A 288,358-nucleotide genomic window follows, 5' to 3' on the forward strand; every position below is an offset into this window, starting at 1 on the left:
AACCTAATTTTTTTTTTCTAAGAGTTGCAAACATAGCAAGGAAAATAAGTTGGAAGTGTGGAGAGGTGAAGTGAGATTTATAGTAAATTAACTCTGGATTAATATAACTATAAATTTAGTTTCTTAAAATAGAACATTTTATGAATTGGAAAAGCTATCATCTGAAATATTTTTAGAAAGGCACAGAAACAATTGTTTGGTAAAATCTGTGTGGAGTTTCAAAGTATCTGTAAACACATAGTCTGCATACTTACTATATGGTTTAATAATTTTCTCAACTCTTGATTTAACATTATTTAACCAATTTTGTCACAATGTTTAAAAAGAAGCACATATTCGTTGATATGATTTTCTTCAGTAAAAACATGCAAAATAACATATTTTAATAAAGAAAAAATTAACCATTATTACTGAGTGCTTACTAATTTCTATACAGTACACTAGGTACTTTGCATGCATTATTGCATTTAATTCTTAAAATTATACTGTTAACCTATTTTTATACCTAATGCAGGTATGGGTTTCATTTATATGTCAGATTAAGAATATATCTATTTTATAGATATGACCATTGATATTTGATGGTAACCAAGTGATCTAACAACACATATTTGACCAATATCATAACAATTTGCAAATATCCTAACCTATTAGTAGTTTATTTTATGACTAAAGTGTAATGGAATATTTTATTATGAATAAGTATTTCAGAAAATATGAATAGTATGTATTAAAAAGAACAAAAACATTAAATGAGCATACTAAAACACTAAAAGTCATTCCCATTTTATGAGAATGGTATTTTATAATGCCATGGCTCATGTCAACCACTGTTCTTATTTTACATTTGGATATATAACTTTTCAAATAGTAATATATAGATAAACAAATATATATTGGTAGCCATGTATAAAATATATATTTTTTATCCTTTGCATAAAGTACCTATTTATTTACATTTGCCTAATAAATGGCACATGATTCTTCCAAGATCAGAGAAAATCTGTTCCAAGAGGACTAAGAAGTTGCTGAAAATTTTTTAACAGCATCTTTCACTAAGAAAATGTAAATTTATGCCTAACCATATTCCCCATTATAATGTCTACTCTTATTGTTGATATGAACTAATGAGAATAAAATAATCACCATATATATAATATATAGATTTTAACTAGTATCCCATTGACTATAATACACTATATGCTTTATGCTTTTAAAAACTTAATACAAGGTTAACTATACCAAAAAGTTGCTTGAAGCCATGATTTCTAACTGCTGTTTGTATTCCATCATATTAAATTCTCTGCTTTGAATATATAATTTATTTTCCGATATATTACTTGATTTAAAAAAAAACCTTAATCTGTAAATCCTGTGGTCACAATAAATTTAAAATTCCAAATCTTCACAGTGCTATATATAGTGCTATAGGGTGTGTGTGTGTGTTTTACTATGTAAATGATGATGATTGAATCATAATATCTATAATTATGTAAGATGGTATCATTTTATTTGAAATGCAAATATGAAAAACAGCTTATACCATGAGTCTTGTTGTCTAATCTTTATGGTAAGGGAATCATGGCTTGCAGGCTATAGATTGTCCTTAGGACTTCAGTCTATACAGTTAGAAAATAAGAGAAAAGGTGAAAGGAAATTATCACCTAGGGTAAATCAACTCAAAGAACATATAATTACTCCTTAGACTTTTTGATCAATAGCGAAATATGTTTCCACTGATTTATAATACTTTCTGAATGATGGCAAACATATTCAGGTACTGGTAAATCGACTTTTACTATGAAGTTTCTTATTTCCACATTAAGTTAGTCCTTCAATATTTTTGAGCACTTTTTCTTTTCTGGAAGAGTAGGTGTGTGAGGGACATAATAACCAGAAGTCATTATCAACCATCTGTTATATAGTGACAATTTTAATTTTAATGAATTCAGTGATGCCTGATTTAATGGTTTTTAAATTTAGTTGCCTGCTTTATGAAGAAGCTTCATTACTGACAGAGATATATCATCCTGAGAAAAAAATGTAAAAAATGCTTGAGAATGCCTTTACATGCACCTGATGTGTGACGACACCTACTGCACACCACTAAAGACCAACTTAAAACAGGAATGTTAAAGCTAGGTGAGGAAGACAAAACTGACATGAGAGCTCATAGCCAATGATATGTTAACTCCAGATTCCCCTTTTTTGCTTCTGCCAAATGCATTGAAAAGTGAGTAACACTAAAAGCACAGACATCATGTACATTATGTACTATTAGTCAAAGCCAATTAACACAGTACATTGCCTAACTTTCAGAAGATTCTATGGAAAGTTATTAAAATGCCGAGATTAAACAACAATTTTACAAGCATTTAATTAGTAGTAGTCATGATGACCAAAGAAAAATCAGGATACTGTAGTTTTAAGTAGATATAAATAAAACTAAATAATTTAGAGTAAGCTAAATTATGGAAAGCCTTAAAAATTGGATGGGGAAATCTAGAAGTGATGCAGCAAACAAAAAGAAGACATTTAATTTGGCAGTATGAAAATGTCATTTTAAGATTAAGGAAAAATAATAATTTTATCCTTTCATTACTAGAAATTAAATAAGATGTTGAAATTGCTCAATAGATTAAGAACGTCTTGTGTTGTCAAGTAGGTTTATTTAATAGAAAATAGAAGCAACCTTCTATTCACAACACAATGTAGTGTGTTCAATGATCAGTGGTTGATAGACTGAGTTAAATTAGTCTTTAATCAAGTAGCAGTTTTGAGCACAAGAAAATGAGAAAATCATAAAGTAACAAATCATTCAAAAGAGACAGATCATAAAAATAGGAATTAATAGAGTATAAATTATCCTAAAAATTAAAATTCTTGCCTAATTTCTACCGCTGTTTGAGTTGGCTTTTCTCAGTTCACTGGGCCTCATGGTCCCACTGTGAAAAATAAAGGAATTAGACATCATTATTTCTAAAGTTACACCTTGCAATTTTATTACTGTATTTCATCAATCCTAAGAGGCACACTTTTCACATTTCACTTCTCTGAAACTAGGATGTGTCTATTTTTTAATCACCATCATCCAGCTAGTAGTTATATCATACTTGCCTGCCCATGTGCCCTCTTGGTCATAGCTTTTAATATCATTTCAGTTAAGTTACCAAACATGTTGGGTTTCATTGCTTTACAATATTAATTACAGTATCATTTCATTTGCAATACAGAAGTATTTTGGTATAAAAATACAGCAGTAGGACACAAATTTGATGTATTAAAGCAATATTTATCATTGGGGAAGTGAACATGATTTCACAATTTTGTACAAAGAAATATAAAATGCTCTATGGGACCTTAGAGAGATTCCCAAATAAAATACATTTCCAACAACTTGGAAATAGAAGAGGAAAACTCAAAACAAAAAGAGGTCAATGTTATCAAACCATGTGTCATGCAGGACTTCCTTTAAAGCAATACCTCATAATTTAATTTGTGACATTTTTCTTCCTTAATTGTTTTAGTGAGTCTTACAACTGTACCTAATTGGTTTCCAAAATTTTAGGTATTGTTTCACATATTTTACTCACAATATATGTTTCCAGATCTCTTATATAGTTGACTCTTAAGTTATACAGAGTCCTAAAAAATTGGTTTACATGCACATTAGTTTTTTAAAAACATCATATTTTTGTGTGTGTGGAGAGCAGTATAAGTTTTAGGCTCTACAATGTGTTCATAGTATTAGCTGTAGAGTAAATATTACATTGGATTTCATACTTGTAATATCACAATGTACTTACAAGCAAACAAAGAGACTGAAAACAGTATGGATCATTTATTGAACTTCACTGAGAGTTGGATTCATTAGAAATAAAGATTTAGTGGCCATGTATTCAGTGGTGGTTATCACATGCAGAAAATAATGATCAGATGCTGAATGTAATTCTTGCAACAGCAATCTTGACAATTTTATAACTTTCACTGAGTTTTCAGATTCCAAGTGAGAAATCCCAGATTACTCTCAAATTATAAGGTGTTGTCAAATATTATAATGCCAAAGTAAAATAGGCATAGTCCTTAGCCACATATTAAAAATAAGGCTTAGATGTTAAACTGTGAAAAGCCACTTTCCAATGTATATATTTTTAAAATAGCCAACTCTGCAACATTTTCTCAAGAGTTACTTTTCTGAGCTTTGTGCATCAGTTATTTTTCCTCATGTGTGCAGCAGTGTTTTGCAATTATTGGCCATCTTTTACTCCTGATTTCCCTTGCAGAAGATTGATTAGCACAATCAGTCACTGGAAAGCAATTTTCATCACCAAAGGCAGCTTCTTTTCTCTCTTGATTAGCAGCCCTGCTGCAAGTTATTCAGCAAAAATAGATAATCCATAAGAACACTGCCAGACAAACATTCTGATAAGACAAAGAGGGTTGAACCTGAATATTGCTGACAGTATCCCAGGTAGACAAATGATCAACGAAAGCTTGCTGTCTTGGGTTTCTGTGATATTTCTCTTTTATTGGGAGAACTCGGCATTCACTACTGGTTTTTGTGGGGTTTTTTTTCTCATTCGTATATGATAATTTGGGTCTTTGAGAACACACATTTGCCTATGATCTGTATTAAGAGATGAAGAATGCCTGTTATCAATCAGTATCACAAATGAATGATTCCTTATTTCTGCATGTGTGTTCTGCCACCCAAACCAAAAGCAATGTCTTTCTGAAGAAATAAGTCAAGCAAAGTTCAATTGAACCATATATTGTCTGTTTGTTCCTTTAAAATGTGTACTATCATGTAACAGATATTAGTTCTCCAGTTTCTATTTAAAATACGTTTAGAGAGGAAATATTTATGTTGGTAGCAGAATGATAAAATGGGAAATTTAATAGTTGTTTCCTTCTAATTTTTGTTTTACATTCTCTGTCCAGAAGGGAGAGTGCATGAGGAAGCAGAATGATAGAGTGGAAAACTTAATAGATTTTAGGACCATACATATTAGGTTGAAATCCCCAGCAGGCCCACTTAATAGCTGTGTGGCTCTGAGCAAACCAATTCACATTTCTGAACCTCAGTTCTCTCATCTGTAAAATGGGCACAATATTAATTATCTTGTCATATATATTGTATACTAAAAGGCCAACTCATAGTAGGTCTCAGTAAATGATAGTTATTTTATTATCATATCTATACAGATAGATATGATAATAAAAAGCAAGCCTAAGTTGGAGCTGTACTTTTTTGCCTTCATCTGGAGATGAAAGAAACAGAGACTCCACATTTGAACGTTTAACTCCACATAAAGCTAAAATAGCAAGTGGCCAAAACTCAGTGCTGCATTAGATGTAAAACCATTGATCATCTAATACCAACTGGAGAACCATTTCATTTTTAAACTTTAGTCCTAAATAAATGGCTTGGATGTTTGCACTTTTAATAATTGACACAACATAAAACCCTCTTTTTTTTTTCTTTTTGTCACACTATCATATTCATGGCAGCAGAATCAAAGTATTTCACCTTCCTTTACTGAAATGCTCCCAAACTCCCAAACCTAGTCTCTTCCAGCTCCTATTTTCTCATCTCATTCTCACAGATACAGTCCAATTCCTTCTGTCTTTAGGCCTTCCTCTCTGCTGTTTCCAATATAAATCAAATCTCTCCATCCTATATCATCCTTCATCTTGCCTATTTATCCAATTTTGCCCAATCAAAAGCCCCAAAACTGGCAGGCAAAGAGTTCAGCAGAGGAACACCTCTTAAGCCAATACTCCTACGCCAATTCCCTCCCTTACTTTCTCCCCAATACTCCACTCCCTCACTCCTGCCACATATTGAATATGAAACAAATTCAGAGGGGACAAGATCTGGATAGACATTTTTCCAAAAGAAGATATGAAATCCCTAGTGATCTAGTGGTGAAAAAAGAAAGACATACTAATGGTCAAAGGTATATGAAAGTATGCTCAACATCACTAGTCATCAGGGAAATGCAAATCAAAATCACAATGAGATATCACTACACTCCTGTTAGGATGGCTATTATAAAAAAGAAAAAAGAGCATGTGGAGAAAAGGGAATTCTTATACATTGTTGGTGGGAATGTAAATTGGTACAGCAATTATGGAAAACAGTATGGAGGTTCAGCACAAAATAAAAAAAGGACTGCCATATGATCCAACAATTCCACCTCTAGGTATACATCCAAAAGAAATAAAATCACTAAGTTGAAGAGATATCTTCATTCCCACATTCATAGCAGCATTATTCACAGAACACAATCTACAGAAACAACTGAAGTGTACATAGACGAATGAAAGGATAAAGAAAATGGTGTGTGTGTGTACTCCCAAACCTACTCTTTTCCAGCCCATATTGTCTCATTTTCACAGATACAATCCAATCCTTTTTGTATTTATGGCTTACTCTCTGCTGTTTCCAATACAAATCAAATCTCTCCATCCTCTATCATCCTTCATCTTGCCTATTTCTCCAGTTTTGCCCAACCACACACACACACACACACACACACACACACACACACACACACACACACACAGGATTATTATTATTATTCAGTCGTTAAAAAGAAGGAAATCCCTAATCATCAGGGAAATGCAAATCAAAACTACAATGAGATATCACTTAACTCCAGTGAGAATGGCCTTTATCAAAAAGTCTCCAAATAACAAATGCTGGCGTGGATGTGGAGAGAGAGGAACACTCCTACACTGCTGGTGGGACTGCAAACTAGTTCAACCTCTGTGGAAAGCAATATGGAGATACCTTAAAGCGATACAAGTGAATCTACCATTTGATCCAGCAATCCCATTGCTGGGCATCTACCCAAATGATCCAATGACACTCTACAAAAAAGACACCTGCACTCGAATGTTCACAGCAGCACAATTCATAATCCCAAGGCTGTGGAAACAGCCCAAGTGCCCATCAATTCAAGAATGGATTAATAAAATGTGGTATATGTATACCATGGAGTACTATTCAGCTCTAAGAAACAATGGTGATATAGCACATCTTATATTTTCCTGGTTAGAGCTGGAACCCATATTACTAAGTGAAGTATCCCAAGAATGGAAAAACAAGCACCAGATATATTCTCCAGCAAACTGGTATTAACTGAGTAGCACCTAAGTGGACACATAGGTACTACAGTAATAGAGTATTGGGGGGGGAGGGGGGCGGGTATATACATACATAACGAGTGATAGGCGCACCATCTGAGGGATGGTCATGCTGGAGACTCAGACTTGTGGGGGGAGGGGGGAAGGGCATTTATTGAAACTTTAAAATCTGTACCCCCATAATATGCCGAAATAAAAAAAAAATAAAATAAAATAAATAAAAAGAAGGAAATCTTACCATTTACAACAACATAATGAACCTGGAGGACATTATGATAAGTGAAATAAGCAAGACACTGAAAAATAAATACTGCATGATCTCACTTATTTGTGGAATCTAAAAAAGTTGAACTCAGAAATAGAGACTAGAATGGTGATTGCCAGGGATGGGGTTGGGGTGGAGTGGGGGAAATTTGATGATGTTACTCAAAGAGTACAAAGTTTCAGTTATGTGCCATGAATAAGTTCTAGAGATCTAATGTACAGCATGGTGACTATAATTAATAATAATGTCCATCAATACATGGGTGGATTGATAAAATGTATACCATGGAGTACTATTTAGCTCTAAGAAACAATGGTGATATAATACCTCTTGTATTTTCCTTGGTAGAGTTGGAGCCCATTCTACTAAATGAAGTATCACAAGAATGGAAAAACAAGTGCCACATGTACTCACCATCAAATTGGTATTAATTGATCAACACTTATGTGAACATATGGAAGTAACATTCATCGGGTGTCAGGCAGGTGGGAAGGGGGAGGAGGGGATGGGTATATACACATCTAATGGGTGCCAGGCCCACTGTCTGGGGAATGGACACACTTGTAGCTCTGACTCAGGTGGGGAAAAGGCAATATATGTAACCTAAACATTTGTACCCCAGTAACATTCTGAAATAAAAAAATATAAAGAGTATGTATAAACACCATAACCATGTCATTTTACCTTTTTTCTTTCAAAGTTATTAAAGCTTCCTACAACTGGCAAAAAAAAATAGTGTACAGTGTACTTGAAATTTACTAAGAGAGTAGATCTAAGTGTCTTCACCACACACACAAACACACACACACACGCGCACACACACGCACCCACCACGGTAACTATGTGAGATCATGGCCATGTTAATTAGCTCAATCGTGGTAATCATTATATAACATATATGTACACCAAACATCACGTACACCTTAAATATATACAGTTTTTTGTCAATTATACCTCAGGAAAGCTGAGAAAAAAGGAAAACAAATTTAGAGGGGCCAAATGTTCAGATTTTTATTATTCAGAAAATTAGGGAAGAAGATTCCTTGTGCTATTTTAACTTTATTTATTTATAATTTTCATCATAGTGGTGGCAGAGAGCAAAAAAATAAAATTTATATATTATAAAAAACTGGTTCAGGATTATAGGAATCCCTTGGTGGCACCCTCTGAAAACAAATTCTGAAACCAATATGAAGCATTTTTGAATTTTGGACTTATTTTATTGATTTATAGGAAAAGTTCAATTAATTGAATGCCTGAATAGGCTAAGAGTATGGATAAGAATGGGTAATAATCAAGGCCACAATTTTTGATTTCATAGGAAGCAAAGGTGAAGTTATTTCTTTTTGTGAAAGATTTGAAAAGAGTGTTATGAAAAACTGTAGGGGGGTTCGACAAATTGTGGTTTATATTCTTGTCTTTTATGTTTGTGAGCATTTCTAGCTTACATTTTCAACCTCCAGAAAAGAAAGGCACAGTATACCAGTCAATTTCCTAAAATACAAAATAAAGCCTACTTCACGTGTTATCACATGTGAATAAGCTATTAAGAGCTCAGACTGGTTGGAAGGTAGCATAACTTCCTCTGAATTACTGTGATAATTCAAATATAAAAGGCTTTGCAACAGTTTTGCAAAAAAGGAAATATACTGGGGAAACAGGCTAATCTATACCAAATTTAAACTTATACTTTTCCAGCTGTTAGGAAAATGCAAAACTTTACAAAAAGGGAAGCAAGGGCTGCAGAAAATCTTCTGAATATTGGCATAAGATTAATATGGCATATTTTTTGCTAGTATGTGTAAAACTAATTTTAGAAAACAGTGACCGTAGATCATTGCCTCCTCATTATTATATGCATGCAACCAATTAAGTTATTTCTTAAAATGTGTAAATTTGATTGAAAAAGTCCCTATTGATATGATTACTCATATTCACTGAGTAGTTGGTACCAACAAAATATCACATGATGATAGTGCTGTGTATATTGTTTCTCAGCCACCTGAATATTGTTTCAGTGGCACCTGAATATAATATTTACATAACTAAGACACATATTAATGATAACTGTTTCAAGTGATATAGTTTCAAATATAGGGAACTAAGTTCTTCACCGTGAGAGTCACACAGCCAGCTCTATGGAAATGTATGAACACAAAAGCAGTATATATTAGACCTGCAACTTTTTACTTAGAATAACTTTTGCCCCATGAAATTCCATCTGGATGACCTTACATGTCTTTAATATAAGGGAATATTAAAGTCAGGATATCTCATTTGATGATCAAATGGAAAAAAGCATTTCAAGTAATTGAAACTTTTATCTACATGAGAAAGTTATGTATGTAGTGTCTACTAGAAATTTTATTCTAAAATTCTAATGCTTCTTATAGGCAACTCCTTTCTCATTGAACAAATTGGATATATTTCCTGTCACCTAATTCGTTCTAAAATAAGTCTGTTATCTTTTGTGTAATATGTCCCCAATTTCATAACCTCTTCTACATTTATGAAAATGCATTCTATCCATTGCTATTGGTGGATTTATTCTTCATAAAATGCAGAGTGATTTTCTTAAAATCTCAACTGGATTATGCCTTCTTTCCAAAACTTTTCAAGGACTTCTCATTATATCTAAAATAATCTCAAATACTAAACCTGTTTATAAAGCCCTTTGGGGGATGACTTCTGCTTTCTTCCACAAACTCCTTGCATGCCATTTCCCTACCTTCCCTATGCACTCACTCCTGACATTTTTTTTTTTTTTCATTCCTGCAAACATCCAAAGAACTTTCTCACCTTAGGATCATTGTACACCTTTCTCTTTTGCCCTTTTTATGCCTGGCTCCCTCTCGTCCTTGAGGACATGCTATACATGATTACCTCTCACAGAGGCCTTCCTTGGGTTTTCAAGTGAAATTAGTATTCCCTAAACAAAATTTACAATAATAAAACCAATTTAGTTACCCTTTACATAGTACTCATCACAGCTCCTAACCACGATTATTTATGTGATAATTTGTTTGTCTGTCTCCCCTAAATAGTAAACTGTGTAAGTGAATGGGCTTTATCTGTTCCACTCAACATAATGTCTTTAGAGTATAGCATAGGGCCAAAATTTCTTAAAATGAATGCATTGATGCTGTCCAATTTTTCCATTAAAGACTGAACAAATTCAGTCAATGGATCTGCAAAAAATAAACATAAATTTCTCCTCTTTCTATAATATCCTGTACATATGGTTTTTGTGTTGGTAGTTTTCTTGTTCAGATGGTTATAAGTGGTTATAAAAATACATATTAAATAGCCCTGAATTGTTCTCTATAATAGAGTAAGAAAAGTGTGTCAATGTGGGACTATGGTTTAATTGACAAGTTGAAGGAGAAAATGTACTCAGGAAAATGTCAAAAGGCCAGAGTGCTATTTGGGGGAATGGATTTGGGGGGGGAATCTCCTGTACCTAGGGGATCATTGGATTTGAAGAATGAGCATTGTATCTAATAAGCAATTTGAATATACTTTGATAAATCATGCTGATGTACAATACTATTCAGCAGATTTCTGCTTAAAACAGCGTTCTGTATTCCTGTTTATTTTTGACAAGTTTCAGCACCCCAAGGAGCCTGATGTGGGATGTGTCCCATATCAGGTTTGCCCCTAGAGTGGAGTTGAAGGAACAATCCTGAAACAGAGAGTGGAAGATAAGAGTGAATTGAAGGTGGGCAATCAGAGTTACAGTTCCTGCCATCCCACAAACACCGGAATTTGTAAAAATCTTTGATAGAACTTTGGTTTATCCACAAGGGATTGAGGCAAATATTTTATGCACACACACACACACACACACACACACACACACACACGCACACACACACACACACACAGAGATATATATCTATAGATATATAAAAGTCCTAATCCATGTCCCTAACAAAGGATTTCTTTAGGGTTATTACACTTAAGGACATCATAAAGTTGTCCCAGTCATACATGTATAACTTCTTAGAAATAAGGTCCAGATACTGATATTAGTAATATTGTCAAGGAATTATTTGATGATTCAACTAACACTGTGGCATCTCTGCCATAAAATATTTCATGATCTCATTAAGACCACATGAAAACAGTTATAAAAAGTCATGTTTTACAGTTTTGCAGGCTCAAGGAAGGAAGAGTTCTATATCTACTATAACTTTTTGCTACTGTAACTGAAAAAAATGTACTATCTACAATGAAATAGGCAATAAAATGCTTTTGAAACACACACATATATGTACATATATATTGAGAAAGAGAGGGGGGCATCATATAACATTTTAGTCAACAATAAACTTAATACACAATAGTGGTACAATAAGATTAAAATACTATATTTTTGCTGTATCTTTTCTATGTTTAGATATGTTTGGATACACAAATACTTACCATTGCTTACAGAATTCAGTACAGTAACATGCTGTACCTGTTTGTAGACTAGGAGCAATAGGATATATGATATAGCCTAGATGTGCAGTAGGCTATACCAACTAGGTTTGTGTAAGTACATTCTGTGATGTTCTCACAATGACAAAAATCATCTAATGACACATGTCTCAGAACATATCTGTTGTTAAGTGATACATGACTGTGTATGTGTATACATACACACACACACACACACACAGTTGACTCTTGAACGACATGGATTTCAACTGCACGGATTCACTTTAATGCAGATTTTCTTCCTCCTCTGCTGCCCTCAAAACAGCAAGATCAACTCATCCTCTTTTTCTTCCTCAGCCTATTCAACGTGAAGATGATGCGAATGAAGACCTTTATGATGATCCACTTCCACTTAATAAACAGTCAATATATTTTCTCTTCCCTAAGACTTTCTTAATAATATTTTCTTTTCTCTAGCTTACTTTATTGTAAGAATATAGTATATAATAAATATAACACAAAAATATGCATTAATCAATTGCTTATGTTATCAGTGAGGCTTTTGGTCAAGAGTAGGCTATTAGTAGTTAAGTTTTGGGGGGTCAAAATTTATACACAGACTTTCGACTGCAAAGGGAGTCAGTGTACCTAACCTATGTGTTATTGAAGGATCAAATGTATATTTATACACACACACCTGTCCATCTATCTATCTAGATGGAAATGTTATAAATTCTTTCCCAAAACAAATTCTAAGTGTGCAGACAATAAAAGCTATCATTAAATTTATCTAACCATTTAAAGTAAGACCTTAATGCTTAACTCTGTAATGTTTTTTTCTGAATTAACAGCACCAAGATATTAGTTTTACATTCTTAATATTACAAATGTAATATGCCTACATAACAAAAATTAGAAATATTGACCACAGTTAAATGCATCCACAATCCCAACTCCTTTAATACTAAATATTTTGATTGTTTCATTCCTGATTTTTCCCCCCTTAGTCTTGATGGTGTCTGCTCTTCCTTCCTTCCTTCCTTCCTTCCTTCCTTCCTTCCTTCCTTCCTTCCTTCCTTCCTTCCTTCCTTCCTTCCTTCCTTCCTTCCTTCCTTCCTTCTTTCTTTCTTTCTTTCTTTCTTTCTTTCTTTCTTTCTTTCTTTCTTTCTTTCTTTCTTTCTTTCTTTCTTTTTCTTTCTTTCTTCCATGAGTTTGTATAGTTTAAAAATGTGTTCTTAATGAGGACATACATCATCTGTTTATAACATAGCTCTTGAAAAATAAAAGATGTTTAGATATAAAACATAGCAAACTCCATTCATGGGATACTACATACATCATATGAAAACAACAGTCTGATCTCCAGGTTGTGAATACTAGCATTAAAAAGTCACTACACAATTTAAAAAATAAAAAAAAATATGTGTTTTTTAGAGCAAAAAAATCACTATGCAGAAAATGTTCAAGTTTCCAGTTTGGCATAGTTATGTGAAATGTTTAATAAACTGATTTTCCCCCAATCTGTAAACAAAATGACGAGGCTAAATCTGTGCCTGGAAATTACAATCTGACTCCATAGCTACACAAAACCTGCAGACACTGTTAGTATAACGATATTTCTTAGGTAGAGGGAGGTCAGGTAAGGTGACCACAGAGAACAAAAATGTGGGAAGAAGAAATATTATATACTAGACAGCATAAAATAATGGTGAAAGTAAAGCCTCAATTATTAATAATACATCTCCTAAAAGTGTAAGGGCTATCCTCCAAATTTGAAAAATTAATTTAGAAAGATAGAGGAAGACTTTAAATAAGTATAATTTCTCATGAAAAAATGCACATGTGATAGGAATGAGCACGGTTGGGGATTCATACAACATGTGAGTTGGAAAAAATCTGTCCAGATTAAGAAAGAGTAAGTTTATCAATATCTGATATCCTTTATACTGTTGTTAACAAATTAATAATAGCACTCCTGGCTGCCCATACTAATTAGGACTTTTGAACACATGCTGATTACTAGCTCAGTAAGGGAGGCTGCCAAATAAACTTAAATCTATTTTTATTCTTATCTAATTTGTACACTCCATTCTTTTTCCCCCCAGCATTTGACAAGAAACAGATTTAGCAAAAGGATAACAACAGGTTGAGTTGACAGATATTATTTATGGACCCCTGAGATTGTTTTGACCATTTACATCTTAGTGTTATTGAATCCTTGATAACAGGAATAGGATTTACTGGAAGACGAGGGATATTGGAAAGTTCTGTACTAGATATTTCCTGAGAGACCAACAGAGAAGCTCCTAGATTTGTGATTCAGTTGTATTTTTCTTTATGTCTAGTTGGTCATTCATTTCTGTTTTTTCATGCTCACTCAAAACAAGACCATTAGCATCTTCACTTGCTTTAGCTTCTTCTGTTACTCCCCCCCACCTTTGGTGGAGGGCATTCTTCTTTATGATGTGAGGGTGTCCTCTTGACTCCTACTGTATGATTAGGTAATTAGGCCAGGTGTGGTGGCTCACGGCTGTAACCCTAACACTCTGGGAGGCCAAGGCAGGCGAATCATTTGAGCTCAGGAGTTCGAGACCAGCCTGAGCAAGAGTGAGACCCCTGTCTCTACTAAAAAATATATATATATTTATTTATATATATATAAATTATCTGGACAACTAAAATTATATAGAAAAAATTAGCCAGGCATGGTGGCACATGCCTGTAGTCCCAGCTACTCGGGAGGCTGAGGCAGGAGAATCACTTGAGTCCAGGACTTTGATGTTGCTGTGACCTAGGCTGACGCCATGGCACTCTAGCCTGGGCAAGAGAGTGAGACTCTGTCTCAAAAAAAAAGAATTAAATAAATTTTTTTGCTCCATTTCCTGAAACTCTAGGTGGTTGGTTTACCAGAGGTGTTGAAGAAAGGACTCTAGAGATTGTAGGCTTTGGTAGAGGAGAAATAGTTTGTTCTCCGGCAGTTGAAGGAATGCTTTCACTCCATGTATGAACTTTCACTGAAATTCACTTGTGGCACAGAAACTTCAATAGACTGTATGTTGGTCACAGATGCTGTCATTACAACTGGTGCAGGAATATTTCTGCCCTGATAACTCTCACACAGTTTAATGAACCAGTCTTCACAGCACACGTAGGTTAAGGCACAAGCTTGCTGGTATCACTGTCTGTTGACAAGCATTACAGTAATTTTCACATAGAGTTCAAAAATCTTACTGTTTATTGCTTGCCTATAAACTGTTTCTACGAAAGAGTGAATATCATAGGGGATATCAAGATTGAGATAATCAGAAGGTTTTTTTTTGAACACTACCTTGATTGCTAATCACCTATGTTGTACAAAATTCTGTACTCATATGTAATTCTTCCTTATTCTTTTCCATAATTCTCCATTTATTTATTTATTTTAGAGATGGGGTCTCACTCTGTCACCCAGCTGGAGTGCAGTGGTGCAATTGGAGTTCATTGTAACCTCAAATTCCTGGGCTCAAGTGATCTTCCTTCCTTAGCGTCCCCAATACCTAGTACTACAGATGTGCACACCCACCCAGCTAATTTTTTTATTTTTATTTTTTGTAGAGACAGAGTCTCTCTATGTTGCCTGGCCTGGTCTCAAACTCCTGGCCTCAAGTTATCCTCCCACCTCAGCCTCCCAAAGTACTGGGATTATAAGCATGAGCCACCATGCCCAGTCTCCCTTTTAATTCTTACTGTGTAACAACTGTTCCCTGTCCCTGGATAAAATCCTGGACAACACCCGCCCCCTAGTTTTCCTAGTCTCTCTTAACAAATAACAAATATTTTAATCTCTTTAATGCATTTATAAGCTTGATTTCATTTCATAATAACCTAACACTAGTTTAGTGTTATTTCAAATGCCAGACTTATTCAGAGTTAACTTTTCTCCTCCCCAAGCTCAGACCTGCTTGAATATTGTAATCCTGCAGCAGAAAAAGGACATGAACTGGTTTTCTCAATTAGTGGTTAGCAGCTGGTCCTCTTGGAATCTTGTGTTGGAATACTCTGGCAGTATTTTTCCAATGATCCTTCTTTCCCCCCCATGGCATACATTAATGGAGTCCATAGCAATTTTTCTGTTGGGGTATTGGGGACTTCCCACTTCAACCTTTCAGTGTGAAGAATGCTTCTTGTCTGGCTGGCTATATACAACTTCACCCTTGGTCTCTGGTCTTTTAGCTGTTTAACCTTCAGTTGCCTCCCCCTCAACTTGTCCTCTAGGCTGGAGTAAATTCTAAGAAATACCCAAAATATACCCCATTCTCAAGGTCATAATCTGGTTCCCAAGAAAACCTTCACCTCTGGCCCATCTTTCTTGGAAGAGGAGCTGGCTCCTAGGGCAGCCCTCTCTACTCCACCATTAGAAAGGCACAGCACCAGCCACAGATCTTGCCTTTAGGATTCATAGGTATAAGTCATATTTCATGTTCCTCAAGCTCTTGGAAACACATTTGAAGCTCTCCTTAAAGATCTGAAAACTTCTCTTGTTTCAATTGAGATGAGGTGAAGTGCAGCACACTTAAATCTTTCTTGAAATAAATCCTCCTGTCGCTACACACCCACTAAAGGAGCTAAAATGAAAAAGTGTCAGTGAAGATGTGGAGCAACTGGAACTCCTATATACTGCTGGTAAAATTATAAATTGATATATTCACTTTGGAAAATACTTTGGTATTATATACTTAAGCTGAACATACCCATTCTCTATGACCTAGCTAGCCATTCCACTCTTTAGGCATATGTGCACATATGTTCAATAAAATATGTTTATAAAAGCCCTACTGGTAATAGCACCAAACTAAAAATTGCCTAATTCCTCATTGACAATAGAATAAAAACAAATGGTGATATATTCATAAAATGAAATGCTGTACAGCATTAAGGGTAATCATTCTACAACTGCACATGCCAATATATGATGAAGCCAGGCACAAAAGGGACTATATAATATCATTTACATAAAATTCTTAACATAGGCTGAGTTACTCTATGCTATGTTAGTAGTCAAGAATAGTGGGGTGACTGGCTAGAGGAAGCTTGAGGGAGGAATCTAAGGTACTACTAATGGTTATGTTTCCGGATCTGGTGTTTATGTCATGGGTAAATTTAGTTAATAAATACTTATTAAGCTGCACACTTATAATATGTTCAATTCGTTTTTGAATAAAACAAAACAAAACAGTGAAAATGAAATTAGCTATCTTATCCTTTTAATCTTAACCTCTTATATCAGCTGGAGAGGGGTGGTCTGTTCATGCTGGAAGACCCAGCATTGGGCCACCCCCTTTGCAAATCCTGCATAGATGAACCAGCCCCTTGGCTTAGAGAATGTGGTTACCAGGCAACTATTATTCTCTTCTCATCCTTTAGGGCCTCTTTCTGAGTCTATAGGAGGAATTACATTTATCATTCTGTTACATAAATAATACCCTTGGTACAAAGTTGTCAGAAGTTTAGGGATCCAAATGAGAACTCTTCACATGCTCATTGGCAGATACTGTAGGTCACAAGGTGCCAGAAGCCATAAAAAGAACAAAGGTTTACAAAATGGGACCTGAAGTGACAATTATTTCTAATCAGCCTTGAAGGTCGCAATTCTGGGCTCGTTCTGCCCAGACCTTCTGGTAATATCCCTATTAAGTCACATGGGATACGGATTGACACAGCTATAAGGCTGAATTGGGAGAGATTTTTGGAAAAATACATCAGAGGTGAGAAGAAGATTAATCTACATTAATGTTTGTTAATTATTTTATTATGATGTAGGCAGGCACACTGAAATTAGCAAATATTGAGATTCTTTGAGCCAGACTGTTCTTTCTGATATCCACATTTACCCTGGACCCTAACAATACTACACCTATTGAAACAGTGCCCAAGTAGCAGGATATTTGGACAGACTCTCTGAAAGGGGATGATTACTAGTCAAAGCATGAATATTTTTATGTTTCCAGACACATACTGACAAATTGTTTTCCACTGGACAGCATCAAAAACAATATATGGGATTATCAAATTTCTCACCTCCCCATCAATATTAGGTAATATTTATTTCAATTGTGGATATATATGCATATACGTATATGCATATATATGTAACATATATATGCATATTTATATATAACATAAAATATATAGTTTTCATAGCTGGAAATGGCCATTCAACATTTTAAATTTAAAAGGAGACAAAGCATATTGGCCATAATTTTATCTTCTACTTTTTAAGAAAAATCTTTTCAGCACAAAATGACTATTTTATTGAGTTGCTGTTCTGACAAAATGTAAAACTGAGTTTCTGATCAATCTCTAGCAAAGAAACTCTATAAAGGAATATAAGGACAATGGTCTCAGATTCCTCAATTAGTTTAAAAATTGACAATTACATTAATTTCAGAGGACCTTGGTAGATACTATCTGAGATGGTATCGTTCTTTTGTTCATTTTATTGTCAAATGTCAAGCTAATGACAGAGTAAATTATTAGCAATTATTTTTCTCTCTTTCAATAGCTGGAATATGGAGCAATTCCTGCATTTTTCTTGTTTTTAGTTTATTATAATGCATGCTGTAATTTCCGAACAGATTCTTCTATAAAAATCTGAAATTACTATTACTGTGATATACGAGACTATTTATGAACAGAAAAATTTCTTGAGACATACCAAGGAAAATGATGCGGTTATGAGAATTTTCTATTTTAGTATATTATGAAGAAATAAAAGATTTGTTTTACCAAACTTAATTAGAATCTTTTTAAATTTCAAAATATTTAATAATGTTAAGGGAGCATAAATGTCTTTGTTACACAAATACCTTGTGTAATGCTTAAGGCAGGGCTTTTGGTGTGTCTGGCAACAGCATAGTGTTAACTGTAGCCAATAGGTAAGTTTTTATCCCACCTCTCCCCTCCCACCATTTCTACTTCTTGGTGTCCAATGTCCTTTAAATCTCTTTCTACCCATGTGTATGTACCCATCATTTAGCTCCCACTTATTAGTGAGATCATATGGTGTTTCATTTTTCATTTCTGAGGTACCTCACTTAGAATAATGGTCTCCAGTTCCATTCAAGTTGTTGCCAAAGACATTTAATTCCTTTATATGGCTGAGTAGTACTCCACGGTATATACATACACAACATTTTCTTTATCCACTTGTGAATTGATGGGCACTTAGGTTGGTTCCACATCTTTGCAATTGTGAAATTATGCTGCAACAAACATTCAAGTGCAGGTGTCTTTTTGATAAAATGACTTATTTTCCTTTGGGTAGAAACCCAGTACTGGGAATGCTAGATTGAATGGTAGGTCTACTTTTAGTTCTTTGAGGAATCTCCATACTGTTTTTCACAGAGTTTGCATTAATTTTCAGTCCCACCAACAGTGTATATGCATTCCTATCTCTGGGCATCCATGCCAGCATCATCGTTTTATGATTTTTTTAATAATGGCCATCCTGATAGGGGTAAGGTGTTATCTCATTGTAGTTAATTTGCATTTCCCTGATAATTAGTGATGTTGAGCATATTTTCATGTTTGTAGGCCATTTCTCTATCTTCTTTTGAAAAACTTTGTTCATGTCTTTTCCCCACTTTTTGTTGGGGTTGTTTGTTTTTGCTTTTGCTGATTTGTTTGAGTTCTTTGTAGATTCTGGATATAAGTCCTTTGTCAGATGTATAGTTTGTGAATGTTTTCTCCCATTCTATAGGTTGTCTATTCACTGTGTTGATTATTTCCTCTGCTGAGCAGAAGCTTTTAGTTTAATTAAGTCCTGTTTATTTATTTTTGTTGCTGCTCCATTTGCCTTTGGGGTCTTAGTCATAAATTCATTGCCTAGGTCGATGTCTAGAATAATTTCTTCCTGTTTTCTTCTATAGTTTTTATGGTTTTGTGCTTTACATTTAAGCCTTTTATTCATCTTAAATTAACAGTCAAGCTGAGAGTGAAATCAAGGACTCAATACAATGCACAATAGCTATAAAGAAAATGAAATACCTAGGAATATATTTAACTAAGGAGGGGAAAGATATTTACAAGGAGAACTATAAAACACTGATGAAAGAAATCACAGATGGTACAAACAAATGGAAAACCATACCTTGCTTATGGGTTAGCAGAATAAACATCATGAAAATGTCCATACTGTCCAAAGTGATTTACAGATTCAACACAACTCTCATCAAAATACCAACATCTTATTTCACTGACCTAGAAAAATTAATCCTAAGCTTCATTGGAAACGAAAACGATCCTGAATAGCCAAACCAATCCTAAGCAAAAAACAAATCTGGAGGCATCACATTACCTGATTTCAAATTATACTATATGGGTGTAATAACGTAAACAGCATTATACTGACATAAACATAGAGACTTAGATCAGTGGAACAGAATAGAGAACCCCAAAATAAAACCATATAGCTACAACCAACTGGTCTTCAACAAAGCAGATAACACCGCACACTGGAAAAACGAAACCATATTCAATAAATGGTGCTGGGAAAAGTGGATAGCCACATGCAGAAGAATGAAACAGCACCCCTATCTCTCTCCATATACAAGAATTTAATTCAAGATGTACGAAACTTACTTAGAATCTTACAACATTATTATGACATGCTTCATACTTGGGAAGTTATATTATTAAAATTGAGTAAATAATTATTCTGTTTTAGTGATAATATTCTTAATCATATATTCACATCTATCATATACCAACTTATAACAGCTTTATTAAGGTGTATATATATATATATATATATATATATATATATATACACAATACAATTCACCCATTTTAAGTGTACAATTCAATGATTTATAGTAAATTATAGAGTCATGCAACCATCACCACAATCTAAAATGACTCCATGTTCCTATTAACATTCACTCCTCAGGTTCACCCCCAGCCCTAATCTGTTTTTTGTCTCTATAGATTTGCCTTTCCTGGACATTCCATGTAAGTGGAATCATACAAGATGTTGTCTTTTGTATCTGGCTTTTTTAACTTAACCTATTTTTTTTTTAAGATTCATGGCATAGTAAGTAGCAGTAATTCCTTTTCACTGCTGAATAATATTCTATTGTATGCATACACTGTATTTTGTTTATCCATTCTTCAATTGATGGACATTTAGGTTGTTCTTTGCTTTTGACTATTATGTACCTCAAAGAGCTACAAGGAGAATTACCATTTGATCCAGCAATCCCATTACTGGGCATCTACCCAAAAGAAAAAAAAGACATTCTATTAAAAAGACACCTGCACTTGAATGTTTATAACAGCACAATTCACAATTACAAAGATGTGGAAACAACCCAACTGCCCATCAATACATGAGTGGATTAATAAAATGTGGTATATGTATACCATGGAGTTCTACTAAGCCACAAAAAACAATGGTGATCTAGCATCTCTTGTATTATCCTGGATAGAGCTGGAACCCATTTTACTAAGTGAAGTATTCCAAGAATGGAAAAACAAGCACCACATGTACTCACCATCAAATTGGTATTAACACCTTAGTGCACATATAGTAGTAACATTCATTGGGTGTCAGGCAGATGGGATGGGGGAGGAAGGGATGGGTATGTACACACTTAATGGGTGTGATGCACACCATCTGGAGGATGGACACACTTGAAGTTCTGACTTGGGTGGGGCAAAGGCAATATATGTAACCTAAACGTTTGTACCCCAGCAATATGCTGAAATAACAAAAAAAGAAGTGACTATTTTGACAATTTTGTCCAGTTTTATTACTGTGTTTGGGTGGAGGATTTGACAATCTTCTTGTTCTACATTCTGGAAGTTTTGCCTCCTCCAGTTTTTAAGCTTTTTAGAAAACAAAGATATCAAGGCATCTTCTTCAGGTATGTACATTTTTTCGTATATATACACATATGTGTGTGTGTGTGTGTGTGTGTGTGTGTGTATGTATTAGTATACTGAGACTGAGCTTTGGGGAAGGTTCTATTTCAGATTGTTTTTTTATTAGTAGAGCCTAAGGGGGGAAAATAAGGTTTGTTATATGAATTTAGATAGGTTATACAATATTATTCTATGATAATAAGCTAAGTTGAGAATACAGTAAAATATAATGTAAGATCTGATTATCTCTTCAGATTTGGGGATGTTGTATATAATGAGCTTTCCTGTCCTTGTCCGTGGACTCTCAGCTCTGTCTCCTCAACTTTCGTCTATTGGATTTCCTCTTGGTTCCTCCTCCCTCAACCATGGCTTGGGAACTATAAGCAGTAAGCTGGGGCAAACATAGATAGGGCTCACCTTTTATTTGTTTCCCATCTTTCAGGAATGATAGCCCTCCATTGTACATTTTTTATTAGAAAAAACAGGATTTTATGTATCTTTTATCATCATTTTTTGGGTTTTTTAAGGTGGTAGAGTAAATCCAGTACATTTCCCTGCATCTTGTTCAGAAGTGCAAGTCACAATAAATACATTTTTTATCTTAGATATTATATTTTTAGTACTAGGATTTTTATTTGCTTTTTTTATTGGTGTTTCTATTTATTTCTCCATGTGGTAAGTTTCTATGTAATATTTATTTTCCCTTTTAAAGTTAATGTTTGTACCTTTTTAAAAAAGAACAAATGGCTAATGATGGCTAATTATTTTTAATCAGAAAAGTAAAGAAATTAACATGGATATTGTACTCAAATTTGTTCTCAAGTTATATACATAACCAAAAAGAGAAAGAAAATGGGAATGCAGGTGATTAAAGATAGAAAGAAAGAGAAAGAGAGGAGACAGAGAGAGAGGAGACAGATAAATTGAATTGAAATAGAAATGAAATTACAAAAGAACTCAAATTCTCCAGAAACATGTATTAGTATTAAAATAGTAAAAAAAAAAATAGTATCTACCACTTGCCTGACCCAATGATAAATACTATACTTGTGTGTGTGTGTGTATGTGTGTAACCTTTGTTTCTCTTTACCTTTTCATTTCTTATTGGAGAATTTTTTCACATTTATTCCATTTCAAATATGTTTTTGAGAAACTACTCTTCTAAATTTTGAGAATATAGGGAAAAAAACTTGATTTGGAGCTCACATTGTAGGGAGTTGTTAAAGTAGATCACAAATAAGTGAAAACACTAACTCCGTTTTTTCAAAGAAGAAAAAAGGAGTCAGAGTTTATCTGAACTGTTTCTTCCCATTTCAATTTTGTCATTGGCAAATGATTTGATGAGCATATATATTTCTATTGATCAGTCAATTTTTTAAAAGCTTGTCTGGTAATTCTGATTTATATGAATGTTTAAGAACAGCTGCTCTAACACATGATTTTGCCTATTTGTGTTGCAAATAACCAAATTGTCTAAAACCTTGTCACATTTGTTTAGTTCTTATATTTCATCAATGTACTTAATCTGGTTTAAACTTCCCTTTTTATCACACTCTCTGGACACAAACCAGTGATGATGAAATCTATTTATAACACATTGAGTTAGATATTAGATAAATAAAATACAGCTCTTAGACTGCAAAAAGTGTATAAGATATAAGATAAGAATCTTATATTCTTATAAGTGTATAAGAATATAAGATAAACCAAAAACCACTGTAATAGGGAGCCAGTGATACATTTTATCGAAAGAGTGCAAATGATGTATTATAGTAGTTTAAAGAAGATTGAGATACTTTCCTGAAACAGAGGCTTTTGACAGGATTAAACAAGAGACAAATTTTAGATAGGTAGATGCAGAAATAATCAGGGCATTCCAAATAAGTGGATAACATAAGCAGTAGGAATATAAGTTTATGTCTTCCCTGAAGTGATTTATAATTTTGATAAGCTCAAATAGTGTTTCCTTCTTAATTCTACTAGGCCATTATATTTTGATTTGTTATAACACCATGGATTCTGTCTCTGAGACTGGTCTTAGTAGTTAATAGTTTATATCTGCTCTTTTGGGGAACTTTGTTGGAAATGGATTGACTCTACTAGTTCAATAGCTGACACCAACACAAGTAGATCCTTTTGTTTTAGAATTTAACATATTGACAATTACTTTCTAGAGTGAGGTAGAAAATAATGCATAAACACCAACTATCAATACTAACTTTACATGTCACTATTTCCATATGATGTGCTAAGAATTATAAACAGGGCCATACTTGGAGGAAGGGTAGGGTAGGGGAAATGGCCCCCCAAAAATCAAGTTGGCAGGTGCCAAAGTATGCTGACAAAATTATCACGACTTTCTTGAGTGTCTACTATGTCAAATATACTATTCTAGGTGCTAGATAAAAATAAATATAAGATGTGATGATTTCTACCCTCAAAGAGCTTATAATTAAATTCGAACTAAACCCCTTCTCCACATAAGAATAGCACAACAAAATACATACAGAAACTAAAAGAAAACTCTCTTGTAGCAGTTTTTAAACAATTTCTATGAAGAGTAATGCAAAGTCCTTAAAATGGAGTTGGCTGGAATAAAAAAATGAAAATGATTATAGTTTACTTGTATTAAAAGCCAACAACCTATAAGGTAGGTAGATTAGGAAACTGAGGCACAGAAAAATGAAGTAACTTGCCCTGGGCCTTATAACTGGAATTGGTGAGACTCAAACCCAGGTTTGATGGACTCCAATATGGACTTTCTATATGTCCTGCTGTCTCCCTGTAAAGAAATAAACATGAATCTTACTTTGTATCAATAATGGAGCAACATTGAATACATCTACATAGTTTAGATTATTTTTCCTTATTCTATTTACAAGTGCTCTGCCAGCACACACATATACACATATTTCCATCAGTAGTAATATTTAATTAATTACACACATGCTTTATAATGGCTCATTGTAGATTCACTCACCAAGCTCCAAAGGGCTTCATACTTGTATAGAACTATCCTGTTTATTCTAGGAAGAAAAGGGAATGACAGTAAGAGTGTAAGCTGCACTGCAGAGCTCCCATATGCCATTTAAAAATACTTACCTAGTGTTCACTTGCAAATCTCTCATTATAAGACTCTCTCACACACACATACACACACACACACACAATCAGTTTGTCAGTTAATTGCCTGTGGCGAAAGTTAATGTTCTAATAAACTAGGTATTAACTGATGTAATGAGTGGTATCATGTAGGTTATCACCATTATAAACCATACTTAACAGTTTAGAAAATCAATAACATATTAAACAAAGGTTAGTGCTTCTGGAAGAGTTCCTTGGCAAACAATGGCTTTCTGACAAGATTATGACTGATTTTTCTTCTTCTTGGGAGGTAGAATATGTTCTGCAGCCTTAGTAACTATTAAGAGTTTGTATTTGTGGAAAAAATCATACACACACACATACACACACTAGTGAACCATAGAACCATATTGTAATTTCCGTCAATGGGACTGCTCATTTATAGATCTATATATTGGGGAGAAAGCAGAGAGAGGGAGGCTGGCTGAAATCCAAGAGTGATGCTTGTTTTCCTCTGCTTTCTCCACACACAAACCCTTTGATTGACTTAGGATAAATATATGAAAAGCAGGTAATGGGGTAACATATTTGGGAGTTTCCTTTAAATGTGAGTTTGCCATCCCCAGCAGTCCGGAATGGTGCTAATCTGGTGGAAGGACTCTTCACGATGTGGCTATTTACTTAACATTGCTATTTATAGACATCATCTTGGAGCTGCCAGGTAGAGGAATGCATATTCACAGAAGACCTAGTGGCAACAATTCCCAGGCAAGATCATCTGTGTTATGTTAGAATGTATTCCCCTACCTGAGCTTCCAGAGAATAATTGGGAAATATTTGTAAGGACAACAAATGGAAAACAACACAATTCTGCCTAATCATTCTTGAAAAAATGGGTTCACAGCCTATATTTAAGAGTGTTCTGTTTTAATTGGAATTCCCCACCCCATACTACAAGTCCCTTCATTAATCACAGTGCTATAGGTTTTAACCTTTATACATAAAGCCTCATTTTATCTTTACCTTTCCCCTCATCACTGCTCTGTGTTCCACAGCAAAAAGTTATGAATGCAAACACATAACCTATTAATGCACCACATTATGGTAAATTCTTTGTAAAAGGATAAAAGTGATATAGTATAACGTAGAATTAAGGATGTTCCACTGAGAGCCAGGAAAATTGTATTCCTCTTCTGAGTTTGTGGTTTAACTATTAGGCAACCATGGAAAATTACACACATCCCTGTTCCTAAAGGTTCTCATTTGAAGAATGAGGGAATTGGGTGAGATCTCACCTAGATTTCTTCCAGTGTACCATCATAGTCCAGTGATTACTGTGTGAGTTCTACATGTTAGCCACAATGCTGAGCATTGTCCCATTTCCTCTGGTCATCACTACATCTTTGTGAGGCAGGTGTCTTCATCCCATCTCACTGCTGCAGATCCAAGGCTTAGAGAGAGTAAAGAGTGTGCCATTGGCATGGCCTGCAAGTGGCTGGGCTGGTCTTCTATATTCTAATGACTGTACTGTGCTCCTCACCTGGACCAAAGCATTATTAATGGGCAAAGATGTTTTTGTCACCAAAGCTGTTCCTCTAGGATCCTGGATGTAGGGGACTTGAGAGATAGGCAAACTATAGGAATATATTGAGGTGCTGGGGAACCAGGTGATTAACAGCCACTTCCCTGAGCTCCCAGACATCTTTGTCACTATCCTAGACACGTCCCCCCTTGCCACCATATGATCCATCCAGCAACTAAAGGGGAATGTCTGACACAGCCTTCTAGAACTCTCTCTATTAATAGTATTAGAGTCTGTCTCCTTTCTGCCTGGACACAACACTATACTACTTGTTTGTGAAGTGTTTCAAATAATAACCCTGACATTACTATCATAGCTGTCCTCTCTTCTTATTACCTGCAGACCCCAGACAAGAGGAGTTGACGTCTTCCCTAAAATGTTTTTCGGAGCTCCTGGTTGAGGGTGAATGTTGATTTAGAACTGAGGTTAATTTAGCTGAGTTTTTCAAAATCTACTTCTCAGGCTCTTTGCCTGGGTTCTGTCTACTTACTATGACTCTGTATGGGAACCTGGCTCCCGACTATCCCTACTTCTGGAGAATATCTTCACCTTTGCCAGCCCTTCTATCTGGCCTTATCTTCAGCACTTGCCTGACATTTCCTTCTCTTTGTATTGCCAGTTTTCTACCTATATCCTTTATAAAGCTTTTATTCATTTTATGCCCTGACCTAAACCTCTGATCTTCAATAGAATTCATTCCTTCTCTGGTGTATTTGGCTAGTTCTGGGTCCCCCAAATTACATTGTATCCAAGGCTGTAGGCCAATGAAGAGTTTACTAATGTCATATCTATTACTCCACCTTAAAAGTAAAAATGGTGTTTCCTTCTTGGCTGCTTAAGTTTTGTTTGTTTTTTTAATCCAGTCATTATCACTCTCCATCATACCATATATTTTAATTATTTATCTTGTTTATTTTCTATTACCATAGAAGGTAAGATTTAGTAAGGTAGGGTAGTTTTCCTTGTTTGTTCACTGATATGTTTCAGAGTACTTGAAACAAGGCCTAGCATAATTAGGTACTTGGAAAATATTTGTTGAATGTTTGAATGATTGCATGGACCCAGACTCTAGTGTCTTTCTATCTTCAACTATTGAGTTACAGAAGTTATCTCCTAATAGTTTTGAAATGATACAAACTAAGAAGAAATAGATCATTGCACAAAAGAAGAAAATAATTTCGCAAAAATGTTATGCCCCACAATAGATAGTAGTGCTTGGTTGGTCAGAGCGTGGTGGAGAATTGGTCTGTTTGACTGAGTGAATTGTATGAGCTGAGTCAGAGGGGGACTAGAGGCCAGAGTAGCTATTGTCGTAATTACTTAGCCAGAGAACCTCATGGAATTGGCCGGTAAATAACATACTCATCACCCTCTCAGACCTCTCTGCACAGATGCTTTCATTTGAATTTGAGCTCCCACACCCCTTTCTAGGAGGTTTATGTGGATATTTTGTTGGCATGTCTACTGCAGTGTGAAGCTAATTTACCTTTAGGAAGATGTTCACCATACAGGCAATGACAGATAGGGTTCAATTTCACCCCATTCACTGTCATCTCAGCAGCTGATTGCTGTGCACAGAGTTTCATGTAAACTATTTTATCTTGTATTTCTAGAGCTGCCTTTGAATTAACTTTTATCATTACATTGATGATCTTAATCAAAACTACAGTAGAAATTCTCAAAGTAAGTAGGTTTAGTGAAACACAGATAAATACTATTATACCAGCCAAATTCATGAATACCAATAGCAAGTATTTACCATGGTCATTTCTGATGACATAGGTTCATTACTTTCAAAACTTGTATTTAAAAACACTTTCTTTCTAGGATGTGGATCATTCCCCACCAGCCATGTGTCTTCTTCAGGAAACTGCTTTTCCCACAGCCTCTGCTTCTTTTTTTTTTTTTTTTTTTTTTTTTGAGACAGAGTCTCGCTTTGTTGCCCAGGCTAGAGTGAGTGCCGTGGCGTCAGCCTAGCTCACAGCAACCTCAGACTCCTGGGCTTGAGTGATCCTTCTGCCTCAGCCTCCCGAGTAGCTGGGACTACAGGCATGCGCCACCATGCCCGGCTAATTTTTTATATATATATCAGTTGGCCAATTAATTTCTTTCTATTTATAGTAGAGACGGGGTCTCGCTCTTGCTCAGGCTGGTTTTGAACTCCTGACCTTGAGCAATCCGCCCGCCTCGGCCTCCCAAGAGCTAGGATTACAGGCGTGAGCCACAGCGCCCGGCCCAGCCTCTGCTTCTTTATTAGTCAGGTTTTGTAAACTAAACTCACATCCAGGCCATGGCCAGGTGGTCAGGAGAGGGCGTCTGACTGAAGACTCATTAATCCATGGACAGCCCTGTGGCTGTGTGCTATGATAGGAGAGTTATACAAATCTGATTTTCTTTCTCAAGAATTTGAACTCAGACAGTAGGGTAGAATTTGCCAATTGGCACTGAAGACAGAAGCTGAAGGGATGCAGTGAGAATATAAAAAGTTAATATTCACTGGGTGCCTGCGATATGCCTGACACTATCTAGCACATTACACAGGCTATTGCTTAAATCCCCAGAACAAATCTTCAGAATTAAGATTTTTTTCACTCCCCCATTCTTCCTTCTTAGTTTCCAAAGTCCTTTATATCTCTTGTGCCCATGTGTACCCATCATTTAGCTCCTACTTATTAGTGAGAACATATGGTGCTTGGGTTTTCCACTCCTGAGATAATGGTCTTAGAATAATGGTCTACAATTTCATCCAATCTGCTGTAAAAGACATTATTTCATTTCTTTTTATGGCTGAGTAGTATTCCATGATGTATATATATATACACCACAATTTTATCTGCTTGTGAATTTATAGGCATTTAGGTTGGTTCCACATTTTTGCAATTGTAAATTGTGCTGCAATAAACATTTGAGTGCAGGGTTTTTTTTAATAAAATGACTTACTTTCCTTTGGGTAGATACCCATTAGTGAGATTGCTGGATTGAGTGGTAAGTCCACTTTTATTTCTTTGAGGAATCTCCATACTGTTTTCCATAAAGATTATATTAATTTGCAGTCTGACCAACAGTGTGTAAGCACTTCTTATTCTCTGTATTCACATCAGCATCTCTTGTTTTTTGACTTTTTTATAATGGGCATTCTGATAGGGATAAGATGGTACTCTTATGGAATTGGGCTCTAAGTGCTTTGTTTGGGCTACAGCCTTCCTCATTGTCAAGGGCCCATCCAGTGAAGGGACACCCAAATCAAAAATGGACATTATACCTCCTGGCCCTGGCTCCTTTGGGCCCACCTCTGTGCCAGTTCTTCCCAAGAGAGACAGGTTGGCAACTGAGGGAAGGAAGGTTGGCAACTGAGGGTAGGAGGGAAGAACAGGACACTTTCAGCACACATATCTTAATTAGGTTTGTTCTCTCTCCCAAATAGACTCTTATGGTTCTAATTAGTATATAAAAATTAAAAAAAATTTTTAAACATTTTATTGGCAAAGGACAAAGATTTTCGCAAGTAATGTACAATGGTATAAGTGGTTTGAAATTGGACCTTTCAGCAGAACACCACACTAACCCAAGGCAGTTCTTGGGACCAGCTTGTTTCTCCTCTTCTCCTACAAAATGTTTTTTCCCACGCTATCCTTGCTTCTCTTTAGTCAATTCCATTTCTCTTCTCAAACAACTGGTATTCTCTATCTGCTTATAAGTTATCCTCCTTCTTACCTTTCACATGACCTTTTCCAAATTCTTTTTCCTCCATAGTAAGTGTCATGCAGTGATTAAGAGGAGAGCCTCTGAAATCACATAGACCTAGGCTTGAATCCTGGCCCCACCAGTTATCACATAGTGATAAGGGACCTTAACGTCCCTTGGCCTGCAAAATAAGAATTAATTAGGTTGTGGAATCAACTTAAGTGCCCATCAATTCACAAGTGGATAAAGAAAATGTGATACACACACACACACACACATGCACACATATACATATATATAATATATATATACACACATACATACACCATGGAGTACTACTCAGCCATAAAAATGAATGAAATAATATCATTTCCAGCAACTTGGATGAAACTGGAGACCATTATCCTAAGTGAGGTATCTTAGGAGTGGAAAACCAGCACCATATGTTCTCACTATTATGTGGGAGCTAAACAATGGGTACACATGAGTGCAAAGAGATATAAAAGACATTGGAAACCAAGAAGCAGGGATGGAGGAGGTATAAAATCTTGGCTATTCGATACAATGAACACCGTTCTGGTAATGGGTACACCAATAGCCCTGACTTAAGCATTACAGAAGGTATCCATATAACAAAAACATTTTTGCTGCTTAATATTCTGAAATAAAGAAAAAGAAAAACACTTGAGGCGATCCAAAGTCTACACAAAAAGGACAGTTTGACTCATAAGGAGGTCTGTATTCCCTGACCTAGTAATAGAAATAAATCACATGTGCATACGAGCCATGCACCTCTGTTGGGAAGCCTTGATCCTGGGGGTCATGCAACTGACGGTGCATGCTTCCTCACACTACATTACCCAAGAAGCTGTCTTTTCTAATGATCACTGCCATACCTTAGGATCTGAGGCACCCAGGAAAGCCTTGGCAGAACTCTTAGCACCTATAAACTAAGAGTTCCATGGAATAAGGTTCTCACCTCCTACATTGGAGTTATGCCTAGAAATTTTTCTTCTTCTTCTTTGAATCCCTTCACTTTGTTCTTTGCCTTCACTTGCCTTCGCTTTACTTTTTCAACAAGTCTGGGTCAAGTTTTAAATTTATCTTTTGGAGTACCTTGTAATCTTGTGCCTTTGAAAATTGTAAGTAAAGAAATGCTCTATAAAGGAAAGACAAGAATGACCTAGTCAATGGTTGAATTGATTATTTCCCTTTTACAAGGTCCTAGTAACCTCACATTGATTATACTGTAATGCACTTAGTTTTCAAAATGTGCTATGATAAATTAGACATCTAAATGTCAGATGAACCCAGGGCTTTCCAGGATTTTCTTAGATGCTCCCTGAGCATGTGTGTATATCTGTGGAGTGCATGCAAGTTGGTTTTTCATAAAGAAAGGACAAAACTTCAATGCTTTCCTTTGTTTTGTAGGTTATGAATGGGATGATCAGCACAACTTCATTGTCAAATCCATCAAAAGGCATTATTTTTAATTAAAGTAATGAATACCTAGCAGACTTCAAGATATAGTTCAATTTTTAAATATACATTATAAGTAAAACCTGTTTTTATTAGTTTAAAGAGCAGAACATTTGTGTGCTGGATTCATTATTTATCACAAGTATCTATTCCTTTTACTTGTTAAAGTCAGGTTTATTGAGGTCTAATTTAGTTGTAGTAGAACTTGCCATTTTTATGTGCATGTTTGATGAATTTTGACAAATATATATAGTCGTATACCCACAACCATAATCATAATGTAGAACATTTCCTGAAAATACCTTCATGCCCCTTTATAGTTTTTCCCCTTCCCCCATCCCTAGCCTCTGGCAAGCACTGATTGATTTTTTGCCTTTTCTGGGATGATGTCCTGTAATAGACTCATACAATTTGTTATCCTTTTGTGCCGGGCATCCTTCACTTAGCATAAGGCATTTGAGATTCTTTCATATTGTTGTTTGTACCAGTAGTTTCCTCCTTTTAAATGCTGAGTAGTATTCCATCGTCCAGATGTATAATAATTAGCTTATTCATTCACCAGTTGAAAGACATTTGGGTTACTTCCATTTTTGGCTATTATGAACAAAGCTTCTATGAATATTTTTGTATAAGTCTTTGTGTAAATATGTTTTCATTTGTCTTGGGAAAATACTCAGGTGTAGGTATTCTTCTTATTTTCAAGTGAATATGTACACACATATTAAATATGAAAAGTGTAATTATATGTATGAAAGGACCCATATTATTCACTATATAAACCATTCTTTCAAATGAGACAAATGTATTAGCTGGCAAAGCCAGATTGTTAGATGAACTAAGTCTTTCATTTGAGCAAGACTACTATGTATTATATTTAAGGTTTGATACTTTGGTCCTTTCTGAAAACTCCCAGAGAAATAATTCAGAAAATTTAGTGACATCTAGGCATTTTGAATTCAACATTTTGCCTTTGTTTGTGTATTTTAGATAAGATATAATACTTGTAACCTACTACTAGCTTGCTCATCTTTCAAGGATTTTGAATGTGAGTTTTGAATTTCATGATTTTGAAAAACATTGTAAACTGTTTTCAAAATTTCTTTATAGAATGATGAAAAATTAATGAATTTTTCTTCATTATAAGAAAAACTGAAAAAAAAGAAAAGAAAAACTCCTTAAGATAAAATTTGTTGATAGAGTAAAACATATAAATTTAGTTTAATTATCCTTTAATACAGGGTTGAAAAGCAATGAGGAGTGGTTAGAGGTTTGAACAGCAAGTACAGTATATAATTTCAAAATGTCTCTTCACCTTCAGTTATAATTTCTAATTTGGAATTCAACCCACCTGTAAATCCACATGATCACAGGCCAGGGTGAATCCCGTCAGCCCTTTCGGTAGTTTCTGACCTCATCTTTTTGCCTGCAGTGATTGGACCAGAGTGGACTTTTAGACTGGCTTAGGCCAATCAAATGCTCTTCCACAAAATTCTGGATTGAGACTGAGCTAAGGCTCTTTGCATGGGTGTGTCTGAGTCATATATGCTCAGGGGCTGTGAGACAGCTATTTTCCCTCCATTTAACTGAGAAACAAAGAATGCTCATCTGCAAGGAGGAATGAAGCAGACGTGCAGAGAAACTGAGAAGTGAGATGGATGCCCAATGACATTCTCAGCACTGGTTCCAGTCTATAGCTTCTGATGATTCCTTAAGAGCCAGGTCACAGTCTTCTTGTGATTTGTGAAACACTTAAAGAGCAAAACTTTTGTTTAACTGAACTTAATATGGTTTCTGCCACTTGAAAGAGTTTCTGACTGATAGAACCAGAAGTCTTCTACAACTCACCTACTAACTAGTGTTGGGATTAGGTTAAGATGCTCAAATTTTCTGTTCTGATGTTTTCTGGGCTTGATGGATAAGAACACAGAATTTGGAATTAATCAAAACTGACTTCAGATGTGAATTCTACCACTTTTCATTTCTGTGAGTTGAGGAATGTTGTTTAATTCCATTGAGTTCTGTTTTCTCTACTGTAAAAGTGAGATAATGATACCTTAAAATTTCTCTGAGAACTTCATGAGAAAATATTTGTAAAACAATTAGGATAATTTCTATTGTATAGTAAATATTCAATAAATGGTGATACTTGTTATTACTTATAATTCTGTAATGTTGCCTTTCCTTCTTCCTTCACTCTTTTTTCTCCCTTCCTTCCATAAATATTTCATTTTTATATGTGCCAAATCTTGTTTAGAGAATGTTCTATCTTGATAAGGTAAAAGACACATTCCATTAAAGAACTGGAATTCTCATTGGGAAGACAGACTCATAAACAGAGTCACTATGTCACTTCCCAAGTGCAATAACAGATATGCGTACAGTGGGGGCACTCATACACAAGGCAGGCTGAGGAGAAATGCTGTCAGGGTCCAAGTGTCCTTTTCACAGTCTCATGGCAGAAAAAGGAGATGTGTACAAGGGCTGTAGGCAACAGCATTTCCTGACTTGAACGCCTGCAAGATAAACTCTTTATGAAGCACTTCCTGATCATTGGTGATTTCAACTTAGGCCCCTGAGGTCAGGCACATTATGATGGTGTCAAGATCCTGGGAAGAATTAGTCAGGGTGGTGACCCACTGAAGTCTCTGACCTAGCCCTTCCAAAAATGACAAAAGGTTACCATATGGTCAGTAGGCAAATGGCCAAAGGGTTTCTGATAGGCTTCCTCTAACAGCCTGTAAAATTCACTTGATCTTTGCTGCTCCAAAGGCAAATATTTTCTTAACATATAACCTAAGGCCTGCATTCCAATGCTAGTGGCCCTTTGCCCAACATCAGATGCTCTGATGCAGCAGTCAAACCTACTAGCACCACAGGTTAAATGAAGATTGACTCCTCTAAAAGTCCATCTTGAACTAAACTGTTCCTCTCCCTTATTCAAGTCAGAATCAGTGTTGCATTTTTGTGGTCTTAAAAATAAAAGTAAATTGTGCTTTGTTGTTGTTGTTGTTGTTGTTTTGTCTTTGCTAAGTCAGAAGTACCTTGACATGCCTATGAGCTTTCTTTCAACTATGCTGATGTTGTTTCAGATCCATGTATGTGAAAACAGAGAGTTGTCCACATGGGTCATGGTGACTGTGTTTGTTTGTCCAATTGCTTGCAGTAGCTAAGCATAACTGGATCTACTCCATTTGCTCTGTAAACCACCTAATGGAGATCTCTCTGCAGCACAGTATGGGGTGTTTCTGTGGATAGTGGCAGGTAGTTGAGGGAAAGAACTTTGTGTTCATGTAAGAAATCTGTTCCCTGAGAGCACCTTGCAAATGATTCTGCATCCACTGACTGCTCAATGAATATAGACTGGCAGAATTTCCTCAGAGAAAATTGAGGATAACAAGTTGCTGCATCTAAAGCCTGTTTTTCTTCATGAGGCTCTAAAGGAGAAATTGAACTTCAGTGAACCAAAGGCTTCATTCTTTGCTGTTCAAACTGTTTCTCTAAGTTGTTACAGTGTCCTCAGCTGGAATGGAAAAGTGGATGCCTGACCACTGGTGATTGTTAGAGTTTTATTGGTTTGACAGATCCTGGCATTTCTATCAGGCTTTGGAAGCCACGTGCTCCTTGTGAAGCTGATTTTCAAAGTATTTTCTGGCTGTTTTTATAGTACAGCTCAGGGAAAGATCCCCTGTTTTCATTCTCTCTTACAGTGTAATACCAGTTCTGAGTCAAGTGATTCCTCTGAAAATATGATTGAGTAAATCATCATTTTATGGGGGTGCTGTTTCATTGGAGGTTTATCAAAAACTACTGGAAATGATGTAATCAATCCAACATTGGACAACTCAGCAAAGGTTATAGCTATGTTCTGAAAATTCAACAGTCAGAAAGACTGTGTCCCTGTCTGCTAGATAGACTCTATCAGAATCTGTTGAGAATACTTTATTCTTGGTTTGTTACAGAAGGGAAAATTGAGTACCAAAGACTGTGGCCATAATGTATAAACCAAGATGAACACAGACATTGAAGCCAAAATTCTGATGCCAGTTTAAGTTTACTTACTCTTTTTCTTCATTTGAACCCCATGAAGAAAGTTCAGAAATATTAATCACAGATTAAGTTAGCAGCATCTTTCCATGTCAAAACAGATACCTTATCTAGGAGGCAAAGATTCTCATCTTTAACTGAGGGTTCTCATTAATAATACTATAAATCTCTCACTCTATACAAAACATTCCAATGTGCATGATATCACTTGATCTTCACAACAACACTAAAAGAAATAGATTTTATGGGAACCTAATTTTGTTTGGTGGGTTCAGTTCTAGTAGGGCATCCAAAAGGAGGTAGAATTTGAGTTGACCCTTGTGGGAGGAAGCCCGAACTCTGCATGAGTGCTTTTCTGTAGGAAGATTATATCTTTTCTAGGACCTCTTCCCATATGGTTCAACAAGAAGGCAAAGGGTTAGGATAGGGTACAGCCTAAACTGGAAGTCTAGAGACTTAAATTTTAATTCTAATTTTGAGATAGCTGTTTGATATTTGACTGATTTCATCTATTAAAAGACAAGGAAGGTGGTTGACAAGATGATCTTTTGGGTATCTTCTATCAGTGTAGGGCTATTGACAGAGATGCAGACAGGGTTAGGGAAGCCCATGGGGGGTGTTGAGGCACCCAGGGACCTGCTACAACAGAAACCTCCCACACCTGAAGGAGACAAGCATTTTGGCAGCCAGCTGGGAGGAGGAGCCTTGCAGGAGGGGTAGCTGGCAGGAGCTGTAGCTGTGGAGGGAAACAGCCTCTGCCAGAACTGCTCAAGCCTGGAAGAGGTGAGAGAAATAAATTCCATGACCACATTCTCCTCCTCCCATCCAGGCTCTTGCTGCTGTCTCCTATTGGCCAAGCCACATAGGAGCCAGAGGGCAGAGCAGCCCTGTGGTGCACACTGCAGGGTTCAGCTTCCCAGGCACAGAGAGGAGCAGAGAAGAGCTGTCAGTAGATCTGGGGCAGATGGAAACATAACCCCCACAGACCCCAAATCATCATTGGGTTTTTTTGCATAGTTTTAGCTAACATTTATTTGTTTGATTGTTTATTCTTTTAAAGAGCCTTTATTTCCACCTCTATTCACAAATGCTCCCTGGCAATCCACTGATGCAGTAGCCCATTTCACATATCAGCCAGTTTCTCTACAAGAGCTGAAAAACATTGCTCTTTATTTGGTGGCTGGTTGAACTTTATAAACTCTGGCTTAGAAACTAGGGCCATATTTTTTGGAGAGAATACATTTTATATCAGTAACATAGCTTTGGTAATCATTTTAAAATCAGTGATATTAGAAAGATTATAAGTTGGGTGACATGTGTTTAGGGTTGTTGAATTTATAATGGGGGAACACTTAAGTGTTTGGAACGTTATGACTAGCACTATTTTATTTAAAATTGCAAAAAGAAGCATGAGTAATATAAATCCCTGATTTTATTCATTATAAGAATCAGTATATTTTTATCTATTGGGAAGTGTGTGTGTGTGTCCATCTCCTGACTAATAGCTCCTCTTTTCTTCCAATGAATATACATAATCAAATTCTTATGAAGCCAAATACCATGCTATGCAATCTTATAGGTTTTACTTGCTTATATTGGACCTGATGGAGCTGCTTCAGCAGTGTGATGAAGGATTTTGTGTACCTAACTTGAGGGACTGCTCGCTCGGATTTTCTACTTTGTTATCACCCCAATAATCTATTAACATGCCCAGGTCTCTAAGTTTCCAGCAGAATGCAGAAGGGTGCAATGAGTCTGCAGTGCCACATCAGATCTAAGTTTAGGTCTCACATTAAATAAACCAAACAGTAAATATCAAGTGAAGAAAGAATATTACCTACCAACTCCAAGTTTTAGAATCTGTGCTCTTTTATTCAGTTAATTTCTGAACTATGAACTTGCTTTATAACACTATAACACAATCCATTTCCTCAAGTGTCAAAATGCATTGTATCTTCAAGACTGTATTTTAAAAATTTAACAAATACTATTAGGTGGCTCCTATCTGCAAACCCTCCCAAGGGACCTGCGTGGCCTAACAGGACAAGTGGTTCTATCTGTGATAGAGATGAGGACACAGTTGGCATTTAGATTTCCATGTGGTTCCCCAGGGATGTCGTGCTGTGAAGAGCCGCACAGCTGCCAAACTGAAAGGCAGAGCATCAATGGAGGTGCACAGGCCACGAACGTGCATTTGAGAAAGCTGCATGGAGGATCCATGTGAAGGAAAATAGGGGACAAGGGGCATGTCATGAGGTCACAGTGGAGCATGGGTTTGGAGGAGAAGCCTCAGGTCTCCTCTCCTATTCCTCACTCCTCACAGGAGATTATGGGGACCTCAAGATGCTGTGGTTTCAGACCTCATGCAGGAGGCATACGGGGGAGTCCAGGGTGTCCACATCCGTGAATAACTAGTCAGTGAAAACAGAGGAAGAAAAAGGATACTTTCTACTCGAGTCCTTAGTCATCACGATGCAGTGGGCTGCTAAGATCTTATTTAACTCCACTCTGGTCAGGGCAGCAAGCAGTGGCCTATGAGGTGTCATCAGGGTGGTTCCAGGACAGTTGTCTCTGTTCCCAAATGCCTTCCACATAAACTACCCCAGCCTACCCTCGCCCCTTCTTTCCCCTCCCTGCCACTTGTATGAAGTCCCACATTATTATCTCCCTTAAGGAAGAGTACCTGAAGGTCCCTATTAACATGAGGAGATGTTAATCCCATATGGGGTCACAGGTTAGTATCCATTCAGATCTGGAGCATAGATGGCTTATTGATTAGTGCGATACTAACTAATACCACATAGAGAGAAGGGGACACAAGGCGGGGTGGCTGCAGTTAGAGTGGGGAGGCAGGATGTTTTACTCAACCTCTGGGTAGCCAGGAGAACAAGGGGTCTGGCTCTCTAGGATAGGTGGGATGTAGAGAGAAGGGGCAGAGGGGAGTTTTGACAGGATGACTCTCCCAAAACCTCTTTGGGCCCAGCCCTTCCATGGTCATGTAGCTCACAGGGAGACAGTCCAGCCACCGTGTGTCTCTGAAGCAGAGCCAGGGAAAGGCAAATAAGCCATATTTAATCTCATCTCTGAGTCAGTTGCCTAGTGGGATTTCTTAGCCCTCTGTTTTTAATTTCCTTGATTCTGCTTCTCTCATGTTCTTTTGTGATGAGTCTTCCCTCTCCTCTCAGGAGAGATTTGGGAATAGACAAACAGAAGGTCATGTAAGGGTCCCTGGAGCTCATCTGCTTCAGTGTCACAGCCTGTGGCTTGTGTGAAATGGCCACATGAGGGCTGAACAACCTTCTCTTGAAATGACACATGCTTGTCTTGGATTCCATTGTGAGGAGAAGTTATGAAACAAAGCAAAATGTGGGAAAATTGTCCCTACATGGGGTTTTAAAAAAATGATGCATCCAAGGGAAAAGGAAGATCTTTGAACTTCATGTCTATAAGTAGATGCAGTCTTTTCAAGTTATGATATGCTATTAATCATTTTTGTCCTTTTTTGTAGAAAAATATTATAATATAAATACTGTATTTAAAAATAATCATTCCCTATTAAAGTTAACAGAATAAGAACAAGCTAATTCTTTCACTGAAGTTGGTAAGTATTGGCATTCTGCTGGGCACATCCCTGGTATGGTCTTATAGAATGCAGAGTTTTAGGATTGATTAAATTGGTATTGGTGATCTAAAAATATAATCCTTTTACTTATAACTGTGATTTATAAATGCTAACCTTCACTTTATTTAAATACAATTTCTTTTTCTGTTTAGTTATATACATATAATTCTTAAAGTTACTTATTTATAAATCAAATGCTAAAATTTCTAATTTACTGTCTGGATTTACAGCCCCCTGACTCTTCATTAATTTCTTGATTTATAAACAATGGACCAAAGTCCCAGTTGATAGATGCAAACTCTTTGGTGGATTTACACACTCTAACTAAGAGCCCTGCTGTAAATCATTGCTGAATTTACAAATGTTCCCATTAGTTAGTTCTTTGGCTGTCAGATTTGAAAGCACTTTCTCTCTTTACTATTAGATTCTGATTTATCTTTTTAATATATAGCACATTCTGATAATTTGTTACTACCAAGTGCTGATTTATAAGGACACTGTAATAAATTTTATAACATAAATTTTAAAGGCTTTGAATTAGGCATACAAGATTTTTGAAAGCTTCATGGCTACAAAACAATTCTCAGAAACCAAAAGTAAATTTTACCTCTAATATCCTACAAAACAGGTATGCTTGCCTTAAGAATGTTTGTCTTTTCTTCCTATACTATCTCCCTATCCCCTTCATTTAGACTTTCTTTTCCACACAAGTGTATAAAATTGTTGGCTAGACCTAAGCAGACTCTCAAGAGTAGGCAAGTATTAGTATTTGGGAGAGATTGATATGATTATTGTGTGCTAAGCCCCTTGTTGAATTTGGGGGAGCCTGCATGGTTTTATCTTGGTTCTTTCTTCCATCTGTGCTTTTCATCTGCTGAGGACATACTGTTGCATATTTGGATTTAAATCCCTGCTTGGGGAGCTCAGAGCACTTGTTGAGCAGCCTGTTAATTACATATCTGTTGAAGTTATTTATTGTTTCCCTGGCTGAGGGCTGAGGGATTTATGTTTATCAGTTTTATGCTCTTGCCTACTGGTGACTGAACTACTGCCCACAGTTAGGGAGAATTGCTCTATAGGGGATTAGGGCAAGGCCTGAGGGCATTGAGTAGGATTAGCATTTTAGAATAATAATATTCTTAAAGGTGCTTTGCATAATAAGGGGAAATGGATTTCCTCTTTATTATGTCAATTTTTGCAGATCTGTGTGTTTCACATTGTTCCTTAGGTTCCTGTGGTTCATGTTTGTATTTTTCTCCCTCTCAGGGTGGTATATATTGTCTCATGGTGACATTTACTACAAAGATTTGATTTTATCAAATTTTCAAGAGCTGAGAACTACCTAAAGCAGATGATTAGAGGCATAGATATTCTTTAGGATGAACTATCAAATAGTACATAAAAATTATTATCTGATAGTCTCTACATAGTCCTGAGATTTCTAGAAATCTGAGGAATTTAAGGCAAGAAAAAATGGTGGGTGAGAAATTTACCATATAGTAGTAGGGATTGACCATAAAGTGCTTTTCTTCATTACAGCATTTTTTAACAACACAATCTTTAGAGCAATGTAGTCCATATTTTTTTTCCCTAAAGAACTTGAGCTATCCCTGAGCCAGGTATTAGGATTGGAATTGGGCTCATGGAGGAATGAAGACAATTTTCAGGAATTTCAATACATGGTCTGTGTCCTCAAGGGCAAGTCAAAGTGGCAAAGCAAGATTCAAATCCAATGTAGTAAGTAAACAACACAGGATCTTTTCTGGGGGCCCCAAAGCTTTGGCTAGGTTCCCTGCTGAGTGGTTTTATGAGCCACCACAAGTCACATCAATTTTTCATGGCTTTATTTCTTCTACTTAAAATAGAGAGGATTGATTAACATTCATTGAGTACCTATTATTTGCCAGTCACTGTAGGAACTATTGGGAAATAAGTGATCAATTAAGTCACACTCCAACTTTACAGATTAAAGTCCAGAAGAGAAGGCAGAAATTCCTAAAACTAATAAAGTCACATATATGTTAGAAAAGTCTGAATAAATACTGTAGAAGAGGAGAATACCTAAGGTTCCTTTCAACCCTTTAGTACTAGTGACTTTGTGACAGATGTTTATAAATCCATAAGTGAAGAATATTATGCACATAATGTTATATTATCCATTTATCCCCCCCACACAAAAATACCTTTAGTGCATAGTGATCTCCTTCCTACTGTCACAATACTTTTGCAGAGTCATATTATTAAACTACACAGTTATTGCATGGAATTAATAGTTTCTAACAGAAAGGAGAAAGTAAAATAAAAGAAAAGTGAAATAAAAATTTAAAAAATAGGAGGAATATTTGTTATATATTGCTTTGGATGTAGGAAGAATGATAATGGTGTGCCCCACTACTCTGTAAATACTAGACTTGAACATGATGGACAAGAAAAATGCTCATATTGATGTTATTTTTTGAAATATGAATGAATTTGGTGGAGGAACCATGATCTGGGTTTTTATTTTGAATAGGATTTTAGGTACATAATAGAACCATGCAGTGAGGTCCCTAAAGAGCAGCAACTGGCCAAAAAGTGTTGTCCTGTTAACAGGACAGGTCTTGGTGTTGAATATTAGGCATGTAAGTGACATCCATGAGCTTCACAGACCTCTCTTATAACTGTGCTCTGTCCACCTTCACTGAAAGGTTTGGGATTGTCTTTTCTTTCTGATATTGTATGAGACAATATTCCTCAATACCTTGGGGATGTAGTTGTAATGGATTTATTCCCTTAAGCATGGATATGCCACAAATTTGCTTTGCTGTGATCGTCGTGGGCTTAACTTAATTATAATATTTAATAACATAACTCTGGTCCTCTCCCTGTCATAAAGCTAATTTAAGAATCAAATGTTTTCCCAATGATAGCATAATTGAGGAAAAAATAAGTCCTTTCTTCACCTTGAAAATAGGAAATGTCTAAGTAAAAATTAAATGGATTTATTCCTAAAGTTTTCCTTATGGACCAGTCTTTAATTAATGCCACAATTACATATGGGCATTTAAGGACTTCATTTCCTTCATATCCAATATTATCATTCTGCCATTTTATGCATTCAATGCATTTATTAGACATGAGAACTTTGAACATAATCATGCAAATAAAAGCATCAAAATATAATTACCAAACTGATTAAAAAAAAAATAATTCAGCAGGTGAATGACCTCTCTGAAAAAAAGAAACAATAGTAGCTAATAAAGCTGCCAAGTGGATATGATAAATTCACTGCTTTCTGAAAATCTAAGAAGCGAATGGGCATTTTTAATTATTCATTACACTGATGCTCAGGAAAAAATAAATTAAAGACATCTTATTTTATGAGAATTTAATTCAATTTATATGCTGTTCTTCTCTACTACCTTTCCCATGAGGCCTGTTTGACTATAGATCTATGTGAAAAATAGCTTTCTCCCTTCCATTAGGGTTTCTTCCTGCCACAATCATCTCATGTAGCCATGCCTGGGGTAGTGACATCAGACTAATTTTAATTCAGGGTCATGACTCTACTGAAAAGACAGACTTATAAACAGAATTATGTCCACCTTCAGATAAGATATTGGTGGCACAGACATATGCTTGGGTTTAGATAATGTCCTAACCAACATTTTAATAAGTGAGTTGAATGAATTCATGGAAATGATGTATGTGTATTAAATGCATGGATGATGCAGAAATGAAGAGTCAGTTAATATGATAGGTCATAGAATGAAGTGTCAAAAAATCTTGACAAGCTAGAAATTAGCAAGGTGATGCTTTATGTGTATCTTGAGTCAAACTTATGTCTGATTTAGATGATAGTTAGATGAGACTTTGGACCTTACAGTTGATGCTAGAATGACTTCAGGCTTTTGGGTTTTGGGGGATGAAATTATTATATTTAGCATGTGAGAATGACATGAATTTTGGAAGGCCAGTGGTGGAATGCAGTGGTCTGAATGTTTGTGTCCCCCTCCAAATTTATATGTTGAAATTCTAACCCTCATTGCAATGTTATTAGGAGGTGGAGCATTTGGGATGTAATCAGGTTGTGAGGGCGCAGCCCTCATAAATGGATTAGTGCCCTTATGAAAGGGGCCACAGAGAACTCTCTCTCCCTCTTTTCCACCTGGGAGAATGCAAAGAGAAAATGACAGTCTGCAATCCAGAAACGAGCCCTCACCAGAACCCAACCATACTGGTACCCTGATCTTGGACTTTCAGCCTTCAAAACCATAAGAAATAAATTTCTGTTGCTTAAGCCCCTAACGTATATGGTAATTTGTTACAGTAGCCCAAACTGACTAAGACATTCACTCAGATTTTAAAAAATCAATTGCAGGGGGCGGAGCAAGATGGCGGACGAATAACACCGCCAGACAGAGGGTCTCTGCAGAAAAGATAGATTCTAGCAGAAACTAGAGGAAAGAAGCAAGAAGACGAGCATACAGTGGACAAGGGCCGGAAGGAGGGGTACCTGAGACCCTGGGAGACTCCACGGGAGGAGGCTGCGGAGGAGAACTGGAGGCTGAGACCACCGGAGGAGCCCGGAGACCAGCGGCAAGGGTAGGTGGATCTGCTGTTTCCCCTCCCCTGCATTCGGGACTGCTGGTGGGCTCCCCAGCGGGTGGAGAGACCTGCGGACATCAGCCCAGAGACTGCCGCCGCCTGCCAGCGGTGAGCCTGTAGCAGACGTGGCACCAGGTTCCCAACTTCCTCCGGGCACCTCCGTGTGCACAGACCCAAGCCGCGCGGCAGGCGCCATATTGCCTCCTCCCCCCTCCGCCGACCCTACCCGCGGCTGTCCAGAGAGACAATACAGCCACCAGCCGGAGGCACCTCCAGGGAACGGGACCTTCCCTTTTGGGACCCCGCCCGCCCTCCCAGGTGCTGCTGGCACCGTGTTCCCAGGAAAACGGTGCCGACTCAGAGGCTGAGAGACATAGACCCAGCTTGGGCTCCCTGTGGGTGAATTAGGACCGGAAATCCTCTCCCTGGTGGGAATACAGTTTGAACTCTGGGACCCAGAGGTCGGACCTGCAGACCAGATCCCCTGCACCAAGGGCTAGCATTGCCCGGGGCACAGAAGGGTTATACATGAACAGCCTACTGAGGGCTGTGTGCCTCCAGGGGCGGATCGGCGTCCTAGAGGGCAACCCTCCTCCCAGGAGGAGGCCGTGCGCCCAACCCAGGTGGCGTTCCTGTGCAGGGAACCTCCCTGCTGGCACCACAGTCCGGGGAGGCCTGGTGGCTTGTGGTCTGGCCTGCTGGCAGAGGCCCAGGAGTAGCTGCAGAGTTGGGGAGGGTGGAAAGAAGCGAGGCCTGCTGCAGACTGCAGGTCTCAGACAGCCCCACCCCCACACCCAGACTTTCTGGCTGAGCGGGACCATTCCAGCCCCGCCCTGACAGCTTTCCCTGGAAGCTGAGAACAGAACTTTGACCCCTGCTAACGGCCTGAGGGCAGGCTTATCCAACCCAGCTCCGCCCAGAACGAGAGCTGATAACAGGACTCAAAATCAATACCATAGCCTGTTCCTCCAAGCAAACGCCACCTACTGACAGGGACAGCATCTTGCACAGCCTTGCCACGGCATCCACTGACTCAATATACAGGGAGTGGTCCAATTTCACCCACAGGCACCACCTAACGCCTCAGAAACTAAACAAGGTGTGTGAATACCCAAACAATAACCTAAGGAAAGAAACAACAACTGATCGACATGGGAAGAAATCAGCAAAAGAACTCAGGAAATATGAAGAACCAAACGGAAAACACACCCCCAAGGAGGAGCACCAGCCCCCTAGAAACGGACACCGACCAAAATCAGGCAAACAATATGACAGAAAAGGAATTTCGTATATGGATCATAAGAACACTCACCCAGCTGCAACAACAACTCAATAACCAACACCAAGAAAACACAAAAAACCTCCAAGAAATGGAACAAAGGTTCAACAAAGAGATTGACACAGTGAAGAAAACTTTAACCGAAGTCCTGGAGATGAAGAATCAACTCAGAGAACTACAAAATACTGTGGAAAGTCTCAAGAACAGGGTAGATCAAGCAGAAGAAAGAATCTCAGAGCTTGAAGATAACACCTTCCAATTAAATAAATCAGTCACAGAAATACAGCAGAGAAACAAGAGAAAAGACCAAAACCTACAAGAGCTGTGGGATTATGTGAAAAAACCTAACGTGAGGGTCATAGGTTTAGCCGAAGGGGAGGAAGACAACACTCAAGGGCTGGACAAGCTTTTTGAAGATATAATAGAGGAAAATTTCCCAGGCCTTGCTCAAAATCTTGATATACAAGTTCAAGAAGCCCAGAGGACCCCTGGGAGATTCAATGCAAACAGGAAGACGTCACGTCATGCAGTCATCAGACTGACCAAAGTATCAACTAAAGAGGCCCTTCTAAGAGCTGTAAGACAAAAGAAGCAAGTGACATACAAGGGAAAGCCAATTCGAATAACATCAGACTTCTCTAATGAGACTTTACAAGCAAGGAGAGACTGGGGCCCCATTCTCACTCTTTTGAAACAAAACAATGCCCAGCCTAGAATATTATTCCCTGCAAAACTAAGCTTCATATATGAAGGAGAAATAAAAACATTCGCAGACAAGCAAAGGCTCAGAGAATTCACCAAGACAAGACCAGCCCTACAAGAAGTACTTAAAACAGCGTTATGCACGGAACATCATAATAATAATCCACAGATATAAAAACAATCAAAACCCAAAGATATTAAAGGCCAGATATTACAATGGCTCAAGACAGAAATCATAGCAACAACATCCAACCCAACAGAATGATCAGTAATCTACCTTACCTATCAGTTCTCTCAATAAATGTGAATGGCTTAAACTCTCCACTCAAGAGACATAGGCTGGCTGAATGGATAAGAAAATACAGGCCAAGTATATGCTGTCTTCAGGAAACACATTTAACCTGCAAGGATGCACATAGACTAAAAATAAAAGGGTGGAGATCAATATTCCAAGCAAATACAAGCCAAAAGAAGGCTGGTGTGGCAGTTCTAATTTCAGACGACTTAGTTTTTAAACCAACAAAAGTAGTAAAAGACAAAGAGGGTCATTATATAATGGTGAAGGGCACAGTCCAACAAGAAGAGATAACAATTTTAAATATATATGCACCCAACTTAGGTGCACCCAGATTCATAAAGCAAACCTTACTGGAGCTAAGCAAATGGATTAATAGCAACTCCATAATCGCCAGGGATTTCAACACCCCACTGATGGCACGAGACAGATCCTCCAAACAGAAAATTAATAAAGAAATAATGGACATAAACAAAACTCTAGAACAATTGGGTCTGACAGACATCTACAGAACATTCTACCCAAAATCCACTGAATATACGTTCTTCTCATCAGCTCACGGGACATTCTCTAAGATTGACCATATCCTAGGACACAAAGAAAATCTCAAGAAATTTAAAAAAATAGAAATCATACCATGTACCTTCTCAGATCACAGTGGAATAAAACTAGAAATCAACCCTAACAGAAACTCACATTTCTACACAAAAACGTGGAAATTAAACAACCTCCTACTAAATGATTACTTCGTAAATGAAGAAATCAAGACGGAAATAAAAAACTTCTATGAAGAAAACGACAATGGAGAGACAAGTTATCAACTCCTCTGGGACACAGCTAAAGCAGTTCTGAGAGGAAAGTTTATCTCCATAAATGCCTATAACCAAAAGGCAAGAAGATCACAAATAGACAATCTAATGAAACGACTCAAAGAGCTGGAAAAAGAAGAACAGACCAACCCCAAACCCAGCAGAAGAAGTGAAATCAACAAGATCAAATCAGAACTAAACGAAATTGAAAACAGGAAAGCTATTCAGGAGATTAATAAAACAAAAAGTTGGTTCTTTGAAAAAATAAACAAGATTGACACGCCATTGGCTAAGCTAACGAAAAGCAGAAAAGAGAAATCTCTAATAAGCTCCATCAGGAATAAAAAAGGAGATATCACAACTGATCCCAAAGAGATACAAGATAAAATTTATGAATACTACAAAAATCTTTATGCACATAAACTGGAAAATGTGGAGGAAATGGACAAATTTCTAGAAACACACAGCCTCCCTAGGCTCAACCAGGAAGAAATAGATTCCCTGAACAGACCAATCTCAACAGCTGAAATAGAAACAGCAATTAAAAATCTCCCTAAAAAGAAAAGTCCCGGTCCAGATGGCTTCACACCTGAATTTTACCACACTTACAAAGAAGAACTAGTACCTATCTTGCAGAAACTATACCACAACATCGAGAAGAACGGAAACCTCCCCGACACCTTTTATGAAGTGAATATTACTCTGATACCAAAACCAGGAAAGGATGCAACAAAAAAAGAAAACTACAGACCAATATCCCTAATGAATATAGATGCAAAAATTTTCAACAAAATCTTAGCTAACCGAATCCAGACACTTATCAAAAAAATAATCCACCACGACCAAGTGGGCTTCATCCCAGGGATGCAGGGATGGTTCAACATACGTAAATCTATAAATGCAATTCACCACATAAACAGAAGCAAAAACAAAGACCACATGATTCTTTCAATAGATGCAGAAAAAGCTTTTGACAAAATTCAACACCCTTTCATGATACGAACACTTAAGAAAATAGGCATAGAAGGGACATACCTAAAAATGATACAAGCCATATATGACAGACCCATAGCCAACATCATACTGAATGGGGAAAGATTGAAATCATTCCCACTTAGAACTGGAACTAGACAAGGCTGCCCACTATCTCCACTTCTGTTCAACATAGTGCTGGAAGTCTTGGCTACAGCAATCAGACAGGAAAATGGAATCAAAGGTATCCAAATAGGGGTAGAAGAGATCAAACTTTCACTGTTTGCTGATGATATGATATTGTATCTAGAAAACCCCAAGGATTCAACCAAGAAACTCCTGGAACTGATCAATGAATTTAGTAAAGTCTCAGGATACAAAATTAATACACAGAAATCAGAGGCATTCATATACGCCAACAACAATCTAATTGAGAACCAAATCAAAGACTCAATTCCCTTCACAATAGCAACAAAGAAATTAAAGTACCTAGGAATATATTTAACCAAAGAGGTAAAAGACCTCTACAGGGAGAACTATGAAACACTGAGGAAGGAAATAGCAGAGGATGTAAACAGATGGAAATCCATACCATGCTCGTGGATCGGCAGACTCAATATCATCAAAATGTCTATACTACCCAAACTGATCTACAGATTCAATGCAATACCTATTAAAATCCCATCAGCATTCTTCACAGATATAGAAAAAATAATTTTACGCTTCGTATGGAACCAAAGAAGACCCCGAATATCAAGAGCAATTCTAGGCAACAAAAACAAAATGGGAGGCATTAATATGCCAGATATCAAACTATACTACAAAGCTGTAGTAATTAAAACAATATGGTATTGGCACAAAAACAGGAATATTGACCAGTGGAGCAGATGTGAGAATCCTGATATAAAACCATCCTCATATAGCCATCTCATCTTTGACAATGCAGACAAAAACATACGCTGGGGAAAAGAATCCCTCTTCAATAAATGGTGCTGGGAAAACTGGATAGCCTCCTGTAGAAGGCTAAAACAGGACCCACACCTTTCACCTCTCACAAAAACCAACTCACGCTGGATAACAGACTTAAACCTAAGATATGAAACTATTAGAACTCTAGAGGAAAAAGTTGGAAACACTCTCCTAGACATCGGCCTGGGCAAAGAGTTTATGAAGAAGTCCCCAAAGGCAATCACAGCAGCAACAAAAATAAATAAATGGGACATGATCAAACTACAAAGCTTCTGCACAGCCAAAGAAATAGTCATGAAAGTAAACAGACAACCTACAGAATGGGAGAAAATTTTTGCATCCTATGCATCCGATAAGGGACTGATAACTAGAATATACTTAGAACTCACGAAAATTAGGAAGAAAAAATCAAATAACCCCATTAAAAAGTGGGCAAAGGACTTGAACAGTAATTTTTCTAAAGAAGACAGAAGAATGGCCAACAAACATACGAAGAAATGCTCAACATCTCTAATCATCAGGGAAATGCAAATCAAAACCACAATGAGATATCACTTAACCCCAGTGAGAATGGCCTTTATCAAAAAATCTCCAAACAATAAATGCTGGCGTGGTTGCGGAGAGAGAGGAACACTCCTACACTGCTGGTGGGACTGCAAACTAGTTCAACCTCTGTGGAAAGCAATATGGAGATACCTTAAAGCGATACAAGTGAATCTACCATTTGATCCAGCAATCCCATTGCTGGGCATCTACCCAAATGATCCAGTGACACTCTACAAAAAAGACACCTGCACTCGAATGTTTATAGCAGCACAATTCATAATTGCAAGGCTGTGGAAACAGCCCAAGTGCCCATCAATCAAAGAATGGATTAATAAAATGTGGTATATGTACACCATGGAGTACTATTCAGCTCTAAGAAACAATGGTGATATAGCACACCTTATATTTTCCTGGTTAGAGCTGGAACCCATACTACTAAGTGAAGTATCCCAAGAATGGAAAAACAAGCACCAGATATATTCTCCAGCAAACTGGTATTAACTGAGTAGCACCTAAGTGGACACATAGGTGCTACAGTAATAGGGTATTGGGCAGGTGGGAGGGGGGAGGGGGGCGGGTATATACATACATAGTGAGTGAGATGTGCACCATCTGGGGGATGGTCATGATGGAGACTCAGACTTTTGGGGGGAGGGGGGAAAATGGGCATTTATTGAAACCTTAAAATCTGTACCCCCATAATATGCCAAAATAAAAAAAATAATTAAAAAAAAATCAATTGCATACATAAACAGATTGGGAAAACCTAGATTTAGTGGTAGATTATGTTACAACAATAATAACAAAAACAGCAGCAGCACAAAACAAACTTGAAGTTTGAGTTCACTTCAGGCTCAATATTAATCCCTAGTCCACTGCCATGAAACTCAATTTTGGAAAATGTGGTGAAGCTGTATAACAAAGTTGCCTTTGGGGGATGAAATGCATTCTAGAAATGCTCTCATAGGAAGTTCTTGCATTCATTTCAATGTATAGCCTAATGGATTACATATACCTTATTTGTGTCAGGGAAAGCCAGAAGCATTGAATACAAAAAATATAAGAAATTAGCACTAGAAATTCTGATTATGTTTCTCTTTTCCATAGCTCATTTATTGAAATGCCTCACTTTGCTCATCTAAATTTGGAACTAATAATGGCCAGCTTCCAGGGTTTGTGTAGGATAAATGTAGTACAGAGGACAGAATTGCATTAAAACCGAAGGTATTATTTAAAATATTAATTTAAAATCATGTCTTCCCACAAGTTTATCCTTATTTGGGGACATATAAGCATATTAGCATACATAGAAAAATAGCATTTGGATACTCTCATATACTGTTGAGGGGAAATAAATTGACACAGGAAACTTGTACATGTCTTTCAATTTTTTCATTACATGTTTTTAATCAAGTAATTCCATTTGTAGTTTTTTTGCTATAGAAATACATGGACACATAAAGATATATGCATAACTTCTGTTTTTTAGCATTTTTATAATAATAAGATATTGGGAAAAATCTAAAAGGTCATTAATAGGGAAATTGCTCAAAATTTTCAATAAATCATGGAATATAAATACTATGTAATTGCAAAAAATAATGAGGTATACTGAAAAGATGTCTGTAAAAGAAAACATGTCACTATATATATATCCAATGTATGTAAAAATTAATTTTGCTGAATGTGAAGAATATGCACATTATGTATGTGTTCATAAGTTTGTGTATATACTTATCTTATATCAGCTTTTGTTATGGACTATTTTTTCAAGGATGTTTTTATAGCAAACAACCTTGGAATATAGAAATAGTGTCTTTCTATGGGACAGGAGGCAGAGGGCAGATGTGTTTGCTGTGCAGAATAATAAAGATAATGTCTCCCTCAAGAGCAAAGTTTGGGCAGGTTCTCCAGCAGTGCCCTTTAAAAGACTGTAGTTTCCTAAAGCCAAGGTTCCTCATGGATACAGATGTTACCTTTTGCTGCCTCTCTGAGTATGTGTGTGGGGTGGAAGTGGAGATCAAGTTTTTCACCTCATGTGATAAAGGATAAATCCTACAATACCAGCAGTTTCATGAACAACCACTGCATTGACTTTACCTGTATACATCCAGAGGGCAGAGCCAGAAAGCAGTCATTGAGAGGAAGTTACAAAGGCAAGAGAGGTAGAATTTGGATCAATAAAAGGAGAAATTTCCAAATACTGAAATAAACAACCTCACACTGTTACCTCCCAATCAGAGGGGTTCATTTTCTTGGCAGGTATCAAGCTGATAGACAATGCCAAGTTATAGCAAGATTTCATTACTTGGCGTAAGTAAGGAGCCCACTAGGGATAGTTTCCAAAGCAGTGTATCCCCAAACGGGGGTTTGGCTGGTTTTATAATCATAGGATAATGAGATCCAATCCATTGCTGATTGGATCTTGCAACAAGGTGATGCCAGTAGGCATAATCTGACTGGAGCCTGCCATCCAGTGACACCAGGGGTTTATCTGATTGGATCCTGGATCCTGCCATGAAGTGTCTGCTTCTTAATTCAATTCCCACGCCTTGTGAGAGCACTTCAGTTCTGCTTGTGGTTGCATGCTTTGTCCATCTGGGCATGCTCAGGTAATGTGACCTTCAACCTGGGGGGTCCATGGCAACTGAAAAACAGCTCACAACTTTGTTACACAAAAGTTTAGCCAGATTGATCTGGTATAGTTACAACACCTGTTAGAATGGCTATTATCAAAAAGACAAAAGATAAGAAGTGTTAGTGAGGATGTGGATAAAAGGGAAATATTATACACTGTTGGTAGGAACATAAATCAGTCCATCCATTATAGAAAACAGTATAGAGATTCCTCAAAAAATTAAAAATAAAACTACCAAATGATTCAGCAATCCCACTACTGGGTATATATCCAAAGGAAATAAAATCCGTATGTCCAAGTGATATTTGTATTCCCATACTTATTGCAACACTATTCACAATAGCCAAGATGTGGAATCAACCTAAGTGTCTATCAACAGATCAATGGAAAAAGAAAATGTAGTATATGTATACAGTAGAATATTATTCAGCCTTAAAAAGAAGTAAATCCCGTTATTTGCAACAACCTGGATGAACCTGGAAGACATTTATGTTAAGTGAAATAAACCATGCACAAAAAGGCAAATACCACATAATTTTATTAATATGTGTTAATTGTTATGTGTTAATTAATATGTGTTAATTTCATTAGCATTTATAAAAATGTTGAACTTATAGAAACAGGAAATAGAATGGTGGTTACCAGGGGCTGGGGGTTGGGGGTAGGGGATATTGGACAGATGTTGGTCAAAAGATATACACTTTCAGTTAGACAGCAGGAGTAAGTTCAAGAAATCTATTGTACAACATTGTGACTATAGTTAATTCTAATGTATTATATACGTTAATATCACTGAGAGTATAGATTTTAAGTGTTCTCACCACAAATAATAATAGTGAAGTAATGTGCATGTTAATTAGCTTGATTTAGCATTCCACAGTATACACATATTTCAAAACATTATGCTGTACACCATAAAGATATACAGTTTCATTTGCCAATTAAAAATAAGTAAATTAGAATTTAAAAAATTTAAATAAATAGACAACTTCCCCATTAGCAAATCACTATTGCTCATCTTAAGGTTTCTTTTCCTCATTATTTCTTCTTCAGTAAAGAGTTGTGATTTTCATTTAGTGAGTCAATCCTTATGATTGTGTCTAAGTACTTAAAAAGCCTGCTCTAACGAACTTGATCTTTCTCTGCTTTCTCTATGCTCTCCGATTTGGCCTCATCTGAGCACTTCTATCTTTTTTCTCCATTCACGTATCTTTTCTTATTCATAGAAGTGGAAACTAAGGGCCTTAATTTAACTTGAATATTGGGTGCAGCCTTTTGTCTAATTGAAATACTGAAGGCCACTGGCCCTGCTTTGATTCTGGACTGTAAATATTTGCTCTGCTGGCCAAGAGATTAGCGAATCCTCCAGGTGGTCTAGCTTACCTTGTAGCACTCTACTTTGAGGTTTAGGGCTAAAAGCTCCATTGAAAAAGAAAGGGTATCTTTCTTTTCTGTACCTCTTAATGTACCTCTCTCGGTAAGGTAATAGGAAAGATCTTCCTGGGCCAGGAAATATTGACGTAATTCTGGGTCCCTGGCTGGGCACCCCTGTAACATTATTCTATTAAAGAACTCTAATCATTTCTGTTTCTCAATAGGTATTGACAGGATTAGTGATGAAGAACATCTTCTTTTGGGCCAGAGAGGTTGGAGTAGATGACTTGTATGAATTTTATATAAAGTATTACTTTTATAAAAGAATTGTTTATATCTATATGTATGTCATAACATCATATTATAACCTTAAATATACACAATAAAATTTATTTTAAAAATTGCTTCTTTGTATTTTCCTTTTCTATGATAGATATTAGTAAAATTGAGGTTGTAAAATACAGTAAAGAATAAAAATATAAATGACTATTTGCAAAAACAGCACATCTTAAAATATATTTTGTTCTGTCTCCGTGACTCACATAAGAAATTACAAATGAATATATGTGTCAGAGAAGTCTGAAAAGACAAATATCAAACAAATCTCAAGCATATTTCAAAATCCTTTTGTCACAATCATAGCAGCCTGATGTCCACAGCAATAAAAATATGTTTATTCACCTCTGTCCTGTGATTTTCTATCCTTCCTTTTCACATGCAAAAGATAGCCATAATATCTGCATGTTTCTTAGAATAATTTTATTGGAGTTTTCTAATCTTTACCATTGGCAACTTTATCTTCCTTGTGGGCCTGTTTCCATTTTATAGAGACATCATCCTATGGAAATCTCCAGACAGGGAAGAGGGGGCTGGCTTCTCCTCCTTATGTAATGCTAATAGAAATTCAATCCCTTTTGTTAACCCTTTGTAAATGCCAAGCAATGATTTACAACTCCTCACTCCTGCAGGGCCTTTGTAAAGAAATCACCCAGATGGTGTGAAGCACTCTTGCACAGTGCAATGCAGAGCTATGATTGCAGGAATGTCTTGGAGGTTTGTGCACTCAGGACAAGGCAGGAACCATCCACGAAGAAAGCGACAAAGAAAACAATAATGGAGTCCAAGTTTGAAGCCTGTACCCTGGAATTCCCAGATTGCAGAGAGTTAAGCAGTATGAACAATCACCTATATTTATCGAAGGTGATGTTTAATTACAACTGAATATATTAAATTGATATATTAAAGACAAAAATAGGACCATAGATATACATGCGTGCACACACACACAACACATACATATAATATATGCATGCATTCTTTCTTTTCAGGGGTGGTTTTCAATACATAACATATTTTAGAGAAAGAATTGGCAAACTTTTTCTAAAAAGGGATAGATAGTATATACTTTTGGCTTTCCAGATCACATCCAGTGTGTCTCTCAACTATTAACTCTATTGTTGCAGCATGAATAGCCACAAACAATCTGTAAATGAATGTATGTGGCTGCGTTCCAATAACACTTTAATTATTGGCACTGACATTTGAATATCACATAATTTTCATGTCATTAGATACATTTTTTTCATTTTGTTCAACCATTTAATAATGTGAAATACATTCTTAGCTCGTTAGCTGTACAAGAATAAGTGGTGAGCTAGGTTTGGCCCACAGTTATAGTTTGGTGACCCCTGCTTTAGAGGGTTGAGATGCATGGAATAAAATATAATTTTATGACATCTAAAATTTGAAAGTACATTAGATTTGAGGAAATTTCTTACTAATTAACATAATTCATTCTCTTTAATGGATATGCCTATTTTAAAGGGCTCAAATAATCACAAGTTAGCTATGTGTCCCCTGTGTTTCTGCTGTAATTGTTACACAGCACATTTCCCATCTCTTGCCAAGTTATCAACAATTTTGACTGTTTCTCAAAAGCCATCCTGCACCAGAGAGTCACCATTTGAAATTTAATAATGTGTACTGAAAATAATTACTGTAAATGACTACCAAATATAAATTACCAAATAAAGTTAAAAACAAAGAAATGTATGTCCTGTTCTTATTATATACATGTCTTCACACTGGAACTTCAATTTGCTGTAGTATTCAATTTAATTAAAGAACTTCAGCCAAAATTCCCTTTACCATAATTATCTCATTGCTAAAGTTTTAAAGTTAAAACAAACAATGGGAGAACCTTAAGGTAGGTACACACATACGCACACACACACACACACATATGATTAATATATATTATATTAATCTAATCCGCAAATACAAGGAAGAAAAGGATTTGAAATAAATCAATGGCTGACCTATAACCCTAGCACTCTGGGAGGCAGAAGCAGGAAGATCATTTAAGATCAGGAGTTCGAGACCTGTCTGAGCAAGAAAGAGACCCTGTCTCTACTAAAAATAGAAAGAAATTAGCTGGACAACTAAAATATATAGAAAAAATTAGCCAGCCATGGTGGTGCATGCCTGTAGTCCCAGCTACTCGGGAGGCTGAGGCAAGAGGATCACTTGAGCCCAGGAGTTTCAGGTTACTGTGAGCTAGGCTGATGCCACGGCACTCTAGCCCAGGCAACAGAGTGAGACTCTGTCTCAAAAAAAAAAAAAAAAAAAAAAAAGAATCAATTGCTGAAAGAGAAAACAAGAAAATGTAAAATAAACATATAAATTATCATACTATATTTACTCAAGGTATTTATATTCACCCTTTCTGTGTTTTTTTCTTTCGTTTTCCCCCATGGTACTTGTATTAGTTATCTATTGCTGCATAATAAATTACCATAAACTCTATAGCTGAAAATAATTTACATTTATAATCTCACAGTTTTTGTGTGTCAAGAGTTCAGGTGTGGCTCAAGTGGGTTCTCTTCTCAGGGTCTTACAAAACTGTAAGGTGTCACCTAAATCAAGGTGTCAGCCACCTGTGTTCTCATTTAGAGCTCAGTGTCATCTTCTGAATTCATGTGATTGTTGTCAGAATTCCCTTCTTTGTAGTTCCTTGTCATCGTAGGATTGAAGTCCTTGCTTTCTTGCAGCTTGTTGGCTGGGAGGGGGCCCACTCTCAGCTCCTAGAGGCCCCCACAGTTCCTTGCTAAATGGTCTTCTTATGACATAGCAGCTTACATCTTTAAGGCCAGCAGGAAGCTTTCTCTTGCTCCATTTGGCTAAGAGAAAGTCTTATATGGTGTGATGTAATCAAGGGTGTGACTACCCCATTACCTTTGATGTATTTTATTGGTTAGAGGCAAGTAACAGGTTCTAGCTTACATCAAGGGGAGGGGATTATACAAAGGCATGATTCATTGGGGGTCATCTTAGGGTGTGTCCACTACAATATTATTAATACTGATGCAGAATAAATTGCCTCTGTGACTCAAATATTAGTCATGTAAGAATAATATCAGGTTATGTTCTTAGAGAGAGAGTGTTTATATACTGGTTCTACAATCCAATCTGTAAATATTTCTCAAGATTCCCTCAATTAGAATGTATGAACCATAGGCCAGGCTTTCTTAGGCTGGATACTACTGACATGTTGGCTGGATGGTTGTTTGTTGTGAAGAGCTGTCCTGTGCATTGCAAGATGTTTGTAGTGTCTCTGGTCTACCCACTAGATGCCAGTGGCACACTTTTCTCAAGTTGTGACAACCAAAAAGTCTCTAGACATTGCCAAGTATCCCCTGGGGTGAGGGTCAAATTGTTTCCAATTAAGAACCACTGCCATAGATAATTACAGTCTTTAACTTCATAATAGTAATCTGAAGTAGTCTTAGAATTATTGAGCCATAACATGTGAGTACTATAGTGAGATCCTTAGAGTGTTTTCAGAGAAGAATAAAGAAGTAAATTGGGGATGTATTTTGAATATTTTTGAAGGTGTGGAGGAAAAGGGAATCTAGGAAGGACATATCTCTGGCTTGGCTATCTCTATAAATGGTAGAACCATTCAAAATGGAATATAGGAAAAAGTGCAGGTCTTAGGGTTGTATACTGGAAAAGAAGGAAAATAACATGCTGAATTTGAGTTTTCTATGGAACATCCACATTGATGTAGGGAACAAACATTTGAATATACAAATCTGAAGCTCTGGAGTGAGAATAGAACCAAGGGCCATTGGTATTCAGATGGTAGTTAAAAGGAAGAAAGGGATGGACAAAATCACTCAGGCATAGCACACAGATTGAACAGAGTAATGGTCTGGATAAAGACTTTGGGATATGAAAGATAAGGAAGGAGATAGGGAAAGAGGAGTTAACTATAAATTTTAAAAATCATCAGACAGTATTAGGATGAGGAACAGGAGAAAAAGAGAATAATACCATGAAATTAAAGGTAGTTAATAATTTAACCAAATAAATGTGATAATTGCTGCCAAATAGAGCTTCAAAATTCCACAAGATATCTATTGGATTTGATGATATGAAATTAGTTTTTTGGATTTGTCAGCAGAAGTCTGGAGGTGCATCCTTCAAAGCCTGCTTTAGTCTCTTAATGATAACTTGCGTCAGTGAGGGCAACTCATACTGCTCTTCTCTTACACAGACTTCCTAAGGCCTTTGTCATATAATAATATTACATAATTTTGCATTTCATTACTGTATTATCAAATATCTTGGCTTTAGGTGCAAAGCGATCTCAAAAGAGAGGTATAACTCTCTTTGCTCAACTCTTGTGTTTCACAAAGAGCTCATGAAGGGAATCTTGTTTAAAGCTTACTAAAGACCATAGTTGTAAAGGGCAGAAAGAGAAGCAAAGTGTAAGACCGTTGACTTCTAAAAAACATGATTGATTTTCAATTCAGTGTTCTTTATTCTTGTGTGTATGTACACATACATATCTTTGGTGAGTATTTGCAGCTTAGTAGTCTATATAGGTGCTACCAAATACTGTATTTGGGTTGCTATAAGAAAATAGTATATGTTTCTAGAAACTTATTATTTTAAATCTCAGTTTAAAAAAAACCAGTCATTTAATGAAAGAAATTATACATACTCATTATAGTGATGCTACCAGAGGATCTAAAATGAAATCAGTAGTCTCCCCTTCCTGGAAACTCCAATTCCACCTTGCATTGTAACCATTATTTGGAATTTAATGTGTTTTCTTTTATCCTTTTTCCTTTTTTATTCACATGTACAAAAAACAAATATATCCTTATATGGTTGGAGATTAAAAAACAGATTTTATTAAATTAGAATGACATGTAGAGAAAAGGGAACCTTTGCACACTATGGATGGAAATGTAAATTAGTATAACCATTATGGCAAACTATATGTAGGTTACTCAAAAAACTAAACAATAGAACTATGATATAATCCACCGATCCCACATCTGGATATTTACTTGAAAGATTTCAAATCAGTATGTTAAAGAGCTATCTGCACTCTGATGTTCATTGCAACACTATTCATAATAGTCAAGTTATGGAATCAATCAACAAATGAATGGATAAATAAAACGTGGTATATATACACAAAGGGCTACTTTTTGAAGAAGGAAATTTTGTCATTTATGACAACATGGATAAACCTGGAGGACATTATGCTAAGTGAAATAAGCCAGACACAGAAAGACAAAAACTGCATGTTTTCACTTATATGTGGATTCTAAAACAAACAAACTCAAAGAATCAAAGAGTAGAATGATGGTTACAGAGGCTGTGGGTTGGAGGGAATTGAGAGATCATGGTCAAAGGGTACAAAGTCTTAGGTAGATAGGAGGAATAAGTTTTTTTTTTGACTTTGAGATATATTGTACAGTGTAGTGAATATTGTAAATAATAATGTATTATAGATTTCAAAATCACCAAGAATAAATTTTAAACATTCTCACCACACCACAAAAAAATGATAAGTATTCGGGGTGATATATATATCAATTAGTTTGATTTAATTATTCCATATTTTATTCATAAATTATAATATCACTCTTTACTCCATAAATATAAACAACTATAATTTGTCAATTTATAATTAAAAAATAAAAATTGAATAATATTTTAAAAATTAGAATGACAAAATACATATTATTGAGGAGACAAAAATGGTAGAGTAAAGGTGACCTCCTGGATTCCTGCTCCCAGGGAAAGATTTTGATCTGCTACACATGCGTGGATTGCTCCCCCACAAGAACAGTGTCGTGAATCAGCAGAGAAACAGTGTGGGACATACAAAACAGGAAAAAAAAAAAAAGGTGAATGGGAGATAGGATTGTGAAATCTGGAGAGTGAGAAACAAACAATGGAGAATACAGTGTGGGATGGCTGCACCCACCTGGCCAGCAAGTGCAGTGGGATCTGACCCCCAGGAGAACGTCCTGCTTCCCCACTGACATCCACACCCACTCAGACAGGGACCTGTCTAAAGTTGGTGCAAAATTCTGGCAGAAAACATTGAGGTTTGTGGAGAATACAATAGCAGGAAGCATCTTGAACCCCCCTGAGTTCTGTGCCAGGACTGTACTGGGGAGAGAATGTTCAGAGCTAACTGCTGCAGGAAGTTAGGAGACAGGTAACTTGCCTTTGGCACTCAGACCAATGGAGGTAATCATTAAGTAGGAATAACCTGGAAACCTCTGTGGGAGAATAGGCCAGCTAAGGGTCAGAAAGAATAAGAGCTCCTGCTGGACAGGCATGAGATTGTGGGAGGGTGACATAAAAGATACAACAGGGCATCCTGATGACTCAACTCCCCAATCCAGCACCTGCAAACTCCTGAACAGTCACCCCCCAGTGATAGCACTCTGCCGGTGGGTGGTCATAATTTTTTGGGTCCACAACCCAGATGCTGCAGTGTACTTTAGTGTCAGGCAGCTCCCTTCCCCCAGCCAGGGGACACTCCCAACAAGCTCAGCCCTTACACGACCTATGGTCAACTAGCCAGGCCTGTTTGATGGGTGAATTCTGAATAATTTCCCAGTTGTGGGAGGTTAACACCTGTGGGATTTATAGGTGCTGGGGCACTGGGTGGTCTGGGCCACCACCCTTTCCCCTAGCCAGCAACTTTCATGCTGAAATGGTAGGCTGTACCCCTGGAGGTAGGGAGAGACAAGAAAAGCAACTTTCCCTCTGAAACTAGTGTGAATCTGCAAGGCCTTAGTGCAGATCAATAGTTGACAGCCCAGTGACTTTGCTCCTCAGACCAGTTTAGGTCATCTAGTAGGATCATAATTCTGGGGATGGATTTCCACATCTAGTCAGCTCCCAACAGTGGTGTTCATGGTCAGGGAACAAAAATTCTGGCAAGAGACCACAGTAGGCTCCCCAAGTAACCCCTCTCATCAGGAGCAGCCTCCTAATGGTGATAGAAGAACCCTGAATAATATATTAGTGGCTCCCCCTAGCGGCATATCAAGCAACCATAGAAGTGCACACATCCAGACTGTTAGGCAGCATCTGCAATCTGCCTTGCTTCTAAACAGCATCTACTGGAACAGAGCCTAAACAGGGTGTGTTACTTTCCAACCGAAAACTGAAAAGTGGGAAGCAACAGCTGATCCAGATGGGAAGGACTAAGTGAAAGAACTCTGGAAGTATGAAGAATCAAATGGAAAGCACACACCCAAAGAGAAACACCAGCTCTCTAGCAATGAACATTAACCAAATTTAGAACACTAAAATGACAGAAGAAGAATTTCAAACATGAATTGTAAGAAAACTCAATGATATGCAAGAAAAAAATGTATAACCAACACAAAGAAACCACAAAAAAATCCAGGGCCTGGAAGAAAAATTCACTGAAGAAATTCAAATATTAAAGTAAAATCAAACCGAAATCATAGAAATGAAGAATTTGTTCCAGGAACTACAAAACACAGTGGAAAGCCGCAAGAACAGGGTAGATCAAACAGAAGAAAGAATCTCAGGGATTGAAGATAACACCTTCCAATTAAACAAGTCAGTCACAGAGACACAGCAGAGAAATAAGAGCAAAAAGCAAAGCCTATAAGAAATGTGGGATTATGTGAAGAAGCTTACCGTGAGAGTTATGTGCATCCATGAGGGTGAAGAAGAAAATACACAAGGGCTGGATAAGCTATTTGAAGATATAATAGAGGAAAATTTCCCAGGCCTTGCTAAAAATCTAGATATCCAGGTACAAGAAGCTCAAAGGACTCCTGAGAAATTCATTGCAAATGGGAAGACACCACAACATGCAGTCATCAGACTGACCAAAATATCCACTAAAGATGCCTTAATAGGAGCTGTAAGGCAAAATAAGCGGGTAACATACAAAGGAAAGCCCATCCGAATAAGGCCAGACTTCTCAACTGAAACCTTACAAGTAAGAAGAGACTAGGGCCCCATTTTCAATCTTTTCAAAAAGAATAATGCTCAGCCTAGAATTTCGTACCCTGCAAAACTATCTTTTGTATATGAAGGAGAAATAAAGATATTCTCAGATAAGAAAAGACTGAGGGAATTCACCAAGACAAGACCAGCCCTCCAAGAAGTACTCAAAACAGTGTTACACATGGATCAGCACAATAAACACTTATGAATGTAAAATCACTCAAAAGCTAAAGGTCAAAGGCCAGATACCACAATGGCTCAAGAGAGAAAACAAAGCAATGAAGTTCAACCCAACAGGATGAACAGAAATTTGCCTCACCTATCAGTTCTTTCAATAAATGTGAATGGCCTGAACTGCCCACTAAAGAGACATAGGCTGGCCAAATGGATAAATATACACAAGCCAAGAATCTGCTGTCTTCAGGAAACACATCTAACCTGCAAGGATGTATTCAGTAGCAAGGTGAAGGGCTGAAAAACAATATTTCAAGCAAATGGAAGCAAAAAGAAGGCTTGCATGGTTGTTTTGATTTCAGATAATGTAGCCTTTAAATTAACAAAAGTAATGAAAGACAAAGAGGGTCACTATATAATAGTAAAGGGTACAGTTCAACAAGAAAACATAACAATTCTAAATATGTATGCACCCAGCTTAGGTGCACACTGATTAATAAAGCAAACTCTACTTGATCTAAACAAAATGATAAACAGCAACACCATAATAGTGAGAGACTTCAACACCCTTCTGACAACACAGGACAAATCCTCCAAACAGAAAATTAACAAAGAAAAAAATGGATTTAAACACAACTCTGGAAGAAATGGGACTGACTGACATTTACAGAACATTCTACCCAAAACTCACTGAATATACATTTTTCTCATTAGCTCATGGGACATTCCCTAAGATTGACCATATCCTAGGCCACAAAGCATGTCTCAAACAATTAAAAAAAAAAACATAGAAATTATACCATGCCTCTTCTCAGACTACATTGGAATAAAATTAGAAATCAACCCTAACAGAAACTCTCATCTCTATACAAAGTCATGGAAACTAAACAACCTTATACTGAATGATAATTCATAAATGAGGAAATCAAGATGGAAATCAAAAAATTCTTTGAACTAAATGACAAAGGAGGCACAAGTTATCAAAATCTGTGGGACATGGCTAAAGCAGTCCTGAGAGGAAAGTTTATTTCCATAAATGCTCATATCCAAAAGACAGAAAGATCACAAATAGACAATCTAATGAATCATCTCAAAGAACTTGAAAAGGATGAACAGACCAATCCCAAACCCAACAGAAGAAGTGAAATTAAGAAGATAAAATCAGAACTAAATGAAACTGACAACAAAAAACTATGTTGAAGATTAATAAAACAAAATGTTGGTTCTTTGAAGAAATAAACAAAATTGACATGCCTTTGACTCCACTAACAAAAAGCAGAAAAGAAAGAACTCTAATAAGCTCCATCAGGAATGAAAAAGGGGAAATAACAACTGATGCCATGGAGATACAAAATATCATCTATGAATACTATAAAAACCTTTCTACATATAAACTGGAAAATGTGGAGGAATGGACAAATTCTTAGAAACACACAGCCTCCCTAGGCTAAACCAGGAAGAAATAGAATTCCTGAACAGACCAATATTATGTACTCAAATTGAAACAGTAATAAAATAAAAACCTTCCTAAAAAGAAATGTCCCAGACCAGATGGTTTCGCAACAGAATCTTACCAGACCTACAAAGAAGAATTGTTGCCTATCCTGCAGAAATTATTCCACAACATCAAGAAGGAAGGAATCCTCCCCAGTACATTTTATGAAGCCAAAATAACCCTGATACCAAAACCAGGAAAGGATGCAACAAGAAAAAAAAACAAAAACAAAACTAGAGACCAATATCCCTTAGGAATATAGATGCAAAAATTCTCACCAAAATCCTAGCAAACCGAATTCAGGTGCTTTTAAAAAAAAAAAATCCATCACAACTAAGCAGGCTTCATCCCAGAGATGCAGGGATGGTTCAACATATGCAAATCTATAAATGTAATTCACCACATAAGTAGAAGCAAAAACAAAGACCATATGATCCTCTAGATAGATACAGAAAAAGCACTGAACAAAATTAAACAACGTTTTATGATAAGAACGCTTAACAAAATAGGCATACACGGGGCTTACCTAAAAATGATAGAAGCCATATATGACAAACCCACAGCCAATATCATACTGAATGGGGAAAAATTGAAAGCATTCCACTTGGAATTGGAACCAGATGAGGCTGCCCTCTCTCTCACTGCTCCTATCCAACATAGTGCTGGAAATCCTAGCCAGAGCAATCAGACAAGAGAAGGAAATCAGGGGCATCCAAATGAGCACAGAGGAGGTCATCTCTCTTTCCCAATGATATGATCTTATACCTAGAAAACTCCAAAGATTCTGCCATGAGACTACTGGAATTGATAAACATATTTAGCAAAGTGTGAGGTTAAATCAATGTACAGAAATCAATAACATTCCTATACACCAACAGCAGTCAAACTGAGAACCAAATCAAAGACTCAATACCCTTCACAATAGCAACAAAGAAAATAAAGTACCTAGAAATATATTTAACTAAAGAGGTAAAATACCTCTACAGGGAGAAATATGAAACACTGAGGAAGGAAATAGCAGAGGACATAAACAGGTGAGAAAACACACCATGCTCTTGCTTGGCAGAATCAACATTGTTAAAATGTCTATATTACCCAAAGTGATATACAGATTCAATGTAATCCCTATTAAAATACCAACATCATTTTTTCACAGATATAGAAAAACTAATTTTACTCTTCATATGGAACTAGAGAAGACCTCGTATAGCAAAAGCAATCCTAGGCAATAAAAATAAAATGGGAGGTATCAATTTACCAGACTTCAAATTATACTGCAAGGCTGTAGTAGCTAAAACAGCATATGACTGGCACAAGAACAGGGACATAGACCATTGGAATGGAACTGAGAAACCAGATATAAAACCATCTTCATATAGCCATCTAATCTTTGACAAAGCAGACAAAAATATACACTGGTGAAAAGAGTCCCTATTCAATAAATGGTTTTGGGAAAACTGGATAGCCACATGTAGAAGACTGAAACAGGATACACACCTTCCTCCTCTCACAAAAATCAACTCACAGTGGATAACAGACTTAAATATGAAGTGTGAAACTATGAGAATTCTAGAAGAAAATGTTGGAAAAACTCTAATAGACATTGGCCTAGCCAAAGAATTTATGATGAAGACCCCAAAGCCAGTCACAGCAACATAAATAAATAAATTGGGCCTTATCAAATAAAAAAGCTTCTGCACAGCCAAAGAAACTATCACTAGAGCAAACAGACAACCTACGAATGGGAGAAAATATTCACATGCTACTCATCTGATAAAGGGCTGATAACTAGAACCTATTTAAAACTCAGGAAAATCAGCAAGAAAAAAATCAAACAACCCTATCAAAAAGTTAGCAAAGGATGTGAACAGAAACTTTTCAAAAGAAGACAGAATAATGGCCAAGAAACATATGAAAAAAATGCTCAACATCTCTAATCATCAGGGAAATACAAATCAAAACCACAATGATATATCACTTATCTCCAGTGAAAATGGTCATGAAACATGAAAAGATGCTTAACATCTCTAATCAGCAGGGAAATGCAAATCAAAACCATAATGAAATACCACTTATCCCCAGTGAGAATGGTCTTTATCAAAAAGTCCCAAAACAATAAATGTTAATGTGGATACGGAGAGATAGGAACATTCCTACACTGCTGGTGGGACTGCAAACTAGTACAACCTATGTGGAAAGCAATATGGAGATACCTCAAAGAGATACTAGTAGATCTATGAGTTTATTCAGCAATCCCATTACTAGGCATCTACCCAAAAGAAAAAAAGACATTCTATAAAAAAGACATCTTCACTTGAATGTTTATAGCAGCACAATTCACAATTGCAAAGATGTAGAAATAACCCAAATGTCCATCATTAGAGTAACATTGTTTTCTATATTTAAAATGTTGTTGAACCCTAGTGCCCATCAATACATGGGTGGATTAATCAAATGTGGTATATGTATACCATGGAGTAGTACTCAATTACAAATACATGAGTGGATTAAAAAAATGTGGTATGTACATATATACATGCCATAGAGTACTATTCAGCTATAAGAAACGATGATATAGCACTTCTTGTATTATCCTCAGTAGAATAAGAACCCATTCTACTAAGTGAAGTATCCCAAGAATGGAAAAACAAGCACCACATGTACTCACTATCAAATTAGTTTTAACTGATCAATACCTAAGTCCACATATAGGAATAACATTCATCTGGTGTCGAGCAGATGGGTGGGGGGCGGAGGGGATGGGTATATACATACATATTGAGTGTGATGCGCACTGTCTGAGGGATGGACATGGTTGAAGCTCTGAGTTGGGGAAGTGGGGCAGGGGCAATACATGTAATCTAAACATTTGTACACCTATAATATGCTGAAATAAAAAATACATATTATTGTGTAATTTGATTTTTTAAAAATTTAAATCTATGTCAAGAGCATCCCTTTAAATCAATATATCTGGATCTCTCGCATTGATTTAAGCGTAGAATTTCAGAGTAGCAAAATTATTAATTTAGTCACTTATCCACTTAGTCACTTATCCATTAATTTAGTCACTTATTCGCTGATGCATATTCAATTTGTTTTCAATTTATTATAAACAATGCTTTAATAATTAACATTAATAGTTTATATCGGCACATTAGAGTAACATTGTTTTCTATATTTAAAATGTTGTTGAACCCTAGTGCCCATCAATACATGAGTGGATTAATCAAATGTGGTATATGTATACCATGGAGTAGTACTCAATTACAAAAAACAATGGTGATCTAGTACCTGTTATATTATCCTGCATAGAGCTTGTGCCCATCTTTCTTGTGATAATAAGAATGAGAAAACAAGCACCACATGTACTCGCCATCAAATTGGTACTGATCAACACTAAGGTGCTCACATGGTAGTAATATTCACTGGGTGTTGGTCAGGTGGGGGGGTAAACTCACAACTAATGGATACAGAGCGCACTGTATGAGGGAAGGGCACACCTCTAGCCCTGGCTTGGTGAGGCAAAGGCATTCCTTATAACCAAAATATTTGTACCCCCATAACATCCTGAAATAAAAAAATAAACAAAACAAAATAAAATGTTTTTGAATTGTGGGAGTCCTCTCCCACCTTCCCAATCTAACTTTTCTTTTTCTCTCCTTTCACTTTCTGAAACCTACTACTTTTTAATTGACTTCTGGGTAGATTTTACAACCCCTTAGTTTAGTCGTCTACCAATTACAGCAGACTTTAAAAGTAGAATTTTTGGATCATACAGTTTTTGCAATTATTTGTTGCTAAGTATTCTTGGTCATTTAACTGTCTCTATGTTATGGGATTTCTTAATCTCCCAAGTGTTTGTGGTGCCATTAACTTGGTGCGAGGCAGAGTCCAGCCAATGAGGACTTGTCATCTGTTGCAGCTAAAAATGGTATGTGCATGGTAGCTCTAGTGTTAATGTTCAAACTGAGAATGGATAGCCTCTAACTGAAACAATTAATTTAGGTAAATTAAATCCATTCTTTTCACTTGATCTTAGTTACCATAATACTAGTTATACTACTTGTTATGAAATGCTTTGGAAAATATGAGTACCTGTTAGTGACTTTATTCTGCTAGAATTTTCCTCAACCACTTTTTATCTTCTTAAAAATGTTTCCTTCTTTTTCTCTATCAGATTTTGGGATGCTGACAAGCCTAACTAAGATTGTAGGAAATTAGAGTACTAGAAAAATAAGGGCCCAGGAAATTGAGAAAATTACTTAAAGAATTACTACTCAGCAGAAATGTTCCCCATGCCCCTGAATCCACTTTTACTATATTGAATTTCTTGATGTAATCAAGTATTCAAACCTAGAAAATCTATAAGAATTTTCAGTGTAACAAATACCATTGATTTCCATCCATTTTATTTTATACCACATAATTGCTGAGAATAACTGGTTCCTCACATACATTTTAAACTTCAGATTTCCTGTGGAACATAGGAAGAACTGAATTACATGATATTTTTCTCTTTAACAATTGTGCAATGTAAAATGAACAAGGGGCTCAGAAATGGGCTTTAGTCAGGGGCTGCTATTTACCAACTATGTGATCTTGGTCAAATCATTTAACTTCTTTGGGACTTGATTTCTTAATATATAAATTAAGGGGAAGGAAAATAGATTTTCTAAAGAATTTTCTAATTCCAAAATATGACCCTTCAATTCCATTGAGGACAGTATCTCATTAAACTAGGGCCAGTGGTGTCCCTTAAAATGAAAATGTCTTGGTATGATTGCCATTGTAATGTGCAAGTATTCTGAAATTAAATCAATAAAATGAAATCCTTACAGCTCCTTCTTATGCATGGCTTTATTGTGTGATGTTAAACAACTGTTGTATTCTATCATGGCTGTAGCCCTTCTGTTCTGGTTGAAATAACTCCTATGTGTATGCTGAGAAATAAGGCTAATGCATGATTCAGCACCTTTATAAATCAAAGATTCTATTACAGGCAGAAAATAGCCCAACAAAAGCTATTCTATTACACTTCAGTGGCATTAGAAAAGGAGAGAATACATCAAGTAGAGAACATAGGTCCTCCCTTTTTATTCTGCAATACAATAAAAAACTATGTACATTTCAGTAGTTTCTTCTGTCCAGTGATTAGTATATTGACACCTATATTGAATGACATTGTCTAAGATTCTATTTTTTCAGAACATCAATTAGCTTGTATGTTTCGTTAACGAAACTGACGCTACAGAGTACAGAGGATTATTTTTAAACTCTAGTTCAATTAAAAGAGTTTCATTTTCTGAGGGCTAACAGGGAACAGCTGCACAAAACCTGTGTTAGGAGAAACATATATATTAATATATATATATGAGAAATGAATTGATTTGATAAAATAATATTTAATGAAAATTTAGGTGCAAAATCATCCTAAAGACATTATTGTTATGCAGTTCATCCCTGTTTCAGTTATAACTCTGAAGTCTCAAGCCTATGTTTTATCAGATGAAGAGGAGTTAGGTATTTATTCTTAATGTTTCCACAAACATTTTAAGATAACAAGCTTGAAATTGTCATTATAACTGCTATTTAAAAATCAACAATTATATGTCCCATATATAATAGGTTGAGTAATTCAGTTCATCCCAGTCCCTTTTGGCCTAGAACTTCAAACTTAGAAAATTTATTTGGTATAGGCAACAAATTAATTTTAGAAGAGGTACAATATTAATAAATTATTTTTTTAAATCAAGCCTGTTCATCACATACTAGAATACCATAAACTAGATGGCAACAACCATGGAAAATATGTGATAGTAATTCTACTTTGTAAAATTTCAAAATTTATAAGCTAAAAACAGAAAGAAAAAACTTGTAGAAACTTTTAGGACACAGGAGGTTTTGAGAATGAGGCAGTGGGTGATGAAGAACGAGAGATGGGTGTAACAATAGGTATTTTCAAAACTGTAACACCTAGCAGGTCATAAATTTGGCTACCTTGATTTTCTCATTAAAATTATTCAGTTTTGAATGTGGCCACCTCCCTCCCCCATTTGAGAAAATAACTTAATGAGAAAGTAGTGTTTCTTTAAGAACTTGTTGGATTGTATCTACTCTAAAAGATTCAAACATTTTCCCTGCCATGATTTTTTTCTCTTTTGCTGTTAGTATTCATGAATATAGAAACTATTTCCTATTTTCTCTGAACAACAGGAAATATATGATCAACTTCTGTTCTTATAATGCTTTACTGTCACCTTTGAAAGTAGGATATACACATTTGTCCTTTAATCACAAGAAACATTCTTGTATAATAATAGACTCAAAGAATTCATTTCGCCAATAGAAGATCTACTGTTAGGAGCTATGTAAAATTAATCTGGCACTTTAAAGTAGTTCTCAAGTATCTATGTCAAATAACATTTCATAAAATAGGCATGAAATAATTTAGTAATTTAAAACTATAGTTGGATTACTGTTTTATTTTTATAGTGAAATAAATTTGTTATTTCTGAGACCCAAAGCAATGATACATTAATGCACCCTCAGTGAAGTAAAATCAATCCTACAGGTCATTCCTTGACTTTGTGGGTTAAAATTGCTTTCAAAACTTTATTATTAGCATCGTTGTTTTGGAGGCTTCTAACTGCATTACTATAAAGGTAGAGTGTCATATCTTGTAATGGCTTGCTACCTATAAAAATGCAAAGTTATAAGTACAGGCTATCTTGAGTAGACCTGATTTTTCTAAATTGAAAGAAATTGAACTTACTGTCAGTAACTTGTCACAAAGGCAAACTTTCAAGTTTACAAATTATGAAAAATGTTGGAAGAATAGATAAACAAATTACTGTCACATTTAAGATTGAAGTACCTTTGAAATAGATGGCTGTATGCTATGGTTTGAATGTCCCCTCAAAAACTCATGTTAAAAGTTAATTGCCATTGTAACAGTGTTGAGAGTCTGTACCTTTAAGAGGTGATTAGATCATGAGGGCTCTGCCCTTATGAATGGATTAATGCCATTATCCAGAAAGCGGGTTAGTTATCACAGGAAAGGGCTCCTTCCTGATAAAAAAGATAAGTTTAGCTGCTTTTTTCTCTGTCTCTCATGGTTGCTTGCTCTTCTGCCTTCCACTATGGGATGATATAGCACAAAGGCCCTAACCACATGTGGGCCCTTGACCTTGGACTTCTTAGCCTCCAGAACTACAAGAAATAAATTTCTTTTCTTTATAAATTACCCAGTCTGTGGTATTCTGTTATAACAACACAAAATGGACCAAGACACTGTGTGTATGGCTGTCTCATTTTACCTTCTTTATCACCTTAATTTAGATCTCCCTCAAGCTGAAGAAGGATAGATGAGGGAATCAACTGCTGTCATTTTATTTTATTGTCAAATCCGTACTGTAATTTCTTTTCCACATGCTGCTTTCCAAATGTCATGAGATTAGAAGGCTGTTTGTTTTTACTCAAGTTTAAGTGTTTCTGCATTTGAGAAATGAATTGTATTATGTGTGCGCTTACTTGGTGCATCTCTAAGGGAAACAATACTAAAAATAGCCTGCCAATCAACAGGTTTAAAATCTAATAGAAATGTTTTTAATGTAGTGCAATCCTTTGCTGCAGGGTTGAGCAAAACATGTTTAGTTACCTCTATTTCTTATTCTTTTTCATTTCCATATGAAAAATGAGTTTTGCTTTGATCTGTTTTTTTTATTTATGTGTGCATTAAATCAAGAAGCTACATGATAGAATTTATATATTCTGGAAATGATAGAATATTTTTATCAACTCAAAACAATGCTATGTATTGTCAGAACTATGTATTAATGGAGTAATAAAGATTATCTATCATTCTTGAAGCAGCATCTCTAATAGGGTTCAGTTTGCTTTTTATCCAAATTAATATCATCGCTCCCTATGAAACATTAAATATGTTCTTTTCAATAGAAGAACTGAAAAAATTATTTTACTTAAAGAAGACATTTCACTTTAATTAAGGAAAATAATTTCTGCTCCTCAGAAATTTTTGACTGAACCCTAGGGAGCAGTTTATACAAAATTTAAAAAGAAACAATAGGAAAATGTGTTTGCCTTATATTTAACTTTCTTACTTTATATTTTTCCAATTTAGGAAATTTACATTTAAGTTGCATTTCTACTACATAAAGCTGAAAAAATAGTTGAAATTATCTAATAGTTTTGGGCTTAAATATATAATCTAAGAAAAAAAGTCAGATCTTAATGTTTACTATCAGGAAGAGATTATAGCTGATACCAAGTTGTGATCACCTATGGACAGTTGAGAAATTGAGATAAGGAAGAAGCAGCTATCAGGAACACTGAGAAAAGATTACATTAGAAGTCTTGGTGTCAACTAACCATGAAGAAAATTCTTTGAGGCCTAAACTTCACAGCAATTTCAATTAGGAATTTGAAAATCAGCTATTTGCACTATACTTTCTGTGTTTATCAGTGATTTAAATTCAACCTCTTCTTTGAATTCCAAACTACTTTATACTTTCCTCGCCTTATCTTCTAAAGAACTGGTGTCTACCCAAGATACGGTTGTGAAAGATGCTTACTACACAGTCACCAAATCCACATAGGCTGATGCTAGGCTGCATCCACCAAGATGCACACACAGGTATTATGTAAACAAGCAGTTTCCTTCCTCTATCAAAAGAATAATTGCTTCCTCTGTAACCTACCTTCTTGAATGGACAGTGAACATTGTCCATTCTGTCTCATGGTTATTTATGAAAGAACATTTCAGAAATCTGAAGCTCTCAAATTTATCTCCAAATAGGATGACCATGTATTCCAGTTTGTGTGGGACAGTCCTGGTTTGCACCTGTTGCTGTTATGTAATTATTCACATGCTCCGTTTTGCTGTGACAGACTGAAAAAAATCCACATTTTAATCCCTGAAACTTCTGAATGTTAACTTATATGGTAGGGGTTGTAATTAAGAGCAGTTGCCCTTAAAGTATATTCGAATTGTTGCCTCCATTTTTATTAACAACTTTTTAGCTATATTATTTTTATATATACCATACTTTTATAACTATTTCATGATTTATCAATATTAGCAAGCACTCTCAACTTTCAATTCAGAAGTTGAGTATGCTGGTCAGTTTCTGTTTGCTTCTCTAAATCTAGCTTCTGTCTCTCTCTGCTGGGTTCTATACCCTGGGAGGATGACTTCTATGAACTGGGTCACCAGGGCTTCCTTCAGCTTTGACTCATAATTGCGTTTGGCCAATGACAGGTAAGCTAGTTTGGATATTCGTCCCCTCCAACTCTCATGTTGGAATTTGATCCCCAATGCTGGAGGTAGGACTTGGTGGGAGGTGTTTGGGTCATGTGGTGGATCCCTCATGAATGGCTTGGTGCCATTCTCATGGGATTGAATGAGTTCTTACTCTTAGTCCTGTGAGATCTGCTACTACCCTCCCCTCTCTTGCTTCTTTTCTCTTGTAACCATGTGATGCCATCTCCCCTTCCCCTTCCACCATGAATGGAAGTTTCCTGAGGCCCTCATAGAAAGCAGATGCTTATGCCAAGCTTCTTGTACAGCCTTCAAAACCATGGGCTAAATAAACTTCCTTTCATTACTAATTACACAGGCTCAGTTATTCCTGTGCAACAATGCAAAATGGACTAAGACAACAGGGTATTATTGGTAGGAAATCAAAGAGCAGAGGCAGAGAGGTCAAGTATCTAATTTCCCTCCCTGATGATCCTTCCCTGCCAGATTATGGTTTAATAGTGACTGTGTTCTCCTACTTATGGCCACTTCTGTTCGGTGGTCCTTTCCCATAGTTAGAGGTCTTGCCAGTTCCAGTAATATGGCTCTCTTTTGTAGGGATGGGAATAGCTTCCTACTATTGTTAGTTCCTGGGTACATCACCATTTCTAATGTGTTCCTTAATCCTTCCCTCAACTCTATAAATAGCCCCTTCATTAAATTCTCTTCAACTACTTTAAATAAGCTGTTTTCTGCAGAGACTATGATGAAGGAATATTTAGCTCTCATTGCTTACTCACACACTTACCCTCCTCCTCTTATGCTTTCAGCATAGTTGTGTATCAGTTAGGGTATCACCAGACAAAAACAGGACTTAAGAAAAAATACTTTTAAAAAGCATTTAAGAAGGAATTTAAGAGAATTGGCCATTCAACTGATGTGAAAAGGTGGGGCAACACAGATTAATATCAGCAGGAAGCAGTTACCACCCCAAGGCTAGAGGAACAAAACAGGGTGTTACTGGTCTCCAGGGCTCAAGATCACTCGGTAAATATTGCCACCATGGCACAACTGTCTGGAAGGGCTACTGCAGAATAGGAGATGCAGACATTGCCATAGAAATCAACTGAAGCACAGGAGAAGAAACCTGGATTTTCTCTACTTCCTGCCATCCAGTCTCTCATAGGTGCCTCCCACTGGCTGAATTTACATGAAAGGCAGAGGACAAGAGAATTTACATGAAAGGCAGAGGACAAGAAAACTTGGAAATGTAATATGCAGGAGTCATCCTTCTGAGATACAGAACAATTATTCCAGGGAAATTCTGAGACATTTGCATTCTTTTATGTAGGCAACCATTCAATCCAGGCTTTAGCAACCTGTTACAGCCACTTCAAGCTGCTTCACCTTGCCGCTAAATGTCAAATTTCAGAAAAGTGTACTGTTGTTGATCAATTTTACCTGATTTAACCTCATGTTCTATTTTCCTTTGTCCAGCAAGCTCGAAATCCATTCCTGCAATGTTCTGATCTTTTGCCTATACAAATTAGTAATAACGTGAAATTACATTGAATAAAAGTGCTATCTCCTTCCCAGATCTTGACATTTTCCCCTAGGTCATACTAGAACTTGACTCTTAATGGCTATGTGAAAGCAATATGAGTGTTAGGGTTTAGTCTTGAAAAGTTGCCTTTCTTTCTCAAGGCAACTGTTTCTGTGAGGTCATTAAAGATTCTTTTTTTTTTTTTTTTTCCAAAGCAGCTTTATTTTTAATAGTCAAAACCTGAAAACAATCCAAAAGTCCATCAGCAACTGATGGATAAAGAGTTGTACTATATCCACACAGTGAAATATTACTCAGCAACAAAAAGAAAGAACCTACTGATATTCTTAATAACATTGACAAACCTCAAAACAATTCTTACTGAAGAAAGTAGACAAAAAATAAGCATACACTGTATAGTTACATTTATATAAAATTCTAGAAAATGGAAAGTAATATTTGATGTGAAATAAATCAGTGGTTGTATGCAGATGAAGGAATAGGGAAGGACAAAAAAAGATTAAAGGGTATGAGAAAACTTTTGGGGGTGATATGTTCATTACCTTAATTGTGGTAATGGTATCACAGTTGTATATATGTCGAAATTTATCAAATTTTACAATTGAAATTGGTACAGTTTATTGTATTACAATTATACACCAATAAAGCAGTTCAGAGATAAAATAGTTTCAAATAAAAATGTGAATCTCTCATTTCTCTTGGAACATCAACCAACCCTATATTAACTCATCTCCCACTTGCCACATCTTGGGTGTGTCCTATCTGCCTCAGTGGCAGTAAAAACTAGAGAGGTATGAAGGTCATGTCTACCTGAACACTGACTGGGTCACACAATATCCATCCCTGGACTGCAAAAATTTCTCTTCTCTATCTTGGAGTTCCTGCCTGTGCAGTAATAGCTATACGGTGACCAGCCCAGAGAGGGGCAGGAATCCATAAAATGCTTAGATTATTTGCTCTGATACTGACTTTAACCATAGAAGATAAAGAGATCGACACGTCCTGAAAAGTTTTGTACATTCTCACCCCACACAGCCATAGTCATATGAAATCTGTGTATGCCCCAAGAGTAGACATATAACCACTGTTTGCCACAGTCTCTACTATTTTCTACTATGCATATCGTTTCTGTATCAATTGTTTATTTTTAAACTGAAGGGTTTTCCTTATTATTTATTTTTTACTCCTTAAATGTTAAAATTTATTGCTTTTTAAAATTTTAAAAATTGTAAAAATTTTTTAACATTTTAAAATTTTTTTAATTTTTTAAATTTTTTTAAATTTTTAATTTTTAAATTTTTAAAATTTTTTTTAAAAATTAATTTTTTTATTTTAAAAGTTTTAAAATTTTTTTAAAAGTTTTTAAATTTTTTTTAAGTTTTAAAATTTTTACATGAAAAAAATTCTTTTTTTTAGATATGGGGTGTCACTAGGCAGCCCAGGATGTCCTCAAATACCTGGGCTCAAGTAATCCTACCACCTCAGCCTCCTGAGTAGCTGAGACTACAGGCACGTACCACCACACCTGGCTTAGTTTTATTTTTTGAAAGATGCTTTATCTAAATGAGATCTAATCAAACCTATTCTACAATTTCTAAGTAAAACAATATTTAGCAGAGTTAGTCTTACTAAGCATTAAGGCTTAAAATTTGAAAAGTTGGTTTTAACTGATCAACACTTAAGTGCACATTCTTTAGGTGTCGGGCAGATGGGAGGAGGGAAGAGAGGATGGGTATGTACACACCTAATGGGTGCGGTGTGCACCGTCTGGGGGATGAACACGCTTGAAACTCTGACTCAGGTGGGGCAAAGGCAATATACATAACCTAAACATTTGTACCCCCATAATATGCTGAAATTAAAAAAAAATTAAAAACAAACAAAAAAAGAAAAACAGAATTAACATCTTTAACCTTAATAAATTTGAACATCAGGAATGATGACAACATTCTACACACTACAATAAAAAAAATGTAGCAATTATGTTTCCCCATTAGTCCTTATAGGTCTTATCTGACTACCAGGATAGGTAGTCTCTAGGGGCCACGACTTCTGGGTAGGTCTTGAGAGACAGCTATACTTCAACTGTGAGGGAGGTTACACAACTCCTGGGAAAAAGGGACTAAACTCATGTTGACCCCAGATGAACAGGAAGTTGTCACACAATCCCTTCATCAGAGTGAATTTAGAACTCATAGGAGATCCTAACACCAGGTCACAAGATCAGTTCCACAAAGCCCGACAGTTTTTCCTAAGAGGTTTAGGCAAGCATTGCAAATTAGGCCAAATTAGAATGGAAGCTGTTTTAAGACACTTTGGGGTCCCCATCAAAGAGTTCCTCCCTTCATGCTAGCAAAGCCCAATTCTTTTCTCATCAATCCCACAGAGCAAACAGAACAAAGACTTAAACAATAGGACATAAACCATTGTACAGTCACTGCACAAATTAAATCAGTGTAGAGCAGGAAGTTCCAAGGCTGATTGATTACTTGTAGCCTGGAAAAATCCATCTCAGCTATCACAGGTGAAGTCAATATTGTCCATGAAGACAGGAAACCTTTGGAAACTTGCAGCAGATCCCTGCTCAAATATTTTAAGCAGTAGCTGTGTTATGTCCACACTGAAAACCATTAGGGGAGAGGGAATAAGGATGCCCAGTGGGTTCAAATCATCCATAATTTCCTCAGGAAATGAAAGACAGAGCAGAGGCCTGCCTTCCCTGAGCACACTGAGGTGACTCAGATACACTGTGGGACTGTGATAGCTGGCAGAAGTAGAATGACTTCTGCAGCACACACTGGCAACGACATAACTCAGGTAAGGGTGCCAGGCAGGTTAGAAAATGCAACATAACTCCTGAAATCTTCCCACATACATGGCACTTGTAGGTAATTCCCCTGTTGTAGATGCCCAGAGGTACAAAGTTCAACTTCTGGTTTTTGGCCCCCTCACAAAGGCTACTCTCAGAGCTTTTCTCTTTTGTGAATCACGCTCTGTTGGACAAGGAGATAGTACATCCCTGGTACTCTTAAGGCCTCTCTCCAGTGTGAAGTCCTTCTTGTGCTAAATGAGCTTAAAAGATTCAGCTAAAAGGTCATTCAAACTGCTACACTTACAAGGCCTTCCTCCAGTGTGAACTTTCATATGCCACTTGAAGTGGGAGCATCTGCTGTAGGCTCTGCCACATTCGCTGAACACATAAGGTCTTGCTCCAGTGTGAAGTTTCCGGTATCTGAGGCTGGAGTTGCCCTCAAAGGATCTTCCCTAAGCCTTGCTCTGGTGTGAACTTTCATGTGTTGAACAAGGTGGCACTTACTGGTGTAGGCTGCCCCACATTCACTGCACACATAAGGCGTTTCTCCACTGTGAATTTTCTTGTGCACTGAAAGGTGGTACTTGCGCCTAAACAATTTCCCACATTCATCACATGGAAAACACTTTTCGCTAGTGTGGGTTTTCTGGTGCTCAACAAGCACATCTTTACGGAAAAAAGCTTTCCCACAACTGCTGCACATGTGGGGCCTTTCTCCAGTGTGAATTTTCTGGTGCCGAACAAGTATGTCTTTGCGACGAAAGGTTTTCCCACATACATTGCACTCAAAAGGCCTTGCTCCAGTGTGAATTATCTGGTGCTCAACAAGGTGTGATCTTCTGGCAAAAGATTTCCTACATTCACCACACTCATAAGGTTTGGATTCTGTGTGAACATTCTGGTGTAGAAGGAAGGCGGATTTGCAGACAAAAAATTTCCCACATTTGCTGCACTCAAAAGGTGTTTTTTTCTTGTGAATTTTCCGGTGTAATATAAAGTCGTAGATGTGGAGAAAGTATTTTCCACATTCGTTGCACTTATAAGGCCTTTCTCTTGTGTGGATTTTCTGGTCCTGAACTTTGTCTTCACGGCTGAAATCTTTCCCAAACTCACTGTACCTATAATCCCTTTGTCTAGTGTTAAAGGCCCCCTCACGTGCAGTGCTCCAGTATTGCTCCTCCCCATTGTAAGTAGCCTGCAGTTGGACAAGTCCAGAGCTGAAAAAGGAGTCTTTCCTATTCTCCCTGCCAGTAAAGGCCTTTTTTGACACGTGGTAATTGCAGCTATTCATAACCGAGGCCTGGCCCTTTTCTCCACTAAAGGCCCTTTTCCCGTTCTTTCCATTCCGCTGCCTCTGGATTTGGTCGCCAATTACACTAAACCAGAACTTTTTCCCACATGACTTACATGTACATGGCTGGTGCTCAGTGGGTGTTCCCTGCCGTTCAGCCAGGCGTAAAATTTCATTCATGACTGGGTCACACATGTCACAGGGGTGGGCATCTCGGGTACAAGGGCCTGCCTTAAGAGCTTTCACCTGTGGCACTCTTACAAAATCACCTTGCTCAGAAGATGCATTTTCATTCTCCACCCCACACCAACTGCCAGGGCCAGTACTTCTTCCACTCATCTTCCCCTTGGCTGGATCCATGTCTACCCTACCAGGTAACTCGGGCTCTCTTTCTGGCTCCGGCTGGGTACCCTGACCGGATGACCCGGGCTCTCTTTCTGGCTCTGGCTGGGTACCCTGACGGGATGACCCGGGCTCTCTTTCTGGCTTGGGCTGGGTACCCTGACGGGATGACCTGGGCTCTCTTTCTGGCTCCGGCTCCGTACCCTGACGGAATGACCCAGGCTCTCCTTCTGGCTCCGGCTGCGTACCCTGACGGGATGACCCGGGCTCTCTTTCTGGCTTGGGCTGGGTACCCTGACGGGATGACCCAGGCTTTCTTTCTGGCTTGGGCTGGGTACCCTGACGGGATGACCCAGGCTTTCTTTCTGGCTTGGGCTGGGTACCCTGACGGGATGACCCGGGCTTTCTTTCTGGCTTGGGCTGGGTACCCTGATGGGATGACCCAGGCTCTCTTTCTGGCTCGTGCTGGGTACCTTCACAGGATGGCCCGGGCTCTCTTTCTGGCTCCGGCTGGTTAACTACACCAGATGACTGGGAATCTCTTTCTGGCTCCGGCTGGGTATCTTCAAGGGGTATAAAAACTCTAAGTCCCAGTGAGATCACAAGTATAAAGTTCTGCAGCATTATGGTATGGTACAGGCGTCTCTGAGGCTCATTAAGGCGTTCCCACTCCTCAAGGGAAAAGTACACAAACACATCCAAAAATCTCACATTGTTCCGATCCTGGTCCATCTGTGCCGCCTCCACAAGAGGAAGACCTTGGCCACCGTCTGTGGGGGCTGTGGCCATGGAGTGCAAGTGCAGAGGCTTTGAAGAGCGAAGATCGTGAGGCACCAGCAGGCGACTGGCAAACGCCAGGCATAAAACCGTTGTAGTCACAGTCCGGGACACTAAATCTCAGGAAAATATAGCTAGTGCCAAGACATCACAGCCCTACAAAGCAAAGAGGTAGAACCCATCCTCAAAATGATCGATCCGTACTCACTCAGGAAAAGCCACCACAGAAACAGCTAGCCCGACGATCTAGTCTGCACTTCCGGGTCAAACTGCGCGGAACAACACTGACAATTCGAGCCCACCGGAAGCTTCGCCCAGAAATCGCCGCAAAGATATTTTTAACCCAGGGGGGACTACTTTACTCGCTTGAGGAGGAGTGGTGGCTTCGGTTGGCAAAGGTGACTTGTGGGTGATTTTAAAGTTACTTGTTTTCAACTTCATTCAATTTCGTCCAAATGTCCCCATTCCAAATTTTGTAGTCCTGCTTTCAATCTCTCCTGCACTTGGGAAGTATTGATGTTATGAATTAATTTTTTAAAAATGTCTCATTATTGCTCTATGGCATAGCTATTTTTTTCCTTCTATGTTGATCTTGTATTTAGCCATGGTTAAATTCTCTCTTTAGTTCTAATTGTCAGTTGATTATCATAGATTGTTTACATAGATGATCATATCCTCTGCAAATAATATTTTATTTAATATTTTTCAACTTTCATAGCCACCGTCTTTTTTTGTCTCACTTTATTGCAGTGGCTAGAACTTGTAGGACAATGTTGATTAGTGATAAGAGATGATTTTTTAAAATTTCTGAATTAATGTAAATTATTCTAGAACTTTGCATCTTATACTGTGTACATATATTTGCTATAGGTATCTGGTAGGTACATTTATGAAAGTTAAGTTTTGGAAGAATTTTTTTATTGTGAATGGTTGTATATTAGTCAATGGTATATTGACATCTATTTAGTTGTCAAAGTTCTCATTTACATAGATTATTTTAGTGAATTAACTTTGTTGGTGAATTTTCTTAGCTTATCTTTCCTTACAATCTTGAGATTCAACCTTTGGTTGTGATGTTATTATAATGAAGTGTTGACCATGATATGTTAATATTCTATTTAAAATTTTTGCTTCTATGTTTATAAGTGTGATTAACATACTTTTTTACTTGTATTTTTCTTTCTTGGGGGCCATAATCATTGTTAAACTCATAAAATCATTGAGGAATCATTTTCTTTTTTGTACATTACAACAGTTTTTATACAATTGAAATGATCTTTTTTAAAAAGTTTGATAGCTATGTCTTTGTGGTTTAAGAAATTTAACCACTCTTCCTTTTATTTTATGATTTTCTTCTTTATGGTATACATTGCTTGTTCATATTTCCCTAGAGTTTTATGTTATCCAAATTTTCATATTAATTCATAGAATGTTATTCATTGTATGTATTATTTTTACTTTTATTTAATCTTAAAAGACTACTAAGTACTCATTTTTGTTACTAATATTGTTTTTTCACTCCTTCCTTACCTTCCTTCTCTTTAAAAATAAAATTATACTTGACAAGGTTTTTTTCCGTTTTATTATTCTTGTCAACCAAGTGGTTTATGTGTCTTTTGGCCAAATCTATAGCTTTTCTACTTTGTCGTTTTATTTTAATAATTATCATTTTGTTCTATTTAGAGTGTTTTGTTTTATCTTATTCTTTTTCTTACATCTTGTGTTGTAATCTTAATTCATTTATGTTAAGACCTTCTAAATGTACTAGTAAAAGCAGTTGAGGCTATACATATTCTTTTTGTTATAGCTCTAGCACTTAGGTTTGAAATGTAGTGTGGTTAATTTCCATTTTGTTTTACAACCATCTTATAATTTCCATTTTGAGTTTAATTTTCACCTACAAATTATTCAAAATTGTGCATTTTTGAAATATTGGAGTTATGTACTGCATGCATTACCTTTTTGTAACTGATTTTTCTGATATTATTTTACTATATTTTGTCTTGTGACTTTTGCATGGTGGTTTTGGGGAAACCTGAAACTTTAATCTTTTATCTGGGTTTGTGTAAATTTATATAAGTGCTTTAAAATAAATGTTATTTCTCTTGTGCAGAGTGCATAGTGCATAGATGATAGATGTATTAGCTTAAGGCTGTTACTGGGTTGTGTCTTTTACCCAATACTTTGAACTGCTAATGTCTGAGAGACATGTGTTACATTTTTTGCTTTCAGTTACTCCTTATGGTTTTACCAAATTCTTCCTGATTAAACTTACTTTTATTAAGAGCTGACTCATCCAACACAGAGTGCAGACAGGTTCCATTTACATTCCTGAGTTGAACAACCTTCTGTCTAGAGCTTTCTGCACCAAATTCTGTGCAACCTTAGCACAAATATTGTCATTACTTTGTCCAATCATCTAGGGAATGTTAAAGCAAGTAATTGTTACTCCATCTCTATCCATTACCTTGCTAAAATTAATTTAGATATTCTGCCATAGTCATCAATGGTTCTTTTGCTCTGAAAGTGCCAAGGACCTTAACTGGTCAGCCTCTCAAATATTTCACCAATTTAAGGCATTTCTCAGACTCAGACCCTAATAACCTTTATTGACATCTCCAACCTCTCTGCATTGTTCATGTTCAGTTTCTAAAAAATCAGCTCATTACTTAGAAACAGGAGAGATATTTTCTCTATAGGTGTGTATGTTTCCAATTTCCAGCTACTTAGACAGGGTTTCCTACTCCAGGTAGCATCACCCTTGACTGGGGATGGGAATGGGAGAAGTTTTATCAAATGCATCTCACATGCCACTTCAGAGCTTCTTGGTCTTATATATCTCAAGTTTTGGGGCACTTGTGCTGCTGTGACAACCATCATGTCACCGACTCCAACCAGCTTCACATAAGCACAAACTAATAGCAACTTTCTTCATGCCACACTTCTCTAGGGGCATCCCTCTTTGATGCTGAGAGCCTCTTCGATGATGAGATGATGCAGGACCTGCTTAGTTCCAATACAAATACAATCCAGAAGAGCAGTGGAGCAAACCTTGGAGCAGTGAGAACAGGAAGCTTGGAGCCAGCAGGTAAAGTCTCCCACCCTGCCTCCTGATAGATTGTCTTGAGATGCATTTGTTCAGCATGCCAGCTTGGAAGTTGGTACCATGAAGTGGCTCAATTAGTAGTGCTTCATACCAAGCACTTGGACAGTTGGAAATGCAGTGTTGGATTGATTTTCTTTTGTTTTTTCCCTCACTATGTCCCCTTCTTTCCTGTTCCTTGGGGTTGCACTCTCTAATTATCAAAATAGTAGCACCTAAGTTGGTGTGACATCTGTTGCTTTCTGGAGAACACACGTTAAGCGAGGGGTGAAGAAGTGTAACCATAGAGCTTTATTTTCCTTTCTATTTGAAGTGTTTAAGGTCATGGCATATGGACCATATAAGGACCACAGTTTTACAAAAACTGATATGTGAGCTAATGTCTCAGTCCTGAACCACATATATCAGAGCAAGACCCAGTCAGAAAAACAAAATTGATTGAGAACCAGTGCCCCAGGCTTGTGTGTCTCCAACTTAGCTGTGTGTATGAGTATCCTGGGGATTGCATTAAACTATAGATTCTGAGCCAGTGGGTCAGGGTAGGACCTGAAAGTAGACATTTCTGACAAGCTCCCAGGTGAAGCTGGTGCTTGTGCAAGGACCACACTTTGAGGGGCAAGGCCCATCTGCAATTCATGGGCCACAAGATTGCTTGCATTGATCTTGCATAGCTTCTCACATAGCGTATTCATGTCTTGACTTATGCTAAAAGGGCAAGAGAGACACTCAACTCTTGTATAAGAGTGTTCTGCAATGTAAACTTAGGTTCACAGGATGGGAGTGACCTCAGAGAGCCTTTCTGTCTCACTGGGATGTGTCTCCTCTGCCCAGAGAAAGTTACTGAGTTGATTCTGTTCAGTTCATATGCAAGAGCCTTTTTTTTTTTACACTCACTCCATAGTGACTGCAGTGCTACCCTACCTGTCAGAGCTGATGAGTGTCTTTAGATGAAAAAAGTGTCTTTAGATGAAAAAATGTAACCTTCCAGGCCAGTCCTGGAAGGTTACATTGAATGCAAATTGAACAAATCTAGAGCTAGCTTGACTAACATAATGCCTATTGGAAAATCAAGAGGAAACGAACTGTTTGCTACTAAAAGGATGGTTTTTTAAATTTTGTTTTGTTTTGTTTTTAATCTTTACCAGTCACCAATAGTAAGACAACTAAATCACCCCTTAGATTAATGTTCTCCACTCACCCTATTCTCATCTATTTTTCATTCCAGGTTGAGTCCTATCATCCAAATTCTAATCCCTCACAGACCTTTCTCACTCTTTACACTTCCTGTATCATTCCTCTCTCCCAAATCTAGGAATTTCTTTTCACTTTGGAAATGTGGGAAGGAAGGAGGGAAGCTATTGAAAATTTCCTACTGATCATAACTTCTGAATATATTGATTCTTCATCTAAATTCTTCCTATTCCTCTAAATGTAAATGTTTGAAATTCAAAAGCAAACATCTGATTATTTTTTATGTGTCCCTCTCTCTATTTCTGCTGAGTCATACACAAAGGCTATTTGACTGAATAAGTGAAAGTCAAAGGATAGAAAGAAATACCTATAATGGGGGGAACTTTGTTGATTTTTTCCTAAATACCGTTCTGCCACATTCCTACTACTGATTGCATTTTGTTTCTTTTTTATGACCTGCTCTCCCCTTCTCTCCTTCCTTCTGCCACAACCCACAAAATCAGGCATTTTAAAGAATAAGAAAACTTTATGACCTTTATCAAAATGAAAGAGATTCACTACACTGATCACTGAGCAGAAGAAATTGTAAAATGGAACTTTTAATATTTTAAAGCCATTTGGAATACAGTTCACATGAATGATTCTGTACGATGTACAGATCTGTGGAGAGATGATGACCCTGGAGAATTTGCACTGACAACCATGGGAAGAAGACATGAGGGAGTAACTTTTAGTTGCATATTTAATTGACCTTACAGGAAAATGAGTCTCAAATTTGGTAAGGAGTACAATTACATAAAGATTCAAAAATGTTATCAAAATAAGTTACTCAGACTATTTTATGATATTATTAGAATCACTTGATATGTACACTCTGCATTCTTTTGACAGTGCTAAGACAATCACCATCCTGCTTTATAGCAGAAGGGATGGAAAGTACTTAGGAGATAGAAGAAAGTATACCGTCTATCCATATTTTAGTAATTTATGGTAAATAACTTTAACAGACTTTCTGAAAAGTTTTCAGACATCATTTTAGAACTGTTACATTTATAGTTAATACAACTAAGATGTGTAATTTTAAGGTGGATTATTGCTTTTCTAGTCAATTGAATATTAATAAAATTTACAACCTTGTTAGATCAGTAATGTTCCCACATATGTTTTCACTTTGGATAGAGCCAAAAATATTATTGTTTTAAAGAATGAATACATCTATTTTTTCCAAGGGAATTTTTCCCAAGAATCTTTTTCAGATACCCTTTAGAGTACTAAAAAACTAACAGATATTAAGAAAAAGACATTGGCTTATATAAAAATCGAAAGATAATTTTAGAAGTTATAAGGTGAACAGTGATCACTATTTAATATGAGAGAAAGCAAATGTATTTCTCAGACCCAGGATATAGATCAGGTAGTCTTTTGCCATGACTGGCAGTAATTTTGGATGAAAATAGAGAACTCTGAGGGTATATGGGAACTGTGACCTATTAGAATTTTAGCTTGGCACTTATGAGTATACTTTTACATAGAATTAAATAAATTGCAGTGATAACTCTTAGAATATAAGCTATAAGACATATGAAATGATTAAAGCCACAGCCCATCGGCTGCCATCTTAGGCTGTACTAAAAGAAGTAGCATCTGGTTCACGGGAGGGAAGAGTCACGATGTATTGATGAGAAACCACTTCTCTGAATTCATCCTGGGTGTGGCCCAAGGGAGGTAACCCAGAGCAATGACCAGTGTAAAGAATAGAAACAATACTTTTTGATTTTTTTAGCCTACAGTGAAGATTTTAGGGGATACCATTTGCATTCTTTCAAAAATCTTAAAGCTCTCATCAAGAAAATAATTTGATTTAATTTGTTTTATTTTACCAGAAAGTAAAGATTTTAGCTTACTAGATACATGGTAAATGGCACAATAAATCATCATACCTGCATTACACAGTCTGAGGTAGCATGGTAAATATCAAGGCCTGATGTGCATATGGATTTTTGACTGAAATTTATGGGCGATTATTAAAGTCCCTAGACAATGGAAATACAAATTTGCATAAAGAAGGGAGGATTCATAGAGCTTGTTCTCTGTATCCTGGAAAGAAAAAGTGATCTCATTGATGTAGAGGAGAATAAAGATACAAGTCCTTCTTTCCAACACAGAATCAAAGCAAGGGGAGGAAAAGTAGCTGTGTGGGACACAGTAGCACCATACCAAAGAGCTTGCCAGCCAGTTTCCTGGGAACTTCATTCATTCATTCATTCATTCATTCAGTATCAACAAGGATGAAGATAGTGAACATCAAGAAGGATTTTACTGGGCTAGAAACTATGAGTTCGAAGTCAAAGGAGAAATAGTTACTGTCTTCAAATTACCCTACTAATGAGATATAAAATGTGAGGCTTTGTATATGTGTGTGTACATGTCTGTGCACAAACCCTCAAGGAAGAAAATATCATAGATTTGGATGAAAAAATCACAGATTTGAAGTTGATCAAAGCAGAAAAACTTTAAAGATCTTCGTAAAGCAGTAGTTTATATTCTATTTTTTTCACAGCAGCCTTAGATTTTCTTTTCATGTGAAGGTTTACTTAAAAAAAAAGTACTTAAAAGTAACATCTCTATTTGCTTTGTGGGTGTTTTCTGTTGTTAGGAATAGTTCTGTTCTTTACTATACAGACGTGTCTAAGCATTGAAAATTATTCCTGACTAGCAGTAATTCAGAATTTTTACTTTATTCCTCACTAGTTATAGTAAATGCTGTTTTGTGCAATAACTAATTTTATCTCATATTCTAACAAATATCAGAAAGCAAAGTCATGGATCTGATTCAGTAAATATGGTCCTTAATCATTGACTGGATTCATCATACTCTCCCACATACATGTATATGGAATTAAGCACTATATATTTATCTTGCTTTAGAGAAAGAAAGTTCACATTTAATTTCTAGTTTTATTAGCAGTTACTTTTTGTATGGCCCTTTTTTATAAGGCATGCATTCTTATTTTTTTCCATAGCACACACACTCACAAACCACCTTTTTTTTCTGGCTTAGTTTTCACGTAACTGATTTTCTTAAATGGAAATTTGAGAGAAGAAATCATCTTTGCTTCATACATCGGTGGTTATTCATAAATTTAGGGAAAGATTGCTGATTTGGGGGAAGTTCAAAGATGACAGCTGAGACAGTTATACTCAGATATATGGGGGACTTAGCACTTTAAGGGTTTGAGATAGGCAATCAAGCCTTGTAAGACTTTTAAAAATAAAAATTTACTCAAAGTGTTTTACTATGGATAGTTCATATATTTGGGACACATTTAATTTGCAAAGAGTTTAAGCTAAAAATTGTGCTTGGGTGGAATGAATGTATATAAACCCAAAACAATTAAAAGAGAAAATTATGTAAATACTGAGTACTTCAGGGATATTCAAAGCCACTAAAAAAGCAATACCTATGATGTTGTCATGACTGGATATATATTTATAAAGATATCCATGTTTCCCAGGTTGCTATTTTCACTAAGTAACTTAGGCAAATTTTACAAAAATTTTCTACATGGTCAAATTTATAACATTAAAAAAGATAAAACCAAACAAAAAGAAGTTATGACCTTGCAATTGCTAAGCTACAACTTCAGCGTTTTCTGGGAGGTTATCTTGTTTTGGGTTGACCTGGTGGTTCAAGTGAGGCCACTATGTATGAAAGGAGGAGGTGTGATTTGTTGTCATCTATCCATGGGTCAGTGGCTTGTCATGTAACTCCTATTTAGTATCTTATAGTGCTCAATATTGAAAACAGCATTAGAGATAATTAAGGGAACTTTTTTTCAGCTCTTAGATTACTTCTGTCTTCTTTCTCTCCCAGCACTTCAAATTTATTTGAAACAGCAAAGTGAATTGCAGCATCTTTCCTTTCTGCTATGTGACATTAGCACTCTGCTCATTTAATACCTCAGTAATATTTGTTGCTTTTTCAGCATATTTCAAAGCTTTTTGTCTCCCAAATTTTGACCCGACAATTACTGAGAACCTATTATTCCTTCACTGTGAGGCATAGAAAGAATAACTAAATGTGATCCTCCTCCACAAAGAGCTAAGGCATGCATAAATAACTAGAGTAATAGTTCAAGTTGACATCTCAGAGATAAGGGCAAGTGGAAATTGTACAATAGAAAGATTGCCTCTGGCTGGTGAGATTGAAGGAGGGTGCTAGTCCTTTTAACTAGGCCTTGAAAATAGATGAAGCACAGACAGATGCATATGGCAAAAGCTGCTGTTATTTGAAGTCTTTCCCCCCTCACCTTCTCCTCTCTTGTACATGGCATCAGTCTTGAATTTCCATCTATAGTCTAAACCCACTTGGCGTAGGTACCTTCACATTATCAAATACAATGGTCAACTTTCAGTTCTCACCTTAACTGAACTCTCAGTGGAATTTGACAGAATTTATCTGCTTTCATTCTTGAAATATATTTTTTTATTGGCATATGAGACACCATGCTACTCTCCTGATTTTCCCCATGCCTTGGTGGCCACTTTATTCAAGCGTTCTTTGTTGTAATCTGCTTTCGCCAATCTTTGAGTTTTGGCATGCCCCAGAGCTGAGTACTCAAGACTTCTATCCACGCAATTTCTATAGGTCAGTAGTTCTTAAACCTGGTTGCACATTAGAATGACTGTAGGAGATTTTAAAATTTGCCAATATTCCAGCTCTCCTGGTGAGATTTGGATTTAAATGGTCTGGGGATGGGAGGGCATCAGTATTTTATTTTAAAGTCCCACCGCACCCCACTGAATCGTGGCATGGTTGAGAATCACTGAATAGATTAATCTCATCCAGTCTCATCCAGTTCCATGTCCTGAAATGTCACAGAAAACTCTGGTGACTCAAATGGACATCTCAAGTCTTGAGCTCTCCCTTGAATTCCAGACTTAAAACAAAAGGATTATTAGACAATTCTACTTTGCACTCTAATGCCCATTTCAGTTAGCATGTCCCAAATAGACCTTTAGATTTCCCATCAAAATCCACCCCTTATTCAGTGTTTTTTGTCTTAGAAGATTGCACATGCCAGAATTTACCCTGTTGCTCAGGTCCCAAGCCTAGGAGTTATCTGGGATTACTATCATTCTCTTTTCCCACATCCAATTCATCAGCAAATCTCTTTGTTACTATCTTCCAAATTAATCTATAATTTGCTTATTTCTTACCACTTTTATCATAGCCTCTCCAGCTTAAATCACGATAATCTCTTATTTAGATTGGTCCTGTAACCTCTGAACTCATCTTCTATATTCACTATTTCCACCGCCCCCATCATCTGTGTACAGATGCAAAACTATCCTTCTGAACAATTGAATCATATCACTTTTATGCTTGCAATCTTCCAAGTAGTTTCCATCACACTTAGAATAAACCCATTTCTTTGCCATAGCTCATATTCTTAGAGGATTGATGTCTAGTTACTCTGACCTCATTTCCCACCCTTTCTTGAAAACTCTCATTCAAGGTGCCTCAATCACACTCGTCTCCTTGCTATTCCTCAAATATCTCACATGATGCTCCTATCATGGGCCTTTGTGTTTACTGTTACATAGATTCCAATATAATGTGACTAACTCTCTCATATCATTCAGACTACTGTTCACATTCCCCTTCTTTCAGGGAAGACTTCCATGAGTGCTAGATCATAGGAGGTAATCTCTATTTCTTATTTAGTTTTTCATATCTGGCATTTTATAATTTATGTTCGTTTAAGCTTAATTTCTGTCACCTCACTAGAATATAGGTTCCATTAGGGTAGAGGCATTGTTTACTTCATCTTCATATATCTAGCATCTAGAACAGCATCTTAAATGCAGCAGGTAGATACTCACTAAATGTGTATTGAATAAATTAATTGATAAATGAATGTAGTAATATGAAGGGAGGAATTTCAGGCCAAGGCAGCAGTATGAATAATGGCATGGAAATGAAAAAGTACCTAGTGTGGGAGAAGGCTTTATTTGGTTGAAGTTTGCTTAAAGAAGTGTGTGAGAGCTAATTCTAGAAAGGGAAGTACAAGCCAGGGTGTGGAGAGCCCTAAATGATTCATGTCGACTTTAGGAAATAGGAAGCTATTGAAGATTTTTTAGGTAGATTGCATATTTGATTGAATTGAGGTTTAAAGTCAAATGATTTTATAACTGAATAGAAGTGGCGCTTAAAGGAGTGGCAAGAATCAAATATGATTCTCAAATGTTAGGCCCGGGCAATTGAAAGAATATTATTGGCCTCAATAAAGAGGAAAAAGGAGAGAAAAGTTGGGCATTATTTTGATACTGCTTGTTGTAATTGGTAGATTTGAATGTTGGAAAAATGATCATTCATTTCAGGAGATGCTAAGTTTAATGTGCTTGGGAAACATCCATGTGTAGATGGTAAGGAAGCAATTGTATGTGAAGAAGTGGAACTTGGGAAAGAAGTCAAGGCTAATGTTTAGGTTGTGAAACTCCTGCCCTGAGGGATAAGATGATATTGTGGCAGTGGATATGTTTATCAGCTAGGAAACTGTGAGGTATGAAATGAGAGTCTATTATTAAATTTTTGGAAATGTAACTTTAAAAAGTGGTATGAGAACTAATAACATGAGGGAAACCAAGGATTATTCAGAGAAATATGAGGAAATCTCTATGGGCTGCAACATCATGTAAGCCAAGGGAATAAAGAGAAGAAAAAGGAGTTAAGCATCAGTTTAAGTACTGCAGAGAGTTTGAGGAGGGTGAAGAGACAGAGCTTATGTAAGTAAAAGTAAAATAGGCTGTGACTGTGGTGGTTTGGTTTGTCAGCTTGGTCAAATTTAGGAAAATGTGAAAGAATAGTTTCTATACAAGGTAGCAAGGTTAGGAAAAGAATGCTTAAAGGGAGAAAAACCTGAATCATACCCCAAATCAAGTGAAAGAAATTTTAGAGCAAGAGATTGAAAAATTAGGAAGAGAGTATTGGGCCACCCATAGCTTTAAGCCCTACACCTCATGCAAAAAGGCTATGTTAACCTTAGAAAGAAATACAGGTGTATCATCTCCTGACCCAGGAAGGAAAAAAGAGAGAAACAGAGAGAAGAGAGAGAGACAGAGAGAAAGAGATAGCATGTGCAAGAGAGAGATATGTGGGTGGATGGGTGGAGGTGAAAAGGCATATATGTTCAATAGCTAACATCTAAATAGGGTTGGAAATAGAATCATCTCTTGAGATTAGGTACTGAGTGGTGTGGGAGAGGGGTTGGCTAACAGAGATGAAAGGATTATTTATGATCAACACTGCATTGGTGCCTTTTCCTCCTGACCTACTTCTTAAAAAGTTATGTAGATCTAGTTATATTTAAATTTATAAAAATGCATGAATAAAAATTACATGTAAATGTAGAGCTTATCACTGTTCTAATTTATAAAGATGTTTATTTTTTCCTGATAAGAAAAGTAAAATATCAATTTTGGTATTTCTTGGAAAAAACATTTTTTTGAATGGAGGTGAACATTTATCTACTATGATGATAGTTATGATAATACCAATGAGTCTTCAATTTTAGGTACAGCTGTGAAACACCTGCTCATAAATAATTAAGGATCTCTCTTTCTTGCAAAGGACCATCACCATATTTTTCTTAATTATATATAAATTAGATAGAAGGTTCTAGAGTTATTTCTCATAAATGAGTTGATTTGTGTAGAATACTTAGAGCTTAGAACAGTCCTTGGCACATAATAAGCAGTCAGTGTATGTTATACTTCATCATCATCATCATCATCATCACTGTCATCATTGTTGCTATAAAGGGGCATATGAATTTGGATTATTTAATTGTATAAAATGCTGATTAATCCCATGTTTATTTATGTTGTCATTGGTTTGTGATAATTTGGAACATACTGCAAAGTATTCTTACTAACTTTTTGATAGATATTTGTAAAAAATTTTAAGTGCTGATATTTAGTGTCAAGGCATTGATCAATATTAATATATTTGGTATCTTGTGACTATCATATTTAGTCTCAGAATTTCACTGTAGCTCAGCATTAATTAAACATACTATTAAATTGAATAGCTTAGCCTTCTAAAGTGAATTAGTATTCATCAAAATAACACCAATCATAATGGCTTCATTTGATATTAATGTAAATGTCATATATATGTCTATAAAAATTCCATTGCCATCATTATTCATACATCATTTTAATAACAGATATCAAAGGTAGAAAATACATTGTTAATGTATCCAATGCATTTTTGTTCTATAATTTTATCTGATTAGAAAAGAAGACTTTATTTTTACTTTACTTATTTCAGACTTAGAATTTCTTTTATACAGAACAGATGAGATGTGAATGGTACCCAAATGTGAAAGGGAAAAATAACATAATAAATGGTGCTGGAGTTTTCCAATTCTAAACAGAACCTAAAATCTATTCTAAAAAGTTCACTTTTATAAATATGACCTTTGACAGCGTGGTGATTTGCGTCATAGGTAAAATGAGAAGGATCATCCTCTATTATATTACTAGTAAATGATGCTGGCATTTCAATATGCAAATACTGACTCTTGTAGTAAAATGTGAACCTGATCAGTAGGCTTTAAAACAGAATAGCTAGGCACGGTCACCTGGGTTTTTCGAGGAGTAGGTAGCACCAGTTTTGACAAAAATCATTATTTTAAGTGTTATTTCACCATTATTTCACCATCTTTAAAGGACTGCAGCCATTTTACCAGCATTTTTAATGGAGTGGTTTCGTGAGCTCCCAGCCTAAGATGATTCTGGCAGAGATTTTTATGTTGATGCCGAGCTAAGGGGTTATTTCTAAGAAGTCTGTCTTCTTCGGTGAAGTACCCACTTTAATATTGCTTACTATAAACTTAAAAATATAATAAAGCTGAAATACTTATTCCATTCCTCCAAATGTCTTACTGTACCGAATTGTAATAAATGGACACACTTCTTAATGCAATTGTGTTTTTTAAAGTCCACGTACTTTTTCTGCTTGCTCAATTACTGAAAATTACTCTTAACACAGTGCTAGACTAAATATGGACATGAGATGTGAAAAGGCAGTATGGGGGGGTAGGGGTGGAAAAGTATGAATGTCTGGTAGTTTATGTTATAGAGAAGAATAGAACACATTTTAATGTACCATGGAAATACTTAAGTTCTTTTTTCTCTGTTTTTTTTCCCGACCAGAATTGAAACTATCTCCAAGTTTAGCAATAGAACTTACATACTTAAAATAAATAAATATCATAATACAAATAAACTTTTTGAATATTAAATACAGTCTACTTATCTTTACAATCTGATTTACATTTAATTATTCCAGAAGAAGGACTTATGCCTTGGAATAATCTTAAGTCTAGTTTTTAATATTCTTTTTTTATCATGATAAATATCAATTACATGAGTTTCAAACACTGCAGACACATTTATCTATGGGTAATGATGGAGTTATCACATTCAATTACCTAGAGATGTCATGAATAGAGTAGCCCATAATCATTTTTATAAACTAGCCTTTTTCTTACTCTTAGGACAACCAAACACAGACCAAAATCTAATGGTTGGTTACAGATCACTGGCCATTTTCTTCAACTTCAAAAATACAAAGTGCCAAATTAAATTTGGAAAATAATAAACTGATAAAGTTCTTTATTCCTTGAGGTGAACAGCCATATGATATGATTCGTTTTGATATAAAATTACTGTGTTTTTATATAGTCCAAGGAGATTTTTAGCCAAAAGGACTTATTCATCAACTAACCAAATTGCCTTTACTTCATAATTACAAATGCTGAAGGATATGACAATTTTTTTTTTTTTTTTGAGACAGAGTCTCACTTTGTTGTCCAGGCTAGAGTGAGTGCTATGGCATCAGCCTAGCTCACAGCAACCTCAAACTCCTGGGCTCAAGCAATCCTGCTGCCTCAGCCTCCCAAGTAGCTGGGACTATAGGCACGTGCCACCATGCCTGGCTAATTTTTTTTATGTATATATATTAGTTGGCCAATTAATTTCTATTATAGTAGAGACGGGGTCTTGCTCTTGCTCAGGCTGGTTTCGAACTCCTGACCTTGAGCAATCCTCCCGCCTCGGCCTCCCAGAGTGCTAGGATTATAGTTGTGAGCTACCGCGCCCGGCCAGGATATGACAAATTAAAAGCCTGGGCCCCAAGTTCATGAATTTAAGGGCAAAGTTCTTAATTTTGACACCCAATTTGATTTTATAGTCTTCCTATGCTGTGAGAAGCACAGGTTATTTCCTACCTTAACCCTGGAGTGTTCTGGCAAACATAGGCCCACAACTTAGGCCCTAAAAATTGAATAGAATAGAAACAGTATCACCAACATATTTTTGAAATAATGCTTGATTCTATCAGCTGTGCTCCCTGATTTCTATACTATAGAAGACCCTTACTCTCAAATAACTACTCAAGAATCTATAGATGAGGCTATAGTTACATGAAGTTCTCACATATTTCGTCCACAGAGTAAAAAGTAAAATGAACAATTTTGATTTTATTTTAAAACAGTGTATGTCTTAACAACTGAGACTTTTACTTCTTTCCTTCCCCAAACACAATTCTACATAAAACTGTTTTTTTTTTTAAATAAAATAGACACCTTGGCAGGTAAATGATCATTTTTAGACTATTCAATGGTATCTAGAGCTTTTATATGTGTATGTTTAACTTATGTTTTCTTCACACAAGATTTTTATTTTTCATTTTTATTTTTTATTTCAGAGTATTAGAGGGATAAAAACGCTTTGGTTACATAAATTGCTATTGTACTGCCCGACAAGCGTGCCCATCCCCGGACAGCCTGCACCGCGACCCTTAGGTGTGAATTTACCCATCCCATACTCCCCCCCTCCCAGCTGCCCAACACCCTGTGAATGTTAATTCCCATATGTGCACATTAATGTTGATCAATTAGTATTAATACCAATTTAATGGTAAGTATATGCAGTGTTTGTTTTCCCATTCTTGTGATGCTTCACTTTGAAGAGTGATGGATGCTTCAGCTCCATCCAGGATAATATAATAGTTCATCAATTTTTCATGCCTGAGTAGTACTTCATGGTAGACATATACCACATTTTCTTAGTTCACTGATGTACTGATGGACACTTGGGTTGTTTTCATATTGTTGCAATTGTGAATTTTGCTGCTGTAGACATTCAAGCTCAGATGTCTTTCATATAGAATGTCTTTTTTCCTTTGGGTAGATACCCAGTAGTGCAATTGCTGGATCAAATGGTAGTTCTACTTTTAGTTCTTTGAATTATCTTGATATCACTGTCCATGGAGGTTGTACTAGTTTGCAGTCACACCAGCAGTGTATGAGTGTTCCTATCTCTCCACATCCAGCATTTGTTGGTTTGGGACTTTTTTCCCAAAAAGTTTGTCCCAAATAGTTTGGGACTATTCTCATTGGAGTTGAGTGATGTCTCATTGTGGTTTTGATTTGCGTTTCCCTGATAATTAGAGATGTTGAAATTTTTTTTATATGTTTATTGGCCATTAGTCTATCTTCTTTTGAAAGTTTATGTTCATGTACTTTGCCCACTTTTTAATTGGGTTGTTTGATTTTTTTCTTTCTTATCTTCCTGAGTTCTACATAGATTCTAGTTATCAGCCCTTTATCAGATGTATAACATGCAAATATTTTCTCCTATTCTGTAGGTTGTCTGTTTATTCTAGTGATAGTTTCTTTGGCTGTGCAGACACTTTTTAAGTTGATCAGGTCCTATTTACTTATTTTTGTTGATGCAGCAATTGTTTTGAGGGTCTTCTTCATAAAATTTTTGCCTAGGCTGATGACTATAAAAGTTTTTCCAACATTTTCTTCTAGAATTCTTATGGTTTCATGCCTTAGGTTTAGGTCTGTTAGCCATTGTGAGTTTATTTTTGTCAGAGGTGAGAGTTGCAGATCCTGTTTCAGTCTTCTACGTGTGGCTATCCAATTTGCTCAGCACCATTTATTGAATAGGAATTATTTTCCCCAGTGTATGTTTTTGTTTGTTTTATCAAAGATCAGATGACTATATGAAGATGGTTTTATATCTGGGATCTCAGTCCTGCTCCATTGGTCTATCTTTCTGATCTTGTACTAGTACCATGCAGTTTGGGTTTCTATAGCCTTGTAGTATAGCTTGAAGTCTGATAAATTGATTCTTTCCAATTTATTCTTTTTCCTTAAGGTTGCATTAACTATAGAGAGTCTTTTCTGGTTCCATACATAGTATAGAATTATTTTTTCTTTATCTGTGAAAAATGATATTGGTATTTTAATAGGAATTGCATTTAATCCGTAGATTACTTTGGGTATTATAGACATTTTAGCGATGGTGATTCTGCAACTTTAGCCCATCCCTAGGATCTTTGCTCAGAGGAATGGAACAGACCTTTGACCCCTGCTAAAAGCATTTGTGGAGCTTGAGGGTAGGCTCACCCAACCCAGCCATGCCGAGCCTCACTTCCTGACTTTCCCCTGCTCAAGTGGAGAAAAAGGACACACCTGGAAGTTCCAGGGCCCCACCAACCACCTGGAGCATTAGAGTGCTTCTCCTGAGGAACTAGAGCTGGTCATAGGACCAAAAAACAACATTGCAGCTTGTTCCTTCAGGCAAACACCACCTACTGACCGGGAAGCCAATTTGCACGCCCTTTTACTGCATTTACTGACTCATCATACAGGGTGTATACGATTCTCACCCACAAACACCATCTACTGGTTTAGAGATTAAACTGGGCATGTCATTATCTAAACAAAAGAAAATCCAAAAGTAAGAAGCAACAGCTGCTCCAGATGAGAAGGAATCAGTAAAAGAACTCTGGACGAATGAAGGATCAAAGTGAAAGGACTCCCCCAAAAGGGAACACCAGCTCTCTAGCAACGGATACCAACCAAAATCAGAATATTGAAATGACTGATGAAGAATTTTGAACACAGATTGTAAGGAAACTCAATGAAATGCAAACCCAATACAAACAAACCACAACAACAATGCAGAAAGTGAATGAAAAACTCACTAAAGAAATTAAAATATTAAAGAAAATGAAAAAATTATTCAAAGAATTAGAAAACACAGTAGGAAGCCTTAAGAGTAGGTTAGATCAAGCAGAAGAAAGGATATCAGAGCTTGAAGACAACACCTTTCAATTAAGTCAGTCACAGAGATAGTATAGGGAAATAAGTAAAACAAGCAAAGCCTATCAGGAATATGAGATTATGTGAAGAGTGCTAACATAAGAATCTAGGCATTCCTGAGGGCAAAGAAGAAAATAAACAAGGGTTGGATGATTTATTTGAGGGAATAATTGAGGAAAATGTCCCTAGCTTCACTAGAAATCTAGATATCCAGGTACAAGAACCTAAAAGGACTCCTGGGACATGCATTACAAAGAGGCACACATCATGACATAGTCATCAGACTGGCCAAAGTAAACAGAAAAGATGCCCCCCTATGAGCCATAAGGTGAAAGCAGCAGGTAACTTACAAAGGGAAACCCATTAGACTTATTGCAGGATTCTTGAGTGAGACCTTACAAGCCAGAAGGAACTGGGGCCCTATTATCAGTCTTCTCAAACAGAATAATGCCCAGTCTAGAATTTTGTATCCTACAAAACTAAGTTTCATATATGAGGGAGAAATAAAGTCTTTCTCAGATAATGAAACACTGAAGGAATTTGTCAAGACAAGACTTGCCATGCAGGAAGTACTCAGAACTACATTATAAGTGGATCAGCACAATAGACATTCACCAGTTTAAAATCATTCAAAAGGTAACGGTCAAAGGCCAGATACCACAATGGCTCAAGTGATAAAACAAAGCAACAAAGTTCTACTCAACAAAATGAACAGAAATCCGCCCTACTTATCGATTCTTTCAATAAATGTTAATGGCTTGAACTGATCACTGTAGAGACATAGGCTGGCTGAATGGATAAAATATACACAGGCCAACTGTCTGCTGCCTTCAAGAAAACACATCTAACTCACAAGGACTCATTCAGACTCAAGGTGAAGGGATGGAAAACAAAATTCCATGCAAATGGAAAATGAAAGAAAGCTGGTGTAGTGGTTCTCATATATAGAGCTTTTATTTTAAACTTAAAACCTTATTTCCTTTAAATTTATACAAAAAAATTGAAACAAAAAATTAAACTCATAAAGGTAGCCAGTAGCATGATAGTTATCAAATGCTGGGAAGTGTAGTAAGGAGGGGGGATAAAGAAGGACTGGTTAATGGGTACAAAAACATAGATAGAAGGAATAAGACCAATAATTAATAGTTATTGTATATTTCAAATTCAAAGAGTGGAGTTGGAATGTTCCAAACACAAAGAAATGGTAAATTCATGAGGTGTTGGCTACCCTAATTACCCTGATTTGATCGTTACATATTGTATGTTTATATCTAAATATCACATAGAAGTATGTATAACTATTATGTATCCTTAATAATTAAATATTAAAATTAAAATTTTTAAAAAATTTGGAATAATCCATAATTCAGACTAATTTCCCTCAGTCCTAAATATGAGCTTTCTGAATAGTACACCGAAATTTTACAATTTACCATAGTAAAAAGGATGACTAACAGATTCTTGCCTCCTTCCTTTTGAATTTTCCTGAGTGTGCCATTCTACTTAGTTGCATGTGGTCCTCCACCTAGAGTTCCCTTTAGTTATTGTAAGAAATAATCAATGAAAAAATTTCTTGAGACAGAGATAGAAAAAGGAAGGATGCATTTTATGAACTAATTTTTCGATTCTCTGGTTGTAGACTTCTTTAGTTTACCATAAGTTACTTTTCTTGATGCAGCACTGTAAAAAAATGTCTAGTCTAGTTCTTTCAAAATATATCATGGCAGCAAACATATAAATTTTGGGATTTTTCCTCTAGAGTTATGATTTAGATTGTTCCCAGAGCAATAAAATGTACTCTCTGTGAGGGTTATAATACAATACAGAGAACAAAGTTGAAACTCTAGCGATGCTAAACTATGGCATGTCACAGAGCAGTACAAAGAGGAATACAACATCAGAATATGTTTTCAAAACTGAAATAAGAAGGGCTATTAGTATTTGCAAACACTGAATACTTATAATATGCAGTGTACTGTAGTAAGGACAGTGGGGCATACAGAATTCACAAAGATGTTGTTCCTATGCTTGAGGAGTTTATAATATTTCTTGGAGAAGATGTGCATATTTGTAAATAATTCTGATGTTAGGGGATAATGCAGTGCAGAAAGTTAATAGCTGAATGTGCACTCTGAATAAAGATGAAAAGAACTTCAGAGTTCCAAATTAAAACGTTGTTATGTCATGAGATATTAAACACAGTTGTTTAATGCTAGACATTTCTATCATAAATTGTCTGGAAGCTGTGCTGTACAATGTGGTATATCTAGCCACATGTAGATATTGAAAGTAATTAAAATAAGAATTCAGTTTCTCAATGCACTAGGCGCATTTCAAGTGCTCAGTAGTCATTTGTGGCTAGTGGCTACTGTATTAGAACAACTGTAGAACATTTTCATAATTGCAGAAAGTTCTATTGTACAACATTTTTCTACAGCCTCCCTCACTTATATGTTAAAGTAGATTAACTGAGTTTATTACTGTCAAAGTAGTGGGGATATGTGATTATTTGAAATACTGAGAGGTCATGTCATTTTACAAATTGCAAAACTCAAGTTTTAAATATATCTGGGAGTACTTTTGGACTCTAAGAATAAATCATTTAAAGAATAGAAAATTATTAATTAAGTAGGACATTATTAAATAGAAATTTAGTAAATGATCTAAAAATATATCTGTATGCATTTTAGTATAAATCATGGCTCTGTAGTTTAGAAAAATGAAAATATATATTAGAGTTAGATATTACAAATATTAACATTATTAATAAAAGGAGTTCTAATTTAATGGGAGTAAAGGAAGATTATCCTGAGCCAAATATAATTTACTCTGAGACTAGACAAAGCACTAGCATCGGAGATAATATTGAACATAATTGTTTCCATGGGAACATTACTGGAGTGGCTGCTGCCTAAAAAGGATATTCAGGGCAGGAACACAGACAGTTCGGTGGTATTTATGCAAAAGATTCACGTTCCAACCAGAAAGTGATTCTAATTTTATTTATTTATAATTTTTTTTTAACCAAAAGAAAAGCAAAATGTACCTATACACACTGCAACAAGCTGCAAAATATAGCATTAGAATGGAGGGGGGGTTCAAAGAGGGGTTGAGACCAAGAATTATAACTGAAAACTGCCCTTGGTGAACTGCATTTTGTGTAGTGACTGGATGAAGCGTAATTTGGTAGAAAACAAAGGATATAGACAATCATTTTAGGCTATGCCATGGGTGTTTTGCATGGCCCATATGACAGTTAACTAGAGCTCTCAACCAGGAGAGTAGCATTCCAGCAAAAACTTCTGTGATTCGAGAAGGAAATGGGACACACAGAAAAAGGTCAACAGGACTTGGAAAAAGAGAAATCTAGCCAGCAATCCAGAGATTACTTTCTCCAAGTGGCTTAGGGCCCATCACTAAGTCTTCATAGGGGTAATGTGTCTTTTGTAGCTATACATATTGTTATAGGTAGTTTCATATTTCTATAGTTCTCATATCAAGTTATAGATTTAATCATTACCACGAATCTTTTTATCATCTTCAGGTTTTTTTTTCTTTTATTTTATCATATTATGGGGGTACAAATATTGTTAGGGTTACATATATTGCCCCTGCCACTCCTCTTCAGGTCTTTATTTAAACAGAATCCCAGACATTGTCTCCAGTCCATACACAGCAGTATAGACCTTGCCTGAGTTCTTCAGAAAAGAGCTGGTGAAGCCTGGTAAGTGGGACCACTTATACAATGGTGCATGAGTAAAGCCTAATTTTAGTTAATCAGTCCAGTACCTCCATGGGGAATATATTATTATTATTCAGAATTTGCAAATGTGAAAACTGAGGCCTAGGTATATTAACATTTTGCCTGAATTCACACAGTAAATGGCAAAGCAAGAAACAAAACCATGTTCTACTTGTTTCTAAGGCATTGGAACCTAATCATTACAATCTACTTTTCCTTTTCGATATAGCAATATGAGAAAAACAATATGGTTTAAAAAAACATACAGTCTCATATAGGCCTATTGTTGATATTGTGATCCTCCGCTAAAATTTTCTGCTACATGAGAACAACTGCAAGAGTGAAAGATAGTAAAATAATCATTTCTATTCACATTGCCATTTGGGAAGGATTTGATTTTTTTTAATTAAATTAAATTTTTTTTCCTGGGAGACAGAGTCTCACTCTGTTGCGCAGGCTAGAGTGCTGTAGTGTCAGCCTAGCTCACAGCAACCTCAAATTCCTGGGCTCAAGCCATCCTTCTGCCTCAGCCTCCTGAGTAGTTGGGACTACAGGCATGTGCCACCATACCCAGCTAATTTTTCTATATATTTTTAGTTGTCCAGCTAATTTCTTTCTATTTTTGTAGAGACGGGGTCTTGTTCTTGCTCAGGCTCGTCTTGAACTCCTGAGCTCAAATGATCCTCCTGCCTTGGTCTCCTAGGGAATTTAATTTTTTTAAATTTCAGGATATTATGGGGGTACACACATTTTGGTTACATGTAATGCCTTTGCCTCACCCAAGCCAGGGCTACAAATATGCCCTTCCCCCATACAGTGTGCTCCACCTCTATTAGTTGTGAGCTTACCCCCCCACACCCCCTACCTGACTAACATCCAATGAATATTACTACCATGTGAGCACCTTAAAGGGTTGGGCCTGGTTAGTGCTTGGATGGGAAGATTTGATTCTTTATGAAACTATCAAACCGTGTGAAAACTGTAATATAAAGTTAAAGAAATTATGGTATACACACACACACACACCATGAGCATAAAATTATGTTCCAAATAAATATTTAATAACAAAGAAAATATTCAAGTTACAAAATGTTATATACACAGCAGGAGCTCATTTATATAAGGGAAGTAATGTATAAGGCAGAGAAAATATTTGTGAAAAAAAATGCACCAAAATATTAATTAATAGTGGTTTTCTCTGAATAGTAGGACTAGAAGTGATGTTTAATTTGTTGATATGACTATCTTTTGTTTTTCCAACATTTTATTATGAAAAATTTTAAATATACTGTTCACAGTTCATTGTGCTTAACTTTTCATTAACATTTTCTATGATATACTTTTAAAATGAATACAAAAATATTATTTTTAAAGAGATGGGCCACACTATATTTTTCTTCTATTTTCTCAATATTTCTTTTTTCTCAAATATTTTTATTCCATTTCATTTTTTCTCAAAAGAATACACAGCTCTAAAAACTAACAATTCTCATGCTTGCAGTCAGTTGGGAACAGCTTTGAGGGCTGATTTCACAATGGATTTTCCCTCTTAGCTTTATTTACATGGGAAGGTGAAGTCCTAATGTAATGTCAGACTATGTGGTATGAAAATATTATTGGCTTTCCCAAATCTGGTTCACAATGGGTAAACTGATGTACTTGTTTACTTACCCTTCTGAATACACACAGTTAGAAAAATCGTAACCATTTTCCACCTCCACTCGAGATAAAGGAAGAATAGAACCAGAAAGCTGTGCCTTTTTGACTTATAACCTTGAATAAAATACATACTGGTATCTTTGCTTGAGAAAGAAGAGAAATATGACAAAGAACATTTCTGAGTCAGCAGAAACAGGTGTTCTTATTCTCTTTTACTTGACACTTTATGTTAAGAAAGTGAAGGACTTTGTTCCCTTTCTTTCCCTTGCTAATCATCTCTGACATACACCTGGCCACCCAATCTGGGATACTGAGTTTTCAGCATTCTGCAGCCGTCACACTGTCTGAGAGTCTGAAATCTACTTTTGTCACCAGCTTGTTTTCCTCCTGGTGTGTAGTTAAGTGAGGTCACTGTTATGTATGTATGTTGAACCTGCTACTCACTGTCGTCATTTCTGTTACTTAAAGAGAATCAGAGAAATGAGGCTAATTCAGACTTAAAATATTTTCAAAGGAAATAAATTATCCTTTTGTTAAAATTATGTGCTTTTTATTTTCTTAACCTGTATAAATGAGCATTCTGTGAAATATGTACCATGAAATATTGGGATGATTAATAACTTTTACTCAGAAATGTAATAAGGTACTATGGTCATATATGATTGGGAATGCTGGGTTATACAAAGTTTAACAGTTTGCTTTTACCCAGAGCCTTTAATATCTCTATGTACATCAGGTTCTCCATGAAGGTGACCATGCATTAATCAGTTTTTAAAGCCAATTTAATTATAGGAATCCTTCCTTTTTCAACCACCGTTAATCAGGAATATACTTTGGAAACATACTAGCTTGTAAAGAAATCCTTACCACACAAAGTATGGTCCAAAAACTCAGTAGCATCAGCATTAATGGAGAGATTGTTGGAAGTGAAGAATCCTTACCCAGACTTGCTGAATCATAATCTTTGTATTAATAAGCATCCCAAGTTATTCATAAAGATACCTTAATGAATTTTTAGTGTGCATCTATTGAACACTTACTATAGTCAAACATTACTATAAAATTTCAAATATATTATTTACTTCTAATTTTTAGACAAAGACTTACCTATTCTTATATATCCTAGGGTTAGTTTTCCAGTAGCAAAGGAGTGACAAACCCCAAAGTTTCAGCCTATTAGTGAAAAGACTCTTTTACCAGAAGTATCAGTGTTGAAATTGAGTTTTTTAAGTAGACCTTTTTATTTTTAAGAGCAGTTTTAGGTTCATAGCAAAATTTAGCAGAGAGTATAGTGAGCTTCCATATACTCCCTGTACCTCATACATGCACATACTTCCCTACTGTCAACATCCCACAGCAGAGTGGTACATTTGTTACAAATGGCAAACCTTGAAACATCATTATCACCCAATGTCTTTAGTTTGCATTAGGGTTCACTCTTGGTGTTATACATTCCATGGATTTTGACAAATGTATGGCATGTATCCACAATTATAGTATCATACAGTGTGATTTCACCCTCTAAAAATCTTTTGTGCTCTACTTATTTCCATCCCTACCTCCCTATAATCCCTGGCAACCACTCATCGTTTTACTGTCTCCATGGTTTTATCTTTTCCAGAATGTCATATAGTTAGAATCAGGCAGTATATAACTTTTTTCATATTGGCTTCTTTCACCTGCATTATGCATTTAAGGTTCCTCAATGTCTTTTCATAGATTGATATTTCATTTCTTTTTAGTGCTGAATAATATTCCATTGTCTGAATGTACCACATTTTATTTGTCCATTCACCTACTGAAGGACAGTTGCTTCCAAATTTTGGCAATTATAAATAAAGCCACTATAAACATCCATATGAAGGTTTTAATGTGTATATTAATTTTTCGGCTCCTTTGGGTAAATACCAAGGATCATGATTGCTAAATCATATGGTAGGAGTATGTTTAGTTTTCTAAGAAACTTCCAAAGTCTTCCAGAGTGGCTATACCATTTTATACTCGTACTGGCAATGAATGAAACTTCCTGAAATTGAATTTTAATAGAGATTTTAGTAATTATTACTTAAGAAATCCTAGAGATTTATTCAATGTTCTATTATTATGTTTAATTCAAGAATATAATATGTTGTTATTAACTATACCAGCCATATTGTACAATAATCTCTCAAACTTATTTCTCCTATCTAACTGAAATTTTGTAACCTTTGACATGGTGACTATAGTTAATAATAAATATTGTATTCTTAAAAAATGCTAAGAGAGTAGAGTTAAAGTGTTTTCACTGCAAAAATGACAACTATGTGAGATAATACATATGTTAATTAGCTTGATATCATTCCATAATGTATATATTTCAAAACATCATGTTGTACATGATAAATATATAGTTTTATCTGTCAATTAAAATGCAGTATAAATAGATAAATGTAATTTAAGAAAGTATTCTTATTTGATGAAATACAAATTTTGATTGGCACCTCAAATTTAAGTTTGCCTGTTATAAGGAATGTACATAATAAAAATTTGTACCACAAGATAAAATATCAGAGCATGCACCTACGTTTGATAAAAGACATGCATGATTTGTAAATAGGTACCTCCATTTGTAGCCTAGAAATGCTTAAAATTGTATTAATAACAAGATTATTTATGAGTTATCAGTGGTTAGTTACATTCTTACACTTTACTTCTTTTAACAACTCTATATCTCAAATTAGGTGTTCAATAGAAGCAACTACAAGCCATTTTAAAAAAATTTATTAAGATTGTAAAGACATTTGATTTAGAAATGGTTGGAAGACCATTATAAAAGTAAATAAAAAATAGGTAATAGTAAAGTTTTATTTTCTAACTTACAATCCTAACTAGTGTTCTAATTCCTTAATAATAGTGAGCAATAGCATAAAAAAGAAATAAAATAATTATTCTATCCTTTCTGTCTTAACTTCATTTGATGAGGTTTCAGTGGTCCCCAACCTTTTTGGCACCAGGGACCAGTTTCATGGAAAACAATTTTTCCATAGATGGGGGATGGGGAGAGTGGGAGTGGGAGGGAGGCAGAGCTCAAGCAGTGATTCCAGCAATGGGGAGTGGCTGTAAATGCAGATGAAGCTTAGCTGGCCACCACTCACCTCCTGCTGTGTGCCCCCCCCCATTCCTAACTTTCACAGAAGACAGTTTTTCCATAGAAGTGGGGCAGTATTGTTGGAGCTCTGTGGCCTGGCCCCTAACAGGGCAGTTTGAGAACTGCATAGGTAAAGGATCTTCCTAAAATTAGGAACTCACCACTTCTAAATCTCAAATAATTCATTCAGGTAATTATCCTCAACAAATGAAACCACTGAATAACATGTTAGAGGTGAACTTTTACCATGAAGAGGTCAAGCTGTCCTTACTCTTACCATGATTATGTTTTTGTCAATTTTATCAGTAAAAGTGATTTAAACAACATCACATATCCTTGATGTGATCAATAGGACACACACACCACAACCTGTGAAGTTTCCTTGCCCAAAACATGAATTCTGAATTGAATCAAGCCTCTAAGCCTCACTTAAATTTGTGGGAAATAAGATTGAGGAAGAAGAAAAATGACACCTCTAATAAACAATCAGACAAATCCAGACTCTGGGACATTCTACGTGGCAACTTTCCCAGGTTCTGATCCACACCAAAGTCATGGAGGAAAAACAAAACAAAACAAAACAACAACAACAACAAAAAAAACAAAAATAAAACAAAAAAAAACAAACAGGAGAGGGCACTGCTCTTGATTAAAAATACCTTAAGAAACATAACAAAATGTGAATTGTAGACTTTGCTTGGATCATGATTCAAACAAAAAAAAAAAACTATTGGGAGAAGTGTGACATTGGGAAATTTGATAATTAGAAGGCTCTTAGGTGATAGAAAGGAATTATAACATCGATTTTGTAGTTGTGATATTTTCATTGTATTCACATAAAATACCTGTATGTTTTTGAGGTGCATGCTTAAATAAGTAGGGGCTAAGTAATATTCAAGTTCTTAAGTATGTCCTTCCAGTCACTCTAAACACAGGTACCACTGACTTTTTACCCCTTTCTCCTGCTTTTCCCTTCCCCTCCCCACTTCAGCCACATTTCTGTATTCATTAGAACCATTATTTTTCCATGGTCTGGGCATGTTGCTCCCCATATGAAGCTCTCTGTCTCAACCATTTGTACTTTTATAACTCCCACACAGTCATCTGAGTCCTTCTCCCATCTATATTCACTATACAACCCTGTATAACAATCCTTGCCCATGGTATTCTCTTCTTCTGAACTCTTTACTATATTACTAATTTGGTATTTATCATGCTCTTCTTTTTGCTGTTTATTCATGCACTTAATAAATATTTATTGAATACCTACTGTGTGTCGGGCAGCATTCTTAAGGAGATGGATATATGGTAGTGAACAGAGCAGGTTCCTGTCCTTTTGGATCTAATATTCAAATCATGGATGAGAAGAGAATAAATATGTAAAATATGTAGTGGTAAATGATGGTAAGTAGTGTGGCAACAACAGAGGAGAGTAAATGAAGTGGTATTTGGGGCATGCCTTAGTCTGTTTGTGCTGCTATAATAGAATACCAGAGACTGGGTAATTTATAAAGAATGGAAATTTATTTTCTCACAGTTCTGGAGGCTGAGAAGTCCCAGACCAAGGTGCTGGTTGTGTGATGAGGGCCTTCTTGCTGTGTCCTCACATAGTGGAAAGCAAAAGGGCAAAAAAAGGAAGAACACTGAGTGAACACTTTTTTTAAGGACCTTAATTCCATTCATGAAAGAAGAGCCCTCATGGCCTACCCATATCTCAAAGGCCCTACCTCTTAATATTACTACATTGAAAACACCTGAATTTTAGAGGGGACACATGCAAACCATAGCATTACACCTCTGGCTCCCCAAGTTTGTGACCTCCTTACATACAAAATATGTACAAATATGTACCTCCTTACATACAAATTTCACAATTTTCACATTCATTCCATCCCAAGGGTCTTAACTCATTCCAGCATTGACTTTAAAGTCTAAGTCCAAAGTCTCATCTAAACATCACATGGGTGAAGCTCAAGGTGTGATTCATCCCAAGGCAAATTTCCCTCCAACTGTGAGCCTGTGAAATCAAACAAGTTATGTGCTTCCAAAATACAATGGTGGGATAGGCATAGGCTAGACATTCTATTCTAAAATGGAGAGGTAGGAAAAAAGAAAGGGGTAACAGGTCCCAAGTAAGTCCCAAACTCAACAGGGTAAATATTAAATCTTAAGGCTTGAGAATAATCTTTGACTCTATGCCCTGCCTTTTGGACACACTAGGGTTGGGGAGTTGAGTTCCCAAGGCTTCAGGGGACCCTGTCCCCATGGTTTTGCTGCTGGGTACAGCCCATGCCACAGAAGCTCCCACAGGTTGGAGTCCAGTGCCTGCTGCTCTGCCATGCTAATGTTGTATGTTGATGGCTCTGTAGGACTGGGGTCTTGGGGGTGGCCCGGTCCCTGCAGTTCCACTGAACATTGGCCCTGTCTTTGTCAGTTCTGTCCCTGTGGCAAGTCTCAGCCTAGGTCCCAAGGCTGTCCAAGACATTCTTTGAAATCTGGGTGGAGGCAGCTGTGCCATCACCGCTCTTGCACTCTGTGAGCCTGCAGAATCAGTACCATGTGAATGCCAACTAGCATCCTCCAGAGTGGTGGTCCACAGGTAGACCTGAGCCTTAGGTGTTGTGGTCAAGGAGCACTGCACTAGAATGCAGGGAGAATACAGAGACCTGAGGTGGCCCTAGGCAGTGATCCCTGAAGTTTCACAGGTGCTCTGGGCCCCTCTTTTTAAACACTTTTGCCCTCAAGACCCTAGAACTCTGAGCCTGTGATGAGCATGACAGCCTCCAAGGTCTCTGAAATGCCTTCTTCGTATTTCTCTCATTGTCTTGAAGAATAATACCTGACTTCCTTCCAGTCATACTGATCTCCTTATCAAATGGTCACTTAGCCACACCCATGGTTTTCTCTCATAAACACCCTTTTTTATTCTTTATATGTCCAGGCTAAGAGTTCTCCAGATTCTTATGTTCTGCTTCCCTTTATTTTATAAATTGTGACTTTATTTATTTATTTTTTCTCATTTTACTATAAGCAGTTAAGAAAAGACAAAGATTATCCCAAATACTTTGGAAGGTAGAGACTTCCCTGCCAAATGTCCTAGTTCATCATGATTAAGTTCTGCCTTCCATACAATCCTAAAATGTGAACACAATTCAGCTAAGTTCCTTGCCACTTTAGAACAAGGATAATTTTTCCTCCAGTTTCCAATACAAGCATTATCATGGAGTTATTGCAGGTTCAGTTTTAGACCTCTGCAATAAAGCAATTAAAGTGATTAGCACAAATTTTGGGGGTTTCTCAGTAAAAAGAGTTATGTTCACACTGTGCTGTGTTCTATTAAGTGTTCAATACCATTATTTCTATAAAAACAATGTCCATAACTTAATTAAAATACTTTATTGCTAAAAAATGCTAAAGATCATCCAGGCCTTCAGCAAGTCATAATTTTTTGCTGATGGAGGATCTTGCCTCTAGGTTGATGACTGCTGGCTGATAAGGGTGGTGGTTGCTGAAGGTTGCGATGGCTGTGGAAATTTCTTAAAAAAAGACAACAATGTTCCACTGGTCAATATTCCTGTTTTTGTGCCAATACCATATTGTTTTAATTACTACAGCTTTGTAGTATAGTTTGATATCTGGCATATTAATGCCTCCCATTTTGTTTTTGTTGCCTAGAATTGCTCTTGATATTCGGGGTCTTCTTTGGTTCCATACGAAGCGTAAAATTATTTTTTCTATATCTGTGAAAAAAGCTGATGGGATTTTAATAGGTATTGCATTGAATCTGTAGACCAGTTTGGGTAGTATAGACATTTTGATGATATTGAGTCTGCCGATCCACGAGCATGGTATGGATTTCCATCTGTTTACATCCTCTGCTATTTCCTTCCTCAGTGTTTCATAGTTCTCCCTGTTGAGAATCCTGATATAAAACCATCCTCATATAGCCATCTCATCTTTGACAAAGCAGACAAAAACATACGCTGGGGAAAAGAATCTCTCTTCAATAAATGGTGCTGGGAAAACTGGATAGCCACCTGTAGAAGGCTAAAACAGGACCCACACCTTTCACCTCTCACAAAAACCAACTCACGCTGGATAACAGACTTAAACCTAAGATATGAAACTATTAGAACTCTAGAGGAAAAAGTTGGAAACACTCTCCTAGACATCGGCCTGGGCAAAGAGTTTATGAAGAAGTCCCCAAAGGCAATCACAGCAGCAACAAAAATAAATAAATGGGACATGATCAAACTACAAAGCTTCTGCACAGCCAAAGAAATAGTCATGAAAATAAACAGACAACCTACAGAATGGGAGAAAATTTTTGCATCCTATGCATCCGATAAGGGACTGATAACTAGAATATACTTAGAACTCACGAAAATTAGGAAGAAAAAATCAAATAACCCCATCAAAAAGTGGGCAAAAGACTTGAACAGAAATTTTTCTAAAGAAGACAGAAGAATGGCCAACAAACATATGAAGAAATGCTCAACATCTCTAATCATCAGGGAAATGCAAATCAAAACCACAATGAGATATCACTTAACCCCAGTGAGAATGGCCTTTATCAAAAAATCTCCAAACAATAAATGCTGGCGTGGTTGCGGAGAGAGAGGAACACTCCTACACTGCTGGTGGGACTGCAAACTAGTTCAACCTCTGTGGAAAGCAATATGGAGATACCTTAAAGCGATACAAGTGAATCTACCATTTGATCCAGCAATCCCATTGCTGGGCATCTACCCAAATGATCCAGTGACACTCTACAAAAAAGACACCTGTACTCGAATGTTTATAGCAGCACAATTCATAATCGCAAGGCTGTGGAAACAGCCCAAGTGCCCATCAATCCAAGAATGGATTAATAAAATGTGGTATATGTATACCATGGAGTACTATTCAGCTCTAAGAAACAATGGTGATATAGCACATCTTATATTTTCCTGGTTAGAGCTGGAACCCATACTACTAAGTGAAGTATCCCAAGAATGGAAAAACAAGCACCGGATATATTCTCCAGAAAACTGGTATTAACTGAGTAGCACCTAAGTGGACACATAGGTACTACAGTAATAGGGTATTGGGCAGGTGGGAGGGGGGAGGGGGGAGGGGGGTGGGTATATACATACATAATGAGTGAGATGTGCACCATCTGGGGGATGGTCATGATGGAGACTCAGACTTTTGGGGGGAGGGGGGAAATGGGCATTTATTGAAACCTTAAAATCTGTACCCCCATAATATGCCAAAATAAAAAAAAAAAAAGACAACAATGAAGTCTGCAGCATCTGTTGACTCTTGTTTTCTTGAAAGATTTCTCTGTAGCACGTGATGCTGTTTGATAGCATTTTACCTACTGTAAAACTTCCTTCAAAATAGGAGTCTATTATCTTAAACCCTGATACTGCTTTATTAACTAAGTTAACATAATATTTGATATCTATTGTTGTCATTTCAACAATTGTCACAGCATCTTCATCAGGAGAAGATTCCATCTCAAGAAAGTACTTTCTTTGCTCAACCATAAGAAGCAACTCCTCATGTGTTCAAGTTTTATGATAAGATTGCAGCAATTCAGTCACATCATTAGAATTCATTTCCAATTCTAGTTCCTTTGCTATTTCTACCACATCTGCATCTACTTCCTCTACTACAGTCTTGAACTCCTTAAGGTCATCCATGAGGGTTGAATTGACATCTTCCAAACTCCTGTTAATGTTGCTATTTTGACCTTCTCCCATGAATCACAAGTTGTTCTTAATGACATCTAGAATTGTGGGTCTTTTCCAGAAGGTTTTCAATTTACTTTTACCAGATCCATAAGAGGAATCACTATCTATGGCAGCTAGACAGCCTTATGAAATGTGTTTCTTAAATAATAAGGCTTGAAAGTCAAAATCACTTCTTGATCCATGGGCTTACGAGTGAACGGATTGTTAGCAGGAATTAAAACATTAATCTCCTTGTATATCTCCATGAGAGCTCTTGGGTGATCAGACACATTGTCAATGAATGGTAATATTTTGAAGGGAATCTTTTTTTCTGAGCCGTAGGCCTCACCAGGAGGCTTATTCAGTAAGCCATACTGTACACAGATGTGCTGTCTTCTAGGCTTTGTTGTTCCATTTATAGAGCACTGGCAGAGTAGATTTAGCATAATTCTTAAGGGCTCTAGGATTTTCAGAATGGTCAATGAGCATTGGCTTCAACTTAAAGTCACCAGCTGCATTAGCCCCTAACAAGAGAGTGAGATTGTCATTTGAAGCTTTGAATCCAGGCATTGACTTCTCCTTGCTACCTATGAAAGTCCTAGATGGTGTCTTTTTTCAATATGAAGGTGTTTTGTCTACACTGAAAATTGATTGCTCAGGGTAGCCGCCGTCATCAATTATTTTCGCTAGATCTTCTGGATAACTTGCTATAGCTTCTACATCAGCACTTGCTGCTTCACCTTGTACTTTTATGTTATGGAGAAAGCTTCTTTCCTGAAACCCCATGAACTAACCTCTGCTAGCTTCAAAGTTTTCTTCTGCAGCACCTCCCCTCTCTCAGCCTTCATAGAATTGGAGAGACTTAAGGCCTTGCTCTGGATTAGGCATTGGTTTAAAGGAATGTTGTGGCTGGTTTCATGTTCTATTCAGACTGCTAAAACCTCCTCCATATCAGTAGTAAGGCTGTTTCACCTTCTTATCACTTGTGTGTTCACTGGAGTAGCACTTTTAATTTCCTTCAAGAACTTTTCTTTTGCGGTCACAACTTGGCTAACTGGCACAAGGGGCATAGATTTCAGCCTATCTCTGCTTTTGACATGCCTTCCTTACTAAGCTTCATTGTTTCTAGCTTTTGATTTAAAGTGTGAGATGTGTGAATTGTCCTTTCACTTGAACAATTAGAAGCCATTGTGTAGTTATTAATTGGCCTAATTTCAATATTTGTGTGTGTCACACAACAAGAAGGCCCAAAGAGAGAGAGAGAGAGAGAGAGATGGGAGAATGTCCAGTCGTGGGACAGTCAGAAGACACACAACATTTATGGATTACGTTTGCTACCTTTTATGGGCATAGTTTTTGGTGCCCTCAAACGATTACACTTGTAATGTCAAAGACCACAGACAAGAGATCATCATAACAGATATAATAATAATGAAAAAGTTTGGAAATATTGTAAGACTAGCCAAAATGTTACACAGAGACACAAAGTGAGCACATGCTGCTATAGAAATGGTGCTGTTAGATTAGCTTGTCGCAGGGTTGCCACAACATTTAATTTGTAAAAAGCACAAAATGTGTAATAAGCAAAGTGAAGTAAAATGAGGTATGCCTGTAGCTTATTCCTCCTTTCCATCTGAGACCTCATAAGAATAGTCTTTACTGTCTATATTTTAACCAGCATCCTGGTCATGATCATTTAAGTAATCTCAGAACAGATTGAGGCTGTCCCTATAGCTCTTCTCTTCTGAATTCTTACCAGAATCACCATTAATGCTCCATCAATGGCAATACAGGCTTTTTTTCTAGCATTTATTTCAAAACATTTCCAGCCTCTACCCACTACTCAGTTCCATAGATAATTCCCACATTTTTAGGTATTTGTTATATTAATAACAAATATCCCACTCCTCTGGTACCAATTTTTGATTTAGTCAAGATTCTCCAGGAAATAGAACCAATAGATGATAGATAGAGATATGTGCGTGCAGATTTATTATTATAGAAGAATTGGCTCACATGATTATGGAGTCTGAGAAGTCCTATGATAGGCCTTCTACAAGCTGGAGAACCAGAGAAGCTGCTAATGAGGCTCAGTCAAAATTCAAAAGCCTCAGAACCAGGTGCAAATTTGGAGTTCAAAAATCAGATATACTGGAGTTCTGATGTGCAAGGGCAGGGGAAAAAAGGTGTCCCAGCTGCAGAAGAGAGAGTAAGAATTCGCCCTTTTTCCACCTTTGTGTTTCATCTGGGCTCCTAACTGATGGGATAGTACCCACCTACATTGAGTGTGTGTATCTTCCCCACTCAGTCTACTGACTCACACACACACACGTCAATGTATTCTGGAAAAATTCTCACAGATGTCTTACCATCTATCTAAGTATCCATTTATCCAGCCAATTTGGTACCTAAAATTAATCATCACATGAGAGTACAATTTGGAATTTTAAAAACAGGTCAAGACAGAGCTCCTTAAAATGAACATCACTGAGAATGTCTCATGTGAGCAGAAATGTAAAAGCCATGAAAGACTTAGCAATGTGTTTATCAGAGGGCAGAGAGTTTCAGATAGTGAGGTTTACCAGTTCAAAGGCCCTTAGGTCAGAGCTTTCCTGCAAGCTTTCTGAAGGCAGCAAGGAATCCATCGAGGCTGTGGTAGACTGAGTGAGGGAATGATTGAAAAGTTCATGGAACTAAAATATCAAAGAAGATAAGGGTGGTGAGAGTGGGGTGTGAATGTGGATGCCGTGGTGAGGTATAGGTTCTGCTAAAGACTTGGCATCTTACTCTGAGGGAAATCTGAAGCCAATAGAAGAATTTTAACTGGACCAGAGAGATAATATAACTTTTATTTAAAAGATTATATATATTAATATATACATGCGTGTATATATTTATTTGTCATGGGTCCCCAAGGTAGTGGAATTATTGAAAAGTGGATTTGTGTTTGATTTTTTTTTTGCATTGTTTTCATCACCTAGCCCTCTGGATTTTATAATGTTGTGAAGAATAAATAGTTGTCAACTGACTACTGATTGATTTTGAAACTTAAAGAGAGCCTTTATATTTCTTATAATGTATCTTGACACATAAAACCCGTCTGTGCTTAAAAAGTAAGAATTTTAGTTTTAAGCACCAAGACCACTTATATACTTTTACATAGGTAATATTTTCATAGACCTTAGAAGTGTCATTTTTTTCTAGCAGATGTTATTTAAATAATATACTTTTTTAGGCTAAAAAACCCCCACAATAGTGAATAGTTTGAACTGTTGTGCAAAGTCAGTCAGACTGCTGAGTGTCATAAATGTTTCAATAGCAATTTACTTCCCTTCTATATGATGACAATTGGAGTTCAGTATTATCCAGCTAATGGAGAAAAACAAAATGGTTCTTGCTCCTGTATAGTGCTTAGAGCCTTTGGGCTTTGACCTTGTAAGAGAGATACCATGATGAGAAAGACCACATCTTATCTAGGGCACTTGAACCATGTGGCCACTTCCTGAATACATATGAATGCTTTTGGTCTAAAAATGATATTCTTGTATCCACAAATTCAGAATTCACTGGAAAATTAAACTCCCCCCTATAAATTAGCTCCAAATTCACTTATTTTCTCTCTATTGTTTCTCTCTATTTTGTATCCTTGCAAGATCAAATTTCTATTTCTTTTTCTTTCGCATGTGTCTTTTTTTTTATTATTTCTGGATATTATAGGGGTACAAACATTTTCATTACAAGTTATGACTTTGCCTCACCCAAACCAGGGCTAGAGGTATGCCCATCCTCCATACAATGCTGACCGCATCCATTAGTTGTGAGTTTACCCACCATCACCCCCCCAACACCCAATGAATATTACTACCATGTGAACACCTTAGTGTTGATCAGTGAGTACCAATTTGATGGCGAGTACATGTGGTACTTATTTCTCCATTCTTGTGATACCTCACTTTGAAGGATGGGCTTGAGCTCATTTATTTCTTTTTGTTGCTGCTGTGATTGCTTTGGGGGTCTTCATCATAAATTCTTTGCCTAGGTTGATGTCTAAAAGAGTCTTTCCTATATTTTCTTCTAGGATTCTTAAGGTTTCATGCCTTAGGTGTAAGTCTGTTATCCATCTGACTCCAAGTTTCTATTTCTTTTGAAATCTAGGCCTTCAACACAGCCCAGTAAATTGAGAAGGACATTAGAAGTCAGGGAGTCCTATATTCTATTAGCAGCCCTGACACTGAAGAGGTAAAGTATTTCTTCAATTGTCTTTGACCACTTTGAGCCTCACTGGTTTTCTGTAAAATTAATATTAAGGGCCAGTTGTCAAAAACATATAATAATATAGTTGTATGTAATTTGTATAAATTATATAATCTGTACATATGTAATATCAAATGTACATATGTGCATATATCATATAATATAAATTATATGTATGTTCTTGTTAAGTGTCAGTTCTATGTTTCATCTTCTTATCTATGTATTTTAAAAATCATTGCCATATATGTTTGTTAAGTGTTAGTTTCACACTTTGTTTTTAAATCATACAAATGTATAACCTTGAAACTATAGTTTATGGTTTATGTTTGGAATCTAGTGTGCTGCTTACCAATTTATGAAGATTTTGACAGATGAATAGGTAAAAATGATCAGAGTGGACAGCATATGTAAATTAATATAATATCTTGGGGCTGCAACATACCCAATATTTTCAAAATAGTATCTTATTCATTACTATGTTTATCTTAAACTCAGCATTTTTGTCAAGTGTTGGAGAAAAGATTAAAGATATTATTTTTTATTTTAATATATTGCTACAATGTAGGCCATATATCTCTTTTCATGTTTAAAATTAGAAGTCAGGGTTGGCTGCGGTAGCTAACACCTATAATCCTAGCACTCTGGGAGGTTTGAGGTCAGGAGTTCCAGACTAACCTGAGCAAAAGCAAGACCCTGTCTCTACCAAAAACAGAAAAAATTAGCTGGGTGTGGTGGTGTGCACCTGTAGTGCCAGCTTCTTGGGAGGCTGAGGCAGGAGGATAGCCTGAGCTCAGGAGTTTGAAGTTGCCATGAGCTATGACGATGCTACTGCACTCTAACTGGTGTCTCAAAAACAAAATAAAATTAGAAGTCAGATTTCCACTTTCAGTGTTAAATGAGAACTGTATGAAGCTTTCAGGGAACCACATTCAGTGCAGTTTATATATCAAGGCCTCTATATTTGGTCCACATTAGACTGTGACAAGATGCACTACTGTATGCAGAATGGGAAATTTACATAAATAATTTTAATCCTGAAGACTAAAGTCTGCAGGAAAAGTAGCAAGTCATTTCATGGGATCAGAGATTGGGCTCTAGATTTAGAACAAATTGGTTTTGAATTCCAGCTCTTCCACTTATCATCTGTGAGGCAGGCTAAGCAAATTACTTAACCTCCTTGGACCTCAGTTCCTCCATGTGAAAATAAGATAATGGCAGCAATTAGCCCTTGGGTTTGCTGTCCTGAGTCATTATATCCACAGTACATGGCATCGGGTCTGGTCCTTGGCAGCTCACAGCAAATGATACCTACTTTTTTCTAACCAGAAAAGTTTAGAAATCAAACTTTATAAGCAAGCAATTTATAGCCAAGAGTTTTATAATGAAGCAGCTAGCTTTAAAATATCTCCTTTCTCCCAGGAATTATAAGGATAAAAAAGGAGAAATTTAAAAAAAAAAAACCCACAAATTCAAACTGTATTATCATCAAAACTAGGAGACAGAAAAGAATTAGCAGACTTCCAGTTGCATATACATTTCATCAAAAGCAAAACCACATGGGAAGCACGTGGTTGTGAGGGGACTATAGGGAGGGATAGGGTGGACAGAGCAGATCTAAGGACAGTCAGATCTCATACATCTCCAACCAGTGGTTTCCTCCCAAATGAGAACAATCCAGCCTGAAGAGGAGACCATTGTGAATATAACTGAGATTGAATACCTGGAGATTACTGGGGAAGGAAGAGAGAGACAAGGTTCAGAAAGTGTTCAGGAGCCTACATCTGGCAGATAGCAAGATGTGCCAGCAAGAAACAGTTTCTAAGACTGCATCCTGGTGGAAGAAAGGGTGTGAAGGGAACTAGGAATCAAGGCTGGCGGGGGAAGTTCACCAGAACCAGGCTGGGCTATGAAAGCCAGAGCAGGGCTGGCTACACAGAGGACCATGTTGTAAGACATACTCAATTAATGACAGCATTGTTGGCCAGATTGGTGTTCTCTAGTAGTTTTGAGATTCGTTGCCTCAATAACACAGGTATTTTGGAGAGAAAGTACTTAAACTCTCTGTGCCTCAGGCTCCTTATTTGGTAAAAGGAAAGGTTAATAATAGGACCTTATGGGCTCTATGGAGGATTTTATTTTTTAAATTATATATATATAATATATAACATTTTATATATTTAATTATATATAATTATAATTATATATTTGAGACAAATCTCACTCTGTTGTCCCAGCGAGTACCATGGCATCAGCCTACCTCACAGCAACCTCAAACTCCTGAGCTCAAGTGATCCTCCTGCTTCAGCCTCTTGAGTAGCTGAGACTAAAGGTATGCACCACCACACCTGGATAATTTTTTCTATTTTTAGTAGAGATGGGGTCTCACTCTTGCTCAGGCTGGTTTCAAACTCCTTAGCTCAAGCTATCCTCCCGCCTTGGCCTCCCAGAATACTAGGATTACAGGCATGAGCTACCACTCCTGGCCAATGGAGAATTAAATAATGTAATACATATAAACACAAAGCAAGTGTATAATGAATGCTGACTCTTAGGGTTATCAATATTATTTCTCCAAAGAACTGACCTAGTGGCTTCTGATTTCTTTCAGCCTGCAAGCACCCACAGAATCTAGTCTCTAAGGAAAGCAGACTATACACCATGAAAATAGGCCCCAATCTTCCAGAGAAATGTGTGTGTCATTTAGAGTAGAGTCTCCCAGCCCTGCGTCAGCTTCACTACTGAGAGTTTAGAGGCCTCCTGATGAGCTCCTGTGGTATGCCTCATACCAAGCACATACTGCTCCATACAGAGAGCTGCAATGAGATTGCCATCTTCCTTTCCACTCAGGGATAACTGTCACTCACCAAATAGAGTCATTTTCTGCTTCCCAGGATATTCTAAATGACTAGATCCCCAGAACACAGCAATATGAGGGCCATCTTTTGAAGAGAAGCATTTTGTGTTAATAGTAAAGTCATGCACACATGCAAAGGTTCCAAGAGATTTAGAAAATCATAAGGAAAACACCCAGAATCTAGGTTTGCTGGACCAGCAAGAGGATTTAGAATTCCAAGTTTTTATAACTAACATCAACTTTTTTTTTTTTTGAGCACACCTTGTGTATGCTTATTCTCTCTTTCTCTCTCTCCAACTAAGATTATAAAAGGGATAGGAAGTCTTCTACAGAAATGGGTTTCCTTCCAAGAGATGAAGGGAAGGGTCTTGGATTTAAAAACCATGATTTCAAGCTATATATCTGGTGGATTTATTGTGCTGGTGATGGTAAGATCAAAAAGGAGGCAGCAGTGAAATATCTATTTGTTGTGGTGACACGTTCTACTTCCTGGTTCCCTTTCAAATGAGTTCAGAGATTGTGGCTGTTGACAATACTCCATTCATCTGTAGTCCCTGGAGCCTGATTCCCAATTTTGACTAATTCTCAAGAATATAAGTGTGGATAGCATAAGGCCAAAATTCTGTTTCGACCTGGTAAAGAGTAAATGAGTTTTCAAACCCAAGTTAATCTCAGTCCTGAAATTCTGTTTGAAAAGCCAGTAGTTTCTGAAGCTACTGAGCTTCTTTGGTATGAAATCCAGTCCCAAGGTCACCCATGAAGTAATTATCCTTTGAGGAGGTGTACACCTGTTTATTTTTCTTAGAAAAGACATGTCAAGGGCCTTCATGTATTTAGACCATTTCTAGACCAGAAAAATCCATTTATTCTTTGTCCTACCTGATATAAATAGTGGATCAGGGATGGTTTAATCATCCTGTGAGACATGATTAATAGATGTTGTTCTGATGGAGTCTGCAATCGAAATACCTTTGAGTAAGGCTTAATGTTAATGACAGGGGAGGTGAGAGATTCTTTGGAAAATAATCTAGAAAGCTAGATGATCTTTATTTGGATATGGCTGAGTCTGAGTAAGTGGAAAGCCACCTTTGAAATTGAATGGCAGTAACTTTGAGAATGCATGCTATCTATCCAAGGGTAGTCCATTTTGTCACACATGTTACAGCAGTTTGGGAAAACAAGTTAGAAACTTAGTAAACACTGTCCCAAAACAACAAAGCTTTTGCCAAAGCCCGTAGAGAGGCAAAGAAGAAAATAGATGCTACTATAAAATAATTTATCATTTTTTTGTATAAAACTAAGGTAATGAAGGAGAATATTATGTAATAATGATGGACACTCTATTTTCCCTTATGAATTTTATGAGACATCGCCCTACTGAGCTGTTTGCTAATTCATGAAGAGGCCACACTTTTCCATTCTGATTCAGCGAGCTAGAGACTGCCTTATTTATCTGTGCCACTGTGCTGGATATTTCCCATTTGCTCCTCAAGAGCCATTCTTCTCCCTTCTCCACCATTGTCCCCAAAGGCTAACCTCAATGAACTGTAGTTGGGCCTTCCTGCTCTCTGGCAAAATGAGACATCAACAGGAGATCAGGTTATTTATTCTCCTAGGCCTCTCCCTCCTAGGTCAGGATTTGGCAATGGATTGTTTCCTCTCCTGAGGACTTGTGTTCCTGTTGAGTGGCCCTGCCATACAGCTATAGGTTTTCTTGGGGTTCCAGTGGCTGACTCCCCTGAAATCTTTGGGACTAGCAGCTATCTATATGCTCCCTGGTTGCTAGCACTATGCTCCTTCACCATCCCTTATTGATTTTCCTTAATTATGCCCATATATTCCCCTCACTAAATCTCTTCAATTAACCCTCTGAATGTGACATCTATTTCCTGCCAGGAAACTGATACCATTCCCTTCCTTGCACAATGCCTAGCCCATAATCAGTGCTTAATACATGCTTCTGGCTGTTATTGTTCTTATATGAACAACATGGTTAACATATTTAAATCTTATTTTGTTAAATTTCAAGCTAGGAGCATATTCATGTTAAGGTATTTTCACTACTGGAGAATTTCTAGTCTTTGCCTTTATTTATTTATGTATTTATTTTAGCGTATTATGGGGGTACAAGTGTTAAGGTTATGTATAGATTTCAGTTAAATGAAGACTTGAGTACTGATATATGATTGCATTTCAGAAGTTCAAAAGTTATTATTTTTTTTTTTTTTTTGAGACAGAGTCTCGCTTTGTTGTCCAGGCTAGAGTGAGTGCCGTGGCATCAGCCTAGCTCACAGCAACCTCAAACTCCTGGGCTTGAGTGATCCTTCTGCCTCAGCCTCCCGAGTAGCTGGGACTACAGGCATGCGCCACCATGCCCGGCTAATTTTTTTTTTATATATATATCAGTTGGCCAATTAATTTCTTTCTATTTATAGTAGAGACGGGGTCTCGCTCTTGCTCAGGCTGGTTTTGAACTCCTGACCTTGAGCAATCCGCCCGCCTCGGCCTCCCAAGAGCTAGGATTACAGGCGTGAGCCACAGCGCCCGGCCAAAAGTTATTATTTTTAATTATTTTTTTTATTTCAGCATATTATGGGGGTACAACTGTTTAGGTTACATATATTGCCTTTGCCCCATGCGAGTCAGAGCTTCAAGCATGTCTGTCCCCCAGGCATAGGGGGACCACACCCATTAGGTGTGAATAAACCCATCCCCTTCTTCCCCCTCCCATCTCCCTGACACCGGATAAATGTTACTACTATATGTGCACTGAAGTGCTGATCAGTTAATACCAATTTGCTGGTGAGTACATGTGATGCTTATTTTTCCATTCTTGGGATACTTCACTTAGTAGAATGGGCTCCAGGTCTATCCAGGATAATACAAAAGGTGCTAGATCACCATTGTTTTTGTGGCTGAGTGAAACTTCAAATTAGAACTGAAAAATCATAAAAATCTCATTCAAATTAACCCTAATAAGTGTAAACATTTTTTAATTGTAGCAGAGTTTATTAAAATAAGAATATATGGCCAACTGGCCAAGTTCTGAAATTCTTTGCATTTTCATTTTATTTTAGGGACATATTCACTATTACAAGATCTGGCTTTAATCTTCTAAGACCCATATCTATGTGAAAAGAAAAAAAAGGAGGCTCAGTCTTAACCATGGCCTATTCTATGATGTTACGAAGGGCAGTGATAAAAGAAGTCTTATTCTCAGATGGGGATTTCACCAACTAGGAACGTTACTTAATTTCACCATTAGGAAGAAAAACTAGTATTTGAAGAATTGATGCTATGTCATTAGATATTTGTCTCTTAAAATGTTTGCCAGAGGCATTTCATCATCTGAAGAGTTTTTTTTTTTTTTAAAAACACAGATTCTCTGGCTATAAACGGGACCTATTGAATCCAAGCACCCAGGAGTAGAGCCTTGGTAAATTGTATATTAATTTTATTAACTGCCCCAGGTTATAATGTTGCATACCAAATTTGAGAATCATTGCAATAATAAGCCGCACTAAAAGATTCTTTCTATAGGGGGAATAGGTCTCAAAATCAATTTATCTAAATATAAGAGAAAGTCTAATATACAAAATGAAGCTAAAAATGATTTTGACATGACATTTTTGAAATAACTTGCTGTGAATTTAGAATAAACTGCCAAATTTAAAGTTGGCAATTATTTAAATTAGAGGACACCTACAATTCTGTAACAAATATAATCACCATGGGGTGATTTTCAGAAATTTAAGGAATGACTCTTGCCTCTCCACTTACTCTTTATGACATAGCACTTTCTACCTCCTGTTATTTTTCTATGTGTCTAATTTTTGTTGATAGTTTGAGATCTCCTTGAAAGTAGGGATAATGCCTTTTACATTTTATATGATCTATAGTTCTTAGCACAGTATCTGATCCATGATAGGAGTGTAATAGATGTTTACTGAAATAATGAATGAGTGGAAAATAATGTATTTCTGGAATAATATTAAATGTGTGTGTATAAAACATTTAGGTAATAATAAAAGCTTCAATAATAAAGCGCTAATCATTGTGGTATAAAGTTCTCAGGGAGAATGTTTCATGGTAGCTAGAATAGTCATATAGTCATTAAACTATCTAAGGAAATAAAAAATTAACCTTGAGCTGCACCTTGAAGTTTCTAAGAGATTTTTGTAAAGGAAGAGGTTCCAGCAGGGAATGGCATACAAATGGCTGAAGATGATGCCTCAGATGAGCCAAATGTCATGAAAACAGTGTGGAGAACAATAATGATGGCAAATAAAAGGTTGAATACTTGATAGGACATAGGAATAATGAGGAGAAAGAAAGCTGAGCAAGTGAAGGTTATTTGGGTTTGGAGAGTTCAAAGAGCCTAGGAAATCCTGGCTTGATCTTGTAAGCAATTGGCAACCACTGTAAATGTGGAGGAATAGGGGAGGGTTGGGGTGTAGTTGTCTTTCTCTTTGATATCAGGGCCATAGAAACTGGACGGCAGAGAGGACATAGTGAGTATTAAATAATATAGGCTGCATGATCTCTTTCAGATTAGTCAAAGTGAGGCTGGGTGCTTGTAATCCTAGCACTCTGGGATGTTGAGGAAGGAGGATTGCTTGAAGTCAGCAGTTCAAGACCAGCCTAAGCAAGAGCGAGACCACGTGGCTCCTGAAAATAGAAAAAAATAACTGAGTGTGGTGGTGTGGGCCTGTAGTCCCAGCTACTTGGGAGGCTGAGGCAGGAGGATTGCTTGAGTTCAGGAGTTTGAGGTTGCTGTGAGCTAGGCTGATGCCATTGCACTCTAGCCTGGGCAACAGAGTGAGATTCTTGTCTCAAAACAAACAAACAAAAACTCAGATGAGTCCAAGTGAATAGGATAAAAGTAATGCTTCTTTGTGTTTTCCTTTTCATTATGAGCATAGGGCATAAGCAAGGCTGTGGAAAAGTTTGAAGTCTAGCACATTAACTCCCATGTGAGTTGTATTTAACTCATGCTAGTTTTGAGTCCAGGGCCTTGTGAAGCATAAGTAATTCACACGTCTCTTCACCTTAGGAGCCATGAGAACTATTTTTCAAGTTGCATATAACTCATGAACAGAAAACAATAAAAAATAACAAATTTTTAATTAAAGTAAAAAGGATATTTTTGTTTTTGAAGTTTTTATTCTATTAATATTTTTGTAATAAAACACCATGGCACCAAGGAACAGAATTTTGTCATGTGGCAGTCAGTGTGCTAGAAAAATGTGGGTAAATAGAGGCAATGAGAACTGGCCCTCAGTCTTTACTTCTTTGGAAATCTCTGCCTTCTTCTAAATGCCCACAGTCCACAACTCTCTGTGGACAGAGACTTCTGCAGAGAATGATTTAGAAAGAAAACCCAAACCCTTATTATTTGAAGAGAGGCACAGAAAGATTCTCTTTTGCCTAAATAAACATGTCTATTTTATTTTAATCTAATGAATGAAGTGTGGTAAGGTAGTTTCACAAAGTAAAGTGACAATGTTAAAAGCATGACATTTTTTTCCTCTGTAAGTCCCATCTTATGAGTAATGGGAGCCTGACTAAATGGCAGACACATCCCCTTGGTGGGGAAGAGCAAGAGCATCACACATTCTGAACAGGAGCACAAGTTATAAAGCATGATATGCCACAGTGAGGGTGGATGACATTACAAATGTAGAAAATAACATTTATCCAAGTGAATTTGCCACTCTAGAGAGATATGACTGTCCTTTTGTCTATTATGCCTGCCCCCAGATTTTCATTCGTGTTTCCACTGCACTTGGCAAGCTGAAGTCCTAAGTCAGGCCCAAGATGTTCTATTACTAAACTACCTCCAGAACAGACACCATAACCCACCTGCATACTATACAGCTTACATATATGTTTGACTGATGAGAGCCAATCAAAACACAATGCACCTGTGTTTTCCCAGTAGAGAGGGAGGAAAATATTGCTGTTTCCTAAGGGAAGAGATTAAAGATTAACATGTCACGAAGTCAAGCTCTGTGCAAGGTTGCAAGGAGCCTTCTAGGGCTGTTCAGAGACTGCTCTCTAAGTATCTCCGAGGTCACAAAGGTCCTCTTATTCCAGTTCCAGTGATATTTGGTGACAGAAGTTTCTTGGCATTCAGGCAGTTTAGGGAACAATCAGCCAGACGATATGGGGATGCTCATGACGAGATGCCTGCAGCTGAGGTAACACCCAGCTGTGATTTTATTTCCCTCTGTTTGGATAATACGATTCGTTCTTACTGCATTTACTGAAATAGACTGTCAAAGAAATGGCCACTTTGAAAGAACACACACTAAAAAAAAATCAGCATTCCAGAACTCATATTGAGATCAGTGCAGCAACAAGAACATATTTCCAAATAGCCAGAAGAAAACAGCAGTAAGGCGAGGAGAGACCATTTGGTCTTGCCAGATTGTGACATCATCTCACATGAACACATATAACTGTGGGTATGAGGGCAAGGATGAGACTTCCATCACAAAATTATGAACATCCGAGTAATGTCAAATGTTAAGCACCATACACTCCCAATTGAAGCCACTGATCTTTTAATCGCTTCCATCATTCTTATTTTTTAAAAGCCCCTTTGTTCATTTTCTGCTTGCACAAAATACAAATAAGCCAGATTGGTTTAATTTTTAAATCTTAGTATTAGTATATATACCCCTTAGGAAACAAGTTTGGTTAATAAATGAAGAGCTTTGCTCATTTTTCCTCTTAATATGGGTGTAATTACACAAAATGCCGGATGCTCTTGTCATATTTCTTACAAAGCTGTTAGTGATTATTACATAGCTGATTTCTGCAAAGGGTTTGCTTCTTTTTTTTAACGTGTCATTTGTGGCATGTCAGCGTTTTGGAAGACTGGATATTGTGCAGAATTTAGGTTGATATAAGGACGAAAGTTTGGGTTTTGCAATGATATTCACCTCATGAATTTCATTTACTTCTAAAGCATATCCATTATTAGTATTAATGTAGGAGATTCCTATAGCAAAGCCTGGATACCTATATCTTATCTTTAATATTAGGAAAATGATGGAAGAGCCTGAACTTAAGACACTCAACATTCCTCCCTTGCATGAACGCCTCCAAAAGCCCATCATTCATGTTTCAGCCATGTTTTTGTTAGAGAGACATAACTTTTAAATGTTCCGCATATGGCAATGATGTCATGCTTTTCTGCCATGGAAATCCTTCTTTCCTGATTCTTCTTATAGGAAAAAAAGTGGAAGAGACAATATAAAATATGAACAATATGTAGCAATATTGATGGTTGTTCTGTTGCCACTCATATTTTTTCACAGATCCTCAGCTAACCCTGCATTTCAATTTATCTGTCAGAAAGTTATAAATTTTCCATGTAAACTGATAGCAAATAAGCTTAACATTTTACTGAGCTGAATTTGAAAATCTAGAATTTACAGTTATGAATTGATATAATCTACCCCCAAAGGAACTGGTTAATGGGTTCATCAAAAGCAAAAGAATAACATGAAAAGGGAACTATAGTGTGATTTATTTCTTACTCTTTGGAAGTATGACTAAAATATGACTCACAGCCTCCTACCCTGTGTTCCACAGAGCTGTTAACTCCTGGAGTTAACATTCAATAAGAATCTGACATAGAAGGCAAGTGGGTACAACTATGACAGATACAGGGCCACTTCTTCGCTTACAGCATCACTTAGTTTTTTATAGGGCAGTTACAGATTACAGCTGCCTCATTTGCACCCTTGTCGTTAAGGCAGTGGGGGCAGACAGTGAGCAACAGAAGGAAAGCTGCTGTTGAAAGCTTCTCAGACAAGCTTCAGTTTATTTGATTCTAACCTAGATTTGTTCTTCTTTATGAGTAACACCTAAAATTTTTGCACAATGACATTTTTAAAACAATGAAATCATTTTGTAAAAGCAATACTGATGTGCATTTGGTCACTGAAGATAGCAACTTCCCACTGTCTTTTTTTTTTTTTTTAAATGATCTGTCCTCTCTTGTTATTTCATTTCTTTAATGCTTGAATTGGTGCTTTCAATCTCTGTCCATTGCTCCAGAGGAGGTGCACTGGGCCTGAAGACTCTGATTTGTAATCCAAGACGTCATGCTCCAGCTGCTGAGGTTACCAAAAGGACCATATAGGGATCAAAGAAACCTACTCATGCCTATTAGATGGGAAGGAACAGCTGATTCCCAGATCCATAGCTGGGTCACCACAAGCTGGAGTAATTCATCGAAAAAAAGACATGATCTGTCAGCCAGGATAAGGGTAATTGTAAAGATAAAAGGAATTCTTATGACCAAGCAGGGAGGGTTTCTACTCAGAACTTGGGGGGAACCCAAAAGACAGATTGGAAACAGAAGGGGCTATAGCTCCACAATGAACGAGTGTGTTATTCCCCACTGTATGTTGAGGAAATAATGCTAAAGTGAAAGATTCTCCACCATAAAATAGGGCTTGAAAGCGATTATTAAGAGGAGTTCAGTCATTCATTCTGCTCTTGCATTTCTTTTTCTTTTTTTGTTTTGAAACTGCCATGAAGGTATAATTCTCTTTTCTTCTGCCTTTTTTTGTTGTTGTTATTGGCTTCAATTTCCCCAATAAGAAAGCAAAAACTAGTGAAAAGAAATTCGAAAGGCTTTTGCTCAGATAGCTTTGAAATAATTTACCCAGTCATATATATTAATTTTTTTTAAAATTTACAAATAATAGAAGTCATACTTGTAGTATCTTTCTAAATATTTCACAGATGTAAATGGTTGAGTAACAATTACCAGAAACAAAATATAAGAGTTCCATCAACCCCACAATTTCCCTTGTGCTGCCCATTTGAAATCAGTAATCGCCAGCTCCTGGCAAACTCTGATTTTAAAAAAAAATTTTTAATCTTTCTGTACATTTACCATTTCCACAATGTCAAATACATGGAATTATATACTATATAGCTTTTCTGTTTTTCAGTCTGGCATCTTTTGTTTAGCACAATGCATTTGAGATTCACCATGTTGTTGTGTCTATCAAAAGTTCATTATTTTTATAGCTGAATAATATTCCATTGTGTAAATGTATCATAGTTTATCCATTAGTTGAAGGAATTTGTGCTATTTACAATTTTTGATGATTATGAAGAAAGCCCTTATAAATACGTACATAAGGTTTTTGTGTGAACATTAAATTTTATTTCTCTTTTAAAAATGTCTTAGAGTGAGATTGCTGGCTAATATAGTAAATACGTGCTTAATTTTATAAGAAATTCTCAAATTGCTTTCCCAAGTGAATGTACCATTTTGTATTCTTACCAACAATGTCTGAGATTTATAGTTGCTCTGCCTCCTCTCTAGAATTTGTTATTGTAAGGTTTTTGTTGTTGGTGTTGTTGAACATCTCATAGTGTGATTATCTGCCATCCACATGTTCTGGTGAGTTACTTCTTTAAATATTTTACATATTTTTGTTTCAGTTTTTCATTTTATTATTACTGAGTTAGAGTTCTTTATTTATTCTGATACAAGTCCTTTATGAAATGTTTTTCCAAACATTTTCTCCTAGTCTTTGGCTTCAAATTTCATTCTTTTAATAGTGTATGTCAGAAGCAGACATTCTCAATTTCAATGGAATAGACTTTATTAATATTTTCCTTAATATATTTTGATTTGGTGTCAGATTTAAGAAATGTTTACCTGACCTAAGGTAACAAAAGTTTTCTACATTGTTTTCCTCCGGCAGTTTTATAGTTTTATATTTAGGCCTATGATCCATTTTGTGTTCAGTTATGTATAGAGGTTTATTTATCTCTTTCTTTCTTTCTTTCTTTCTTTCTTTCTTTCTTTCTTTCTTTCTTTCTTTCTTTCTTTCTTTCTTTCTTTCTTTCTTTCTTTGCACATGGATATCCAGTTGTTCTAGCACCACTGGAAAATAATATCTTTTCTCCACTGAATTTCGTTAGTACCTATGCCAAACACCAATTGATCCTGTATGTAAGAATCTATTTCTGGACTCTATTTTGTTCCCTAAATCTATGTGTCTAAACTTTTGGCAATACCCCAGTTTCTTGACAGTTGTAACTAGATAGTAAATCTTAAAATTAGATAGGGAGAGTCTTCACAGCTTTGTTCTTTTTCAAAATTGTTTTGGCTACTTTAGTTCTTGGCCTTTCAATGTCAATTTTAGAATCCGTTTGTTGATGTCTACAAAAATGTCCTATTATAAATAGATTGGAATTGGGTTAAATTTATAGATAAGAGTGGGGAAAATTGTTACTTTAACAATAGTGAGTCTTCTAATCTCCCCATATATTTATGTCTTCCTTTGATTTAATTCAACAAGTTTTATAGTTTTCAGCATACAGATCCTGCACATGTTTTGGTTGATTTATATCTCTGTTTCATGGATTTTGGTGTTATTGTAAATGCAATATTGATTTTTAAATTTCAATTTCAAATTTTTGCTGCTGGTGTATAGGAATATACTGGAATTTCGTATATTGATCTTTTGTTTCATAACTTTGCTAAAATAATTTATTAGTTCAGGCAGATTCCTTGGTATTTTCTACATAGATAAGTATGTTATCTCCAAATAGAGACAGTTTTATTTCTTATTTTTTAATATCTATGCTTTTTATTTTCTGCTTTATCAAACTAGCCAGTATAAAGTTTAATAGAAGTGGTAAGATGGGGTGATATTATCTTTTTTCATGATCTTAGAAGAAAAGCATTTTATCTTTATCATTTAATGGCTAGTTAGTTGTAGATGTCTTAGTACATACCCTTAATTAGCCAGATAGTACCCTCTATTCTTGGTGTGATGAGAGTTTATTTATTTATTTTATCAAGATGGGATATTGGGATTTTTTCAAATGTATATTCTGCATATATTGAGATTATCACCTGTTTTTCCTTCCTTAGGCTAATTTGCTGAATTACATTGATCGATTTTCAAATATTGAAATAGCCTCATATTCTTAGGAAAATCCTTTTTATGTATTGCTGGATTTAATTTGCTAAAATTTTAAAGGGATTTTATGACTATATTCATCAGGAATATTAATCTGTAGTTTTCTTTTCTTGAACTATCTTTACCTGATTTTGGTATTAGAGTAATGCTGGTCTCATAAAATAAATTGGGAAGTGTTCCCTTCTCTTCTGTTTTTTGGAAGACTTGTGTAGACTTAGTGATATTCCTTAAATGTTTGGTAAAATTCACAGTATAGTCATCTGAGCTACATCTTTATTGGAAATGTTTAACCATGAATTAAATTATTTTAATGTATATAGTACTGTTCAATTTATCATTGTCTTCTTTAGTTTTTTTTTTTTATTGAGTTGATATCTTTGAAAGAATGTTTCCAATTCATTTAAGTTGTAGAATTTATGTAGAATTTATTCTACCTTATCCTTTTAATGTGGGGTTTGTAGTGATATCCTCACTTTCACTCCTGATATTGGTAATTTGTGTCTTCTCTCTATTCTCTTGGTCAATCTGGCTAAAAGTTTATCAATTTTATTGGTCTTTTCAAAGAACCAGGTTTGGTTTCATTGATTTTCTTTACTACTTTTGGTTTTCAATTTTATTGATTTTTGCTCGTCTTTATTATTTCTTTCCTTTGCCTTGCTCCATTTATTCTTCCTTTTCTAGTTTCTTAAGGTGGAAGCTCAAGCCACTGATTTAAGACCTTTCTTCTTTTATAATATCAACTATAAGTTCTATAAAGTTGCCTCTGAACACTACTTTAATTGCGTCCCTCAAATTTTGATATGTTGTATTTTCATTTTCACTCCTTTTAAAATATTTCCTAATTTTATTTGTGGTTTCCTCTATAAATTACTTTATAAAAATTCTAAATATTTAGTGATTTTTCCAGGTATATTTCTTTTATTCATTTCTAGTTTAATTCATTATGGTCAGATTCGGAAGATTTTGGAAGATTTTTGGAATATTTCAATTATTTAAAAATTGTTAGGGTTTATTTTATTACTAAAGCATGATCTATCTTGGTGTTTATTCAATGTGTATTCAATGTGGGTGTGAACAGAATGTTTTTTCTGCTGTTGTTGCATGGATTATTCTATAAATGACAGATCAAGTAGGTTGATAATATTTTTCATGTTTTCTCTATCCTTATTTTTCTCTATCTTATCTTTATTATTAATTAGTCTATTAAATAAAATAGGGTATTGATGACTCTACCTGTATTTGTGATTCATTTGTCTCTCTTTTCAGATCTATCAATACTTTCTTCATGTATTCTGAAGTTTTTTTTTTTTTAGGTTCTTGGCCATTTGGGGTTGTTATATGTTTTTGATGTATTGACTGTTTATTCCTAGTTATAAGCAATATATCCTTTCTTGAAGACATTGACATTCAACATGAAAGATAGCTATTTAGATTATAAGTTACCAATAATGTCATATATGTTACAAATAAAAATTAAAAAGAAACATCATACATAACATTGTGGAAGTATAGAAGAACATGAAAAAGGATAAGATGAAAATAAGTCACAGATTTAATAGCATTTTGGCTAGGCCCTAAAAGATGAATAAGATTATAACACCTTCAAACAGCTTAGAAAGATTAATGGGTACAAACATACACTTAGACAGATAGAAAACATTTTAGTAATAGCACAATAGGGTGACTATAGTCAACAATAATTTCTTTCAAAATAGCTAGAAGATTTGAAATGTCCCCAACACAAAAAAATAATAAATATTTGTCAAGATGGATATTCCAGTTATCCCAATTTGATCATTACACATTGTATGGATGTATTAAAAAAATCACAGGTTCCCCATAAATATGCATAATTATTATGTATGAATAAAAATGTCCAAATGGCATAGAAAAAAGAAGCAATGGTGATTATACTTGAAAGGTGAATTTATGGCTAATTTTTTTGACTTTTTTATATTTTCCAAATTTTCATAATGAACGTATGCTACTTCTGTGATTAGAATAAAATAACAGCAAATACTATCTAATCAAAACAAAACTAAACTAAACTAAACAAACAAAAATGCCACATGATCAAAGGAAGTGGGAACTTCTAGCATACATATATCTTTGTGAAACTGTATATATCTGTAGTCAATAATGTAGATTCAACAAACTAGTTTTACAATATGAGTAAGCTTAGATACAAAGAGTGATATTCATATATAAAGTGTTACACTTAGGTGTATATACCTAACAGGATTTATACATTTGGATGAAATAGAAAATAGACTTGGAGATGTTGATTTTAGATTCAATATAAAGATGACTTCAGCCATTTATACCACTGGCAAATATGTAAATACTTTTAATTTGTCCATGACTTCTGTTATCCTGATCTAAATGAAAATAATATGGACTATGGACCACAGTCATTCTTCTGAGTAGCTGTTTTGTAATAAGAAAGGCTGTTTATGTGATGACATTGTGATTTTAAAGGTTCTGTGTTACTAGTTGATAAATTCAACAGACTCTTTTCAAGCCTGTCCCACTTTCTTTTAAGGAATGTTTGTAACAATAGAGAGCAAGCATGCATTCAAAAACTATTCATGGAGCACCTGTTATGTGCTAAGCTCTGCATCAGGCACTGTGACAAAGAAACTCTCCTTCCATGGTACAGGTACTCATGGATCTTAAAACCTTCTAGAGGTGGCAAATAATTGTATGAATAATTAATTACATCTGTGATAAGAGGTACAAGGCAAATGCATGGGATTATAGGAATCTAATGTGCACTAATATTAATAGGAATGCTAAGAAAAACTATCCAGGTTATAGAGAAATTATACCAGTGGAAAACATGGAACTTCAGGAATAAAGAAAATATTAAAAAAGAATAGTAAATATAAAACACTATTTTCTCAATATAATTTCTTTTTTTAAATTTCAGCATGTTACAGGGGTACAAATGTTTAGGTTACATATATTGTCTTTGCCCCACCCAAGTCAGAGGTTCAGGCATATCCATCCCCCATACGGTGTGCAACATACCCATTAGATGTGAATATACCTATCCCCTCCTCCCACTCCCATCTGCCCGACATCCGATGAATGTTATTACTATATGTGCACTTCAGTGTTGATCAGTTAATACCAATTTGATGGTGAGTACATATGGTGCTTGTTTTTTCATTCTTGTAATACTTCACTTAGTAGAATGGGCTCCAGGTCTATCTAGGATAATATGAGAGGTGCTATATCACCATTGTTTTTTGTGGCTGAGTAGAACTCCATGGTATTCATATGCCACATTTTTTTTATTAATCCACTCATGTATTGGTGCACACTTGGGTTGTTTCCACATCTTTGCAATTGTGAATTGTGCTGATGTAAACGAGTGCAGATGTCTTTTTTATTGAATGCCTTTTTTTCCTGTGGGTAGATGCTCAGTAATGGAATTGCTGGATCAAATGGTAGTTCTACTTGTATCTCTTTGAGGCATCTCCATATACTTTCCACAGAGGTTGTACTAGTTTTCAGTCCCGTCAGCAGTGTATGAGTGTTCCTATCTCTCCATATCCACACCAACATTTATTGCTCTGGGACTTTTTGATAAAGGCCATTTCCACTGGAGATAAGTGATATCTCATTGTGGTTTTGATTTGCATTTCCCTGATGATTAGAGATGTTAAGCATTTTTTCATATGTTTGTTGGCCATTAGTTTATCTTCTTTGGAACAGTTTCTGTTCATGTCCTTTGCCCACTTTTTGATAGGGTTGTTTGATTTTTTTCTTGCTGATTTTCCTGAGTTCTATGTAGATTCTAGTTATCAGCCCTTTTTCAGATGTGTAACATGCAAGTATTTTCTCCCATTCTGTAGCTTGTCTGTTTGCTCTCATGATAGATTCCTTGGCCGTGCAGAAACTTTTTAATTTGATTAGGTCCCATTTATTTATTTCTGTTGTTGCTGTGATTGCCTTTGGGGTCTTCTTCATGCTTGGAAAATTGGATAGCCACATGTAGAAGACTGAAACAGGAACCACACCTTTCACCTCTCACAAAAATCAACTCACAGTGGATAACAGACTGATACCTAAGGCATGAAACTTTAAGAATTCTAGAAGAAAATGTTGGAAAAACTCTTGTAGACATTGGTCAATATAATTTCTTTAAACTATGCATGACAGAAGTAGAATTCAGAAAAGGGATTATTACTAGGGTTGTTTTAAGGATTAAATGAGTAAGAACACCCAGTGAGCCCTCATTTTTTTTTTTTTTACTTTTGGAGAGAAATGTCAAATTTATTAAAAGACATTAAATGAATGTGACTATAATATTGATGGACAAGGAAACTTAATAAATTATTATTTTTAATTGTTATCATTTTTCTCTTATCTCTCAATTCATTTATATCTTTTCTTCTAGTGATAAATTTTTAAAATTTTATTTAAAATGATATAATTATGTTAGAAAATTTTATAAAATATTACAAAGAAGGAAACGTAAAAATAAAAGAAAACATATTTAAAAAAATTCTTCCAGCCACAGAACAATATTCAGTGTGGTGGATATTCTCCTAATAATATGTAGAATATACACACAGACACCTATACAAATAAGCATCTTTCTCTCAAATTGGTATGATTCTACAAATATAGTCATGTGCCACATAATATGTTTTGATCAATGACAGACTGCTATACAATGGTGGGCTCATAAGATTATAATGGAGCTGAAAAATTCCTATTGTCTAGTGACATTGTAGTCATCTTAGCCCTCTTAATGTTGTAGTGCAATGCATTATTCCTGTGTTTGTGGTGAAACAAAGCTACAGTGCTACCAATTGAATTAAACTCTAGTGCATACAATTATGTATGGTTCATAATACTTGATAATAAACGACTATGGTATTGGTTTATGTATTTACTACACTATAATTTTTAGAGTATACTCTTTGTACTTATAAAAAAAGTTGACTGTAAAATAGCCTCAGGCAGATCCTTCAGGAGGTATTCCAGAAGAAGCCATAGCTATCATAGGAGATGTCAGTTCCATGCGTGTTATTGCCTTGACGTCCTTACAGTGGGACAAAATCTGGAGGTGGAAGACAGTGACATTAATGACCCTGACCCTTTGTAGGACTAGGCTAATGTGTGTATTAGTGTCTTAGCATTTAAGCAAAATATTTAAAAAGTAAAGATATAAAAATAAAAATTTTAAAATAGAAGAAAACTTATAGACTAAGGATAAAAGAAACAAAATATTTTTGTACAGCCATACAATGTGTTTGTGTTTTAAGCTGTTACTACAAAAGAGCCAAAAAGTTAAAAAAAAAAAAAACTAAACTGTTTTTAAAGTAAAAATGTTATAATAAGCAAAGGTTAAATTTTTATTGAAGCAGGAAAAATATTTTTAAAAAATTTACTGTAGCAAAAGTTTACAGTGTTTATAAAGTCTATAGTAGTGTACAGTAATGCCCTAGGCCCCTACATTCACTCACCACTCACTTATGGACTCACCCAGAGCAACTTCCAGTCCTGCAAACTCCATTCATGATAAGTGCCCTATACAGGTGTACTATTTTTTATTTTGCATGCCATATTTCTACTGTACTTTTTCTATGTTTAGTTAGGTTTAGATACACAAATGCTTACCATTGTGTTACAGTTACCTGCAATATTCAGTACAGTAACTTGCTGTACAGGTTTGTAGTCAAGGAGCAATAAGCCATACCATATAGCCTAGATGTATAGTATGGTGTACTAAGTTTGCGTAAGTGCACTCTGTGATGTTCACACAATGATGAAATTGCCTAACAAGGTATTTCCCATGAATGGAACCCCATTGTTAAGCAATGCATGACTATACTATTTTATAATGTACTTTAAAAATTTAATCAATGTGTTTTTAATATTTTCTATGCCATTACAATTACTTTATAATACAGGTTGAACATCACTGGTCTGAAAATCTAAAATCTGAAATCCAAAATGCTCCAAAATCTGCAGCTTTTTGCACATTTACATGACACCACAAGTGAAAAATTTCCACACCTGTCATCATGTAATAGGTCACAGTCAAAATGCAGTTAGAACTTTGTTTCATGCACAAAATTATTTAAAAATAGTGTGTAAAATTACCTTCAGCCTATGTGTATAAGGTGTATATGAAACCTAAATGTGTTTCATGTTTAGACTTGGGTCCCACCCCCAAGATATCTCATTATTTACATGTACATATTCCAAAATATGAAAAAATTCAAAATCCAAAATACTTCTGGTCCTAAGAATTTTGGATAAGGGATACACAACCTGTAACTTCAATACTATTTAATCATATGGATCGCACACCATTTTAAAACTAATATCCCATTGCTTGTCTTTTGCTTTTATTCTATTATAAGTAATGTTGCAGTATATGTATTTACAGATATGTCTTTATACAAAACAAAAATAATTTTGTCAGAATAAATACTTAGAGGCATTTTTACTGGTCAAAGAGTATATGTACATATTTAAACAAAGGTCCCTTCAGAAAATGTGTATTAATTTATACTCGTAACAGCTACATGTGAAAAGGATTACAGCAGCTCCCCATACTGAATAAAATTATTAGATTATGCTTTAAGCATATTTGTGAATTTGATAGTTTAAAAATAATATCTTTTTTCCCCATGCATTACAGTGTCACCACATCCATTCACCGATACTATAGTCTTCTCAACATAGTATAAGAGTAGCATTCTAAGAAACATTTTTAAAATATGTATCTTTAAGCACTTCACTACATGCATAACAGCATGGTCACCACATCTAAAAATGGTATCTTGGTATTTTAATTTGTATTTCATTGACACACGTGAATGCACACACACAAAGACATCTATTTTCTGTTCTAGAAAATGCATTGAATCTCTATTCCAATGTATGTTATTTGAAAGCAAAAGTCACATATATGCAGCAAGAAAATGGAAACCTCTTTTCAGAATTTCATTTTGATTTCTTGACATTCTGATCCCCTTCACATAATCTTTATTTGGTGAGCAGTTGTGCTAGGCTCTCCTACCATTCCTTTTCTCCTGTACAGTGTAGCAGTAAAGTGACTAACTGGGCCTAAATTTAAAGCCAAGTTGTCATTTGCTGACTAGAGATCACACATATACTTTAAGTTCCCTGAAAACCTATACCTCTGTTCAACTTTGGGACTTCTAGAGCTCTCCTGAACCAACTAATCAGAACTCTCCTGAACCAATCAATGAGAGCTTATCTCCCTTAACCAATCAGGGCTCAGCTTTATCAACCAATGAGAACTAGGTGAGTTGAATTTTTCATTTGGATAAATGGGCCTGATTAGGAACTTAAGCAGGGAATTTTGCTATAAAAGCCAAACTCCTTTTGTTCTCTGGACCATACCTTCATTTTGCACCAAAGGCTGTTCCTTTCTGGTTTGCAAACTGTTCACTGGAATAAAGTCTCTTCTTCAAATGCCTTTTTATAGGACTTTTCTTCAGAAGCATAAAATTAAACCAGTATATTTTTTCATAATCATTATGTGTCCTTACTCTTGCATTTGTTTTATATGGCTTTTCCTAGCTATTTCAACAAACAGCAGTGATACTGAAAGGCCCAAACTAGCCTAAAGGCCCAAACTAGCCTAAAGGCCCAAACTAGCCTAACCAGCTTTTCGCTTCTATAACTATGCTTGCTCTTAGGTAATTAAGACCCCTACCCCTCCCTTTTTCTTTTTCTTTTCCCGTAAGTGCCCGTTGCAAGTTCTCGGAATTGGGTAGTGGTCGTGCAACTGGTTGTGCAAAATAGAGCTACTAAAATTTCCCCACCCTAAAATTCCCGGCCACCTGCGTGTGGTCTCGCCCCATAAAAACCCTAAGCTTGAGAGCTTCTGGGCGGCAGCTTCCCCATCTCAGTGATGCTGTTTAGCCCCTGCGCTGCGCTAGAAATAAATCCTCTTGCTCTCTTGCATCAAGCCTCTAGACTCTGAGTCTTTTTGGGTGGTCGTCTCTCTCCCAAACGGGCTGTACATTTCTACGGCCCAACATTTGGGGGCTCGTCCGGGATAGGAGAGGCGACCCCTCTTAAAAAGACCGGTGGCACCAGGCTTGGAGGTAGGCAGACTCCGGAGTTGTCCTTTATGTTTGTCTCTGTGTTGTATGTAATGTGTCAGTTTTGAAGTTTGAATTTGGAACGACAGGGTACTAACTCCGTGAGGAGGAAGTTCCTCTGGACCAAGATAGGGTTCTTGGCCAGAAAAACTGTCGCCCTGGAGGATGCTCCAGGGATTAGGGGTGACCAGGTGGCCTTGGTCGACTCCATTTGTTTGCCTGCAAGTCGTTGCAGGATTGGGCAAGATAACCCTAGGGTAAGGTATCGTCCTTTGTCTGTGTTTGTGTGCAAAAGCAAGTGGCTTCGGTGTTTGTCTGCTGTCTGTGTTGTCGTCCTTTTCTCTTTAATTCTCCTTTTTACTCATCCAGGAATTATGGGCCAAGGGAAGAGTACTCCTCTCTCCCTCACCCTGACACATTGGAAGGAAGTACGAGACCGGGCCCATGACCTGTCCGTCATCATCTGGAAGGGCCCCTGGCAGACGTTTTGTGCCTCTGAGTGGCCCTCAGATGAAACTTTTAACCATTCTGTTATTTCTGCAGTGAAAAAGAAAATCTTTGCACTGCACCCCCAAGGACACCTGAATCAAGGTCCCTATATCATTGTCTGGCAGGACCTCACCCAAAACCCTCCTTCTTGGGTAAAAATGCCGGTGCCTCAGCCTTCTCTCCCCCTAGTGGCCCAGACGGCTCCATCAGATCCAGCTTGGTGACCTCTACCCCTAATTGATCCCCAGGCAAAATCCCTCCTCCTGGAATCTCCCCCACCCTATGTCCCCCAGTCGCAGGCGCAGGCAGCCCGGCCAGGGCCGGGGACAGCCCAGCCCACGGCCCCTATGGTTAAGGGTCCGGCCCAAGGCACTAGGAGTAGGAGAGGGTTGTCTCCGGATTCCACTGTTGCCTGCCCCCTACGCCCAGTGCCAGTTCCCAACTCTGGGCCAGGGTCGGATGACGACACAGCTCCCCTCCAGCTCCTCCAATATTGGCCCTTTTCCACAGCTGATCTCTATAATTGGAAATCTCAAAACTCGAACTTCTCCCAGAATCTGGGAGACCTAATTAATCTTTTAGACTCTGTTCTTTTCACTCATCAGCCCACCTGGGATGATTGCCAGCAGTTGCTTAAGGTGCTCTTCACAACGGAGGAAAGAAAAAAGATTCAGGGGGAGGCACAGAAGCTGGTTCTGGGGAGGACGGCAGACCTACTACAAACCCACGAACCATCGACCTAACTTTTCCCCTTGAACAGCCGCTTTGGGACTACAATGAGGCTAAAGGTAGAGAGCGTCTCCGGGTCTACCGCCAGACTCTGATGGCCGGTCTCCGTATGGCGGCGCAAAAGCTGACCAATTTGGCCAAGGTAGGAGATGTTCGTCAGGGGCCGGAAGAGAGCCCGGCAGCATACTTAGAGAGGATCATGGAGGCCTTCCGGCAGTACACCCCATAGATCCCACTATGGAAGAGAGCAAGGCAGCTGTTATAATGGCGTTTGTCAATCAGGCGGCCCCCGACATTAGGCACAAGGTGCAGAGAATAGATAGATTGGGCAAAAAGACTCTGCAAGACCTGTTAAAAGTGGCAGAAAAGGTCTATAACAATAGAGAGACACCAGAAGAGAGGTTAGAGAGGATCAGGATAAAAAATAAGAAATCCCAAGCTAAAAAAGCACGGAAAGCAAACAGAGAGATGGCTAAAATCCTGCTAGCCGCCACAAGAGGGGGGAAGATAGGGTCAGAGGATAGGGAAAGGCCCCGGCGGGAAAGGCTAGGCAAAGATCAATGTGCCAATTGCAAAGAGCATGGACATTGGGCCTGAGAGTGCCCCAAAAGAAAGGGGGGCGAAGACTTGAAGGTCCTGAAAAAGTCACGGTTGCAGGACAGGTAATAGACGAATAGGGAAGATGGGGTTCGGTCCCCCTCCCCAAACCTAGGGTAACTTTGCAAGTGAAGGGGAACCCAGTCAGCTTCCTCATAGATACAAAAGCAGAACATTTGGTACTAATAGAAGACACAGGAAAATTGTCCAGTAAGACCAGCTGGGTGCAGGGGGCAACAAGAGCCAAACTATATCGGTAGACCACACGGCAGAGATTAGATTTGGGTTCAAGAAAAACTCGCCTACCCTGTTCAACAAGGCCCTCCATGATGACCTTGGGTTTTCGGAAAAGGCCCCACCTCTATATAAAGGGTGTAGGGCGGGGCAAGCATGGGAGTAGACTGTACAAATACAAGACGCTTTTCAGGCCCTGAGGGCAGCCATGCTAGAAGCCCCGGCCCTAGCACTCCCTAATCCTACAAAAGAGTTTCACCTGTTCATAGACAAGAAGAGGGGAAATAGTCAAGAGAGTACTCATGCAGGCCCTGGGACCCTGGAAGAGACCGGTGGCGTACTTGTCAAAAAAAAAAAAAAAACTAAATCCGGTGGTGGTGGGGTGGCCAGTGTGTTTGCGAATTATCGCGGCCAGGGCCCTGTTGGTCAAAGATGCTGATAAGCTCACCCTAGGGCAGCGGCTGCAGATCACCACCCCGCACGCCATAGAGGAGGTTCTGAAGCAGCCACCGGGACGGTGGATCACAAATGCGAGGCTGACTCATTACCAAGGACTTTTGCTGGACGCGCCCCGAATCAAGTTCCGGGCCCCTGCCGCCTTAAATCCGGCTACGCTTCTGCCAACCCCCGCTGCAGCCGCACCTAAACGTAATTGCCTTGAGATCCTAGCCGAGACCCAGAAGACCCGTAGAGACTTGAAGGATCGCCCCCTTCCAGGTAGCGACCTGACCTGGTTCACAGACAGAAGCAGTTTCATCCGGGACGGACGCAGGTACGCAGGGGCGGCCATAGTAGATGACCAAGGTAAACTTGTCTGGGCGGCACGCTTTCCGCAAGAGACATCTGCTCAAAAGGCAGAACTAATAGCGCTGACGGAGGCTCTTAGCCGGGCCGAGGAAAAAGGCTGACGGTGTACACTGACAGCTGCTTTGCCTTTGGGACCGTGCACATACATAGGGCCCTCTACAGGGAAAGGGGCTTCATCATGGCAGAGGGAAAGGAAATTAAGCACATGCCTGAAATACTCCACCTACTAGAGGCTGTTTTGCTGCCAAAGGCAGTGGCAATAGTCCATACCCCAAGACACCAAAACGGGGATTCCGTAAAAGCACAGGGCAATCAGAGAGCAGACGCTAAAGCTAAGAAGGCTGCAGAAGACACTCCGCAGCCAAACATCCTGCACCTTAGCCTGCCACCCCCAGGCATGGGACGGTTGCCTCCTCTGCCGGACTATTCCAGTGTAGATGAGGTCTGGGCCTCAGAGCAGCTACGTAAAGATGGCTGATTGCGGGACAAAGGGCATCGCCTAATAGTGCCAGAACTCTTAAGACGCCACCTGTTAGAGCACCTGCATCAGACCACACATCTAGGGAAGAGAAAGATGCTGCAACTGCTAGACACTGCTCAACTAAGGTTCAAGTCACAAGGACGGGTTCCAGATGACATCGTCAAAAGTTGCCGAGCCTGTCAGGTCATGCAGCCGGGGAGGACCAGAGGGACCCACACAGATACGAGGGAAAGGGGGAGGCAGCCAGGACTATTTTAGAAAGTAGATTTCACAGAGGTCAAGCCTAAAAAATACAGGTACCGATATTTACTGGTCATAGTAGATACGTTTTCCAGATGGGTAAAAGCCTTCCCTACGAAAAAAAAAACAGCTTTAACAATAGCTAAAAAAATATTAAAAGAAATAGACCCCAAGTATAGACTGCTAGAAGAGATAAAATCAAATAATAGACCTGCGTTTGTCAGTCAGGTTAGTCAAGGGCTGGCCCGGGCTATAGAGATAGATTAAAAATTACATTATACATATAATCCCCAGAGCTCTGGGCAGGTAGAGCAAATAAATAGAACAATAAAAGAGACCCTGAGTAAATTGGCCCTAGAGACTGGCAAAAACTGGGTGACCCTCCTTCCCTTTGCCCTGTTCCGAGCCTAGAACACCCCTTATCACTTGGGTTTAACCCCTTTTGAAATCATGTACGGCACACCCCCTCCTATAGTTCCTAAGATGAGCCCTGAGGCTCTTCCAAGACATCCCAAAAAAGTATTACAAGCGGTGCAGGCTCTGCAACGTGTCCACAGTCAAGTATGGCCGGCCCTCCATGCTATCTACCGGCCTGAGGAGGAGGGTGCCGGACACCGTTTCACCCACACCAGCAAAAAATTGGGTGTGGGTGAAACGGCATAACAACAAAACCCTCGAGCCGAGGTGGAAGGGCCCCTATCAAATTATTCTTGTTACCCCCACTGCTCTTAAGGTCGATAGAATAGTAGCGACCTGGCTACACCACTCCCACGTGAGACCTGCTAATAAAAAAAAGACCAAGAGCGGTGCCAGGACCAGTAAAAAGCAACTGCAGACCCAAAGAATCCTCTAAAGATCAGATTAACCCAAGTGGCGGCGACAGCCGAAGACCGCTGACACAGACTTAGACTGGGGTTGTGGCATCTAAAGATTGACTGGGTGACAAACATAGACGGGTCGCGGTGGGGGGGGGTTGGTTATTATGTTTTGGGGATGTTGTGTTTTTGGTCCAATGTTTTTGAGATAAAGACCTACAGCTAGCTGTACTTACCGCCCCAAACCCCCACCAACCCCATAACCTTACATAGGTCTAAAAATTACTATATAATGGTGTTAATGTTCCCAAAAATAATATACCACACTAAAGAGACAATATATAAGGGCATAATAGGGCAAAGAGTCACCAACCTAATTTTTTTTAAAAAAAGAGAGCCCTTCACAGCCATAACCCTGGCTACTCTTTTGGCTTAAAAACAATAAGAGCAAAAACTAGTATCTCTTCTCTGGCAATGCAGCAAAGAGGGTTTAATACTCTGAGGGCAGCTGTTAATCCGAGGTAGTGCTCCAAAACCAGAGGGGGTTAGATCTAGTATTCCTCCAGTAAAAAAGACTGTGTGCTGCCCTCAAAAAAAAACGTTGTGTCTATGCAGACCATACGGGAGTTGTTAAAAAATCTATAGCTAAGGTCAAAAAAGGGCTTGCCCGCCGCAAACGGGAATATAAACAGCAAGCAGGTTGGTTTGAGTCTTGGTTTAACAGTTCCCCCTGGTTAACTACTTTACTCTCCACTTTGCTAGGGCCCCTGCTTATACTCATCTTGCTCCTAACCTTTGGGCCTTGTATACTCAACCGCCTAGTGACATTCATCCGAGAGCAGGTCGGCACAGTTCAATTAATGGTTCTACAACGACACTATCAACCTCTTGCTAGAAATAAAGGCCTGTAGTTTCAAGATTAAAACTTTCCAAAAGAAAAAGGGTGGAATGAAAGGCCCAAACTAGCCTAAAGGCCCAAACTAGCCTAAAGGCCCAAACTAGCCTAACCAGCTTTTCACTTCTATAACTATGCTTGCTCTTAGGTAATTAAGACTCCTACCCCTCCCTTTTTCTTTTTCTTTTCCGTAAGTGCCCGTTGCAAGTTCTCGGAATTGGGTAGTGGTCGTGCAACTGGTTGTGCAAAATAGAGCTACTAAAATTTCCCCACCCTAAAATTCCCGGCCACCTGCGTGTGGTCTCGCCCCATAAAAACCCTAAGCTTGAGAGCTTCGGGGCGGCAGCTTCCCCATCTCAGTGATGCTGTTTAGCCCCTGCGCTGCGCTAGAAATAAATCCTCTTGCTCTCTTGCATCAAGCCTCTAGACTCTGAGTCTTTTTGGGCGGTCGTCTCTCTCCCAAACGGGCTATACATTTCTACGGCCCAACAATACTCTGGTTTTACTATAAAAATGTGCTAAAGAATTTTGTATAATGGGCTTAGTTATTCACCTTCTTTATATTTATGATAATCTTAGAGTATCCCACTTCTGAAAAATATCTAGGTATACTTTAAGCCTAAGTTCAAATATTACCGACTTAACCCTTATCTGTGACCTGGAATATTTTTCCTTCTCTGTGATCTGGCAGGACTTTTTTCACCCCAGAAATATATTACTTGAAATTGGTAGCTCATATGTCTTATTTGTTAAGATGTTGAGTTCCTCAATGTAAGACCTATCTCATAATCACTTATATGCTCTTAACACCTAACATAATATTTCAAATTATCTATGAATTCATTATATGTTTATTGGGCTAATTTAAATGCCGCTTGTTTGTAAAATAAGATACACTTAAAAAATATTATTTCAGGAAGTTAAACCTCATAAATTTTAAGACCCCTTCAGTCAAAGTGCTTAAAATTCTCTAACACAGATTTACAGTACTTAATACATTAATATTTCTGCAGCAAAACTATAAATATCCATACTATGTGGTATAAATAAAACCTAAAGAATAGGTAAGAGACATGGGCTTGGATTTTTTCACATAGGGAAAGAGAGTATTATGAATTGTGAAGGGTACATTGGAAAACAAATGTTATTTAGATATTTAAGGATACTATATATTTCTCAGTTTATAGGTTCCCCCTAAATGCGACATATGTAGAAGACAGAAAAAGAGCCAATGAGAAAAGAGGATATCTCTGCTTACTGACCTTTCTCCCTCCCTTATATCTTTTTTCATATTCTGATAAGTGGAGGTTGAAATGAGGTAGCAAAACCACATCCTTGCAATAGAGATAAAGTTGATTGGCTTGCCCTGAACCAGTTATTACTATTGTCTGATTTCAGAAGTGGTCAGCTTTGTTCTTCTCACCTAAAAATTGTATGGCAGTAGCCATTTCATCTATTTTTCAAGTCAATCATCACAGTAAAAATTCCTCTTTGGAGAGCTGCTTTTTTCAACTAGTAGGCTGACCACAACATAAGCCAAGTCATTGCATAGTTTTCACAAACCAGGCATTGGTTGGCTGCCATGGTAACTAATTAATCAGTAATCAGCAAGTTCAAACTGTAGGTGTTTGGTTCAACATTTTTATTTTTCAATGTAAAATTTTCCTAAAAGAAATTATGAAGTTAAAACTCTGCAGGTGAAAAAAATATTTTCTTTGCATCCAATATGTTAATTTTAACAGACAAAATATTGTCAGATTTGTGATATTATCATATAACCAAGTTTCCTGCAGAGCAGACAGATGATAGGCAATGACAAGCCAGAAGGTGACTCTAAGATGACCCTTTCAAAGTGGTGGCTGTAATTGAATTTTCACTAACTAGCACTTCCAACAGTCTATGGATGCATTAGCTCTGAGGAAGCACCTTCATTAATCTCCTTACCTTCCAACCTTTTGAGTCTAGTTGTTTTCCTTTCCTGTAAATATATGTAAATTGTGCTTAGGTGGTCTGAATAGATCCCAGAAGAGAGCAGGGTGAGTGTTCATTAAAATGTAAATTGTGTTTCTGTATCAAGATACATAAATAAAATTTTGTTAAAAGAGTTTAAAAAAAGAATGTGGATGTTGGCTAGATAGAATAACCATGTTCAAACTTGGACAGTTTTGTGAGTTAATGGGGGCATGATCAATTTCAATGGGATAATAGGCATAAATAGGGACTGTTCCATGCAAAATGGAACATCCGTCACCATTTTTAGGGCACCTGATAAAATAGAGAACAGAGGCTATTGAGTAGACATCCTGAGAGAAGTGGAAACAAAACAGTCAAGCAAAAGACAAAAAGTACTTTTTCAACTTCCTATAAGCTAATTTACCTTATCTAGAGGTTCATAATGTGGTGTACAGAGTCCCTGAAGCGAAAAGTTTGTGCTCAACAAGTTATTTTATTACTTTGTTGAAAAGAAAGAGGAAAAATTCACACTGTGTGTTCAATATATACTTGCTTTATTCTTCATCCCACTCATTCATTTGATCATTTCAGAAGTATTTATTGAGTTCTTACTATGTGCCAGGACCGAGTTAGGTACTGGCAGTGGCAAATTGAATAATCCAGACACAGACACTATTTTAGTAGAGATGATAATCTAATGGGGGTTCAGGATAAATAATCAGAATACTTTTGGGAAAGTTTAAAGCTAAGGGAAGATATAGGAGTGGCACCTACTAAGACTTGAGTATCTCAGGGATGGTTTATGTTTATGTGACAATGTGACATTTAATCTGAGACTTGGAGAATGAATAGAATTTAGCCAGATAATATTGTGGAAGGGGCAGAGTGGATAGGCAGGACCAGTATGTGCCAAGGCTCCAAAGAGAGAGAACATGGCAATTCAAGTAACTGAAGGAAATTCAGTATAACTAGAGCTTGTATTTTCATAGCAAAAACAGTGAAAGATGAGGCTGATAAGCAAGGCATGATTATGAAAAACCAGGCATGCCAAGTTAAAAAAAAATTGACTTAATACTAAAGGGCTGGGGAGACATTAAGGAATTTTATGCCATGAGATGACATCAGATGATTATTTTACAAAAGAGAGTACTATTGTAATGTGACATCTGAATGGTGGTGGGACAGGCAGCAGGCAGGAGAATAATTAGATGATTTTTGAAGTAACCACACAGGTTGTAGTAGTAGGAATACAAAATTTGATTCAAGAGTATTTAGGTAATACCACTAAATTATACACCTAAAATAGTTACAATGGCAAAGTTTATGTTATGTATATTTTACCACAATATAAAAGAAGTATTAAGGAAGTCAGATCCATAGAACTTGTTGAAATTTTAGTTGTGTGGTATGTAGGATTAATTGAGAAGAACACACAGATATGGGTTAGTAGGTGGTTGATGGAACTGTCCCTTGAAATGTAGGAAAGAGAAGAGGCAGAGTGGAAGATTTGAAAATAGTTGAAGACTGAGCTCTAGTTAGTTTTATGACAATTCTTTCTTTAATTGCATTTTTTTAACTTTAGTTCATAACTGAGGAGCTACTTGAATAATTCTCTAAAGGCATTTAAAAAATCAAGGTTGTATTCGTGACTTCAAGTCTGCTTTCACCATGCTTATGAGAGTCATAGTTCCCATTTTCTTTTTTTTGCCATAATGAAAACTATCAATAAGAGCAAGTGTATTTTTGAATAATGACTTCAAATATGAAATTAGAAATGTAGGTGAGTGGGACTTACAAAATAACTCCATCTATGGGATAAACCTAAGTGCCCATCAATGGATGGGTGGATAAAAATGTGGTATGTATACACCATAGAATACCACTCATGCATATAAAAGAATGAAATAATATATTTTATAGCAACTTGGATGGAACAGGAGGCTGTTATCCTAAGTGAAGTAATGTAAGAACTCAAAATCAAATACCACATGTTCTCACTTATAAGTGGAAGTTAAGCTACCGGTATGCAGAGGTATACAGAGTGGTACAATGGAAATTGGAGCCTCAGAAAGGAGGAGAGAGTGAGGGGGATGAAGGAAGGAATATTACCTATCGAGTACAATGTATGCTATTCAGGAGATGGGCACACTAAAAACCCAAATATCACCACTATACAATTCAGTCATATAACCAAAAAGCACTTGTATCCCTAAATCTGTTGAAAATTTTAAAAAAAGCCCTCCATTTTTGTGGTAGCATAGAGAATGCAGACTCAAACAACTATAAAATATGCCAACATTGGAGATTAGATCACTATGGCAAGTTGATAATACCTGTACACTTTCCTACTTATGTAATATTTTTTAAAATGACAGAAAATGCAAACGCCCATGGATTGCTGGTAAACAAAAACTGATGAGATAGGTGGTTCATAAATTTAGAGAAATTTCTAGTAGTTGGAAAAATGGAGGAAATAAATTAACTTCAACTTAAAATATACATTGAACAAAATCCTAGAGAAATAAGAACAAATACTAAAATGAATTCAAATCAAATTAAAAGTAAAATCATGGCATTTTTTAAATTAACATAACCTCAATATTTTATTGTCTTCATAATAAAACAAAAGACGCTTAGAACTGGATCACTTGGCCCTTTCTCTTTTTATCTCCTCCCAGTTCAAAATGCTTGCATCTCTTAATAGTTAGCATTCTCTTAAATCTGCAGTTGAGCTCGACACACTCTTATAACAAGACTTATTTTGCCCAAAATTTCAATAGTGCAGAGGTTGAGAAACCTTTATCTGAATTTAATTGTAAGTTAAGTTGTATAAGACCATTACAATAGAAATGAAATATTTTCAGAGAAATATAAAAGTTGCCAAAGAAATCGAAATTGAGGATTATAATGTGAACATGAAATAAAAGACTATTTTAAGGAAAAATAAAATAAAATCATGGGGAAGATTATCCAGTACAGTTACCAGGACAATTGATTAAAGAACTGCATTCTGAACATATAAAGAGTAAAACCTTACTGTTCCATCTTATACAGTGGTTCAGTTCATATTCTGAACTTTGCTTCTCATTAGAAACACTTAGATAATTTTTAAAAAATCACTGATGCCTGGGCCTCTTTCCTAGAGATTCTGAGTTAGGTGTTTGGATTGAATTATGAGCATTGGAATTTCCTTAGAGTTTCCTAGTTGATTCTGATGTGCAGCCAAGGTTGAGATCCACTGCACTAAACAGAGTGAATTAACTTTTTATGGAGGACTCTTATGCATGTAGACTTTGAGAGAGAAGAGCAGAGCAAGAGGCAGTTTGGAATCTTCCAAAAAGCATGCAGAGGAGGAATGAATGAAAAGTCCGGATTTCTCAGAAGGTAAATGCACTCAATATCTTATATGTCAGATGAAAAGTCTCCTTATTTTAGCAAATGGGCTTTATGTGCTGTCCCTCACCTGGAATCTTTTCCTGACTGTTGACACTTTCTACTTCTGCACACCAGGCTTGCAGATACCCTTGTAGGTGGGGAAGCAGACCTATGCAGATACAGAGAAAATCCACATCAGCTATCTCCTATCACCAACATAACCTTTTTTCCTAATATATTATATTAACTTTAGTTCTCATGTTGTTCATAGGATCTCTAAACTTGTTTATTCCACATATTTTCTATGTTGTCCTTTGCCCTACATCTTCCCCATTCCCCACCCCCTTACTCCTGCCACCTGTGGTAACTGCTGTTTCATTCTCTATCTCTATGCATTTGAGCTCTTTAAAAAAATTACACATATAAGTGAGATCATATAATATTTTTCTTTCTGTGTCTGGCTTATGTCACTTACCATAATGTCTTGCAGGTCCATTTATGTTGTGGCAAATGGCAGAATCTCCTTTTTTAAGGCAGAATAATATTCCAAGATCACATTTTCTTTATTCATTTGTCCATTGATGAACATTTAGGTTGTTTTCACATCTTGACTATTGTTAATAATGCTGCAGTGAACAGGGGAATGCAGATATATTTAGGAGGTGATGATTTAGTGTTCTTTAGGTGTATGCACAGAAGAGGGATTACTGGGTGGTCTGTAGTTCTATTTTTAATTTCTTTAGGAACCTCCATGATGTTTTCCATAATTTTCAACTAATAAAAATTAATTAAAAATCAAGAATCACTAGATATGGAAGAAAACCCACCGCATTAAAAAGAAATACCATGGGAAAAATATCAGGAAGATCTTGACTCTGAAACAGAAAATTTAGAACTAGAATGAAATTCTAAGCTACTAATTAGTACTCTGAGGGAAATTCTAAGATATTAACTTGATACAGGAACAAACCAAAATAAAAATGAACAAAAATTAAGAAGGCTCTCATAAAATAAATATGTGCTTGTATATGATGATAAGATTAAAGATCTGATCTGAAAATGAGTTAGGAATATGATGGTAAAAACAAAAGCCTCATAACATGAGTAAAAAATGTCTTAGTCCATTTTCTTGCTTATAAGAGAATACCTGTAACTGGGTAATTTATGAAGAAATGAAATTTGTTTTTTACAGTCATGGAGACTGAGAAGTCCAAAGTTGAGGGGTTACATCTGGTGAGGGACTTCTTGCTGGTGAGTACTGTCTGCAGGGTCCTGAGTCAGCAACAGGGGATCACATGGTGAACGGACTGAGGATGCTAGCTCTTCCTTTTTTTCTGCAGCCACCAGTCCCACTGCCTTGATAACACAATAATCCTTTAATCTATTAATTCATGAATGGAATATTCCATTCATGATGCCAGAGCCCTCATATCCCACTCATCTCTTAAAGGCCCCACCTCTCAATACTGTCACATTAGGGGTTAAATTTCAACATGAGTTTTGGAGGGGACAAAATTCAAACCATAGCAAGGCATTAAAATATGAAAACAAACAAGAAAACGTAGATAGACATAGAGAATCAGCCTTTAGCTTCCAGAATATATCTATAAGAAATTCCAGCAGCAAAAACTAAACAAAGGATTAAAAAAACAGAACAAATAAATAGAAAACACATTATTAATAAATAAGACAAATACTGTTACAAAAGCTGTCAAAAAGCAAATATGTCCAGGATTTAAAATTCAAAGGATGAATGTAAAAAGATCCACTACTAGTGACATAGCATAGCAAAATTTTAGAACTTGTCAAAATAAAGAGAAATTCTAGAAGCATGGGGAGGGGTAGGTAAGAACCTACTTATAAAATTGCAAGTATCAATTTGAGATCAGATTTCTCATCATTAACAATAGAAGCTAAAAAGCAATGATACAACATCTTCAAAGTTTAAGATAAAATGATTTGGCACTCAGAAATCTATATCAAATCAATTAAGCAAAATAATGTCATTTTTCATCAGATAATTCAGAAATGTTAACATTCATACACCTCATCTGTAATAATTACCCATGGCTTATAGACATTCACCAAAAGAAGAAAAATATAGGAAACAAGAAATAGTGGTGAGAGGCTGGGCACGGTGGCTCACACCTGTAATTCTAGCACTCTGGGAGGCTAAGGCAAGTGGATGGTTTGAGCTCAGGAGTTCGAGACCAGCCTGAGCAAGAGCGAAACCCCGTCTCTACTAAAAATAGAAAGAAAATTAGCTAGAGAACTAAAAAATATATAGAAAAAATTAGCCGGGCATGGTGGTGCATGTCTGTAGTCCCAGCTACTCGGGAGGCTGAGGCAGAAGGATTGCTTGAGCCCAGGAGTTTGAGGTTGCTGTGAGCTAGGCTTACGCCATGGCACTCACTCTAGCCTGGGCAACAAAGTGAGACTTTGTCTAAAGAAGGAAGGAAGGAAGGAAGGAAGGAAGGAAGGAAGGAAGGAAGGGAGGGAGGGAGGGAGGGAGGGAGGGAGGGAGGGAGGGAGGGAGGGAGGGAGGGAGGGAGGGAGGCAAGGAGGGAAGGAAGGAAGGAAGGAAGGAAGGAAGGAAGGAAGGAAGGAAGGAAGGAAGGAAGAAATAGTGGTGATATATATGCCAGTAATTAAATATTGATTTTATTAAATCAATTTTATTAAATTTTATTCAATTACTGATACATAATTTTTAAAAATGACAATAAGGAAAATTAATGAAGCTTGGTTGTGGTGAAAGTAGAGAGAGTGGTAGTATACCATGAATACTGCTGTTTTTAGAAAAAAATAGCTATTTATTTTATGTTGATGTTGGTAGTACAATGGAGTTTTAAGTATTAGTTCAAAGTAATGGTAAAGAAAATGAAAAAGTGTTAATGTCTGTTAAATATAATTGGTAAGTGCATAGTAATCTGTTATATAATACCCTGTATAATTAATTCTTTCATAATTAAAAATGAAAATATGTTAATTTAAAAAATAACATTAACTAGAGTACAATGGAATAATTACTAGAAAAAGAAAATAAGATGTAAGAATTTCAACAAAAGAGCTTAAGTGGAATAAATTAATATTGATAAATATTTAAAAATCACAAGATATTTACTATTGCTTACAAAAAGAATGGTTGGTGTAATATTGCTCTCAAAAAAGACAGAATTCAGGCCAGGTGTGGTGGCTCATGCCTGTAATCCTAGCACTGTGGGAGGCCGAGGCGGGTGGATTGCTCAAGGTCAGGAGTTTGAAGTCAGCCTGAGCAAGAGTGAGACCCTGTCTCTACTAAAAATAGAAAGAAATTAATTGGCCAACTAAAAATATATGGAAAAAGTTAGCTGGGCATGGTGGTACATGTCTGTAGTCCCAGCTACTCAGGAGTCTGAGGCAAAAGGATCGCTTGAGCTCAGGAGTTTGAGGTTGCTGTGAGCTAGGCTGATGCCACAACACTCTAGCCAGGGCAACAGAGTGAGACTGTCTCAAAAAAAAAGAAAAGAAAAGAGAATTAATGATGAGTGCATTAAGTGGACATAAGGGTTTATTCCATATTGATAAAAATTTCAGTTCAAGAAAACAGTAGTCTTGAATTTATATTGTCTCTAATCATCTTTCTTTAAAATACTTAAGGCAAAATATGAATAATTATTATAAGGAGAAATTAACCAATCTATCATCTTAGTAGGATATCAATGTGCAATAATAAATGATAGATCAAGTACAACAAAAATAACTAATGATATGGAAGATTTAAATGAGTAGGAAAGATGAATACTGAGAACAAAAAGTTTTCAAACATGCTTGGAAAAATCAACTCTGTGCAATACCTAAAAACAATCTCAAAAATGTAGGAAAAAGTAAATAAAAAGAAAAAGAAAAACCTTTAAAAATTTACTGAATGTAATACAATAAAAATGGATAATACAATAGGGTATATCTAAACTCCAAACTATCCTTTATAAAGGGTAATAATAATATTGAGAATAATGGTAATATAAATAAGATTATAAATTAGATTCTTAAATCTAATTATAATAGATACTATAAGCAATGTGAAAATGAGGAAAATTTAGAACACTTCCTATCAAAACTTTGGAGTAAGAACAAAAAAGAAAGAGTAAAAATGTATAGCCTTAAATACATATATTTTTTAAAGTATAACTTCATACATATTAAATATATTTCAAATTTAAAATATAGTTTCTTTTATTATAATACAACAAGGTATGTGAAAATTTAGAGAAAAAATATTTTTTTCTGAGAGAAAATAAATTACTCAAGTATAGGCCAAAGTGATAGAAACAACCAGACTTAAAGACTTATATAAAACCTGAAACTATAAAAGTCCTAGAAGAAAACAGAGAGAAAAATCTTCTGGGCATTGGTCTAGGTAATGATTTTCTGGATATAACACCAAAAACTCAGGCAACAAAAGCAAAAATAAACAACTAAAAAGCTTGATTCAAAGGAAATAACAAAATGAAAGGCAGATTACAGAATAGGAGAAAATATTTGCAAATCATATATCTACTAAGGGGTTAATATCCAAAATGTGTAAGGAACTCATACAACTCAATAGCAAGACAAAACAAAACAAAAACAAAACTCCCCAAAACCCAGATAACCCAATTAATAAATGGGCAAAGGCCCTGAATAGACCTTTTTCCAAAGAAGTCATACAACAAACACATGGGCAACAAGTCTGTGAAAAGGTGCTCAAAGTCACTATTTATCAGGGAAATGCAAGTCAAAAGCACTATGAGATATTACCTCACACCTGCTAGAATGGCAGTTCTCAGAAAGAAGAGATAATAAGTGTTGGCCAGAGTGGGGAGAGGGAGGGAAGTTTTGTAAACTATTGGTGGGAATGTAAATTGGTATAGCCATTATGTAAAATAGTATGGAGGTTTCTAAATAATTAGAACCATAATGACCTGGCAATCCCAATTCTTTGTATATATACAAAGGAAATGAAATTGGTATCTCAGAGATATTTGTACTTCCATGTTCATCACAGCATTATTCCCAATAGCCAAGATATGAAAACAACCTAAGTGTCTGTCATTGGATGAATGGATAAAGAAAATGTGATGTGCACACACATACACACACACACACTCACAAACAATGAGAGAGAAATATAGAAAGAAATCCTGCCATTTGTGACAATGTGGATTGAAGGAGCTATCCCTGCGTCAGATTGGTCGAGACCCAAAGTCAGCAAAACGGGAGCCCAGTGTTTGTTCCCACGATTGATTAGCAGGTCATGACTTGTTGACCAGCAGTGAGAACTGTTCCTCCAGACAAACGGCCAAGGACCTGTGGTTTTGCATGCATGCCAAGGCATCTTGTTACCCGCAAACGGTATCAAACGTCAAGAGGATAGTATGCAAACATCTTCCTCGTTCTATGCAAGCAAGCCAGGCGTTTTGTTATCCGCAAATGTTATCAGGCATGGAAGGGCATCTCTGGTGCTATGTCTGGAGAAACAGGTGCTGTTGACCTGTGGGAAGTCACATACCAAAAAGTAGCTGGGAAAGTAGCTGGCTTAAGAAAATAGCTGCAGGACGCTTGCCAAAGTGAACAGTATAAAAATAAAACGACTGGTGCTTTAAGCGCTGCAGTCTTGTACTGTCTTTTGTGTCTGTGTGTTTTTTGTCTGTCTTTCTGTGTTCATCCCCTGTCCTGCAATCAGGCCACGACAGTGGATAAACCCTGGAGGACATTATGCTAAGTAAAATAAGCCAGAGACAGAAAGACAAATACTGTATAATTTCAATTATATAGAATCTAAAAGAGTCAAACTCATGGAAGCAGAGGGTTGAATGATGGTTGCCAGGAGTTGGGGAATGGGGGAAATGGACAAATGTTGGTCAAAGGATGCATATAATCTTTCAGTTGTAAGATGAATAAGTTCTGGGGATCTAATGTACAGCATAGTAACTATAGATGATAATACTGTATTTTATACTTAAAATTTGCTAAGAGAGTAGGTTTTAAGTGTCCTCACCCTACCCCCCCCCACAATGGTAACTATGTGAGATGATGGATATATTAATTAACTTGAACGTGGTAATCATTTCACAGTGTATGTGTATATAAAATCATTAGGTGGTACACCTTGAATATATATAATTTTTACTTGTTTTGTTTCAATAAAGCTGGAGAAAAAAATGAGCAACCAGACAATAAATGGAAAAGCTGGTAAAATCTCTACCCTAAATAGACACCAAACCCAAACAGTTTATGGGTAAGTCCTACTAATCCTTTAATGAAGGTGATATATACATTTGTTTCAGAGCATAGAAAAAGAGGCTGACATTTTTCACACTCATTCTTTGTGGTTTACTTATTACCAAGACAACAAATTGATAAAGACACACACACACATAAGCACAAATACACACATTCAAACCTATACACCATTTAGACAATGAAAATAAAGGCAAAAATTTTAAATAAATACTAACACACTGAATCCTCTATTAAGAAAAAAAATCTTAGAATACAAGATTGGCTCAATATTGTGAAATCCATCAATGTACATTATTTCATTTTGAAACTAAAAGAGAGGGAAAAGAAATCCTGTAAAAGCATTTTAAAAACATTTCTTATCTCTGTTTTTCAAAAATGTTAGGACAAATAGGAAATAAAAGAAAATTAATTTGGTCCATCAAACCTACCAGAAAATTACATCAAATAATAAAATCGTGTTTTTCAACATTAAAGAATGTTTCCCCATAAAAATTAGGAACAAAATAAGGTCAGCTCCTAATACTAAATATTAGATAGGCAATCCATGGAAATAAGGAAAATAAGAGAAGAGCATACATGTTAGAAGTGAAGAGAGAAAATTTGCAGATTATATAATTTTTCTATGTATTCAAAGGAATTAAATAAAAAGTGGTTACAACTCTTATGAAAATTTATCAGATGCTTGTATACAAGCTAAATATACAGGTCATCTTTTTATTCATACCAATATCAATAATTATTTAAAAATGTAACTTGGAATAAATAATAAAGATGATATGAATTAAAATAAATTGACCAAAAGCTGGGAAAGACTTTTATAAATATATGGAGAAAGCCTCATTGATGGATATAAAGGAAGAATATAAAAACAAGGAGGAAATATAGCTGTATCTGGGAGACCTGCTGAAAATGGACTTAACCCACTATCAGGGGCATGGCAAAATTCAAGTTTCTTGCCTTAAATGTCTGCAAACATCATGATTCTTAATAAAAAAATATAGAAATGAAACAACCATACAATGGGAAGACTCAATAACATATAATTTGTTAAATCTCCTTAAATTAACTACAATTTAAATTAACTACAATTTTAGTAAAAGGGTATTTTATATGGCTTGATAGAATTCTAAAATTATCTTGAAGAAGTATTATATTATGCTAACTCAAAATATTTTACAAAAAATGATGATTTCTATGCTATGTATAAAAATATAAAGAAATATTATTAAAACAGTGATTGCATTAAATGTATAAAAACAGAGCAGTAAAACACAGTATAAAATCCAGACATAAACATTATATATATATATTTTAATAAATGGTTAAAATGCTATTTTATATTAGTGGGCAAAGGAGAGCTAATCAATGGTGGTGTGTCAACTTGACACATCCACTTAGAAAGAGAATCTACTTCACTTTATATACAATAGTACATTTTAGGTAGATTCTAGGTTTAAATAAAGTTTTATTAAGATTAGATTAAGATAAGATGAAAATATGGGAATATTTTCATTATTCTTGGATTCCGTTTCTTAAGTGATATTCCAAATCCCAAAGACATGAAGAAAACCAAAAGTTAAATTTGGCTTTATATAAAGGAACTGTTTTTGTCTGATCGGAACAAATACCAAGTTAAAAATTACTTATAAAGTGGAAGAAAATATTTACAACATATTTGGCAAAGGACAATAGTCATAATATATTCAAAAGTTATTCAATTATCATAGGGAAAACAATATGATTCAATTCAATTCCATAAGGAAAAGCAATAGAAAATTGGTTGAAGAATATGATTAGGAAGAGATTAGCAAAAGTTCTCAAAGGGCTAATATCCCCCTGGAAAAATGTTCGAGATCACAGGTAAGACCAGGAATACATATTCATGCTTGCCTTTCACACAGTAAGGAGGGTTTGTTTTTTTTTTTCAGCTTATAGCATATTATTAATCTCACCTTTATTGGAAAATGGACTTTAAATATTTTTTCAAAAATATGTGAAGGACAGCTAATGAGCCCATGTTTCACTGATTTGAATCATGTACACTACTTTCTATAAAATATTTATTAATATTTTTTACAGCATGTTTTAGCAAACTACTCATTACCTTGGTAGTGTAAGTGATGGCATTATTTATTTATTTTTTTAATTTCAGAGTATTACGGGGGTAAAAACACTTTGGTTACATAAATTGCCTTTACACCACCTGAGTCAGAGCTACAAGTGTGCCCATCCCCCAGACAGTGAGCACCACATCCATTAGGTGTGAATTTACCCATCCCATCCTCTCCCCTCCCACCTGCCTGACACCCTGTGAATGTTACTTCTCATATGTGCACATTAGTGTTGATTGATTAGTACCAATTTAATGGTGAGTACACGTGGTGTTTGTTTTTCCATTCTTGTGATACTTCACTTTGAAGATTGGGCCCCAGCTCCATCGAGGATAATACAATAGGTAGTTCACCATTCTTTTATGGCTAAGTAGTACTTCATGGTACACATATACCACATTTTGTTAATCCAGTCATATATTGAGGGCCACTCATATATTGGGTTGTTTCCACATCTTTGCAATTGTGAATTGTGTTGCTATAAACATTCAGTGCAGATGTCTTTTTTTTCCTTTGGGCAGATACCCAGTAGTAGGAATGCTGGATTGAATGGTAGTTCTATTTTTAATTCTTTGAGCTATCTTCATATTACTTTCCATAGAAGTTGTAGGAGTTTTTAAAGATTGACAGTATGGCCAAGGGGACAAGAACATGCTGGCTCTCATACGCTGTTGATTTGAGTATACGTTGGTATAACTTCTGTCTGGTCATTTGTAAAATTACCTAAAGTTTTGAATGTGTGTACATTGATCCAGCAATTCCAATTCGGAATACATAGATACTTTAAAAATCACTCACAGTGTGATGTTCATCACGAAATTGTTTGCTACAATAAAAATTTTGACTGAAATACTAACAGTTGTTACTACGAAGAGTAAAGGGTGATTTTACATTTTTACTCCATCTTCCTCTGTTCTGTTTGAACTTTTAAAAGGCCTTGCCAAACCATTTGACATCTCAAAATACATCTGAAAACCTCCTATTGTCTTGAGAGTTTGTTGAAGTTGGATAAGTGAAATATCGTGGATTTCATTGGTTTTATTGCCTTTCTGTAATTTGTTGCTGGAACTAGGGAAATAAAAGTAGGTGAAAATATTATCTAGAGTGCCAGATATTGGCATTTATTTAAAAGATTATTTAAATGATGCTATTTATGGAGGAGTTTCGCAGTTTTGGGAAATGCCTTCTGTGCCAATGAGAACTTCCTGCTTTATCGAGTTTAAAATCTTTTACTTCTGTGGATGTCAGAGGCTGTATACTAGCAGTCTTGCCATGGTATCACACACACAGAATGACTTTTAGGATGGAAATTAGAAAAGAACTGAAAATGGGAAATGGTATCTTTGACAAGTGAATATTTTCAATTTATATACTGCACTCTGGGGCTGAAAGAAAATAATGAAAATTTCTTTCAAATTCAGATTGGTTTTTCAACCAGGCTTATAAAATTACTACCATCATATCAGTGTTGAGAGGCAGAATAATTTTGTAGATAGAAAGCAGGCTTAAGAACTTATCTTGTTTTAAAACCTAATTACATTCTCGTCTGACTTGTGCATTATCATTTTAAATTATATGTGTCCACAGCATTTAATGGCATTTTGTTTTCACCACAGTAAAAACATGAATCAGGTGGTATGATTTTAAAGGAGAAGTCTAAGCAATTCTACTAGTGAGACTTACTAGTATAAAACGACTAAAGGGAAGGGACCTTATCAAGAAAAGGCTGAAATATCAGTGAAAATTAGACCAGAATACTACCTGATATTATCTCTAGTAACAAACAAAACAGAGAATTTATGTATAAACCTTTTGGATTGATATCTATATCATGGAATTCTGAAACTTGATTCACTGCCTATAAGAACCCAGTTTTTACTTTATGGCTCAACAGGGAGAAGAAGATCCTCCCTAAATTTGGACTGTAAATTTTATAAAACAAATATTTCACATTCCCACGAATAGTGTATGCAAGTTGTGTTTTTCTGCCAACACTTGGTAATATCAGATACTTTAAGTAGATTAAGATCTACTTAAAGGTAATTTACAATGATACCAAATTTTCCTTAAAATTATCACTTTTTTTTCTGGTTAGTGGGGAGGTAGAACACCTTTTATATGTCATGAGCTGTTCAAGTTTTTCCTTCCATTAAATATATACACATATCTTTATAAATATATATACTTATATATAGTATATTAATATTGAGTCCATTAGAATTAGAATCACTTCAGGCAGAGAAAAGTATATTAATATTGAGTCCACTAGAATTAGTATCACTTCAAGGCCAGGCGTGGTGGCTCACACCTGTAATCCTAGCACTCTGGGAGGCCGAGGTGGGAGGATTACTTGAGCCCAGGAGTTAGAGACTGGCCTGAACAAAAGTGAGACCCCGTTTCTACTAAAAATAGAAAAATTAGCCAGGTGTCGTGGCGTGTGCCTGTAGTCCCAGCTACTTGGGAGGCTGAGGCAGGAGGATGGCTTGAGCCCAGGAGTTTGAGGTTGCAGTGAGCTATGATGATGCCACTGCCCTCTATCCAGGTTGACAGAGTGAAACTCTGTTTCCAAAAAAAAAAAAAGAATTAGAATCATTTCAAGCATTTTCTTTCTCACACTGTGGCTCATATTTTAACTTTATAACATCTTTTGGCATAAAATTTTAATTTTTCAAAGGATAAATTTAAAATGTTTTATTCTCAATTCATTTGCCTATTTTTTAAAGTTTCATTTTGTTTTTATTTGACACATAATAATTGTATATATTTCTGAGGTGTACAGTGTGATGTTTCAAGACATGTAAATACTGTGTAATGATCAAATTAGAGCATATCCATTACCTCAAACACTTGTCATTTCTTTGTGGGAAGAATATTAAAAATCTTGTCTTTTAGCTACTTTGAAATATATAATACATTATTGTTGACTGTAGTCACCCTGATGTGCATTAGAATACCAGAACTTATTTTTCAGATATGACTGTAACTTTGTACCCATTAACCAACCTCTCCTCACCCTGCTTCCCAGTATCCTCCCCAGACTGTGGTAATCACCATTTTACTCTCACTACCTCCATGAAATCAACTATTGTAGCACCCACACATGAGTAAGAACATGCAATATTTGTCTTTCTGTGCTTGGCTGATTTCACCTAACATAATGACTTACAGTTCCATTTATGTTGCTGTAAATGACAACATTTCATTCTTTTTTTTTTTTTTTTTTTTTTTTTTGAGACAGAGTCTCACTTTGTTGCCCAGGCTAGAGTGAGTGCCGTGGCGTCAGCCTAGCTCACAGCAACCTCAAACTCCTGGGCTCAAGCAATCCTTCTGCCTCAGCCTCCCGAGTAGCTGGGACTACAGGCATGTGCCACCATGCCCGGCTAATTTTTTCTATATATATTAGTTGGCCAATTAATTTCTTTTTATTTATAGTAGAGACGGAGTCTCGCTCTTGCTCAGGTTGGTTTCGAACTCCTGAGCTCAAACGATCCGCCCACCTCGGCCTCCCAGAGTGCTAGGATTACAGGCGTGAGCCACCGCGCCCGGCCTAACATTTCATTCTTTTTAGGACTGAATAGTATTCTGTTGTGTATGTATACCACATTTGTTATCCATTCACTTGTTGATAGACACTTAGGCTGATTCCATATCGTGGCTACTGTGTATTCCCAGTCGTGCTGCAATAAACGTGGAGGTGCAGATATCTCTTCAACATACTGATTTTATTTCCTTTGGATATATACCCAGTAGTGGGATTGTTGGATCATATGGTAGCTCTGTTTTTAATTTTTGAAGAACTTTCACACTGTTGTCCATATGGTTGCACTAGTTTATGTTCCTACCAACAGTGTATAAGAATTCCCCTTTCTCCACATCCTCATCAGCATCTGTAATTTTTTGACTTTTTTTTATGGTAGCCATTCTAATTAAGGTGAGGTGATATTTAATTTTGGTTTTTATTTATATTTTCCTGATGATAAGTGATGAGCATTTTTTCATATACTTATTGGACATTTGTATGTATTCTTTTGAGATATATCTATACAGATCATTTGCTTATTTTAACCTGATTTTTTTTTTTTTTGCTATTGAGTTATTTGAATTCCTATACATTTTGGATATTAACCTCTTATCAGATACATAAATATTTTCTCCCATTCTGTAGGTTGTCTCTTCACTCTGTTGATTGTTTCCTTTTGCTGTGCAGCAGCTTTTAAGTTTGATATAATTCCATTTGTCTATCTTTGCTTTTGTTGCCTGTGCTTTTGAGGTCTTATCCAAAAAAATCCTTTCCTCTTCTATAGTATTTTCTTAAACAAACAAACAAAAAATCCTTTCCCCAACTAATGTCATAAGGTTTTTGCCCATGTTTTCTTCTAGTATCATAAGTTATCTCTTAGCATCACTGATAGGTTCTTAGAAACTGTAACTTTAAGTGAAACAATGTATAATGAAACCAGTTTTAGTATAAGCTAATTGATACAAACAAGAATTAAATTGCCATGGCATATTTCTGGTCAGGAAAACATCCACCAAAATTCTAAGTAATAATGAAAACACTCCTAATATTAAACACTGAAATAAATGTGAGCTATATATACATATAAAGAAAATTAATAACAATAAGTAGGATAATTATTTACCCAATTATTCCAGTACAGGGTTGCAGATGGCCAGAGCCTATCCTGGCAATTCAGGGCACAAGGCATGAATTAACCACGGACGGGACGCCATTCCATCACAGTCTGCATTCGCATACACACACCCACACTCACTCATACTGGAACAACTTAGATACATTAATTAAGCTACTGTGCACATCTTTAAGTGTGGAAGGAAACTGGAGTACCTAGAGAAAAGCTCACAGTCACCCCGGCCAGTAATCGATATTTTTTTCTCATTAACGTTATAACAGAATGATGTTGAAAAATGTCATTATTCAAGGACCTGCTGTAGATTCATAGTTTCGGGTCTTGGGTTAAAGTTTGCTATCCATTGTGAGTTGAATTTTATAAGTGGTAGAGTGATAGGGATCTAATTTACTTTTTTGTTATGTGGATATCCAGTTTTCCCAGTACCATTTGTTAAAGAAGGTGTCCTTTTCCTAATTTTTGTTCTTGGCCTTGAAAATCAATTGGCTGCATGTATTTATTTCCATACATGCATGAATTTATTTTATGGATTCTCTATTCGTTTCCGTTGGTCTACGTGTATGTTTTTATATAAGTACCATGCTGTTTTGGTTACTATTGCTTTGTAGTGTATTGTTATGTCAGGTAATGTGATGTCTCCGGCTTTGATATTTTTGCACAGGATTACTTTGGCTATTCTTGGTCTTTTGTGGTCCCATACAAATTTTAGAATGCTTTTTTCTGTCATCTTCAATTTATTTTATCAGTGCAGTTTTCAGTATAGAGATCTTTCTCATCCTTGTTCAAATTTATTTCTAGATGTACATATATTTTTGTAACTATTGTAAATGGGATTGCTTTCTTCAATTCTTTTTTCAGATAGTTCACTGTTGGTATAAAGATACACTATTGATTTTTGTATGTTGATTTTGTATCATGCAACTATACTGAATTTGTTTATTAATTCTAGCAGGGTTTTGGTGGAGTCTGTAGAGTTTTCTATATATAAGATCATGTCTGCAATCAGGAACAAATTGACTTCCTCCTTTCCAATGTCTATGCCCTTTATTTCTTTATCTTGCCTAATTGCTTTGGCTAGGACTTCCAGTACTATGTTAAATAGAAATGATAAACATGGACATCCTTGTATTGTTCTAGATCTTAGAGGAAAAGCTTTCAATTTTTTCCCATTGATTATGATGTTAGCTGTGAGTTAGTCATATATGGTTTTTATTGTATTGAGGTATGTTCTTTCTATACCTAATTTCTTTAGGGTTTTTATCATGAAGAAATGTTGAACATTATTGAACACTTTTTCTGTAGTCATTGAGATTAGTTTGTGCTTCATTCTGTTAAAGTGATATATCATATTTATTGATTTGCATATGCTGAGCCATCCTTGTATCCCTGGGATGAATCCCAGGGGATTCACCACGTGACCATGGTGAAGAATCTTTTGCTGTGCTGTTGGATTCAGTTTGCAAGTATTTTGTTGAAAATTTTTCATCTATGTTCATCAGGGATGTTGGCGTGTTCTTTTCTTGTTGTATCCTTGTCTGGTTTTGGTATCAGGATAATGCTGACCTCATAGATTGAGTTTGGAAGAATTCCCTCAACTTCAATTTTCTGGAATTGCTTGAGAAGGATTGGTATTAATTCTTCTTTAAATGTTTACTTGAATTTGCCAGTGAAGACATCAGGTCCTGGGCTTTTTTTGTTGGGAGCCATTTTATTACAATTCAGTCTCATTACTAGTTATTGTTCTGTTCAAGTTTTCTATTTCATCATGATTCAATCTTGGTAGGTTTTATGTAACAGAAAATTTATCCGTTTCTTGTAAATTTTCCAATTTGTTGGCATATAGTTTTTCATAAAAATGATCCTTTGATAATAATGTTTTTAATAATCCTATGCATTTCTATTGTATCAGTGGTGAAGTCTCCTTTTTCATTTCTGATTTTATTTGAGCCATCTCTCTTTTTTTCTTAGTCTAGCTCAAGATCTGTTGGTTTTGCTTATTTTTTCAAAAACCAATTCTTCGTTGTGTTGATCTTTTGTATTGAATTTTTGGTCTCTATTTTTTTTTTAAATTTCTGCTCTGATATTTATTATTTCTTTCCTTCTCCTAATTTTGGGTTTTGCTTGTTCTTGTTTTTCTAATTCCTTGAGGTGGAATGTTAGGTTGTTTATTTGAGATCTGTCGACTTTATTGGTGTATAGGTGTTTATTGCTTTAAACTTCCCTCTTAGAATTGCTGTTGCTGTATCACATAGGTTTTTGTATGTTGTGTTTCCATTTTCTTTGTGTCAAGAAAAATTTAAATTTTCATTTAAATTTATTCATTGACCCACTGGATGCTCAGGAGCATGTTGTTTAATTTCCATGTATTTGTATAGTTTCCAAAGTTTTTCCTATTATTGATTTCTAGTTTCATTCCATTGTGATCAGAATGCATACTTGATATGATTTTGATTTTTTAAAATATTTGTTATGGCTTATATTGTGACTTGACATATGATCTATCCTGGAGAATGTTCCATGTGCTGTTGATAAGAATATTTATTCTGTGGCTATTGGATAGCATGTTCTGCAAATATCTATTAGGTTCATTTGGTCTAGAGTGTGATTTAACTCTGATATTTCTTTGTTGATTTTTTCTATCTAGATATTCTGTTTATTGCTGAAAAGGGTAGAAATCTCCTACTATTCATGTATTGTAGACTATCTCTCTCTTTGGGTCTATTAATATTTACTTTATATATATATATATATTTATGCACTCCAGTTTTGTGAAGCACACACACACTTATTTGTTATGTCCTCTTGCTGTATTGATCCCTGTATCATTATGTAATGGCCTTCTTTTCTAGTTTTACAGTTTTTTGCTTAAACTCTATTTTATCAGATATAAGTATCACTATTCCTATTCTTTTTTGGTTTTCATTTACATGGAATATATCTTTCCATTGTTTCACTTTGAGCTGATGCATGTCCTCACAAATCAAGTGAGTTTCTTGTAGGCACCATAGAGTTAGGTCTTTTTTCAAATCCATTTAGCCACTCTATGGCTTTTAATTGGAAAATGTAATCCATTTACATTCAAAGTAATTATTGATGGGTAAGGGCTTACTTCTACCATTGTGTTACTTGTCTTTTAGTTGTTTTGTAGACCCCCTCTTTCTTTCTTCCTCTCCTACAGTCTTCCTTTGTGTTTAAGTGATTTTTTAGTAGTGTGTTTTGATTTCTTGCTTTTTATTTTAAGTGTGTATATTATAGTTTTTGCTTTGTAGTTAACTATGAGGCTTAAAAAATCATCCTTTAGTTATAACACATTATTTTAAATGGATAACAACTTAACTTTGATCAAAAAGAAAAGAAACAAAAAAGAACTCTATATTTTAACTGGATTCTACCCCCAAATTTTGAATTTTTGATTTTTAAGTTTTTTTATATTGCTTATTTCCTAACAAATTGTTGCTATTATTTTCAATAGTTTTTGTCTTTTAAATTTTATACCAAATATATAAGTGGCATACACATCATGATTACAGTATTAGAGTTAACAGTCATGTTAGTATCCTTTTCTTTCAGTTTTAAGAACTCCCTTTAGCATTTCTTATAGCACAGGTATGGTAGCAATGAATTCCTTCAGCTTTTCTTGGTCTGGGAAAGTGTTTATGTCTCCTTAACTTCTAAAGGATAGTTTTGCTAGGTATAGTATTTATGATTGGCAGGTTCTTTTTTTTTTCCTTCAGGACTCTAATTATATTGTCCCAGTCCCTCCTGGCATATAAGGTTTCTGTTGAGAAGTCTGCTTCCAGGGGTGCTGGATCTCTCCTATATGTTATTTGCTTCTTTTTACTTACTGCTGTCAGGATCCAATCTTTATCTTCGACCTTGAGAGTTTGATTATAATATGTCTTGGGGTATTCTTATTTGGGTTGAATCTGCTTGGTGGTCTTTACCCTCCTTGGACCTGGATATTTACATCTTTCTCCAGATTTAGAAATTTTTCTGTTACTATTTCTTTGAATAAGCTTCTTACACCTTTGTTTTTCTCAACTCTCTCTTTAATTCTAATAACCTGAATATTTGCTTTTTTTGATGTTTCATAGATCATGTAAACTTTCTTTGTTCCTTTTCATTTCTTTTTCTTCCCCCACCCCCGAGTATCTTCAAATAAGCTGTCTTGAAGCTCACTGATTTTTTTCTTCTGTTTGATCAGTTCTGCTGTTGATGGTCTCTATTGTATTTTTGTATTTAATTCACCTTATTTATTACCTTCAAGATTTCTGTTTGATCTTTTAAAAATATTGCTGTTAAATTTCCCTGATAAAATTTTATTTTTTCTATGTTTTTTCTTGAAGTTAGTTGAGCTTTATTAAAACAGGTATTTTGAATTCCTTGTCTGTGAAATCACACATCTACATCACTTTAGAGTCAGTCTCTGGTAACTTCTTTTGTCTTCTTGGTGTGGTCATAATTCCCTGAATGTTTTTGATGCTTGAAGACATGCAAAAATGTCTGAACATTAAGGGATTAAATATTTATTCCAGTCTTTGTAGTCTGGCATCTGCTGTGGGATGGAGGCTGGTGAGCCCAACTCATTGGTTCAGATGGATGCATGTTTCACAGCAGTTCTCTGCACAGGTAGGGTAGTTCCTTCATTGTAGCAGGAGAGGCCTGAGCTGAGACTGGGTCCCTTCAGTATCTGTTGTGGGATGGATGCTGGAGACCCCATCTTGTTGGATCACATGGGTATACATCTCCCATCAAGTCCCTGCAGAGATGTGATAGTTCCCTAACTCCAACAGGAGGGGCTAGAGCTGAGACTGGACCTCCTTGGGACCTGCTGTAGGATGGAGGCTTGTGTGCCCTATTAATTGGCTCAGATGGATATGCATCTCCCAGAAGGTTCCTGCACAGATGAGATAGTTGCCTGATTGAAATGAGAGTGGCCAGAGCTGAGATTGGGTCCCTTTGGGAACTGCTATGGGATGGAGGTTTGTGAGTCCATCAAGGAGGTTCAGAGCCCCAAGCTGCAAGGTACAGGCAAGTCTCCTCCTGGGCCCTTGTGTGAGCTGCTCTGAGCTAGGATCTCAGCTGAAGGGGGCTGGAGGAGAGCCAAAGGACAACTTTCAGGCTCATTGCTGATACCAATGTCAGTGGATAGACAAGTCTTTCTGCCTAGGCGCTAGTGTGCATGATTCTTCTTAGGCCCTTTGGCAGACAGTTTTGGTTGTAGGCCCAAGGCCAAATGGGGCTGTAGCTAAACCCCTTGGGGAATGAGGCCATTTTGGAGCTTAAACCCAGGAGCACAATTAGTGGATCAAACTCCTGGATGCCAGTCTGAATTCTCTGAATGATCCTCCTAGGTCTTAGGCTCTGTCAGGGTTTTATAACCTTCTACCTGAATCCGAAGGTTCTCACAGAGAGATATTTGTCTATGGATAGTTGCAGAATTCTTGTTATTGTGGGGGGACATGTGTAGGTTATCTACTATTCCCCCATCTTGCTGTTGTCCTCCTTTGTCTTTTTGTTTGTCTTGTCTTTTACTACCCCAATGTCATTAACATATTTTCCTATGTTTTCAAGTTATTTTTTCATACCAAATTTTAATCTATATTTGATCTCTGTAGTATACACAGTGAAAAAATGTTTCTCTACATGAATGTCTGGATGTATCAGTGTCCTTTATAAAATTGAATAGCACGTCCTATCCCCCACACATTTGTGATATTATCAGCTGTGTATTAAAATTTTAGCTTATATGAGTATGTGTACATGAATGTTGACATACTTATAGACTCTACTTCTCACTATTGTTATATTGATTATCCTTAAATTGCTGTCAAAATCACGTTTTAAAAATTACTACATATTTATAATATCTTAATGTCTACTACAGAATACTCCTTCTAGAGTTCTTGAAAATTATCCTGTTATTATGGCCCCATTTTGGATGAGTTTCTCAATTCCTGGATAACTAATTTTTATAAAAATGCATTGAGCTCATAGATTATTTCAGGAAAGTTTGACATATTTACAACATACAATCTTCGTAACCATGCTTAATCTACCCACCTAAAAATGTTAGCTCTTCTTGTGTCTATATTGATAAACTTTTATTAATTTCTCCATTATGTTTGACATTCTTTTATTACATTTCTTTTAGAGTGCCTTTTAAATATTGTAAATACTATTTTTGAAAATATAATATTGTCTAATTTGTTGTATTCATGTTTTAGTGCTATGGAAAAGCAATTTATTATTTGCAAAGTCATGAATATGCTTCTGGCAAAAATAAAAAAAAAGAGAGAGAGAAAAATGGCAATGCAATACCTTTTGGCTAGAAACATTGACGAGCTCATACTGCCCCAGGCCTGAAGGATATAGATTCTTCTGCTTGAGAGGTGTTGTGGATTCCCATAGAGGGAAGCAGTAAATTTACAGGAACCTTTGCAGGGTAGATGTTGAGAGGTGTGAGATAGGGAAATCAGTACTCTGTCCTCCTGCATCTTTTGCCCTCCAGTGTCTTGCTAGTACCTGTCATTTACTGAATCTAACTTTTGAATGATGAGGAGGCTGTGGATGTACATAAAAAATAGCCTCCTGGGACACAGAGTAGAGTGAAGAAGGATACAGAATAGATACTCCAGGCAAATATTTAATAAAAGATATATAAGACAGCAGCACTCTTCTAAGTACTTTACATATACTAACTCAATTCTCACAACAATCTTATGAGGTAAATATTTTCTATTCATTTTATAAGTGAAGAAACGGAGGTATAGATGTCTCAGTAAGTGGTGGAACTTGGCTTTTAACCCCGGCTGATAAATTGCCAAATACATACTCTTAAACATATTCCTTTTATGTGTATTTGGCAATGGTTAAATAACATTAATAACATAAATAAATATTATATTATTTTTATACCAGATGAAACTTTGATTAAAATTAAATTAAAAATATAAAATAATATGGGCATAATTGATACATTCAGAGTCTATTGATTTAGGTTTCTTTAATAATAAGCTTATAATTACCTCTAAAACGACCTTGCACAATTTTGTTAAATTTATTCTTAGCTATATTTTCATTGCTTTTATAGTGTTTTTTTAATACTACATGATTTATCTCTGTGTAGATTGGGTTACACTTGATATTTGTATATTAATTACTTTATGCAACATACTTGCTGAAACCTAACATTAATCATATGATTTAACTATAGTACTTTTAGGTTTCTAGATAAGCAGTTAACTTCAGTGTATAATAGGAATTTTGTGTATTTTTTCACAATCTTTATATTTATAATTTGCTTTTCTTTATACAGTTGGCCTTCCATATCCATGGAGTCTACATTTGTAGATTCAACCAACCAAGGACCAAAATATTTGGGGAAAAACAATAAAATATAACAATACAACAATAAAAAATATATAAATAAAAATAGACTATAACTACGATTTACATAGCATTTACATTATAAATGTAATTAAGTATTATAAGTAATCTAGAGATGATTTAAAGTATAAGTTTGTATATGCATAAGTTATATGCAAATATTATGCCATTTTATATAAGGGACATGAACATTCATGGATTTTAGTATCTGTGGGGGACCCTGGACCAATCCCCTGTGTATACCAAGTGACAAGGACTGTATATATTATTAACAGAGGCTTCTATTTTAATGCTAAATAAAAGTGGTGATAGCAGGCATTCTTGTCTTATTCATTATCTTAAAAGGTATAGTTCCTTCATTTCATAAGAGTTTGATGTTTGCTATTAAGGATGTTCCTTTATATACCAAATTTTCTAATAGATCTTTTTTAATTAAATGAATTGAAATTATTGAAATTCATATGATTTTCTCTTTAATCCTGTCACTGGGGTGAATTATATCCTTTGACAAAGTCAATTTAACTATATTTTATGTTTCTTCACATTTTTTGATTGTTTTAGTTCAGGAAACTAAAAATAGATAGATATTTGGTTGTAGATAAATTTTTGAGAGAATGCTCTATAGGATAAACTAATAAAGGAGTAAAGAATGCTGAATGAGGAAGAAAACAAAAGCAAGCAAAGATGCAGTCTCAATTAAAGTCTGGTTTTGGAGTACCACCCAAAGATTTCTGCCTTGAGATAAGGCGGCTGAGCTTCATGAATCCATATCAGTTCATCCTTGTCTGTTTCCAATAGGGTGATACATGTGCAGATCATGTGGATGAGGTCAATTATTCAGAGAAGCATTATAGGGGAGGATATGTGTACCAACTGGTAAAAGATATCTGGCCAATATCATGCACCACATTATAACATCTTGGAAAACAAGGGACCGCATATATGACAGTGGTCTCATAAGATTATAATATTTTCACTGTACCTTTTCTATGTTGAGATATATTTGGATGCACAAATACTTACCATTGTGTTACAATTGCCTACAGTATTCACTACACTAATATGCTATACAGGTTTTTAGCCTAGGAGCAATAAGCTGTACCATACAGACTAGGTGTGTGGTAGGCTATACCATCTAGGTTTGTGTAAGTACACTCTATGATGTTTGCACAATGACAAAATCACCTAATGACACAATTTTCAGATGCACCTGCTTAGGATTAGTGTGTGTTTAGAAATTCCAAGAGGATATTTTTCTTTCTCCAACAAGCACAAGTTCAGGAAAGGTCCTTTGTTTTATATATTTTTATTTTTTAAAACAGGAATTTATGGTTTCACAATTTGGGGGGCCAAAAATACAAAATCAAGGTGTCAGCAGAGCCATGCTCCCTTTGAAGTCTCTAGGAAAGAATCTTTCTTTGCCTCATTTTAGTTTCTGGTGGATCCCAGCAGTCCTTAGGTTGTAGCTGCACCATTCCAATCTGCTTCCATCATCACATACCCTTCTTTAGGACTCACCCTAATCTAGTATGGCCTCATCTTAACTAACTACCTCTACAAAGACCCTGTTTCTAAATGAGGTCATTTTCTGAGGCTCCATGTACACATTCATTTTTGGAGGACTACATTATTAAATATATTTTCACTTTTGTAAAATGCTGTTTTTGCATCCATAGAGAATTCATGTATAGCTGTTCTCCTTATTTTTATCAATATGATAGATTCCAGTAATATCTTTCCAAATAATGAGTGATCTATGCATTCCTGGAATAAATCCCACTTGATATATTGTATTATTTGTCACATGCTATTTGATTATGTTTGCTATTAATTTTATTCAAAATTTAGGCACTAAATTTTATGTAATTATGAAATTTACTAAATTTATGAAATTATGGCTGGTAGTTTTCATTTTTGGTATAAAATGAAAAAATTTTTATCAGTTTTATACAGTCATCCCTCAGCATTCATGGGGGATTGGTTTAGAACATGCCATGGATACTAAAATCCATGGATGTTCAAGTCCCTTATATGAAATGGCATAGTATTTGCATATAACCTATGCATATCCTCCTTTATATTGTCAATCATCCCTAGTTCACTTATAATACCTAATACAATGTGAATGCTATATAAATAATTGCTATATTGTATTGTTTTTATTTATATTTTTATTTTATTATTTTTTAAGTATTTCTGATTGATGGCTGATTGAATCCATGGATGCAAAATCCTTGGATACAGAGGATTGACTGTCTATATAATACATTTTCTTGAAGGACAAAAACCATGTGATCATCTCAATAGATGAAGAAAAAGCATTTGACAAAATTCAACATCCTCTTATAATAAACACTTCAATGGAATTGAAGTGTGTATACAATCAATATGCTTCAATATAATAAAGGCTGTATATGACAAGCCCACTGCTAATGTACTCAAAGATGAAAAGTTTGAAGCTTATCCTTTATAATTAGGAATAAGACAAGGATGCCCACTCTCACCACCTCTATTCAACATAGTACTGGAAGTCCTACCCAAAGAAAGTAGGAAAGAAAATGAAATAAAAGGCATTCAAATAGGAAAAGAAGTGAAATTGTCTCTATATATTGATGACATGATCTTATATGTAGAAAACCTTAAGGACTCCACCAAAAAACTGTTAGTACTGATAAACAAATTCAGTAAATTGAAGGATACAAAATCAGCAGATAAAAATTAGTAGTGTTTCCATACACTAACAACAAACTATCCAAAAATACATTGAGAAAACAGTCTTGTTTACAATAGTATAAAAATACTCAGGAATAAGTTTATCCAAAGAAATGAAAGATCTATATAGTGAAAACTATACAACATTGATGAAAATAATTGAAGAAACGCATGTAAATGGGGAGATATCTAGTGTTCATGTATTAAAAGAATGAGTATTGTTGACATGTCCATACTACCTAAAACAACTTATAGATTAAATCTGTATCAAAATTCCAATGACATTTTTCACAGAAATATTAAAAAATCCTAAAATTTGTATAGAACCACAAAAGACCCAAATTAACCAAAGCATTCTTGAGCATAAAGAACAAAGCTGGAGGCATCCAATTCTCTGATTTCAAAATATATTATAAAGCTATTGTAATCAAAACCTCATTGTAGTAGCTTAAAAACAGACACATCAACCGATGGAAAAGGGTAAAAAGCCTAGAAATAAATAAACTCATGTATTTACAGTCAATTGATTTTTGTCAAAGGTGCCAAAAACACACAATGTGGAAAGAATGGTCTCTTCATTAACCACTTCGATAGCCACAGATGAACGCGCACAGCGACTTTAGCCGACAGCCATGATATGAAGGCGCACAGCCGAGTGTTGACTTTAGCCGACAGCCATGATATGACTTTTCTAATTTTTAATTTATCAAAATAAAATTGTGAACATTTAAAAATAACGTAATGAAAACATATATGTATATGTTACCTATTCTGATTTACATTACAAGTAAAGCTGCCTGTAAAGTAAAACAAGCTTTAGGCGCTTTAAAGCTTTCCTCATCACACAAGAGCAAAACGGATTCATCATCAATGCACAGCACAAACTATCGTGCGGACTATGAGTGCTTGCTGTGGGCAAGGTTTTGTGGCCAGTTAGCGCAGTACCGAAGTGGTTAAGTAGTGTTGGATAAACTGGATATTCACATGCAAAAGAACAAAATTGAACCCTTATCTCACACTGAATACAAAAATGAACTCAAAGTGAATTAAAGATTTAAACATAAGGTTTGAAACTGTAAAAACAACTAGAAGAAAACATAGTGAAATGTTCCACAACATTGGTCTAGGCAATGATTTTTTGGATAGGACCGCAAAAGCACAGGCAACAAAAACAAAAACAGACAAATGGGATTGCATCAAACTGAAAAGATTCTGCACAGCCTATAAGAAACTCCAACAACTCAACAGCAAAAAAAAAAAAAAAAAAATTGGACAAAGGACGTAAACAGACATTTCTCAAAAGATCTCATTAATGACCAACAGATATATGAAAAAATGCTCAACATCTCCAACTATTAGGGAAATGCAAATTAAAACCACAATGACATATTAGCTCTCACTTATTAGAATGGCTACTATAAAAAAGACAAAAGATAATGAGTGTTGGCATGGATGTGGAGAAAAGAGAACGATTGTACACTGTTGGTGGGAATGTAAATTAGTACAGCCATTTTGGAAAATGGTATAGAAGTTCATCAAAAACTAAATATAGAACTACCATATTATCTATAAATCCCTCTTCTGGGTATATATTCAAAGGAATTGAAATCAGTATCAGGCACAAGACCACATCCTTTCTCCTTTTGTGGGCATTACAACCCCAGCCTTGTGCTACCAAGGCCTATTTTCAGGTTTGATACCTTTCTGAAGCACCATCGTGTTAAGCTGCACAGTTAACACTGTGGTTTTGACTGGCCTTTCTGCTTCAGGAAACGAGGGATATCTTTTTTTCTGCAAAAAGTTAATCTGTGAATTAACAGTTTTGTCTAGGATGTTCATGTCCCTGGAGTTAGAGGAGCATCCATGTCATTCATTATGCTATACTACCTGAAATAGCCTACCTTATATCTTCTATTAGTTGAAGTGAGGTTGTTGAAATGCTGCCTAAGTCTTTTCATCAATGGTATATAGGAAAATGTTGTAATTTTACTTAATGGCATCATATGGAAGAATGACCTAAATCATTAAAAAAAAATCACACTTTTCTGTGAATAGTGTACATAATGGATGCCAAAGGCATTGATAATTTAATTTTCTTTTTTATGCTTTTTTCTATAATGGCTACTTTTTAACCCCTGGCTTAATGCCCATGAATGTAATGTTTTTCACTTGTGTTATTTCCTGATTATTGCATTTCATGTTTTTCAGTCCAGAGGAAATTTTAACAGAGGATTTCACTCCAATAATAGCCTCATAAACCTGTTTGAAAAGTAATGCTATTTCTATTCTAATTGTTTTGTCACTATAGCTGACAGTCCCAAAGGGATTTTGCGTTTGTTCTTCACTTATAAAACAAATTGATTTTATATATATGTAAATTTATACATTCTAAATACACATACCAATGCTGTGTGTAATATTTGTTATCTTCTACATGATACAGTGAAAATCTTCCAGTGGTAATAAAATTATACTAATAAAAAATTGTGTTATGATGAAAGCAGTATCTCAGCCTGTGCTTACTATTCTCCTAAGGACACTTTTGATCTCATTGTTGCTGGTCCAAGCTCTTCTCACAAAAGAAATTCACATGGTAGAATTTCTATTAAATATATTCATTGATTTCTAAAATATGTTGAAAAGTTTTAAAAACCCCAAAACACTATTTACCCAAAGTAAAGTCAGTGAGATTTTTCCATAAGAATAAACATTGATACAAGAAATCTTAGCTTGGTTGATTAGATCTTGGTCAATATAACTCATGAGATAATTTTGAGTAGTAATCAATTGTTTCAATAAAGATTCCATAATCTTTTGTATATGAGTATTTATGATAATAAAACATACCTTCAAGAAAGTTTACAGCTCATAAATGTATACACTTTCATAGTGATTTACTATTGTATGACTCTCTGGGTGACCTTATCAAGGTGAATGAGAAGCACATAGATATTTAGATATCAAGTCAGTCTTGGTCCTTTGTTAAAAGAAAAAAAAGTTTGTGTTATATTTTGAGTGTCAATGATGAACAGTTTTCCATATGAACTACATCTGTTGGGAGAGCACACTAGTGGTAGAATACTAAGAAATCAGCTATTTTTCAGAATGTATTTTATTCTTTGTTGCATTTATAGAAGAATAATGTCCATGTCAAGGGAACTCATAATTTCAGAGTATTCAATATTTTTCAGGCCACATGTGGCATGCTGGGTTCAGTTCTGGGTGCCACATTTTAAGAAGCTCTTAGAAAGACTGGAATATGTTCAAAGGAAGCTGAGTGGGAGGTTGAAATGATGACATAAGAGGAATTGGTGAAAATTTTGGAAATGTTTAGCTCAAAGATCAGAACACATAGAAAGCACAATGAAAGTTGTCTTTAAAAATTGGAAGGGTTGCCAGCCATTCAGTACACAATATTTGAGCAAATATCCTACAGTAGGTATTGAGTATGAGGTCAAGAAATGAGCAATAATAAATAAGAAGGGGATGCTCTTTTAAAGAAATACATAGAATAATTATAGTTCATGGTATAATTGTGTAAATCCAACCACAAATATAGTCCTGATAAGTGATAAGGGATTATATGAGGGAGGAAGTATTGAAACATATTTTGGGTTGCTTCAGATTTCAGAATAATCAACAATGGGTAAAGGAACAAGACTTATATTTTTAAAAATGGCATAATAAAGATATTTCTGATGATTACATTAGTTTTATAGATATCTAACGCTGAGCTAAGCCCTGTACTAACTCATGGAATTACTATAATAATCCTCTTCATTGATATTATTATTATTATTTACAGATGAGAAGCATGAGGCACAAAGTGTTTAAGCAACTTGACCTAGGTCACACAGCTTGCAAGTAATAGAACACAATTTGAATCCAGACAATCTAGTTCCAAAAACCATGCTTTTAAACCACTAAGCTATACTGCCTCTTCAGTTATATTACCAGTCCTCACCACAGGAATTTTCTTGCATAGTGCCCACAGTTATTTGTCAAAAATGATACTGCCCAGAGTGAGAAGATATTTTATGTCACCTTTGAGAATTTTACATCTGATTATTATGAGTCTATGACAATGTTGAGATAAGCTTATGAGGAATCAGTAATCCACAGGCTAAGCATAAAACATTGGACCTTTATGTTAAGCCATATTAAGAACCCTAACTTCTCGCCTGTAATCCTAGCACTCTGGGAGGCCAAGGCGGGCGGATTGTTCGAGGTCAGGAGTTTGAAACCAGCCTGAGAAAAGAGCGAGGCCCCGTCTCTACTATAAATAGAAAGAAATTAATTGGCCAACTAATATATATAGAAAAAATTAGCCGGGCATGGTGGTGCATGCCTGTAGTCCTAGCTACTTGGAAGGCTGAGGCAGCAGGATTGCTTGAGCCCAGGAGTTTGAGGTTGCTGTGAGCTAGGCTGATGCCACGGCACTCACTCTAGCCTGGGCAACAAAGCAAGACTCTGTCTCAAAAAAAAAAAAAAAAAAAGAAAGAAAGAAACCCTAACGTTTTTTCTTTTAAATCCTACTCCCAGGTGTGTAGACTTAAGGAAACCCTATTTTTTATTATAGTTAGGACAGATATTTGTATACTTCTACTACTTACCGATTGGTATTTTATCTTCTAGACAGCACAGCCTTTTCTTTGCTCAAAGAAAACAACACCCATCTTAACATTCTACTCCCTGAGAATCTATTCCTTATGCCACACAATAATATTGCACTCTTCATTGTTTGCCAGTGTGCAGTTTTCCTTTGTCCTCCATGCCTTAACTGAGGTTTCCAACAGCAGCTGTTCAGCTGTATTCCTAACTTTTGTCTCCTAAAGGAATATGCTTGAACCTCAATGAATTTCATTGCAACAAACCTTTTCTTATATATTGATATACTAACACTCTTCTAAGAGCAAACCATTGAAAGTTTTTAGTTTTAAAATCGTACTGTGTTTTAGCTCCTTTGTGAGGTTTATAAAATTATTCCATGTGTTAGATAACAGTGGTGGATCCATGTCTCATTTCAGAAGGGATGCCCCATCACTACATAGGAAGTTCTCTGGTTTGGACTGGAGCTTGATGTGATTTTGGTGCCACTCTTTCTCCATATTCACTGTCACCTGAAGACCTTGCTTCTTATTTTAGAGAATGTGGAAGAAGATAATTTCCACAAACTCCTACTACCAGTGTCTGTGACTGTGCTCACATTCCCTGTTTTCCTTCCTGATACTATGAACTGACTGTTCTCCTGACAAACATGAAACCTTCCACTTGTGTACTTAGTGTAATCTTTTTCTGCCTACAGAAAGAATTATTACTGATGTAGTAATAATTCTCCTTTATTGCATCATAAATATATTTATTAAGATTGAAAAGTCTTAGGGAGGAGCAGGTATGGTAGAGGGCAATGCCCTGTGAAATGACTGACCAATGCAGTATCAAGTGGAGGTATCAAATTGGTAGATGCACAAACGAGTCTGGTGTACCAGATAGGTCTCAAGCATAGGCAGGTAATTTGGGAAGTTGAAAGTACATAAATGGTATTCAAAGTCATGAGAAGTACCTGAGTAGATACAGAAAACCAGAATGTCACTGATTGAGTCTTGTAGACATCATAGAAAAGCTAGCAAAATAGAGTGGAAATCCCACGTGGCAGAAAGAAGTGCAATATAATGAAGAACAGACAAAGAAAGCATTTCAAGGAGGAAGTGACCAACGATGCTGAACTGCTACTGAGAAATACATTAAAATGAAGAGAAATTTGGATGCTGGATTTAGCAACAAAGAAGTCATCTGCTTTTCACAATTGAGTTACTGAGGAGTAGTAGGGGCAGAAAGTCCAAACTTTTTCCAAAAGTATTTTCTGTGAAGAGAAAAATAGATCTGTACCAGATCTATTTTCTATACCAGAAAAATTATCTGGTACAGGGAAGAGGATGTCTATTATCAAGGTAATTCCAAGGAATAAGTGTGTTTGGTAAATGCTATATAATCCTCAAAGCAGCAAAGAAGTTATACATGATGTTAAGATGGCGAACATGGATGACATTGTTAAAGGTAGTACTGAAAGGCCTAAAAAATAGTGAAGAAATATAAATAGTACCTCTAGATTAAGATTGCTTAAATAAGTCAATTATTACAAAAATCGACAGAATTTTCAGAGCTGTGGACAGAGAAGAGCTCTGAGTAATATTCCCTGGGATAGGTAGAGACAGACTGGTTTTCTACAAGGACAATCAATATTATTGATGCCTCTAAAATCTATCTTTAATGCACCTGTTACCAAGAAATATTATCTCCTTTAACTTTTGGAAAGGATATATACTTTTTTAGATCAGAAATTTGTTTCCAAAATTTCAAAATAGTGTACTGAGAGTTTATCATGAAAAATTCATGGAATTGATTTTTCCACCACTATTTCCTTTAATGGAATTCCAGATACTGATAATTTAATAAAACTCCCACTTCTTCATGTGTAAGGCTACAATGTTTGCAATGATAACCCTAAACTATGTAGGTCTTCTTCTTTACCATAACCTGCAATTATAAGCTGATTTAAAAATAAGAATTTTTCATACTTCATACCTACAAATTAAAGCCATATCAAGCACCACAGGAAAAATTAAGATTCAGCAGATTTTAAGGTTAGATGATAAATCTTCATTGTATTTCAGTTTAGCTAATCATAAACTTTGATATAATAATCAGGAACTTATACAGTTTGTATTGTTAATTAACATTACTGAAAACCAGCAATGATTATAATTATCATCGTGTAAAGAACAGCTCTTTGTACATAATAGATGAACAATAAGGATCTGTCATTTCATTTGAAAAGAAGTACTTCGAGCTCATGACAAGACATTTTACATTCACTTATTAGGAACATCATTTGTGCAAGTTAGTCATCCTTAACTAAATAGTTATTCATGCTAATCTAAATACTGTATTAGAAAGCATTTGTCCTAGATATATAAGAGATAGAGTGAAACCTATTTTCTACTCAAACTTGGAGAGACAACTGTGTTAAATAGTAAAGGATACGAGACTGCATTGTGCTAATCCAGATCTTCCTTTTACTATCATCTATTATCTATTATACATATAGTCACCCAACCTGGAAAGTGGAGCCAGTTTGAGAGTCTTGCCCTCCCCTCTCATTGCCCATCCTCACTCTGAAAGCATTTATTAGGGCAATGAACCCTTTAATGTACACAGATCTAAGGTATATTAATCTTAGAACATTTGCTGGGCTTCTGTTGTCATTTAAGATGAATATCTGGGAAATGATAAAATTTCTTCTCAATACATTAGCTTGAGAAGACAGTTGTTCATTCTTTAAGGTAATATAAACTATCACAGTGAGTTGTGTCTATATTTCTCTAACAGTGACATGAAAGCAAGTGAGTGTATCTGTAAATAATTTCTAATATATAGATAGAATGATATATTGTTACGAAAATTACCTTAAGTCTTTTTCCAATTTCCCCTGGGAAAGTAGAAAACAGAATGATATAATTTTCATACTAGTATAAGTAATTCCATCCAAAGTTCTGTAGCCTGAAATTGATCACCGAAATCAAATATCAAAGGCTATTTTTTTGTTATTTTTACTATTTGCCTTTTAATGTTTGTACTTTTGGGGAGTTATGAAATTTCTCTTAGTTGATTAATCTATGAAATGGATTTATGTATGAAGTGGTGATAACACACTTGTATTAACTATGTCTCAGAGTTTTTATAAGGCTCAAACAAATTGATTTATGAAAACATGATTTATAATTTACAAAGCATTAAAAATATAAGGTCCTATTTTTACTAACACTAGATGGGCTTAGCTTTTTCTCTATCCTACAAGTTGCTTTAAGATGTTAATCTTATAAAAGATGAATTGAATGATCTAAAACTTAAGCTACCTAGCCTGGCTTTTATATCCATTTATTTATTGTGAGACAAGTGATGTTCCATGGAAGAGATCCAGGGTCATCACATTTTATAAAGGTGAGAACACATTGTAGAAGCATCATAAATATTAAACAACCATATAAGATATTTGGAAATATCTATTGAAATACATTGCTGTGTCTCTGAAACACCCCTTAGCATACTTTGAATTATTAATAGACATTAAAAAAAAAAAACCTGACAGTAATGTGAAGCTCATTCATGTCTTTCAGGGCCTTTGGAGTTCCTGGGGATAAATGAATACAATTCTAAAATAAGCATGCTTTTTCATAAAAAAAATATGAAAGTAATTCATGCAGTTTTCAATAAGCCATCACTTTGTGAGTTGGAATATTTCAAATTTGCCTTGAGGTAAGGCTAATAGGGATATGGCATATAGAAAAAGAAAGCAGCAATAACCAGTTATGTACTTATGCATGATATCACATATGAGTACAAGTTCAATAGGACAAATTATCTTCTTAGGAATGACTTTTAATGGCTAGTAATGAGGATGGCATTGAATCTTAACAGAAACTGTTTGATTTTCTCTGACCAAGCAGTCTCCTTCCCTGTTATTCACAAATAGATATCAATTATGAATTAATGCCAATTCCATTATTTGGTTATTGCTAAATGGTGTGTAATAAGAAATTTGATCAATGTAGCATGGAAAGAAAGGATGCCAAAAGAGGAAGCCGCCCTTGATAAAGGGGAGAAAAGTGACCAGAATGAATGCAGAAAAGCTTGAAACATTAAGCAAGTGACAATTCAATTATGCTCCTTAGATATGGAGAGGATGAAGCTCTGGAAGAATTGCCAATGGCCATCTTTTAACATGACTATCCATTTTAAATCCTGCCTTTTGACCATGAAGTATTATAGTATTATCTCAGTATTATAGATAAGGCAACTTATCTAAACTAAGATGTATTAATAGAGTCCCAAGGCCACAAATTAAATGGTGGAATGTCAAGGGATGAAGAAATCAGCTCCTTAATGTTTAGAGAGAAACTGAATTCAATAGGAAAATGCAGTAAAATGTTGACTAACTAAGGGTAATTTAAAGTTTCCCTACCCTAAACAAACATTCCCCCCTCATAGATCCTAATGTTTTACTGGGCATATAGCAGGAGCTTGCGCATGTGTGTTATTGTTTTCCTTTCGAAGAGTCTTTTGAAGTTGCTTACCTATGACTGACACAATTCTATCCTCCCTTTTCCTGGTGAGTATTAACAATCTCCTCTCCTGGTCTGAATCTCAGGAGATTCCTTCCACTGCGAACAACAGGCAATTGTTGGAATGATTATCTGCCCATCCTTCTGTGTGAAATGAAACCTGTGCTTTTGGTGTGTGGTGGTGGTTCTGAGCCTCTGGCGGGAATGATTGATCTCTCCTTTCCTGCAATGCAATTTATCTTCTTAATAAACTTTTTTTAAATTTTGGATTTACAGAAAACTTGCAAAGATAGTACAGATGGTTCCCACATACCCATCACCCAGTTTCCCCTAATGTTAATATCTTATATTAACCATCCATAATACATTTGTCAACACTAATAAGTTTACATTGATACATTTCTATTATCTAATTGTAGTTTACAGACTTTATTCAGATTTCACCAGTTTTTCCAATTTTGTCTTCTCTCTGTTCTAGGATGAGAGGGATGTTTTTATAACTTAAGTTGCTTGGTGTGTCTCCTCTGCTCAAACCTCAACCATGGCTCAGTATTACACTCAGTGAAAAAACCAACATCATGTGCAGTGGCCTACAATGTACTACATCATTTGCCCTTCCACACCCAATTACCTTTCTGGCTTCTTCTCTAACTTCTCTGCTTCTGCCTCCCCTTAGTCTCTATGCTGCATTTACAATTGACCTTTTTGCTGTTCTTTAAATATATCAGGTGCACTCTTGCCTTAGGCCTTTGCATTGATGCTTCCTCTGCCTGTGGCACTCTTTCTCAGAAATATGTGGCGCTAACTCTCTTATGCTCTTCAAGCCTTTGCTTAAATGTCACTTAGAATAGGTTTAAATTACAGATAAGTTGCAAAGATAGTACAGAGAGTTCCCCTCCATTCTCGGTTTCCCCTATTGTTAACATCTATATCCATTACAACTAAGAATTCAAAATTGGTGCATTACTGTTACTATTAACTCCACACTTTATTTGTATTATTTTATTTTTTCTAATGTCCTTTGCCTGTTCCAAGATCTTGCCTAGGATACCACATTACACTTTGTTATGTCTCCTTAGCCTCCTCTGGTTTATGACAGTTTCTCAGACTTTCTTTGCTTTTTATGACTTTGACAGTTTTGAAAAATACTCTTCAGGTATTTTTAGAATGTCCCTCAATTTGGGTTTGTCTGATATTTTTCTCATGTTTAGATAGGCATTATGAGTTTGGAGGAGGTAAACCACAGAGGCAAATTGCCATTTTCATCACATCATATCAAGGGAATATACTGTTGATGTGACTTATCATTGTTGATATTGACCATGATCACTGGGGTGGAGGTAGTGTTTGTCAGATTTTTCTGCTGTCAAGTTAATTTATGTTCTCCCTGCCCATACTGTACTGTTTGGAAGAAACTCACTATGTACAGCCCAAACTTTTAAAGAGTGGTTAGTTATGCTCTGTCTCCTTGAGAGTGAAGTATCTACATTAATTATTTGGAAATCTTCTGCATAGGATATTTGTCTTTTTACCCACTTATTTATCTATTTGATCATTTCTTTATATCAATCTGGACTTATGAATATTTATTTAATATTAATACTTCAGGTTATAATCCAGTGCCATGTTATTTCTTCTGTGGCTCAACTTTTTTCCAGCTTTGGTCATTTGGGAACTCTCCGTTAGTTCCCTTTGGCATGCCTGATACTTTTGATTTATAAGCACTTCTTTATTTTCTTGCAGTACAAGATGATTCAGGCTTGTTTCATATATTCTCTGCCTCTCCGCTACAATCAGCAATTTCTTTACAAAGCTTTGGTTCTTTTTATTGGAGAATGGTATTAGAAACTAAGATCTGCGTGCTGATTATGTTCATTGCTACTGCTAGGGTGTCATTTGCTTGTAGGCCCTGTCAGTGAACAGAGCTAAGAATATACATATGTATACTAACCCATCTATAAACAACTAACTAAAAGTAATTCTGTATCTATCCATCTGTATCTATAAGTAGCTAAATGTGAGTTAATGTCTCTAAATCTACTCCAACACAACATGATTCATTTTGGCTTTCTCCCTTTGCTTATCTGTAACCTCATACTCCAACAGTGAGAAACCTGGCTTCCACCATCTGCCTCCACTTACTTATTTATTCAATTACAGTATTCATGTACAATAGCTTCAGAATTGTTAACCTGTATCTCTGTGAGACTTACCAGATAGGCTACAGTCTTTATGTACCTTTCTATTTGTCCAAAGTAACTCAGGTCAGTACCTTTACATTTGTGGTAGAGTTAGATGTTTTCAGTGCAGTCTGAATTCCATTGTGGTATCTTTCAAACTCCTATTTATTTTTTTTTAATTTTGTACATATTAAAATTCATCATGTCGGTTTTAACAAATGTATATCATCATGTATCCGTTAATATAGTATGATACATATTAGTTCCACCACCCTAAAATATCCTCTATGTTTCTCTTACTCAAACAATACCACTTCTACAAGCCTGTGGAATCCACTGGATCATTTTCTGTCCTTATGTTTTGCTTTTCTTTAGTATGTCAAATAAATAGAATCATATAGCATGTGGCCTTGTAAATCTGGGTTCTTTCACTTAGCAAATGTATTTAAGATTCATTGATATTGTTGAGTGTAAAATAATAGCTTATTCCTTTTATCTGAAAACAGTATGGAGGTACCACAGTTTGTTTATCCATTCACCTATTGAAGGACATCTTGTTTCCTTCCATTTTTTTGGTGATAAAGAATAAAGCTGCTATAAACATTGTTGTGCAGGTTTCTGTGTATACATAAATTTTTGAGTCAGTTGGGTAAGTACCTAGGGTTGTGATTTCTCGATTATGTGGTAACTCTATGTTTAACTTTATAAGTCACTGCCAAACTATTTTCCAAAGTGACTACATTCCCACCATTTTGTATTCTCTACAGCAAAGAATGAACTTCCCTAGTTTATTCCATTCATCTATATGTATTTATGCTTTCATTAATGCTATACTTTTAGGATTATTTTAGCCTTATAGTAAGTTTTCAAATTATGTAGTGTGAATCCTTAACTTTGCTATTCTTTATCAGTATTGTGTTGTCTATTTTAGGTCCTTTGCCATTCCATATAAATTTTAGAATCAGTTTGCTAATATAAAAAATATTTAATAATAATTTTGACTGAGATTGTGTTGAAGGTATAGATGAAATTGAAAAAATTGATATCTTAATGATATTGAGTTTTCCTTGCCATGAACATGGATGATCTCTCCATTTATTTATGTTTTCATTTCAAAATATTAAGGGGGTACAAATGTTTTTGTTACATGGATACCTTGTATAACACTTGCGTTAGGGCTTTTAGTGTGTCCATCACCAGAATAATGTTCATTATACTGAACAAACAAGTTCTTATCCCTCACCCCTCTCCCAACGTACCCCTTCTTGGATTCCAATGACCTTTACATCTCTTTGTGCACACGTATGCCTTGCCCATCATTGATCTCCCAATTATTAGAGAGTACATGTGGTGTTTGGTTTTCCATTCCTGAGATATTTTGCTTAGGATAGTGGTTTCCAGTTACATCAAAGTTGCTGTAAGAGACATTATTTCATTCCTACTTATGGCTGAGTAGTACTCCATTATACACACATACACACAGACACACACATGCTATCTACATTTTCTTAATCTACTCATGAATTAATGGGCACTTAGGTTGATTCCACATCTTTGCAATTGTGAATTGTGCTGTGATAAATATTCGAGTACAGGTATCCTGTTGATAAAATGACTTATTTTCAATTTTGTAGACACCCATTTATGGCATTGCTGGATTGAATGGTAAGTCTACTTTTATTTCTTTGAGAAATCTTCATACTGTTTTACATAGAAATTGTAATAACTTGTGGCCCCACAGTGTATATAAGCATTCCTTTCTATCTTCATCCTCTCCAGCATCTATTGTTTACTTTTTAATAATGGCCATTCTGACAGGGGTAAAGTGGCTACTTGAGCTCTTTTCTGGTTCCAAATGAAGCATAGAATTGTTTTTTCTAGATCTGTGAAATATGATATTTATATTTTAATGAGGATTGTATTGAATCTGTAAATAATTTTGTCAGGACAGACATTTTAATAATGTTGATTGTTCAAACGCATGAGCATGACATGCTTTTCCATTTGTTTGTGCCATTAGTCATTTAAAGTCTATTTTATCTGATATGAGAATGGCTACACTTGCTTGCTTTTGGTTTCCATTTTTGTGGAATATTTTTTATATCCCTTTTCCTGAGTCTGTTTTACTCCTTGTGAGTTAGATGTGTTTCTTGGAGACTGCATATAGTTGGGTTGTTTTTTCTTCCATCCAACCAGTCTATATTTTTTAAGTGGAGCATTAAGACCATTCACAATATGTGGGATAATGTTCTGTTCAACATGTTGGATGATACCTTGTTGTTTTCCCTCTTGTGCTATTTTTTATAAGAGCTGTTAGCTTTAACTTTCAAATATTTTTACATTGGTGGGTATCTATTGTGCTGTTCCATGTATAATGCAGTTATGAGTATTTCCTGTAGGGCAGGTCTAGTGATCACAAATTCCCTAAGTGTTTGCTTGCCTAGAAAAGTTTTTATTTCTCCATCATTTATGAAACTTAGGTTTTAAGGATACAGAAATTTTGGTTGGCATTTATTCCATTTATGAAGACTAATGTGGGACCCCAGTCCTTTCTGGCTTGTAAGGTCTCCACTGAAAAGTCTACTATTAGCCTGACGGTTTTCCTTTGTATATTATTTGTTTCTTTTGTCTGGCTGCTTATAGAATTTTATCCTTCATTTTGACCTTGTCCAAGTTGATCACTATGTCCCTTGGCAATATCCTATTTGCTATGAATCTACTCAGTGTTCAATGACTATGTTGTATCTGGATATTGGAATCTCTGGTGATACCAGAGAAGTTTTCCTCAATAATTCCCTTTAATAAATTTTCTATGCTTTTGCTTTTTCTTCTCCCTCATGAATACCTACAATTTGTATGTTGGTTCACTTCATATATTCCCATATTCCTCTGAATGATTATTCATTTTACTTTATTTGTTTTTCTGCATCTTTGATAGACTGAGTTAGTTCGAGAGCCCTGTCTTGAAGCTCTGAAATTCATTGTTCTACTTGGGTCTAAGTAGTCTGTTGCTGAAGCTTTGTGCTTTATTTTGAAATTTCTTCAATGACTCATTTCTTTATGTTCTGTAAAAATCCTTTTTAATGCTGTCTAGCTCTTCAGCACATTTTTTTCATTGATGCTCTGAAATATGTTTTTAGTTTCTTTGTGTTGGTTTTCAACTTTCTCTTCATTCCTATTCATATTATTTACAATCCATATTCTAATAACCATTTCTGACATTTTGACAATTTCCTTTTCATTGGGGTCTATTGCTGTAGATCCATTGTGATCCCTTGTTGGTGTCAAGATATCTTGTTGTTTCATGTTAGCAGAGTTCCTCTGCTGATTTCTTCTCATCTCACACCTTTTCTCTAAGCTCAGAGCAAATAAGTTTGCAGTGCACCCATTCTCCTTTGCTGAGATCTCGCCTATATAGTCAGAAAGAAGAGTGGTCTCTAGATGACACTTTTGTGACCTACTTTGGACGATTGATCTGGTAGGGGGAGGGGAAAATACATTGAGAGCCTGTAATGCAGCTGATATGTGTTGTCCCATTCCCCTATGATTGTAACAGTTCAAGCTGGTGCTGGATGATCTTCATGCAGAGTGGTGAGTTGTTCTCCAGTCCATTGTTAGAAGTTTAGGTTTAGGACTGGGCTACTCCCTCTCCACAGATGCTAGCATTGTGGGATATTGTTCTACCTGGGTCTCCACACAGGGGTGACAGTAGCAGCTGGATGAGGCTATCTAGGCAGCAGTTGTGAGTGTCAGGGCTGTGGGCATTTACTCTAACTGGGTCCAGGTGCAATGGCAACTCAAGGCTAATGGGTCACTGGTGGATCGTTGGACTGTGGGGGCAGTTCCCATCAGGAAGCCAGTGGGAGCCATGAGGACAGGACTGTGGGCCTTAGTAGCAGTGCTGGAGACTCAGGGACAGGGCTGTGGGGTCCAACAGCAGTGGTGAAGTCTTAGAGCCAGGGCTTCAAGGCTTGGCAACAGTGCTGGAGCCTCAGGGCCAGACTCGTGGGGCCCAATAGCAGTGGGGGAGCTCAGACCTGGGACTATGGGGCTGGGCAGCAGTGTGGGAACTGTAGGCACAGAGCTACAGGGTTGGATGGCAGCCTGGGGATTGTGGGGGCCAGACTGCTGGTCAGCCAGGGCTCTTCCTCTTCCCAGGTCTCATGGAGGCAGTTGTCACAGGGCTTCTCAGGTGGCATCTGTTGTGCCCATTCTGTTCAGAACCCCCATTGGGGAGGGGGGCGGGATGCTCAGCTCCCAGTCATGGAGCATACGATAGCATCCACTCTCCCTTCTCCCTTCTTGGCCAGCTGGGGTGATTCAGAGGCAACAGCAGCAAAAATCAAGCCCTATGTAGGCCTGGCACTCTCGACCTGAGAGCTCAGAATGGCATTTGTTGCAGCAACCTGGGACCAGGAGCCAATAAGTTTCTGCTGTGCCTTGCTCTCTGGTGCAATGTTACTAAACAGATGCCAAGCAGCTCCCTAATCAGTCTGGAGATCTGCACTGGTGGAGAGGGCCCCCTTTCAACTTGGGACCCAATACTCATGGAGAGAGCACAGGGCCCCAGGTTTCTCTCTTCCTGTCCTTCCCCACTTGTGGATGCCTCGTGTCATAGCCCAATTGCAGGACGGTGAATGACACATAAGACATAGACATAAGACACAGACAAACAGAGTTGGTTGCAGTCCCAGAAAATAAAGTACACAGGGACGAGACAAGGTTGAAGACTGCAGCACTGTAAAGTGCCAGTCGTTTTATTTTTATACTGTTTAATTGGGCAAGCATCCCACAGCTTTTCTCATGCCAGCTACTTTCCTTGCCACTTTTTGGTACGTGACTTCCCATGGCCAACAACACCTATTTCTCCAGTCAAAGCATCAGAGATGGCCTTACATAAGACATGGCCCTTTGATGCCTGATACTGTTTGCAGATAACAAACACTCTTGGCTCGAGTGCGAGACCACAAGTCCTTGGCCATCTTGCAACGTCTGACACCATGTGCAGGATACCAGACAACCTTGGCTCGCATGCGAGACCGCAGGTCCTTGACCATTTGCCCAGAGAAACAGTTCTTTCAGCCAGTCAACAAGCCACGTCCTGCTAATTGTGGGAACAAGTAATGGGTTCCCATTCTGCTGACTTTGGGTCTCAGCCAATCTGACCCAGGGATGGCTCGCTTCAGCTCGCTTCAGCCTCCCCAGGGTACCTTCCAATCTTCCCAAGTGGATCACTCTGTCATCTTTTCCTTCTCTCTTAATGTTCCCCGTCACTTCTCTGATGATTCCCAATGTTCTTTCCAAGAAGGCCCATCTGTAGGTGGGCATCCACCTGCATCTTTTGACCTTCTCCTTGAGATCAATGTGCATAGCCTGCTTCTAGTCTGCCATCTTGACCCTCCCTCTTCTCCATTTATTTAGATTTTCTTTGATTTTTTAAAAATCAGTGTTTGTAATGGTTCACATATATATCCTGTACATATATTAATGATTTTTTTAACCTAAGTACAACAGATTGTTGTTTTTGTTATAAATGGTATATATGTATTTTTTTTAAATTTCAAATTCTATTTGTTCATTGCTAGTGTAAGGGGAAGCTATTGAGTTTTGCATATTTATCTTGTAAATCACACCCTCAATAAGTTTATATACTAGTTCAAGGAAGTTTGTTTTTATTCATGTCATCAGCAAATAAAGATAGTTTTATTTAATCCTTTCCATTTGTATAATATTTAGTTGTTTCTCTTGCCTTATTGTATTAGTTAATACTTCCAGTGTAATGTTGCATAAGCATGGAAAGAGGGGACATCCTTATTTTGTGCTTGGTCTAGAGGAGAGAGGACTCAGTCTCTCACTAATAAGTATCATGTTAGTTATGTTATTCATACCTGTTTTTTGTTAGGTTAAGAAATTTCCCTTCTACTCCATTTGAAAAGTTTTGTTATAGATGACTATTGCATGCTATTAAATACTTTTCTGCATCTATTGACATGATCATACGATTTTTCTTTTTTATCCTATTAATATGATGAGATAAATTGATTACTTTATGAAGTTTAAACCAATATTGCATTCACTTTTTAGTTTTTAAGCACCAGGTGAAATTTATTGAGGGGGAGCAGGGTAGGATTACAGAGCAAGAGCAAGATATAGGTTTACAGAGTAAGATATATACACAACAGATGATGACCAGACCCCTTGTCATGTGAAAAAGCTTGCATTCTTGAATGAACCCTGCTAGGCCATGGAGCATAATTATTTTTATACATTGTTGGATTTAATTTGTTAATATTTTATTGAAGATTTTTATGTCTGTGTTTATGAGCAATAATTATCTGTTGTTTCCTTTTTTTCCACATCTTGTTTTTTGGCTTTAGTATATGGTTAATACTGGCATCATAAAATGAGTTGGGGAGTGTTATTCCTCTTATATTTTCTGGACAAGACTGTATAGTATTGGAATTATTTATTTTTCAAATGTTTAGTAGATTTCTAAGTCCATTTTGTACTCCTATAACAAAATATCTTGGACTAAGTGATTTATAAGGACAGAAACTTATTTTCTTACAGTTCTGGAGGCTCATAAGGTCAAGATCAAGGTTTCAACAGGTTTGTTTGGTGAGGTTTTGGTCTGAGTTTGCAAGATGGTACCTTGAATGCTGCATACTGCAGAGGTATGAATGCTGTGGCCTTACATGGCAAAAGGTGGAAGGGCAAAAGGGACAAACTTACTCTATCAAGCTCTTTTATAAGGGCACCTAATCCCATTCACAAGGGACTCTTATGACTTAATCATATTCTAATGGCTGTATCTTTTAGTACTGTTACATAGGCCATTAAGTTTTAATATGATTTTGGAGGGGACACAAACACTAAAATCATAGCAAATTCACCAGTTAGATCATCTAAGCTTGTATTTCTTTTTAGAATTTTAGCTACTAATTCAATTTGATTGATAGTTATAGGTTTGTTTGGGTTATCTTTTTCTACTTAAGTGAATTTTGTTAGTTTATATCTATCAAGGAATTGATATATTTCATCTAAGTTACTGAATTTATGGGTGTAGGGTTATTCATAGTATTCTTTTATTATTCTTAGTGCTGTAGGATAAGTAGTGATGATCTGCTTTTACGTCTGATATTGACACTTTTTGTCTTTGCTCTTTTTTTACTGGTTGGCCTTGATTGGTAGAATTGTATTAATTTTATTGATCTTTAGTCTGGCTGCTTTAAATATTTTCTCTTTGTCTTTATTTTGAATATAATACAGCTAGGCTTGTATGTGTATGTGTGTATTTATTCTGCTTGATGTTCTCTGAACTTCTTTGATCTATGGTTTGATGTTTGCTACTAATTTTAGAATATTCTAAGCCATTATTTCTTCAAATATATCTTCTGCCCCATTGTCACTTTCTTCTTCTAGTCTTCTAATTCTGTATATGTTATATTGTTTCATATTGACCCACAATTCTTGTATTTTTGGCTTTTCCCTTTTATTTCTCTTTGCATTTTAGTTTGGGAAATTTAGATCAACCTATTTTCAAGGTCAGATTTCCTCTTCAGCTTTGTCAAGTCTACTCTAGCCTGTGCCTAGGGAATATGGCCTTCACAAGTGTATTTGTTTTTCTCTGGGAGTAAATCTTTTCCCACCTCCTTACCTCAAATCTTTCCCCCACAGTAGTGGTTATCCTTTAGTATCCCTGGTCTACGTCCTTGAGATCCACTCCCCTGTACATTTAATCTTATATATTTTTCCTTAAGTAACACATGGTGGTTGTAGCAGAGCAAAGTTCCCTTCATTCAGCTTGAATGGGATTTCCCTGGTATCAATTGGCAGCAACATCAAACCTCCTGGAGATTAAGCTTTTTGTTTCCTAAGGGAGAAGGGTCTGAGTTGATTTCACAATGGCTACTCTACCCCTCCCCAGCTAGGGCCAAGTGTGTGGGGTATGAAATGGTGGAGGGCCTTTCTTAGTATTCTTGATCCTGTGAGAGCCTGGGTTCTTGTAGGAAAAGTCTGTAAAAGTGTGGGCACTTCTCCATGACTACGACTCCCATAAGCTTCTCACTCTCATGATCACCCACACTCAGCCTCCAGTATTTCATTAAATTTTCTAATTTAATATTTCTTCCAGCTTGTATGGCATCTGCCCAATGACTATTGCTCCAGGTACTTAAATGCATGGGTTGTTTCCCTGGAGGATCAAATTTGGGGATAATGGTTTGCTTTGCAATCTCAGTTATCCAATGTGTCTAGAGAAAGCTGCTGATACTCAGCTTATCCAGCTTTTTCTTGTTGTAAGGATGGGAATAATGGCTTTCAAGGTCTTGATATGTCTGAGCTGAAACCAACGTCCCTGTAATGCAGTTTTAATAAATTATGGAATCTTATTTTTAAATTATGAGTCAGTGGTTACTTGTGTCCTAATTCAGATTCTACTGTCTTCTAAGATTCAGATATTCATTATTCTCAACCACATTATATAGCATCCACAAAGTATTTACCCAAGTTATCAAATTAGTTATTTATTATTATTTCAGTTGAGAATTAAAATGAGTTTAGAGATTATTTCTCCCTTCCTTTTCATGTTAGAGACTAGGACAGTGATGTTGATTGTGTGACCCACTAAAGGTCATTCAGAGGTTATGTCATAACTGAGGGTTGTGGATCACTTTCTGGTCTACTAACTAGAAGAATACCCAATAAACACATTACCTGACATTCCTATTTATCCCCAGCAGATGTAACTTCAAGCAAATTTATGTTTAACTCCATTATCAGCCTTCTGTTACACATAGTAGTTATTTTAATAATGATGTCTTACATTCAGATGAAAATATTTTTATAGACATTTTTGACCCTTGTTGTAACCCCATCATAAAAATTATTTTCAATTAGTTTTTATTCCTTTCAATGAATTTTGAATTCTGACTGGAATTAAAAAAGGTAAGTGATTTGTCCAAGCACATGAGGCTTAAATGGAGGAAAAACTAGGACTAACATTCAGTTCTTATAGTTTTAAACCTCACACAGACTCTTGAAGCCAGCTGCTTTTATCATGATGCTGACCACTTGATGTAACTGTCTGCACTATTCTTAGTACAAAAGAATGCACACCTGCTTGTCAGCTTTGCAAAGCATGCTTCCCAGGGCAGCTTTCTGCACAGAGTGAGTGATCAAAAATGTTACCCATCAATCAAGCACTCCCTTCATTTGCAATTACTTTTAAAGGCTACAACTACTAAACACAATAGAAACAAACAGGAACATATTTTGTAATGTTGAATATGATTGGGTTTCTTGGAGTAGTAAGTGAATATTTATTGGAATCAACTATGTGTACTAAGAGTTTTTTATCACCTAGTTTGGACATAATTACACTTCCTTTTTTGCTCTCCTAATATATCATTTGCTCTTCTACTGTAAGTTTTCTATCTTTAATGTGAATTATGGTTAATTGTGGATGTAGGCAGTTATTTTCCTGGGCTGGAAACACTTTAAGGAAAGGTATCATTTTATATGCTTTTATTATATCCATAGGGTTTAACAAAGTGGTTGACTCAGCATGGATTCATACTAGTGCTGTGACTTTGGGGAAAATGTGTCAGTTTGTATTATGTTTAGTAGATTCTGCAACTGGGTTTTAATCTTCAAAAAGATGATGCTTCCAACAGTGCAAGACTCTTTGAGCCTTAAATATTCCAATTATCTTCTGCCCAGGTAAGTTCTAGTGCAGTACGAAAAAAATGTATGGAAAATTTAAAATTCCAGTTTCTTGCATACCCAGCCCAATGACTTAAGGGAGTTAGGGTAAACTCATTAGAGCACATATTCAATGAACTCTGATTGGATTTTCTATATTTTGCTTCAGATATTTTCCCCTCCAGATCACATTACCCTTTCCCTTATCTGTTTTCATCTAATAAAACACTGCAACTAAGTAATCTTATCATTTGTTCCTCAGACTATATATAAACACTTTAGCTTTACACTGCATCTATTGCCTTGGCATGGGGAGGGAAGTTGAAGAACTGAGGTTTTCATAGTAATTCAGGGGGAAAGAGTACCTGGAATTCATAGTGTTATCTGCAGAACACCATGAATATCCTTCTACTAAATTCCATTATAGGGCTTAAAATAATTTCACTTGCTTAACATAATACTTTGCACATATAATATATGTAAAAAGTGTTACTATAAGTAATATTTTAAAGAAATGATATGTTCTCAAAGTTTTGCCATTAATATATGTTACTTGTTTATTCAGTTTTTTTAACCCACTTTTGTAATATGTTGCGCATCTTGACCAAACTATATAAGAGTGTAGTCACCTGGTCTGTCCCCTTTTAACAATCATCTAACTCTACTCATTTTGGGAATCTTTATGTAAGAATGCCTACAACAGTTCTTTCATTCAATATTTATTTAGCTCTGGATGGTGACTTTTTTATACACACACAGATATACAACTTTACAAAAATGTGAATGATATATTCACATTGTAAGGATTTTTCATGCAGCTTTTCTTTCATTTTTCTCTTTAGTTTGCTACCCCTTTCTCCTCTTATCTTTCTTCATCACATTCTCCCAAGAAAGTAACTCATGTTAACAACAACTTTGAATACTTGAGTTTTCTCCACATTAACCTTAGCATATATTAGATTATATATATACTCCTATAGGAAATATGTTTCATTGTTTTAAAAATTGGGATCATACTATGCAAAAAGTTCTGTATCTTGCATTTCTCACTCATTATCATTCACCTTCTATAGTATCCTCCATACAAACTGGTCCAATTCTAATTCATTACTTTAAAATATTTTAATTCCTCGTGTGGTATGTGATGTGAATATACCACAGTTGCTCTACTCATGTCATTTATTTTGTTTTCAACATTAAAATAAACATTATATATAATATATAACACATATATCTATGTATATATTCTAAAAATAGGGATTTTATTTCTCTGGGAGAGATTTCCAGGAGTGGGATTGGTGTGCCAAAGTTAATGTGTATTTTAAGTTTTAATACATTATTATTGGTTGAATTGTGTCCCCTAAAAAATAGGTTAAAGTCATAACCCATGGAGCCTGTGAATGCGATGTTATCCGGAAATAGGGTTTTTGCTAATGTAATCAAATTAAGATGAAGTCATACTGGATTATGGTGATGCCTAACACAATGAGTGGTGTCCTTTTAAGAAGAGGGAAATTTAGACACAGGTACACAGAGAAGAAGGCTATGTGAAGATGGAGGCAGAGAGTGGAGTGATGCATCTATAAGCCAAGTAATAACTATGATTGCCAGCAACCACCAGAATCGAGGAAGAGACAGGGAAGGAGCCTTGTGAAAGCATGGTCTTGCCAACACCTTGATTTCAGACTTCTAGCCTCCAAAACTGTAAGATAACATATTTCTGTTGTTTTAATATAAGTTTGCAGGACTTTGTTAGAGTAGTCCTAGGAAACTAATACATAGATATTGCAAGAGTAGTGTCCCGAAAGACAGGTGTTCTTGTCTTGTTTCCTGATTTATAATGGCAGTTATTTCAGTTACTGTCATTTGGTATATATTTGGTGTTTGTCTTTTGACAAGAAGCCTATCATAAGTCGTTCCTTTTATTCTTGTTTTACATGGTACTTTTTAAATAAGATTCTGGGTTTTAGCAAATGATTTTTCAGCATTTATTGGTATGACCATGAAGCTTTCTTAGTTTTCTTTTTGATAGAATGGATCATGTTAACATATTTTATGATAATCAACCCATCCTTGCAGAATAACCCTATTTAGACATAATATGCTATCCTTTTGACCTTATTCTCTAAGATTTTATTTTGAATGCTTTGTCTCTATCCCTAAATGAGATTGGGCTATATTTTTAACTATCACATTTGATATTAAAGTCCTGTTAGCTTCATAAAATACACTGGAGAGCTTTTCATCTTTTCTATTCACCTGGAGTACTTCAGATTACACAGACATTAACTTTTTGTACCTTAATATAATAATATCACCTGTAAACCTCTCTGGTTCTTGTGATTTTGTTCATTTGGAAAAATTTAACCTTTTTTTAAAGTAGAAATTCTTCTGCAATGAATATTTTCATGTGCACTGCCCAGCTTTTAACTCATGTTAGAGTTTTAGTCGACAGGGAACTTGAAACATCAATGATGGTTTGTGATTTTTTAAAATAAATTTTATTATATCTATGAATTTCAATAGCTTTTCATAAGGAAGATAGGCATTTTCCCCAAGTATATAGTTGAATTAATCTGTGACTTTTCCGCTTGTTTTAATTAAGTTCATTAAACATTAATTAATAGTAGTACAATGCCAGGCCTTCTCTTCAGAGGGTGGAAATTTAAAGCTTGAATTGGATTAAATCCTAGCTCCTTAAGTTACTAATCACCGAGTCTCAGTTTTCTCATCTGTAAAGTGGTGATAATGATAGCACCTGCTTCTTAGGATGGTTGTGTGTATTAACTGAGATAATACAAGGAGACATAAATGGTAGGTGCTGTGAGGCACCAAGATACTCACTTCAGGACTCAGATGCTCATTCTCACAGCTGCTGGGAGTTGGCTGTTAATGGCTTACAACTGAGTCCCTCCATAGGATTGCTGTCAGCTGAAGGGAACTGCTTCATGCAAGATTATGCCTCATCTCGGTGGCAGCACAAGGCCAAAAACTATGTGATTCTGCCTGGTCCTCTTGCCTCAATTCAGGACAACTCTGCAGGGGCATCTGACTTCCAAGTTCCCCATGACATTGGTTGAAGCCTCTAGTACAGCTCCTGTGACTAACTTCTCTTGCTTCCTGGTCCTGCTTCCCTCACCCTCTCACAGGAGTCAGTAACAAGACAATGCTTGATAACATTAGTACATGCCAACTGTTCAAAGAGTCTGTTTCCAGAGGAGCATAGCCTAAGACAATGCTTATAACAACATCTGGTGAATATTCAACAAATGTTATTACACATGACTGTTATAGATCTCACTACTGAGTTTCCTGCTAACCTCAAAAAGTCTGCCCAGTGCTGCAGTGGTGGGGTTCACTAACTCTCTTTCTTCTGGAATCCCATTTACTTTACACTTGTGTTTGTGTTCTGACTTTGAGCAGACAGATGATGTAAGGTTTACAGCTCTAACATAGAGGATTTTTCCACTTGAGTAGAATAAGGGTATCTACTATGCAATATCATTGAATACGACCGAGAAGCAGTAGAATTGGGTATTTGTGCTTTATAATCCAAAGCTCAGTATGTTGTCGGCTATGTTGCTGTAGCCTGGCAGACAAAACATAGTTGAAGCCAAAAGTTAAAGGGAAAAAAGAATATGAAATTTAAATGTTGAGAAAATATTGATTAATGTTTTCTGTAACTCAGAATTTTTGTCATGAACCCCCTAAATCCAGCTTATAGGAACCTACATTGAAATTCTGTGTGTGAGTGTGTATAATGTGGCTCTATGTGGGTAAGTATAGACTATTTGTAATATATAAGCAGACATATTTCATTCAACATATGTATATCAAGAAGCGAAACAGCCAATAATGTGGCTATTGTGATTAATTAAACATTGGTGATAGTGCCTAAGTCTAGTATGGAGTATTTTTATTCATTTGATTTTTCCCCTAAACTGTCTATGAAGCAGATTTAACATCCATCCCAGATACTTTCAACAGCAATTTAAAGAAGTGTCACAAAAACCTGATAGGCTAATACGTTGACACCAACATGATTTTTTATTTTATTATTGTTATTATTGCATTTAAAATCATCAGAATTAAGCTATGTGATCCAATTATTCTTTGGGCAATGATCAGTGTCTTTTGTTTACAGCATTTGTTTGTACTGAAAGGAAATTTACAATACACATGAGAGCATTTTCTTACATCCTTCTGAAAGCTCATTATTAAAGTTTGGCTGTCTATTCCTCACAGTTGTGCTGGAATTTAATGGATTAATTATGTCACTGATCAATTAGTCTTTATTAATATCCTTTTCAAGAATCTTTGGGATTTTTGGCATTGCTGAAGGACAAGCAAGACGGATAGAGGAAAGAGATTATATACTGACTGAAGAAAGCAATCATATTTGCATTTGTGTTAAGCATTTCAAGGGGAAAAAAAATAAAGTCAATGCTTAATTATATAAACTAAATGTGTATAGTTGATGAGCCCAATGGAGAATAGGATCTGTAATATCTACCAAAATATTGATGATATCAGAAATGAGGTGTCAAGGTTAAGCATTATGCTTAACCTTAAAATGCACATGTTTATTACCTTTTTGCAGTCAATTTGACAAAAGCATTCTGATTTTTAAAAACACCAAAAATTTTAGTAATAATTCAGTACAGAAATGTTCCTAGCAAGCTCCACAGGCCATGTAAATTCTAATGTAAGACAAATTAATAAGCATCATGTCTGGCTTTTAAGGCAAATTTAATTTTTTACCAGAGGAAAAGTTGAATAAGTTATTTCAAAACATTGCACTTGTCCCCAAACCAGCAGTTTTATTTCATGAATAGTGTAGATAGGCCCTGGAAATACAACAGAGCTATTTCCATTGATAGATTGGCTTGAAAATTGATTGGCTACAATTTGATTTTTTTACTCAAATAGATTTAGGGGGTACAAGTGTTTTGTGTTTTTTTTTTCTGTTTTTTTTTTTTTTTGTTACGTAGCTGAATTGCATAGTGGGTAAGTCTAGGTTTTTAATATACCATTACCTGTACTCAATAGGCAATTTTTCATCCCATACTCCCGTCCCATCCTCCTCATTCTAAGTCTCCAATGTCCATTAAGTCACTCTGTATGACCAGGCATACTCATTGTTTAGCTCCCACATACAAGTGAGAACATGGGGTATTTCGTTGTTCGTTCCTGCATTGTTTCACATAGAACAATGGCCTCTAGTTCCATCCAAGTTGCTACAGAAGACATTATTTCATTCTTTTTGATGGCTGAGCAGTATTCCTCGGTAGGCACTGAGATTGGTTCCATATCTTTGCAGTAGGGAATTGTGCTGCAATAAACATATGGGTGCAGGTGTCTTTTTAATAAAATTACTTCTTTTCCTTTGGATAGATCCCCAGTAGTGGGATTGATGGATCAAATGGTAGATCTACTTTTAGTTCTCTGAGAAATTTCCATACTGTTTTCCATAGAGGTTGTACTAATTTACATTCCCACCCATAGTATATAAGCCTTTCCTTTTCATGCTCTGTTCCAGCATCTGTTGTTTTTTTTTTTACTTTTTAATAAAAACCATTCTGACAGGGGTATGGTTCTCCTCGTATTTTTAATGTTGAGTATTTTTTTTATGTTTGTTGATCATTTATTTCTCTTTTCAAAAATGTCTGTTCATGTCTTTTACCAACTTTTTAATGGGGTTACTTGTTTTATTCTTGCTGATTTGAGTCCCTATTTAATTTTATACCAGTTTCATGCTGTTTTGGTTACTATTATCTTATAGAATAATTTGAAATTGGGTAATGTAATGCCTCTAGAGTTGTTATATTGCTTAGGATTCTTTGGTTATTTGTGTTCTTTTTTAGTTCCATATGAATTTTAGGATTATTTTTGTTAATGATATGAAAAACTATGTTGGTATTTTGATTGGAATTGCATTGAATCTGTAGATTACTTTGGGCAATATGAACATTTTGACATTATCAATTTTTCCAATCCATGAGCCTGGGATGCTTTCTCATTGATTTGTGTCATCTACAATTTCTTTCATCAGTGTTTTGTATTTCTCCTTGTAGAGGTCTTTCACCTCCTTGGTTAAGTATATTCCAAGATATTTTATTATTTTTTGCAGCTATTTTAAATGGAATTGAGTTCCTGATTTGATTCTCAGCTTGATTGTTATCAGTGTATAGAAATACTACTGATTTATATATGTTGACTTTGTAATTTGATACTTTACTGAATTCATTTATCAATCCTAGGAATCTTTTGGAGGAGTCTTTAGAATTCTTTACATATAAGATCATATCATCAGCAAACAGGAATAATTTGATTATTAATATTTTCTGGTTTGGATGTCCTTTATTTCTTTCACTTGCCCAAGTGCTCTGGATAGGACTTCCAGTACCTATGTTGAACAGAAGTAGTGAAAATGGGTATCCTTGTCTTCTTCTAGCTCTTAGAGGAAATTCTTTCAAGTTTACCCCATTCAATATGATGTTGGCTGTGGATTTCTTATTTATGGTTTATTATTTTGAGGTGTGTTCCTTCTATGCCTAGTTTGTTAAGGGTTTTTATCATTAAAGGCCCTGGATTTTATTGAATGCTTTTTCTGCATCTATTGAGATGATCATATGGCTTTTTTTTTTTTTACTTCTATTTATGTGATGAATCACATTTATTGATTTGAATATGTTGAACAATCCTTGCATCCCTGGGATGAATCCCACTTGCTCATGATGAATTATTTTTTTTATGTGCTATTGCATTTGGTTTGCTAGTATTTTGTTGAGGATTTTTGCATCTATATTCATGAGGGATATTGGTCTGTAGTTTTCATTTTTTGTTGTGTCCCTTCCTGGCTTTGGTATCAGGGTGATATTGGCTTCACAGAGTGAGTTAGGAAGGATGCTCTCCATCTTGATGTTATGGAACACTTTCAATAGCATAGGTACCAGTTTTTCTTTGTAGGTCTGATAGAATTTGGTTGTGAATCCATCTGGTCCTGAAATTTTTTGTTGGAAATTCTTTTATTACTGATTTGATCCTACTATCCATTATTGGTCTGTTCAGGATTTCCACTTCTTCCTAAGGCAAGCTTGGGAGGTTGTGTGTTGCCAAAAATTCATCCATTTTCTCTAGATTTTCTAGTGTGTGTATGTAGAGGTATTCATAATGATAGTGGGTGATCTTTTGTATTTCTGTGGTATCAATTGTAATGTCTCTTTTTTCATTTCTGATTGATCTTATTTGAATTCTCTCCCATCTTTTCTTGGTTACTCTAGCTAGTGATCTGTCATTTTGTTCATCTTTTCAAAGAACCATTTTTTGTTTCATTTATCCTTTGCATTGTTTTATTGGTTTCCATTTTGTTTATTTCTGCTTCTGTTAGCTTGGTAGTTCTGTCTTCTAATAGCTTTGAGTTTGATTTGTTCTTGTTTTCCTAGTTTTCTGAGGTGTGACAATAGGTTATTGATTTGTGATCTTTCTGTCTTTTTCATATAAACATTAGTGCTATCAACTTTCCTCTTAGCTGCTTTAGCTGTATCCCAGAGGTTTTGGTAGCTTGTGTTACCATTGTCATTCAACTCAAACATTTTGTTTTTAAATTTCCATTTTGATTTCATCATTGACCCAAATATCTTTCCCCAGCAGATTGTTTAATGTCCAGGTATTTGTGTTGTTTTGAGAGTTCCTCTTGGAATTGATTTCTGGTGTTATTCCACTGTGGTCTGAGAATATACATGGTATGATTTCAATTTTTAAAAATTTGCTGAGAACTTATTTTGTGCCCTAACATGATCTATCTTGGAAAATGTTCTATGTATTGAAGAGAAGAATATATATTCTTCAGTTTGGGGGTAGAATGTTCTCTAAATACCTGGTAGGTCTATTTGTTCTATAGTCCCAGTTAAATCTGTTTGTTTGTTGATTTTCTGTCTCAATTACCCATTTAGTTCTATTAATGGAGTGTTGAAGTCCTCTACTGTTATTATGTTGCTTAATTTGTTTCTTATGTCTAATAGTATTTGTTTTATGATTCTGGGGGCTCCTGTGTTATTTGCACATATATTTCGGATTGTGATATCTTCTTGTTGAATTATCCCTTTATCAGTATATAATGACCATCTTTGTCTTTTAACTATTCTCATATCAGGTTAAAACAATTTGAAATTTGATTGGCTATCACTCCCCAATTTGCACACCTTCAAATACAAAGTAATCAAGTGGAAGGAAGTTAAATAAAGTTTAGGAGTAAAATACAGTGGTGTTTGAGACTATTTGACTGATAAGTAGAAGTAAGCACAAGGCTAGGAAGTTATTTCAAAATATACTATGGCATGTGCCAAACTAGAAATTGGAGAGTCAAATATGTTGTCTTCTGTGAAATATGGTGTCCTCTGTGTTTTTCTTTGAAACAAGAGCATAAAAGTATTGAACTGCTACATTAGGAGGAACCACAATAAGGTACAGTATAATTAAGACTTTTCCCAAGGACTGTGGTCACTTCTTTGTTTTTCTTGGTTTTATTTAACAGAGTCTGAAATGGCTTTAAGAATAATTCTGGTACAAGTTCTTTTAGAAAATATGGATGGACCCTAGTAAGAGTTGTAAAAGACATATTATAATTTCAAGTGACCACTTGTTATAAATAGGGAGGAGGTAAAAATCTAATATTTTTGGAGTGACCAATTCATTATGGATCTGTCCCAAGAAATTCCACATACACCATATCAATTACTCCTCACAACAACCCTTGGAAGTCTATACATGGGTCCTCATTTTGACAGTTGAGAAAAAATGAGGTTTAGAGAATCACAAGCTGAGAAGTAGGAACCACTTTTAGTGTGGTGTAATATAAGCACCCACCCTCCACCCTCCTCAAAAATCTATAGACTTCTTGGAAAGAAGAGAGATAAATATGTGAAAATAAAAAATTATGGCTGAGTGGACATTTTATTGACAGGGCATGTTTAGCATATCATCTGGTATATAATCATTATATCATATTTGGGAGAAACAGGATTTCACCAAGAACTATCCTAGGATTCAGGAAAGATACAATGGGCAAAGTGGGATGCACATTTCACAAAGGGTCTTTGAAAGCTTAGTAGGACATATATAAGCAGAGGGTATGTGAAAGGCATTGCCATTAGTGGGACTTCCATGTGCAAAGGCCCATAGGTGGATAAACAAAGGTGGGTTAGGACAAAAATAGCCAATTAGTATGATTGTAAGAATTTAGTGGGAGAAAAGGCTAACATTACAATTAAAGTTAGGCTATATATGTTTTATTTAAGCTCACAGTACCCCTTTGTTTAGTATTTATAATATTTATAGGAGAATTAACTGAGATCTTCTATTAATCTGACATGGAGAGAAACAGAAGAGGGAGAAGGATTATAGACATGAGAAAGGAGACATTGTGGGTGATGCCAATGAAAATTTTATAAACCGAATATCTTTGCTTGTAGATTTAAGATTGGGATATTTTGGAAATTTGTTATTATATTATACATCTAATCTATTTTACCTCTAATATTAGTTTCATTTTGCTACTGTAACAAATGACTGTAAACTTGGTATCTTCAAACAATGCAAATTTATATTCATACATTCTGAAAGTCAAAAGTTTGAGAGGCCTTTCAGTAGGCTAAAATTAAGGTGCCAGCTGGCTATGTTTTTGCTGGGTCCTCTAGGAAAGAATTCATCTCTTTGACTTTTCTAGCTTCTAGAGTCTGTCTGCAGTACTTGGCTCATGGCTCTCTTCCAGCACTCTCTTCACATCACTCTGACCTCTGCTTCCCTCTTCACATCTTTTCTGTCTCTGACTGCCCTTCCTATCTCTTTCACTTATAAGGACCCTTGTGATTAAATTGGGTTCATCCACACAATTTAGTGTAATCTCCCAGCTCAAGATATTTAATTTAATCATGTCTACAAAGTCTTTTTTGCCATGTAAGGCAACATATTCAGAGGTCCCTGGTATTAGTACATGGACATCTTTGGGCGGATTTTATTTTCTCTATAAAACCAACACAGGACAAAATCACCACTACTTTAGATCCATTCATCCTAAGTGGATAAAAGCAGCACATGCATACATATCAATTGACTGTCCAAATCTCTGTTTTGCCTGTGTCACTTTGAGCATTCATTAACCCCTCTGAGCCTTAATACTATAATTTGAAAAACTGAAATATGTTACCAATCTCTAAATTCTGTGGTGGAGATTAATGAGATAATAGAGATAAAAATATCTGGAGCAGTACCTATTATAAGTTATTAACTAAAATAGCAATAATAATAATAATAATAATGGAATTCTGTGGTGTGTGCCAAAAATTTAATAAGCATTAGTTTTATTGAAATGCATAATATAGGCCAAAAGGTAGATTGAATATTTTTTATTAATGCAAAAAGAACCAATTTGAAATACAGTAAAACCATTATTGAGAATAATAGGGTCTATTTATTCAAGTTTCTCATCAATTCTGACTCCACCTCACAGATGAAAGTTCTCAACTTCCATTTCAGTATTTTCATGACTGAGAGTGAGTTTGCTGTGCCCAAATATTTCCAGAGTTAAATTAAATCATCAGAAATTTAATGCTAATCTTGGCATTTGTATATACAATGCCAGTCTTCTAAGGATGCTTTTGGGTGAGTATAGTTTGCTTTTAGTTCAGGCATATCATATTAATGAGAAAGATGTTTGGTAACTTAGAAATATCATGAAATTTATTTTCAAAGAAAGATACAGATACTTGCAACATAATTCATACTCATAAATCCTTGAATATCTTCTAAAATGCTAACATAATTCCCACCAAATAGTTCTAAGATTCTTCAGAATATGTTATTTCTTTGAGCTCAAGGCAAATTGGTAATGAGAAATAAATGGAGTCTCCAGATGTCATCTGCTTCATCCACATGTCCAATTTGCATCTGCATACCTGCATTCTGTGAATAAATAAGTACTGCTCTGTTTTATTCCTGAATATTCTTTTAAACTTAAAGTTTCAAGTTCATTATGTCCAGCTGTCTTGTTATATCAGCAAGAAAGTAAAATCTTGTGAGCCATGGAGGGTCCAACAAATCAGATCTTTTAGTGTCCTTGATTTCCAAAAGACCTTTCTTTAGGAAAGTACTTCAGTAAAGCTTTTTAACCTTGACATTTAAGAACATTAAACAATATATCCATACTCTATCTCAGCTTCTTCAAAATAACCAATAAATGGATCACACCTAGAATGATCCATCCTATAAATTTTGCCACAAAAAGTTCTGTAACAAATGATTTGATGATAGCCAGGCACATAAACCCTTTCTTTTGACATGAAACTTTTGTTTAAAATATTTAAAATGTTTCCATCTTTCAATATATGCACTAGATCTGTGACTAATTGAACCTGTTTCTTCTTCATTTAATCTAAACAGCTCAAATTTCTTACCAGCTATGGTTAGGCTCTAGTAATTATGTACAATATAGCTAGTGAAGTACTTTTTCCACTAATATCTAAGATGTGCTTCATGTCATCTCAGGGTGTATGCTGGAGGTTGCAGACCCAAAAAACACAGAGTTGTATTAGGTCAGGGTGTACTGGGAGTTGACTGTATTGAAGTAATGAACAATTGAGCTGAAGATACAATATGGAAGAGTGTTGTCATTTATGGAGTGTCTCATATGCCAAGTCCTGATCTAAGAACTTTACATCACAATTATGTTATCTCTTAACAAGAACCCTTTAACATATACTTGATGGAGGTAAGTGCCAAAGAGTATAGTTAAGCAGGTAGGGAGCATAAAATGTGTGGGAAGAGGTGTGATGAAATTTTAAAGAAGTGGTTAAGGGAAAAAGGTGACTATTGAACAGAGCCTTAAAGTAGGCAATTGAGAAAGCCACAGGGATACATGTCTGAGGCAAAAGCATTGGATGTAGAGGAAAGCCCATGTAAAGCTCACAAGGAGAAAGTGTGCCTAGTGTGTGCTGCAGGAACTTAGAGAAGACTGGTTTGACAGGGAAACTAGTAGAAAATTAAAGCAAAGGTCAAATGTAGAGTGGAGGGTGAAGGATGTATGTATTAGGCTTTGTATGTTATAGAAAGGGCTGTGGCTTTGACCTCCATGAAGAGGGTACACCCCATTTGCCCCTGCAGATAACTTTCCCCTTTCTGCTCTCTGTGTGCCTTGGGAGGCAGAATCTGTAGACTGTGCCACCCTGGATCCCTTTCCCCCTGGCTTTCATTTGTGCCTGGCCAATTGGAAGGATGCATTGGCAGGAGAGTAAGGAAATAAGAACCTCTGTCCTGGTCACGTGTAACCACAACTCTCCCCTTCTCACATAGCTCTGCGCTCACGGTGCCTTGGTGAAATTGTTCCTTGCTTTTGTCTATGCAGACCTAGACAAGGAAAGGTTTTCAATTGTTGCTAATTCTTGCTTATTTCACTGTTCCTTATAGTTTTCCTTAACCCCATATTTCAAAATATACTCTTTTCATTAAAATCTTTTCAGTGAAATATTTTGAATGTGCAATATCTTCAACTCTACCAAAACCTTTAGATAATCAAACAGAAAACCATCAGAACCTTTTGAACAGAGGAGTAAAATGATCTGACTTACATTTTAAAAGAATCGTGTTGGCTGCTGTTTTGAGAATTGATTCTAAGGAAACAAGTGTATAAGCAGGGAGACTATTTAAGATGAGAAACTCTGGTAAAGGCTATAAAATAAACTAACAGACACTGATATAAATTATAACCCAGAGAACATTCATATTGGACAGCCATATTAAACATTTCATTATCCTGATTTGTCAACCCTGAGTGTTATAACTGATTGTGTGTTTGTTTATGCTTTGTTATTTTCAGCTGCCAATTTTAGAGGTGAGATTTTTAAAAATTCTACACAAATATGAATACTTTGGCATTTTTCAATCTCAGTCTTGGTAATCTAAAATTTAGCCCTGAGCTCTAAAGTTTTAAAACTGATTAAATGCAAAACAATATATAGAATCTTTATAAGTATCAAGGCAACTATAAATGATCAAAGAACAAATAATGATGCTATTCTTGAGGCCATAAAATAAATATTTTCAAAATATGTGAATGAACATGAGAGACAGAGAGATAATGGAAATATGATGGCATGTAAAAATAAGTACTATAATTGCTAAGTACTATAATTTCTCCACTTACAGTGAAAAGGCAGGATTCTCCAGCCACCACCAAACATGTACCTGCAAGCCTCAATGGTAGCCCCAGATCTTAATAATCTACCACTGTTCTGTATCTGTTGTTAGCATGTGGAGGGAATTTATTACAGTACAGACAGTACATGAAAACTCCTAAAGAGAAGGCAGGCAGATCTAATTGTGTCTTTCATGGGGCATATATGAAATAATTTCATTGAGATGACAAATATACCCCCAAGGAATGAAAGCCAGTTGTGTTTTCTAATTCTTGTAACAGTGGAGGACTTAACTAGACTATTAACCCCCAAATTGCAGTGTATGAATAAAGAAATTTTCATACCAAGTATTTTTTCATTCTTAAAATTATTTAAACTACTTTGCATTTGTTACGAGAGGGCTGTCAGTTGGCTGAACACATCCTCTTTGTCAAATAAAAAACCTAAATTCAGTAGTGACTCAGGGAACCCCTGGCTGCCCTTGTGACTCTTGTTCTCTTAGCTCAGTTTCAAAGGGTGAATTCACAGGTGGGAACAGATTTGAGTGCAGTTGAAAGTCACTTGAACCAGATGGTTACAGACAGGCCAAGTGCCCTGTGCCTGTTCAGTTCTTTGTTTTGGTCTGCAATAGAAGGCTTGCTGGCTCAGCATAAATAAAACTTTTTAATGAAAGGGAGGTCAAACACCTTGGCATCATTAAAAGAACCAGCTTGAGCTTACCATGGTCAAGTGGATACTTTGAGTATAAAATCAACAGAATTAAAGCAGAGAGAGAGAGAGAGAGAGAGAGAGAACAAATACCCATGTCATAAAAGAGACAGTTAAAATGACCTCTGTGGAGCTTGACAGTGTTGTCCACCTGGTGTCGTAAACACCAAAAGAGTGACTGCTTCTCTTTACATTCCTTTGTAGCAAGCACAGATAGGGCAAGGCAAACAGGCTCTTAATAAACACATTTAAAAGTACAAGAGTGAGGAGGAGAATGAGTGTCATGGAGCTGTGCATATCCTTTGAGGCCTGGTGACAGCACTGTCCTACACTCAAGTTGGAATTTTAGATGGCAGGGAAATGCAACATCTGGTAATTGGGACTTTCTTTTTGTAACTTTCATGATATGAAAAAGGTCTCCATTCCTTTTTAAAAGCTATACAGTGTACCAATGTATCAAGTTGAAATAATCTGACTCCCCACATGTCTTCTTAAGTAAATTCATCAAATATCAAGTGGATTGCTTCGTTCTAGGACAGAAGGAAGTATATATTGTAACTAATTGTAAGTAGTACTAGCATTTATATTAATTTAAAAAATTGGGGGATTCAAGCTTTAGAATGTGAGGAAGAATCCAAGAATCCTGGATTCACTGGGATGTTTGGGGACAGAATAAACGGGATCAACTCAGAGAATGTTGATGAACACAAAAGAATGCCCTTGCTGATAACGTGAAGGCCGGATTGGAATCAGAATTCTATTATGTCTGACTAAGGACAGGGCAATTTCTAGTAAGAGTTAGGGGAAATATTTGTGTTTAGTTTGTCTGCAGAGGTGTCATCTTCCTTTTTTACCTATTCAGCCACCCAGTACATAATTTTCCCCACAATCATGGATATCTCAGGTACATCTATGTACTGTGTGAATTTAATTCCATATATTACATTTTCCATAAGCCATTTCTATTTAGGGCTTTTGGGTCCTCTCTAGAAAATGAACAGCTTTATCTCTGGTAAAAAAAAAATTATAAAAAAGATTTATAGGGTCCCTTGAAGAAAATTCACTTTGAAACTCAGAGCAACCTTGCTGATTCGGAAGGGATTAGAAAGGAGAGAAAATAATGGCCTGAGCAGCTTGAGATTGGTGAGGTGGCAGAACCTAACCATGTATCTCAAATACTACATCCTTGTTTCTCTACTCCCCATTTTCTCATTCTGTTTTCCCTAGAATAGACCATATTTAGCACAGAAAGTACATGTCATATGTATATAATCTTTTGTTCTATGTGAAATTGAGGAAGTAAAGAATTATTTTCATTCACAGAGAAGAGGAAATTAAAATAAAGAAACCAAAATTTTAAGCAGGGAGGAATTAAAGAAGGAAGATTTCCAGAACCTTCCCAAATACTTGATTGCAACTTCAGAAAATTATTAAATAGTTGTGCAATAGTTTCCTTGCCGTGTCAGAGTAGGGGATGAAATGCATAAAAGAAAGTTTATCTCATTTATCTTCATGAAGAAGGAGTGCTATAATCTTCATGTTTCTCATAACTGCCATTTCTGGTAATTCTAAAGCTATTAAATACTATGAAATGTAAACTAGTTCTAATACACTCAAGAAGCAGCCAATTTACACAACAGCTGGGAAAAGAAAATCAAAGCCACTCCATTGGACCAGCTGAATTGTGAGAGAGGCATTTCATACCCCTCCAGCTGACACAGCATGTAGATCACACTGGCAGCTGTATTTTAGGGAAAATATGTCACAACAGACAAATGTAAGAAAAGGACAAATCCACAAAAAGGATCTTTCGCAAATGAATCACTCTAGAAGGAAAACTACAGAATGAGTAAGTGAAAAGTTAGGCACCATCTACTCAATATTTAGAAAGCCCCTTATACCCACTGCAACCACCGCAAGATGAAGTAAATTTTTAGAATTCTGTCTCATAGAAACAGAACTCATGAGCCAGAATTTCCTAAATATATTCATCATTTGTCTCTTTGTGCCATTCTTAGATATAAAATTGTCACGGAAGCATCAATAATGATATCCACCTAAAACCCAAAAAGATACATGTAAAGGAAAAAGAAAACCATCAGGTACATAGTTTTTGCATGTCAGAAATACTACAGAGCATACTACAACGTCACACCTTAGAAATGTGCTAAATATAAACTTACTGTCAAAATGACGTTGCCATGTTTGCCTAGTGATGCATCCTATTGAGCTTATCATGTGGCAAACACTATTATGTACGAACTGGGTACTGTTATTTGTTTCATTTGTACAGATGAAAACACGGTGACAGAGTGCTTAAGTAGCTTTTCCAAGGTCCCACAGTAAGTTGCAAAGCTGGGATTTGAGCCCAGATAATTTGGATTCCAAATATTGATACTTTGTCTGATTTTGCTCTGCCTGGTGGTCACCTAGTTTTACTTAAAGTTTTACTTGGACAGATTCCTAGAGAGTTCTCAGTTCCCTGAGGCAGAGTGTTCAAGTCTTGAACAACTCAGTAAGTCATCCTGTTTCCTCCACCCATTTCTGAGGGCAAGAAGTCTTGGAGCCATAGAGATCTGATCTAATTCCTTCTTTGGATGACAGCTATTCACATATTTGGAGGGGGCCATCAACCTGAATCCATTCTGAATCTTCTCTGCTCTTTATTGAAACCTCCAACTGTTTCTTGCATTGGCATGTATTGTGTCCCTTTGACTTTCTGGCTACTGGGAATGTGTCTCAGTCTCTTCAGTTCTTAAAATGGGAACCATGATATCTCCTACCACTAGGCTTTGTTGAGAAAATTTAATACAGAATTAACACATGTAAATTTTTTACTACCTGATGGATAGTAAGTTGTCAATAAATATTGAGCTATATGTGATCACATAGGTAAAATCTCTAACACAGAGCATGGGGCTTTCAATCACTCAATATATGTAAAATTCCTTACCCTGTCAATCACCAAATACTTAATGTATGGCTAGGCTTCATGACTCCTTTCATCCCTGTGAGAATTTATTTTCTCAGTTTTCACTTTAATAGTTTGCTGCTACAATAGAGCAATCTGATTTCTTAGCTCTGTATTAGCAATAGATTTTTGTTATGTATATTTCTTTCTTAGACAAATATTACCTGTGACTTTGGAATGTATGTCATTCCATTCTATTGCATATCAACTGCAGAAAAAAAAGTCAACAATCTGCTGCAAAGCCTTGATAAATGTGTCTCTCCATGGGTCCAGGCATTATGATTCTAAAATGTCTGAAGAATGTTCTTGAATACAGTGGTGGACATTCTCCACACCCACCAGTGGGCCAGCAGCAGGGCTTTGGCAATGAATATCTGTCACGGTACAGATGCTCTGGATTTTCATTAGGCTCCACAGCTGCAGCATTTCATGGGAAGCTTTCTCAGGATAAACATAGTGGTGTGTGTGAACTTCCACACTGAAGAGTGGACACATTTCACTGAGAATTTTTATAATGCAATTAATTTCCTAGGCTACTTTTTCTTCTGCTTTCCCTATTGGTTTGATTAATTGAGAAATAACTTAAATTATGTCTCACACACACACTCATAAAAGATGTATTTTAAAATATTGAGCTCACTGAAAGCATATACATTATATATATATTTGTATACACAGAAACACACACAAATATAGATCTAATCAGCATGGGAAAACAACAACAAAAAGTAAATATAGGACATCTGCCTTGTCTATTCAATAACTGTCATGAAGCACATGCATGGTAGGAAGACAGGAGAGCCAAGTGTTGAGCCAGTGATCTGGCAGTACCAGGTGTAAGAAGGCTACATCATGAGTACCAGTAAGCATGTAATTACATTATAAATGGTCTTCATGGGAATGGGTCATGGAAACTATTGGCATTTTTCTATGCTGAGAGAATGGAGAATTATATCATTCTTCACATTCTGAAAATAAAAGTCATCCTCTTTATTTCACTCCTGCATCAAAACAAAATTTATTTAATTTAATCACCATTTCATAATCATAAACCTACATATAAAGAACAGGAAAAATTTATTTTAAAATATTGAACACATTGAGAACATTTTACCAATGTTAATTGGCACTGATCCTTGGTTCCCAAAATATATAGGACTATAATTCTTTAATACCTTAACATGGCCCATTATTTTTTATAACTATGTAAAAATTATTCAATCCTGGAATTCAATCTAATTCTCCAAAATACAAGTACTTTCAACTACCACCATCAATATTTTCTGACCACAGATGTTTTCACCCACCCTCTGTAAAACCTAGCTACATGATTGCAAAAGAATGCATTCAGTAAAAATGGTAAATAGAATTTGACTCTTGTAGATAGACTGTATCATTCCTTGCAATTTTTTAGATGTTGGCACTCAGTGTTACCTTTAATAAGTGCTTTAAAGTTATTATTTTTCATATATGGGATCCAGTTCTTTTTTTTCTATTTTACTTTTTTATTTATTTATTTTTTAATTTCGGCATATTATGGGGGTACAGAGTTTAAGGTTTCAATAAATGCCCATTTCCTCCCCTCCCCCCAAAAGTCTGAGTCTCCATCATGACCATCCCCCAGATGGTGCACATCTCACTCATTATGTATGTATATACCCGCCCCCCTCCCACCTGCCCAATACCCTATTACTGTAATACCTATGTGTCCACTTAGGTGCTACTCAGTTAATACCAGTTTGCTGGAGAATATATCTGGTGCTTGTTTTTCCATTCTTGGGATACTTCACTTAGTAGTATGGGTTCCAGCTCTAACCAGGAAAATATAAGATGTGCTATATAACCGTTGTTTCTTAGGGCTGAATAGAACTCCATGGTATACATACACCACATTTTATTAATCCATTCTTGGATTGATGGGCACTTGGGCTGTTTCCACAGCCTTGTGATTATGAATTCTGCTGCTATAAACATTCGAGTGCAGGTGTCTTTTTTGTAGAGTGTCATTGGATCTTTTGGGTAGATGCCCAGTAATGGATTGCTGGATCAAATGGTAGATTCACTTGTATCGCTTTAAAGTATCTCCATATTGCTTTCCACAGAGGTTGAACTAGTATGCAGCCCCACCAGCAGTGTAGGAGTGTTCCTCTCTCTCCGCAACCACGCCAGCATTTATTGTTTGGAGATTTTTTGATAAAGGCCATTCTCACTGGGGTTAAGTGATATCTCATTGTGGTTTTGATTTGCATTTCCCTGATGATTAGGGATGTTGAGCATTTTTTCATATGTTTGTTGGCCATTCTTCTGTCCTCTTTAGAAAAGTTTCTGTTCAAGTCCTTTGCCCACATTTTAATGGGGTATTTGATTTTTTCTTCCTGATTTTTGTGAGTTCTAAGTATATTCTAGTTATCAGTCCCTTATCGGATGCATAGGATGTAAAAATTTTCTCCCATTCTGTAGGTTGCCTGTTTACTTTCATGACTATTTCTTTGGCTGTGCAGCAGCTTTGTAGTTCGATCATGTCCCATTTATTTATTTTTGTTGCTGCTGTGATTGCCTTTGGGGACTTCTTCATAAACTCTTTGCCCAGGCCAATGTCTAGGAGAGTGTTTACAACTTTTTCCTCCAGAGTTCTAATAGTTTCAAACCTTCGGTTTAAGTCTGTTATCCAGCGTGAGTTGGTTTTTGTGAGAGGTGAAAGGTGTGGGTCCTGTTTTAGCCTTCTGCAGGTGGCTATCCAGTTTTCCCAGCACCATTTATTGAAAAGGGATTCTTTTCCCCAGCGTATGTTTTTGTCTGCTTTGTCAAAGATGAGATGGCTATATGAGGATGGTTTTATATCAGGATTCTCACATCTGTTCCACTGGTCAATATTCCTGTTTTTGTGCCAATACCATATTGATTTAATTACTACAGCTTTGTAGTATAGTTTGATATCTGGCATATTAATGCCTCCCATTTTGTTTTTGTTGTCTAGAATTGCTCTTGATATTCGGGGTCTTCTTTGGTTCCATATAAAGCGTAAAATTATTTTTTCTATATCTGTGAAGAATGCTGATGGGATTTTAATAGGTATTACATTGAATCTGTAGATCAGTTTGGGTAGTATAGACATTTTGATGATATTGAGTCTGCCGATCCACGAGCATGGTATGGATTTCCATCTGTTTACATCCTCTGCTATTTCCTTCCTCAGTGTTTCATAGTTCTCCCTGTAGAGGTCTTTTACCTCCTTGGTTAAGTATATTCCTAGGTACTTTAATTTCTTTGTTGCTATTGTGAAGGGAATTGAGTCTTTGATTTGGTTCTCAATTAGATTGTTGTTGGCATATATGAATGCCTCTGATTTCTGTGTATTGATTTTGTATCCTGAGACTTTACTAAATTCATTGATCAGTTCCAGGAGTTTCTTGGTTGAATCTTTGGGGTTTTCTAGATACAATATCATATCATCAGCAAACAGTGAAAGTTTGATCTCTTCTACCCCTATTTGGATACCTTTGATTCCATTTTCCTCTCTGATTGCAGTACCCAAGACTTCCAGCACTATGTTGAACAGAAGTGGAGATAGTGGGCAGCCTTGTCTGGTTCCAGTTCTAAGTGGGAATGATTTCAATCTTTCCCCATTCAGTATGATGTTGGCTATGGGTCTGTCATATATGGCTTGTATCATTTTTAGGTATGTCCCTTCTATGCCTATTTTCTTAAGTGTTTGTATCATGAAAGGGTGTTGAATTTTGTCAAAAGCTTTTTCTGCATCTATTGAAAGAATCACATGGTCTTTGTTTTTGCTTCTGTTTATGTGGTGAATTGCATGTATAGATTTACGTATGTTGAACCATCCCTGCATCCCTGGGATGAAGCCCACTTGGTCGTGGTGGATTATTTTTTTGATAAGTGTCTGGATTCGGTTGGCTAAGATTTTGTTGAAAATTTTTGCATCTATATTCATTAGGGATATTGGTCTGTAGTTTTCTTTTTTTGTTGCATCCTTTCCTGGTTTTGGTATCAGAGTAATATTCGCTTCATAAAAGGTGTCAGGGAGGTTTCCGTTCTTCTCGATGTTGTGGAATAGTTTCTGCAAGATAGGTACTAGTTCTTCTTTGTAAGTATGGTAGAATTCAGGTGTGAAGCCATCTGGACCGGGACTTTTCTTTTTAGGGAGATTTTTAATTGCTGTTTCTATTTCAGCTGTTGAGATTGGTCTGTTCAGGGAATCTATTTCTTCTTGGTTGAGCCTAGGGAGGCTATGTGTTTCTAGAAATTTGTCCATTTCCTCCACATTTCCCAGTTTGTGTGCATAAAGATTTTTGTAGTATTCATAAATTTTATCTTGTATCTCTTTGGGATCAGTTGTGATATCTCCTTTTTTGTTCCTGATGGAGGTTATTAGAGATTTCGCTTTTCTGCTTTTGGTTAGCTTAGCCAATAGTGTGTCAATTTTGTATATTTTTTCAAAGAACCAACTTTTTGTTTTATTAATCTCCTAAATAGCTTCTCTGTTTTCAATTTCGTTTAGTTCTGATTTGATCTTGTTGATTTGACTTCTTCTGCTGGGTTTGGGGTTGGTCTGTTCTTCTTTTCCCAGCTCTTTGAGTCGTTTCATTAGATTTTCTATTTGTGATCTTCTTGTCTTTTGGTTATAGGCATTTATGGAGATAAACTTTCCTCTCAGAACTGCTTTAGCTGTGTCCCAGAGGAGTTGATAACTTGTCTCTCCATTGTCGTTTTCTTCATAGAATTTTTTTATTTCCGTCCTGATTTCTTCATTTGCGAAGTAATCATTTAGTAAGAGGTTGTTTAATTTCCACGTTTTTGTGTAGAAATGTGAGTTTCTGTTAGGGTTGATTTCTACTTTTATTCCACTGTGATCTGAGAAGGTACATGGTATGATTTCTATTTTTTTAAATTTCTTGAGATTTTCTTTGTGTCCTAGGATATGGTCAATCTTAGAGAATGTCCCGTGAGCTGATGAGAAGAACGTATATTCAGTGGATTTGGGGTAGAATGTTCTGTATGTGTCAGTCAGACCCAATTGTTCTAGAGTTTTGTTTAAGTCCATTATTTCTTTATTAATTTTCTGTTTGGAGGATCTGTCTCGTGCCGTCAGTGGGGTGTTGAAATCTCCGGCGATTATGGAGTTGCTATTAATCCATTTGCTTAGCTCCAGTAAGGTTTGCTTTATGAATCTGTGTGCACCTAAATTGGGTGCATATGTATTTAAAATTGTTATCTCTTCTTGTTGAACTGTGCCCTTCACCATTATATAATGACCCTCTTTGTCTTTCACTACTTTTGTTGGTTTAAAAACTAAATCGTCTGAAATTAGAACTGCCACACCAGCCTTCTTTTGGCTTCTATTTGCTTGGAATATTGATCTCCACCCTTTTATTTTTAGTCTATATGCATCCTTGCAGGTTAGATGTGTTTCCTGAAGACAGCATATACTTGGCCTGTATTTTCTTATCCATTCAGCCAGCCTATGTCTCTTGAGTGGAGAGTTTAAGCCATTCACATTTATTGAGAGAACTGATAGGTAAGGTCGATTACTGTTCATTCTGTTGGGTTGGATGTTGTTGCTACGATTTCTGTCTTGAGCCATTGTAATATCTGGCCTTTAATATCTTTGGGTTTTGGTTGTTTTTATATTCGTGGGTTATTATTATGATGTTCTGTGTGTAACGCTGTTTTAAGTACTTCTTGTAGGGCTGGTCTTGTCTTGGTGAATTCTCTGAGCCTTTGCTTGTCTGAGAATGTTTTTATTTCTCCTTCATATACGAAGCTTAGTTTTGCAGGGAATAATACTCTAGGCTGGGCATTGTTTTGTTTCAAAAGTGTGAAAATGGGGCCCCAGTCTCTCCTTGCTTGTAAAGTCTCATTAGAGAAGTCTGATGTTATTCGAATTGGCTTTCCCTTGTATGTTACTTGCTTCTTTTGTCTTACAGCTCTTAGAAGGGCCTCTTTAGTTGATACTTTGGTCAGTCTGATGACTGCATGTCGTGACGTCTTCCTGTTTGCGTTGAATCTCCCAGGGGTCCTCTGAGCTTCTTGAACTTGTATATCAAGATTTTGAGCAAGGCCTGGGAAATTTTCCTCTATTATATCTTCAAACAGCTTGTCCAACCCTTGAGTGTTGTCTTCTTCCCCTTCTCGTAAGCCTATGACCCTCACATTAGGTTTCTTCACATAATCCCACAGCTCTTGTAGGCTTTGCTCTTTTCTCTTGTTTCTCTGCTCTATTTCTGTGACTGATTTATTTAATTGGAGGGTGTTATCTTCAAGCTCTGAGATTCTTTCTTCTGTTTGATATACCCTGTTCTTGAGACTTTCCACTGTATTTTGTAGTTCCTTGAATTGATTCTTCATTTCCAGGAGTTCAGTTACAGTTTTCTTCATTGGGTCTATTTCTTTTCCCATATCCTGGAGGCTTGTTGTGGTTTCTTTGTGTTGGTTATTGAGTTGTTGTTGCAGCTGGGTGAGTGTTCTTATGATCCACATACGAAATTCTTCTTCTGTCATATTGGTTGCCTGATTTTGGTCGGTGTCCGTTTCTAGCTGGCTGGTGCTCCTCTTTGGGGGTGTGTTTTCCGTTTGGTTCTTCATATTTCCTTAGTTCTTTCGCTGATTTCTTCCCATGTCGATCAGTTGTTTCTTCTTTCCTTAAGTTATTGTTTGGGTATTCACACACCTTGTTTAGTTTCTGAGGCGTTAGGTGGTGTCTGTGGGTGAAATTGGACCACTCCCTGTATATTGAGTCAGTGGGTGCCATGGAAAGGCTGTGCAAGATGCCGTCCCTGTCAGTAGGTGGCGTTTGCTTGGAGGAACAGGCTATGCTGTTGATTTTGTGTCCTGTTATCAGCTCTTGTTCGGGGCGGAGCTGGGTTGGGTAAGCCTGCCCTCAGGTCGTTAGCAGGGGTCAAAGTTCTGTTCTCTGCTTCCAGGGAAAGCTGTCAGGGCGGGGCTGGAATGGTCCAGCTCAGCCAGAAAGTCTGCGTGTTGGGGTGGGGCTGTCTGAGACCAGCAGTCTAGAGCGGGCCTCGCTTCTTTCCACCCTCCCCAACTCCGCAGCCACACCTGGGCCTCTGCCAGCAGGGCAGACCACAAGCCACCAGGCCTCCCTGGACTGTGATGTCGGCGGGGAGGTTCCCTGCACAGGAACGCCACCTGGGTTGGCCGCAAGGCCTCCTCCTGGGAGGAGGGTTGCCCTCTAGGACGCCGATCCACCCCTGGAGGCACATACACCTCAGTAGGCTGTTCACGTATAACCCTTTTGTGCCCCTGGCAATGCTAGCCCTTGGTGCAGGGTATCTGGTCTGCAGGTCTGACCTCTGGGTCCCAGAGTTCAAACTGTATCCCCACCAGGGAGAGGATTTCCGGTCCCAATTCACCCACAGGGAGCCCAAGCTGGGTCTATGTCTCTCAGCCTCTGAGTCGGCACTGTTCTCCTGGGAACACCGTGCCAGCAGCACCTGGGAGGGCTGGCGGGTAGGGAGCTCACAGTCTGAGTTCCCCTGAGTCAGCTGTAGGGTCCCAAAAGGGAAGGTCCCGTTCCCTGGAGGTGCCTCTGGCTGGTGGCTGTATTGTCTCTCTGGGCAGCCGCGGGTTGGGTCGGTGGAGGGGAGGAGGAGGCAATATGGCGCCTGCCACGCGGCTCGGGTCTGTGCACATAGAGGTGCCCGGAGGAAGTTGGGAACTTGGTGACACGTCTGCTACAAGCTCACCGCTGGCTGGCGGCGGCCTTCTCTGGCCTGATGTCCGCAGGTCTCTCCACCCGCTGGGGAGCCCACCAGCAGTCCCAAATGTAGGGGAGGGGAAACAGCAAATGTTAGAGGCAAGGACCCTCAAAGACCCTCAACTCCCCTATGACTCGTCCTACACACGGACTTCGCCCTGGAAAATTCCAGCTATAGCTCCGAGAAGAATGCAGTCCATGACGTGCTGACCATGGGATGCTCCAGGGTATGCTGACTGCAATTGTTCCCGACCACCTGCCAGGTTGGAGATGAGTAACCAGTCAAAAACAGGATACTGATAAGACGCTGATTGGGGCTAATTAACCCAGACCCAAGCCTCATCGTCAACACTCTATTTTTTTGTTTCTACTTTCTTGTTTCTGTATGCTTATAAAACCTACTAAGAATCTAAGTAAAGCAGACCTTGACAATCATTTGCTTGGTCTCGTTTCTTTCTCTCGCTCATCTCTTTCAGGCACGGTCCCCCTCGCCCCCGCGAGTAACAGAAGGTCCCACGGGCCGGGACAAGCAAATCCACCTACCTTGCCGCTGGTCTCTGGGCTGCTCCGGTGGTCTCAGCCTCCAGTTCTCCTCCGCAGCCTCCTCCCGTGGAGTCTCCCGGGGTCTCAGGTACCCCTCATTCCGGCCCTCGTCCACTGTATGCTCGTCTTCTTGCTTCTTTCCTCTAGTTTCTGCTAGAATCTGTCTTTTCTGCAGAGACACTCTGTCTGGCGGTGTTATTCATCTGCCATCTTGCTCCACCCTCTCGGGATCCAGTTCTTTTGAATTTGTTTCATGACCTTTTTTCTTCTTTTCCTATGAAGAATTCATAACTCATTTAGCTGTACATTGTAGATGCTTGCTGCTTTGGTCTTCAACATCCCCATGGCTCCCGTCAATCCCAGATGACCTCAAAGGCCTTAGTTGAAACAAAGAGTGATTTAATGGTACTATATTCTGAGGGTACCCAGGATTGTTTTAATCAAATATGTTAAGACACACAGACATGGAAATGACTGTTTTGAAGGAAGAATTTTGTTTTACTAACAAATCCTTAGAAACAGGAGGCACAGCACAGCACAGCATGCAGAGGCCTCAGGGGAAGCAGAAGGGTTAGTTACTGGGCAGAGAAGGCAGGGGGAAATGTGAGCAAGAGCCTCTGTTGTGGTTTCTGCAGGAAGGAATGGGTTAGGCAGCATAAACAGGCGTGGTATTAGCTAGTTTGAATAATTCCAGCAGGCTCTGGGGCATAGAGATTGTCCCTAGTTGCTTGGCATCTGGCCAGGAGTGTTTAGGACAGATAGATAGTGGCCTGGAATGTAAACACCTATAAAGGAGGTGGTTGGGGGTATGGGCTGTGGATTGGTTGATTTGTGTATAAAAGGCATATTCCAAGGGGAGTTGTTTGCTATCTCTAGGAATTAGCTATCCCTGGGAGAGGTGATTCCCCCAGGGTCAGCAAGGCTCCAAGATGTGAAAGCACAAGAATGCAGAAAATAAAAGTCATTGTTATTATAGGTTGGTGCAATCAAGAGAGAGAAATCTCACCTATATGACTGGTTGGTGAGCTTCTCTAGGGATAAATTGCCTTATTTGTCATTACATGTCTATCTGGAGTACAAAACCTGCCCCATGGGAAGTGATTATAAATATTTGATGTATTCTGGAAACTCGGTTTCACTATTGGTAAGTTTTGCTTGCTTTTTGAAATTTATAAATATATTTGGGAGGAAAACAAAAGACTAAGTAAAAAACTTTCTTTGGTTATCTAATAATAACAGTAATCTGTAACACTTTTTTAGTGTACCTCAGATTCACTAATTCCCTTGACAGATGTGAAATTCAGATGGTTCATAGGATGCAGTGTCTGAGCTTTTTGATGATCCCTACCTACCTCCCCTGCGCTGCCTCACTTCCTAAATCCGTGAGCTTTTCCTTTCTAGCATCTGTATCTGTGCTTACTAACATGATGCTTAGGAGATCAAACATGTCTGTCAGTCCAATAGCAACCATTTATTGAGCACCTGGGGGGGTACATAACCCACAGAGTGGAACAGAGTAAATAACGAGAAATGAGCTAAATTACTATTGCCAAAATGAGTGGAAACTACAGGCTCCTCTTTAAGGATGAGCAAATTCAAGTTGTCCTCATTTTTAAAAGATATTTTTGGAATAGTAAATTCAAAAGATTTAGTCAAGCATTTTTTTTCTTGACTTTTTAGAAATTGGATTATCCTTAAAGGAAACAGTGCATTCAATTTATTTCATATTACTTTATCAAGTTACGGGTTTATAAAAGCTGTTTCACATTTTGTAAAACTCTGCAATATTTTAGTAAAACATTTTCTTTTTAAAAAAATATTTTAGTGGAAATTAATGCCAACATTTGGACCTTAATAATTATGGAATATACCTTCCTGGTGCTGCTTGCCCGGTGACTCCAGCAGAATGGGGCAAACTCTGAGGTGAAGGGACGTTGATCTAGCTTGGGCACCCCATGGGTGACTTGGGACCAGCATTCTTCTCTCTGGCAGGGTCAGAGATTGATCTCTGGGACTGAGGGAGACAGGCCTTCAGGCCAGATGCCATACACCCAGGTCTCAATCGCATTTCCCGGGGGCACAGGGGGGATATTTGTGAATTAGTCTACCTCTTTTGTGTGTTAAGATCCAAGGGACCCTTGTCTTTTTCAAGAAGGGAGCTAAAGTTTGGGGTTTGCTTTGGAAGGAGTTTGTTTTGGTTTTTCTTTCTACTACAGTCCTTAAACTCAGTTAGCTGGCATAAAAGTATATATTCTGTATCAAATTTACTGACAAAGTGGCTATTCAAATGAGTCTTGGATCCCATATTTTTAATCTCCATTAGTTTGAGGATGACTCGTGAACCTACTTTTTTGAACTGGGAAAATCTACCTGGCCTGGTCAAAAATCTTGAAACCAAGTGAGGAGACCAGACCAGCCCTTTTGTATCCTAACCCACCATGTGGTCTGAAGTTGATCATTGAATATCTGAATGGACGTGATCTGGATTTAATTATCTCTAAATTCTTTTTTTGTTTAAAAATAATAATTATATGTAGGAACATTAACATAGGTATAAGATAGGAAATAAATGGGCTGAGGGTATAAATGGACATCTACTGTGGTTAAATATATCATCATTTAGGTAAGACTTTGGATTCTGAACCACATGAAATGTTCAATAAATTAGAAAAAGTATGCTTCTTATAAGTAATATATTGATCACCTGGAATCAATGGATTCTAGGAATTCTTACACATGAGTCAATATCAACTTAGGGTAAAATGATCCATCAGATTATTTCTTAACTCACTGTATTATTATTAATTGCTACACAAACACCTGGGAAACGTGGTTACTGTATAAACATATACTAAGTAGGGAATGAAGTTAGTATTATGAATAGTAGATTTAACACATAGGCAACTTTAGGAAGTTGCAAAAATGGCTTTGAAAATGAACTGTGTATGCATGGTAGTGCATTGGAAAGAAAATATTCTACTGATGTGAAGATGGTGAACTAAAAGTGGAATGAAAGCAGTTAATATTGCTCTTCTATATTAAACCTTTCATTGAATCATCCAGGGCTTTAAATGCTGCTTGGTCTTCCAATGTCTGATCCCTGTTATTTAATTAATTGCTTGCCACTCTCTGCCCCCACCATATGCTAAGCACTTCATCATGGGGGCTCCTCTCTGAACTCCAGATTAGGTTATGTCTCCCTCTTACACTCTCCATTAGTGCTAGTCTGTATTTCATACCAGTCATCATTATTTCAAAAAATATTTAATGTGTATCTTCCCTGCTAGAGTACAAGCTCAAAAAGTCATGATTGATGCCTAGCTTTTTGAAAGCATATGGTCCCATGACTTTCAGACAGTATCTGCTATGTGATTGCTCAAGTAATATGCTAAAATAAATACATTAGTGGTTGTTTTAAAATCTCATCTAGGTATGTAAAGCATGCAAAGAGTACCTGATGATTTGTGAGTTAAAACTAAAGAAGGGGAAAACTTAAATTTTTATAGCTACTCCCTAATCCTCACAAGTAGAAAAATGTAAACCTAGAAAAAACAGGATTTGTGTGTGTGTGTATGTGTGTGTGTGTGTGTTGGAGGATGAGGAGGGAGGAGAAATAGGTAGAAAATACTGAAGATCCCTGTGACATTGACAAATTACTGGCACGAGAAAATATATAATCACACATGATTTTTGAGAGCATATAATTTAGACTTGGTGAGTTATACAAACAAATAAAAGGCCAATTTACTAATGGCTAAAGAAAACAGAATAGAAATCTTAAAGAAGAAAATATAATTACCTTATTTTATTTATGTTCTATTTGCTGTTTACCTTGTATGCTGTCTCTTGAAATATTGATTTGCTTCAGGTAACAAGCAAGGTTTCTAATGTGATATCAAAATCAAGAATTTTTTTCAACTTTGTGAAAAATTATTTTAGCTCTGGGATGTTTCTTCCACTAGAAGCCTGATTGGTCATGCTTACTTAATGGCAGCTGCTGGCTGCAGGAAATGTCAAGGAGAATAGAAAATGGGGCCAGGTGATATTGGAGAAAAGGGAGCCAGAAAGTGTGAGAAGGAGGAAAGGAATTGACTCTTTCCAATTTACTCAACCCCCTAGCAGGTGTTCTCAGTACAGGGTGAATTGAAGATGTGGTCAAAGCTAGTTAGTTGTCTGTGGATATACGCTGCACATCAGCCTGTCCGTATTTAATCATTATGAGTCACCTATTTGTATCACCCAAACTCAATGCCAAACAACTCTGCACAAAGAGAAAAATCCATTTCATCAGAATGATCTATTTTTCTATCTCACTGATTTTTCAGTGCTTCTCCAAAATCAGAAGTATCAGAACCATGTTAGATATTTATTAAAAATTCAGAATTTAGTCTGGGCTCGGTGGTCATGCCTATAATCCTAGTACTCTTGGAGGCCAAGGCAGAATTGCTTGAGGTCAGGAGTTCGAGACCAGCCTGAGCAAGAACAAGACCTCGTCTCTACAAAAAAAAAAAAAAAAAGTAGAAAAAAATTAGCCAGGTGTGATGTTGCATGTCATAGTCACAGCTACTTAAGAGGCTGAGGCAGGAAGATTGCTTGAGCCCAGGAATGTGAGGTTGCAGTGAGCTATGATAATACCACTGCACTCTAGCTAGGGCAATAGAGCACGATTCCGTCTAAAAAAACAAAACAAACAAACAAAAACCCCAGAATTTGAACCTGATTACAGACACCGTGTGAATCAGAATCACCAGGTGTGTGGTCTAGGAATATAAATTTTATTAATATCCCTAGGCAGTGCTGATAAGCAATATGATTAAGAACTCTTGTCAACATAATACTAAATGAGGAATATGTTTGATTTTTTAATAATTTTTGGACCATTTATTGTTTCAAGCCACTATCAACTAAGAGATTACCATCTTAAAATGCAATGAAGTGAAATAGAATAGTATCTGATTAAGGACTTGGGTTCAAGTTTGGTCTTTGCTGATTTTTACTAACTGACTTTTGGCCAGAATAGATTGATGATGAAACTATTAATACTGGCATTTTTGACCCACAAAAATGATGATTTTATATGGTTCAGCCTAATGGTTGAACACTCTAAGCATTGTTTCCTATATTTTAAATGAGATCATAACGTCAAGAGAAGGCTACTTTTAGGGTTAAATGAACTTTTGTAGATGATTTCACCCTAAGGCCATAATGTGAGCTGTTATTTCACACTACTAGTAAATGCTCGTCTTTATGTTTGGACATTGTACACCACTGAAATATGGCCTGTAATAATTTTTATTGTACACACACATAAAACCTACTCCTCACCTTGGAACACTGAATGATGACTGCCTGCCAGTTCATGCCATCATAAGAGAGTTCTCCAAAGGAGTAACAGAAAACTACAGGTACTTACTTGTATGCTTCTGCTAGCAAAGCTTCTTGGAGTTGTTGCCTTTCTGTGCATCCTCACCCCATGCCCTCAGTCCTGGCTCTGTCCATTTTCTTGACTCAGCAGGCTACAGAGCAGCTCCTTCATTATACCACTCTCTCTCATTGTCTGCTGCATCAAGGGAATGGGTGTTTAATTCTAGGAAGATCTCTCCTATATTAGTATGCTGGCTGCACTCCAGGACGTCAGGATGGAGATTCCAACCAGCTGCTTAAACTAAAAGGGGGTTCATTGTAATAAGTTATGAAACTACTCAATGGTAATCATTGAGCAATCATTGATATGAAAGTGGTGGTGTTTGAAAGAAGTAGGGGAGATTCTGATCTTCAAAAATGTGAAAATTATAATTTGGTCAAGTAAAGATTGGTGAACAATTTATCAATGTCCAGAAAACCTTAGTAAATGATTCAGGCAAAATGATATGCAGGTACTGTGCCTGGGAGGAATTTGTGATTTGGGGGAGCCAAATTTAGTTCACCAGGCACAAGCTGAAGTATTTATCAATTGAACTTTCTTTATATGGGTAACTTTATTTCACTTGTAGTTGAAGGCATTTAGTAATGTCTCCCATTTGTGCTTCTGAAGTTGGGAAAATATGTGTTTGTGATTGAGCAATTAGGTGGAATCACAGTCAGCCATAATCTTTGCTGAGTTTTATTCTGAGAGATCCTAAGTGATGTCTACACAGTGATGTGTTGAAGTTGTACTAACTTTTGAGAGCTTATTGTGCATACCTCTTCCCAATGCTTCATTTAATGATTATCATTGGTAGCTTGAAATTGATCACCATGGCATTACTCACACCAAGAAAATTGGGCAACACTATAAATAATGGCTTTATTTTCCTCTAGAGAATCAATTGGTAAACATTTATTAGCATACCCTTGGATCTATGTTTTTTTCTCAATTCTGAATTCAGTCACTGAAAAAATAAATACTATACTAGTCAATATGCTAGAGGTAATGTAGAAGAGGATCTCACATGTTCTATGCTGAGGTAGCTCCTCATCTAGTATGGGAGACAAACATAGAGCCTGCAAAGTCCTATATATTCTATTCCCTTGATTTCTTTGTTGTGCTCATCTTCTACCAGTTTCTCTACTCATATGTTATGATCTTAGCCATACTGGCCTTTTTACCACTCCTTAAACACCCAGAGTCCATTCCTGCCTCAAGCTATTGCACCTGCTCTCTTATCTACTGGGGATTTCCTTCCTCCAGATCTTTGCATCCTTGGCTCTGCTTCAGTTCAAATATCACTTCTTCAGAAAAACCTTCCCCTGACTACTTCTAGTCTAAACTAACCAACTCTGCTCCTCAGTCCCTCTATTATCACCAACGCACTTTTAATTTTAAAATAGTTTTAGATTTACAGAAAAGTTGTAAAGATAGTTCAAAGCATTCCTATATACTTCACATCAAGGTTCCCCTGTTGTTAACAACTTACTTTACTCTGATGATATATTTCTCACAACAGAAAAACTTATATCAGTACATTGCTATTAACTAAATTCCACATGGTATTTGGATTTCACTAGTTTTTACATAACTTCTTTTCTGTTCCAGAATCACAATCAGGCTACCTACCACACTATGCTTATTCACCGTGTTTCTTTAGCCTGCTCTGTTCAATCATAGTTTATCAGATTTTCCTAATTATTGATGGCTTTGTCTGTTTTGAGAATTATTGATGAATTTTTTTTTATAGAATGTCCCCCAATTTAGGTTTGTCTAAAATTTTTCTTATGGCTAGATTGAGGTTATGGGGCTGTCAGAAGAAGACAACAAAAGTGAACTGCCATTGTCGTCATGTCGTATCAAGGGTACGTGCTATCAGCATGATAACATCGCTGGTGATGCTAACCTTGATCACTGGGATGAAGGTAGTGTTTGTTTTTTAGATTTCTCCACTGTAAAGTTAGTCCCCTCTGCTTTCCATCACAGTTCTCTTTGGAAGTAAGTAATTAAGTGCAACCCACACTCAAGGGTCAGGGTGTTAAGCTCCAACTTTATGAGGGGTGAGTACATAAATTTTTCTTTTGTGCTTTCTTCCCTATTTATTTATCTCATCATTTATATTAATATGGACTCATTGATATCTATTTAATATTTTGAGTTATAATTCATTACATTGTTATTTTTTTGTTGCTCACTTTGTTCTGGCTTTGGCTACTGGGAACTATATCCCTTGGATATGTATCCATTCTTTTGTTTTGGGACATTGTATTACTTTCTGACACTATAAGATGTTCCAGTCTCAACTTGTATATTCCCTCCCATTTTTCCAAGAAGCCCTGATTCCTTTAATTGCAGAATAGTATTAGAATTCAAGCTCTGAGAACTGAGTGTGCTTGTTGCTACCAAGGTATGCTTGCTTGTAAGCTCTCTCAGTGAACATAGTTAAGGAATATATGTCTGTATACTAAATCATGTATACACACATATCTAAAATTATTTCTGCACCTATCTAACTATATTATGTTAAGGTAAAAATAAGTTTTTACTCATGTCTCCAACTATAATCCAGTGTCAAAAAGTTTATTCTACCCTCTCACTTAGCTGTAACCTCCCACTCTAACATTGAGAAGCCTGATTCCCACCATTTGCCTCCATTTACTTTTTTGTTTAATCCTAGTAAGCCTACATAGCAACTTCAGAATTGTTAACCTATATTCCCATGAGAAACAACTTTACCAAACTAGATTAGAGTGTTTATATTAAGTTCTTCTTTAGTCTTACAGCTTCCTGTCAAAAAGATCATTCTCCATAAACAAAACCCAGCTTTAAAGCATCATAATGCTCATCATGTGGAATTATCATATTTATTTTGTGCATTGTTTGTCTTCCCAAATAGAATAAAAACTCCAGAAGAGCAGAAGAACCTGGTTTGTCCATTTTGCTGAACATTCTAACCTTAGCATCAAAGACAAAGATACCAAAATAGCTCAGAAACAGAAAGTCAAATAATGCATGTTCTCACTTATAAGTGGGAGTTAAAATGGATACACATGCACAATCAGAGTGGAATAACAGACATTGGAGATTCCAAAGGGAGGGAGGATAGGAGGGGGTGAGGCATGAGAAATTACCTATTAGGTACAATTTATGCTATTTGGATAATGCACTAAAAGCCCAGACTTCATGACTATGCAACATATCCATGTATTTTTTTTTAGCATTTTTAAAATTTCAGAATATTATGGGAATACAAACACTTTGGTTACGTATATTGCCTTTGCACTGCCTAACTCAGAGCTACAAGAATGTCCATGCCCCAGAAAATACTGCACCCATTAGGTGTGAATTTATCCATCCCCTCCTCCCACCTCACCACTATCTGACACCCAATGAATGACACTTCCATATGTGCCCATAAGAGTTGATCAATTAGTACCAATTTAATGGTGAGTACATGTGGTGCTTGTTTTTCCATTCATGTGATACTTCACTTTGAAGATTGGGCACCAGCTCCATCCAGGATAATACAATAGGTAGTTCACCACTTTTTTATGGCTAAGTACTTCATGGTACATATATACCACATTTCATAATCTACTGATGTATTGATGGGAACGTGGGTTGTTTCCACAACTTTGCAATTGTGAATTATGCTGCTATAAACATTTGAGTCCAGATGTCTTTATTATAGAATGTGTTTTTTTTCCCCTTTGGGTAAATATCCAGTAGTGGAATTGCTGGATTGAATGGTAGTTCTACTTTTAGTTCTTTGAGGTATCTCCATATTATTTTCCATAGAGGTTGGACTAATTTGCAGTCCCACCAGTAGTGTATGAGTGTTCCTGTCTCTCCACATCCATGTCAGCATTTGTTTGGGGATTTTTCAATAAAAACCATTGTCACTGGAGTTAAATGATATCTCATTGTGGTTTTGATTGAATTTCCCCGATGATTAAAGATGGTGAGTGATTCTTCATATGTGTGTTGGCCATTAATTTGTCTCCTTTTGAAAAGTTTCTGTTCATGCCTTTGCCCACTTTTTAATGGGTTTGATTTTTTCTTGTTAATTTTCCTGAGTTCTATACAGATTCTAGTTTTCAGCCCTTCATCGGATGTGTAGTATACAAATATTTTCTCCCATTCTGTAGGATGTCTGTTTGCTCTGGTTACAGTTTCCTTGGCTGTGCAGAAACTTTTTAATTTGATCAGGTCCCATTTATTTATTTTTGTTGTTGCTGTGATTATCTTTGGGGTCTTCTTCATAAATTCTTTCCCTAGACTGATGTCCGTAAGAGTTTTTCCAACATTTTCTTCTAAAATTCTTATGGTTTTATGCCTTAGGTTTAAGTCTGTTATCCATTGTGAGTTGATTTTTTATGAGAAGTGAGAGATACAGATCCTGTGTCAGTCGTCTACGTGTGGCTGTCCAATTTTCCCAGTACCATTTATCGAATAGGGATTCTTTTCCCCAGTGTATGTTTTTGTCTGCTTTTTCAAAGATCAGATAATAATACGAGGATGGTTTTATATCTGTGTTCTCAGTCCTGTTCCATTGGTCTACGTCTCTGTCCCTGTTGTAGTACCATGCTGTTTTGGTTACTATAGCTTTGTAGTATAGCTTGAAGTCTGGTAAAGTGATGCCTCCCAGTTTATTCTTTTTTCTTAAGATTGCTTTGGCTATATGGGGTCTTCTCTGGTTCCATATGAAACATAGATTTATTTTTTCTAAATCTGTGAAAAATGATGTTGGTATTTTAATAGGGATTGCGTTGAATCTGTAGATCACATTGGGTAGTTTAGACATTTTAACAATGTTGATTCTGCCAATCCATGGGCATGGTATTGTTTTCCATCTGTTTACATCCTCTGCAATTTGTTTTCTCAGTGTATCATAGTTATACCTGCATAGGTTTCTCACCTCTTTAGTTCAATAGAGTCCTAAATATTTTATTTTTTTGATGCTATTTTGAAAGGTATTGCATCTTCAATTTGATTCTCAGCTTGACTGTTATTGGTGTATGTGAAAGCTACTGATTTGTGTATATTGATTTTGTATCCTGAAACTTCACTGAATTCATTTATCAATTACAAGAGTCTCTTGGTTGAATCTTTGGGGTTTTCTGGGTATAAGATAATATCATCAGCAAAGAGTGATAATTTGATCTCTTCTTCCCCCATTTGGATGACCTTGATTTCCTTCTCTTGTCTGATTGCTCTGGCTAGGACTCCCAGCATTATGTTGAGTAGAAGTGTAGATAGTGGGCAACCTTGTCTGGTTCCAGTTCTAAGCAGGAATATTTTCAATTTTTGCCAGTTCAGTATGATGTTGGCTGTGAGTTTGTCAAATATCATTTTAATAATTTTGAGCTATGTCCTATCTATGCATATTTTATTAAGAGGCACCCTTATCATAAAAGGGTGCTGAATTTTGTCAAATGCGTTTTCTGCGTCTATTGAGAGGATCACATGGTCTTTTTTTTTTTGCTTTTATTTATACAGTGTATTACATTTATTTGTTTATGTATGTTAAATCATCTTTGTATCTCTGGGATGAACCATGATGAATTATTTTTTTGATGTGCAGTTGAATTCAGTTTCCTAGTATTTTGCTAAGGACTTTTGAATTTATGTTCATAAGGGATATTTGTCTGTAGTTTTCTTTTTTTGTGTGTGTCCTTTCCTTGCTTTGGTATCAAGGTGTTATTGGCTTTGTAGAATGAATTGGGGATATTCTGAATATTGTACCAGTTATTGTTTGTATGTTTGGTAAAATTTGGGTGTGAACCCATCTGGTCTGGAACTCTTTTTATTGGAATATGTTTTTATTGCCGCTTCAATTTCAGTGCTTTATGTTGGTCTGTTTGTTGAGAAATAAGATTGAAGAATTAATGAGATGTGGCTCATTAGACCATTATTTTATTGTATAACCCTATATTACTATATTAAAGACAGAAACAGGAGTTTGCAGGGTTTTTCCCTGAAGGAATGTGTGAACTCAGTGGTTCACTTATTAGAGTCTGCTATCATGGGAGAGCTCTCTAATCTCCAGTGGGGATGTTTTCTAGGAAGGCTTCCTGGTATCTCAAAATTTGTGAGCTTCCCTGTGTCTTGAAAGACAAGACAAGGCAAATATGGCCCACAGGATGGGAGCCGGAAACAATGAGTGCACTTTGCCCAGAGATGCGCCCTGGTGGTTTTAAACAACCTGTTTATTAGAGATGGGCTTCCTGCTCTCTCCTGTCTGTCTACCTTTAAGTCCACCATAACTAATCAAAGAAATATAGAGTCACTCTACCTCTTTTGTTTTACCTTTGTTAATTGACAACTACTTCTTAGAACTTAGAAGTTAGCCCCAGAAAGTCTTTGTACCTGTTTGTTCACCTAGATAGATTAGAAGCCCCTTGAGAAGACTTTTGACCCTAACCCACTACCTGTATCCCCTGGCAACTGCATTCTCTGATATGTAAATATGTTACCCTGACAACTGGTAATTGATGTCTGTGATTATAAAAACCTGTATGAATCTAACCATACTGCTGACATTTATGGAGATACGCCAGTCTCCTAAGTACCCCTGCTGTGTTATATCTGATCTTTTTATATATATACAACTATAAACTATACCTTAGTCTCTGTGTATTCTTTTTTTTTTTTTTTTTTTTTGAGACAGAGTCTCACTTTGTTGCCTAGGCTAGAGTGAGTGCCATGGCATCAGCCTAGCTCACAGCAACCTCAAACTCCTGGGCTCAAGCAATCCTTCTGCCTCAGCCTCCCAAGTAGCTGGGACTACAGGCATGCGCCACCATGCCCAGCTAATTTTTTCTATATATCTTAGTTGGCCAATTAATTTCTTTCTATTTATAATAGAGACAGGGTCTCGCTCTTGCTCAGGCTGGTTTCGAACTCCTGACCTCGAGCAATCCACCTGCCTCGGCCTCCCAGAGAGCTAGGATTACAGGCGTGAGCCACCGCGCCCGGCCTTCTGTGTATTCTTTTATTTCTCTCTGTTGCCCATCAATTTCCTTATCCTCTGTGGCGACCCCTATCTTAGAGACTTGGCTCCATGGGGAGAAGTAGCTAATCTCTTTGCGGGCCTGCCTCAAATACTCTTCCCCGTATCTGTTCAAGAATTCTACTTCTTCCTGATTGAGCCTAGGGAGGTTGTGAGTTTCTAAGAATTTGTCCATTTCCTTGACATTTTCAAGTTTTATGGCATTTTTATAGTATTCAAAGATGATGTTTTGTATTTCTGTTATATTGGTTGTGACTTCTCCTTAAATTCCCACATCCAAAAGACACAAAAATCACAAATCGACAAACTAGTGAATCATCTCAAGGAAATGGAAAGGGAAGAGCAAAACAATCCTAAACCCAGCTAAAGGAAAGAAATAACCAAGATCAGAGCAAAACTAAATGAAATTGAGAACAGAAGAACTATACAGAAGATTAATAAGACAAAAGGTTGATTCTTTGCAAAGATAAACAAAACTTTCAGGTCCCCTGCTAGATTGACCAGTAGCAGAAAGGAAATGACTTTAATACACTCAATTAGAAATGAAAAAGGAGAAGTTATGTCCATGTATTATTAACAAAAATGTACTTGTACCCCTAAGTCTATTTTTTAAAAATGAAATTTTTTAAAAAGCCAGCATATCAGCAACAATGCCAAGCATAGTTAATATTTGTCGAATGGAGGACTAAGATCTCTCACAATACAACATATTTTTATCACTTGATTCTATTTACATGGCCAAGTGTAATTAAGTACTATGTGACCAACACATTCCTTCATATCATAGAAGAAATGTTTCATAAATAAAATGCCAATAAAATAATTTGTACTGAGAAATAAGGCTGCCAACACATACATATACTCATGCCAAATGATTTGTATCTTCTTTCTTGGGAAGAAAGTAATGGCTGAGTCTTATATACTGAGAAAAATCAAATGAAGCTAATGCTAACAGCAAGTGACTGGGTCCATGAAGCAGAACCCTGGGGCCTTGGTCACCTAATGCTCTATGAATTGCTGTACATTCAAATAGTTATTGAAGGGATCCTGACCCTATGAGTAAATATGCCCCAATCCCACTCAAATCTCCTCATAGAGGGTGAGTATCCTCTGTTCCAGATGGAATCATATTACAGTTTCACAAAAAGATGTTAAACCTGTACCCTTAAACTACTACTGATAAGAATTATGACCTTGAATTAATATCGAATAATTAATAGCTACATTTTAGGCACTTACTAGATAAAATAATCTTATCCTTTTCACCATGCAATATTTGTTTACCAGTGCAATTGATAAAAAATATTTCAAGAGTGTTGTTTGAATTGACATGTGCTACTATACCTTTCCAGACATTTTTAAATGAATTCTTGTATTGTTGTAACAGAAGATCTAGTACCTAGGTCACATTATATTGCCTCCCTCCCTGATACCCAATACAGAAATGCTTTTACCACCAGCCTCATTGAAGTACAGTCTAAGAAACAATCTTGTTAAAAGTGCTGGTAGGAGTAAACAAATCTATAAAATTAAATACAGTCCAAATTTTTTTGTTTGATGAAAATGACGTTTCAAACTAGGTGGCAGGAATAAGGGGAAAAAATGAAGGAATATTTTTTCATCTTTTAATTTATATACCTCCATATTGTTTTCTTATTTTGAGTAAAAATATATTACTTATTTAATTTAAACTGTAAGAAAGTAAGAGGAAAACATCAGGAAAAAGAGCTATTCTTGAACTTGCCCATGTAGTAATTGAAAATGTGTTGTTCATTCACAACACATCATGACCTCTTTTTTATGACCCTGCCTAGAAAGAAAAATAATTCTATTTCATTTTTTAATTCTAGGAATAAGTGTACTACTGAGCGATTGTTTTGTTTAATTTTATGAACCCTGTGAGTTATGTAATTGTGTGTATTTCACATTTTATTTTTGATATTAGAAAAATTAGAGACAAATTTGTGCCACATTTTAAATTCGTGCTGTCTTTTCCAAAAGGATATATCCTAAGCTTCCTCAAATCTTTTCTGAATCAAATTGGGGATAAGTATGTAATTAAATGAATAGAAACGATTATGTAATTAATTCCATCAGACTATTGTTCATAGATATCCCCTATCTCTAATGCAAGACTATGCTTGCTAAAGTGTCTAGAATACTCATGGAAGATGGTCAAGTCACAGTTTCTCTTGGATAGTGGGAGACACAAATGGAAAAATTCTACTCTTTAGTTCCCCATTTCTTTGATTATGTAGAAATCATTTCACTTCATATTAAGGAGATATTACACAAAACATGTCACTATTCCTTGCAATCACATGTTGCCTTACATGAATTGCATTTCAGTGTCTCTGATAGAGACTTGAGAATTGCTTTAATTCCTGGAGAATATGAAGGTGGCATGCTAACCTTAGCAGGAATGTTCACACAAACCACCTCTTAGAACCACTACTTTTGAAAATGTTTCATTGTTTGAGTTGTCTATTATTGTATATAAACTCTCTGAATACTTAATGAAGTGAAACAATACCAGTTACTTATTATTTTATAAATAAAATAAATAATATTTATCATTATTTTCTCCTCGTAGTTTTAGATGTTAACTGTACTCAGGCAGCTCTTGCTTTGAGTCATTCATGCAGTTTGACAGTGACAGGGACTGGGTTCATATGTGAGAATTCCACTCAGACATGGCTGGCATTTAGTTAGTTTGGGCTATATGCTTGGATCTCACTCAGCAAAGGCTGTCGACCAGAACACCTATGGGGGTGCTCTTCATGTGGCCTGAGTTCCAAGGGTGAAACATCCTGAGAGAGCCAGAGGGAAAGTGTATTGCCTTTTGAAACTTAGTCTCAGAAATCATGCAGCATCATTCTAGCCACATTCTATTAGTTAGAAGCTAGTAACTAAGGCCAGCCTATATTCAGAATGAGGGGAATTAGATTTCATCTTTGAATGGGAAAGATGCCAAAGACTTTGTGGGTATGTTTTCAAAACATCCCACATATCTTGCTCTTTGATGTTGATTCTTATTTGTTTCAGATGGCTACCTTTCCCTCTCTAGATCTCCAATTCCCTATTGGGGTGTCCTCCACTTGAGCCTATGTCTGCCTAGACATTAATATTATCACGAAACTTTCAACATAATGGCCTGGAACTCCATGTCTTCTTTTCACTGTGTTCTGTCCCCAAAGTTATGGACCATTACTGAATTTTGTCTATTTCTCTATGCTTAAGGAGATAATGTGCTATGCTCAGATTAATTAATGTGAAATTTCACTCTCTGTTGCTGATGATAGTCTAAAATGCTCTATGAATCTCTGGATCTAACAGGTACATTGATGAGGGCTTCTGGACATTTGTCATCATCCTAGCACTCATCGTTTCCTCAGCAAAGTGGAGCCCAGTCTCCATGTGTCTTCTTACCTTTATGCATCATTCAGCAGTAGCACTTCATAGATTATTTCACATTCTATTCAGTTTGTGATCTGATTGAGGAGGGTTAAATTAAAAGATGAATTTACTCATGACATGGTTCCAAATATTGAAAGATTTGTTTTTACTGTAGGCATATGAGATCACTGGAGAGTATCAAAAGACTGGCTTTTATGATTCCTGCTTCTATATGACCATGCTTCCTAGAAATTACTTCTTGAAATAGCATTCCTGCCCTTTGAAATACAAAACCTTGAAAACATTCCATAGTACAATTTTGCCATTAGTCAAGGCAAGATTCAAAATATTTTTACAGTTAGAGAATAATGATAATTATGGAAATGATAATATTTACAGTGCTTTAAAGTGGATATATATGATAGAACATAGTGAAGGTTTTGAAGATTGCATGCATATGCATGTAAATATGTTTAATGGCAATGGAGCACATTTTGCTAGATCAGTACTACTCTGTGACATGTATGTATAAATCAGGCATTTTTAAATGAATGTAACTTGATCCTTCAACTGATATTAGACGATTATCCTATTTGTTACCCCACAATTTCATATTTTATTTGAAACAAATGACTTTTAACTTTTGAACTACAAATTTTAAAATCAGGTTGGTGCCCTAAAATATGAGATTTAATTTATTTAGTTAAACCAATATGTCCAATTTGAAAGACAGCTCAACTTCTTTTGCTCAGCACAGCTGTATGAAATTTCCAACAGAGGATAAACTTCCCACTGTGTTTAAACTTTGAATGTATGTACAGAGGATTAAAAATACCAGCACTTTACAGTCACGTGTGGGTGAAATTGCCTTTGAAATAATTCATGAAGTAGGAAAATATGGAATTTTAATATCATATAATATAAACCAGTTTGGTTATAATTTAGTATTTCTACAACATTAGGGGATATTTAGTGAATAAATATGTTTAATAGTATATTTTGTGTTATATTAGCATTTTTATTATAGACCCTAGAGCATTTTAAATAGACTTATTAAAATCTTCACTTCTCTGCTATGATTAGAGAAATGCTCACATCTTGAGCCTGGCATTTCCCTCATAGTTCTAGAACAATTACAATAGAGAATTGTAAAGCAAGTGAATCAGATTATAGATTAGAAAAACAGAATCATTTATTGAGAGGACTATAGACCACAGATTTTTAATAAACCCAGTATATATAAAACATATATTATCAACATCTTTTGCACTCATTGATCTTAAAAGAGAAAATAAATTACCTAGAATGTAAAACTTTTGTATGGTTCTGTATCTCTCAGTGTTATTAGTCAGTCAAATGTCCTTCTGGCAAGAGAAAAAAATTAGAGGACCGTACTCCCATCCCCAAAACTCAAACCCAATATAACATGTCAAGATAGACATTGTCAGACACCCTAGTGCTCTTCCTAGTTGCTGTTTTGTTATCATGAATATACACCATTATCACAATTTCAGTCACATTATCAATCAGTTTTCCTAGAACTAACAAATTAGTTTCTTTTTACTTCCTCTTTAAATTACAGTTTACTTAGCTCTTCCTAGGCATCAATCTGTCTGAGGAGTAATTATAATTGGTTACAGAAGACTTATGTAATAGTTAATAATAGTCTAAATTGGATTATGCCACAAGGTGGCAGACTTGCAAGTTCAGTATTGTCTTTAACAAGTATTTTCCAAATCATAGGCTATGAAGTGTCAGCCTAATAAAGCCAGCTTATACATTTTCTTTACCCCACCCATGTAGGACTTTAGATTCTTAAACTTACTTCCCAACAGTACAAGAAAAATAGAGCATAGGAAGTGTAAAAAGAAATACTACCTGTTTCAAAGGAGGGGAGGGAGAGAAAGAAAGAAGGAAGCAGTCATCAATTTCTCCGCCTGTGACTGCAGAGTATTGGAAGGAGGTATTTTTGATAAATAAGGATAACATTAAAAGCTGAGAAGGAGGATCTTGATTGAGAGAGCTAGAAAAGCTTTACTTCTTGGGCTGCCCCTCTCTCCCCAACCTTGAACAAGAGTCTAGGAACTTAAACCTATAATGGGATCTGACAGAGGGAATTGCAGAAGAGTGCTGTCTCTCTCTCTCTGGCCCTTCCATCTATCAGTCCATCAGCTCCTTTCTGGTTTCACTTGTGCCTTACTAGCTTGGCCCCCATGAATAGCTGTTTTAATGATGAAAGGAAACTTTTATTCCCCATTGATTCCCTCTAGGTAGAGACTACCAAAATACTTACAGTTGACAAAGTTAAGTTTACTGTTCCAACAAGGGAGATTAAACCATGAGGAATAGTGGGAAACTCCAACAAAAAGGAGTTGGAAGATTATTCTAGGAGTTTGGCTTATATTAATTGATTTTAAGGAGGCTCCAAGAAAGTGAATGTTTGTTCTGGAGTGTGTGTTGTAGAAGTCAGAAACATTTTTTTCTAGGTGGCAGAAGGATATGAGCAGAGCTAGAATTGTCACTGAGGAAGAAGCAGAGACACTCAAGTAGCAGAGAGAGAATATTTGGTTATTTTTGTGGTTGCACGAGGGTTTTATTTTTGTCGTTGCTGTTTGAATTTCTGTTGCAGATATATCATACAGGGGTCTTGTTTTTGTTTGTCTTATCACAGTCACAGAGAATCCTTGTCCAATGTTGATGTTCTGTGAAATTATGTTCAGCAAGAATTTACTATGGTGTATCTGGTAGCAACAAGGCCAACTACCAGCTGTCAAACTCTTAGAGCTTTTATTTTGTTTCTCACATAGAAACTTTAATGCTCTGAACTACCAGATCTGCCATGCCAATTACAAAGCTTTTGCTGTCAAAAGTTGATCTGAAGAAAATTACAATTTTTTACCTTGAGAATCCACTAAAATCCATGCTTTTTAACCCTAAGTGTTCCTTCACTGCTTGTCAATAATAAAAAAAATATACACCTCATGTTGAATTTCTATTAAGACCAAGAAAGTCATTTTAAATTCTTCACATTCTCCTCAAGGGTATAATTTAATCATGGCATTTCTTGCTCTTAGTAGATGAATATATCTACATACTAGTTAAAATATTGAGTACATAAAATTTGAAAATCCTCTTTCTAAATTATCTCCTTATTGTCTTTAGATGCCTCTGTGAATTTCAGCCCAAACTCTAATTCCAGAGGAGGATTCCCACATTCCTTTCAAAGCTACTAGTATTCCTGATTCCATGATATATAGCTGACTCTATAAAATTGTCCAATCAGTCCTTTGCTTTCTGTCTACCATCTTCCATATTTTTATTTTAATGTCCTAAATGACAATTTCCCCTTACCAACGTACATTCTCATCTTTTCTCAATCTAAGACTAAGTTAACCTGTTTCTCCTTGAGCTTTCATTTCTTAACACAATTATTTACCCTTATTACCTTTGTTTTCTTTTTATCTTGAAAAATATCAGAAAATCACAGAGGAAAATATTACTATAACACCAAGAATTAACAAATATTCATGTTTTCTTATATTAAAGATTATTTTGATAACAAATTGCTACTGTAATTGCCATTCTGGTGTCTTATAGACACTGCCAGAACTACCCTGGGTAAAGATCAGTATGTCACAAGAAAGCAATCAAGTTCTTTTCGGAAATTTATGTTTCACTCTTAAAATTACTTTGATCTCAAAGTCATTATATTTTGAAACTTTTGTTTTCTCTTCCCCCAAGAGCAGTTCATTAAGTCCTAATAATTATGCTTTCTGATAATCTTTCACAGTGGCTATCCTTTCTATTGACATTGTCACCACCAAAGCCCAAACCCTCACTTCATGGAGAAGTTATTCCAATATTTTTCTTAATGATCTCCAAAGTTTCTTATTTCTGATTTATGTTTTATACTTCCAGATTTACCTTCCTAAAATACTACAATTAAAGTGTCTCTTGTTTGTTAAAAAAAATTCATATACACATAAAATGTGTGCCCATATTCTTTCAGCTAGCTACCAAAATTCTCCAAAAGGGAATTTCTTCCTGCTACTTTCGTCATATAGCTCTGTGATCCAACCAAACTCAAATATTCATCACTCTCTAATGATGCATTGTTCTTACTGCACCCATTTCTGTTCCCATATTGTTTACCTTATATGAAATTTAATCCTCATAATTCCTCTCTTAATATCTCCTCATGCTTAAGGATATTTGGTCTCCACTTGATTACACTGAATCTTGTTAACATATGACTTAGTCTGTGCTATTTTTTCAGTCTGTCATATACTGCCACATTGAGAAAATTCCTCTTATTTCTTTCTGATATAATTATTGGAGGAGACTGATTTTGGCAGTAAAAAATAGCTTAAAGTCTCCATTCTCTGGGATGATATATTTTAAGTATTCAAAAAAAGTTGTCATGCAAGAATAGTATACCCAATAAAGCTATCCTTCAAAAAATGAGGGACAAAAAAAAGTCTTTCCTAGATAATCAAAAACTGAGGGAATTCATCACAAGTAGACTGGCCTTCCAAGAAATACTCAATGGATTCCTACATCTGGAAGCAGAAAGACAATAATCACTACCAGGAAAACACAAAAAAGTATAAAAATCACTGGTAGAGCAGATATAAACAGGAAAAAGAGTAAAGAATCAAACCTTATCACTACAGAAAACCACCAAACTTCAATGATAAACAATAAAAGAAGAAAAAAGGGACAAAGGATGTGTAAAATAACCAGAAAACAATTAGCAAAATGATAGGAGTAATCCTTATCTATCAATAATAACCTTGAATGTAAACAGTAAGAAAGGAAAAGACAACAAAGGAGCTACAAGACAACCAGAAAAATATTAACAAAATTATGGAAGTAAGTTCTCATGTAACAATAATAACCTTGAATATAAATGTATTAAATTCTTCATTTAAAATTTATAGATTGGCTGAATGGATAAAAAAATAACCCAACTATATGCTGCCACAAGAAACTCACTTCACCTGTAAAGACATAGATAAACTGAAAGTCAAGGGATAGAAAAAGATTTTCCACACAAATGGAAACCGAAAGTTAGCAGGTGTAGCTACACTTATATCAGATAAAACAGACTTTAAGTCAAAAACTGGAAATAGAAGAAGAGTCTGAAAGATACTCTGAACACGTGGCCCAAGATTTCTTAGGCTAGACCAAGGAAACATGTTCAAAGAACTACTTGAGTCTGCCTTAACTATGCAAGTTGTGTTCTCTTTTAGCTTATATGTAGATTGTTCCATTTTGCCTGCTCTGTTAATCTAGGTACAGTATAACATTTGGACCAGGCTTTGTCCACCTATGATATAATCTTTGAACCTCTCCATGAATTTGTTTCTCTGTTCTATAAGAGGTCCTAGACTGAGGACTTTAGACAGCGCAGCCAGTTAGCATGAAGATCTGCTAAAGAATTTCCTTTAGCTTCTATAGTATCTCTTTTACTGTGAATCTCTGCCTTTACCAACAACAATTTCTTTGGGTAGCATCAAGGCATTAAGCATATCAGTTCTCAGTGGATGTATTTATTCTCTTATTTTTTAGCAATTTGACATGCCTAGAGAGCACCACACTTCAGTCATTTGAATTGATTTGGTTTCCAGGTAAGGAATTGGATTCTACAACAGACTGGACTAGTTATTGTATGATAATTAATATATTAATATATTAATAGATATTAATCAAGGCAGTACCATAAAGGTATATGGTTCTTTGTTCCATGTGAATGCAAACTGCTTCTGATTCTCCTTCTTGAATGATATGAAAAATAATGCATTATTCATTCAATAGTACTCAAGTTGTATTATTATGTTCTAGTAAAGATACCAAATCCAACAAAACAGCTGCAATGGGGGCTATTACTTGTTTGATTAAGTTTGTAGTAGTCTACTGTCATCTTTGGTAATCTCTTCAGTCTTCGCATGGGCTAGATTGATCAATCAAATGGAGTGATAATGGAACAACCAAAAATAAAAAGCTGCTGACAAAGAGATAATTCTTATTAGAAGTTTATGAATTAATGACTTTCCAATTTTTAAATAAACATGCTATTTTCCTGTTTAGTTTGTATACCTGTCACATTAATTATAAACCACTAATAAGTAAAATTATTTGGGTTTCAAAAAAGTCTCCATTCTTATATATTTGCCAGTTAATACTCATAATTCCTTTAATCAAAATTTAGGCTTCCATTTTTTTTTAATCTACATTTGCCATTGGTATCACACTCACTCCAGTGAAACAATATTTTGGATAGTTAGATCTCTCTTTAAGTAAAAAACAAGGCACACATTACTTCTTGCTTATAGTACTAAAATAAACCATGTGTCAACCATTCAGAATTTTGTCTCAAAACAGTTTTGATATTGGGAAATAATATAAGATAGTCAGGGAATCTTCAATTGTGGAGTAGATTTCTACTCCCTCAGTGCTTGGATGGTGCTATGGACCAAGAAATTCAAAATATCTTCATCATGGTCAGTCATCATAAGTTACTAGCCAACCTGGCAAACTCAGGACTGTCTCTCTGACACAACGCAGAGCTTATGAAGCTATAACTTTTAAAAAAAGCAATGAGTACTTAAAAAATACGTTATATATTCATCAATAAAGATTAGTAAGTTCTTGCTAAGAAAGGTGCTGCTTAACCACGAAGCACTGCTAAGTGGTGATCTTCCTTGATATTGAAATTCCACTGTGTTTCACAGTATGGTCCCAAGAATATGAGTTTCCATACAGCATTGATTCCTTATCACAAAGAATTGTTGCTAACTCTTCTGGCTATATCCCAGCACCTTTAGTAATTTTTCTCCACCAAACCAAAATGAATAATAAAGTATGTTCTCTGTGCTCCTCAGCTCCCACATATCTCCACCCACCCATCTTCTGTTCCATAACCAAAAAATAAACCTACATACACTTTTAAATATATTATGATGGATTTTATTTAGAATTCTATACCAGGATGTTAACATTTTTATTATTTCTCATAAATGTGCTCCAATGCCAAAATTGGCCATTTCTCCTAAAACTGGTTAGAAAAGCACTTTCCTTTTGTAAATTAATTTAGCATCACTCTAAATATTGTTTATCACCTGAGATAAAATTATTCAAACATTGTGGGTTTCTATTGGATGTTATTTTTAATACCTTAGCATTAAAGAAAACAAAGGTGTATTCCTTCCAACAAGTCAGGCTAAAAAAATAAGTTATTACCATGAGTCAAGAAGTCTGAGTCACTTATGTGTGCAGAAATACATAATTCTCAGAAGTTCAAAGATTTGAGCCACCTGCCAAGGGCAGTATTGAGGAAGAAGCATTAGGAGCACTTGGTCTTCACAGAATACAGTGAAGTGTTAGGGAAAAAAAATTAACATTTCTCTAAAAAGTGTTTAGGAATAGTCAAGAACTTACAAGGCCGAAAACTATGAAAAATATCCTGGGGTATCCCAAGTAGAGACAGAAACCTTCTGGTTCAAGGTATAATAACATCCAAATCAGAAAAAAATTTCAAAGTAAACACAGATTCCTAAGTCAGCATTGCTCATGTGTCATCCAAGGTATGACGCTTGCCTTATTAACAGGAATTTTAACCCTGTTGTATCAAGTTGAGTGATGAGATAATGAAACTCATGGCAAACATTTAAAATACATTGTCAGGCTAAAGTTCAGCAAATCTCTGACTCCCATGGACGAATTAGTACCAAAAATCAGTCTAATTAGGTAGATTTTCCTTTATACTCATGGCTGTTTGGCAGAGAACAGATTGAGAACATATGTATTTGTGGGAATAAACTCATCTATATATTGTGGATAATGCAGGCCTCATCTTCTTGGAATCTGAGACAACTCTATCTGTTGGAGATGCTTATCAGGGTAAGCATGGCTTCTTGTGGATGTCTTTATTTCCAAATATCATACCACACCAGTTTAATTCAATTACTTCTCTTGGAAGTGGGCAGGGAATCACTTTCCTTTACAGATTCATTGATAGATTCTCTCTAATTGCCTAAGTGTTAAAAGGTAGTGTTTCACTAATATGTTTTTACAAAACCAAGGTCATATCGATAATTTTCCATTTTAACTGTAAAGGTTGTTAAAGAAAAATTATTCATGACACTTGTTGAAGATAGTAAGACAAACTTTATTAGAAGATGGGGAGAGGACCATGGCAATAGGTAAAGGGACCACTTATAAGAAAACCTTGCAATGGGAGAGAGAGATTGAACTCATCTATGACCCCAACAAGGACAAATGGGGGTTTATATTAACCAAGGAGCAGGGTGGGGGTCAGTGTATGGAAAGTTACTAAGAGGAAATATGAAGGATAGGGTCTTTCCTGTCTAAACTGACTTGATAGGATCCTTGCTGAAGGTGGGCCAAGGTGATAAGACATTAAGAGTGATTAGATACCAAAGGTGGCAGATTTTCCCTAATCTGATTTAGCAGGATTCTTACCCAAACTCAAGTCCACAAGGACAGGGAATGAAGCCCAAAATCTGGCCTAATCAAGCAGAGGACTCAGAGGAGCCTGACTAAAGTTTTGGCCAAAGAAGAGAGTCTTTCCCAAGATAGTCTTAGTCCTTAAGTTAGATACAGAACATTCACACAGTAGAATTAAACTTTATATTTCTAAGGCAACTTTATTATTTCTTCATTAGAGACTAATTAAAGGAATTAACACCTCCATAGGAGCTAGGGACTTGACATTCTGTTTTTAAGAATTATTCATAGCCCAGGGCTTACATACTTCTGAGTGAATAAATATCCGACTAGAACAACACTAAGCTACTGTTGTTATAACCCAGGACCATTATGTGGACATAGATTGTGAATGTGTATATTGTCTGGGTTCAGTGACTCATCATATACATCTATGCCAAAAGGCTCCCTTCCAGGGTTGTTCTCAAATCAGTATAATTGAAATGACCAAAAGGCTGAAAAGTACCAAATCTTTTAATCATTTATTAAGTCAATTAATAAGAGTGAGCATTTTGTAACAAGAGTGTGTCATCAGGAAAAGTGCAGACAGATAGGAGAAAATAGCCTGTAATTAGCAAAGAAAAATATAGAAGTTCAAAGTTTTAATTAATGGAGATGGGCATCATGTATTTTCTCCTCTCAAACGTTGTGAGTTTTGTATGTAAAAGAAAGTTAAAGCCATCATATAAGAAAATGCCAACCCATCCTTCCCACCTAGGGTTAGACACAAGGGTTCTAAATCTCTTAGATAGAAATGCTCTGAGGGTTTCTTCAGGTTTAAGACATTCAGAAACTGGTGGGGAAAGTAAAGACGATTTAGACTAAATGAATTTTTTATTGTCCCTGTGGGAGGGAAACAAAAATGACTCAACTATTTTAATAAGGCTTAAGGTTCATTTAAAGAATCTTCATGATTCATCTGCATTTATTTTTTTCTGTCACAAAACCACTCATAACACTGTTCCCAAAAGAAGAGATAGAAATGATAATGAGACGGATACCAGCATATAAATATAATGACTAGAGAAAATTATTTTTAAAAGTTAACCAAGGCATAAATTTCAGACAGTATATGTTAGTCTTGAGTTGATATGTATGTCAAAATAAGAGGCGTGCACACACATATGTGTGTAAATATGTGTCTATTATATATGTATTTTTAATGATTTTTATTTTATGGCAACTACATTTGTTGCTTAACTAGAGTCAAATTCATTCTTCAATTTTCAAGATGGTAAGTTACCTCTGAAATAACCTGAAGCTTCTCGTAAATAGAGCCATTGTAAAATATTTGTAAAGTTGAGAAGTGAAAGTATTTCTTTCTCTAGTTCAGTCAGTGAGTAAACTAAAAATTTACTGTTTTGTTTAATTGTTTTCTTTTCCTTTTTTTTTTTTTTTTTTTTTTGGTCATGTCATTGGACCAGAAACACTGATTCATTAGTCATTGATGATTGTTGTGCCTGCAAAGCGTCTGTGTCTCATTTAACAGTTTGTTTCAACACGTTTATTTATAAGCAGGTCATATGGCATGTAAGTGAGACACCCGACTTTCACTGTTGCTTGAAAAAGACTTTGACAGAATATGGTCAGTTCCTCCCTGGACAGCAATGGAAACTCCTGCTCATGGATGTTTCCTGTTTACCCAGTATCATCTCTGCTCTTTCGAAAAATACTGCTGAAAGTTACTGATCCCTATTATCCCTCTCCAATTTCTGTGTTAATTAAATAAACAAACAAGAAATGTTGAGTAGTCTTTGACAGGGAAAACACTGGAAATTATTTTAGCTATAGCAAACTTATAAATATCTTTTGTGAGGGCTGGACTTTTTCTAATTCTATTTTTCCAACTTCTGCAATATTTTTGTTATCAATTTGGACACTCAAAAAATTTCCTGACTCTATCAAAATACCAATGACATTCTTCACAGAATTATTTTTAAAAATCCTAAAATTCATATGGAACCACAAAAGACCCAGAACAGCCAAAGCAATCCTGAGCACAAAGAATGAAGCTAGAGGCATGACATTATCTGGTCTCAAATTATACCACAAAGCTATAGTAACCCAAAACAGCAAGGTACTGGCATCAAAATAGATCCATGGACCAATGGAACAGAATAGAGAACTCAGAAATAATCCAGGTATTTGTAGTCCACTATTTTACAACAAAGGCATCATGAACACTCATTGGAGAAAGGATAATCTCTTTAATAAATAATGCTGGGAAAACTGGATATCCCTATACAGAAGAATAAAACTAGACCCCTATCTCTTATCATATACAAAAGTCAAATAAAAATCGATTAAAAACTTAAATGTAAGACCTGAAACTCTGAAACTATGAGAAGAAACCATTGAGAAAATGCTTCAGGACATTAGTTTGGACAAATATTTTTTGAGTAAGACCTCAAAAACACAGGCAACCAAAGCAAAACTAAAAATACCATATTATCCAGCAATACCACTGTATGTATTCCTCAAAAAAGGAAATCAGCATATTGAAGAGCTATCTGCACTCCCATATTTATTGCAGCACTATTCACAATAGTAAAGATATGAAATCAACATAAATGACCTTCAATGGATAAATAGGTAAATAAAATGTGGCCAAGTATAGTGGCTCACACTTGTAATCCCAGCATTTTGGGAGGCCAAGGTGGGAGGATTGCTTGAGGCCAGGAGTTCAAGATCAGCCTGGGAAACATAGTGAGACCCCATCTCTACAAAAAATTAGAAAAAATAGCCATGCATGGTAGCACACAACTGGAGTTCCAATTACTTGGGAGGCTGAGGTGGGAGAATTGTTTGAGCTCAGGAGTTCAAGGTTGCAGTGAGATATGATGTACTCTAGCCTGGGCACTCTAGCTTGGGCAACAGAGTGATACCCTGTTGCTAAAAAGAAAAGAAAAGAAAAGAAAAGAAAGGAATGGAAAAGAGAGGAAAGGAGAGGAGAGAAGAGGAGAAGAAGAAAAGGAAAGATGGTATATATATACAGAATGGAATATTATTCTGCTATAAAGAAGTCTTAAATCCTGTCATTTTCAATAGCATGGATGGAACTGGAGAACATTATGTTAAGTGAAATAAGCCAGACACAGAAAGACAGAGGTCATATGTTTTTACTCATATGTGAGAACTAAAAAAATTGTTCTAATGGAGGTAGAGAGTAGAATGATGATTCCAGAGGCTGGGAAGGGTAGTGTGTGTATGTATGTGAGGAGAAGAAAGAGGGATTGGTTGGTAGGTACAAAAATACAGTTAGACAGAAGGAATAAGAGCTAGTGTTCAGTAGCACATGGGGTGATTATAGGTAACAATAATTTATTGTATATTTCAAAATAACTAGAAGAGTAGATTTAAAACATTCTCAACACAAAGAAATGATAAATGTTTGAGGTGACGGATATCCCATTTACCCAGATTTGATCACCACACATTGTATCTTAGTATTAAAATATCACATGTACACCCAAAATATGTACAACTATTATATATCTATAAAAAAATAAAGAAAAAAAAGGAAAATTTTCTGAATGTGGTATAGCGGCAGTAGATGTGAAAACAGGCAGGAAAGAAAATAATTGGTATATTGTGCCCAGGTTGGACCTGTATATTCTCAATTATCAGACCATCTCCTACCTATTCAAGTTCTTTTAATATCCATAAAAATTTGTTTTGAGGGCCTCATATTGCTCAAGAGTAAAACAAGACTGGCATTTGTTAGTGTTTACCCAATGAAACATGAACTAGAAATGCCAGATTATATTGATATTGTCTGTATTCTTCCTTTCATTATTCTCTCTTGCTTTTTTGACCTATTCTTATCTCCTGTCTATGTTTTCATATCTTCCACCAAGCTTGCTTTGAAATACTCCTTTTCCTTCTCCACCATCATCCTCAATTTTATAATTTCTCATATTCCTCCCAGATTCTTGTTCCTTGTCTCCTTGCTTGGACAACTCTCAGAAGAGTGATTACATTCTGGTTGTTACATTTTTAATGTTCTAGCTCCTAGAATTCACAATTCTGAACCATCCCCTGAGACAGGGAGGCTGACTGAAGGCTTGCTATGTCAGGTGTAGTCTGAGGACCAGCAGCACTGGCATCTTCTGGGAGCTTGGTGGAAATGTAGAAACTCAGACCTTACTCCAGACTTACTATATCAGAATCCACTGATCTGTATTTTAACAAGCTTCCCTAGTTAACTGTGTCTATACACTAAAGGATTAGAAACAATGGACTAGATTACTCTTCCTCTAACTTATTTTTAACAGCACATCTTTCTCAGTAAAATAATCTTTGAGTACATTTACCAGAAAATATGAATGTAGCTGAAATGTTACTTTGGGGCTTTTGAGTGAGGCACCGGGACACAATAGATATGATATTCCAAAGTATGTCTGTCATACCAAATTCAAATTTTCAAAGAAAGTAAGAGGCTGCTAATTTTTCAAATAATGAAATCCTTTAAGGTATGGAAGAGTGGGCTGTGAGTGTTCTTATCTCTCTGCATCCATGACAACATTTTTGTTTTATAAAATAAAATGAAATTAAAAATAAATTTTAAAAAATAAAGAACAGATTCTGAAGAGTGGATTTGTAAGGTTTCTTTGGAGGAAGCCATTGCCATGATGTGGTCTCACCCATTACTCCCACCAATCCCAAGGTGGAGAAGTAGGGATAGCCAGAATCCACCTAGAGCCCAAAGAGAACCCTCATGTGTGTTCCTTGGAGTTTTCAAGGGACAGTGGACTGGACTATCACTCCTGACAAGTAAGCCATGAAGGCAAGTCAGAAACAATGGTGAGCTATTTGGTGGAAAAACAAAGGAAAAGGAATAAGCCTGCCCTCCAAGAGTTTGACAAGAGGGAAGAATGCATGTTTTCCATGGTAGATAAGCAAGAAAGCACTAGAGCTATCTTGACTCTTGCTCAAGAAACCCAACTGGAGGCAAGGGTAAAGGGACTGCCAACTTTGGATTCCAAAAGTTCATCAGAAACATTCATTGATTACTTAAAGCTGAGTCTATCAGATTCACTGGAATAAGGAGGAACAGCTGTGGATCAAGCAAAGCAAAGTTGATTATACTCACTGTAGTAAGGGAGACCTTGACTAAGAGAGTCTTGTAGTCTTGTACTAAGGGAGTCTTATAGTGTCTTAGAAAAGGGTCAATCAAAAGAGAATATTAACAAAATTTTAGAATCTACCTTTGGTGATTTTAGGGCTGATCTTGTGAAGTGGGGAACTGTTTGGGATTTGACTTAGCTTATGATATAAAAGCTTTGGATTACTTTATTTGATTCAGTCTTGTATTCCAGGAGAAACCATTTCCCAGAGCAAATAGGTAAGTTATTTTTGCTTATTCTCAGTATATGGCCTTTTATGACAACATTGTCTAGTACTGGAGAGAGATGGGAATGGGAAGTTACTGCTAATGGGTATGGGTTTCTTTTTGGGGTGATGAAAATTTTCTCAAGTTAGACTGTGGTGATGGTTGCACAACTATATAAATATACTAAAACCACTAAATTATACACTTTAACAGGGTCAATTTTATGGTATGTGAATTGTATCTCAATAAAACTGTTATTAAATATATATGTATTGAATTGACAGATTAACTATGAGTATATGTGTGTCTTTAAATGTCTGTGAGATAGCAACTACTAACAGTCACTGATCATCTCTGAGAAGGCTAGCACATTAACATCTATTTTTATTTAAAACAAGCATAATAACTTTAATGTCAACTATGCTTTTTTTGTTCTGTGTCAGGAGTTAACCAGTTAACCTCTGTGGAGGAATAAAAGATTTTTATCAAAGACATAAATACTTTGGAAAATTGAAGCCTACTTTTTAAAGTAAGCAGATCTCAGAGTTTTTATAGGTGGAACATTTTTTTTCAGCAACAGAACCATCCAGAAATGGGGAAAATCCCCAAAACCCCTCTTTTTATAATACTCTCTACATAGCACAAGTTAGTTTCAACATCAGCTAATTTTTCATTCTTTGTAAAATCCCACTTAATACTAATGTGACAGATTAGATACACGAGTGTGTATGTCTTTAAATGCCTGGAAGATAGCAACTAGTGACAGTCACTATTCATCGTTAAAAAGGTCAGCAAATTAACACCAATAATTTTGTAAAAGAAAATACTATTCAAAACTAAGAAATGACAGTGAGCTAGCACCGTTTATGCTATCCTGCATTAAGCTTAAACCTGTTATCCAAAGTGAGGTGACACAAGATCAAGAAAATGGGCTCCACATCTACTCCCCATCAAATTGGTACTGACTGATTAAAACTATGGTGCTCAAATGGGGATAGTGCCCACTAGGGTTTGGGGGAGGGGGAGATACACATCTTAGGGTTGTGGCGAGCATAGTGTGGGGGGGAGAATACCTCTAACCCTTCCAAGGGAAATGAAAAGATATACGATGTAACCCAAAGATCAAAAAAAGGGGGGGGGGACAAAAAACAAACTTATCGGGTGGTGGGCAAATGGGAGGGGGGAGGAGGAGAAGAATTTACACTTACAAACTAGGTGTGATGCGCACCACCTGAGGGTAAGACATGCTTGATGTTTTGGTAAGGCAGAGGGGCGGGGGGAGGAATGGCAGGGGCAATATATGTAACCCTAACAATATTTGTACCCCCATAATATGATAAAATAAAAAAAACATTGATACAGCTATAATTTCAACTACTGTTTTTGTGCATTGTCAGGAGTTAACCAGTAGACCTTGGTGAGGGAAAAAATACCACTTTCACACCCTATTCCAATATACATTATTGTGAAGATTCTACCTTTCAATAAGATAAAGTCACATACCTGAGTATGTATAAACCACGATCTATTGCAATATGTTGAAAGCAAAGGAACTAGTAAAGTCACTGCTGTGGCCAGACCCCAGGCTTTCCTCAGGATAGGATGTGACACTTGAGCATCTGGTGACAAACCAAGTGTGAAAGTCACATATCAATCGTTAGCAAACTTCACAGCTTTCCATTTTTAAATAGAACATTATTACTGGAAGGTAGACTACTTTCCTCCAGCACCTCATAGGGTCACCTGGCATAACCCTGAAAGATGTATTCTGAACTTTGGAAACAACAGACCTAGAACAGGCCTGGGTAGGAGGCAGAGAACTTAAGGACAACACCATCAGCCTGCCAGATCCCTGCTGCCACTCCTCTACCTTTCATCGGCTTTCCTATTTCCAAGAACTGCCTCCATCACCGTCTGTTGTGCATCTCACTATAGAGCCTTGCATCTGACAGTTAACGAATCTCACTTCTACACAAGGAATCTTATCGATGCCCAAGTCTGATGGATTCCTGCATCCATACTGCAACATCGGTTTTCCTCAGCGAAGACTCAACAACTACAATGGACTAAACGTGCTCACATTAAATGACAACAAAGAGCACAACCAGGAAAATTTCTCCAAAGGTTTTATAATTGTGCATTTTGCAAATTGTGAATTACTCTTACAAGAGGTTAAACTCAGAGATTAGTTTCTGTGGAGTGCCTAACACATTGCCATCATCTCTAGGGGGCTTACTAAGTGGTTCCTGGGTTTTGACACTTTTAACTAATGAGAACCAAAAAGTAGACAATGAGCTGCTACTGGACTGCTTTTAGAATGCCTATCAGAAATGTTTAATTCACGCACTAAGAAAATGAACTTTACACCCCAGAGCTACATATACATCCTTACCAACTTGCACATCTTGAGACCACCTTGCTATTCTAATATCCAGATCATTCAGCTTCTTGTAATGGTGTGATTTGCCAGAGGAAATCCTTAACTGCCTTGTTCCACTTTTACAAGTGAGATTTTGCCTCTTTAAGAAATTATATCTATATATTCCCCCAAATTGATATGCTGTAGAACAGGTTTTCTCAACTTCAGTGGTACTACTGGCATCTGGGGCCAGATAATTCTTTGTTGTGAGGGGCTGCACTGTACATTACAGGATATATCCCTGGAAGCAGTATTCCTGGCTTCTATTCCCTAGATACAACTTGCACCCAATTCTCCTACTGTGACAGCCAAAATGCCAAATATTCTCTGGGGAGCAGAATCACCCCCTGTTGAGTCCAACTGGTATAGAGCTGCAGAACTGTAGAGCATGCCTATGCAGCTAATCACCAAATAAAAGAAAAACATGAATGCTGCATAAATTAGCAATAATTATTCCTTATTTTTGCTACACAAATATTTCCTTGACAGATTTGAAACTTACCCTGGGTTGTGGGTATATTTTGGAACTTCCCTGCATGGTTATATTAAGCATTTCTTCAATCATTCATTTTTGATTTGCTCCTCCCCTCTTTCTCCTGTATACTTCCAAGGCCTCTATAATGGAGCTGCTTGGCTGGCCTGTGTATCTGTCACAGAACAACTGCCAAGGGAAAAGAGCCTCCTAGAACAGTGAGTTTTAGACTTCAGTTTGCACCATTATAATCCTGAAAATCTTGTTAAAAGGCAGGTTTTGATTCTCAAAACCTCCAATGACGCTGGAGATTCTGCATTTTTAACTCCTAAGTGAATAGTTGCAGGACCACACTGACAGTAGCAGGGTCCCAGCATGCCAGCAGAACTGAGAATGCATATAATCAGATGTTGCCCCTGCCTTATTATAATCACCATTGTGCCCCATGAAAGCAATTTTCTCTATTGCCTTTAAAATAGCAATTACTATTTTGCTTCCATTCTATCCATTAAAGAAAATGCCCTGGTTCAGAGAAGACTGAAAGAGACAGTGATTCAAACCCTTGGTTTCATAGTAGAATCACCTGAGAGCTTTCTAAAATTTCTGATGCCTAGGCCACACCCCAGACCAATTAAATCAGAATATCTAGTGGTAGGACCCAGACATCTGTTTATTTTAAAGCTCTTTAGGGGATCCCAATGAACACTCAAATTAGGGATTCACTGCTAAATTCTGTGCTACACAAATTACGTTCCTTGACCCAGCTACAGAGGCATCATCTGTTTTCAGATGTGAAAACTATCAAGTCCAAGTCCATACCCACTGGAAAAAAATCTACATTTTATTAAGATCTCAGGTGTTTCCTATATATGCTAAAGTGTTAGAACCCTAAAATGAATTAGCAAGAGTCTTTAAACCTCTAATCCAGATTAGTTTAATTTTAGAGTACTGAAAGTCCTGGCAGAAGCCATGCTTGAGATGTCATGTGAATTAGAGAGATATTAGAGAACCAGACCCTAAAGGGAAAAGGTAGAACTTGACCTCTAAAGATAAATAACCTCAGTTTCTAGATTCAAATCATACCAAAGTGAATTTTCTAACCCATGGTTTGTGAACACAATAATGAGAAAGAGCATCAGTGATCGCCAGGAGCCTTTAGGCTTTGTGAAGTACATACAAGTCACACCACCAAACTGACCTCATTCCATTTGTTTACAGGAGTCTACAAAAGTAGGTTAGGAAAATGTTGCTACAGATTTCTAGGGTTTCAGTGCAGCCAAACTTTCCCAAAGCCATTCAAGAAAAACATTTTTTAAATGTAACATGAGGGAAAATACACTGTTGAATAACTATTTCCAAGGAGTACTAACAGGTAGATGGCAACCCATAGGGAGAACTCTAACGGGGACATGTCAAAGTCTCTCCACTGGACCCTGTCCTAGCATGTATGTGTGCATGTGCGTGTGTGTGTGTGTGTGTGTGAGAGAGAGAGAGAGAGAGAGAGAGAGAGAGAGAGAGAGAGAGAGAGAGAGAGAGAGAGAGAGGCGAGAAAGTGAGAGAGAGGAAGAGAAATAATTGGTTAAAGGCTAAGGACAAAGGCCATACACAAGTTTTCTTGTACACAGACTACTAGAGCTCCAGGTATAAAGAAATTTTTGAGTGACAATATTTAGTGTTTATATTTAAAAGATCAGTTGTACCACAAAGAAGAATTACCTTAAAATTCATGTGCAAAATCCACCAACAAATGAGCTATGTTCATAAGGGATATTGGTCTGTACTTTTCTTTTTTTGTTGTGTCCTTTCCTAGCTTTGGCATAAAGGTGATACTAGTTTCATAGAATAAATTGGGGAGAATTCCCTCCTTCCTGGTGTTATGGAATAATTTTTGTAGCATAGGTACCAGTTCTTCTTTGTAGGTGTGTTAGAATTTGGCTGTGAATCCATCTGGTCCTTGGCTTTTGCTGTTGTTGTTGGGAAATATTTTATTACTGCTTCAATCTCACTGCTTGTTATTATCTGTTCAGGATTTCTATTTCTTCCTGATTCAGACTTGGGAGGTTGTGTGTTTCCAGGAATTTATCCATTTCTTCTAGGTTTTCTAGTTTGTTTGCATAGAGGTTTTTGTAGTATTAACAGATGATATGTTGTATTTCTGTGGTATGAGTGGTAATATCTCTCCTTTTTCATTTCTGATTGAGCTTATTTGAGTCATTTCTCTTCTATTTCTGGTTAATCTGGATAGTGGTTTGTTGATTTTGTTTATCTTTTCAAAGAACCACTTTTTTTGTTTTGTTAATCCTTTATATTATTTTTTCTTTGGTTTCTATTTTGTTTAGCTCAGCTCCAAGCTTTGTTATTTCTTTTATTCTGCTGGCTTTGGGTTTGATTTGTTATTTTTTCAACTTCCTTCATATGTGACATATATCTCTTTTGAACATAGATGCAAAAATCCTCATCAAAATACTAGCAAACCAAATTCAGTAATGCAGCAAAAAGATAATTCAACATGATCATGTGAGTTTCATTCCAGGGATGTAAGGATAGTTCAACATATGCAAATCAATAAATCACAACATAAACAGAAGCAAAAACAAAGACCAAATGATCATCTCAATTAACACAAAACACATTTAATAAAATTCAGCACTGTTTCATGATATTAATATAAACTCTCAACAAAATAGGCATAGAAAGAACATATTTAAAAATTAGAAAAGCCATATATGACAAACCCACAGCTAATATCATACTGAATGGAGAAAAGTTGAAAGCATTCCTGCTAAAAATGGGAATGATATAAGGGTGCCCAATGTCACCACTTATATTCAACATGGTATTGGAAGTTCTAGCCAGAACGATCATGCAAGAGAAAGAAATAAAGGGCATAAAAGGCCCTTTTTCCCAAATTGGGAAAGAGGATGTCAAACTATCTCTGTTTGCTGATGATATGATCTTGTATCTAGAAAACCGCTAAAGACCCCACCAAAAGATTCCTCAAATTGATAAATACAATGAGCAATGTCTCAGGTTACAAAATCAATGTACACTAATCAGTAGCATTTCTATATACTAATAGCAGTCAAGCTGAGAGTCAAATCAAGGACTCAATACCATTTACCATAGTTGCAAAGAAAATAAAATACCTAGGAATATACTTAATTAAGGAGGTGAAGGATCTCTATAAGGAGAACTACAAAACTCTGATGAAAGAAATTGCAGAGGATCCAAACAAATGGAAAAACATCCCTCACTCATAGATTGGCAAAATCAACATCATTAAAATTTCCATACTGCCCAAAGTGATTTACAGAGTCAATGCAATCCCCATTAAAATACAAATATGATATTCCACAGATATAGAAAAAATAATCCTAAACTTCCTTTGGAACCAAATGGACCATTAGTAGCCAAAGCAATCTTAATCAAAAAGAACAAATCTTGAGGCATCACATTACCCAACTTGGAATTATATAGGCTGTAGGAACCCAAACAGCATGCTATTGGTTTAAAAGTAGAGACATAGACCAGTGGAACAGAATAGAGAAACCAGAAATAAAACCATCTGCCTACAACTGACTGATATTCATCAAAGCAGACAACATACCCTGGGTAAAGGAAGCCCAATTTAATAAATGGTGCTGGGAAAACTGGATAGCCACATGTAGAAAATTGAAACAAGATCCCTATCTCTCACCATAAACAAAAATTAATTAAAGGTGGATAAAGACTTAAATGTAAGGCATGAAACCATAAAAATTGTAGAAGAAAATGTAGGAAAAACTCTTCTAGACATTGGCCTAGGCAAAGAATTTATGATTCAGAGCCCAAAGGCAAATAAAGCAACAGAAATAAGTAAATGGGATTTATTAAATTTAAAAGCTTCTGCACAGCAAAAGAAATAATCAACAGAGTGAACAGGAAACCTACAGAATAGGAGAAAATATTCACAAACTATACATCTGATAAGCAACTAATATCCAGAATCTATAAAGAACTCAAATAAATCAGCAAGAAAAAAATTGGGCAAAGATATGAACAGAAGTTTTTCAAAAGAAAGTAGACAAATGGCCAAAAAACAAGAAAAAGTGTACAATATCACTAATAATCAGGAAAATGCTAATTAAAACCACAATGAGATATTAATTTACCCTTGTCAGAATGATCATTACTAAAAAGACAAGGAAACAATACATGTTGGTTGGCATGGATGCAGAGAAAAAGGAGTGCTTTTACACTGTTGGTGGGATTACAAATTAGTACAGCCTATATGCAAAATGGTATGGAGATTCCTCAAAGAAATAAATGTAGACTTACCATTCTATACAGTAATCCCATATAGTAATCCCACTACTGGGTATCTAACCAAGGGAAGAATGACAATTTATAAAAAAGACACCTGAACTTTAATATTTATTGCAGCACGATTCACAATCACAAAGATGTGGAATCAACTTAAGTATACATCAATTCATGAGTGGATAACAAAAATGTGGTTTGTGTGTGTGTGTGTGTGTGTGTGTGTACACACACTATGAAGTACTACTCAGTCATGAAAAGGAATGGAATAATGTTGTTTGCAACAACTTGGATGGAACTGGAGACCATTATTCTAAGTGAAGTTTCTCAAGAATGGAAAACTAGACACCATATATTCTCACTAATAAGTGGTAGCTAAATGATGGGTGTATACAGGCACAAAGAGATATAAAGGAGATTGGAAACCAAGAAGGGGGAAGGATTGGAGGAGGAGTTAGGGATAAAAATTTACCTATTGGATACGATGAACACTATTCTGATGATAGGCACACCAAAATCCCTAATTTAAGCATTATACAAGGACTCCATGTAACAAAAACATTTGTACACCCTTAATATTTTGAAATAAACCCCAATCCCCCCAAACTGCCTGAGTTTTATTAATGGCCACCTAAAAGCTCAATATAAATCAAGTATAATTTGACAACTGAGAAACTTTTAGGCTACTGTAATAGTAATATGGAATATAAGGTAGATGACTTTGTTAAATCTGTCTTGGCATTAGAATTAGGATAGTGATTCATTAGGAAACTGTTGAGGGGAGTTTTATTTCTACTACCAAGAGTGTGTTCCTTTTTATTTTTCCAATGTAAAAGAGTTTATAGTTCATGTATTGCTAACATCATTGAGTCAAAAGACATTCTTACATATAATTTAACTTCAATAATATTATAAAAATATTAAGCTGATTTTTTAGAAAATGTACTAATTGTGACCCCAATTGTATACTGTTTCACTCATCTTAAACTCAATACCTTATTGATGCTTAAAATATATTCTTAATATACTCCTCTAAATATTTTTGATGATTCAAAGAAAGCTATCACCTCGAATTAGAAAATAATTTCCATTTATAGAAGAAAAACTCATTAAACTAAAGAAATTGGTCATATTTTAGAAACAATATAAAGTTGGAGGAAAAGGTTTGGCAGTTGATAACATCATGAAAACCTGAACATCATACTTTGGGAACAAACAAAGAACTATAGCTGCCACTCTTGACTATGCAAATTTATGACGGATTGTTTCACATCACATTGGACATGAGTTCACTCATGTCCAATATAAGGTTGGAAATGGGAAAGTGCACGGCAGCCTAGTGAGGGGCGAGTATCACTGACCTAGAAGTAAATAGTCCTTGATCCTTGTTGGCTCTTTGATTGGGGAAGTTATTTCTCCTCTTTGAGGCTTAGCTTGTTCATAAAATAAAGGAGTTTGAATAAATGATGTTTGAGGTCTTTTTTATTTTTGAAAATTTTATAATTACTAGATAACTAAAAGCATTATTATTTTATGTTTTACATTTAGATTTTACACACTTATTGTGAAATATTAATTATTACAGAAGTTTGGCTTATCCCAAGATGAGGGGAATTTAATTAGTAAGTGGAATGGAAGAAATGCTTTTAGATTTGCCTTTCATGCAGTGTTGAAACTGGCAGTAATATGTACTTTTGAAATCAGATAGGAAAGGTCTGCATCTCTCTCTCTCTCTCTCTCTCCTCTGTCACACACACACACACATGCACACACATCTCTACCTTCATACTCCATCTCATCCCTGTTTACTTCCAGCAACCAGAAGCCAGTATCAGCATATATAGCAGTCACAACCTTAAATAACTTCTATTTTTGTGCCATCATGCTGCCCAGGACTTAAGACAGTAAAACAAGTCAGCAAGAATATACTAAATGCCTGCTGTGAGCCAGACCGATACCAGAAGATCTGAAAGACAAGTATGTCAACACTACTCTTTCTTCAGGAGTTCATATACAAACCAAAAGTTAACCTGAGCCCAACCAAGGCTCTTCTGTATTTGTGATCTTACAGCATATCTCTTTAAGCATCTGATCAACACAAGGGTGTCAAGGTCTCTAAAGACTGTGGTAGACTGTGCAGAGGGAGAAACAATGTTCTTATCTCCATATGACTCATGTAGAGACATTCATGTTGGATTATTAGCTTGAGGTAAGGGTGCAGGTCAGTATATTATAACCCAGAACTGAAAACTGAGCAGCCCAGATTTCACCAGAAAAAATAATAGCATATAACTCAGTTCTGTTAAGGTTGGTGCAAAAGTAATTGCAGTTTTAGCATTGTTGAAATTTGCCCTTTGATATTGGAATACATTCTTAAATAAATGTGGTTATGTTATACATCATTTTAATGTGCACTTTGGGGTTTTTTCTAATGAATTATCACTTGCTATTTATTTTAGACTATGGAAGTGATGTTAAACAAAGAGCAAATTCAAGCAATTTTCTTATTCAAGTTCAAAATGGGTTGTAAAGCAGAGTAGACAACTTGCAACATCAACAACGCATTTGGCCCAGGAACTGCTAACAAACGTACTGTGCAGTGGTGGTTCAAGAGGTTTTGCAAAGGAGACAAGAGCCTTAAAGATGAGGAGCACAGTGGCCAGCCATCAGAAGTTGATAACGACCAATTGAGAGCAATTATTGAAGCTGATCCTTTTAAAACTACAGGAGAAATTGCCAAAGTACTCAACGTCGACCATTCTATGGTCATTCGGCATTTGAAGCAATTTGGAGAGATGAAAAAGCTCGATAAGTGGGTGCCTCATCAGCTGACCAAAAAAAAAATCATTGTTTTGAAGTGTCTTCTCTTATTGTACACAACAATGAATGATTTCTCGATTGGATCATGACATGCGATGAAAAGTGGATTTTATATATGACAACCAGTTATGACCAGCTCAGTGGTTGGACAGAGAAGAAGCTCCAACCACTTCCCAAAGCCAAATTTACACCAAAAAAAAGGTCATGGTCACTGTTTGGTGGTCTGCTGCCAGTCTGATCAACTACAGCTTTCTGAATCCCAGTGAAACCATTACATCTGAGAAGTATGCTCAGCAAATAGATGAGATGCACTGAAAACTGCAATGTTTGCAGCCAGCATTGGTGAACAAAAGGGGCCCAATTCTCCACGACAATGCCCAGCCACACATCACGCCACCACCACTTCAAACTTCAATGAATTGGGCTACGAAGTTTTGCCTCATCCACCATGTTCACCTCACCTTTCGCCAACAAACTACCACTTCTTCAAGCATCTCAACAAATGTTTTCAGGGAAAATGCTTCCACAGCCAGCAGGATGCAGAAAATGCTTTCCAAGAATTCATGGAATCCCGAAGCAAGGATTTTTATGCTACAGGAATAAATAAACTTATTTCCCATTGGCAACAATGTGTTGATTGTAATGGTTCCTATTTTGATTAATAAAGATGTGTTTGAGCCTAGTTATAATGATTTAAAATTCAAGTTTTGAAACCACAATTACTTTTGCACCAACCTAATAAATCAAAGGTCCGTCATTGGTTGGGGCATGTTCAGATATAAAATCTTCATTTAGTGCTAAGTATCTTCGTTGGCAAATATGGAATAATGCTGCTGCCTTTCCTGGCAACAATGTAGGTAGAAGTGGTATTAAAATTCATTGACTAGCTTAGTGCAGATGGAGAGAGAGAAACAGTTGATTCTGTATGGTATAAACTGATAGGTATAATTTTTTTTCAGTTTTCTTGATAGATGATTTTAAAAATAAGCCATTAAGAAAATTAATGGAACATTTGCATAACATCCTATGTTCATCTAATTTTAAATAAACTGAATTTCTTTCATCATATATTAGAAAATGACAATCATGGTTAATGAATTGTGGGTCCAGTTTGGAAATATTAATTTTACTTACCTTCCAGCCACGGATTTAAGTGTTTATCAATTAGTTATTATGTACCCTGAATTTTAGTCCATAAGATTTACTCCACTTATTAAAATTCAAAAGACCCAATCAAGAGTTATTTTAGAATTGTTTTCGTAATATTATAGGAAAAGTAATGGTTATTTTTGACATGATATATGGCTTACAATTTTGTTTTTTCAGTTTATAATTGCATCTGGATAGGCACATAAAATATCTGACAGCAAAAATAAAACTTATTAATGCAATGTCATTAGCAATTTTTGTGAAAAATAATATTAGAGCAACAAAACTAGTCCGAGGCCTAAGGTATTTTGCACTGTCATTTAACATAGAAACGGCCATCTGAATTTTGTTTCTATAACTTTGAGGAAATCTAAAAACTTCAGCATTCTTCAAATGATGCCTTCACTGTTACCTTATCAAAGTGTTGGGTGCCAAAATATACAATGATAGAGATTATGATATTATTTGTCATATTTTCAGGATTTTCTGAATTACATTTAGTACATGCACACATTCCTGCACCATTAGAGAAAACCACAATCCCACATGCTTTTATTGGATATTATCTATCATGTGATAATTTTAAAAGATATTATTCAATCCCAAATATTTTAACATTGTTATATATTTGTTTCCTTAACAATAAGGACTTTTTTGAAAAACAAACTTTCTTTTATGTCCTTAAAAGACATTTATTATCTGCCACACAGATAATAAACAATCCAAACCTCAGGAAATGATGGTATGGAAAAATGAATTTACAACAAATCTTCCAAATCCTGGAGCATCAAATTAATGTATAGGGACATAACACTTGACCTCCTTCCAATTTCCTTTTCATCATGGAATGTGCTTGGTGATTCTTTGCTTAATTGTGCTGAGCTGGCATACCTCACACCAGGGCTTCCACAGAGAGAGGGGCTCAAAATTTTCACTTTTCTCTTCAAGTCCTACACAGGACTATAGGTTGCTTGGGTTGTGAACTCCCTGCTCACTGGCCTTCCCCAGTGCTGCTTGTTGAGCTGATCCATCAGAGCATGGCATACCCTGAAGCAGAGGGACATCAAACCTTCTTGAGCAGCCCATAAGCAACTTGGGACCAGCACATTTCTCCCCAGCATGGTCAGAGATTGATCTCCAGGGACCCGGGGACAGGCCTATAGGCCAGATCCTATACACCCAGGACTTGATAGTGTTGCTTGTGGGGCACAGAGGGGAGATTTGTGAACTAATCACAGGAAGTGAAGGAGCCTGCATGGGAAGAATGTAAAAGAGAGCACAGTGTGGGTCCCAGTCACAGTGCACTTGTAGAGCATCTCTCCCCATACAGGAAGGTCATGTTTAAGCCCAGGGCAGGATCCTGGACAGGGAATTCCCAGCTTGCAGCACCATCGTGCAGGAGCTCAGCTACTTTGAGCTCCTGCCTATCAGCAGATGCCAGATGGACACAGTGGAGTAGGGGAGGGGAGAAAAAGCAAAACTCTATCCTGACAGTCAGATAGTGAATCTCAGATAGCACCACCTCCACGAGCAGACTTTCTGGCTTGGTGGGGCCACTTCACCCTCTCCCTGTCAGTTTTTCCCAGAAGCTGGGAGCAGACCTTTGACCCCTACCAAAACAGCTACCTTACCAGCTTTTGTGGAGCCTGAGGGCAAACTCATCCAACCCAGGCCCACTGAGCCTCACTCCTTCACCCACCTCTGTTGTGGTGAAGAATAAGTACTCACCTAGAAGTTCTAGGGCCCCACCCAACACCTGGGGCATTTGAATGCTTCTCCTGAGGGGCTAGAGCCAGTTACAGGTCCCAAAAACAACACTGCAGCATGTTCCTTCTGGCAAGCACCAACTACTGACATGGAGGTCAATTTGCACAGCCATTTACAGCATTTACTCACTCTTTCATACAGGCCGTGGTTAATTATTACCCACAAGCACCACAGATATTAAGATATTGAACTGGATTTGTCAATGCAATTTGCACTATTAAGAAGACCATAGGACTGGGGAAAGAGGATTTCAAAGACCTCCATTCTCCCTCATCAAAGAGAGACAGGGAATCTGCCCACACATGCAGTTCACCACTTCTATAGCCTACAAATAACTAGCCACTGAGAAAATGACAACATTAAGAATATCTACAATAGGCCACGTACAGTGGCTCACACCTATAATCAATCCTACTACTCTGGGAGGCCAAGACAGGAGGATTGTTTGAGCTCAGGAGTTCAAGACTAGCCTGAGCAAGAGCAAGACTCATCTCTACTACAAATAGAAAAGTTATCCAGGTGTCATGGTGCATGCCTGTAGTCCCAGTTACCTGGGAGGCTGAGGCAGGAGGATTGCTTGAGCCCAGGAGTTTTAGGTTGCTGTGAGCTAGGCTGATGCCATAGCACTCTAGCCTGGGCAATAGAGCGAGACTCTGTCTCAAAAAAAATTATATATATATATATATATATATATATATATATATATATATATATATAGCCAAGGCATCCACTCAAAACATATATCACCATCAAAAAACCCACAAGCAAAGCCAGAGGTTTTTACACAACATATGCAAAAGACACTCTTTACAAGTGATGGGAGGGAACCCCATCTAAAGAAATGAAAATGCAAAAATAAGAAGTGACAGCTGCCCCAAATTAGAATGAATCAGCAAAAGAACTCCAGAACTGTGAAAAATCATAGCAAAAGGACAGCACCAAAAGGGAACACCAGCTCTCTAGCAATTGATATCAGCCAAAATAAAATATTAAAATGACAGATGCAGAATTCCAAATATGGTTTGTAAGGAAACTCAATGAAATATAAGAAAAGAAATACAAAACCACCTTAAAGAAACCAGAAAAACAATATTAAAAATGCATTGGCCGGGCGCGGTGGCTCACGCCTGTAATCCTAGCACTCTGGGAGGCCAAGGCGGGCGGATTGTTCAAGGTCGGGAGTTCGAAACCAGCCTGAGCGAGACCCCGTCTCTACTAAAAAGAGAAAGAAATTAATTGACCAACTAAAAGTATATATACAAAAAAATAGCCGGGCATGGTGGTGCATGCCTGTAGTCCCAGCTACTCGGGAGGCTGAGGCAGGAGGATCGCTTGAGCCCAGGAGTTTGAGGTTGCTGTGAGCTAGGCTGACGCCACGGCACTCACTCTAGCCTGGGCAACAAAAGTGAGACTCTGTCTCAAAAAAAAATAAAAATTAAAAAAAAAATGCATGAAAAATTCACTAGAGTTCAACATATTAAAAAAAATAAGTATAACCTCTGAAAATGAAAAATTAATTTAAGAAAATACAAAAAACAGTGGAAAGTTTTAAGAATAGACTAAACCCGAAAGAAGGAAGAATCTCAGATCTTGAAGACAATTCTTTCAAATTAACTCAGTCAAAAATAAAGAGCAGAGGATTAAGAGGAATGAACAAAGTCTACAAGAGATATTGGATTACGTTAAACACCCAAATATTATATAAGAATCACAGGAATCCCTGAGGGTGAATAAAAAATGCACAAGGGCTGGAAAACCTATTTGAGGGAATAATTAAGGAAAACTTCCCTGATCTTACTAGAGATTTAGACATCCAGGTACAAGAAGCTCAAGAAACACATGGGAGATTCAGTGCAAAGAGGCACCCACCAAGACACATGGCATTGGTACAAAAATAGAGACATAGACCAATGGAAGAGAACAGAGAACCCAAATATAAAGCCATCTACATACAGCCAACTGATATTGGACAAAGTAGACAACAATATAAACTGAGGAAAAAGAAGCCCTATTCAATAAATGGTGCTGAGAAAATAGGATAGCCACATACAGAAGGATGAAATAGGATTCATATCTCTCAACACTCACAAAAATAATTCAAGATGCACAAATGACTTAAATGTAAGGCATGAAACCATAAGAATGCTAGAAGAAAATGTTGGAAAAAACTCTTCTAGATACCAGCGTAGGCAAAGTATTTATGAAGTAGACCCCAATGACAATCACAGCAACAAGGACAATAAATAAATAAATAAATGGAACTTGATTAAATTAAAAGGCTTCTGCACAGCTAAGGAAATAATAAATAGAACAAATATGCAACCTACAGAATGGGAGAAAATATTTGCAAGCTATACATCCAATAAAGGGCTGGTAAACAGAATCTACAAAGAACTCAAGGAAATCAGCAAGAAAAAAACCAACCCCATTAAAAATTGGGCTAAAGACATGAACAGAAGCTTTCCAAAAGAAGATGGACAAATTGCCAATAAACATATGAAAAAGCTCAACATCACTAATCATCAGGGAAATTCAAATCAAACCCACAATGAGATAATCACCTTCCCCCAGTTCAAAAACAATAGATGCCTGCGTGGATTCAGAGAGACAGGAATCCTTTTTTTTTTTTTTTTTTTTTGAGACAGAGTCTCACTTTGTTGCCTAGGCTAGAGCAAGTGCCGTGGCGTCGGCCTACCTCAAGGAACCTCAAACTCCTGGGCTCAAGCGATCCTTCTGCCTCAGCCTCCCGAGTAGCTGGGACTACAGGCATGCGCCACCATGCCCGGCTAATTTTTTCTATATATATTAGTTGGCCAATTGATTTCTTTCTATGTATAGTAGAGACAGGGTCTCACTCTTGCTCAGGCTGGTTTTGAACTCCTGACCTTGAGCAATCCACCCGCCTCAGCCTCCCAGAGTGCTAGGATTACAGGCGTGAGCCACCGCGCCCGGCCAAAAATCTTATACACTGTTCGTGAGCCTTCAAATTCATACAACCTTTATGGAAAACAGTATGGAGATTCCTCAAAGAACTAAAAGTACAAGTATCATTTGATCCAGCTATCCCACTACTATGTATTTACCCAATGGAACAGAAGTCATTTTATCAAAAAGACATCTGCACTCGAATGTTTATAGCAGTATAATTCACAACTGTAAAGGTATGGAATCAACCCAAGTGCCTATCAACTCATTAGTGGATTAACAAAATGTGGTACATGTATACTATGGAATACTATTCAGCCACAAAGAAGGGACTTTTGCAACAATTTGGATGGAACTGGAGACCATGTAGCCTAAGCGAAGTATCTAATGAATGGATAAACAAACACCACATGTGCTCCCTATTAAACTGGAACTAAGCAACAAGCTTGCATGTGCGCACAGGGAAGTAGAACTCAGTGGAAATCAGCAGGGAAAAGGTGAGAAGAGGGGATAGGCAAAAACCTGCCTAACAGATACAATAAACACTTTCTGGATGATGGGCACACTTATAACCCTGACTCAAGCATAGCAAAAATGATCCATGTAACCAAAAGCACTTGTATCCCCATAATATTTTGAAATAAAAAAATAGGATAATAAATAAATAAGGTGTGTTGACCCAAGTTAGCAATGCTATCATGGGATATTTCCATTCAATTTATCATGTGACATAAAGTTTCTTTCAAAATTAAAGCAAGACTCTCTTGGCTGCAATTCTGAAATAAATATTTCTCATCACTGAAACTATGAGGTTTCACTTACTCTTCATATATTTACCAAAGCTCTGCTACTTCCTGGGCTGGTACAGGACAAAACTCATGATTTGGTTCACAGTAGCTAAGACTTGGAAAGGCCAAAACATCAATTGGCTCAATATTTCATCTCAAGCAGAAATCTATTTTATAACAAGAGCAGGGGGAAGACATGAGGAAGGGGACACTTTATTGCTGTTGTTGCTGCTGCATGAGTTGGGATCTATGAGAGATCTTGTGCTAGGTGCTAGGTGCATGAGACAGACTCAGCTAATATGAGCTCCACAATTTATTATCTCTATGATTTTTGTCGGTTTCTTAGCATCCTTAAGTTTCCAGTTTACTCACAGTCTAAATGTAGTAATTCCTGCTTCTCAGGGTTGTGAATGGTCAACTGACATCATGATTATGTACAGCACTTAGCACAGTTATTGGCCGTGTAGTTATTGATCATTAAATTTTGTTTCTGATGATGATGATGGTGGTGACTGAGACTGGTGATGACTTTGTATTAGAGGATTACTGGAAACTTTTTTCATTCATGATATACTATGGCCTGTTGCTGTTAGCAGGTAAGAAAAGGGTGATGCCAGGCAGAAGCACAAGGCACACTTTATGTGGTCAATCTGTATTCAGTAAAAATTGTTGGTGTTTAGATTATTTTTGCTGTGTTACTAGACAAGTTTCTGGGGAAAACACACTCTATTCTAGTTCAAGTTGAGACCCAGTGTGTGTGTGCTCTGAGGAATTTGTCCTGATGGCCAATGGAGCATGGGACATTTTTGTCTTGGTTGGCCAAAAATGATGTGTTAGAATCATGGCTAGAGGAGAAAGTGAAAGCACCCAAGCTGTTCTCCGCCTTTTGATTACTGGGAACAGTGAGAGTTTTCTACTCACCTGCTCAGCAGTATGATGAAGGAGAAGAAAACCCTCGATGATTCTTAAAAATGCTGCGCTGGAGCTCAGACTTCACAATAAGCTAGCTGTGACAGCTTATCAGTACTCTTATCATCCCTGAGCTTTAGTGTCTTTATCTTCCCAGAGATATTCCTATATCCCTATTTAAATAAAATAATGTATAAATATGTGCTTATAATCTGCAAAACTCCAAACAAACACAAAGTGGGACTAATATTTGTGCTAGTGTTACTGTGTAATGAGAGAGTTAAACCAGGAGACATTAAAAGAAGAAAAGAGGCCAAGAACATGGAGGAATCAGAAAAAAATGGGTGATGCAGGAAAGGCTATGCCTCATAGAAGTAATATATATATATATATACTGTACAATATTTAATGTAAAGTGATTCCCTACTCTGATTCTCATTAGTGGACTTGTTTAGTTTATACCTACAGACTTGGAGCATAATCCAGGTCCTGAAGACAGACTTATTCTAACCATTGTTATTCTTGGATGCACCAGGAAGTGGCTTAGCAGCTCCATACTAAGTTATATAATCACAGCTCTGTTTAATCACTGATGTTTGACATAAACACAAAGCAAGATGAATGCTATGGCAAGTGATTGGTTCAACATCAACCACTAGATGGAACCAGAGGGAAAGTTAGGAGGAGCAACCCCCTTCCCCCCTCCACACACACCAAAGGCTACCAATTCCATAGAATCTATAGCTACTTGCCAAGATATCTGACCCAGGTTAACTCTGATTGGTTAATTAATACTCTTCGGATGTGGAAGTTCAACTAGCTGTGAATCTACCTAATGATTCTGAGCTCTACTCAAATGTTTCTGCATTTTCTCCATAATGATTCTGTAAAGTACATTTCATGAGTCTTATTGAAATCAAGAAATAATGCCAACTGCATTCACTTAGGATACTAATATACAGATACTCAGTAAAAAGAATGTAAAGTTATTTAAGTCTGATTTGTTTTCAGTGAACCCACAATGTCTCCTTGTGGTCACAGCATTCATTCCATACAAGATTTGGGCACTTTCAGAATCTCTTATTTTAAATTGTTTCCCAGATTATCCCACTTCGAAAAAAATTATAATGGATTTTTTCCATTAAAATTTTAGAGATTATTATTTTTATTATGAGTGTATTTGAAGATTATTTTAACTTTCTTTGTACTATCAATTAGGTTGCATGATAAATGCATAAAATATTGTCTTAATAAATATTTTAAATTATCTCCTACCTTCCCTACTCTCATATAGTGCAATTAAATAAATATGTTATTGTATTTAGGCTTAGAATATGGAAGTGTTTTGCTGGCCCTAGATATTGTGAATAATCATAGCATTATGGACACTTTCATAATGAGCTTTGTGAATGATCAATCCTTTTGTACCTTCTGTAGACTCACTCAGCCACAGGCTCCTTTGGGTCTATAAAGTTAGTAAGGCATTCTGAAACTATGGTGGTAGGAAGGTGAATAAGCAGGAAATGTGTGGTGTGTTTTTTGAAATTAGTATCCAAAAGATTATAGAATGCCCTAGTGTATTTAGCCTGATACAATACATGGATATAGCAGGAGTGTATGAAAAGAGGCTATATCTTTGGTCAGATAGGTATAAACATTGTTGCCTGTGGAAACCTCTTTGCTGAGAACACAAATATAGAGCTCCAGATGTAGGGGTGGGAGAAGACAGGAGTTTGGGAATTTAGCAGGAGTCAAGGCCCCAGCTGGGGTTTCTTAGGCTACAAAAACTATAATGTTCTCAGTGTACTAGAGCAGAAGACTTTTCAGGAGAATGGACATAAGCATAAGGGATCAGGTGAAAGGTCACAATGTATTAGACATAAAGGTGCCAAGGCGTAGACTATCAAATGGCTGCTCTCTTTCTTCCACATCACCATCTTGGGATATGTCCTCCCCAGGTCTCTGAATCGTTCCCTTTAGACACAGCAGCCTACAGACACATGTTGACCCACGCCAGGTATACGTACATACACATGCTCAGAGACCCAGTATCCCATATGCCAATCCACAAATGCACATAACTCTTCCTAGAAATCTACAGATAAGCCAACCATATACAGTCCATTAAACAAACTATATGAGTGTAACTATGTATACCCACAGTCATGTCACACAGGCACATTCATGTAAATACCTGCAAATTTATAGTCAATCACTACACACATCTATGACACGTTTATCATTTTGGCTTATGGCAAATAAAACTATTGCTACTGGTGTGGATGAAATTTCTATGTTCTGTGAGCCTTGCTTTGTTTTGGCTCAGATCTGAGGAACATGTTTCCAATAGAAAGCAATTTGGGCTGGGCACGGTGGCTCACTCGTGTAATCCTAACACTCTGGGAGGCCGAGATGAGAGGATCATTTGAGCTCAGGAGTTCAAGACCAACCTGAGCAAGAGCAAGATCCCATCTCTACTAAAAATAGAAAAAATTAGCTGGGCATGGTGGCACATGCCTGTAGTCCCAGCTACTTGGGAGGCTGAGGCAGAAGGATTGCTTGAGTCTGGGAGTTTGAGGTTGCTGTGAGCTAGGCTGATGCCATGGCACTCCAGCCGGGCAACAGAGTGAGACTCTGTCACACACACACACACACACACACACACACACACACAAGCCATTTGTGTGTTCTACTCATAGTTTGGTGAACTCTTATACTCTTATGAAACCTGAGGATTTGAGGTAAATGCTACCTTTTCCCACTTTTTTCCTATGTATGAAAAATTGCTATACTTTTGAAAGTGTTTTGATTCATATTCTTTTATTATCCATTCTAGAAACACACTAGTTAAATAACTACACAATAAATTCAAGCACATTCTGGAATGAAAAATATTTTCATTCCAGAAATAGGTTTCCTTTGTGATATTTTAAGGAAATTCACTCTTTCTGTTTGGAATAGTAATGCCAACAGTAAAGATATGGTGGTTAGGGAGTTCCATTTTCAGCTTTGACAGAGTAACTTATATCACAACCCTCCCACTGAGAACAGCTATAAAAGCTGGATAAAATACAAAGAACAGCTGTTGAAAGGCATCAGAAGGCAATAAAATAAGTCAGGACTTGTGAAGCCAAGGTCTTGTGAGCAATAAAATACATTAAGTGGACATGACCTTTTCTGTTACTGCCCCCTTAGAGCCAGATTTTTATGTATAAATAAACAAAATTTGGTAGGATTTTGATTAGGATTGAAGAACACCATTAATGAACTTAATCTAGTTGACATATATAGAACACTGAACCCATAATTACAATAGATAGTCTTCTCAAATGTATGTGGAAAGTTACCAATATTAACTATATTATGGACCATAAAACAAGTTTCAACAACTTTTAAAGAAGATTATATTTGTTGCAGAGTAGAATTAAATTAAAAATCAGTACCAAAAAGATAAACAAAATAAATAATTTAATATTTGATATTAAACTTCATAGGTATAAATAAATTGTGTCAAATAAGTAATCACAGTAGATATTTTAAAATGCTGGGAAATAATATAGTTGGCATATAAAATATGTGGCATGTAATTAAAGCCATGCATACTTATAAATTTATAAACTTATGTATGTATAGTAGAAAGGAAGGCTGAAAATAAACAATCTATATATTTAGCTTAATAGACTGGAAGAACAGCAAATTAAAGCCAAAGAAATTCGAAGAAAAGTAATGATATATACAGAAATCCAGCAAGTAGGTAACTATCATAAAATAAAATCAACAAAACCAGAAGTTGGTTCTTTAATAAAACAACATTGTTAAACCCCTAGATCAAGAGAAAAAGAGAAGAGGCACAAATAATAAGTATCAGACTCAAAGGGGGATATTACTACAGATTTTATAGATGTTAAAGGATTATAGTGTTTTGGCAATATTTGACAATTCAAATAAACAATTCCTTGGAAATACCATTTAACAAAACTGAATAAGAATAAACAGAAAATCAGAATCTTTCTATATCGAATAAATGAGTCTGTAATTCAAAACCTACTCTCATAGCAAACTCTAAGTCCAGTTGGCTTCACCCATGAATTCTTTCCAAATATTTAAGGAGCAAATGAAATGACACCAATATTATATAAAGTCTTCCAGAAAGTAAGGAATACTTCCAAAGTTCTCCTACAAAGCCAACATAATCTAATTTCAAAATCTGACAAGGGCACTACAAACTGATGATTATCTCTCAAACTCCTTCATAAACATAGATATAGAAAAACTGAACAAGATAGATCCAATTTATTAATACATTGTTTAGTTTTCCTGCACTTATGTTCATGAATATAGATAGTCGAACTCCCTGGTGATTTAACCTCCCAGTTCATTACATATGGCTTGATAAAAAAAGACTCCAAACTTTTTCTATACAAACCCATAATGTTCTGCAAATTTTTCATACATTTCTGTCATTTTTCCATGTCAGTACATATAGATCCACCTTATGCATTTTAATGTCTTTATGCTATCACAGTATATGTATTTGAAAATTATTTAGCTCTTCTTCTATTGATAGATGTTTTGGCTACCCTCAGTTTTACACTATTAAAATAATGCTATATTGAACATTCTTGCATATGTCATTTTGTGAGTATGAGAAAATATATATTCAGATTAAGTAATTTGAGGTAGAAATATGGGTAAACTAGGATAAATTTTTTCAAAAAATATTATCTTAGTATCTTTTAAAATATGTTTTTATGTTTTATGCCTTCTACTTCTTTAACATTCTTTCTGACAGTGGCTTTGTCAAACTGTCTACAAGACATTTTAACATCTTGCTAACCCTTTCCAATTGTATCTTTAATTATAACCTTCACATGAGTCAAGTTCACAAACTTGCCTGATCTCAAGCTGTGTCTTCACAGAGTTTCTGATGAAAATATTTTAAGCATCAGTCACAGAATTATTATGAAAGTCCAGAAAACTTTTTTCTGGCATATATCATATGCTGAATATGGGCAACCATAGGCATTTTCCTGCCTATGGCTTAAAATATGAATCTTTCTGTTTCAGATTATTAGTTAGGATGTTGAGCATCAAATCATTAACTTTTTATTTATTTATTAAAGAGTTCCCTTAGTACAGTTTTTAAAAATCTAAAAGAAATAAATTTAAGTACTTAATATGGAAATTTTATGTTCAATGACACTTTTAATCACCTTATTTAAATATTGCATTTAAGTAAAAAATTTTGATTATGATATCAAAATTTTGTGCCTTTTTTTCCTCTGTCAGTCTCCATGGGTTTATTGGGACAAACATTCTCCAATCAGTCTTTTATATATAGCTTAACAAACAGATATTGTGTAATACTGACCTTTTATTTGTACATGTTGTGTCCCAATCTACTTCACAATGACTTTCTACTCTAAAAATATATTGTCATTGGGATCATTTGAACACAGACGCTCCCCATGCCTTGTACTTTTGTATGTCATACCCATGATATTCAGCTTCCCACCTAGAGGCACATTTTCTTCCCTAACTCTGTCCTGGAAATATTCCCTTTCTTTTGCCTCAGAGATGTCAGAGGTTGAACCTTTTGACACTGGTCTCTGCTTCCCTCCACACACCAATACTGATTTGGGGAGGAATATTCATTGGCCAAACAAGTGAGAACAGAAATAATAAAGAGGGAGAGTGAAACTGGTCCTGTAGATACAGTCTTTCCTCTAATCACCACTACTTCCATTTTACTAAGTCTCATTTTCTGTATGGTTGGCACTGCCTTTCTTACCAGGCCCATTCCTCTCGACTGTGATAAAGCCTAATTCACTGTCTTCTACACCCAAACACCCATTTATTTCACATTGGTGCCCTCTGTAAACAGTCTCTTTGAAGAAAACTTCAGGAAGAAAATTTAGGCAGATATGTTTCTCTTATTTAAAACAAGAGGACACTGATTCCAGATTTTCTGCATATTTAACTGCACTTCATTGATTATCATTCTAGTTGTGAAAAACCTCAAAACTCTAATATTCTGGTTCCAAAATTGACAGAAAGGTAGCTTGAAGCTCTAAGTTTCTAAAGGGTCAAGGAAGCAAAAACCCAAATTAAAAAAGCAGCAGACATTTATCTTGGTGATGTGTAAGCCTTTTGTTCATTACATGTGGGAAATATTTTTCACTTTGTTATTTATCCTTTGTCTTTGTATTTTTATTTTTACACTTTAGAAGTTTTAAATTTATAGGTAGTAAAATTAACCTCTTTTTATCATGAAACACATAACATACATATAGAAAAGTAGAGAGCATACAAATGAGCAATTCAATAATTTATCACAAAAAGATCACCAGTGTGTATTAACAGCACTAAGAAGTTCTCTCCTACCCAATCCCAATCACTACTCTGTCTCTCTCTCCCCTGCAATGGCAAACCCCAACCTGATTTTGGTAGTAATAATTTCTTATTTTTATTTATGGCTTTGCTGTTTAAATATGCATTGCCAACATTAATTATACCTGTTTTAAAAACACATATATTTAATTAAATCAGTATTTTGCATCTAACATATTTTGCTCAACATTATGAGTTATCCATGTTGATTAATGAAGTTTATCATTTTCATCATTTCATACTGTTCAATTGTGTCACTGTACCAGACTTGATTTATCCATTGTGTTGTTTCTATTTATTTGTTACTAAATTGATATTACCATGCACATTCATATATGTGTTTATTGTTTTATATGTACAGTATCATGACTTGGCCCTTTGCATTTCCTTATAGATTTTGGAAACATCTTTTCAGGTTCCATTAGAAAATGTATGTACTTTTGGATCACATTATATCAATAGATCAATTTGGGAGAATTAACATCTTTAGAAAGAATCTTATAATCCATTAACAGGGTATATCCTTCCACTTATTTATAGAATTATATTTATAATGTTTTATAGTTTCTTTAATAGAATTCTTGAAAATCTTTTGTTATAATTATTCCTATTTTATGTTTCTGATGCTATTGCAAATATTTTTATTTTTAATTTTATTTCCTAGGTGTGTGTTGCTTATTTATAGAAAGGTATTTACTTCCCATGTGGTATTAAACTATACTATATAAATATTAACACAATAGTATATGAATACTAATTCATCCTGAAAAATTCACTGAAAATTTAATGATTTATCTATAGACTATTTTGGACTTTGTATATAAATAATGACAAATAGTGATGTTTTATTTCTTCCTTTGACATCCTTATATTTATTTATTTATTTGCCTTTCTGTTAAGACCCCTGGTACAATGTTGAATGGAAGTGATGAGAATGAATACCCCTGCCTTGTTCTGATCTCAAAGAGAAAGCTTTTAACATTTCACCATTGGGTATGATATTTATGTAGATGTTTGGTAGCTACTAGTTTTCTGATAAACAAAGTTTACTTTGTTTTATTTTTAGTTGATAAAACTTTTAAAAATCATTGAATATTTGAATATTGAAATTTATCAAATGCTTTTTCTGTATTTGTTGAGATGATCGTGTGCATTTTTTCCCTTTTATTTCTGTTCATGTGAAAATCTCATTAGCAGATTTCAATATTAAACCACGATTGCATTTTCTTTAATGGTGCTCAGAAAAAAACACCACAACTCCAAAAAGACAGTTTTAGGAAACCATCCATTTTTTAGTGCCTGCATTGTTTCTTCCTTCTCCTTCTCCAGCTCTTCTTCCTCCTCCTTTTTTGCTGCTGCTTTTTTATATAAATGTTTTATTCCTCTTGAATTTGTTTGGTGTAAAGAGTAGGGAAGGAATTCAGCCTCTTGTTCCAAAACCATGTATTCATTAATGCATCTTTTCCCCAATGCTGTTGTATCAAACTTTTGATACAGAAAATTTCTGTATACACTTAACTTTATTACTGGACTATGTTCTATATAACTCTTTACTGTAAAATGTGGTTGGCCAGCCCACCTTCATTTTTCCTTCTTCATATTCTCTAGACATTCTACCCATTTACTTTTCCACATCAACATTATAGATAAATATCTTGTTATTTTTATGGCTAATCTTCTTAGCTTGATAAATCATTTTTGTAACTCATGTATATGATATAGTAAACACTTTGTACCACATGAAATAATCTTGGTTATAAGTAATATTAAATGGATCTATATTATTTTATATAGCAAAACTCTGAATAGTAGGTTGTTTCAAGGTTAAGTTAGTGACTCAATGTCATTTTAAAGGATCCGTCTTTCTTCTCTACCAGTTTCAGCATGTTTTTGCATCATAACAATATCAGTCCCAGGTATCACATTCAGGTTAAAATGTCTATAAAAAGAAATTTCCTTCTCATTGGTATAGTGGTTAAAAAAATAAAAGAAAAATAATAAAGAAAAAGATTATATTAAAGAAAAAAATGAAATTCCCCTCTCTTGATTCCCTTTTTAAGGTATATTATAATCTCACTGTAAGTCACTGAGCATGTTTTCTTTATGTCTCATTGACCAGAATTGCAGCACATTGCTGAACAATTAGCAAGCAAAAGAAGAGTGTCATAATAGACTTAGAGATCAATCAGGAAACACTTCTAGGGGCTGGTTAGGGATCTAGTCTTACCCAAAATCATGGACATTTAAAATTGAGCAAAAAAGAAGCAAAGGGCTCTTAGAAACGAAATGGGGCGATACCTATTGAGTGGGCAATCATTGCCCACACATCTACATTTCAGAGAAACTTGGAATTAAATCTGGTTTTTTAATGCAGTCGAAGATCATAAATAACCACCATCATGAATAATAAGTATTTAATGAAATGCTCCTTGCATTATCAGTGAATCATTGCACTTACATTCAGAAAATACTTAATTCATGAATATTCATTTTATCAATGATAAGATTTCACTCTTTAAAGGTTAAAAAAATGAATTAACATTCAAAACTATTATGGAGTAGACGTATCTTCCTTTTTAGCGATCAAACTCACCAGAAAGAGTAGGCATAGCTTCAACACATAAAGCCAGCTGTTACTGTGACATTTAAAAGCTTGCTGGTTTCTTCATCCCTATTTTTACCTACAGCAAAAGACTTTTATTTTATATACTATCTTTTCCTCAAATAGAAAATCAAAATATTTAGGCCTATACTTTTCAAGATTTTCAGAAGCAAAGTGATAATTTTTCTACATAAAATGTTTTCTAGTACTATGACATACTGTTTTAGTGTATTTGGCTGCTATAAAAAAATGCCATAGACCAGGTGGCTTATAACCAATAGGAATTTATTTCTCACAGTTTTGGAGGCTGGGAAGTCCAAGATCAAGGAACCAGCAGAGTTTGTGTCTGGTGAGGGCCCACTTTCTGTTTAATACATGGCACCTTCTTGCTGTGTCCTCACATGGTAGAAGAAACAAGGGGTATCTCTCAGGACTTCTTTTTTTTTTTTCTTTTTTTTTATTTCGGCATATTATGGGGGGGTACAGATTTTAAGGTTTCAATAAATGCCCATTTCCCCCCCTCCCCCCACAAGTCTGAGTCTCCATCATGGCCATCCCCCAGATGGTGCACATCTCACTCATTGTGTATGTATATACCTGCCCTCCTCCCCCCTCCCTCCTGCTCAATACCCTATTACTGTAGTACCTATGTGTCCACTTAGGTGCTACTCAGTTAATACCAGTTTGCTGGAGAATATATCTGGTGCTTGTTTTTCCATTCTTGGGATACTTCACTTAGTAGTATGGGTTCCAGCTCTAACCAGGAAAATATAAGATGTGCTATATCACCATTGTTTCTTAGAGCTGAATAGGACTTCTTTTATAAGGGCATTAATTCCATTCATGAGGGCTCTGCCAATCACCTCCCAAAGGCCCCACCTTCTAATATCATCACCTTGGGGGTTCAGATTTCAACATATGAATTTTGGGGGGACATAAACATTCAGACCATAGCACATATAAAACATATGGAGCTTTTCTGGTCCTTATAAAAGTAGTAGGACTTATAGCTCTTTGTTGTCTTCTTTTCTCCTTCTCTCTCCCTCCCAACAATTATATTTCATTCTCCTGTGTGGACTCTGAGACCCCTCTGTAGAACTTGTGAAAATCCTGACCTAGAGCATATAAGGACGTGTTTTGGGATCACAAATTTTGGTAGGTTGTCTCCCTCAATTTTTCTTCTTCTTTTGAAAATAAAATAAATTATAGCCTATAAGTAATAAGGAAATAAAAATTCAGACTCATCACATGGATGTGACTCTTTCATGGTTTATTAAATGAATTTATTTTAACTTCTTAAAACATATACCTTGTCTGTTGCCAATTTTAGTGGATTCAAGAAAGAAAAAAATATACAGAATGATTCTGTAAATGTTTTGCTTGTCTTACAGAGCAGTTGAGATTTCACTTAGGAAATGAATTTTTCCTTGGAGTGATGATATCTTAGGGAACCTTTCTTCTTTTGGGTGATTATTTTAATGCAACTTGTTCTGGTCATTGAATACTGTTATCACCAGCATGCTACTTAAGAATCCATTTGAAATTAATTTATGGTGTTATCTAGCTTTTAGCATGGAAAGCCCACATTATCAAAGCTAGTGTTATTAAACCAGTCCCCTATATATTTTTTTATACAGAGTACAAGAATTAATATAACTGACTTGTTGACAGACGGTGCTCTGGCTGATAATGGTGAGTGAATCATTTCACTAGACTAAGGTTGCCCTTACTAGGAAAAACACAATGAAAACAAAATAATGGTCTTTGTGGATAGCTGCATGATATTAGTTCAAAATTAGATTATATTATTCAATTTTAATTTACATATTTCCTAAAATCCAACCATATAAGGTCCTTAAGTATTGTGATTTTCAATTTATAAACAAAGATGAAAGCTCTAAAAATAGTATTAGCATCTTTTCTGTTTTTTTGTGTCATGATTTCATTATTTTTGTCCAATGGAACATAATCTAAGTATATATGGGTAATTCTTTGAATAGTTTTAACAATTTTTAAGAAGTAATATAATATTGACAATACTAACAGTAATAACAACATTCATAATACATCTAAGTTTCTTCCATAGAGATCAAAACAATTTTATGTAAATTATATCTAATCATTCATCTTAGGGAGGATGTTAGGAGTAGGTTATTTTATGTAACCAGATAAAGGGAATGATCATTCCCTGGGCACCTCTAACCCTTGCAGCATGTCATAAAAGATTTCAATTATTTTGCTGCTTCAAAATAAACAGCATCTTCCTCTTATGTTTAGAAATTGAGTATTGTCTGCTGAGGTAAAAGAATTGACTCTTGTGCAGTCAGTGCTTCTGTCTCTAGTATGCCCTCCTTTAAAAAATACAAAGTAATTTAAACTTGTAAGTATGTGGCAAAAATTCAAAAAGTCTAAACATTTGTAACATTAAAAATGAAGCCTTAACCTTAACACTTTCCCCCCATAATATGCTAAAATAAATAAATAAATTAATTAATTAAAATGAAGCCTTACTTCTTCATCCCAGGGTCTTTTTTTAGAAATAACATTTTTGATAAATTTCTTGCAAATCCTACACCATGTATCTTTTTAGAAATATTTGGTAAACCTTTTATTTTATTTATTTTTATGATAATTATTTTTATAATTTTTTATTTCAAAATATTAAGGTAGTACAAATGTTTATGTTATATGGATAGCTTGATAATGCTTTCATCAGGGCTGTAAGTGTGCCATCACCTGAATATTGTTAATTGTACCTGTTAGGTAAGGTAAACCCTTTATTGATATATGAAATACATATGGAAAGGTGCACATATCTTAAGTGTATATCTTGATGGATTGTCACAAATTGAGCACACCTGCATTATCTGTATCTAGATACTTCCCAATGCACTGGATGCTCATTCAAAGGGCCTAGGACAAAATGTTTTGTAGTTACTTACTGATGCTTCAAAGCTCAAACCTTCTAACTGACCATCTCAGAAATCTTTACACATATTAAATAGTTCCCCACATGCCAACCTTCTATTTCTCCAAGTTCTTTGACCATGTACCAACATATGGAATTTAAAGGGACAATACATGGAAATTTTCTCTTCCCTCCTAAGTTCAGAATCAATTGAGAGAACTACTAATACACCCAGAGTAGAAATTGTATTATTGTTTCAAAACTCTATTGGAGCATAGCTTAGATTTATGACCACAAAAAAAGCAGTTAGCTGTAACCTGGACAACTCCAGGAAAGACAAAGAAGAAAACAAAGCTCACATATATAATCATTGGTTTCAACAATCTCTGAGTTGAATTACATCACTGAGATCCAAACCACCACATCTCAGGGGTAGAACGTATCTGACAAACTTACTACATAGTGAGGAGCAGACCACAGAGTACCCTCTATGAGTCCAGGCAGAAAAAAGAGGCTAAAGAGGAGGGACATAATCTGAGCATGCTCAATTTAAAGTCTCCAGTTTATCTATAAGGGAAGTCACTTCTTCCACATAGTCCGCACCTTGCCTCTGCCCCAGGAAAGAAGATGGAGAGAAACATGAACTATTCTTCCTACATTATTATTATCCTGAAGACTAGAGTAGAAATTCCTTCCTTTCCATGGAAATATAAGGGAGGGGAAGAATAAGTTAATATATAAGTAATATGCTAGCAATTTTATTTCTTCTAATTTATAAAATAAATTATCTATGATGACCCCCTAAAGAAAAGGAAAAAACTCATAAAATATCAAGAACTAAGACTGGCAACCAAATTAGTGTAAGAATCTGGGAGGAATTTTAACTGAGTAAGATATAAGGAAAAGAAAACCAGAGCCTCAGTTCTTTGTTGACTGCAAAGAATGTTTGTCATGTAAATCTGCTGTCTGCAACTCCTTGGCCAAGGACCACTACTGGTGGGTCTTCGGCCTGTTAGAATGTGGGCAGCACAGCAGGAGGTCAGCAGTGGGGGAGCGAGGGAAGCTTTATCTATATTTACAGCCACTCCGCATCGCTGGCATCACCACATAAGCTTTCTCTCCTGTCAGATCATCGGGCATTAAATTCTCATAAGAGCACAAACCCTACTGTAAACTGCACACGCAGGGGATCTAGGTTGTGCGTTCCTTATGGGAATCTGATGCCTGATGGCATAAGGTGGAGCTGAGTTGGTGATGCTAGTGCTGGGGAGCCATTGCAAATACAGATTATCATTAGCAGAGGGGTTTGCACAATAAATATAATGCACTTGAATCATCCCGAAACCATCTCTCCACCTTCAGTCCGTGGAAAAATGTCTTCATGAAACTGGCCCCTGGTGCCAAAAAGGTTGGGGACCACTGATGTAAATGATGACACTGGAGATAGTGAGAAAACAGTTCCTTCTTATTTAACTGGCTGTCCCTGGCACAAAGTTAAGAGAATCAGCTGGGAAAATCAGCCCTTCCACTAACATATGGAGAGGTTCTTAAGGCCTCTATGCTGTTTTAACACCAGCATGCCTCATTTTGTTGCACTTTGCTTTATTATGCTTTGCAGATATTTTGATTTTTAAAAATTGAAAGTTGTGAGCAACCCTATCCATGCCAGTTTTCCAGTAGGATGTGCTCACTTCATGTCTCTATATCACATTTTGGTAACTCTCATAATATTATTAATACAAAATTTTCCATTATCATAGCAATATTTCAAAATTTTTTGTCATCATTACAACTGTTATGGTGATCTGTGACCTTTTATGCTACTATTGTAATTGTTTGGGGGCACCACACTCATACAAGATGGAAAACTTTATAAATGTATGTGTTCTGACTGGCAATTCCCTCATCTCTCTCCCTCTTCTTGGGCCTCACTATTCCCTGAGATATAATGGTATTGTTATTAGTCCAATTAATAACCCTACAATGGCCTTTAAGTGTTCAAGTGAAAGAAAGGGTTAAATAAAAAGCTAGAAATGATGAAGCTTAGGGAGGAAGGCATGTCGAAAGCAGAGATAGGCTGAAAGCTAGAACTCTTGTGACAGTTATCCAAGTTGTGAATGCAAAGGAAAGGTTCTTGAAGGAAATTAAAAGTGCTACTCCAGTGAACACATAGATGATAAGAAAGGGAAACACCCTAATTGCTGATATGGAGAAAGTTTTACTGATCTGGATTGAAGATCAAACCAGCCACAATATTCCCTTAAACCAAAGCCTAATTCAGAGCAAAACCCTAATTCTCTTTAATTCGGTGAAGTCTGAGAGAGATGAAGAAGCTGAAGAAGAAAAGTTTAAAGCTACCAGAGGTTGGTTCATGAGGTTCAAGAAAAGAAGCCATCTTCATAACACAAAAGTGCAAAGTGAGGCAGCAAGTGCTGATGGAGAAGCCTCAGCATGTTATCTAGCTAAGATGATTGATTCCTAAACAACAGACTTTGAATGGAGATGAAACTCCTATGTTGGAGGAAGATGCCATCTAGGATTTTCATAGCTAGAGAGAAGTCAATGCCTGGCTTCAAAGCTTCAAAGGACAGGCTGACTGTCTCTTTAGGGGTTAATGCAGCTGGTGATTTTAAGTTGAAGCCAAGGTTAATTGATCGTTCCAAATGTCCTAGAGCCCTTCAGAATTATGCCAAATCTACTTTTCCTCTGTTCTAGAAATGGAATGACAAATCTCGGATGACAGCACATCTGTTTACAGCATGGTTTACTGGGTAATTTAGCCTACTGTCGAGACACTGTTCAGAAAAAAAAAAAAGATTCCTTTCAAAATACTACTGCTCATTGACAATGTACATGGTCACCTAAGAGTTCTGATGGAGATGTACAAAGAGATTAATGTTGTTTTTATGCCTGCCTCCAAAATATCTATTCTGCAGTCCATGGATAAAGAAGCAATTTCAACTTTTAAGTCTTATTATTTAAGAAATTCATTTTGAGGGGACTGAAACATCATTGTCCTACGTACAATGTTTTTTATACCTTGTATTGTCTTCAATAAACTTCTCTTATTTTTTTCTCTTAAAAAAAAGAAATTCATTTTTTAAGGCTATATCATCTGCTGTAGATAGTGATTCCTCTGATAGATTTGGGTAAAGTAAACTGAAAACCTTGCGGAAACGATTCACCTTTGTAGATGCCATTAAGAACATTCATGATTAATGAAAGGAGGTCAAAATATCAACATTAACAGGAGTTTGGAAGAAGTCGATTCCAACCTTCATGGACAACTTTGAGAAGTTCAACATTTCACTGGAGGAAGTAACTATAAATGTGGTGGAAATAGAAGAGAACTAGAATTAAAAGTGGATCCTGAAGATGTGACTGAATTGCTGCAATCTCATGATAAAAGTTGAACAGATGAGGAGTTGCTTCTCATAAATGAGCAAAAAAATGGTTTCTTGATATGGAAACTACTCCTGACAAAAATGTTGTGAACATTGTTGAAATGACAATAAAAGATTTAGAATATTTTATAAGTTTAATTGATAAATTTGTGGTAGTGTTTGAGAGGATTTACTTCAATTCTGAAAAAAAGTTCCACTGTGGGTAAAATGCTATCAAACAGCACTGCATGCTACAGAGAAATCTTCCATGAAAGGAAGAGTTAATCAACGTGGTAGACATCCTGGGTGTCTTATTTTAAGAACTTGCTACAGCCACCCCAACCTTCAGCAACCATCCTCCTGATCAGTCAGCAGCCACCAACATTGAGGCAATACCTTCAATCATCAAAAAGATTGCAACTTGCTCAAGGTACAGATGATTGTTAGTATTTTTAGCAATAAATTATTTTTAAATTAAGGTGTGTATATTGTTTCTTAAGCATAACACTATTGTACACTTAGTAAACTATAGCACTGTGTAAACATAACTTTTATAGGCACTGGGAAACCAAACAGTTCGTGTGACTCACTGTATTGTGATACTTACTTTATTGTGATGCTCTGGAACCAAACCTGCAATATCTCTGAGGTATACCTATACAATTTTGTTGATAAGATCTCTTCATTCTATATTGTGAGTCTATATTTCTTCCAAAACATAGCATTATTGGAGGTAGAAGTAAATAGTCATGTTAATTATCTGTGTTATAAATTGAAGATGAATTATTTTTCTATCAGAAAATGAAGACATATGTTCCAGAAGGTCTATAAGTTCCCATGGAAGCCTGACACTGACCACCCTTGCTCCCTCAAATGGCCAGGACCAAGATATTAGGGAAATGAAAATGAATCCATCCATACTATTTTGAGCACTTTTAATTGTTGATAGATTTTTACTTATTCAGGGATAAATAAAAGTTATTTTTTAAATTAATTGGTTGTCGTAGCTTGGGTAACAAATTTTATTTCCAGCAGAAAAGATAAAAGGAAGCACTTTTGGTTAATTAGTGGTTCACTATTTATCATGGGATGCTCCCATCTGTCTTCCTGCTTCAGCCAATAATGAATCAGTTTTGCTTTTTGTATCCAACCTCCTTTGTTTTCCTTTTTGTCCAACAAGTGACACCAAGGTTCCAGGAAATGATAAACTCCAAAATCCAAAACTTGACAGAAAATTATAGAAAAAACAAATACCTCAATCTAATTATTCTTGTTTTCATTATAAAATGAAGGTGGAATTACCACACTTATTTGAGGCAAGAATAAAAAATTTTACCCACAGAATCTTGGCAGCTCATAGAAAAAAATGCACTTATAAATGAAGAGGATCTTTCTAATAGGCATAGCACAAGATTTTGCAGCATAAAAAGATATACGCTTCACAGTTCAGGGGAAAAATTATTCTGAAGCAATTTGCAATAAGAAGCAGAGATATATTAGAGAAAATATCTGTTTGGTGTACATAATAATATTAAAGAAAATGTACTAGATACAGATCATTTTGATCTTATATAGATCTTACATAGATCAAAATCAAAATAAAAAGAGATAAAATGGGAGTTTACTGAGAAACAGGTAGAAAGTAATGTAGCTTATATTTTAAAAATGAAAAACTTGAAAACATTATAATCTGAAATAAAATGTAAGCAGAATTAAACAGATATTGGGAACAAACAGGAAAAGGCATATTTTAAGAAAGTGACAACAACATGAAAATGTTGGAGAATGTTACTATAGAAAACAAAAAATAGAGATATCAAAATTGTGATATTCCTTAAAAAAGGATCAACTAAATGGAACACAAACTATGGAAAATATACTTAAAATATTTCAAAAGCTTAAGACTTCACCCTGTGTGTTAAGAGAGTTCAATAAAAACCTGGTAAATGTAATAAAATGAAACAAAAAAAATCAAAGACCTAGTTTTGTGAAATTTTAAATTAAGGAAAATCCTTCATTCGTTAAGTTTAAATAGGAAAAAGTGGTTCTTCAGAAAGGAACAAAAATAGTCTTGCCTCAGACTTCTTTACAACAATAACTACCAGAAAACAATTTTGTGACTCACACTCTGTATGTCTCTAAGTTATTATTTATGGTAAGTAGCAAAAGAAAAACAATCTCACAAATTAAAGGACTCAGAAAGAATACTACTCATATAAACAAAATATTTGGCAACGTATCCCATGGACCAAGAGATATTTTAAATAAACTTCAGTGAAGATTAGCATGGAAGAGTAAAATCAATTGGACATAAATTGTAATCTAAATAATTATGATAAAAATGCAAATAATAAAATAAAATTCTAAAAGAAGTTATAACTCAAAAAGACAACAAAAATAACAGGATCTAATATATGTACAATCAATCCACATTAGTTATGGATTCCATATTTGCAAATTTATCTATTTGCTAAAATTTATTTGTAATCTCAAAATCAATACTTGTGGTGTTTTTGTGGTCACTCATGGACATGCAGAGCAAGGAAAAACTGGAGTCATCCGATGTGCTTGTTCCTATCTGAGGTTGAACTTGCCTTGCTGTTTAAGCTCTCATACTGTAAGCAGTGTCCATTTTGTAGTATTAATATATTTAGTGCCATGTTATTCACATTTTTTATACTTCTGGTGCTTTTTCTATTTAAAATAGCCCCCACACATAGTGCTAAAGTACCATCTAGTGTTCCTAAGTGCAAGAAGGCTGTGATGTCATCAATAGAGAAAATATGTGTTTTCAATAGAGAAAATATGTGTTTTCAATAATCTTTCTTCAGACATGAGTTATAGTGCTGTTGGCATGAACTCAATGTTAATGAATCAGAAATATGTATTAAATATAGAGTCTTTAAGCAGAAATATACATAAAACAAATTTACATATTGATTAGTTAAGAAAAATCTTGTGACCAGAGGTTAGCATAAACCTTACCCTATATTTCCTAGCTAGGAGAAATGGTTCAGTATCTGATAATTCAGTGTTTGTGGTGACTTCGTATAAATTAATTATAGTGAACAATGAGAATGGACTGTATGTATGTGTCTGTGTGTAATCTAGAAAATAATCTGAAATATTTTCCAACTTATTTCATAAGGCTCACATACGTGGTAAAAAGAAACATGAAACCTGATAAAGATAAAACCATAATGAGCATTACCAATCAATCTTATTTATGATTATTTTGGTAGATTGGATTGGATCCTTATTCCCAGTCATTTACTTTTCCCTTCCCTGTAAGAGGATCATATATCCCTGCCCATTGTCATATGTTGTGCAATATTTCCTTTTGGGAGAAATATAATTCCTCAACTCATTAATATCAGACTTAGCCATGTAAGTGGTTTAATCAATGAAATATGAGTAATTGTGATTCTGTATAACAGTTCCTTGCAAAAGGTTTAGAACTGTTGGTGAATGTCACCAGTTCTTTTGCCCTTTTTCTCTCTAATAAGATAAACGATAAGGGCCGCTCCCTCAGCTTGGATTCCAGGTTGGAAAAGACATTAGAGTGGAGTCACAGACCTGTGGTCAACATGTAAATTGGTGAAGGGAAGTGAGAAAAAAAAATTTTTGTTATGTATGCCACTGACATGTTGGGTGGCTTCTTACCTCAACTTTTATCTAGGAAAAACTGACTAATACAAAGATGGGTGCAAAAATCCTCTAAAAATACCAAACATGAATAAAACTTTTGTTTAATTCAGTAAAATAAATTAAATAAAAATATTTATTTAATAAATTCACAATTTTATTAAGCTGTAATAAACAACGACTATGTAGGTTTACTATAGAATTTAACAAATAGTTTAACATTATAAAATTTATTAATATAGTATACAATAGGTAAAATAAGAAAATGAAACAAACCTGTGATCATGTGAGTTGATCAAAAAGACATATTTGATAAAACCCAAAAGCCATTTAACATAAAAATGTTTAAAAACCTTTTATTGAAACATAAATAATTAATGTAATAAGCATTATTTCAGTAGTGGATTCTTAGAGGTTAAGGAACAATTCGAGAATGTCTATTTTCACTGTTATTTTCAACATTGTTCTAGAAATTCTAGTCAATACCTTAAGGAAAAAAGTATAATAATAGTTTTAAGTCTTGGAAAGGAGGAGAAAAAATTATGTATATTCAGGGAGCTGCTGGAACATCTTTGGAATTAAGAATAATAAAAATATAAAAATAATGGCTACAGGATAGAAAATGAACCTATAGTAATCAGTTCAGTTCATATGTAACAATAACATATTAGTTCATGTAATGAAAGAAAAGATACCATTCATAATATCAACAAAAATATAAATTGCATACACCCTTTTCCTCCTCCCCCCTACCGTCTGCCCACCACCCGATAAAAACTTTTGTTTTGATTTTTTTTTTGACATTTTGGTTACATTGTATATCTTTGCCTCTCCCTAAGAAGGGTTAGAGTTATGCCCTTCCCTTATGCTTCCATAACGTGTGTGATGCACACCACCAGGGGATTGGACACATTGAGGGGAGGGGGGCAGTGGCAATATTTGTAACCCTAATAATATTTGTACCTCCATAATATGATGAAAATAATAAAATAAAAAAATAGGAAAATGATGAAAAAAGTAAACAAGATTAAATAAAAAATATATAAATTGCATGGGTCTAAATATATATAGATGAAACATTTTAAAAATTATACATATGCCTTCTTAAAGATTATGAGTGGAATATTTAAAACTCTAAAGTAGTGTTATAATCCAGTTTAAAAGTTAACTACTAAGGGCATATAGTTGTGATATTTTCACAAACAAACCTCTACTTCTTTCTAAAGAAGTTTATTTTTATATTGAACTGTGGCTCTGCTAATTCATCCTTCTTCCACAAATCAATACCTCCTTTTTTAGACTGCAATTGCTCTTACTCTTCTTAACAGTCACTTAATCATTGGTATAGTTGCATCCTTAAAATTAAGGGTTTCTGCTGGGCTAGGTAAGCAAGCTAACCTACTTTAAACAATCATTCTGTGCCAAGGGACTTACATCATAGTATTTAATCCTCACCGTATCCCTGTAAAATAAACAATAGTATCCCCATTTAACTCATAAAGATATAGAAAGCTCTCTTTTCTAGATCTTTGTGTGTGTGTGTTCCTGAAATATATTGTTCCTTCAAGAGAATATGTTAGCACAAGTATAGTGTTTATATAGACTATGAATCTATGCAAGACTAAGAGAAATTTAGTTATGTCACTTAATTCCACCAGCAGGTGAAGTTTTTGATTTAGGTATCACTAAACGTTTATTTATTTAGTTAAGATCACTCACTTTATTTCAAAACTACTTATAATTAAAAGAGCAAGGCCGGGCGCTGTGGCTCACGCCTGTAATCCTAGCTCTTGGGAGGCCGAGGCGGGCGGATTGCTCAAGGTCAGGAGTTCAAAACCAGCCTGAGCGAGACCCCGTCTCTACTATAAATAGAAAGAAATCAATTGGCCAACTGATATATATATAAAAAAAATTAGCCGGGCATGGTGGCGCATGCCTGTAGTCCCAGCTACCTGGGAGGCTGAGGCAGAAGGATCACTCGAGCCCAGGAGTTTGAGGTTGCTGTGAGCTAGGCTGACGCCACGGCACTCACTCTAGCCCGGGCAACAAAGCGAGACTCTGTCTCAAAAAAAAAAAAAAAAAAAAAAAGAGCACATTTAAGTTTATTCTTATTAATATATATTCACATTTTTTGCTATAATGGTATATATTAATAATATCCTCCAGAGAAACAGAACCAATAGGTGCTCTCTCTCTCTCTCTCTCTCTCTCTCTATATATATATATATATGTATATATATATATATATGTTTGTGTGTGTTAAACTATTTTTACATAGTTTCATATTTTTACATAACACTATTTTAGCATAGTGTTAAACTGTGTGTGTATGCATGTATAAATATATATAAAGAGAGAGCGTGTGAGAGAGAAAGGAAGAGAGGGAGAGAGAGGGGATGGGGCAGGGAGAGAGAAAGAGATTTTAGCATAAGGTTTTGGCACATGTGATTATGGAGGCTGAGAAATTCCATAATCTGCAAGATGGGGACTCAGGAAAACCAGTGGTGTAGTTCAAATGCCGGAGAGACAATGGTGTAGATTCTATTCTGGTACAGATCTCAAGGTCTGACAACCAGGAATGCTGAGGACAGGGGAAGATCGACATCCCAAGTAGTCATTTATAGAGCAAATACAACCTTCTTCTACCTTTCTGGTCTTTTCAGGCCCTCAACAGATTGAGTGATGTGCACACACATTGGGGAGAACTATCTATTTTATTCACTTCACCAATTCAAATGCTAATCTCTTCCAGAAACACCCTCACAGACATCCCCAGAAATAACATTTAACCAGATATGTGGGTATCCTGCAGCTTAGTCAAGTTGACACAGAAAAAATTAACTATCACAAGCCTTCCCTTTGTCAACTTGGCACCCATATACATCCCCTTAAACCATAGTTAATCTCCAAATAAAGACAATAACTGTCATAATTCTGCCTAAGCTAATATAACCGTTCTTTATACAACTAAAAATACACTAACCTCTTCCCCAATAAAGGAGGTAAAGTCCTTGAGTGATGTTTACTAATCTCTTTGATATCCTATAACTTAAATACTATGATATAAAACTAATAATTCTTAAATACTATGATATAAAATCAAAACATCTTATGTTACATGACAAAGGAATGAGAGTAAAGAAAATAAAAATATTTCCTTTATGCACACACACACACACATACACACATGCACACACACACATATATGCAAATGTACTCATAAAAAACTAAGGAGAAAATACTCATGAGAATTTCAAAATTAATTTCTTAAACTGTTCACAAAGTGATAGCTAGTATTTATAACTTTCTTTCATTACCCGTCCTGAATTTCCTTTGCCTTTAGCAATTACCTTAGCTGGTCGTGGTTCTTTAGTTGGTGGCGTGACCCAAACCTTCACAGCTGAAGAGTCTGGACTATTCATAGTCCTGCTGAGATTGGGTGGTTTTAGTTTCCCCTTGCCCTTAATCACAGGGGATGGTAATACTAAGAGAATCCCTAACAGATCTCCTTTATAAATAATCTCCAAAAATAATCTTCCTTACCTCTACTGTAGAGTAGTAGTCCAATTTTCCCTTGGTAGTCTGGATCTATCACCCTAGCCAGCACATTAACTTCTTTTTTTTTATTTCGGCATATTATGGGGGTGCAAATTTTAAGGTTTCAAAAAATGCCCTTATCCCCCTCCCCTCACAAATCTGAGTTTCCAGCATGACCATCCCCCAGATGGTGCACATCTCACTCATTATATATGTATATACCCGTCCCCCTCCCCCCTCCCACCTGCCCATTACCCTATTACTGTAGTACCTATGTGTCCACTTAGGTGCTGCTCAGTTAATACCAGTTTGCTAGTGAGTATATGTGGTGCTTGTTTTTCCATTCTTGGGATACTTCACTTAGTAGTATGAGTTCCAGCTCTAACCAGGAAAATATAAGATGTGCTATATCATCATTGTTTCTTAGAGCTGAATAGTACTCCATGGTATACTTATACCACATATTATTAATCCATTCTTGGATTGATGGGCACTTGGACTGTTTCCACAGCCTTGCAATTATGAATTGTGCTGCTATAAACATTCGAGTGCAGGTGTCTTTTTTGTAGAGTGTCATTGGATCTTTTGGGTAGATGCCCAGCAATGGGATTGCTGGATCAAATGGTAGATCCATTTGTATCGTTTTAAGGTATCTCCATATTGCTTTCCACAGAGGTTGAACTAGTTTGCAGTCCCACCAGCAGTGTAGGAGTGTTCCTCTCTCTCCGCATCCACGCCAGCATTTATTGTTTGGAGACTTTTTGATAAAGGTCATTCTCACTGGAGTTAAGTGATATCTCATTGTGGTTTTGATTTGCATTTCCCTGATGATTAGAGATGTTGAGCATTTTTTCATATGTTTGTTGGCCATTCTTCTGTATTCTTTAGAAAAGTTTCTGTTCAAGTCCTTTGCCCACTTTTTAATAGGGTTATTTGATTTTTTTTCTTGCTGATTTTCGTCAGTTCTAAGTATATTCTAGTTATCAGCCCCTTATCAGATGCGTAGGATGCAAAAATTTTCTCCCATTCTATAGGTTGTCTGTTTACTTTTATGACTATTTCTTTAGCTGTGCAGAAGCTTTTTAGTTTGATCATGTCCCATTTATTTATTTTTGTTGCTGCTGTGATTGCCTTTGGGGACTTCTTCATAAACTCGTTGCCTAGGCCAATGCCTAGAAGGGTATTTCCAACATTTTCCTCTAGAAGTCTAATAGTTTCATACCTTAGGTTTGAGTCTGTTATCCAGCATGAGTTGATTTTTGTGAGAGGTGAAAGGTGTAGGTCCTGCTTTAGCCTTCTACAAGTGGCTATCCAGTTTTCCCAGCACCATTTATTGAAAAGGGATTCTTTTCCCCAGCGTATGTTTTTGTCTGCTTTGTCAAAGATTAGATGGCTATATGAGGATGGTTTTATATCAGGATTCTCACATCTGTTCCACTGGTCAATATTCCTATTTTTGTGTCAATACCAGAT

This window comes from Microcebus murinus, chromosome X (genome assembly GCF_040939455.1).
Source record: "Microcebus murinus isolate Inina chromosome X, M.murinus_Inina_mat1.0, whole genome shotgun sequence".
NCBI lineage: Eukaryota > Metazoa > Chordata > Mammalia > Primates > Cheirogaleidae > Microcebus > Microcebus murinus.